General features: G+C 37.8%; 8 protein-coding genes and 1 long non-coding RNA gene across 12 annotated transcripts; 6 read left to right on the forward strand and 3 right to left on the reverse strand.

Moving 5' to 3' along the window:
- Positions 1–49,226: 49,226 nt before the first annotated feature.
- On the forward strand, positions 49,227–51,927 carry lepb (leptin b). Its single transcript, XM_055191387.2, has 3 exons — positions 49,227–49,362; positions 49,758–49,902; positions 51,194–51,927. Exons 1-3 carry the CDS (start codon positions 49,340–49,342, stop codon positions 51,572–51,574), a joined length of 549 nt encoding a protein of 182 aa, XP_055047362.2. The 5' UTR covers positions 49,227–49,339; the 3' UTR covers positions 51,575–51,927.
- An 8,794-nt stretch (positions 51,928–60,721) lies between these two features.
- prrt4b (proline rich transmembrane protein 4b) lies at positions 60,722–85,326 on the forward strand. Its single transcript, XM_073867841.1, has 4 exons — positions 60,722–60,871; positions 67,647–68,676; positions 72,893–73,006; positions 82,460–85,326. Exons 2-4 carry the CDS (start codon positions 67,743–67,745, stop codon positions 84,475–84,477), a joined length of 3,066 nt encoding a protein of 1,021 aa, XP_073723942.1. The 5' UTR covers positions 60,722–60,871; positions 67,647–67,742; the 3' UTR covers positions 84,478–85,326.
- Positions 85,327–85,370: 44 nt separating this feature from the next.
- impdh1b (IMP (inosine 5'-monophosphate) dehydrogenase 1b) lies at positions 85,371–108,893 on the reverse strand. 3 transcript variants are annotated; one of them, XM_055191386.2, is made up of 16 exons: positions 108,869–108,888; positions 101,210–101,308; positions 101,059–101,133; positions 97,225–97,273; positions 94,386–94,487; positions 94,225–94,299; positions 93,922–94,128; positions 93,735–93,822; positions 93,428–93,627; positions 91,082–91,172; positions 90,901–90,996; positions 90,434–90,577; positions 90,034–90,178; positions 89,091–89,234; positions 87,961–88,044; positions 85,371–87,886 (listed from the first exon to the last, which is right to left on the reverse strand). In XM_055191386.2, exons 2-16 carry the CDS (start codon positions 101,305–101,307, stop codon positions 87,865–87,867), a joined length of 1,620 nt encoding a protein of 539 aa, XP_055047361.2. In that variant the 5' UTR covers position 101,308; positions 108,869–108,888; the 3' UTR covers positions 85,371–87,864. The 3 variants fall into 3 exon arrangements, with proteins under 3 accessions (XP_055047361.2, XP_073723951.1, XP_073723946.1); XM_073867850.1 differs by lacking the exon at positions 108,869–108,888 and adding an exon at positions 103,983–104,269; XM_073867845.1 differs by lacking the exon at positions 101,059–101,133 and having other exon boundaries at positions 108,869–108,893.
- Positions 108,894–112,852: 3,959 nt separating this feature from the next.
- LOC129432722 (uncharacterized) lies at positions 112,853–114,419 on the forward strand. The gene is made up of 2 exons (XR_008640234.2): positions 112,853–113,386; positions 113,647–114,419. It is a non-coding gene; the product is annotated as an uncharacterized lncRNA (long non-coding RNA).
- An 8,663-nt stretch (positions 114,420–123,082) lies between these two features.
- rap1b (RAP1B, member of RAS oncogene family) lies at positions 123,083–188,086 on the forward strand. Its single transcript, XM_055190130.2, has 8 exons — positions 123,083–123,237; positions 163,943–164,022; positions 175,224–175,292; positions 176,631–176,687; positions 180,806–180,946; positions 183,062–183,205; positions 187,118–187,233; positions 187,328–188,086. Exons 2-7 carry the CDS (start codon positions 163,966–163,968, stop codon positions 187,202–187,204), a joined length of 555 nt encoding a protein of 184 aa, XP_055046105.1. The 5' UTR covers positions 123,083–123,237; positions 163,943–163,965; the 3' UTR covers positions 187,205–187,233; positions 187,328–188,086.
- A 1,958-nt stretch (positions 188,087–190,044) lies between these two features.
- On the forward strand, positions 190,045–194,419 carry mcat (malonyl CoA:ACP acyltransferase (mitochondrial)). Its single transcript, XM_055190691.2, has 4 exons — positions 190,045–190,847; positions 191,287–191,374; positions 191,772–191,989; positions 193,700–194,419. The coding sequence occupies exons 1-4, from the start codon at positions 190,440–190,442 to the stop codon at positions 194,108–194,110; spliced, it is 1,125 nt and encodes a 374-aa protein (XP_055046666.1). The 5' UTR covers positions 190,045–190,439; the 3' UTR covers positions 194,111–194,419.
- Positions 194,420–194,485: 66 nt separating this feature from the next.
- bik (BCL2 interacting killer) lies at positions 194,486–199,357 on the reverse strand. Of its 2 annotated transcripts, none has more exons than XM_055190693.1 (6): positions 199,230–199,357; positions 199,108–199,136; positions 197,909–198,009; positions 197,560–197,703; positions 195,457–195,568; positions 194,486–194,624 (listed from the first exon to the last, which is right to left on the reverse strand). In XM_055190693.1, the coding sequence occupies exons 3-6, from the start codon at positions 198,001–198,003 to the stop codon at positions 194,520–194,522; spliced, it is 456 nt and encodes a 151-aa protein (XP_055046668.1). In that variant the 5' UTR covers positions 198,004–198,009; positions 199,108–199,136; positions 199,230–199,357; the 3' UTR covers positions 194,486–194,519. The 2 variants fall into 2 exon arrangements, with proteins under 2 accessions (XP_055046668.1, XP_055046667.1); XM_055190692.1 differs by having other exon boundaries at positions 195,457–195,571.
- A 3,304-nt stretch (positions 199,358–202,661) lies between these two features.
- cbll1 (Cbl proto-oncogene-like 1, E3 ubiquitin protein ligase) lies at positions 202,662–205,108 on the forward strand. Its single transcript, XM_073867860.1, is given in 6 exon segments — positions 202,662–202,801; positions 203,134–203,292; positions 203,389–203,492; positions 203,495–203,593; positions 203,685–203,758; positions 203,889–205,108. Coding segments are annotated over 6 exon segments (1,497 nt in total). The 5' UTR covers positions 202,662–202,746; the 3' UTR covers positions 204,895–205,108.
- Positions 205,109–208,022: 2,914 nt separating this feature from the next.
- LOC129432328 (chloride anion exchanger) lies at positions 208,023–223,673 on the reverse strand. Its single transcript, XM_055190669.2, has 21 exons — positions 223,521–223,673; positions 221,933–222,098; positions 219,484–219,623; positions 217,526–217,636; positions 217,082–217,242; positions 216,761–216,925; positions 216,138–216,290; positions 215,864–215,946; positions 215,189–215,336; positions 214,949–215,062; positions 213,378–213,455; positions 213,193–213,288; positions 212,963–213,069; positions 210,721–210,790; positions 210,174–210,266; positions 209,913–210,008; positions 209,332–209,562; positions 209,149–209,203; positions 208,582–208,715; positions 208,433–208,504; positions 208,023–208,323 (listed from the first exon to the last, which is right to left on the reverse strand). Exons 2-21 carry the CDS (start codon positions 222,061–222,063, stop codon positions 208,273–208,275), a joined length of 2,289 nt encoding a protein of 762 aa, XP_055046644.2. The 5' UTR covers positions 222,064–222,098; positions 223,521–223,673; the 3' UTR covers positions 208,023–208,272.
- Between the last annotated feature and the right edge of the window lie 1,806 nt (positions 223,674–225,479).

Below are 225,479 nucleotides of genomic sequence, written 5' to 3' on the forward strand. Positions count from 1 at the left end.
CCTCAAATTAGATGAATTAACACATACCTATCTTTTTTCACTTAATCTTTGTACAGCGCGTCCTGAATGTGTTAGCATTTAGTCTAGTCCCATTCATTCCTTAGGATCCAAACAGGGATGAATTTAGAAACCATCAAATACAGGGCTCCAGACTGCCACCAAATGGGAGCATTTTGCCACCAAAATTTTAGTGTGCCACTGAATTTTACATCCAGTTGCACATGTGCGACAAGTAAATTTTACCTTTTTTTTTAATGTGACACTGAATTGGAAAACAGCACATTGTACTTTCTGCATCTATCATTAAAGTATTTATTAGTACTACAGTGGAAATTAGTAAAAATGTGAATATTTGGACAGCATGTTGATTTACAGTGTGTGCCCCTAAATTTTCTGGTTGCGCCCCTAAAATTTTCAGTTGGGGGCCACTGTGCTCCTAGTGAAAAAAGTTAGTCTGGAGCGGAGCCCTGAAATATTTCCATAATTTCCCCCATTTAAAGACTGTTACATGAGTAGTTACACGAGTAAGTATGGTGGCACAAAATAAAACGTGGCAATTTTGCAGCATCGTACGTCAGCAGCGTCGTACGTCAGCAGCGTCATCGTGCATGCGTATTTGCAACAGATGCAGAAAAGAAGACGATGCTGAAAAAAGTTAAAATTTTTGTTATTTTTTGACCAAAATGTATTTTCGATGGCTCAACAAATTCTAACTGACCCACGGATGTCACATGGACTACTTTTATGATGTTTTTATTACCTTTCTAAACATGGACAGTATACCATACATAGATTTTCAATGTAGGGTCAGAAAGCTCTCGGACTAAATCTAAAACATCTTAAACTGTGTTTCCAAAGATGAACAGAGGTCTTACAGGTGTGGAACGACATGAGGTTAGTCATTAATGATATTATTTTCATAAAAAAAAATTTGTTTACCTTTATCAGTAACACTTGAATCATTTAAAAACAACTGCCAAATTATCGATAGGTTAATTTCCAAATGTATCATCTATGTACATATATATATGGTTCGAATTGCGTGTGACTGAGTGGAGGCGGGGATCAATTAGCATATTCATATGTAAGGTCAGAGGCGGGACTTATTTCCATATTGATATCTACATATACTAAATGAGGGAAGGTTGTAGATTGACATTCAGGCTGTTTTAAACCATGAAGAAATTACAGGAATATGCTATTGTAATGCTCAAAGATTTTTGAGTTTTAAGTGATTACATTTATGACTATAGGGGAACTTTCACACCTTATTAAATGCATAGCAACACCTTGGCAACCATCTACAATAGTAAAAGTATATTACGGCCACAATGCTGATCTGTTCAAAACTGAGCTGTAAAATTTTATGACAACGTAATGCGGTCTGAGAGTTTAAAGCAGTCAAAAGCTCCACTGAGGCACAGACACGTGCCTGCACAGAGATCCGCTCTGGTTTCAGCTCGTATTAAAGCCTTGTGTGATGTTTCGTTTGATGCCTTTGCTGTGATGGCTGCTGCGTTCGCTTTTTAAATACTGCACATCTAAAGAGTTTTTCCTCGGTTTTCTCGCCTTCTGTTGGCATGCTCAAGTTTTAAGGTTTTATTACATAATATGTGCATGCAACAAATTTTCAATATAGTCTTGCAATGGAGTTACTTTCTAATTCTAATTCCATCATATATTCTTTGATACACATGGCACAAAAATCACATAATAAAATGCACTTATAGTAGTGGAGTCCATAGAGATGTCACACAAAACTCTGGCAGCATTTAACTGCAAAAGGGAATGGCAAATACAATACAATACATCAGTAGGTACACAAACACACACACACACACAGAGTTGGAGTTTAGATTATTAACCTCATTTCCCATAAGCTGGTGTGTGATCAGATACATTATCTTTAATATGAAAAACAGCACATTAGCGATTAGCGACTCGGTGCTAATGATAAGAAGCGAAGCTGTAGTGTATTACTCACTCAGCTGTGGCCGTGTTTGTTTACTAAGGTTGTGCTCTAATTTGTCAGCATTATGCCGTTCATTTTTCTTTGTTATCGGGACCATGAGGCACATAGAGAAAGAGAGATCCGACACAAAGAGAGAGATGTGACGGTGAGAGTAAGGGTAGGAGACAGAGACATGGGACAGGAAGTGATAAAGAGAATCAGATGGAGGGAACAAAAATTTAGAGTGCTGAAACAAAAATGTTTAGAGAGATGGATTGAGAGCTACAGGACAGAAGTGAAATTGAAATCTGTGGAGTGAGGCATCTAACATTTGCAGCGACTTTTAAATAGCTAAATTAGAGCATAGTGGATAAGAAATTATATGATGAGTTTAAATTGCCATGATGTTTTGCTCCAAATTCAAATACAAAATCAAAAGTTCAAACTCTAAATTCTGATAGGATATTCTGTATGAATGCATAAAGTTGATACTTTGCTAAATAAAATATTTAAAAAAACTAGAATCTGAGGGTGCAAAAAATATTGAAAAAAAATCCCCTTTAAATTCTTATCACTTCATCCACTCACAAAAATAAAAGTTTTAATATATTTATGGTAGGAAATTTACAAAATTTCTTTACATAATATCCTAATAATTTTTGCCATAAAAGAATAATGTGAGGATTTGGTATGGAAGAACCCAAGTGCAGACAGCAGATGAATGACACTTTATTAGACAAAAAACAGAAAAACAAAACCCACGAGGGGGTAAAACAGGACAGGATAAACACTACACTTAACTGACACTAAACTTGAAACAATATAAATATACTAAAACTGAACAAAAACAAGACCAAGTAAACACTAGTAAAAATACTCCTTAGATATAGACTTACATGAAACAAGGCAGGAACCAGGAAGAAACAGAACACACGTGTAAAGAACATCAAACACAAGAGTCGTTTCTCAATACCAAGTACGCCAAACTGGGACTTGTGTCCTTCGTAGTTCGAACTTGGAAGTTCAGACTCGGAAGAACGAACTCCTGACGCGAAATGCATTCTGGGAAACTTCGCTGTCATAAGTCCACACAAGTCTCCTCTGATGCATCCTCGATAAAATGGCGGATCAAAAACAAATGCGGGGACTTTATGTGAACTTGAATTGGAACAGTACTTGGGCCGCGACTGATGACGTTTCACAAGTCCACAAGAACGCAAGTACAGACAAGAACGCATATTGAGAAACAGCCAAGGACTTTAAATAGGGACAAAATAAATTACAAACACCTGAAACAAATCACAAGTAAGGGATTGTGGAAAAAGTGACGAGACCAGGGAGATGCGTGGTCAGAATAAATCAATACTAAAACCACTCATCTCCCGAATAAAACATGGTACTGCCAGAACCCTGTCACAAAGACTAGATAAATATCAAGACAAGATTCTGACAGGATCCTGACAAAAAATCGATCGTTTTGACCCGTATGATGTATTTTTGGCTATTTCTACAAATGAAGAGTTTGGTTCTAAACGCGATAAACTGCATTTTATAAAAAATAAGTTACCGCCAAAATCAGTATTTTATCAGGTCAGTATTCAAAAGTCAATTCTTCATTTTACACAAAATCCGATATCCACTGTGTTATTCTGTCATCTTTTCTCCCTTTTTTTCTCAAAACGTGATAAACCCCATTCCTCCTTCTCTGTATAATGCAATAAATCTGCTCAACAAATCACAGCGCACCATTCCACGCATTGTAAACAACAATGGCGGTGTGTTAAATACACACAAAATCCTAGTTTTCCTCATCTACTTTGTACTTCGTGATCAACAAACAAACAAAAACAAATAATAATTTTGATGGCATTGATAAACCTGTGGTGGTTTTCTGTGGCGGGGAAGAAACATAAGCCATCAAAATCTAATAATTTACGTGAGAAGCACTCGGGCGAAGGAAAAATGCGGACTGTTGCTTGTTCTCACACGACAGCATCAAGCTTCTGTCATGCTAACACATTGACCCCAGAGATCTTATGAAAAACTTTCTATTATTTTATATGAAGTCAATGAAAATCAAGCAGCACCAAAACATTTTACAGCTGATCACTGTCAAAAAAGTTTAGCAACGACGTCCCAGGAATGACAGCAGCAATGACAGTGTTCTTAATATTACACAAGTGCTTTGATTAATGCCATTAATGTTTATTTTTTATCAGTGTATACCACTAGTCAACTAAATGAATATAACATAGCAAAGATGAATGCACATTTATATATAGATTCAATAGATTTAAAGCATTTTGAAAAAAATTTGATTTATTGCATTTTGCGGAAAAAATAATCCGTTTTTATAATAAATCGTTGAAAATCAAATTATGGATTTGAATTTTTCATGTTATTATAACCTAAAGATGTTATGTGAAAGTTTGTAACAGAATAGTGGTTTTCATCTTGTCACTTTCTTGGTATAGAAAACAATTTTTTACCCAAATTAGTCTAAATGGATTTATTGCGTTTTGGAACCAAACTCTTCAAATATGCCCTTGCTAGTTATGACTGGTTTTGTGGTCCAGGGTCACATATTTTGTGCTTTTGCACATTTGTAATTCATGTGACTATAAGGGTTGGGAATATCTGCGGAAATGAGCTGAATGAATTTTAATGCGTTTAATGGAGCTAATAGTATTACACTGTTGCTGCATGACTGCAGAAGTCATAATACACAAAAAAAATGCTGGGTTATTTTCAACCCCTCATTGGGTCAAAAAGGGATAAACCCAGACGTTGGGTTAAATTGACCCATAAGATGTTTAGATTTACCCAACAACGTATTAAAGGGGAGATATCATGAAACTCTGACTTTTACCATGTTTAAGTGCTATAATTGGGTCCCCAGTGCTTCTATCAACCTAGAAAATGTGTAAAAGATCAACCCAGTACACTTCAAAAAATTGATTCATTGAATTTAATAAAACATTTTAAGGTAAGTGGTTGCAATTAATTTATTTAAGCTACATTTAAACAAAAGTTTTATATTTTATTTTACTTTACTCATCTTTTTTGTTTAAATGTAGCTTAAATAAATTGATTGCAACCACTTACCTTAAAAAAATTGATTAAATTCAATGAAACATTTTTTTCAGTTTAACTTTAGGTAAACCATTATCTGCAAACATGTGAAAAAATAGGTCATTGAAATTTGGCTCCCCTTGTGATGTCAGAAGGGGATAATACCGCCCCTTAATCTACTACACTATACCACAGCACTGTCATTTAGTGCAGAGATCAGCTCAATTGCATTTTAAAGGACACACCCAAAAACGACACATTTTGCTCACATCTACAAAGTGGAAACTTTAACATGCTATAATAAATTATTTATATGGTATTTTGTGCTACAACTTCACATACGTACTCTGGCCACACCAAAGATTTATTTGACATCTTAGAAAAGTCTTGTGAAATGTCCCCTTTAAAAAAAAATCTCAGCTAAGTCTAAGATTTCGACCCAATAGGTTACAGTAGGTTAGTCCATTTTTATTCCAACCCTGATTGTACAATTATTTAAAATTATTTGAAAAAACACGTATTATCTGATTCACGATTTTACATTTTCTTTGGTGTGTAGGTGTGTATAAGTACATGTTAACAATATGCAAAAGCTACAAATCCCAAAGTAAACAATGACGCAAGTTATTGTTTCCAACATAAATCTATTTTACAAACACACGGATTGTAGGCAACAGTTTACTTCCTGAGCCGGTTGACGTGGACATGAAGGTGCTCTTTAAAATATGTAATAAACAAACACACAAAGATTGGAGAACTTTGTGAATGACGGGAATTTCAATTTTGCTGACACTTCAATTTTGTGACACATTCCAGTCATGATGCTTATTATGCTGAGAAGTAAGCTAAAAGAATCTGAATCATTTTAAAAGCTACTCATAAAGTTTTCCCAGTCTCTGCCAAACCATTCCATCGTATGGTCCCTACTCCAAAATGTTACATACTGTAAATTCCTGATCCCCTTGACTCAGAGGTGAGTGGGTGCATGTTTGTAAAGTTACTGTACTTGCTCATTATGAGCAAACTGACATGGCAGATTGCCTTTCATTATCTGGATTACATAAGGAGGTCAGCGCTCAGAAGTGCTGATGCATTTCTGAATAATCAGCTGAGTGTGTGTCTGCGTGTGCCCTATGAGACTGCAGCTGCATGGACCTTCCCAAACCCCTGTACCAGATGCCAAATGCCCCAAACACCCTTTCACTCATGTGTAAACCACACATACACACAGACGGCAACTTCCTTTATAAATTTACCATGTGTGTTTGCTAAACCTCCTTAAAAATCCCAGCATTCCTAGCACCATTAAAATGGCCTTTATAGAATATATATGCAGTTAAAAAGACAGTTACTGCATCTCTCTCTCTCTCTCTCTCTCTCTTTCTCTCTCTCTCTCTCTCTCTCTCTCTCTCTCTCTCTCTCTCTCTCTCTCTCTCTCTCCCTCTCTCTCATCCCTCTAGTTACCCTGTGTGATGTGTATCCATGTCATCTTTTGTTGGCTCGCTGGGCTGAAGAAGAAAGCTGCAAAGAGTATCAAACTCAAACTGAAATGATTTCTTTCTTTAGTTTCTTGGTCAGTCATTCTTGCAGAAGATGCAATTTCATTGTTAAAGCACTTTCTCTTTGCTCTTTTGTAGAGAAAGCTACAAAAAAGTCATTTTAGGCTGATCAGGCTTTTTGACCAGCCCAACACTGCCTTACTTAACCACAATGGCGTGAGTTTGGGATTAATCTGCTTGCCTGTCCAATGGCAGATAAGGGGAATGTTTAGGAAACCTGTTTAAATACAGATTTTTTTGTTATTTCATTTGGCGACATTAAAAGGATACTTCACCGATTTAGCATTCAGCTTTGTATCAGTAGAGACCCGGCAGTATTTCTGAATGACTGTGTTTCCCTTCCTTATGTCCCCCTGAGAGGAGAGATATCTTTATTTTGGTTCTGGAAAAAAAATCCTCTGACTATTTTTGCGTCCTCGTAGGACTTTTTGGCCAGAGGCAAAGACTACAGTCAGTAGTAGGTTTTCAACCCACCCATAGGGGTTGGACGGCCGGCTCCATTCGGAAAAGTACGAATTAAAATGAGAGTCAGCCATCTTGAATCTTTGCTAAGGCTCTCTCTTTTCAGCAGTAAACATTTGTAACAACAGGCAATAAACAGTGACAGCTATCTTAGTATTGAAGATGATATGGCCAAAGTTCAAAATTTTCAACTCTCAATTCGCGCCATTCGCGAATGAGGCGGAATCGCGTGTACCGCACCACGCTAAACGCCTCATTCGCGCCGCGAGACCTCCAAACGCCTGTCAACGCATCTTCACATTGACTTAACATTGAAATCACTCACACTTGATGCCTCTACCGCGGCTGGTCTGAACGCAGCATAATGCATCCTTGGCTTTAAGGTGCAGTATGTACATTTTAGCGGCATCTAGTGGTGAGGTTGCGAATTGCAACCAACGACTCAGTCCACTGCTAACCTCTGGCTTTTGAAACACACAGAAAAACTTAGTAAAAATAGTTTGTCCATTAAGGGCTTTTGTGGAAACATGGCGGCAAAAAAATGGTGACTTCCATTTAAGGGGACCCTCTGTGTATGTAGATAAAAACCGTCTCATTCTAAGGTAATAAACACATAATGGTTTATTATGAAAGGTCTTTATACACCCCTGATAATATAGTTTTGTATATAATTTTGCATTTCTGTCAAGAGATCCTTCTAAAAATTACACACTGCACCTTTAACCAATGATGTAAACCATTTGACCAACTGATGTAAACTTGTGCAATTCTATATGGGATGCTAATGGTGTAGAAATGGTAACAAGAAAGCGTTTAGATTTAAAGACTACAATCCTGACATAAAGCAGTCTGAATCTGCCTCTCTCCGTCAGACATACCCTTCTTTCTTTTAGTCACAAGCGCCACTTGAAAACACATATTTTCCACTTCTCAAAGCTATTTTCTTTTTTGTTTCATATTCTTTCTCATCTCGATTCAACTCCTCGCTACTTTACTTCTATCACTTCTATCACTGTCATCTTTTTCCAAGGCACCTTTGTGATTCTATTCACTTGTTGTTGCACCCTTTTCAATTCAGTATGACTCAATTTCACAAGAAACATAATGCGAACCCGGCACACACACACATACGCTACACACACCTGAAACACACACTGTGAGGTAGGGCTTTAATGATGTGTCTGCTTCTATTAGCTATGCTGCCATCTTGGTATTCAATGAGTTCATTATTCACCCTCCTGTGACTCGGTGGCCTCTTATCTGCCTGCATTTCTCTGCATGTCAACCCTTCCACACCTCCTGAGTGACCCCGCAGGGCTCCTTAATGGAGAACGCCGCAGCAGACCCTCACATCTGATCTCTTTTAATTTGGATGAAGTTAACTTGAACTAACAAAGAAAAACTTGAAATGCAATACTCTATGTGAATGACGGAAACATGGTAAAGCAAACCCGGCATGCGGTGCCGAGGGATGGATATAAACACACAAGTGTTTGCGAGTACTGCTTCCGCATCGGCGATCTGCCGCTGTAATCAGCTCGCATCCGGAGCCCGCAGTTACCCGTTTGATGAGCCCTCGTCCCTTGTCTCATTTGTGCCGACAGGTAAAACCGAGGCGACCGCGGAAAGCGTTCACGGTGCAAATCAAAGGGGCCGTTACAAAATCCCAGGATCAGAGCCGACATCCTGAGGCCAATAACTTTGGGATTAAGATAAGAATCATCCTTTGACTAGATTTCTCTTTTTTTGCTTTCTCACTTCTCTTTTTATTTGTCGTTCGCTTATTTTCTGTTTCTAAATTAATGCCATCTCTTGCTTTATGTTGTGTTTTTTTCTACAGGCACTGTAGGACTGCAGATTCACTGAGGCTGATAATGTGCAGAGTTAAAGTGGCTCATTAAACCCATTTTTCACACAGAAATCGCTGCGTATAGTTTCAAGTCTGCAGTCAGCACTTTCCTTCCCCACCCCTCGGCGAGCTTGTGTAAGAGTCTGATAAAAATAGTTCAATTGAATCAAACTGCACATCATCTCTTCAAATTGTTTGACTCCTGCTGCTCTTCATTATTTTCCATTCTGCCTCCTGTTTTCTCTTCTTAACAGAACAAAGACGCATTTTGGGTAAACAAGTGCCAAATGTAACATCAAATACAAGGTCACTTAAACAGGTGCATGCAGGAAAAGAAAAAAAATGTCATAGATCTGTGTATACTAAGTAAGGCAAGGGTGTAGAGTTATATTTAAGCTGTTTTACAGGTAAACCATACTATTATGATGCTCAAAGATGAGTAATAACTAAAAAAAAAACTTGACTACAGAGAAACTTTTGGAAACACTACAGGAATTGAAAAATGAACGGTTGTGATGGCATTTTGAGCTAAATGTTTTATACTGTTACAAAAAGCTGACTATGCGCTTGCTTTGTGACCGTCCCCAAATGATTTCAGTTTAGGGACATTGTAGAGTCAAGTGTGTGTGTTTCTGTCTCTCTGACACTGATGTGGCGTGGCACTGAAAGCCTGCAGCAGTTTTCTGGCCAGCGGTTATATCCTGCAGCGTCACACTGGCTTAGACAAGTAAAACAACACTAAGAGCTCACGCGGACACACACTTGTACACAAATACAGAGAGTGAAGGGAAAAGAGGGCCACTCGACTCAGGCAAAATCGCTCTGGTGAGGAATTCTGACAAAAGTGTCAGAAAAAAACTCTGAATTAATTCAAAGTTTGGGCTCATCACAGAATTAGCTCCACTCCAATTGGTTTGAAAGAGTCAACTAAACAAGACTGGAATTCATTCATGTTGAGGAACGAAATGGTGGCCGGTATACAAGAGCGGATTGTGGTGGCAGAGTCTTTTTTGTAATTGATGGTGAAGTATAAACTTAATGCTAGCGCTAGCACATTAACTTATCCCACAACGAGTGCGTTTACATGCACAGAATAAGCGGATAACTATCACAAATCTGCTTATTATTTTCATGCGTTTACATGCAAATCAGTAAACCGGCTATGCAGAAAATTGCGATTCGTCAGGGTTCTTACAGGCAGTGACGTCATCGCCTATAGTACAGTATTTTCCGGACTATAAATCACACTTTTTTTCATAGTTTGGCTGGTCCTGCGACTTATAGTCAGATGCGACTTGTAAGTCAGAATGAATAAATTTTGACATGAACCAAAAGACATCATTACGTCTACAGCCGCGAGAGTACTCTATATGCTGCTTCTGTATTTATGTAATTCAATGAATTCTGTGATGTGGAATGACGAACCTGCGAACTTAAAGGAACATGCCCAGATTTTGGGAATTTAGCTTATTCACCGTATCCCCCAGAGTTAGATAAGTCCATACATACCTTTCTCATCTCCGTGCGTGCTGTAATTTTATCTGACGGAGCCCCCGCTAGCTTAGCTTAGCACAAAGTCTGGAAGTGAATGGCTCCAGCTAGCAAACTGCTCCCAATAAGAGACAAAATAACACGAAAATTTTCCTATTTATGTGTTGTGATTTGTATAGTCACACCATGTACAAATAACAAGGTCATATGAGACACAGTCATCTTTTAACAGTATACATACTGGGAACTATATTCTCAGAAGGTGAAGCACTGCTACTTGGGCGGAGTGATTTGCTTGCAGCACCCGTAAAGCCCCTGGTGAGGAGCAGAGAGTTCGGTCAGAGTTGTGCAAATCACCCCCGCCCAAGTAGCAGTGCTTCGCCTTTTGAGAATATAGTTCCCAGTATGTATACTGTTAAAAGATAACTGTGTCTCATATGACCTTGTTATTTATACACGGTGTGACTATACAAATCACAACACATAAATAGTAAAATGTTCGCGTTATTTTGTCACTTATTGGGAGCAGTATGCTAGCTGGAGCCATTCACTTCCAGTCTTTGTGCTAAGCTAAGCTAGCGGGGGCTGCGTTTTGAAATCCATTTAGCCGATATCTGGGTCTGGCGGTACCACTTTTAGCATAGCTTAGCACAATCCACCGAATCCGACTTAGACCACCAGCATCACGCTAAAAAACACCCAAAGAGCTTCAACACTTTTCCCATTTAAAACTTGACTCTTCAGTAGTTACATAATGTACAAAGACAAAAAAAACTTGCGATAGTCACAATATAACTACAGAAGAGTCAAGTTTTAAATAGGAAAAATATCGAAACTCTTTGGTTATTTTTAGCGCAATGCTAATGGTCTAATCAGATTCAATGGATTATGCTAAGGTATGCTAAAAGTGGTACTGCCAGACCCGGAGATGAATGGATTCCAAAATGGTAAGAATCTGATGTTTAACTCTAGGGGAGCTGGAAAATGAGCATATTTTCAAAAAAAGTGGAGTGTCCCTTTAAATCATTCTCATTTTTAAAGGTTTTTGATCAAATAAACCTAAGCTAAATGAGCATAAGTACAGTATCAGGATTATTCAAAATTTGTATTACCTTGCATGCATGTCTGCTTATGAACAAAAAAAGTTTATTTATGTTTGTATATAATTTATATAAATTTCTCTAAATTTCCAAATAATTCCCATAAATTCCCATATATTTTTAAAATTCCCTAGATTAAATTCCCATGGAAAGTTTCCAGAAATTTGCAACCCTATCTATGGCACAAATCTTACATTAGGTGGTGGTCTAATAAATTTAAGCACTGTATGTTTTTAATCAAATTTAGTAAATACACTTTCAGAAAAAAAGGTACATGAAAGTTGTCACTGGGGAAATACCTTTTCAAAAAGTACATTTTTGGACCTAAAAGAAACATATTGGTACCTGTAAGGTACACGCTGGTCCATAAAAAATACATAATAGTACCTCAAAGGTACATATCTGTATAAATTGTACATATTAGGACCTTTCTAAAAGATACTGACCCAGTGACAAAAAGGTACTATACAACTTTTTTCTGAGAGTGTATTTTAAAAGTGCTAAAATTCAGTCTCTGCATTTTTTCACCCCTTCCCAACTGGAGAGCTCAGTGCCATGGCATGAAAGGGACATCTGGATCTTGGATCGTCTCCCCTGTGTGTTTGCCATCATCTGGTCAGCATCAGAGCTACACTGGCCTGCTGGTTTTACACAACGCCTGCCTGACCTCCACGCACAGGTAACTTTCATGTGTAAGCAGCAGGCGCTTACATGTACTGTACATAACTACACATACACATACAGATGGAAGGCCAAGGTGACTGTACATACATACTGTAGGCTACATGCATGTGCGCTGCATTGCGTCTGCTGCAGAACGCACTACTACTGTATGCATGGTTATGTCCACTCCGCGTGGAGTTTAAGGGCTACGACTGGACGATATGGATCGTTGATTCTGTCCCTGCAGGAACTGTGGCTACACGCAGAGGTCTTTGCCGGTATCTTGGATTTTGCGGATGAGTGGGTAATCTAGCATTCTTCACTGGTGCCGCATCACTTTAGCAGTAATCGAAAACAAAAGCTGAAGCCAGCAAAAGTGAGCGCATTTTGAATGTGTATGTGGGGGACAGGAAGACTGCATAGTGCTTTAGAGTCTCTTCATCTCCGCATACATGAATAAAAAAATAACTGCATAAAATCTGGTTGTGAGCGAGTATGTGGATATCCATCTTATGTAACATGTGAATTAAAATCAGAGCTTTGGCACCGCGCGTGTGTGGTGTGTGCGAACGTGTCAACCAAGATTGTGTGTTTATCCCTTACATCCTGGGTGTGTGTGTGTGTGTGTGTGTTTATCAAGTGCCTTGCTTAGATCCTGGTGACTTTGCAGTGGGGAAAAATACAATCCTCAAAAGCTGATGACAATGTGTTTGCCACAGAGAATTTACTTATCGCAGATGCCAAGAAAATTAGCATTGAAATGATTCAGCTGACAGAGTAACATTACATCTGACTGCAAAGGCCCAAAATATTTATGCTTACAGCTGAGAGAGAGAGAGAGAGAGAGAGACCCAGGAGAAAGAAAACCTCTTTATAAAGAAATCTAATGTGAAGGACCCTGGGCTTAGCTATAGAAATAAAGCAAAAAGAGAGAGAGAGAGAAAAGGATGGAGGAGAGACTGACTTTAGACTTCAGAAATGGACTCACTGCAGAGACCATGGACTGTGACATTGTGGGTTGCCATAGAAACGGGGACATGCTCACTTATGTGCTAACTGTTTGCATATAGATTGAAATGAATGTGTGAGTCTGAACGAATTCAAAATTAGCAATAAATATCCTGCAAATGTAAGCCGCCCATAACCTAACAACACAGCTAGACCATTTCACTAATGCATCCAGCTAGTCTTGTTAAAAATCAAGCTGTATAATATTATCATATCACAATTATACAACAGGTTTTTAATTAAATGTGCAATGTGGGACTTTTAGAAGGATCTCTTGACAGAAATGCAATACAGTATACATATTATACTATATTATCAGTGGTATATAATTAAAGACCTTACATAATGAACTGTATTGTTTTAATTACCTTAGTAATAAATGAGTAATTTTTATCTACATACAACGCAGGTCTCCTTACATGGCAGTCTTAGTCATGTTTCTACAGTAGCCCTAAATGGACAAAATGTTCTAAAGAGTGCATTTCGACATCATGGCCTCGTACACACTGCAAACTTTCGGGAGTGACAACCGCATTTAAATGCGGTAGTGAATCCCCTAAATGTTCCTTTCATGTCTGTGCGAAACAAGACTCCCGAAAATGTGATGATTGACACAGAGATAACCATAGCAATGCCTTGTGTGCTTATCACTCACAGCTTTGACCAAAATAATTTAACAGCGTTTTGTTTTGCAATCCGTCTTTTACGCATTTTTGAGGCTGCAAAGTGTTGCAGTGTTGCCAGGTTCTCGTCTTTTTTGTACGTACATACTGTTTTAGGCTTTTGGCTCATGAAGCGATCAAGTTTTTGTGTTATTAAAGTGTGAAGGTGCCTTTCACAATATTTCGATTTTTGAGGTAAAGCATTTGGATTTATTTTGGTTTATTATTGATTTTTCTTGTTTGCTATTTTTTCGTGCAAGATCTGGCAACACTAGTCAGCAAACGCTCGTGCCTCTGTTATTTTCTGCACCGCGCATACAGAAGACTTTTGCCCTTCTAGGCATTTAATTTTTCAGAAGAGAGACTTGTAATGTCCATGATGCACATTTAAATAATTTATTATATACTAGTTCTTCGGTTCGGTTATGTACACACTATGCAGAGTTTCTGTAAATGCGGTTGTCACTACCTGCATTTTGCGGGAGTTAATTCGGTTGTAAAATGCGGTTGTCAGTCCCGTAAATTACTGAATTGTGCGTGTACAGAACAGGATTGATTAAGCATTAAAAGGTGAACTGACAACCGAATTAATATGCAGTGTGTATGGGACCCTTGTTGTAGGGATGCTCCGATCAATCCGATTCAAACTAACAACGATTTCTGATCGATAAGGACTTACCGATCAAAAGCCGTAGTACATGAAATAGATTGGCTGTACATTTTTTTAGTGGATATCTGCATTGATCGGAGCACCCCTACTTGTTTGTCCTGTGGCAGCTACCTTAGGTAGAATATAGTGAAATTTAAGTTAAACTTCTAGAAAAAATGCTTCTGATTTGCATTTTTTTTTTGTAAATGCATTTAAAGAGCTCAGATGCAAAAACCCTCTAAAAGTGCATCTGACATGTTTACTTGTAAATGAACATTTATTTATTAGACTCTTGACAGATTCTGCCAACAAACCGGTATTTCTGAATGGCCTGAGACAGTGATTAAGCGAATTTGAAGCTAAAGTATTTAAGGAACGTATAATACAGTACATGCCGAGAGCATTCGTTTAATATCATTTTTTACGGAGGTAGCGTTTAGTGGCTTTTGCATCTGAGCTCCTCAATTTGTTTACATTCATGAATGCATTTGCTAACATGAACTAACAATGAGCAATACATCTACAGCATTTGTTAATGCCGATACAAATGTTCATGTTAGTTCATTGTGCACTAAATAACTAATGTTAACAGCTTAAACTTTTGATTTAAAAATTAGTAAATGCTGAAATTAACATGAACTAAGATTAATAAATGATTTTTGTTACACTGTTAGTTTATGCATTAAAGGTGCAGTGTGTAATTTTTAGAAGGACCTCTTGACAGAAATGCAAAATAATATACAAAACTATATTATCAGTGGTGTATAAAGACCTTTTTATAATAAACCGTTATGTTTTTATTACTTTAGAATGAGACGTTTTTATCTACATACACCGAGGGTCCCCTTACGTGGAGGTCGCCATTTTGTGACGCCATGTTTCTACTGAAGCCCTTAACGGACAAACTTTTTTTACTAAGTTGTCTCCGTCAATTACATGTTTTTCTGGTGGCGGCTACCATAGCTATGCATTTTAAAAGCAAGGGGTGAGCAGTGGACTGACCCGTTGGTTGCAATTCGCAACCTCACCACTAGATGCCACTAAAATTTACACACTGCACCTTTAACTAATGTTAAGAAATATCACCTTATTGTAAAGTGTTTTTAATTTAATAAAATACATTTATATCAAATTGTACTATCAGCGTGTTAATTTCAGTGAATTGTTGAATTGAAAAATAAAAATTATTTTAGAATCGATTTAATAAACTTTTAGCTATTTGCAGTTGCTTTAATTTTAAATATTATAAAACTAATAAAAATTTTCCACATGGCCACTTACTTAATAAAATTATTATAATTATTGTACAGTTACAGTTATTGGAATTATTTTTAAAAAATGCTGAATGATGTAATTTTCAACATTTAACTATTTCGCTGCCATTGACGAGATAACTCGTCAATTAAGAGAAAACGCTTCCCTGCCAATTTCCGGCTTTCTGCAATACCGCTATTATCCACCAGGTGGCCCACTTCTGCAACTTATACAACCCGGAAGTAGCGCCTCACGTGAAAGAGAAAGAACTCTGTGTATGTTTTAAAGATCGCTCTGCATCTGATCTCTATCAAAAGTCCTTCACAAAAATGGAATTATCTCAGGTTTTTGCTCAAAATTGGGTGTTTTTGAAAAATCAAAAGAACACAGTATTATGGGATGCACACATTCACTCTTCAATTCACGGGATAGTGGTTCTGCTGGTTCTCCTTCCATGTTGTTCGATTTTTTTACCAGTGAAAGATTTGCAAGCAACCACCAAGTCAGTGCCTCTCTCTCTCTCTCTCTCTCTCTCTCTCTCTCTCTCTCTCTCTCTCTCTCTCTCTCTCTCTCTCTCTCTCTCTCTCTCTGCCCTGCCCTGCTCTTGGTATAAGTGAGGTCATGGCTAATCTAAGGTAAAGCCCTTCAATTTTTCTCTTTATGCTGTAATTATGTTTGCACATTAAAGAGGAGAGATAAGAGAAAGTAGTCTTCAGCAAATGTGCAAATTTCGGCCTTTACAAACTATTGATCATTAGAGCTAAAGTAGAAGAGCAGAACTTTCCTGTGATTATCTTCTCGCTTTTGAATCCTTTTCTTGCCATCTGTGGATTATCCTTATTATAAAAGTGTGGACATGGTGATCAATCTACTAAAAACATTTCACCAGCTCACCTTAAAATCACCTTGAGATAACTACTGTATGACAGTCAAAGAAAGTTTATGACCTCTTCCCTCTTTAGTAATGGCTGGTTCTGGAGACTGAATATACAGTTAATTAAAAAAAAGTATGTCAAATACAAATATGCCATCTTTAAAATATACAAATAGTAATATGAAAATCCTTTCTATCGCTAAGCTATTACGTCAAATGGAAATATCGACAGTACAAACCTAAAAAGGACACATTTACCATAATCTTCAGAAAAATCTAGTTAAAAATATGCTCATGGCAGACTTTCAAGTGAGAAATTAGCTATGTGTATACCTAAAGTTTAATGATTTGAGCTCTCTAAACACAACGCACGCTGCTGCTCATAATGGTCTGGAGAATTTGTGGCTATAGAAGAATTCAGTGTTATCTTGCCTGGCCATTTGTGGAGGCAAGATACAGTCCCATCAAGCAATGAATATGAATGCAGATAAAGCAAAGTAGGGCTGAAGTGTTTCATGGTTAGCATCTAAATGCACTTTTAACAAAAATATTTTACAAACTTCCGCTGTTCAGATATCCATCACTGCCCCAGATTTAAATTAACAGTTCAACCAAATATGAACGCTCTCTCTTCATTTATTTACCCTCATGCCATCCCTCATGTATAGGCTTATGACTTCTTCATTTAAATACAAATTTTATATTAAAATGCAATCATATTTTCTTTTATAAGCGGTTCAACGTAATAAGGCTCCAAAAAGCACATACATACATCATTAAAGTAATAATTAAAGACTCTGGTGGGTTTATATGAACCCAGTCTCATGGAGTTGCGTATAAATAGCACGAAGTGTAAAAACCGTACATATACCAAATTCCACTTTGGTGTGCATATGATACGCCAGTCCTTCCCATTCGCTTGGACGGCGCATCTTTTTTGTCGTTTTATTTATCGGTTTTTAAATTTTTTTGCTATTTTTATTACCATTTTCGCTTGGGTTTGAGGTAGTGCTGCACAATTAATCGCATCGCAATCGCAATCGCGATGTCAGCCTGTGCGATTATATGACAGCAAAATTTTGCAATTATATTAAATAAATGTGTGGACTTGTTAACACAAACTTTCTGTTAAAAGTTTGATGATTTTCCTTGCTGTTTAAAAAAAGAAAGAAAAACGAACAAAAAAGGCAGTGCACGTGTGTGGTGTGCGTCGTCACTTATACCAGAGCGAAGATGGATGCAGAGGAGGTTGACAGTGATCTGGTAGCTAAAAAAACTCTATGTCTGTTGTATGGCGGTATTTTGGATTTAGGATTACTGACACTGAGCAGTTGCTACATCACGTGGCAATACGAAAGCATTTCTAGTTTTACAAATACACATTTTAGCTAAACTGTGTGTGGATTTTCCTTAAAACCCATCAAGTTGACTCATGCCATTTAGTATAATCGCAATCGCACATCGCAATATTAGCATCAATAACCGCAATGGGAAAAATTACCCAAATCGTGCAGCCCTAGTTTGAGGTTAGAACAACTTTTTGTTATATAAAAATAACATCCTAACCCAAACCCCAATTCTAACCCCAACTCCAAGCCACCATGGCTTAAAAATAGAGAAAAACATGGAGAAACCTGTATATTAAATAACCTCCTTAAGCAAATCTCAAATCTAACCCTAAACCCAAGCGAAAATGGTTTAAAAAACTGAAAAAAATGGAGAAACCAATAAATAAAACGACAAAAAAAGAAAAGTTAAAGTGAATGGGAAGGACTGCCGTATCATATGCACGCCAAAGTGGAATTTGGAAGTATCTATTGCACGATTTTTACACTTCGTGCTATTTATATGCATCTACATGAGACTGGGTAGGTGAATATATGTATTCAATTCAATTCACTTTATTGTCATTGTAGTTCCAGAGAACAGCAACGAAATTACGTTGGGGCATACAACAACAATCATGATTAAATAAATTAAGGTGCACCAACACCAGGACACAGAGTGATACAGTGATGTAGACATAATTAATACACCCGTGCAAAGTCCAATGAGGGAGGATGAGAGAGCCCGTTAAGCAACCTCACAGCATAAGGATACAGACTGTTAGCCAGTCTGGCTTTACTGGCACCAATAGACCTGTACCGCCTGCCTGAAACAGATTATGAGCTAGGTGGTGCCAGTCCCGCATAATGCGGTGTACTCTCTTTAAACAAACGAGTGTCAAACAAAGTACTGATCTCTGGGAGAGTAACCCCAATGCATAGGTCCAAATTATATTGGGGTAAGGGTTGTGTTTGTTTAGGTGATTTCAAATGTCAACATTGTCTTTCAGAGATCATGCACCCCACCTTTAACCTCACACTATTGCTTATTTCTCCTTTTAATATAAGACTTCTCCAGGAAATGTAGTACGTTTACATGTGGAATTCTTTAACTTGTTTCTGGAAATCTACTGTAACTTCCTACAGACTTTACATTCAAACTTGCTTAGACGCACCTGGCTGAAATTTACAAGTGATCCCAAAAGAGTCTGATTAGCTGATTTGTACATGTTTGATTACAGCTGGAATGAAATGCTGCAGGATGACAGATCTCAACAGGAGCGCTACTGAGCACCTCTTCTCTAATCACTGTCATTAACCTTTGAAAAAGGAAAATGAATAAAGACGAAAATGAAATGATGAATGGACCAATATGCCTGTAACTCTGCAGAGAGTATGTGGATATTACCTGACGTGGAATTGAAGTTCTGTTCTATGAATACTAAATAGATATAAGAAGAAAGATCAACATGCAAAAGGCAGATCCTGAGAAGTGTCACAATGACCATTGCTATGAAATGTTGTTGTTGTTATCATGGTCAAAAGAATGCCATTTACAAACAACTGTCAGGGCTTAAGCGTTGAACATTTTACTCTCCAAAAATATAGCAGATTCAGATGCAAAACCCTGATATGGGCACCTGATATGTTTTCTTATAAATGAGCATTTTTCATAATGCCATTATATTTAGGTTCACTTTACTTTATTTCACTTCCCTACTGAAAAATCCAGCTAAGACCAGCATAAGCTGGTAGCTGGTTTTAGCTGGTTTAAGGTGGTTTACACTTGTCCTCCCAGCCTGACAAAGCTGGTTATGCTGGTGGGCCAGCTGGTCTTCCAGCCTGACCAGCTAAGTCCAGCTAGACCAGCTTAAAAAGTGACCAAAACACAGCTAGACCAGCTTGCTACACCAGCAAAACCAGCTTCCTACACCAGCAAAACCAGCTAAAACCAAGCTAGAGACCAGCTAAAACCAGCTCACCAGCTTATGCTGGTCTTAGCTGGATTTTTCAGTAGGGTTTAAAGGGATTAGTCAATTTTCTTAAAAAAAAAAATACAGATAATTTACTCACCACCATGTCATCCAAAATGTTGATGTCTTTCTTTGTTCAGTCGAGAAGAAATTATGGGATTTTCTCATTTTAATGGACTTTAATGGACACCAACACGTAACAGTTTTAATGCAGTTTCAAAGGACTCTAAACGATTCCGAGGCATAAGGGTCTTATCTAGCGAAACAATTGTCATTTTTGGCAAGAAAAAAAGCACATTTAAACCACAACTTCTCATCTATCTCCAGTCATGTGACGCGCCAGCGCGACCTCACGTAATTGAGTAATGACGTCGAATTAAAATGTCATTATATTATACAGTACACTGTATATGTTGCTTGCAAAAGAAAATGTTTAATCAAAATTCAAAACAAGCTGTTGGCCCACCAGCTAGCCAAACCGTGACCACCTGGTTTCATTGTACTGTGAAACCCTGTGGCGTCCACCAATCAGCCAGAAAAGACCACATGAGGGATTGATTGACAGGTTCTCTCAGAGAGGTGCACATGCACACTAATGAGGAACATGGTAGAAAAAGAGAGATTACACAATTCAGGGGTTAGTCAGACAAAAAGGGGCGCAGCAGTGAGGAAATGTAGAGGAAAATGCATTTCTGAACATAATACGAGATTGATGTAATAATAAAGTATTGTGGCTCCACTCATCCACGCACAAGCTTGTAAATGTTCAATGATGCTTCAAAACATCACCGTGTTATAAGAAATAAACAAAATGTACAGCACACCAACAGCTTTTCTGTCAGGACTTTGGGAGAAAGCTGGGATGCTAACATGCAACAAGAGAAAGTAAGAGAGTCAGAGAGTGTGAGAGAGAGAGATAGAGAGAGATAGAGGCAGCGTACAGTATAGAGGTGGAAAGTAGTTGTTTGGTTTTCAGAGAGGCAGTCACGGCACACACTGACATTTCGTTTGGTTGTGCACTTTTTCAGAAGGGCCTCAGGGGAGACGGGGTTGCCTGCCACCAACGGGGGCATAACTGAACGCTGACGCTAACAACAGGAGACAAAGCAGTCGATGTGACATAACCTATTACACTTTAATACCTGTCTGAAACAATCTACCTCTCCATCACACAGAATCTTCCACTTAAGCTCAGATCATAGATTCCCATTGTATCCTCACACACATGCACAGTCTAAACCCTCCTTCTCATTCTGTTTACACCAAATTCTAACTCTACCATCTGAATGTCTCAACAGAAATCGAGACTCATCAGACCAGGCAACATTTTTCCAGTCTTCAACTGTCCAATTTTGGTGAGCTCGTGCAAATTGTAGTCTCTTTTTCCTATTTGTAGTGGAGATGAGTGGTACCCAGTGGGGTCTTCTGCTGTTGTAGTCCATCCGCTTTAAGGTTGTGCGTGTTGTGGCTTCACAAATGCTTTGCTGCATACCTCGGTTGTAACAAGTGGTTATTTCAGTCAAAGTTGCTATTCTATCAGCTTGAATCAGTCGGCCCATTCTCCTCTGACCTCTAGCATCAACAAGGCATTTTCACCCCCAAACTAGATGTTTTTCCCTTTTCACACCATTCTTTGTAAACCCTAGAAATGGTTCTGCGTGAAAATCCCAGTAACTGAGCAGATTGTGAAATACTGAGACCGGCCCTTCTGGCACCAACAACCATGCCACGGTCAAAATTGCTTTCACCTTCTTTCCCGTTCTGACATTCAGTTTGGAGTTCAAGAGATTTTCTTGACCAGGACCACACCCCTAAATGCATTGAAACAACTGCCATGTGATTGATTGATTAGATAATTGCATTAATAAGTAATTGAACAGGTGTTCCTAATAATCCTTTAGGTGAGTGTGTATGTATGTATGTATATATATATATACAGTGGGGCAAAAAAGTATTTAGTCAGCTACCAATTGTTCAAGTTCTCACACTTAAAAAGATGAGAGAGGCCTGTAATTTTTGTCAAAGGTACACGTCAACTATGAGCGACAAAATGAGAAAAAAAAATCCAGAAAATCACATTGTCCGACCCTTCAAGAATTTACCTGTAAATCATGGTGAAAAATAAGCATTTGGTCAATAACAAAAGTTTATGTCAATACTTTGTTATATACCCTTTGTTGGCAATGACAGAGATCAAACGTTTTCTGTAAGTCTCCACAAGGTTTTTACATATTGTTGCTGGTAGTTTGGCCCATTCCTCCATGCAGATCTCCTCTAGAGCAGTGATGTTTTAGGGCTGTCGTTGGGCAACTCAGATTTTCAACTCCCTCCAAAGATTTTCTATGGGGTTGAGATCTGGAGACTGGCTAGGCCACTCCAGGACCTTTAAATTATTCTTACGAAACCACTCCTTCTTTGCCCGGGCGGTATGTTTGGGATCACTGCCATACTGAAAGATCCAGCCACGTTTCATCTTCAATGCCCTTGCTGACGAAAGGAGGTTTTGAGTCAAAATCTCACGATACATGGCCCCATTCATTCTTTCCTTAACTCGGATCAGTTGTCCTGGTCCCTTTGCAAAAAAACAGACCCAAAGCATGAGGTTTCCACCCCCATGCTTCACAGTAGGTATGGTGTTCTTTGAATGCAACTCAGCATCTTTCTCCTCCAAACACAAGAAGTTGAGTTTCTACCTAAAAGTTATGTTTTGGTTTCATCTGACCATATGACATTCTCCCACTCTTCTTCTGGATCATCCAAATGCTCTCTAGCAAACTTCAGACGGGTCCGAACATGTACTGGCTTAAGCAGGTGGACACATCTGGCACTGCAGGAATTGAGTCCCTGGCTGCATAGTGTGTTACTGATGGTAGCCTTTGTTACTTTGGTCCCAGCTCTCTGCAGGTCATTCACTAGGTTCCCCCATGTGGTTCTGGGATTTTTGCTCACCATTCTGGTGATAATTTTTACCCTACGGGATGAGATCTTGCATGGATCCCCAGATCGAGGGACATTATCAGTGTTCTTGTATGTCTTTCATTTTCTAATAATTGCTCTCACAGTTGATTTCTTCACACCAAGCTGCTTACCTATTGCAGATTCAGTCTTCCCAGCCTGGTGCAGGTCTACAATTTTGTTTCTGGTGTCCTTGGACAGCTCTTTGGTCTTGGCCATAGTTGAGTTTGCATTCTGACTGTTTTAGGTTGTGGACAGGTGTCTTTTATACTGCTAACAAGTTCAAACAGGTGCCATTAATACAGGTAACAAGTGGAGGACAGAGGATCCTCTTAAAGAAGAAGTTACAGGTCTGTGAGAGAAAGAAATCTTGCTTTTTTGTTATTGACCAAATACTTATTTTCCACCATAAACTGCAAATAAATTCCTAAAAAATCAGACAATGTGATTTTCTGGATTTTTTTCCTCATTTTGTCTCTCATAGTTGAAGTGTACCTATGATGAAAATTACAGGCCTCTCTCATCTTTTTAAGTGGGAGAACTTGCACAATTGGTGGTTGACTAAATACTTTTTTGCCCCACTGTATATATATATAAACAATCTCACAACCTTACAAACATGTAGGACTAAATAGCCATTTTGGGACATCTGACTGTTTGTTGCTCTATGATATTTTTTAAATATAAAATTAAACACAAATTACAACCCAAAATCAAAAAGTGAATCATTTTTAGGATTATTTTATTTAGAAAATAATTTCACAATGCAAGAAAAAACTCTATGTTAAAATTTTCTTGGTATTTGACTTTTTCGACCTCCGGTAGTTCAATCGGTGAAGCTTGGCTCGACAAACAGAGATCCAAAACTAAAAGAGAAAGTCTAAAGATAAAAATCCATGACCCATGACATTTTTTGAAATATGTAAACAATATGTTAGATAAGCAAAACCACAAAACCAGTCATAAGGGTCAATATTTTGAAATTAAGATTTATACACTATCCAAAAGCTGAATAAATAAGCTTTCCACAATGTAAAAAAATATTTCGTTAAATTTTTTTGTTTAATCAAGTCATTTTAACTTACTATTATTTATCTTGACTAGAGATTTGTTGTTATAACTACAGATGAGTTGTTATAACTTATAAAATATAGTTGAATTTTATAAGTTGTAGCAACTCTTCTCTAGTCAAGATAAATAATAGGAAGTTGGCATGACTTGTAAATCTGAGATAATTCAACAAAAATAATAAAGGCACCACAGATTTTTTACAGTGCATGGATGTACAGGTTTCCAAATGAAGTACTTATCAACACATACTACTAATGATAAATACATTGTTTATATAGTTACGATTAGAAATTTACAAAATATCGTAAACATGATCTTTACTTATTATACTTTTGAATTTTTAAAATAAAAAATGTGTAATTTTCACCCATACAATGTATTGTTGGCTTTTGCTACAAATTTACCTCCGTGACTTATATATGTGGTCCAGGGCCATATATATTAAAAACTCATGCCAACAAACCTTATTTCTGAATAACCTGAGGCCAGGAATAAGTCAATTTTAAACAAACTTATTTGATGTACATATAATACATGCTTAGAGCATTTGGTTAATATATCATTATCTCATACCTATACATAACAATTTAATTCATAGGAAACGCACACACTAATAAATGTGATTTTTTTATGCATTGCATTATGCTGTAAAACATTTTTTCACATCTTTCACATTAGGTCAATGGCAGATGTACTGCAGTCTTTAGTTCCCCAAGACCTTACTTTCTAATCCAGCAATTATCATGAATTAATTAGTGATAAAAGGGAGGCCAAAGCTGTGAGCCTTATGATGTAGATCTGCCTTGTAAGCATTCAGTTTGCTTCAAGGTTGTCAAGGTCATGAGGCTTTTAAAGATCTTGACGCCGAGTAACATCAGAAAAAAATAACTTTGATAGGCTCTCTCTCTATCTATCTCTCATTTATAAGCTGTTTTCCTCATGGGGACCAAAAAAAATCAAAAATGATTTTTATTACTATCTTTTAACACCGTATGGTTTAGCAGGTACACACACACACACACACACACTTAAACACACTGTCATGCCTCCATGCACTAAAGCAAAGAAAGAGTAAGGTCAGTGAAGATGAGACTAAGTTGGCTTGAGCACAAAAAAACACAAGTCTGATTGCTTAATGACCTCTTCTGCCCCCTGGTGTTCAAATAACATCTGACCACTGAAAACTCAATGAGGAAAGATGCCAATTTAAAGGGGAAATGCGCCATTTTTCAATTTTGAAAGGGTTAGATACCCTGGCTTAAAAGACTTAATGCATGCAGAACGTCCATATTCCTTGGCATGTGTCCTTAATTTAAATGCACTAACCGGATGAATATAATATTTTGACCAGGTTCATCTGGAGTTCAGCCCAGAACTGGCATCGACTAATTCAATATTTTAATATAGCCAAATACGCTATGCAAACTCTTATGAACTTAATTTATTCTCAGTTCCCCTCAATATTGAACCTGTCATTAAGGGCATATTTTGAAAATGGGACAAAATGATGATAATTTTTTTTCCTGCAGCTACATAACATGTGATTGATCGAACTATTTTAAAACAGGTGCAGTTAACGTCTTTCTACTGATCTAGGACCAGAATAAAACAATTTTGAACACTTCTAAGTTCATATAAATGATATTAATACTGATATGCACTTACACATATTGTAATATATTACTACATTAAATATGCTGCAAAGAATAACTGTTCCTCATCACACAGCTCATAGCCTACTGAAATGATCGAGTCTCATTCAGTTCTGGCTTCACTCCATTATTGAAACCCTTTACTGGGTTTATACAAAGTGTTGGGTCATTTTTGATATACTCTGATCCCTGTAAAACTCTGTTTCAAAGCCACAGCAGATACTGAAAATAGCCAATATATATCTCTCACTGGAGAATTAAGTTCACCTCATCAACTAAAAGGATGGCCAGTGTGTTTCGGGCCAGTTGGTGGAAGTCTCACTTACATGACCATGCTGTGGCGTCATTGCATCATACATAAGTGTTCCTGTATAGCTCAGTGGTAGAGCATTGCATTAGTAACACAAAAGGTCATGGGTTCGAACATGCATATATATAATATTATAAAACGGTTAGTTCCAATCCTTGATTCTGATTTGTCAATAGGTGTGCTTTATTCACAATAAAACACTGCTATGACCGCTTCACCCAACGGTTCTATTTAATATCACTGCGCCCTTAGCAACACCCTTAGCAACACATAAACATATAATGAGACAAAGTCTGAGAGCAGTTTGTTGTTTTTATTTGAGCTTCCATGTTGTTGTTTGCATTCAGGGACTATTTTTTCTAGCGGAAGGAATGCTTTTATTGATTTAACTTCATGAAAGTTGCACTAATATTTTTTTTACTTTATTATTGTGTGGTAACCGTTTTATAAAAGCAATAAGGTACTCGAGGCAAGTGCTGTATCGTGAATAAGTAACGGCTGAAGGGGTTGCAGGCACTCCGCTTCGCGTCGTGCCTAACAACGCCCTTCAGCCGTTACTTATTCACGATACAGCACAGCCTCTCGTACCTTATTGCTTAATTATGCATGTGTTTATTTGTAGAATTTTCAAAAAACTTTTTTGTACAAAAAAAATTATTTGATATGTAAAAAATGAGTAAAATTTGCTTGTGGTCGGGTTTGTGAAAATTGGTGGTGTACTGACTACACAGGACAAAAAGTCCTGCTTCTCTCTATAAATGCACACTGACTGTTGTACTTAAATAAACATCTCACAAATTCACAATATAATTGTGAAAGTAGCGTTATAAGCCATGTGTCCATCCACATGTTTTTATCTGAATTAAGTGATATCGAATGAAAAATGCGTTATGGAAACAGTAAAATTCGATTGAATTTCATGAATATCGACTCAAAAGAAATACGTTCGATCTCATCGGATTTTATCTTGATCGATATATGGCTTATCCGATAAACGCTGATGGAAACGTTATTTGCCGAATAAATAATGATTTGCGATTAAAGTTTAGGTCCTTTTATGGTTGCAAAGAAGAAAAAGTTTTAGGTCATTTCCGCTCTGGTGGCACACATGGCGTGTGTCAACAAAGTCAGATGTAAGTGGACAAACGACGAGACCAGATTAATTTTAAATTTTATTTACCAGAGAAAATAAAGGCTATTTTAGAGCTGAAGATCTTTGCCCAAACCCGACGGGTTCGGTCGGATTCGGGCTTCATTTCTAACATTTTACACGGGCTCGTGCTCCGCCTTTGCACGGTAGGCTAAATGAGCGGTCAAGTTCAATGCTGCTGCTGAAGCCATTTACAGTGGATTTAATAATTTCCTCAACAAAAATGTAGCCTTATCTTGGTGAGTAAAGGTTTTTTAATGTATAACTAAATATTACTTAGTCTTAAATACATAATTTAGACAGAGGATATAGACTAATGTTGGCATTAATGTAAAGAAAGTGCCGAAGCAAATACCACAGAACCTTTATCTTAATTTCGTTATTCCCAAATAACCATCTTATTCAGAATGTATTATCTTAATTCAATTCGTTAAGAAATAATTGTTTTTATTGGCATGTTGGCCTATAATGTATTGCATATGCCTATTTAGAACGAGATGTTACGATGTTACAGATGACTTTTTTTCTTTGTTTCAACTTCCAAGTGACGTGTAGCCTAGTTAGTCATTAATAAATAATGTTAAAACCTGTGTAAATTACTCATTCTTGATAAAAGCTGTTTGTGTGCGCAAATTTAAATAATGTATGGCTGTAAACGGGTTCGGGCTTTTAAAAAGCTGTCAACCTAAATGTACTTTCGGGTTCGGGCTGCATTCTGTCGGGCTCCGGTCATTTCAGGCCCGATTACAGCTCTATTTTAGATAGCAAAAATCTAAGAAATGCCATAATTTATCAGGAACTGGCGAAGGTAATGTCCAACAATGGTTATGACAAGACGTGGGACGTAGTCCGGAGTAAATGAGGCGCTCAAACAGCGATACCTGTTTCAAAAAAGAGAGTTACTCGCAACGGTGCCGGAGGGAAAATAAAAGCAAATTCGACCTTGATGAGATGGATCCTCGGCCAAAGAACCCTCGTAGCTTTATTGGCTTATTAACAACTCTAAAGATATTTTTTCGTTCTCATTTACGTTAAGAATTGATCCGGACTATCATTTCACGTTAATGCCTCCGTTGTCGTTGGGCATTTACATGCATCTGCATCATCATAGCAATTTGATGTTCACGTAATTTTCTTATTATTATAGCTTGATATGTCGCTATCAGCTCAGCTGGCACATAAGCACTTATAACTTGTGAAATGCAGCAAATTTGTCTAGCAAAACTTTGTTCGCAAATGTTTGCTTGAATATTGTGCGATTCAGTGCGAAAATGAATGGAAACACCTTCAAATGTCTCAAATCAATTCGATATACCAATTTGATCGCAAACCAGCATGTGACGTCATTACGCACAGGTTTTTATTCGCTTTAAAGCCGTTGGATGGAAACACACTTTCACCAGCTTTATTCGCATAAGTTTTTTAACCGAACTTCAGATAATTCGAATGACAAGTGGATGGAAACTTAGCTTGTACAGACAGCACTAAGTAAGTAAATCAACTGTTGAGCGGACAGACAGGTGTAGGATAAGGAGGTTAAGAAGAATGTCCTTTAGTGTGGAAGTGGAATTAGCTATAGAGCAATTTATTTATGTTGTTGTAATGATTCTGTCTGTGTTCTGCCCTGTGTTTCTGTCTGCTGTTTTCCCCATTGTTGATTGTTTGCTCCGCCCACTTGTTAGTTACCATGGACACTCATTAGACTCATTCATTCCCTCTCGTGTGTTGTCATAGTAACTCATTGTCTCTGCTTTGTGATTGGTTCTTGTTTCACATATATACTCTGTTTGTTCACTTCCCTGTTGCTAGTCGTTGTTTAATGTTGTTCCAGTTTAAGCTCTGTGTTTAGCCTGCCTGTCTGTTTAACTGTTTCTTGTTTTTTTTTAATTAAATTTACTTTAAACTGCACTTGGATCCTCACTCATCTCTGCCTCATCACAACAGTTGTATTTTTGAGACTGGTAAATTAAAAAAGAGAATATAAGTTAATAAAGATAATATAATTAAACTATTATAGTTCAAAATAATTGTGGTAAAAAATACAATGAATCTATAACAATAAGGAACAAAAGATCAAATTAAAAGATTGGTGACTAGTTGTTACAGGGTTTTTTTTTTTGTACTTATTGAAGATTTTTTTTCATGTCTTAGCAGAAGGGTTGTGAGTGAATATTGTTGATTGTACAGTCACTGGAATAGGATAGCATAAATATGTGACGACTGTCTTATTGATTATATGTAATTACGGCTCAATTGTATAAAAGGGGGTAGGTGTTAATAAGCTTAAGCTTCTACCTACTCCTTTTAAGCATCATTTCTATTTTTTTTCTTTCTTTCTTTCTTTTCCTTACTTGTATTGTATTGAAATGTGTTATTATGTTGATTTTATGTAACTTAGATGCTCAAATAAATAAGATTGATGATGATGATGATGAGGAGAAGCATGGGAGCATTTGCATTATCTGTCTATTCATTTCAGTCTTTTAGTATTTAACTACTGTACATTCCACTCATAAACAAGGTTTTATGCTAATTTGAATAAATTAGAAATTAGATTTTTTCAATATTTTATGTTCTTACCTCAATTTAGACAAATTAATACATATCTATATTTTTTCAATGCGTGCACTTTCATCTTTGTACAGCGCCTTGTGAATATGTTAGCCTAGCACCATTCAATCATATGGCTCCAAACAGGAATAAATTTATAAGCCACAAAACACTTTCATGTTTTCCCTATTTTAAGACTGTTACATGAGTAGTTACACGAGTAAGTATGGTGGCACAAAATAAAACTTTTGTTTGGAACCATAGGAATGACTGGGGCTAGGCTAAATGTTAACAGATTCAAGCGCTGTACAAAGATTAAAAGTGCATGCATTAATAAAAAGGTATGTATTAATTCATCTAAGTTGAGGTAAGAACATAGTAAAATATTGAAAAACTGTGGGGTGTTTTTCTTTAATAATTGTAATTAAAAACATTTAAAGGGATAGTCACCTAAAAATGCAAATGCTGTCATCATTTACTCCCCCATGTTCTTCTGAACCTGTATGAGTTTTTCTTCTGTTGAACATCTTTTATAAATGATGCTAACCACACAGTTGACGGTACCCATTGACTTCCATAGTATTCGTTTTTCCTACTATGGAAGTCAATGCTGCCCAACAAAGGTAAAAGGCAGTAACTTCGTTTTTGGTCAAAAATTACTTTCAAATATTTTTGAGACATTCAAGACCTCCTTTATTATTTGCATTAGCATCTTGAGTCAATTTCATGTTTTTTTCGAGACAAAAAAACTGAAACTTACTATAAGTCTAAACTTTAAAGTCATTTGTCTCAGTTTCAGTTCTTTTGCCTTTGTAGGGCAGAATGGGTACCGTCAACTCTGCGCTTACAATCATTTATCAAAATATCTTATTTTGTGTTCAACAGAAAAAAAACTCAGGTTTAAAACACCATGAGGTGAGTAAATGATAACAGAATTTTCATTTTTGGGTAAACTATCCCTTTGACTATTTCTGATTAAACATTTGTCTGATTCACTAATAAGAATTCCACAGATTAATCAAAACTTTGAGAGGTGAAATGAAAGGAAATCTATTGATATATCACTATGATGTGTTTTTACAGTCTGAACATCAGTAGTTCTTCTATTTAACCAGTAGATGGCATCAACAGTTAAAAGAGAAGAAACCATCGCTGTCATGTAAAGAGCAGAAACAGGGAGAAACCCTCCCTACTGCACTCCTAATAGACCTCTATCCCTTTATTTCTCGTTCTTTGGCTACCTTTTTTAAAAACACAAACGTAAACCATGTTCACTAAAAATGTCTGGGTTATTTTTAATCCATATTGGACAAAACACTGTTAAAATTAACCCATGATTGCGTAACAACATCCCAACATTGGGTCATTTTTAACCCAGCATGTGTTCTGTCCAATATTTACCCATTGTGGGATAAAAATAACCCAGACATTTTTTGAGTAAAGAAACTGAAAAATAAAAAACAGTCAGATGTAACAGGAATCAATTAAACCAAACGTAATCTGTGTATTTCTGTAATTTTGGACCTCTTTAGGGAGTTGTGTTTTGGTCCAAATGTAGGTTCCTTATAAATATAAGCCACTCTCTATATACTTACTTTATAAACTCAGATTTGAATGAGCTTTATTGTTTACATGTTTTAGCCACAAGTCCAATTCAGTATGAATATGGCAATCTTGATAATTAATTACTATTGTACAATGTATTTTCAATAGAAAAAGAAAACAGTACAATATTCTGTTCAAATCTGGATCTTTTATTTATTCTTTAAGAAAATAACAAATTAATGTTTTCTTGTTTGTTTTGCAAAACCCTTTGCTTTAAAAATGTGCTTTCAATGTTTTTTTTTACAATTTCACTTTGTTTGACAATTTGCTCTGTAATGCAATAAAATGCATCATTAACACACCTTCATCCCTGAATCCTTTGTAATTTAAAAACACTACATAAGCATCAATGATGTGTGCATTTGGACAGATTTTGATATTTTCATCTACTAGTGGACATTTACATTACCCATACCCTCCCTTCCTAAAAATAAGCACATGTTCATTTTAAAACCGCAATAAAAGTCAGCACCACTGACTGCTACACTCTAAGAAAGGATGTGTTCATTTTAACACATTGTTTTGTGTTAAACTATTTAACACATTATGTGTTATTTTAACACATTGTGTGTCATTTCACTAGATGTGTTGTCCTTAACTAGACACAAGATGTGTTAATTTAACACATTCATTTTAAGAGTGTAGAACTTAAGCAAGGAGTACAGCAGATCCCCCATCTCGCTTACTCCCTTGTACAAAATGCCACCACTCTTTTCATAAAGTCCTCCCAGACAGTTCCCGTTTCCCAAATCTTCCTCCATCTCAGGAACCCAAGCCCTTTCTCGGATTGTCTCATTTGACCTCCATTTCAGAGCAACCATTCACAAACTGATTTAACTGATTTGAGCTAGTGATTTGCCACCTTCACTATATTTCAAGCTGCCTTCAAGTGTCTCCAAGAAAATCATGCACAGTCGCTTCAGTCTGTGGATTGGCATTTGTAACTGTAGTTGCTGCATTACGCCACTATGGTAACGCTGTTTCGTTATCTGCACAGTAACTAAACTTTACAAGAAGAGCTGCAATTAAATTTCCTCCTAAGAGCTCAATTAGGAGCTATATTTTCATGTACATGTTGCAGGTGAACTGGGCAGACATCAGATGATTATTTCAGTAATGCTTCCTGCATGAAATTGTTCGGTGGTTGCAATCGCTCACAACACACTATGATCAGGAATGACTCGAAAACTAATGATTCTTTTAAACCGATTCGTTTTAATGAACGGTTGAAACTATTCAGTCTCCAAGCGAATCAATCTGAGCTCACTGAATCAATTGGAGATCAGTGAGTGAAACGCATAATGACATAACAAGAAGACGTGAAGGAGCTTTTGTTGCATTTAATTAGACTTATTAGTAAGATTTAGTGCAATTAATGCAAAATTATTGACATGTTCCTGACAGGTCACAAAGTAATGCTTGGTTCATTATCTACAAAATCATTTCGTTTTGACAGGCATGAGGTAATACATTCATATAAAAGCAATAATAGAAGCCACAGCTGCAGTTTAACTCAAATTGGCTATAAAATAGTTAAAGCATAACTAAACCCCTGGTCAGAACCTGACTCCACCCACTGGCAATATTTGAAAAATGCAAGAAAAGTGGGCAGATCCCAACGGAGATAGAGGGGACGAACTAAGTGTGTGGTGAGATCGTAACAAGGGCTTGGTGATCTTGAACCTGCTTACGTCACGAGTCATTTTTTGGACCCACCATCCAATAGGAAAATTCAACTGCAGTAGCCACCGTTCAACCTGAAGAGGGCAGCACTCAGACGTTTTTACACCATATATTGTAGTATTGAAACACTTTATATCCAAATGTCAAAAAACTTGCTAAAATCAATGAACAGCACTAATAAAGCCCCATTCTTACAGATCATTAATTTAAAAAAGTTGGTTTAGGGTTTAGTTACGCTGTAAAAGGAGAGGGACAGTATTTCTACATATCAGGGGTTCATATGATTATTAAAGGAATAGTCTACTCATTTTCAATATTAAAATATGTTATTACCTTAACTAAGAATTGTTAATACATCCCTCTATCATCTGTGTGCGTGCATGTAAGCGCTGGAGCGCGCTGCGACGCTTCGATAGCATTTAGCTTAGCCCCATTCATTCAATGCTACCATTTAGAGATAAAGTTAGAAGTGACCAAACACATCAACGTTTTTCCTATTTAAGACGAGTAGTTATACGAGCAAGTTTGGTGGTACAAAATAAAACGTAGCGCTTTTCTAAGCGGATTTAAAAGAGGAACTATATTTTATGGCGTAATAGCACTTTTGGGAGTACTTGGACTCGCCTGAAAAGTCCGCTCCCCTTCTCACTCTCATAATGGGAGAGGGAGATGTTACTGCGCCGAGTCGAAGTACTCCCAAAAGTGCTATTACGCCATACAATATAGTTCCTCTTTTAAATCCGCTTAGAAAAGCGCTACGTTTTATTTTGTACCACCAAACTTGCTCGTATAACTACTCGTCTTAAATAGGAAAAACGTTGATGTGTTTGGTCACTTCAAACTTTATCTCTAAATGGTACCATTGAATGAATGGGGCTAAACTAAATGCTATTAAAGCGTCGCAGCGCGCTCCAGCGCTTACGTGCACGCACCCAGATGATAGAGGGATGTATCAACAATTCTTAGTTAAGGTAATAACATATTTTAATATTGAAAATGAGTAGACTATTCCTTTAAATATTAACACTCTAATTTTTAAATCAAACAAACGATTGGGATCTTAACAGAACAGTTTTTATATTTAGCAATGAAGGCAGTAAAACTAGTTTTCTTTATTAAAGGTGGGGTAGATGATTTTTGAAAAACACTTTGGAAAAGGGAGTCCGGCCGAGTACCAAAACATACTCAATCAGCAGTGAGGGGCATGTCTACTAACCGACATCATTGGCTGGGTTACGTATGTGTGGGGCGGGTCTATCAAAAGAAGGTCCAGTTTCTATTGGGGTATTGGGTGTGTTTGTTTAGGTGATTTCAAATGTCAACATTGGCTTTCAAAGATCATGCACCCCTCCTTTAAGAGTGGAGGAGAGGATGACGGCATGAGTAACAGGTGACATCTACACTCTAAAAAAACAAACGGTGCTATATAGAACCAAAACTGTTGCTTTGGATCGTGACCGTGGAGGAGCCGTTTTTGGTGCCGTGTGGCACCGGTGAGGCACCAGTGACGCACCTGTGTAGAACCATATAGGGGCCATATAGCACCACTATAGCACCACATATGGTTCTACAAAGCACTATATGGTTCTACACAGGTGCTTCACTTGTGCTTCACCGGTGCTATATGGCACTAAAAACGGTTCTTCTATGATTACGTGCAAAGAACCACTTTTGGTGCTATATAGCACCGTTTGTTTTTAGAGTGTATGACCATGTACATCACCTATTACCAAAGACTTCAACACTGCAAAAGAGCACAATGTAATGTAAATTAAAAGTTATATTTTATTTTATTTAAAACAACTTTGCTGTTGGCTATCTGTAAATGAACACAATAGCTGCCATGTTGTGTGTTTTATAAAATAAAAAGTTAATAATTGTCATTTTCTTTCATCATTTAATTATTAAAACAATAAATATAGCACTTGTAGAGTGTATTGTTGAGCCACGATACACAACTGTGCCCCAATAATAAGCTCATGATGAGAAAATTTTATTTCATATCGGTTTTACTTGTTAGGTTTTAAGTCGATGTACATCAATTGTATCAGGTAGCCGTCACAACAATGGTAGTTGTGTGATAAGATCCACACAAATGAATGAATTGCAGTTTCTATTCATTTAAGTTTTATGATTAACATTCAGCCCCCCCCACACACACACACGCGCACACACACACACACACACACACACACACACACTTACATATACAATCCATTTCAACATATGTTCATGTTCAAGGCCGTTTTATGAGCATTTTCTGTAGTCGTGCAGTGCCATGGACCATAAGAATTACGGCGCATGCGCTGTTTTCCATTTCCAATACCTATAACCTATAGCCATTTTGGGGGCCCTTTGGATGTGTCAAAACGCACACATTAGGTATGGTATCATTTGATGAAAGGAGTGGCCGATATATGTATTTTTGTTGATGGTTCCGTTTCTCAGTCGTGGTGCAGTTAGTGCTCACGTGCTGGCTGCTGCGTTTCAGTCACGAGGCAGCAGAGTGCCCCAATAAGCCCATAATGAGAAACATTTATTTAATATCGGTTTTGGATCAGGTAGGCGTCGGTAGTTGTGTGAATTTAAAAATGTGAATTTTATATGAATGAAAAACAGGGATGCATTCGCCCTACAGCATACAGTCGGAGGGGGTTACCTATGATTTGGGTGGTGGGTTGTTTGGATAATGCAAGAAAAACGGAGACTAGAGGACACCAAACCACTGCAAAATGAAGCATTTCGATATCAAGATAAAATCCGTAGTTTGTTTAAAAGATATGCAGGTGACACACGATACCCATGATAGCCGCTCTTTTCTTTGTTTCTGTTTTGAATGCCGTCTTTAGTAAAGCTCCCCGCTGAACACGCGCGGGCTCACGAGCTCCTCCCGTACAGATGACTGCTCGCGCTCGGCACTTTCTATTTTTGTCCCCGTGGCGCTGTTTCTGCTTTTACTACCATTTTTTGATTGCGGGCGGGAATAAAACAAACCGAAGAACACTCTCATCTGCTCTGTCCCTCACTTTGAAATTTATGTAATCATGCCCGCTCCTTAAAATAGTGGTAAAGTCGTGCCCGCTCGTGCGCAATTGTCCACGGGAGCTCCAACGCTTTGAAAAAGAGGAAAGAGAAAAAGAGCAGAAAGAGGGAGTAAAAAGAAGAAGACAATGTCGGGGGAGGGGTGCGAATCAGAATATTATGGATTGATACAAATAGTCGCTCGCGCCAACCCTCAGCCAGAGTTGAATTAATGTGTTACTATTTTTGGAGCGCCTGTGTTTCCAGGGGAAACCTAATGACGCAATGACGTCAATGCAGGTCAACAGCAGACTGGAGGAATTGAGCGCTTCCATTAGATTTTGCAGTATTTTCCAGAAACGCGGAAAGGACGAAATGGATTAGTTTAAAATGTCGTGAAAACACAAATGTGCCATTTTGAAACATAAAAGATCAGAAGAAAAAATGCGCGCGCCCTAAAACCGAGTCGCATTTATTGGATTTATAATGAAAAGCTAAAGAGAAAAAGATCTCGTCTTCATTGAAGCATCACTCACACGGTAAGTCTGACATGTATTTTCATTTAACGCTTACGGATCTGCGTTGACTCGTGTCGTCCGCTTGTAATAGAGCTTGATAGGTTTAGAAATGCATTTAGGAGTTTCCTAACAGACAGCCCTGATGCATGTTCTGTCAAGATAAACTCAACACATAGAGAAAACACCCTGTTTCAGCTGGTCTCTGTGGAGCTGGTAGGTGAGCAGCGGTTATAAGCATCTATAAATGAGCTATAACGCGCGTGCTTCGCCCTGCGTCCCTTTGCGCTCTTTAAAATATGCATTTAGTGGCATTACAACTGTTGAAATGTGCATCGTTTTGTAGTGCTGACTTATGTCTACCTGTAAAAATGTAAAAAAGACTTGCAACTATTTGATTACATTTTAAAATACTGACTCGTGACTGAATGTCGGGTATTAACTTCGTGGTGTGGAACAGGCGAGTGTGCATGGGAAAATACAATTCACATTATATGTTAACCGTCAAATATGTTTTGTATGTGTTTTAAGACAGCTGAAGGTCTGGGCCAATGAACTGAAACAATTACACAGCCATATATAATTCTATACACCATAACAAGATTGATATCCAACACTACACCAAACCGACCGGGGCTTCGCAAAAGCATTAGCAACAAGTACTAGGATTGTAATGAAAAGGAGCAAATTTTGTGCCAACTACGGAATCTAACATTATGCTTAATCAAATCCACATACATAAATGCAAAGCCAGAACACAAATGCACACACCCCTAAAAAAACACATAATATAAGAAAGAGTGAAAATGAAGTTTCTATCACAAGTGATAATCTGTTTTCTTTTGAATAATTCATTTCAATTTTATGTTCCAGATGACAAGCACCCATATTTAACTTATCATCGGTGTGACCAAAACCCCTTTCTTCTTCCTCTGTTCCACAAACTGTGGGTGTGTGCAGCACTGGGCGTTCACCGCGGCGGGTGGGTTTCAGCACCGTGGACAGCAGCCCGTTCAGCGGACAGCACCAGTTTAATTAGCGCGCCTTCTCCAATCGGCCAGAATACATAACGTCTAAGCACAAAGTATGTTTCCCTTTGCTTTTATCCATATCAACATATATATCTCGTCCATAAGAAATATATATATACGTCTTGGAAAAACCTATGGAGGCCCATTATATATTGTTGGTTGTGTTGGGAGACAGAAAACCCGCTAAAGTCGTAAATGGGAATTGTGGCCGAAGCGCAATCGAAAAAGGGAGGGGGGAAGCGCAAGGGAGGGCGACACATTTTACACATATGACGCATTTTGTGAGGTAAGCTTAACGGGTGCCTACGTCATCTACTCCGTTGGAACCCGGGTAACAAATAGCGAGACGGGGAAGAAGAGGGGTGCTGTTAAAGGTTTGGAAAAAGAGGGTTTTCGCATCCGCAACCTGATGGTCACGGGGTGAATTTTGTCAGATTTGGGCTGTTTAAATTAGGCTATGTTTGCGCAAAATGGGAATATGACACTGACGTAGGCTATGTGGGCTCCAGGACGTGACCTGGGATTTTTACACTTTGTGTGAAAACTAAAAGTGCAGGTGGTTTGGATGGACTATCATATGACGTCATAAAATTAAATAAATTACACACAAAAATAGTTTTAGCATAACGGGTCAGCATTAAAAGTAAAAAAGAAGTATTAAAGTAATGGTTTATATTCATTTAATGCATTACAATACAGTGTAATTGAAATAGTTAAAAATAAACCCTTTCTTTGTGTGAATATACGAATTTATCCAGATCTGTCGCCTTATAAATATGTGTATTTGTGTGTTTGTATCATAATGTAATTAACAAAATATTTTCTTAATTTAAAAAGTCTGAAATTCACATTAAATTCCCTCTCCCTCATTCTCCTTCTTTCCCTTTCTCTGTTTAGATGGATAAAGCTGATTTCCAGGTCCCTGCTTTGTCCTTTTCAGGTCTTTTTGCGGTCTGGGCTTGCTGTTCCTTGAAACACTAGCCAGGAAGCCCTTACCCCAAAAAGTATCTGCAGAGGACCACAACATCCTAAACATATCAAGCTTCAACGTCTCCATCAAGACCTCTGTTATTACCTCACGAATAAAAACATCTTTTACTAAATGTTATATATTTAACAAAAGCATATACTATTATTCACTTTAAATAGCAAAATTAAGATTTACTCATTGCACTGTATTTTGCATAGATTCAGCTATACATAGTGTGTTCAGGAGGATATGCACACTTTACACCTTTTAATGCAATTTGACTAAAAACATGATGGCTTATTGCATATTAATTCATAAAAACACATGTTAAAATAAGACACATTTTTAAAGGACATGATGCATTTGAAAAAGTTGACAGCAAATTAAATATTTAGCTATTTAATTGCATTTTAGTTTTAGTTGATCTTTGCAAAATCCTTGTCCCCTTTATATATTTCGTCTAAATACAAAAAAGAAGTCTAATAAATGCTTTCAGTTTTTGAACATACTGTACAGTCCTTAAAGTCAGAGAAATGGCAGAACACTTTATGTCTTACTAAATTAAACAAAATGTTTTATTAATTGAATGCATATATACTTAATAAAATAGAGAATATTGCAGAAAATAAAAAACAGAAAATTGGTTAAATGGGTCATAAACAACCTTTATGAATGGCAAAAAGTCTCACTTGTGTGGCTGACGACAGCCGTAGGATTTGAGAGTATTAAGCCATCTCTGATTTTGTTACTGTATGTATTTTTTTATTTTTTTGCCCAAAGCATTTCCTCCTACAACGTCCTGCCCATTCACTGGTACACCAGCTGAGTGCTTTGGTCACGTGACTCTACTGTCCTGGTTAATTCCAATATGACCCTCATGTGTGAGATGGGTGTTAGTCCTTTTGAATTATGATCCATGAACATGGCACACAATTTGTGTCACCATGTAGCCTAGGGAAATAGAACAGTGCTTTGTCAATGTCATCAGTGGGACGCATTATTGTGGACCCACTTTTTGGGTCTTAGTGTTGTAACAGACCTAATGATGTCGCAACTGCAGATCAGTGCTGTTAAGGCCAAAACCTGTGATTCATATTTTTTGTGCATTTTGCTAATTTACAACTACTAAACATAATGCAATGTTAGCCTTTTGAGTACATTACTGTACCTTATGGCTCTATTGTGTACCTTTAAAAGTTCAGTTCCAGTTAAAGGCGGGGTGCATGATTTTTGAAAAACACTTTGGCAGTCGGCCGACTATCAAAGCGCACTTGTAGCCAATCAGCAGTAAGGGGCGTGTCTACTGGTTTGCATATGTGTGGGGCCAACCCAATATCACAAAATTATGTACCTATAGGCACGTATGAACCAGCGTGACAGTGTCGCGTTTTGCCGCGTTTGGGCGTGGGCATGTCGCGTTTTTCTGTTTGTGTCACTGTCACGTATTGGTTACTTTTTTGTCCTAATTTCTTACCGTTGTCGCTTCGGTTTAGGGTTAGATTTACATAAAGTGACATCCCTACCCAAACCCAACTCTAACCATAACATCAGGCAACAATTAAAGTTTAGAAAATATAAAGAATAAGTCTTTATTTTTTAATAAACCAATACTTAAAGTGACATATTAACGCAAGCACCAAATCTAACCCTAAACCGAAGCGTCAATGGTTTATAAATGGGACAAAAAAGTTGAGTAGCCAATACGTGACAGTGACACAAACAGAAAAGGGTGACATGCTCACGCTCAAACACGGCAAAACGTGACATTGTCACGCTGGTCCATATGTGCCTATAGGTACATAATTTCGTGATGTAGGGTTGGTGGGGCGGGACTATCAAAATAAGGTCCAGATTCTATTGGGGTATGAGGTGTGTTTGTTTAGGTGATTTCAAATGTCAACATTGGCTTTTAGAGATCATGCACCCAAATGCACCCCGCCTTTATCTGTTTTGTATTTAACTAGTATAACATTGCCCCTTGAGGTACACAATAGGTTCTTATGGTATAATATTGTACCCCCAAAACGTACATTTCAATGTGTTATATACCCATAAGGGTACAAAAAGGAACCTTTAAGGGTACCACCCCAGTGACACAAAAGGTACAGTTTTGGACCTTTTTTGTACATTTTTTTCTGACAGTGCAGTTATTTAATTATTTGTGGTGGTATTTTAACTAACATATGCTTTACGTGTTATTGTTTTAATTTTGTAGAGTATCTTGAAATGTTACATATCTTATCATTCTTATTAAAAACGTTTTTTCATTTTCAGGTTGTGTGACTTTTCTGCATCTTTCTATCATGGACCTCAGTACACTTTTAACAATTTACAAGAGACATTCTGTAATTAAATGAGTTTTATATGAGAACTATTCATTGGTATGTCCGATAATCACAATACTAGTTCTTCTGTAAAAACAATTCTTGTTATCCGTGATCAAACAACACGACACTAGAAACCCAGCCCGTTCTCAGAAAGTGTGTATAAATAGCACACAGTGTGAAAAGTCGTGCAATACATATGCCAAATTTAAATTTTGCATGCATATGATACGCAGTCCTTCCCTTAACACAGCGCATCTTTTTGTGTTGTTTTATGATTTGGTTTCTCTCTTTTTTTCTGCTTTTTACCATTGTCGCTTGTGTTTGGGGTTAGAACAAGTTTTTGTTACATAAAACAATAAAATTACATCCTAACCCAAACCCCAATTCTAATCCCAACTCCAAGCGACCATTGTTTAAAAAGAGACAAAAACATTAAGAAATCTATTTTTTATATATATACAACAGTTTAAAAAAATATTGACACGAAAAGATGCATCATATTAGGTGAACAGGAAGGACTGGTGTATCATATGCACACAAAATTAGAATTTGGTGTAAGTATTGCACGACTTTTCACACTGCGGCTATGTTTACGCATTTCATGAGAATGGGTTGAGAAACCAAAGAGCTAGATAAATAGAAATGTATGGTAAGACAGACATACAGTATCTATGACCTATTAAGAATTAAAGACACTTTAAAATAATGGTTCAACTTAAATGTGTAGGTCTATAGGGGTGAGCGGGGCACAATGTAATTGTAACACAGCTACTTTACAGGGTCGAGGAATCTGTGCTTTTGGTCATTTTCTCTTACTGTTAGAAGATGATCTCCTTTGAATTTGTGAAACTTTTTGATGTGTTTTGGTTAAGATATTGAACAAAGAGTGCTTTAGAGGCATAAAAGTAAATTTCTTCGTCTTATGTTTTTTTTTTTTAATTTGTGTGTGTAAGTCACCAAATCCAACCTTATATTATTTTAATCACTGTCTTGTTACCTAAAACTAGCAGCATTTTAAAACATGTCAGCAACTCCTAATAACTGATAGCTGGGGCTGAAAACATTTCTAAAGAGTAGGGTTAGTTGTAACACAGCGTTACAACTATAAGCCTCCAGTATACAATGATAATAAAATAAAAACAATTTAAATACTATTAATCAAAATGATAACTGTTAATACAATGTTTGAGGAAATAACTCACAATAATCTTTTTTTTCTTAATTGTGCAGCCCTTTCAAAAAAAAGTATATATATTATATTGCAGTGCAGCATAATACAAAGATGGTTAGATGAAGGATTATGGATGGATGAATGTGTGGATATTTATTTATTATAGGCAGATATATAAACAATATCCACCTTTAGTATATAAACAGAATTTTAAAGAATTATTTGTGTTTAAACTAAATTTTCTAGCAGTGTTACAACAAACCCTCTGTTTGTTACAATGAACCCCATGGGGGTAACGTTTGTAACGTTTTCTGTCATTTTCTGTGTAATTGTACAATAACGGCAGGTCACACAAACAGACTTTAAGTGTTCATTTGTGGCAGAGAATTGTGTGTTGATTGCATAAAATAATATAAATATTTTTTAAATGATAGAGCTAAAGTAAAAAAAAGCATTAGGTTGTGCCCCGCTATCCCCTGCTGCGTGTTATGACTTTTTAGAAGTGAATTTACACAGAAGGCAGTTTTAGGTACAAGACAAATAATTGTGATCTCAAAATGTATCTGAACCTGGGTTTTTTTATTAATTTCCTCTTTAAAAAATCTATTATTTGTGCATCACCAAAAATTATATATATATATATATATATAATATGATTGAAAGTAAATCAATCTCTTAAAATGCAAAAGTTGCATGTAAAGCCAGAATACTGCACTCACTATTGCACTTTTGCACTCATAATTGTCCACTTATGTCCCATTATTCTATCTGACACATAAGATGTTTCGCAGATATTTGATGCACATTTTAAATGAAATAATATTATTTTTTTCTCAGTATTTTTCATTCCTCACTTGACCTCTTTTACCCTAATATTCTTCTGGTTTCTTTCTCCTATTTGAAAATTGACTCCCCCTAAAGGTCAAACTGAGAAGTGCACTCAAAGTAAAGGAGAGCAAGGCAAGGTTGTTACTGCTGATTTTTATTCTTTAGAAAAAAGAATGAACCCCCAAAAAGTAATTTGCATATGAATGTAAAAGTTTATAATAGAAGGTTAAAGTTTCTATTGAATTAAACATAATTATATTCATATTAAAGATTACAGCGAATCAATGGTTATTCTTATTTATTAATACACGGTTAAAAAAATGGTTCCTAGCGTGTAGTCATAATGTAAATTTTTGATTGCATTACGCTGCACTTTGTTCTGAGCTATAGTACTGAAAACAAAGCTTTTTTATACACCCTGTCCGATTTTGACAAGGAATTACCACATGAGCAAGAGCTCATAATTACCCACAAAATCATAGACACTAACTGAAATACATCATGTTTCAGATAAAATATTTCTTTAATCTTAATTAAAGTTTGCATCCTCTATTCCTAAGGTCTCCATATTTGGAGAGTCCACATGTCCTGCTTTGATAAGGCAGCATGTGATTTCCAGATAGGACACTCCTTCACTCCCCACCCCCAGCAGTCTGCAGCTTTTAAAACATTGGGTTGGGACAAAAGTAGGTTGAAACCCAGTCTGAATGATCTCAGATTGTAAAGACGTCTGTGGAAATATGTCTACCGCTTAATTATAAACAGATGGAAATTGCAACTGACAAAGTGCGAGTCATAGAATAGCCGATCCAAGCTGACTAAGCAGAATCCACGAATCAAACCCCCAGACAGAATCTCCTAAAAATCCTAAAGAAAAAAATGGATCATGTGACCCAAAAGTCTAGATGATTTATGAAAAACAAAACACTTTTAGGGATCATGTTACAATTTTTGCCAAATGACACAATGAAAACCAGGAACACTCTGAATACACAGTGGAATGAGAAGCATCAATTGATTTTATGTGAATACCGATCTGATGATTCCTATTTTGTTTCAATTTCTTCTCATTATAGGCATATCTAACAGGCTATTAAATGCAGGAAATTACAGTCTTTCCACTGTTTTTGCTGGCTCACGATCAAGGGAAGCTGTGACAGATGATCAAAATGCTCAGGATTTTTTGAATGATGCTATGAATCTGCTGCTCTGTAATCAGATTTGGGATTTGGGATTAAACTCTAACCTCTGACAGTAAATTGATGAAAAAAGACAAGGAAGAAATATGCGTCAGAATAAAAACAATAAATGGAGGATTAATGGGCCATCAGGTTACGAGAAGAGCAGAGCACTACCATCAGTAACTCAATGTGTCAGCGAAAAGTTAAACAAGAACGTCAATGGCCACACATGGCCACACATACACAACCATGTATTTATAACAATTGGAAAACAAACACACAGGTATAAAATATACCAAATAAATGACTAATTATTGTTAAACGTGTATGAATGCACAAATTAGGGCTTTGCACTTTTCTGAATTGAATTATGAATTCCTTAAAAAACAATTTAAGTTAACAAACATGTTGCAGAATTTTCAATAGGAATCATAATTCAAATGGAAAGACATTGAAAAATCATATTTATTGTCTTTATTATCTTTATGAATTATCTATAAATATGTTAAAAATATGGGTAATTTCCTGAAGTTATCATTGTTTGAAATGCCACCTAAAAAAATTGTTTATAGATCACATTATAGATACTTCAAATTTTAATGTCAATATCAATTTTTATAAAGTTATGTGGTAGACCCTAATCAGGGTTCCTACACCTTAGTTAACTTCAAATTCAAGGACCTTTCAAGGACTTTCCAGGTCCAATACCCTCAAATTCAAGGACTAAATGTGGGGACACATTTCAAGTGAGAGCAAGGTCGCATCGTGTTACCTTTTAAGATACATTGTTACAGTTCCCTTTCGAGGGAACTCGCGCTGCGTCACTGCGGTGATCAAGCGTGCCGCACAATCCCTGAAAAGTGAAGCCAAAACGTCTCGATCGCCCACCAGTGACTGGTCCCAGTATAGGTCATAAACCCCGCCTCCCCATGTTATTCAATGGGACTTGAGACAAACAAAAAAAATATTTTCACTTCAATTATCTTTTTTCCGAAGCTGGTTTCTGTCATTCACTGTAGTTTTTATCACGCTGATGTACATTCAAATATTTGTTTTTTTACTCTTTCCCCGCCAGCGTTTTTAAAAAAAGTTGCCAGACAGCGCCAGCATTTTTCATGATTTTCACAAAAGTTTAATGCCTTCCAGAAAATGTTCTTCTTTAAATATATAAACAAACAATATATCAGATGAAAGAACAGGCCCTTCTGCTTTTAAACATAAAAAACCGTTTCATCCTACCTTCATTAGTTCTCTTGTAATCACCTCTCAAACATGGGTAGGTTTCTTCAAAAACACCCAATTTTGAGCAAAAAGCTGAGATAATTCCATTTTTGCGAAGGACTTTTGATAGAAATAAGATGCAGAGCGATCTTTAAAACATACACGGAGTTCTTTCTCTTTCACGTGAGACGCTACTTCTGGGTTGTATAAGTTGCAGAAGTGGCACCTGGTGGATAATAGCGGTATTGCGGATAGACGGAAATCTCGTAATTGGCGGGGAAGCGTTTTCTCTTAATTGATGAGATATCTCGTCAATGGCGGCAAAAGAGTTAAAATAGGTTTGTGTTTAGTTAGTTATTTAATGATATAAAAACAGTGGTGCCACGTCATGATTGACAGCTGTGATATCGTGTGATATGCACATTCTACGAGACAAGAGCGGGGTTTTGATTTCGTGGCTTCACTTCCTGCTCACTACTGCCCATGACTGGTCCCGAAATCGCTACTGCGCAGACTCAAGACCCAAGATGTCAGCGCCATATCGGGACACTGGCGGCTTCACTTTTCACCAATGGAAGAGAGCGAACAGGCGTCGTCCATCTTTTTTTACAGTCTATGGCGGTGACACTTTGGGGACGCCACCAGGGGTAAGTGCGTCTGAATGTGTATATTAAATTCAACCAATAGTGAGGCTTAACAACAAAGACAGGGTGACGCGGGAGCCAGGAAGTATATCGCTATCTGAAATATTGCCAAAGACGACATTACAGGGACGCAGGAAGTATGGCAAGGGAGACTCTTTTCAGGGAACAAGAGTTACATACGTAACCCGAGACGTTTTCATGTGTCAAACACAACTATGCAAAAAAGCATTTTGGTATGAATCAACATTCGCATACAGAAGATATAAGCATTTAAAACAAACAGTTTAGAACGTGTGCTTTAAAAGTCTAGAATTTTAATGATTTTAACCTACACTATACAGGGAATAATATGGATTTTTTTTCCAGAAAACCTCTTGCATAAAATAGATTTAAGCACTTTCAATGACCTGTATCTATGTATGTATATTTTCAAAAACTTCCCAGGGCCTTGAATTTTTCCCCCCAGATTCACAAACTTTCATGGATTTCAAGGACCCGTGGGAACCCTGCCTAATATCCTGTCATTTCACTGTCTAACAACAGCCTCCATATTGTCCGGCTATGAGTAACCCACTTCTATCCAAAAGAACCTTGAATTTGGTTATGTGACGTATTTGCCCAAATTTAGCCCTTGTTTTAGCCTAGATGTCTGGGCTGTGTTTTGACGGCTATTTGACCTCTTCGAAACGCGAAACTGCTTGCCGAGATGTTATCCAAATAACAGGGAACAAATCAGCATTTTCAATCAAATCCATCTTTCAATGTTTTGTTTTAATACTTCTGTGCTGAATTTTTAGCTTCTTTCCAATTAAACATCCTGTGGGGCGTGGCCAATTACATTTTTTCAATCGAAAGCAGCATATGCATGTGCAAACATACACAATGTTCTGTATTTCGAATCTAGAAGTGAATCATCTCTGTCTGCACATCCGCTTGCGTTCATCTCTTACACATTACTGAACCTCAGTGGAGCATGAATTAATGCTCGATCAAGCCAACAGACAAAGAGTCTGAGAGCACGACGTGCCAAATAGACTCGGGGAAAGTAAAAGGAAAAAAGACAATTAGTGCTGAGTTTCACACAGACCCCAAAAACGCAAGGCATGTACTCCACAACATTACCAGACACTAACTCAAATATATTTAGGTAACTGAATATAAAGGCCGTAACAAAAGCAATTAGGGTTTACGGTAACAGCGTTGGAAATGACCTAAATCTTTTGTTTGCCAAAAAATCTGCCATCATTCTATCCCATGCAAATCTTAAGTTTCTCCTTTTGTAAACCACAGAAGAGATAAAGTCCAATAATGACTTTATTTCAATTATAAGATCAGACTGAAATTGTATTCAGCTGTAAGTCCAAAATCTATGTGTAAAATATCTAATCCTGTACATTTACCCAAGTTTCTTTTGGTTAGTATCTGCATACATGGTCCAGTCTGTGCTCATTCCTAGAAAAGCAGAATAATCGAAACCAACATTCAGCCAAAGCAAAAAAAAGGTAAAGCCAAAAAAAAAAACATGCCACACACGACATTTCCAGGAACTTACACCATGAAGCCTAAGGGAATAATATTACGCACTCAGTCATACACACACACACACACACACACACACACACACAAGTAAAAGTACACACACACACACAAACGGACAGGAAACATGCATGAGCGTGCAGGCATACATCAGGACACTAAAAGGAATTTAAGAGTATTCCAGTGCAGACCAGTTTTCTATGAGAATGAAAGTGCTTCATCAGTTTTTGCCTTCCAGCCATCAAAAAAAAACTTTAATCCTGTGCCATCACAAGTCATGCTGGATGTAATTATGTGACAAAAACTTGTTGAGTAATAAAAAGGAATCGTTAAAATTGCATGCAATGATATAGAAAAACACCTTCTGGAAAATATAACGCTCATAAAAAACATTTCCATGTAATAACCACAAATCAAGTATGTTTTCCAAGTGAGCTAAGATTGTAATGTGTTAAAAATATTTGTTTTGGATAACTACATTACCTTCAACTTGTGTTGAGTAGCTATTTGAATACATTTTATCATGAATGTTAGAATTTCTTCATGTACAAGGTTGCAACACTGTGTTTACAAAGAAGAAACAAGGCCTATTTTTCCTTGCAAAGTATTTTTCATTGCAGTCATATAAAGTACTGTATTAAATATGATATATTTCCTATAGACAGTTTCAGCATTTCCACAACATAAACAAGCGGCTGTCGCGGTCCGCACGTAACTTCCGTTATACTCTGGTAAGAAAAATAACAAACATTTCTTTAAACGTGGTTTATTTATATAACAAGCAAAAAACAACACATAGATTACCTAGGAAACCAAAACATTTGTTATTTTCGATGAGGCATTTGTTCAAGAGTTCTGTTTAGCAACTAGACAGACCATTAAAAAAACGAAAACGGAAGTAAAGTTCGGATCCAGACGTGTATCGCGTCAGCGCACGTGCGTCCGATGAAACAGTCTATATCAATACTTAAATAGCACTATCAATCATTTCTAAAGCATTTATTAAACCTAAAAAAAGTTGTTATCAGGCATGCATACTCATTTCTCTTTTCCTACTCTTTTCCAGCCACACTAGTGTCCACTATCACCGTCAGCTATGATCCACAATAATTGTATAATTAATAATTTAGACATAATACTCGCTTTTAGTCCTTCAATGCTTCATAAAAAATTAAGAAAAAATTAATTAAATATATGATAAAAATACTTAATTACATTTATGTAAAACTACAAATAGTGGAGCAATACAATTTTAAAAAAGAATGATTAAATGTGAAAAAGTGAAAATAGAGTACAATATGATGGTTTTTTTGTTGTCATTTTAAGGTAAATTTTTATACAAGTCAAACCGTACCCTACAGTCACATTCAAATTAATAATTGTTTTATAAAAAACACAACAAATTATTTTGACTATATATTATCAATTATTAAATTAATCTCCTAAAACCTGGATGTCCACATATGTGGACATCAATTTTTTTATGTTTGCACCATAATACTTAAAATTCTGTGTAATTCTGTTGTACACAAACATGGACAAATACACTACTTGTTCTTAGAAAAATATTATGTTCTTAGAAAAATATTTGGTAATTACATTTATTGGTTCTTCCTAACCCCAAAATAGCTCGAAGAAAAAAAAAAGATAAACCAGATCCCGGGTATTAGGAGGTTAAGTTACTTTACTCTTTTATTACTTTTACCTTTTTATGAGACATTTCACTAATGCTATTTGCACTGTCTAACATACTTTTGTTTTTGTTTTTTGTATCTTCTTTAAGAGGAAACTTTAGATCATACATTTGGTACATAAAAACAGTGTTTGTTTATATATAAGCACATTTGGTTGTCTTCTTACCTGGAGGACCTGGATACCAAGCTTTGGACCAGAATGGATCTTCTACAGACTTTGATACCAAGATGGACAACAGGAGAACCAGACCAGACCAGCACAGGGTGATTCACCAGAGCAATGAGTCAATCACGTCCTGCTATAAAAGGAAGAATCCTGCTTGAGTTTCTCAATGTGCACATCAACACACCAGAGGTAAGCGCTTATTCACACACGCTCATGTGCGCGTGGTCGTGAAACATCACAACATATCTTATCTATGACACAGATAATAAGAAATGCTGACGTGATTGACTGTAATATTTCTTCATTTTTTTCAGATGTTGTTGTTATATCGTTTTTTAAACGGACTTAAACTCTTAAACTCAAACTGCTAAATTAATTTCAGTTCTGTTTTCATTTCAGTTTTGTTTTGTTAAAGCATAAGTTTTGATTTACAGTAACTAACAAAAAAATGCATAATTTTAAGAAACTGACCTTTTGTGACTCCTGGATACTCGAATACTGCACACAACCAAGTGTAAAATACAAATGGACTGCATGCAAAACAAAAAACTAATATCACTGCAATGTAAATGACTCTTTTGCAGAAAGATGCACTCATCGCTGATCTTCATCTCCATCTCAATGGCAGCCCTGGTAGGCCTTACTGTCAGCCGACCCACGGCCACATTGGACGTAATACGGATAAAGACTCTAACCACCATCAGCAGAATAAAAAAAATCAAAGATGAGGTACATTTTATAGGAGCAAGCAGCTATACATTAGCAAATGTGTGACCCTGGACTACAAAACCAGTCATAAGTAACGCGGGTATATTTAGATATAGCCAAAAATTCCTTGTGTGGGTCAAAATAAAGTTTTTTATAGCAAAATGAAATAAAGTACAGATCATGTTTCATGAAGACATTTTGGAAATGTCCTAACAAACCATACATCAATGGAAAGCTAAATAATGGACCATTATGACTGGTTTTGTGGTCCAGGGTCACATATAATCTGCATGTATTTTCAGCAAAGTAGTTTAAGTTGAAGTTTAATACATTTGGAGTTTAAGAAGAATTATGCTTTTATGTAAAGTAATGTAATGTAATTTTTTGTATTAATTATGGTTTGTATGTACACTGTAAAATAACTTCGCTGCCTAAAAATTATTTGTTAAATCAACTCAGATTTACAAGTCATGTTAACAAAGATGAGTTGTCACAACTTATAAAATATAGTTGAGAAAAGTCAAATCAATTTTATAAGTTATAACAACTCACCTGTAGTTATAACAACTAATCTCTAGTCAAGATAAATAATAGTAAGTTGTAATGACTTGTAAATCCGAGTTGATTCAACAAAAATTTTAAGGCAGCAAAGTATTTTTTACAGTGCACAGTTCAACATGAGGAAAGTCACAGATTCATTAGTACTTTTTTAGCAACATCAGCAACAGCTAGTGAACATTATTATTGAAATAATAGATTTATACATCATACAACTATTTATACAAATGCGACTATTAAAGTTGTCCAAATGAAGCCCTTAGCAACACATTATTAGTGATAAATAATTTTCTTATATATTTATGATAAGAAATGTACAAATATCTGCGTGAAACATGACCTTTACTTAATATTCAAATTTTTTTTGGCATAAAAAATTGATAATTTTAACCCATAAAATGTATTATTTTTAATTATTGCTACAAATTATTGCTACCCATGCTATTACTGGCTTTGTGGTCCAGGGTCACATTTAAAGTATAAAACAGTTACTCTGTATACTATTCAATTTTAGCATCATTCACAGCCCTCTGCGTAAAACCCAGGCTGAAATTTCATCATCTAATGATGAGATTAGAAGCATCAAAGTCTGGTTTTACAGATTTCACATTGATTTCAATCTTAGTCATGGCCTTACTAAGTCAATATTCACAGAATGTTCTTTACATTATTTAGGATGGTTTCATGCATAAAACAATAACTTGTCAAAAAATGCTTTAGCTGGATTTTCACAAACTGTATCATGTCTTCACAGCACTTCCAGATGTCTCCAGAGATTGATTTTCATGGTCCTGACATTGACACCCCTATTGATGGTCTCACTTCTGTCATGGTTCACCTGAGCTACCTGCAATTAAGGTTGCAGGTGCCCGTAGCCCAGTATATGCGACAGGTCCAAGTGGACTTAGAAACTCTTCTCGGCACATTGGAGGGACTAGCTATCTCACAGAGCTGTCCCCTACCCAAACCCGAGACCCCGGTGCACAAAGCCGACACAGACTTCCCCGTTACCTCCAACTATCTGTACCTTCTAGAGCTCCAGAGGTACCTGGATAAGCTCAGCCGGAACATGGAAAAGCTAAAACAATGCAAAGATGCGGATCCGGTCGGGACGCTTACAATCTTAAATGAGTAAGCCAATTTATGTCTATGCAGTACGCTAAAACTATGCACATGAGGATTGGTTCTCTAAATTATTTTTTAACTTATTAGCATTGATTCGTTTTGTGTAACTTTCCAAATTGTTTTTATACTTCACACTACAGCCTAAAATATTGCCTTAGATACATAACTATTTTTCTAAGCTATATTTATGCCACATGCTGTTTCATATTGCAACAAAAACTATGCACTGAGAAAGTTTGCACTTGTATGTAGCTGTTTTTGTCATGTTATTTTTTCTATTGGACATGAATACTGATGAATTGTGAAGCTTTGAAAATGTTTAAAGCATTTATAATTAATAAATTGTTATGTTTATATCAATAACCCGATTGCCTTTTCTTGTTTATAAAAATATACTTTATACACTAAGTTTTACTCCTGATTTGTAAAAGGCCAATTTCATTTACTAGAATTATATAGGATACATCATATAGATCTGTTTACTACATTTTATAGTAAAACACATAGGCCTGGATTAACAGACATGGCTTACATTAAGCCAGGTGTACCATACCTCTGGTTTATTTTAAGATATGTAAATGCAAGTTATTTTTAGATAAGACACCTAGGCCTCGTCTGTAAAACCGGGCCATAAGGTTTTAGTATGCAGATAAAAGCCACCATACTGTATTTCCTTGCTAATCCATACCATCTAAAATATTTTAATATGTTAAACATATATCATAACGTTAATGTTAATGTGAGGCCATTTGTTATGCTGATGTATTGTGATGCTACTCACCTGTTGGTGAATTAATTGTTGTTAATGAGGTTTCTTCCTCCTGGGCCGAGTTTACAAAAGCTAATTCAATCATTCAGCTCAGTAACGTAAAAGTTAATGACAACTCAACTGTCGCCGTGCTGACAGGAAAGTGCGTATAAAGTAACGTTAATGTTATCAAAAATATTTCAGAAGAGACGCGGTTTTATTGACGTTACAGATGTCCGATAACATTATAATGTCGGCAAGGTAGCATTTACATCTAATACTATATTTTTTGGACTTATATTAATTTGGATATGCTAATTGACACCGGTCAGACTGACTAATCGCTGCGCGTGCACCTTTTACGTTATTAACGACGTGCCGGTGCCACTACAAAACAAAAGACCAGTGGCGTGACATGATCCTATATGATAAAGGTATTTAATATTTTGATTAAATATTTTATATACATATTATCTGACTGCTTTAATGTGGTATTTTTATAATATATAATGTTTCTATTAAGAATATATTTTTGTAAGTTTTTAAACTTTAGCAAGTAGGCCAGTTTCATCATGAAATTTTGAAAGCGTCACTCACGAGGCTTTCACGTGGTGTCCAGCGACACGGATGTTTGTTAATTGTCAAAAATTCGGCGTTCAATCATGTGAGTTCGTCCTTAAGATGTACATTTTATGATATGCAGTTTTTAGGCACACCTGTTAATTATGAGAGCCAACGTGTACACGTTTATGGTCATAAGTGTAGCTCGTTCAAGTGTTTAAATTTATGCATAAAATACAAATGACATCAATAATGACTTCAATGAGTTGAAGGTCAAATACTTTAACTGTTTCTTCAAATATATACATGCTAAACGCCACCTAAAACTAAAGTCTATTAACAGATTTGTATTGTTTTTTAATTAATGTGCATGTAGTTGCTAAGATGTTTGTATTTTTAAAAGCGTGATACGTTTTACTTTAACCCCAATATAAATTTGTTTAATTAAAAGTCCCTGTCTTTCTTTCTTAGGGTGCATATTTTTTCATTTGTTCATCTGTATTTTCTTTTTATTTTATCTTGTTTATTTCTTGCATAATGTCTAGCTTTTATTTTATTTTAAGTTTTCTATTACAACACTTTGGCTACAACATCTTGTTGCTATATAAATAAATAAACTACTTGTAACACAGTCAATAGGCTACTCAATTACTCAAATTACATATTTTAGGTTACAGGAATTCAAACTAAACTTCCTTAATCATGGATACCACGATAGTAGACGCATACTACAAAAGCTTGTAAGCTGGGTCAAAAATAAACACAGGGTTTTCTAGCAGTAGTTTGTATGTCAGTTTTAAACATCTAGTTCAGGGGTCTCCAAGGTGGTGCCCACAGAGTTTGTGAGCGCAAAGCACATTCTTAGTCTCAATTGTAATATTTATTTATTACATATATTTTTTATATTAGCTTGGCTTGGTTTTCGCATGTTAACATTTTATACAATATTAAAACATATCAACAATCAAAAAGTAGCCCTCCAGATTGCTTTATCCATTGTGGTAGCCCTTGTCCACAAAAAGGTTGGAGACCACTGATCTAGTTTGAAACTTTTTTCTCTGGGAAAATAAATCCATCATATTTATATAATAAATTGAGTAAAAATAAGTGAACACAACAAAACCACAAAACATTAAGGCAAGAGTCACCTACTTTTTGAATAAGATCTTCCTTCATTACTGTTTCAAATGAATGACAAGTCTGTGTAATGTTGTACATTTTATACTGTTTATTAACTACAGTATTTGCTGGCCAAGACGATAGCTTTTTAAAATATTCGATTATACTTTGAATGCTTGACTAGTCCAGATGTTGGAGTATGTTATCACTAAAGGTTAGTGTGTGTTCAATAAAAAGCAGATCATGGAAATTATTCTCTAACTTTCATGCTTTGGTCCCCAGCATGTTAGGCATGTGCCTATATAGATGCTGAAAAATTACATTATTACTATTGTAACGTTAGCCACAAACTGAACTAAATATTATTTTAAAACATTTTAGAAAATAACAAAAAGGGGATAATTTATGTTTTGGGGGAATATTAGGTGAAACAACTGACAACTCTGGTCTGAATTTACTGTGTTTACTGGAAAAATGACTGTAGCCGGCTGTATCTACAGCCGAAAGATTTTCAATGCACAAAATTATTATTATTATTAGGAGAATGAATGGCTAAATATAGAGAGTTTTGCTTGTTCAGTTGCATACTTTTGCCAACTGTGTGGTGTTGTACATTTTTTGGCTTTTTTAATTGTTAATTGGTAAAAATCAGTTCTTATTGGTTTCAAGTAAGCTTTCATTCTGTGCCACTGGGGGGCAGCAAAAGCTTATTTGTGCTCCGGGTTAGGTGTTTCAGCAGATGCTTCTCTTACAGCCAACATGAAACATTTTACGTTCCAAATCCATTTGAGATAAATACCAATGCTTCTCAGACCCAAAGTACAAGTGTAGAAATGTTTTGCATTGAAACCACTTACTACAGTGGCCGAGAAGTGCAAAACAAATCTAAAGGCAAATCTAAAAACAAGATGCCAAGTCAAAAAAACACAGACAAATCCAGTGACAAGATATAAAGTCGAAAAACAAAATAACATGGTAGGAAAAGGTAAGTACACTGCGTAAATGGACTAGTTACTGCTTATTGGACAAGACCCCTGTCAATCAAGATACACAAAGTACAGTACAGCTGGTAGCACAGTGTGCACATGTAAATGTATTGCCCTTGGTTAAAATTTGGCAAAAATTGGCTAAAAATGTGCTAAAAAAAAGTTTTAAAGGGAACATATCATGAAAACCTGACTTTTTCCATGTTTAAGTGCTATAATTGGGTCCCCAGTGCCTCTATCAACCTGGAAGATGTGAAAAGGCCAACACAGTAACTTAGTTTTGGTAAACTCTCTGCAAGCATGTGAAAAAATAGGTAATTGAAATTTGGCTCCCCTTGTGATGTCAGAAGGGGATAGTTCCACCACAGCACTGCCGTTTTTATTGCAGAGATCAGCTCGTTTGCATTTTAAAGGACACACCCAAAGGGGCACATTTTTGCTCACACCTACGAATCGGCAATTTTAGCACGCTATAATACATTTTCTATATGGTATTTTGAGATATAGCTTAACATGCGTACTCTGGGGACACCAAAGATTTATTTTAAATCTTAACGTCTTCTAAAATGTCCCCTTTAAGAAACGCAACAATTTACCCGGTCTCAATGGACTTTGCAGGTAGAGGTCGTTTACACATTTAAAAAGTCCAAAACAGTCCTCAAAATTTAGTGGTGGAGATAAACATCTCATTGAGAACTAAATAAAGTTATGCAACTGAGAAATGGGTGGATACGCTGTCCCCTGTGTCCAGTTGTCCCCTCCCCCTCCATTGTTTCTCTGTAGACATGTATTGTTCAGGATTGGGACCAGCGAAATAGGATTGACCTTCCTCTGTGCAAGGTTCAAAGATTGCAACAGACTTGACACCGTCCCCTCCTCTTCCTTTGTAGTTCTGTTTATATTTTAGCCTTGCACTGGTTTTGTGTAATATCACTGCGTGTGTATTTTGCCCCTTGGCTAGACACAGGGCTTGATGCATTAAACATGCGCGCATTGATCCAGTATAATCTGCCTGCATGCCAATGCATTACATCTCGTCTCATGTGGCTTTCTATCTCTCTTTTAATCAGTTTGTTCCTACTGTAACTCTTATTGGTGCATAACCTCTTCTAACACAAAAAGACTTGGGGTTTAACGTTCTTGCCTTGTGTGTCAGTATTTGCCATCCACCCAAATGGTCAAAGATTGGACAGTATGTCTTTATAAAGAAAAGCATATAGCCTATATTACATAACTCAACTGGAAAACATATGCGCAAACAAATACGCCAACACAGATGTTTATCATGCATTCATATGTGCAATGCTGAAGCGCCCACACGAATCACCAGCATTCCTTTTTGAACCTGAGAAAAGCTGTAAATTTATGGTGCAGTGAGATCAATTAGACATTTCTGGTTTACCTGGGTGATTCTCACGAAAACTTAGTTTTAAAAATGTCAAGCATGAAAACGTAAAAATTGCCTCACTTTACTTTTTTCCCACCAGACATTGAAAAACAAAGTCTGGAGTAAATGGGAACATTAATTTAAAAACTTTTACTTATCATTTAACACTTTTTGTCCTAAAAAATCTCATAACCGCAACAGTCAGAAAACATCAACACTGACGTATTTTCAAAATGACATGACAAACTGAAAGAACATAATTTGGAGATTCTACACATGCATTTAAAATCAAAGTATTATGCTTCTATTAATTAAATTAACATTTAATAAGCATCTGTTGTGGTAATGATAATCAAAATGTCGTGTAAGCATTCTGACAAGACAATATTTCAAATTAACTGTAAAAAAATGATCTTACCTGGTAGCCATCTTGAAGTAACTGGTCCATGTGCTTGGTCACTCAAAATCAAACTTTATTAAAATTCTGTATGTGTGCTTAAACTGTTCTCAAAAAGTGTTGCGGAGGATGAGAACATCAGGCATGGACACATCATTTTCCTAATTTTTCTTCAATATTATTATACATGAATATTCAGTAAATATTTTTTCGTCATCTGAAGTAGTCTAGCAAAACATCCATTATATTTTTTTTCTTAATATTTTTGTATTAATTTGATTAAATTACAACATAACGCATGTTCATACACAGCCGGACACATTGCGGTAATGAGAATTTCAGCAGAAAATGAGATAAAATTTACAATGATAAATTCTTATGTGGAAATCACACATTGTGCAAGGTAGAACACAGTATTGTGTTTATTCTGATGCTTTTTAATGTTACTATATTATACATTTTAAAGCTAAAATCATTAGTGCCGCAGTGTTTCAATGGTTTCGTGAGAATCACCCACCTGTAGTATTCCTTTATTCAAAACTTGTACTTTAATTGGCGGGCAGACTATAAAATTCTTTTTGTTTGCACATATATCATTTATATGAAGACATATAACCCACAGTTACACAGCCTTGGTATTGATTCAGACTGTAAACTGACATGTTTGTGTATGAGCACCTCCACCTGCCTTTGTCTCAAAGGAATTCTTCATTTATCTACACTACAAATTAATGCTCACTACTGTACAGTAAACGTGACCGTGAAGAACCGTTTCGGTTCATATAATTGCTTACAGAAATATTTGCATTGCATCTGGTATGCATCATCCATTTAAAGCTACATCCATTAGTTGGACAATTGCACATGAAAGGCAACTTGTGTCTTTTAGCTTTGTTAAAATAAGACTGTTATGGTTCATTGTTCCCTGGAGACAAAGGTACTTATCTCCATCACAGACAGCCTTTGTGCTCTTCTCCGGATGCTGGGGGGTGGGTGAACATGAGGTGCTGTGGAGTCAGGAGGGGAAACCCTGCCCACCTTAACCTAGTGAGTGTGCAACTCAGACAGTTACGCAGAACCAAAAATGACATCAACGCAGAGTGGGCAGTTGTGCTCGTGGGTGCGTGAGACCACATTTCGTGTGGAGGTGTGCACAGCAATTTTTGTAACCGCGTGCACGGATCCGCATCCGAAAATTACCGCACTTGAGTCGATTCTGTCCGAGCAGGCAAGCCTGTGACGTATCTCTTTGATCAATCCATGCAAAACAATGCAAAATTATTGGGGCGGTTTCCTGGACAGGGATTAGACTAGTCCTAGACTAAAATAAATGTAAGAGCTGTCCAAACTGAAAACAACTGAAATCAGTTCTATCTGACGACGACTTCAATCCTCTTCTTTGTGTTTTTAACTCGATTGCTCCCATCGCCCCCTGGTGGTTCAAAGAATAGTACCACAGCGAGCGGAGGCTCGCGTTGTGGACCAAAGCCGAGTATAAATAAAGCTTAAGGCAGCAAAGTCCTTGATTATTACGCCAGAATGAGATTATAGTTCCTAGCCATATCGGCCTAGAAAAAAACAACTTTAAATTTTCCGTCGGTCTTAGTGCACAATGTAACTACAGAAGATTCAAGTTTTAAATAGGATAAATATAGAAACTCTTTGGCGATGCTAATGGTCTAATCGGATTCAATGAATTATGCTAAGCTATGCTAAAAGTGGTAGCGCCAGACCCGGATCAGCTGAATGGATTCCAAACTAGAAAGTCTAAATTGTTTAACTCTAGGGAAGCTGGAAAATAAGCCTATTTTCAGAAAAAGTGGAGTGTTCCATTTGAATACAACCTTAACCCTATATTAAACTCCAAATATACATAACACTGAAGTCATACATCAAAATTTGAAAATCACAAATACGCCAATCAACACCCTGCAAAACTATAATGTACACCCAATCTTAACCTCCAGAAGCACCCAAACTCAGTTTAGTTTTAGCCTTATGTGACTGTTCTCATGAGATACAGATCTAGAGCAAAAGAGTAAAAATAGTTGTGTGTGAATGTGGTATATAATATCAAACTGGCATTGAGACTTTCAGGCTCCATCCATTTTGACAGCTGGGCTTTACATCAGGAAATTATGTTTCCTTGGGATGGGACAATTCTGATTGTTTCTAAATGTGGGAATTCTATGGGATCCCAGAAAAAAAATCATATCAAAGAATGCTCCCTCTCCCAGGAGAAACGTTGAGAATGGATTATTACTGGCTATCTTTGACCGGGATCAGAGATCACCTCTCGACAAAAAAGTGTGGCAAAAGACTGTAGGTGCTAATGTTATGCAACATGCTGGTATGAGAAAAACGGTTCATTCAAATGCTGTGTTAAAGGCACAATCCCCTAGAGTTAAACATTTGATTCTTACCGTTTTGGAATCCCTTCAGCTGATCTCTGGGTCTGGCGCTAGCACTTTTAGCATAGCTTAGCACAATCCATTGAATCTGATTAGACCATTAGCATCACGCTAAAAGAATAACCAAAGCATTTCGATATTTTTTCCTATTTTAAACTTGACTCTTCTGTAGTTACATCGTGTACTAAGACAGATGGAAAATTAAAAGTTGCGATTTTCTAGGCAGATATGGGTATGAACAATACTTTCATTCTGGCGTAATAATCAGTGACTTTGCTGATGTAACATGGTTGCAGCAGGCGTAGTGATATTACGCAGCAGCGAAAATAAGCCATTTCCCAATACCAAGTATGCCAAACTCGGACTTGTGTCCTTCGTAGTTCGATCTTGCAAGTTCAGACTCGGAAGAACGAACTCCTGACGCGAACTGCATTCTGGGAAACTTCGCTGTCATAAGTCCACACAAGTCTCCTCTGATGCATCCTCGATAAAATGGGCGGATCAAGAACACATCCGGGGATTTTATGTGAACTTGGGCTTGATGCGAACTTTGTTTTGGAACAGTACTTGGTCCGCGACTGTGACGTTTCAGAAGTCCACAAGAACACAAGTACAGACAAGAACGCATATTGAGAAACGGCTATAGTCCCCTGCCATTACAAGTAACCTAGTGGACTATTTTGAGGTAGTGCATAATATCACTACGCCTGCTGCAGCCATGTTACATCTGCAAAGTCACTGATTATTACGCCAGAATGAGAGTATAGTTCCAAGCCATATCTGCCTAGAAAATTGCAGCTTTTAATTTTCTGTCGGTTTTAGTACACAATGTACCTACAGAAATGTCAAGTTTTAAATAGGAAAAATATCGAAACTCTTTGGATATTTTTTAGCGCGATGCCAATGGTCCAATCCGATTCAATGGACCGTGCTAAGCCACGCCAAAAGTGCCAGCACCAGACCCGGAGACCGGCTGAATAGATTCCAAAACGGCAAGACTCAAATGTTCAACTCTAGGGAGCTGGAAAATAAGCATATTTTCAAAACAAAATGGAATGTCCCTTAAAGGCAAATAACATGGACAGACATCTAGAAATGAGGTATCAAATCTTTTGAATACATTAAATGTCATTTCAAGGTTTATTCACCCTGAAAAGTGTAAAACTGTTGCTCTGTAGCGTTATCAAAAGTCACTCCAGACCTTGGGAAGGGACTATCTGTTTGGCTGACCAAAGGAACTTGGAAAAGTGTTTGGAAAAACATGCTCACAGACATAATACACAGAAATAACACTGTTCACCTTCAAGTGAAATGTGATAAAGCTAATGTCAATAAAAGAAATGGCAGAAGCTGTGGTTTCCATCATGTATTCCCTGTGTGTGTTTTGCATCTGTGGTAGCTTCTTAATTCCTTGACGTTGTTTCCTAGTGTACTTGCTCTCTGCTCTCTAACAATCTGTTCAGTGAGCTGTGACCAGATATTGTGCATCCGAATCCCATGCTAGACTACTGATGCTAGACTACTGATGAGGGGAGGAGAGAGAGAGAGAGAGAGAGAGAGAGAGCAGGGGAGGGAGAAAGTGCAGCAGAAAACAATTTCTCCCACACGGTAGGGAGACATATCACTCTCTCTCTCTTCCCTGCATTGGAGTGCTGCTGGTTCCTCTGGATTTTCTATTTCCTCTCCTCTGGAGGAACGGTGAGTTTCTCCTTGTATCATTCATCTCTCACACTGCGCAAAATGTTTATGGAGGTTACAGTCTCACTGCAGGTGTTCCTGGGAAGGTGGCAGAATCTCTCGCTGGTTGGCTGGGTTCTATATACATCAGGCATACAAGATATACAACCTTAGCTGGGTGTGTTTTCGCGTGTGTCATGTCAATAAACATCTGTCATTTTGCTTGTAGCCACTCAGGCTAAATACGGTAGATCATCTCACATAGACACGTATGTGCAGTGTGGGTACAGCTCTGCATTTCAGATGCATTCGGCTCTTCTGGTAACCATGGCGAAGGCGGCCAGCGTAGCTGCCTGGTAATGCAACTGTGCATCTGGGATAATCAGGTGATCTGAAGGATGCTTGGAGAGAAAAGCTCATGAAACATTAGCTTGACAGGTCATTCATCATGTGTTAAGTGGAATTGACTCCGATGAAGAGCATTGCTCTGTGCGCGGAAAACGAGGTGAAAAACATTCAAAATGGGTCGAATCTGAAAACATTGTAATGTTGAATACAAATTTGGTGTCACATATGTCAACAGGTTGTTCAGACAGGATTGATCGCATGTTAATGTCTTCATAAATATGCAGAGATGCATTTGGTTGATAGGCACATCAGATGTTGTGAGTTTGTGATATTGTGCTGTTATATCATAGAGTGACATTTCAACCTGAATGTAAAGAAACAACCAAAACTGACCTTGAGCACAAAACCAGTCATAAGGGTCATTTTTTTACTAGATAAGCTTTCCATTGATGTATGGTTTGTAAGGAAATGACAATATGTGGTAGAGATGCAGCCATTTGAAAATTTTAATTTGACGGTGCAAAAAATCAAATTATTGAGAAATTTGTCTTTAATGTTGTCCAAATGAAATCCTTAGCAACACCTATTGCTAATGTTAAATACATTTTTGAAAAATTCACAGTAGGAAATTATCTTAAATTATAAAAAATATCTAACACAATATCTATTATGTAACACGATCTTTACTTAAAGGGGACAATAGTTTTTTTAGATGTCAAATAAATCTTTGGTGTCCCCAGAGTACATATGTGAAGTTTTAGCTCAAAATACCACATAGAAAATTTATTATAACATGTTAAAATTACCACTTTGTAGGTGTAAGCAAAATTGTGCCGTTTTTGGGTGTGTCCTTTAAAATGTAAATGAGCTGATGAGATGCAAACACTGATCACCATAATGGTGGTTTGTTGAAATTGAAACACAATTGTGCTGTCAATTATTTCTCTCTTTCTCTGCACTAAATGGCAGTGTCGTGATTGGATAGTGCAGATTAAGAGGTGGTATTTTTATAATAAGATCCTCTTCTGACATTACAAGGGGAGCCAAATTTCAATTACCTATTTTTTCACATGCTTGCATAGAATGGTTTACTAGTTAGTTACTGGGTTGTTCTTCACATTTTCTAGGTTGAAGCACGGGGACCCAATTATAGCACTTACCGTGGGTTCACACCAGCCATTTGAGGTGTCAAATTCACATCTACCGCGTCTAGTTTGCCGCTTGAACATTTACAGTTTACTCGCTTCATTCGCGCATAAAATTCTAGTCATCAAGACATTCACGCGAAAATTCATGGGAGGGCCTTCCATAGGCTTCTGTGACCCCGCTTGCTTCCTGTAATCATGTCACTACTAGAGCAAGCTCCTGATTGGTTAACGCGGCGCGTTTTTCCGCCAAAGTTCAAATTTTTTAACTTCCCGTGGCAACACTAGACGTGCGAATGAGACGAATCGCGTGTACCGCTTGACGCCTCTACCACGGCTGGTCTGAACACAGCATTAAACAGGAAAAATCTGATTTTCATGATATGTCCCCTTTAATATCCTAATCATGTTTGCCATTAAAATAGATCATTTTGACCATACAATCCATTGTGGCTATTGCTACAAATATACCTGTGCTACTTATGGTTTTGTGGTCCAGGTTCACATTTGTGGAAGCAAAAACTACAATAATCCATTAAAATATGTGCAGAAATGGATTAAATGTGAATGGAAAGGCAGGACTGCAATGGGAAGGTTGTGTTAGTATGAGGACAAGCATGAAGACACAGAAAGTTGATGGTGTGGAAAATGATTGTGCACATACAGTCAACAGTATTAGCTCCAGTTTTTATAGTGTGAGCGAATAGGAGAGAAAACACTGTGGTTTTCAATCATCTCCAATTGTTTATTGCATTTAATCTTTTTTTAAAGAAGATTATTGGTTGTCCAATACTAAGTTTAAGTTCCCTCACTGTCTATTTCTCAGTACTTTGAATGCCTTTTCTTACTATAGTAGTTCAGGACAAAGCAATATTTAGACCATAGACCACAAGAAGCACCGGACCATGGCTGCATTAGTTCATGGTTGGGTTAACCTGGGGTTAAGTTTAGACTAATGGCCTAAGCTGTCCCTTTAGACCAGATTTAAAGGAAGACCCATTTAGGCGTCTGTTCATTTTTATGGCGGCAGGTCAAAAACACCTCCTCCCCCACAGTGTCTGTCGGACAAGAAGCAGAAAGCCGTCGTGAATAAATCAGTCAGTTTCTTCTAAGGGGTGATCCGATGATTCCCACAGCAGTCATGCACGTCTGGGGGCCTGTTAAAATAATTGATACCATGACGAGTCAATCCGTCGCCACTTAAGGAGGTCCTCGATGCTAGAAATCCTCTTAAGCACACATATATTGAGAGAAGAACATTTTGACCCAGAATTTGAACTTACAAAGTCCCTAAAGGTTCTCAATCAAAGTCCTGAATCCTTTCCTTAAATGAAAGACAAACATTGCCTCTCAATGTTTAACCAATACCTTGAATCAAGAATGCAATTTGATAAACAAGGTGACACATGGTTCACATGACACTCCGAACACATATTTTGAATTTGTGCCCCTGGGATGAGCGGTCACGAGCCACCACTGATAAAAAAGACTGTTAAAGTGTTTGGATAATTCATATCTCACTCTATATACTTTATAAGGTGAGAGAATGAAGTTCGTCACAAAATGGCATAGTGGGTAACGGGCAGTACAGAGAAGGCCAACTTCCAAAAAAAATAAAAACCCTGCGAGGGAGGGATTTTAGGCAAAGAATAAATGTGTGATGTTAAATCACAAGTAGCTCTAGGATGCTCTCTTTTCCTTTTTTCTGCTTGAGGGATTACATCCTGCGCTGGCAAGACCTTTCTCTGGCAGACACATAACAATGAAAGAATAAAGAAATGGATGAAGAAAGAAAAAAAGAAAGAGTGTAGTAATAAACCTCAAAGCTATACAGTCATTAAGGTTTCCTGTTTGGCAGAGGCTCTGACACAAACACACACACACACACAGCATTTGAAATACTGTGTAACAAGCTCCTGTGGGGTCTGATTTACACAGACTTTTAACACAGACCAAACTGCTCTTCACATTTAAGAGGAATTTTTTTTATATATCTGACCGGCAGTGATGCAGTCTTTAATAGTGAGGTTGTGGGAGATGGGAATCTCAAAGCTCAAACGAGGTGGTGAATGGTGTGGTAATGAGTGAGTAGTCTAGTTAGTAATGACAGTAATGACCATGACTCAACTAGCTGAGAGCTGAAAACTAACAGCGCCCTCTGTTTAGAGATTACGCAATTGAAAGCAAGACCAGAGGAGACGTACAGTATCCACCTACAGTCACACCCAACAGTAGCACCACACACATCCAAGAAGCAAAACAACCTACGACTGCGTTTCAGCCACATTGAGATTAACGCAAGTTAACCGGTGTTTAATAGAATCAAGAAAATGCAAACCCAGCCCAACGCACCGGAGGGCTTGAACAGATTTGACTAGATGAGATACAGCTACTGCTTAAATCCTATAAAATGTTGGGTTTAAGGGTTAGGTTTGGGGGTAGGATTAGGATGAAAACAGCGGTTTTGGCTAGATGGGATACGGGTACAGCCTTAATCCTGTGAAATGTTGGGTTTAGGGTTAGCTTTGAGGATAGAATTGGGATGAAAACAGTGGTTCTGGCTAGGTGGGATACAGCTACGACCTTAATCCTGTGAAATGTTGGGTTAAGGGTTAGGTTTGGGTCTAGGATGAGGATGACAACATCATTTCAGACTATGGGATAGAGTTACGGCCTTAATCCTGTGAAATGTTGGGTTTAGGGTTAGGTTTGGGTCTAGGATAAGGATGCCAACATTATTTCAGACTATGGGATACAGCTATGGCCTAAATCCTGTGAAATGTTGGGTTAAGGGTTAGTTTTGGGTCTAGGATAAGGATGACAACATCATTTCAGGCTATGGGATACAGCTACGGCCTTAATCCTGTGAAATGTTGGGTTTAGGGTTAGGTTTGGGTGTAGGATTGGGATGAAAACAGTGGTTCTGGCTAGACGGGATACAGCTACGGCCTTAATCCTGTGAAATGTTGGGTTTAGGGTTAGGTTTGGGTGTAGGATTGGGATGAAAACAGCGATTCTGGCTAGACGGGATACAGCTACGGCCTTAATCCTGTGAAATGTTGGGTTCAGGGTTAGCTTTGGGGGTAAAATTGGGGTCAGAACAGCGATTATGGCTAGATGGGATACAGCTACGGCCTTAATCCTGTGAAATGTTGGGGTTAAGGTTAGTTTTGGGTGTAGGATAAGGATGACAACATCATTTCAGGCTATGGGATACAGCTACAACCTTAATCCTGTGAAATGTTGGGTTTAGGGTTAAGTTTAAGGGTAGGATAAGGATGGCAACATAATTTCAGACTATGGGATACAGCTACAGCCTAAATCCCATGAAATGTTGGGTTTAGGGCTAAGTTTGGGGGTAGTATTAGGAAAAAAAGTGCTTATCCAGTTTGATTTCATGAAATTTTCCTTCCAGCTACAACTGCCCTACTGAAAAATCCAGCTAAGACCAGCATTAGCTGTTGAGCTGGTTTTAGCTGGTCTCCCAACTTGGTTTAGCTGGTTTTGCTGGTATAGGAAGCTGGATTTGCTGGTGTAGCAGGCTGGTTTAGCTGTGTTTTGGTCACTTTTTAAGCTGGTCTAGCTGGACTAAGCTGGTCAGGCTGGAAGACCAGCTGGCCCACAGGCATGACCAGCCTTGTCAGGCTGGGAGGACCAGCGTAAGCCAGTTAGTGCCACCTTAAACCAGCTAAAACCAGCTACCAGCTTATGCTGGTCTTAGCTGGATTTTTCAGTAGAGTGGCTCGGACCGCAGCAAACAAGCCTGGAATAAAACACTCTAACATGCTTGTCTTTTTGTCGGTACATTGTGTAGTGTCGCAAGTGCAACATTGGTTGTTGTCCACTAGACACACTTTACAAATCACTACAGCACCTTAAATCAAATGGATCATGCCAAAACGGGGCTGATATTGTGTAATCTGAACCTGGTGTGTCATATATGTGCATTTAAAATGAAAAAACGTCCACAAAGGTCAGTGTGTTTCTGTAGGTCGCAGCTGATTTTAGCATTTTCACACCAAGATGAAACTAAAATCCATCCATCTTCTTTAATGCTTATAGACCCAGAGTTTGTTAGTTGGTCTAATCTAGTAAGCAAACTGCATTAGGCTGTGAACAAGGGATCAGTTTTTAGAAGTCAATGGAGAGGTCATTTAAGAGACAAATGGCATAGACAGATGGATAAGACACAATGGGGTTACAAAGTGAAGAAAAGGAAAATCATACAGTGTAAATGTAAATGCTATGCATCATACCAACTGATGTTGTTATCCAGTGGAAGAGTAAAGAGTTTATTTCGGTTTCAAGAACAAATCAATCGTGTGAGGGGGAGAGAAAGAGAAACCGAGAGAGTGTTATATGGGGGTGGAAAGAAAGAAAAGTGTCTGAGGTCTCCCTCTGAGAGAAATTCCAACAAATTCAACTCCTCTCACTGGGGTTACAGGGCATAAGCTTTATCCTCCAAAATTAGTCCACAGCTCCACAAAGAGACCGGGCCTCTATACGTCCTGCACCACCCCCATACATACACACCCACAATAAAATCTCCGATTAGTATTCTTAAAGATCTCCCCTCTTTAATTGTTCGGTCAATGGAAAGCTGAGGCCACCACTTTCACAACATAAAGCAAATAGGTTGGTATGCTCCTACTGCGCTCGAAACTTACAACGTATAAAGTTCTCATAGAGACACACGAGGTACCTCAAAAACATTGTGGTTTCTTGATAAGAGGAAGCACAGCACAGTTGATAAGATGCATTGACTTCTTACTACACTTTCAAGATGAAGGTTTTAGTGCTGTTTTATTGCTTTTTATTGTTGAGGAGACTTAACAGAGATCTTGGTTTGGTTTGATGCATCAACTTAAAATTCATTTTTGAGTACAGTTTGTGACATTGTTGAGATGTCTCTTAAACTAGGACAAACACAGACAATATTACTGAAGTACTCTCTCAAAAAAACAGCGGGGTGCACCATTTGATCTCCATTTAATTGCTGCCTATGAAATGTGACCTTGCCTTTGAAAACCCAGCTAAATTCATTATTTGTGATTTCCATCTGTACGTTTTTTACATCCTACATAATGTAAAGAACATTGTGTAAAAATATAACCTTGATATCGTTCATATTGGCTAAGTAAGGCCATGTCAAAGATCAATGTGAAATCTGAAATCCAACTTTGATTCTCCCATCTCATAAATAGATTATGAGACTTTAGCCTGAAATTCACAGGCAGAGTCACAAATAATTAAAATATTAATGCTTGAATTTCATTTATAACCTTAATTCCCTATTGGTTTAGGTGTTTTTCTGCAGAAGCCTTGTGAATCTGGTGGATAATCCACGGCAAGTCAGACACCATGTGAGCAGCGGTTCGTGTCTACCTTCGAAAGGCAGAATGCCGTTTCTGCGTGGGGTTCTTCCAGTTGTTGCACTGGTCTGTCTCTTCAGCACTGTAAATGGATTTTTCAGTGTGTTTGGGGTGAAACCGACCGTCCAAACACAAGTGAGTAGATGGGGGATAGGCCTACCCGATATTGCAAAATGGAAACCAAACTTTCCATCATTTGGTTTGAAATCATTTTTAGGTGGGTCTAAACGGTCTTTGCCTGCCACAACAATAAGAAACCCAACACTACCAGAGACGACCACGCAAAACTATACTCTTCCTTCAAAAGAGTCTGCCAGCCCCAAATATCAACTAACCACAACCGCGGCTATAAGAGTTCAAAGCAACACTGTTCAGATAGGCACCACACTGCCCTTAAAATCAGCTCAACTTCTGACAAATGAACTACTCAGGAGCACGCAGCCTTTCTATTCACCTCAATCATCTTCAAAGGCTGATCAAAATTATGATCTTGCCCTCTTGCCCTCCAATAATGCCCAGAGTACAGAGAACACACTGCAACCAACGTCACCACAGCTAACTAAACCAGAAACCCAAACGTCTGCTGCTCGGAGTACAAGCACCATGCAGACAGCTACACCAACATATACTACAGATGCCAGCAATGTTTATAGTAGTCCACAGAGTAGACCAAAAGATCCTGAGTCAATAACAGCAGAACCCAAATTACCAACAACTTCATTGCAAACCACACCAGCAGTCACAAAGCCCAAACTATCTACTGAACTTCCGACCACCATCAGCCCCGAACAAAACACATCGGGAACAGAACAAACAACATCAGAGCCAAACTGGACACATTTTAAGCCCACTGACAAAGCTTTAGATGGATTTACATTGGCAGAACAAACTACAGGCTCAAGAGAAAAGGAAATCTTGGAAAGCGTCGGCCCTGAATATTCCTCCGCCCGGCCAACAAGAGGTAAGTCGGATCTATTCTATCTTTATACTGTATCTGTTATGCTGCATTCAGACCAGCCACGTTAAAGGTGTCAAGTGAATCAATGTTAAGTCAATGTAAAGACGCGTTGGTGCGCACCTGGAGGTCTCGTGGCACAAATAGAGCTGCGCAGTAAAATAGCCCGAATTGAGCATTGCCGCAGGAAATGTGCGAGTTTAAAAATTTGAACTTTGGCAGAAAAGTTTGTCGCGCTGCGTTAACCAATCAAGAGCTTGCTCCTCGCATAAGCCCCTCCCATGATGCAAATTTCCACATGAATGTCTTGATGACTAGAATTTCACACAAGGCTTTAACGCGCAAATGAAGCAGTAAACTCAAAATGTTCAAGCAGCAAACTAGATGTGGTAGACGCGAATTTGACGCCTCAAACGTGGCTGGTGTGAACCCACGGTTTGGCTACAAGCACGCAAATACTTGTAATAACCTAATATAGCAAACAAAAATAAAAAGCTTTGCATCATTTGGTTTATCACGCACTGCCATTGGTGTATTATAATTTTTCTTATAGAAAAGGAAATCGTATCGCAGCCTTTTCCCTGACCTTGAAGTTATGTTTGATTGCAATAATTTGCACCTTTCAGACAATTGCAAAAAAACTACTGAACAACACACTTTATTTGTTAACCCAGCATTGGGTCAAAAGGGGGCAAACCCAGCTGTTGGGTTAAATTGACCAAAACAAATTATATTTGACCCAACAATGGATTAAAACAACCCAGCGTTGGTTAAATTCCAACCCAATAAGTTGGGTTCATCCCTTTTTGACCCAGCGCTGGGTTGAAAATAACCCAGTATTTTTTTAAGGTGCATGTATGAAATTTAGGATGTCATGCTACGACATGCTATTGAAATCATTGTACAATGCATACTTTTTCATGTACAGTACAGTTAGATTCAATGTATACTGTATATGCTAAGTAGTATGCTAATCCAAATGAGCTCCAAACCTGTAAGATGCCAGATGCCACCCAAACAAATTAAAACATTGTATACTGCAAATTAAAACATACCTTTAGATCTTATAAGGATATCATTGTTATATCCTGCCATGAACCAAGCTGTCCCCCCTGAAAGGTGGGTAAGCAGTGTTGTTAACCACTGTTGAATTGGCTCTGTTTGGTATCTACAGCTAAGGAGTGTATGTGTAAAGTATAGGCATGGGATTTGTATCATTGAAACAGCTAGCCGGGCGGCACTTGATCAGTATTCCAAAGGAGAGTCAGCCAATCCTCTGGGATGATGTTTTTTCCGCACCGCCTGTTCACGGATGCTGAGCATGCTGCTCTCAACATTTTGCCTCCTTTTCTCCATTCTCTCTATCCTTCTTTTTCTCTCTCCGTAATAGGCCTCTCTTGATTTCTCTTGTTTTTTCCAGCCATAAGTCTCATTTAGCCCTTCAGTCTTACGTTTTCTTTCAAGCCTCTTCTGGCTCCCAGTGATGCATTTTTTTTCTATCTGTTTTGTTCCTGTCCATCCACACTTGTTTCCTTTCAAATAAAGAAGCGTGGCTAAAGTAGTAAACATGAGATTTGGTAGAGATAGAAAGAGAAATGCACATCTATAGCTCAGATGGTAAACATGGCACTTACTGTACGATGCCCATGTTCAATTCCCATATGTATTGTATAATGTATCTATTGTTCAAAATGTACAGTACGGCTTCAATGCACTGGTTAAAATTGTTTTGGATAATAAAGAGAGAGATATCTAGGGATGTACTAAAACATGTCTGCTATAAAAAGAGCATGCTTCTAAGTGGTGTGCGCGAGCATGAAACAGCAAATTATTGACTAATGTCTGGGTCACCTTGGGTCTTCTGGAGGTGTAAGCAGCCACAAATTGCTTATCCCCCACCTTAAAAAACACGCTAGAGCAAAGAGCAAGGTCAATTTCCACACTGAATCTGAAAGGAGGAGGGGAAAGCAGGAAATGAAGATTGGGTGAACATAGGGAAGAAAGAAATTGAAATGGGGTTTATAAACTGAGTGTGAGAAATGAAGCCTGCTCAAAAATACACATAATTTCTCGGTACTAAATAAAGAATAGTTCATCCAAAAAGGTATTTTTCTGCTCACCCTCATGTCCTTTCAAATCATACTGTATGGTGTTATTTCCAGACTGATCACATGGAACGTCGTATAGTTTATAGTCCTGAAAAATGTGATTAATTGGCACAAATTTCAGCTTTTTCGTGCCTTGAGCACGAATGTGCAAACTAGATTTCTGAAAAAAATGTGAAGTGGTGCTTGCCATGGCAAAATTCAGAAAAAAATAAAATATTATAAAATTGTTAACCTGACTCAAAAAGTCAATCCTTATATCTCTACGATATTCTGATGCAGAGATATAGGCTTTGTTTATTTTCCCGTTGCTAGAGTACCTCTGTTTGGTTGCTTTGGAGTGAATTGGCATACACCAGTGATTATACTCCAAGTCACAAGTAAAATGAACCAACCCCCAGGTCTCTACCATAGATATGTATAATAAAGGATAGATGTGTTACGACGGAGTCTCTAACATCATCACCTGGCGGCCATCTTACCACAGGCAGCTCGTTCACTCGTAGCATTGAGTTTTAATGGTACAGGTACTTTTAAATGACCATAACTTGCTAAATTTTCTACCAATTTTCAAATAGTTTGGTTTCTTACAAACGTTAATAACGTGGCAACAATTCTGGATGCTATAACATGTTTCATGAATTTTTTTTAGTATAATTATGCAGTGTCATAGGTACATCTTTGACGTTTATAACAAACCAAACCGTTTGAAAATCGGTAGAAAATTGAGCAACTTATGGTCATTTAAAAGTACCTGCACCATTAAAACTCAACACTACCAGTGAGCGAGCTGCCTGTGGTAAGATGGCCGCCAAATGCGAACGTTCCACTCAATTGGCCAGCAGCGCGGGTTAGACATCTAGCCTTTATTATACATATCTATGTTCTCTACGATGTTCTGATGCAGAGATATTCACTCGGAGCTATGACCCGTCAATGTTCGGCATAATGTTATGTTTATGGGATTTTTCTGGTGATATTTCACCCCCTGTGCGAACACCGTGCATCCGATCACTTATAAAAGTAATAGCACACCTCTCCTCAATAAGCTGGTCAGTTTGAGCCCTCATTTATGGGTCTACGACAAAGCATGCGGGAAAAGTTACGCATTGAAGTTCTGTCCAGATGGCTTTGCATAAATGCAAGCATCACTAATAATGACAGAATTGAACATAGCCAGCACCTCTTTATGCAAACACACATACAAAACCATCACCAGATTGTTTTGTACAGTAAATGCCTATTAGTTACACATATTTGAAGGTATACAGAGAAACAGATCATAATTGGTCATTTAAACAGGGCAACCATGTGACTGCAGTCTGCATTTGTCACACTGAATATGCATTTGACACACTTTTTCTTTGGTGAAATGTTTCAACATTTGATTATATTAATGATGCTAGCGGTCTAGGCGACTCTGACAGAGAGTGGTAGAGGACGTTTGATGCTTCATTTGAAGCCAGCGGGTGGAATTGATAAATGAATCAGCTTCTCTAAATCTATGCAGGGACACAGAAGTACAGTATGCACAAGGTTGATGTTAGGAAAATGCAGAACTAGCCTATTCATGTACTACACATTATATACTTGCTGGAATATTGAACTATTTGATATAAGCTTAATAGAGTAAGTTATTACAGTGGGATCTTTGGGAATCATTGAGCTGATATTAAACACTCTGCCCTCATTGTGTCAGGGCTCTTTTAAGTCTCTGTAAGGTGCGTGTAAGCACAACACAGCCACAAGCAACCTACTGTAATGTGTTTTGAAGCTTCATATAATGGGAGGGATTTGTTTTGAATTAGTTTTGACAATTCTGCTTGTTTACAAAGTTATAATTTGGTGTTTTGATACTATCACAGTACACTGTAAAAAATGCAGCATTCAACATATATTTTTATGCTGCTTTAAGTGTTTTCCACTTTGAAATAACTTGTGTTATCAGTTAAAGTAATTTTTTAAGTTGATCAAACTTTACTTTTTACGGTGCACTTGAAAAACAAAGTCACTCAGGTTCAGATCATGGCATTGACGTAACTAGGTTAGGAACTATTCTCGCTTTTTCTCCCCAATCTTTCATTCAGCACCACTTCTGTTCTCTGTTTTCTCAGCAGGCTTTGCTCGAGAGGAAGGAGATAAGAGTACAGGGAAAAGTGCTGATCTGACAACGCATGAGCCACACGGCGAGCAGACAACAACATCTACCGCAACGACCCACAGGAGCACAGGTAATTAAAACTGATGGCCCCAATATACGCTTGTATGTAATATACACCTCTCATAACTGTACTCAGATTGCATTGCGCATGAGTCAATTTTCAAAAGACAACAAGACCACTTACCGGAGTAAACAACAGCACAGGCCAACCTCTTACTAACTAATAGTTGTTATTCTATTAATTGGTGAACTATTTTAGGTAGGTTTGTGAAGAGCTTTTTTGAAGCTTAAAGTAGGCGGTGCCTGCCGTCGCCATCTTGGCCGCACGTCATCGTTCATCACTCGTGGATTACAAAAAATACATCCCCCTCACAGTTGTCATGAGGGGCAAAATGAGTTATATAGACCAAAAACACTTTTTGTACCAGCTGTAACCATTTTTACTACTGAAAAGTTGAGTCTTTTAAGGCTATATGGGGATTGAGTCCCTTTTACGATTTTTCTGTAATATGTCCCTGGACCACAAAACCAGTCATAAGTAGCACCAGTTTGTTGCAATAGCCAACATTACAATGTATGGGTCAAAATTATAATTTTTATTCTAACAATCAGTAGCATGTTAAAGGGATATTTGATAAATGCTATCTGGCGTTACCAGAAGCGAGTTATTTTCGTTTATAAAGTTTAAAATATGGATATTTCTACAACACCACCACGCGGATTACCCTCAGAAGACCTTTTTTAATCATCGTGGAGCCTTTTGGATTTATTTGTGAAGGATGGATGCACATTTTTTGGACTTGAAGGACGTGGACCCACTGACCAGTACATTACATTTGATTAACTGGAAGATCTAAAACATTTTCTAAAATAACTGAAAATGTGTTTGTCTGAAAAATGATTGACATATGCATCTCAAATGGCTTGGGGGTGAGTAAATCATGGGTTTAATATCATTTTGGGCCGAACTATCCCTTTAAGTAAAGATCATGATCCATCAAGATATTTTGTAAATTTCCTACTGTTAAAACATCAAAGATTTATTTATCATTAGTTTTATGTGTTGCTAAGGACTTAATTTGGACAACTTTAAAGCAACACCGAAGCCCGACAGAATTTGGCCCGAACCCGAAAGTACATTTTGATTGACAGCTTTTTAAAAGCCCGAACCCGTTTACAGTTTTTGGATGTAAGGAGCCCGAACTCCCGCGGTATAACTCCTCCTTCTTCATTTTTTCGTATGTTATCGGAAAGATTCGGTAAAGCTAATCTTTCTTTTATAAATCTGATTAAACTAAAGACTCTTCGGAGATATAAAGGATGTCATACTACTCTATAGGTACTCCAGATTAACATCAGAAATGCAGAAACAGCGTGTGTTACGTGAGCTTTAAAATAACGTTTCCAAAAAAGTTTCAGTCGTTCATCCACTTCAAACAGGGTGAACGGCACTTTCACATTCGCTTTGCCCCCCTCTATCGGCCAAAACCGACTAAAGAAGTTTCCAACCATCGGGTCGCGGTCCTGTAGCTCGAGTGAAAACTACAAAAACTTGCTTTACGGCAGTGGCGCATCCTGCAGGCTATGGGAGGAGCATACTCGGCACGTACATATAAAACAAAGATACCATTACCTAGCGTTCATGCAGCTTTTCAATTGTCATCATGAAAAGGAAGGGTTTCATTTCGGAGGAGACGAAAAAAAGTAGGGTAAATTATTTACGACAGTGGTAATGGACAATTCCGCTTCCAACCTGTAGGGGGAGCAAAAAGTAAAAACTCTTTAGTGTTGCTTTAAAGGCGATTTTCTCAATATTTTTTGCACCCTCAGATTTCTCAGCCAATTATTGTCCTATCCTAACAATCCATACATCAATGGAAAGCTTACTTATTCTGCTTTTAGATAATGAATTTCAACCCAGGTGAAAAAGTAGTAAACTTCCATAATGTACTTAAAAGGAAACTCCACTTTTTTTGAAGGTGTGCTAATTTTCCAGCTCCCCTGGAGTTAAACATATGATTTTTGCTGTTTTGGATTCCATTCAGCTGGGTCTGTCGTTACCACTTTTAGCATGGCTTAGCATAATCCATTGGATCTGATTAGACCATTAGCATTGTGCTAAAAAATAACCAAAGAGTTTCAATATATTTCTTATTTAAAACTTGACTCTTCTGTAGTTACATTGTGTATTAAGACCGACAGAAAATTAAAAGTTGTGATTTTCTAGGCCGATATGGTTAGGAACTATACTCTCATTTTGGCGTAATAATCAAGGACTTTGCTGTCGTAACATGGCTGCAGGAGGCACAATGATATCACGAAGTGCCCAAAAATAGTCCCCTTACTAACTTTCAACGGCAGGGGACTATTTTCGGGCACTGCTTAATACGGTATCATTGTGCCTCCTGTACTTCTTAGGATGTTCTTAAGATTGTCTAAGTGTACTTATTTGACACCATGAATATGAACTATTGTGGCCCAGGATAACATATGTTTACTATAAAGATGCCATTGTTAAACTATGGTTACTATAGTAAGACAATGGTATATCTGTGGTTACTGAAATAAAAGCTTGCTTTGACAGCAGCAGAGAAACAATATAATTCTGTGACTGTTATACATTTTTATACTTAATATTTTCTTAATATATAATTATTAAGAAATACAAAACTCGATCTGTCCATTTTGCACGTGATTGGTTGTTTGGTGCCGACGTCACTCTTTCATGTGCACGAGAGACCTGCCCAAGAGAGTTACACAACATCTCAGCAGAGCAGATCTATCAATGTATGGGCGTTGTGTTAAGTGTGCCACCTTCCTCTTTTGATCACGAGGTGCATTTAAAGAGACCCAACTACTTTTCAGCAGCACCTAACCCACATTTTCCCTGTCACATTAAGTGAGCTAACCTAAATTCCATGAATAGATGGACAAATATACCACATTGATTTAAGAACCAGGTTGGGAGGATATGTGTGTGTTTGTGGGCCTTCTCATTGCGTAAACAGTATGACAAGCCCCGACACTGGCTATTGTTACTTAAATATAGATGCAGAAGATTTATGCACATTATTGTCCTGTATATTTTGGATCAGATTTACATGTATGCACTTGCTCAGCTGTACATTTGATCACTATGAGATGCTAATGCACTGCCAGTCCACCCTGACTTCATCAATTTGTATGGAAACGTTCTAGCCTATTGCAGCTTATGAATAGTATTATTAAAGAGGGCAGAGATAGTGAAAACCCTTGCTTTAATCTAACCATAACGCAGGTCAGATAGTGTAAGTCTGTATAACAATAGACCGTGCATATCTTTAAAGAGGGCTTTCCATTAACCCCATGTGGATCCGTGGAGACGTTTGTCTTTGGTCTGCTTCCTTTTCCCTCCCACTGAACTTCCTGTCAAAACAATTACAATGCACTACCGTAATAGCATCGTATGGAAGGCCAGAGCTGTGTGATAATGTTGTCTTTACCTCCTGTGTTAAATGCCTGTGTGTCTGGTTTGTTGTGGAAGTCTGTGTCAGTAATTTCCACCTATTGAGTGTCATGCAGTCTGGCCGTGTTGTGGCAGGGATTGTGCTCCGATTGATCCCTGACTGAAACTTTGGCTGATGTCCAGATATCGGTCAGATTTTCCACACCCCATGTGGCTGGCACAAGCGTATGAGAGGAAATGAAGAGGGAGGACGCACAAAGCTGCCACAACAATCTTTCTTATCAGTGCCCGGCCTCCACGCCACCCACTTCCTATGTCTGCCCTGCACACTTTTTCCTCACGGGAGAATGACACATTACACACCCACCGGATAATTAAATACAAATAACTATTCTTGTGAAGACTTACTCAGCCTTTTAAAATGGCATTGAGGGCTCACTTTTTGTATATTAAAGGTAAACATCATCGTTTTCAATACTTTATTATCTTCTTACCTCAACTTATACAAATTAATACATACCTATATTTGTTCAATGTGTGCACTGCAGCGCCTCATGAATGTGTTAGCATTTAGCCTAGCCCCATTCATTCCCTAGGATCCAAACAGGGATGAATTTAGAAGCCACCAAATACTTCCATGTTTTTCCTATTTAAAGACTGTTACATGTAGTTACACGAGTAAGTATGGTGTCACAAAATAAAACTTTAGTTTGGAGCCATAGGAATGAATGGGGCTAGGCTAAATGCTAATGCATTCAAGAAGCGCTGTATAAAGATTAAAAGTGCACGCATTCAAAAAAGAAAGGTATGAATTTATTTATCTAAGTTGAGGTAAAAACATAGTAAAATATTGAAAAACTGTGGTGTTTTCATTTAAAGGTACTATATTATCAATATTATATTATCATCTATATTATCAAGACCTTACATAATGAACTGTATTATTTTTATTACATTAGAATGAGCCATTTTTATCTACATATACCGTGGGTCTCCTTACATGGAAGTCGCCGCCATGTTTCTACAGTAGTCCTAAACGCACAAACTGTTTTAAAGAGAACGTTTCGTCCCTACATTGTGTCGGATGCAACGTGTTTGTCCTGTGGCAGCTACCGTAGCTTCTCATTGCGTTTCGAAATTAAGGGGTGAGCTGTGTTTGCAATTCGCAATGTCGCCGCTAAAAAAAAAACACTGGACCTTTAAAGCAACACCAAAGATTTTTTTTACCTTAAAATAACGTTTCCAAAAAAGTTTCAGTGGTTCATCAACTCAAAACAGGGTGAACGGCACTTTCACATTGGCTTTGCAGCCCTCTATCGGCCAAAACCGCACTAAAGAAGTTTCCAACCGTCGGGTAGTGGTCCTGTAGTTCGAGTGAAAACTACAAAAACTTGCTTTACGGCAGACCTACAATCCAATCAGAGCCAGCTATGCTGCAGTATTTACGACAGTGGTAATGGACAATTACGCTTCTAACCTGTAGGGGGAGCAAAGAGCAAAAACTCTTTAGTGTTGCTTTAAAAGTTAGTTTGTGTTTCCAGTTTTTTTACTGTCCTCTACAATTTTAATAACCCATAATCTGTCCCCTTTATTCTGTCAATCCTGAAGCTCTATTGAGACATCTATATTAACTCTTTCCCTACCACTAACAAGTTATCTTGTCAATTAAGAGAAAACGCTTCCCTTCCAATGACGAGTTTTTATGGCGATCCATATTTCCACTATTATCCACTAGATGGCGATCTTACCCACCTTATAAAACACTGAAGCATCTACTGATTCGAAAACAGTACAAACTCTGTGTATGTTTTGATCATCGCTCTGAATCCGATCTCTAACAAAAATCCTTTACAAAAATGAAATTATCTCAGCTTTTTGCTGAAAGTTTGGTATTTTTTAAATCTACCCATATCTGAGAGGTGATAAAAAGAGATCAAATTAAGATAGGTTTTTTTTTAAAGCAGAGGGTCTGTTCTAGCATTTAATATATTGTATGTTTATATATTTAAAGAATAAGATTATCTGGAAGCAGTGGTGGCTCGTGACTGCTCATCCGAGGGGCGCAAATTCAAAATAAGTGTGTGTTGCTTGTGTTTTTAATATATGTGTTTGTTGCATCATGTGAACCATGTGCATCACATGTTTTGTCAAAATAAGTGCCTACTGCACATGCGTCAAAACCGTTTATGATAAAAGAGTGTTCACAAAATACACGCAAGACACTAACTTAACAGTAAACTCTTATCACGCATGAGATTATGCGAGTATCTGGTGAGCATAAGCGTCTATTTTTTCATTAACCCTTTAGATGCATCTACAGCAGGCACTTATTTTGACAAGACACGTGATGCACACAGGATATCTCGACGTGCAGAACACATATTTCGAAATTACAAACCACACACATGACGGGCTACATACATGTTGTGACGAACTTCGTATTGTGCGCCCTCGAAAAAAGAAGTCACCGGCCGCCACTGTCCGGAAGGCGTAACTTTTGTGAAAACCTGGCGCTAACTTGCATCTTTTTTTTTAAATGCTGGCGGGGAAAGAGTTAAACAAATGACCTCAGCGTACTCAGGCAAACCAAATTTTAAGTGGATTTGAAATGTACATGTAACCTATATTTAATCTGACATTAAAGTGTGCAAACAGCTATCTTCATGTCATGCGATAGGTCTAATGAGTGCTGCTTAGTGGTTTGTGTTGTGGTAGACTTGATTAAAGAGAAATATCTAATGAGCACTATGCACACTACCATTAGTCATTGATGGCTATGTGTGATTATCTATTGCCACCCTCAGAATAAACACTACATGGTGTTTTCACATTCTAACCCAGTGCTGACCACAGAACGGGCACGGTGAGTATATTTAGCCGAAGCAGTGGTCATCAGCCACGGCCAAAACCAGCGCTTAAACATACCAGACCCACCTTTTTGGGAGTGACCCGTGTCTATGCATAGGCTTTTTGAGACGGAGGAAGATCGTAAATACAGCTGGGTGTAACAAAAAATGTCACTTGCAAACATATAAAAGACGATAGAAGAAACCCATATGAGGCAGGGTCTCACTAGCATTGAAATGTTGCATCCATTCATAACATAGGGGTTGGCTGAATCCTAAACAATAAGACTATTTCAACTAAATTTTGTGGCTTTTAACGATGCTGGAGTACCAATGTTTTTGTGTTAAAGCTCTGTGGTTTCGTCTCATGGGTACAATAAACTCACTGGCTCTTTCAAGAAGGCTGATAGTAGCGGCTTAGATGAGCTACGGCTGTGATCTGCTCTATAAAGGGTGTAATTAGATGTGTCAGTCTCTGAAGAGCTGACGCACATATCTGCGCTGTTATACACGGCTCTGGTAGCTAATATTCCTACTCTTTGATGGATTCGCACGTCAGTCGTGGATTCACTGGAAGGCAATATGCTTTTTTAAATGTCTCATAATTTTAGGGCCACAAAAACAGCTGTCATGATGGGTTTCCTGTGCAATGATGTCATGTATATAGTGGTCTAGGAACGAATTTTTACATCACCCTTAAATAAAACATTTAGGGACCTGGAAAATGACAAGGCCAGGATGGCTGTCACACACATGGTATTTCGCATGTTGTTCCAATTCTCCACTATGCAGCCCTAATGAATCTAACACTCTTAATGCACCAGAGCCAAGCCACAGAATCCAAAATCAAAAACAGCAACCTCCTCCCACGTCACGGCGTTCTCCGAAACAACCGATTTGATCACAGTTACATTTAAATGGAAACAACAGATGCCATGTCTCCGCCTTTCGTGGCAGTCCACCCTGTAACCCGGTTTCTTAAAAAAAAATCTTGCCCTCTTCATATCATTTCTGATTGTTGGGTTTGTCTATTGCTGTGAAAAAAATGCTTTAAAATTTAAATGCTTTCCTAGATTTAGTGAAACATGCTTGACTGCTGCCTCAAATATGCCCTCTACTGGTGATGGTTATGACAAAAAAACAATCTTGGTCCTTGAGTACCCCCTCCTAGGAAGTTTTAGATGGCTGCTTATCTAACACACCTGATTTAACTCGTCGGTTTGTTAGGGAGACATGTGAACCATTCTGGAAGGAGGCTGATGAGTCAAATCCGGTGTTTTACGTAAGGAGACATCTAAAACATTCTGGGAGGGGGTACTAGGGAACCAGGATTGGGAAACACTGCAGTAAACAAATCATAGGTTGTCTGAGATGGCAGTAATAGCAGACTGGCTTGGTTGTCTGTGGCCTACCCATTTTATGTATGTACTAGAGGTCTTCTCCGGCCCAAAGAAATGTACCCAACCCGAAATGACCTGAATCACTTTATACCTTTTTAAAATATTTTTTTAAAAAGAAAGACCCGACCCGAGACAAACTAGAAAATTAGACCCGAGTCCGACCCAAACTAGTGGCAACTTTTTTTAACCCGACTGGACCCGAATGTAAACGCCACTGACGTGTGTGCATTCTGCAGACCCACACTCCGCAGTCAGACAGAACAAAACTTTGGTGGCCTCGTTGAGAGGTTTGAAAAGGACATTGACACACACACGTGAGAGAGTTGAGGGTCTTCTCGGGTCTGTTCGGCAAAAACACATTTATTTTAATTACCCGAGACGCGATGCCGCTATTATTGTACCTGACCCGTGTCCGAGGCACATGTAAAACTTTTAGACCCAAACCCAATCGGGTCTCGGTCGGACCTCGGGTTTTCGGATCCAAGTCGACCCGTGAAGACCTCTAGTATGTACGTGACCAGTGGTGGCTTGTGACTGCTCATCTGAGGGGCGCTAATTCAAAATAAGTGTTCGAAGTGTCATGTGTGTAATTCCTTTTTTCAAAATGTGTGTTCTGCGCGTCGAGAGATCCTGTGTGCATCACGTGTTTTGTCAAAATGAGTGCCTGCTGCACATGCGTCAAACCATTTATGATAAAAGAGACGCTCACGTTCACAAAATACGCAACACACTGCCTTAACAGTAAACTCTGATTACACACGAGATTATGCGAGTATCTGGCAAACGCGAGTGTCTCTTTTATCATAAACCCTTTAGACCCATCTGCAGCAGGCACTTATTTTGACAAGACACGTGATGCACAGAGGATCTCTCGAGCGCAGAACACACATTTTGAAAATGGAACCACACACATGGCGGGCTACATACATGTTGTGATGAACTTCGCATCGAGCGCCCTCGAAAAAAGAAGTCACTGGCCGCCAATGTACATGACCAATTTGCTAATTTTGTAAGTAACTTTCTTTTAAAATATTATATTTATATCGGAGCCAATGGTGTAGTGGACAACAGTGATGCGCGGGTCAATGTATAAACAACCCGCACCCAACCCTCGTTCAACTAACTCGCCCGCAACTCAGACCGCAAACAAAATAAAATAAATAGTGTACCCGACCCGCTCCCTGGCCCGCATTTTTAAAAGTAGTAATTGTTTAAAATAGTTAACTGGTGTCTTTATTTCAAACGACCCGACCGACCGCGACCCAAATATAATTAAAAATATTTTGGGATGACTCGTAACCGCGGCTAAAGGTCCTTTGCCAATCTCATACCCCTCTCTCCAACCTGTACTGTCCTGTCCTCTCCTTAAATACTGTCTATCAAATAAAGGCAAAAATGGCCCCATATATAAACCAGTCATATGGTCAATTGTATACATAATATCTGAATAGCTGAATAAATAAGCTTTCAATTGATGTATGGTTTGTTAGAATCAGACAATATTTTGCTGAGATACAACTATTTGAAAGTCTGGAATCTAAGGGTGCAAAGTTATTAAAAAAAAAGTCCTTAGCCACACATATTACTAATGATAAATACATTTACGGTAGGAAATTTACGAAATATCTTCATGATACATGATCTTCACTTAATATCCTAATGATTTTTGGCATAAAATGAATAATTTTGATTCATACAATGTATTGTTGGTAGCAATAGCCAAAATATACTGGTTTTGTGGTCCAGGGTCCCATTTGTCTAAAAAGCATATTAGTGTTTTTGAATGAGGTTTGCATGCAACACATACTTCAGTACAATCCTTTTTTTTTCAGAAATGCCCACCACATCGTCTGAGGACTGGCTTACAGATTTCACAGAAGAATCTGCACTACCAGACTGCAATGCTGAGCGTTCTGGAATATGCAGCTCTGTGGACACTTGGCCCACCCCTGTACCAAGCAATGGGAGCACACCCTTCATCTCCACAAACCAATCTCAAAACCCCATCGCATTTCCGGTGCCACCAATGTTTGTGGCACTGTATTCTGACTGGAACAGCGCCCTGGCAACATGGGGTTCAGCATGGGAAGCGCACATTTACGGACTGGGCACTGTTTTCTGCCTAGTTGCATTGGCCTCCACCCTAAACCTCCTCTGCCTGCCTCTACAGTACCCATCAGGCTGTGGCTACTTTGCTCTGGTCAGTCTCTCTCTAGTGGCTGCTGGCTGCACTCGGGCCTTCGCCCTGGTATACGATGCTTATGGATATCAGGACCGCATGGCATCTACTGAAGCCTCACTGTTACTTTACGAAGCACCATTTCCTTGCATGACTGCGGCGTTTGGCCTGGTGTTCCTGCTCCTGTCAATGCGATCCCGAATGCAGCTCTCCTATTCAGCCTTTCAGAGACCCTGCTTCCTGGCCTGCTTGGTGTTGTTGCACTTTGCAGCTGCATTTGGCCCTGTTGCATTCCTCCATGCTGACCAGAAGGGCGCACTCTGCCTATTTTTCTCCTTGATCTCCAGGGGCGCCTTTGTGGCTCTTGCAACTTTCCTATCAGTTGCATATTTTGTGTTCTACTGCTATGTTCGTGCTGACTCCAAGCATATTTATCATCTAAACAACACGTCACCAACTCCAGCTGAACGTTTCAACCGTTGCCCGTTCGCCGAAAGCAGAGATTGGGACCGGGCAGCAGCTGCAGTGCTGCTATCTGCAGTCTTCTCTCTGGCTTGTGCAGGACTCCAGCTTTACGCCATGCTGCACGCTCTCGGCCTGGCTGGAAGTGCCGAGACCTTTCGGCCGTGGCCGTGGTGGACTTTCCAGTTCAGCTGTCGAGCGTGTGAAGCTGTGGTCTGTCTCACACTTGTTATGGTAGTTGCTCAGCCAGTCTACTGTTCTGACCACCTTCCCCAGCCAGGTGGTTGTTGGACAGAACTGCTTGCGGCGAAGTCACCCATCATTCCCGGGAGCTACCAGTGGACTCTATCCCAGCAGGAGAAGTTGGCCATTTGTGATTCAATTGGGCATGGAGAAACGGAGTGCCTACCCTTGTACACACTGGTGGATGAACGTCTAGGGAGCTTGAATGGCCTTGACCTTTTATACCATAGTAACCGGGCATTGGCCTTTCGTGACCTAGACCTCGACATGCCTAACAATCTGCCTAACATCGGTGCCCCCTCTGGAGGTTCATCGTGTACCAGCGACTCAACAGCAGATCTGCGCCCACCATCACCCATAAATCTGCGGAGAAGCATCGATGAGGCACTATTTAGCGAGTCTCTCTTTCCCATGAGTCTCTTCAGTCCCTTGCGGCCCTTTACTGTCAGTGACCGCTCCCTGGATGTTAGGGAGACCAACACCAGCAGAGCCCAATCCCTCCAAGACACTCTTACGCCTGATCCAGGCCTATACAGGACATCATCCTGTGTGGAGGTCCTACCACTGACCCCCCTTTCCTCCCAAACCCAACAAGGTGGTCCTTCTTTGGGTTTTCCTCCATCTCCCTCCTTGTCGTCCTCCACGTGCTGCTCATCTCCAGAACGCTGGAAAGGCAGCTCCAGTTCTTCATCCATCTACAGGCAGTCATTGGGTGGTTCCTCGCTAGTTTTGTGCTCAAGTCCAGAGGGATTCAATCCTCCACCCTCTACCCTCAGTGGTAGTTCAAACCACACCGCCACCTCTGGCCATCAGGAAGGTGGCTTACAGAGACCCTACAGAACATTAAACTCACAGGAAAGTCTGGACCAGCAGACAGGATTTGACCAGTCTATCCAAGAAGAGTTTATCACTGTGTGCAGACAAATAGACTCTCTTAGCGTATGCAGTGAGACTATTGACCTTTAAGGGGAGACTTCTACATCCCAACACAGAAATGATCGGCAGACAAGATGGTCTAATAAGCAGGTTTGCTGAGGTGCCAAATCAGATTTGAATGTTAGGTAGACTGTATTGGTTGAATGTCTCAAAGGCAAGTCCCCCAAAAAGATGGAATCTTGGGACTATTTTCTCGGAAAGGATTAAGTGCCAACAACTGCCAGAACTTGTTTTTGTACAAAACTACTTAATTATTATTGGTAAGCAAATTTGTATTTGTAAAGCATTTGTTTTGAAATTTCTCTACAATGTTAACAGTGTAATGTTTGCAGGCATTTGTACAAATTCCCTTTGTCTATATTTAATAATACTGTGAGAGTGCAAACTACTGATAACCATTACTGTTCAATACTATGAATTGTTAACTACAGAAATGGGGTGCAAGTGCTTTAAAATTTAAAAATCAGCTTGTGCTTTTGGCCCTCAGCTACACAAATACCAGCAAACCTCTGTGTTTGCAAATATGCATTATAGTGTTATTGAAGGAGCCCAATCATTTTTCTAAAAGGGCATAAATGCGGTTGCTGCACCCTCTTCTGGTGAACACCTAACACTTCATGAACTGAGCTATAGACTGCCGTTTCATTCATCTTGTTTGTTGTGTATCTTTGATATAAACTACAATGAATAATTTATTTATCTGCCAGGTTATACTCCAAATACTTGATACACTGTTACTCAATACATATTAAGAATGAAGAAAAATGACTTTGTACATTTTATAGCGTGCATGTTTTGAAAACATGAAGTGTGTGAAACTGCTGATCCATCTAATGTTTGTTAGAGACTGGAGATTTTAAATAAAACATATATGGAAAATGCTGACATTATATACACACAAATGCTGAAACATCGCAAAACACTGTATTTATGTCGTTTATTTCTTTTCAACAATATTGAACAGGATACGTAACCTCTATCAAGTACAATGCAGTAAACAAACTTGGCGTTTGAGTTGAGAAACCGCAAACAAGCAACATCCAGTTGACTAAAGGATTGTCTTTGTACATCATTATGCAGATTTAACAGAGAACTTGCTGTGTAAATGATTGCGTCCACGTTCTGAGGTCTATAATTTCTACATTGAAAACACTAGAAAATAGTCCTGGTTTCACAGACAAGGCTTAAGGTAAGTCCTAGACTAAACATGTTTGGGCTGTCTCACTTAAAAATATCTTGCACCGACAGATTAAAATTTGCATTTGCATTGATTTGTCTTAAGATGCACACTAGTAATTTTTTTAAGGCATGTTCATAAAAGATGCTTAAACATCTTAATTTAATAATAAGACCTAGTCCTGGCTTTAGATAAGCCTAGTCTGTGAAACCAGGCCAAATTATTGTAAAAACAATCTGTTGCACTTAAATTTGTAAAATTTAATCAACTCGAAGTTATTTTAACTTTACTTTTTATGATATATAGCAACTCCTCACTACACTGTAAACATTGCACTTAAATGTTTAAGTTGTTAAAGTAATTTAAACTTTTTTGACTAGTTAACGGAAAACACCACCACTTTTCAATATTTTACTATGTTCCCATCTCAACCCAGACGAATCAATACATACCTCTCTTCATTCAATACGTGCACCCAATCGTTATACCGGGCATCGTGAATGTGTTAGCACCCAGCCCAGCCCCATTCATTCCCCAGGATCCAAACAGGGATCAACCCAGGAGCCACCAAACATTTCCATGTTTTCCCTATTTAAAGACTGTTACATGATTAAGTATGGTGGCACACAATAAAACATGGCGATTTTTAAAAGTTAGAACTATACTGTATTGCGGAAGAGGACTTCAGGACCTCGACCTAAATAGAGAAAACATGGAAGTGTTTGGTAGCTTCAAAATTCATCCCTGCCTGGATCCCAAGGAATGAATGGGGCCAAGCCAAATGCCAACACATTCACGACACGCAGTACAAAAATTAAGAAAACGCATTGAAAAAAGAGAGGTATGTATCAATTCGTCCAAGCCGAGGCAAGAACACAGCAAAACATTGAAAAGCGGTGGTGTTTTCCTTTAAAACTTAAAATAAAGTTGTAATAATTAAGCCCATTCAACTTTTATTATTTTATACCAATTCCTCACTAGTCAAGAAAGTTCAAATTACTTGCTAATTTAAGTGGTTTAAACTTAAAAATTTAAGTGAAACAAGGAATTTTATAGTGTAGTCAAGAACGTTTAAATAAATTGTAGTTTCAAATTCATTAAACTTACGTGCAACAAAGAATTTTTACAAAGAAAAAAATTTAAAAACTGAAATTCACATGGATGACATTTGGCAGTACATAAAGCCACATGATCTGGCCACGAGGTGGTTAAGGATAAAACAAATGTGTGTATCCCTCATTTATGACACAAAGGCCTTCCACTGGTTCTCCTGATACACAAATGTGGAGGACATTTTGGTGATAAGCACATCCTATAAGAGGACCAGGAACTCAAAGCATTTATTTGGCTTTTGTAAAGATTAGATATAATCAAAAGTTAAACAAAAATGCACTTGACAGTAATGTAAATAGTATAAAACGTTGCCGTACAAGCATGCACAATAAAACTTACACCTTTTCAGCACAATCTGAATTGCATTAACATTTCATATTCCAGTCTGCGTTAAAAAGTCAGCCTTGATATACTGACCTTATAAATTCATAAAACCTTCAAATACAAGCTCCAGCTTTTTGGTCAAAAATTTCAGGACACAACAATGAAACCGTGTATACAGTTTTGGTATAATTGTATGAATCTCTACAGGAAACTGGACACAGACATACGCCAAGAAGATAACGGACTTGTGCCACCGATAGACATTTTACCTTCATAAATACAACCACTTAAGTACCTCGGTTCTCTTCCTTCTACAATAAAAATATATCATATAGCATCTTCAGTAGTTACAAATGGACTACAGAAAAAATTGCCTCAAGTATAAATGGACCAATTGGTCTCATGGCAGTCATCAGTTTGCAAATGGAAATGGTGATTTTGACTTGCTGCGATGATGTGCCTAAATGTGCCGAAACTTTAAACGCATCAATGTGATCGCAGCATCGGTTCGGGAGGAAAAAAGGCTAGCTCCTCTGTTTTTGCTGGTCTGCTTAAACACGGATACAAACAGGCAGCTTTAAGTAACCCTGATACTCCCTCGAGTGCAACTGGTGTGTTTTGGGGGACTGAATTCATTTGAGGTCCTGCTCTCAAACTTGTAATGCGTTTAATACTCTTCTCCATCTCTCACTGTGGTCATTGTGTCATAAAAGATCAGAGAAGGGGTGCTGTGGGGTACGTTTGGGGTAACAGATTTGTCAGGTATTTGGTCACTATTTCCCATCCTGGTTCCGACCTCTCCGTTAGTAAAGACGTTTCTCGTAACTATAAAAATAGAGGAGAAAGATATTAAAGAAGTATTGAGGAAATCAAAGTACTGGCGCCCTCTGGTGACTTACGAGTGAAGTCCATGTACGCCTCCCTCGACCTGTGCAGACATTGTCCTCTTCTCAAACTTCAACTCTCCGGAATACATCATGGAGCTATGAAGGATTTATAAACACATAGTATTAACATTTTATTTTCAACTTTTTAGAGATTTTCAACCTTTTTCAGACCAAGGACCCCTTAATGGATAGAGAGGAGGAGTAGGGACCCCTATGTAAATTATAATTTAAGACTGGATATACATATATTTTTATAAAGGGTTTTCATTACAAAGATAATAAAACATCACTTTAGGCATACACAGTCATATTGTTAACATAATAGATGACATTTTAAATGTACTGAATAGTTTTTAATGGGGGACCTTTACTTTAATCAAGTTTTATTTTTATTATTAGTCTATTGATGCCTTTTATAAGCCTAACTTCAAACAATATTTGGAAAAACCCCTTTAATACCATCATGGACCTCCAAGGGGCCTCAGACCCCTTCTTGAAGATCTGTGCTTTAAAGAGACAATCCACTTTTTTTGAAAATATACTCATTTTCCAGCTACCCTAGAGTTAAACATTCGATTTTTACCATTTTTGGAAGCCATTCAGCTGATCTCCGTGTCTGGCGCTAGCACTTTTAGCATAGCTTGGCACAGTCCATTGGGTCTGATTGGACCATTGGCATCGTGCTAAAAAATAACCAAAGAGTTTTAATGTTTTTTTCCTATCCAAAACTTGACTCTTCTGTAGTTACATTGTGTACTTAGATCGAAGGAAAATTAAAATTTGCACCTCCTGCAGCCATGTTACATCAGCAAAGTCCTTGATTATTACGCCAGAATAAGAGTATAGTTCCTAGCCATATCTGCCTAGAAAATCGTAACTTTTAATTTTCTTTCGGTCTTAGTACACGATGTAACTACAAAAGAGTCAAGTTTTAAATAGGAAAAATATCAAAACTCTTTGGTCTAATCAGATTCAATGGATTATGCCAAGCTATGCTAAAAGTTGTACCGCCAAACCCGGAGATCAGCTGAATGGATTCCAAACCTGTAAAAATCAAATGTTTAACTCTAGGGGAGCTGGAAAATGAGCATATTTTCAAAAAAGTGGAGTGTCCCTTTAAAACTATCCAATATTGAACTCACCGTAAAACCGAGAGGCTTTTTGCGCCGATGTCCTGGCATCCATGCTGAATCCCAGCAATGAGATATGGCACAAACTTATGGATGGAGCCTTTGTCCTGCACTGAACCGGACACTCCCTGAGCCACCTTCACCTTGTCACCCTCGCTGCCACACAGCCAATCAGAAAACAGAGTCAGGTCCAATGCTAAACTCTAGTTATTGTAGATGCATTGACAGCTAAAACTTACTATTTGTGACCCTATCTGTGAAATCCAGTCTTAAATCTATTATACACTTTAATGAGATTAGCATCCAAATTTGATTTCAATCTTTAAAATTACCTTACTCAGGCAATATTAAAGATATCAAAGTTAAAGGAACATGCAGACTTTTGGGGAATTTAGCTTATTTACCATATGCCCAAGAGTTAGAGAAGTGCATACATACCAGTTTCATCTCCGTGCGTGCCGTAACTCTGTCTGACACACCCACCGCCAGCCTAACCCAGCAAAAAGACGAAGTAAATGGCTCTAGCTAGCATACTGCTTCCAATAAGTGACAAAATAACACCAAAAATTTCCTATTTATATATGTTATGATTTGTATAGTAACAGCGTGTCCAAATAACAAGGTCATATGAGACACAGCCATCTTTTAACCGTATACATATTGGGCACTATATTCTCAAAGGTGAAGCACTGCTACTTGGGCGGAGTGATTAGCGCAACACTATGCTAGCTGGAGCCATTTACTTTCAGCATTTGTGCTAAACTAGGCTAGCGGTGGGTGCGTCAACAGAGTTACGGGACGCACGGAGATGAAACTTATCTAACTCTGGGGATACGGTGAGTAAGCTGAAGTCCCAAAAAGTCTGGGTGTTCTTTTAACACAAGAAATCACAAAAAATTACTTTAGCTGGGAGACACACACAGTCTCATTTTACATATACAGTATATAAACACACCTGAAGTAGCGTTTCTGGCTGCTGGTGTTCTTCTCCATAGCATCCAGAGAGCCCATACCTCTGTATTTCTTCAGTCGAACCCCATCAGAGAAGAAATACTCGCCTGGAGCTTCTGTGGTGGCGGCCAGCAGAGAGCCCATCATCACTGCAGACACAACATACTTGTGGTCACGGTGGATCCATTTCAGATTTCCAGTAAATGGAGTTAATAAAATATTTTACATATTATGGGTGTGGTTTGCTCATGGCGACACTACTTAACATTGTAAAGGTGCTTGATAATTTTTGTATTGTGAAATGCTCAATTTAAATAATAAAAAAAGGTCAACTGGTGCTGTAGTTTTCCTTTACTTTTTTATGTGTAACATGTGTGTATTATGTAAAATAAAGCAGCAAGCACCTGTAGATGCACCCAAGGAGAGAGCCTTCACCACGTGACCAACCGTCTGGATGCCTCCATCTGCGATGACTGGAACCCCAAATCTGCGAGCGTATTCTGCCACCTTGTACACAGAGGTGCCCTGAGGCCTTCCACATGCCATGACTACAATAGAAAGACACGTTTTTATTGCACTTTTATCTATAAAAGTTACTTTACAAACAATGTCTGTACTAGAGGTCTTCTTGGGTCCAAAAAACGTACCCGACCTGAAATGACCCGAATCACTTTTTACATGAACCTGACGTGAATAAATCTTTTTTGTTTTTAAAGAAAGGCCCGACCCAAGTCAAACCTGACCTCAAAGAAAAGGCTGCAAATGTCCTTTGTAGCCATTAGTTACCCAGTAATTGCTCAATACAGTAATATAGTACAGAAATGTTTATGGTAAAGACATAATTTAAAAGAAACTACTGTTCAATTCTAACCTTCCTGTGTAATGCAGATGGAACCACACCCCATTCCCACTCGCAATGCGTCCACACCTGCGTCGATCAAGTTCTTAGCCTGAGCAGCTGTAACCACTTCAAAGAGAGAAGAAGATATAAGACTGAATAAGATACAAAAACTTTAATTAAATGATCACCGTCGTATTTTAATCTGACTTACCGTTTCCACCCACGACCTGCAGCTCTGGGTACTTCTGCTTGATGTAATGGATCATGTCAATCTGGTATACAGAGTTGCCTTGTGATGAATCCTGTTAACAAACAAACCCTTATATTAACTCAATAGAACAAACAGCACATCAATTAAAGGGATAGTTGACCCAAAAATTTAAATTCTGCAATAATTTTCTCATCTTCGTGTTGTTCTAAATCTGTATCAATTCATTTTTTCTCAAAAAAAGATATTTTGATAAATGATGGTAAGCACACAGTTGATTGTAACCATTGACTTCCATAGTAGGAAAAACAAATATGATGGAATTAAATGGGTACCATGAACTGTATTTGTTTTTTCTACCATGAAAGTCAATGGTTACAATCAGCTGTGTGCTTAAATATCTTCATTTGTATTCATTAAAAAAAAAGTCATTCATACAGGTTAAGAACAACATGAGGATGAGAAAATGTTGACAGAATTTTGGGTGAACTGTCCCTTTAATTGAAAAAAATTAACTAAGTTCAAACATGTGCATGTATGTAGCAATGAACATTTGTCACAAACGCAAACCATTCAACATCATAAAAATATAAAGCTGCTTTCTGTAACTTTTGCATCTCTATCGCATCTCTGTTTGAAACACAAAATTGCAGGTTACTGTGAATTTATAGTAGAGGTCATCACCGATCCACTTAAATCCGATAACCTGATGTTCGACCAAAAGTTTATGTGCGATTCGGAAACGAGTAGGGTATAATATTAGCAACATCTGATCTCATGTAATTTAAAAATGTGTTTTTGCTGAATGGACCTCAGAAGCAGTGTTGGGAGTAACGCATTACACGTAACACGCATTACGTAATAATATTACTTTTCTGAAGTAACGAGTAAAGTAACGCATTACTTTATAAATGTACATATTAATATTTAAGTTACTTTTTAAAAAAAGTAATATGAGTTACTTTTCAGTTTAAATAATTTAATTTAAAAATAAAATAATGTGCTGAATTAAACTGAACATATTAACTTGGAATTACGCACTCTGTGCGCCTGAGCGGGGAACAGTTTGAGTCAAAAAAAAGAAGATGGCAGGCCATAGCTTGACATTTTTGCGATCATAAAAAACACCTGCAAGGCCTGAAAGAGATCAAGCCTCAGCCAAGTAAGAAAAAGTAAAGCAAAAGTAACTTAAAGTAACGCAAGCATTACTTTCCATGAAAAGTAACTAAGTAACGCAATTAGTTACTTTTTGGGGGGAGTAACTTAATATTGTAATGCATTACTTTTTAAACTTTTCACAACACTGCTCAAAAGACCCAAACTATCTTGCGTGTGTGCATCGAGTCATTTTCCAACCACTCATCTGTTTGCAAAGAGTGCCTGCGAGATCGTGTGGCTGGCAGTAGAAACATTTTCGTTGAGACAGACTTTAAATTGTATTTTTTATTTAGAAAATAACCGGGCCAAATTGTATGGGGGCCAACAGGGTTTCTTTCTGTCTGGTGCGTGCAGGGCTGCAGACTGCACACACGTCAGTGCAGTTTACATTCAGGTCCAGTCGGGATAAAAATTGCCACCGAGTCGGACTCGGGTTGGGTCTTTCTTTAAAAAAATCATAATGTATGCATGTCGGGATCGGGTAAAAAGTGATTCAGGTTATTTCGAATCAGGTACATTTCTTTGGACCCGTGTAGACCTTGAACTTATAGTCAAACGATGCCAAACATTATTATAAGCTTACCAATGCAAATCTGAGTAAGAACACCAATTTATGTACCGTATATATACCCCAACATTGGAAAAACATTTTAACACCATTCATTAAATATTTGGAATAATTTGTCACAAAATTAAGTGCACTCGGTCAATGAATTAGTTCAGAAATTATTGAATGAGTGACAAAAATGCAATAATTATGTAGGCCCATGTATTTATGTAACTGTGGTACTGTGAAGATAGATAGAAATTAACCTGCTTTTAATCAAACACATCTAACCTATCGTGTTGGCGCCCTCTACTGTTTCCCACTGCTTTTTCACTTTCCCCTGTGATTTTGTCTAAATCGCAAATATAAGACAACCCCAGCCTAATTTTAGCACAAAAACCTCGTCTTATATTCGAGTATATATACGGGACTTGCCCAATTACATACTTTTGCTTACGGTTGCAGTGTATCTTATTTTTTACCAAAAATGCTTTTTGGTTACTTCACAAATGCAACTATAGTTAAACCAATCATAGGATAAGTTAAACACACCGGTATTATGAAAAACATCCTTACTTTCTAATTCAACCCCATAACCTGCTTCTATTTTGTCGATTTAACTGAATGGTTCTGTCAGGACCTACCAGGACTACTACATCGACCCCTGCCTGCACGAGCAGGTCCAGACGGTACTTGTCATCGTCACGGGTTCCTATGGCGGCGCCACACAGCAGCTGTTTGCGTGTATCTTTGGAAGCCAACGGATAGTCCCTGTTCTTCTTCAGATCCGTGCGGGCGATTATAGCCACCAGCTCATCTTTATCATTCACGATGGGCAGTTTACCTGTTCAAGCAAGACGTAACTGGATGTTAATACCGCATAGTTTTTATTGTGAAAGCGAAAAGACAGTGATAACACACTTGATGTAGTGCTTCTGTGGGTGATCTTACCTTTTTTACTGCGTTGCAGGATATCATTGGCCTCCTTCAGTGTGACACCGGCTGGAGCAACTACCAGATCTTCTCTTTTAGTCATGGCCTGAAAAACACAGCACAAAATGTTTCAAGTTATCGGACTAAATCGGTTAAACTAATCATTCATTGATTGTCCTCATTTAATAAATGCATGAGAAATTACCTCTCCCAAAGGTTTGTTGTTATCTTTCTCAGACAAGAAGTCGATGTCTCGTGATGTGACGATGCCGACCAGTTTGCTGCCCATCTTGCCAGTCTCAGTTATGGGGATCCCAGAGAATCCGTGTCTTAGTTTTGCTTCAAGTACGTCACTTACGGTGTGCCGGGGAGTAAGCACCACTGGATCAGTGATGAAACCCTGTTCAAATCTCTACACACATACACGCAAACACCTTAACATCAAATATGATACAGACAGAAGATATAAACCTCAGATTAAAGTTTGTAAAAGATGTCGTAGTCTTACCTTGACCTTGCGTGCTTCGTTGGCCTGAAACTCTGGGGTGCAGTTATGGTGAATAATTCCAATCCCTCCCATGAGCTGAATTAGGGAATAAAACATTTAAATAAATAATTGACAGATGTTCTGACCAATCACAAAAGGAGTAGAGGAGAAAGCCTACTTACTGCCATGGCAATGGCCATTGAGGATTCAGTGACGGTATCCATGGGAGAGGAGATAAGCGGGGTCTTTAGTGTGATCTTTTTGGTCAATGCTGAAGTCAAGTCCTACATATAAAAAAAGTAAGGCAAAAAATAAACATCTCGTCAGTTCCATGTTTAGCCACACAGGGCAGAACAAAGAACGAATACGGGTGATTCTCGCAAAATTAGGGGCTGTCCACACAGAGACGCGTATCACTGTATACATATACATTTGTTATCGTATTGGCGTTTCATCCACACGGATCCGGCATTTTGGGAGACTGAATCTGCTATTTTTTGAAACCGGGTCCTAAAGTGGATAGATCTGAAACCGACACCCTTGCGGTTTCGTCTGTACAGCCAATCCGTATATTTTGTGAAGCGAAAACGTCATCACATCACGTGTCGGAAGCGTCACACGTAACAGCAACAACAATAACGGCGACTACGTGATTGTGTTCGTGCTACAGAAGCTACTGAAGCCTACTAGCTTTATTACAGCAAAATCTATTGCTTCTATGCAATTGTGGTGACCAACAAGCGATAATGGACAACACCATACGTTGGATATGCGCATGCTCAAAGTCTTCTTCTCCGTGTATAGTGGATATCTGTGGCAGAATTACAGCGCCCCATACTGGTCTGGCATATATACTACACCGCTTTCAGTTGGTTTCAGTGGTTTCGTGTTTACGGATTATTTTTTTAGAGCAAGGAAAAAAATGATCGGATAGGGAATGCACCGGCTTCGTGTGGACATAGCCTTAAGGGGATCGCACACCGGCCGCGCAGCTCAACGTGTCCATGACTGGATTTGGGTTGTTTGACATGGAAATTTATAATAAAAAAATCTAAAAAATAAAAAGCTTCAGTGCATGTTATATACTATAAACATTTACAGTAAAGAAACATGTGGTATTTGGTGATCATTGGTAAATGTACAGACAATAATAAGGAATATAAATGTGTCCAAGAAAAATTCTCATCCTCCGCAACAATTTTCAATCATTGTTAAACCCTCAAGGAACTAACTTTTAAAAAAAAATTGTTGGATGGGACATAATTGACTGTGACACTCAAGATTTTGTTTGTGATAGTACCTAGACAACTTTCTTAGTTCTCATTACCGAAACACAAGTTAGCAAATGCATATATTTAATGTAAAATCATGTTGCGGTAATGATAATTTTTAATAATGATAATGATTAAATAATTCTATAGTAAATATTTTTTATATCCGCTAAAAGTAATGGTTATAGTAAGTTCAGACCTTAAGTTTATAATGTGCAAAAAAAAAATTTTTAATCTGATGTTGGAAACCTTTTAAGTCTGGATTTCGTGAGAATCACCCATCGCAAGTTATTAAAAACAAGAAAGGTTAAATCATATAATCAACATCATATCATTTTATCACCAGGTCCAAACATTAGTGCCGAAGGATGGGGGTGGATAAAGAAAATGTGACAATGAAGGCTGTGACCTTCATTTATTCACCAGAGCTGAGAAATATTCCTTGTACGCAGATAAGCTCATAAACATTCCCATAACAACCTTCATGTCTGTACCACAAACCCAAGTTCCCAAAATACTTTCGCATTGACACAGGTGGGAGAAAAATGGCCTCATGGGTGTATAGACACCATAGTGGGAAAATTCCCAAACTCACAGTTCAGTCAAAGCTGGTTTTATGAGCAATGGTTCAAAACGAAAGACACAAGACATTAAAGCTGCCAAACCCTCCAATATGAGGTTTCGGTTTCAATCTTGGTAATACTATATTGTCTTTCATTTAAAGCATCTTTAAAGTGCTACAGGGCAATAAAGAAAAGGAAAAAACTAAATAAAAGTGCGAAATGTGCAATTTTTTTCCTCACATAACTATGGGAACATACTGATTTAGGGCTCAGTCACACCAAAAGCGCCTTAAACGCTTGCAAACGCAAGGCGCGACGCACTGCCTCTTTTAAAAAAGAGCAGTGCAGCGCGGCTTTTCATATTGCTAAGCAACCACCGAGTCAGCTGTCTTGTCAATCAAATATTGAAGCGTGAGCGCTCTTTTGCTGTTAACTGTCATATTAGCAGAAACTTTAAAAAGAGGGCGCTTGCTCTGACCTTGTTTGAGGATAAGAGGAGCACAAACACGCAGGAGAGAGTGAGCGAGTGGAGTCTGGTTCTTCAAAGCAACTGTAAACTTCACTCGCCACAACGTAAGGCCCGCCTCTCCCCTCATTCGATTGGACAATGGAAGACGCGAATGACGTCAGGCGCTCCTCCACTCCCAGCGCTCCTTCAAAAACGCGTGCGCGGCAGGCGGCAGAAAACCGCAAGGCGCTCGGCGCGCATAAACAGCGCGCAAACGCGCCCTGCCCATAGAATATCATTCAAAAAAGGCGCCTGCAACTGCCATAAACGCTTTTGGTGTGACTGAGCCCTAAAGCAGTTAAGTTAAAAAACACTAAAGGCAAATCTCATTGGTTCTGGCGTCTCACGTGACAAAACACATATATGGCAACTAGTCATGAGATGACATGAGTGCGAGTAAATTAAATTATGAAACAATTTACATATTCAGGAGAACCATTTCTTTATTTCAAGATGTGCTGAGTATAGGGTAGATAAATAAACCCAGATAGAAGGAACAGGCAAATATCTGAGTGTTTTTAAGTCTCAAAGGTCTGGGCCAGAGTCCAGAGAGGCAGACAATTTAGTTAAAAATAGCAAGCAGGGAAAACGCAGACGGTCATTTAAACATACACTGTCATTATGAAAACAAACTGAACGAGTGAATGAACGCGTGGATGACTGCCAGTGGATTACTCACCACTTCATCTGATGTGAAGTCAATAAAGCCAGGCAAGATCAGAAAATCACTAGGAGACACAGAGAAAAAAAATGACAGTCAGTGATCAACCATCAAATCATAGACAGATCAGTTATACACCATTTACAGCTAAAAGTTGTCCAAATGAACCCACCTAAAAAAATAAGTTTTGATATATTTACAGTAGGAGAAAGTAGCTATTGCTCCAAACATAGCCGTGCTATTTATGGCTTGTTTTCTGGTCCAGGGTCACATATTTTCATAAGGGAATAGTAAATATGGCTAATTATAATATTATAACACAATATTGTATTGCAAAAAAGGCTTCATTGTCTTCAAACCAAAAATATTCAATTTAATTTTGGGATAAAACATAATTTAACCTGATTTTTAGGTTTAATTCCTTGATGCATTTAAAAGATTTTAAGAAGGAACAGATTTACGCAATGCTATGTCTAGGAGAGTCAGACAAACACAGTCAAGCAACATAAAAACCCAATTAGTTGTGGTTTTTGAGGCAAGAACATTGGAAAAAAGAATGAGCTTAAAGTGTGTGCACGTTCTTTAAACAAACCTTCCCCAAACCACTAAAATCTACCAGAATGTGATGTGTAAAGCGCAAAAAAGGAGAGAGAGCAAGGGAGAGAGGGGGAGAGAATTTCTTCGCCTCTCATTTGTGGCGAGTTGTCAAATTGTTGAAAACAAGGGGACTATGTTTGCTGGAACAGGGTGGGGCTCCTCTGTGCCCACATACACCGGTCACACAACCCTAAACATCCACAAGACGAGTGGGAATAAACTGATCTACTAAAACGTTCCTGTGTGTCTCTTCTAAATCAGGCCATGGTGAGAGTACATATGACATTACAGACTGATATACAGATCCCCACCAACCATGTAGATGCAATGCACTTTTAAAGATCACTATAAACTTATTGTAATTTAATAATAAGCAAATGCATGTAACACAGGTGACACACTTGCTTATAAGAGGAGCTTATCTTATCAATGAAATTCTATACCATCTCCTTAAAGGGACACACCACTTTTTATATAAAAAAAAGATATTTTTTCAGATCCCCTAGACAGAGTTAAACATTTGATTTTTACAGTTTTGTAATCCATTCTGCCGATTTCCGGGTCTGGCGGTACCACTTTTAGCATAGCTTAGCATAATCCATTGAATCTGATTAGACCATTTTCGAGTTTCGATATTTTTCCTTTTTAAAACTTGACTCTTCTGTAGTTACATCGTGTACGAAGACCGACGGAAAATTAAAAGTTGTGATTTTCTAAGCAGATATGGCTAGTAACTGGGTGATTCTCACGAAACCATTGAAACACCACGGCACTAATGATTTTAGCTTTAAAATGTGTAATATAGTAACATTAAAAAGCATCAGAATTAACACAGTACTGTGTTCTACCTTGCACAATGTGTGATTTCAACATAAGAATTTATATTGTAAATTTTATCTCATTTTCTGCTGAAATTCTCATTACCGCAATGTGTCCGGCTGTGTTTGAACATGCGTTATGTTGTAATTTAATCAAATTAACACAAAAATATTAAGAAAAAAAATAAATGAATGTTTTGCTAGACTACTTTAGATGAAAGAAAAAATATTTACTGAATATTCATGTATAATAATAATGAAGAAAAATTAGGAAAATGATGTGTCCATGCCTGATGTTCTCATCCTCCGCAACACTTTGAGTTTAAGCACACATACAGAATTTTAACAAAGTTTGATTTTGAGTGACCAAGCACATGGACCAGTTACTTCAAGATGGCTACCAGGTAAGATAATTTTTTTTACAGTTAATTTGAAATATTGTCTTGTCAGAATGCTTACACGACATTTTGATTATCATTACCGCAACTGATGCTTATTAAATGTTAATTTAATTAATAAAAGCATAATACTTTGATTTTAAATGCATGTGCAGAATCTCCAAATTATGTTCTTTCATGTTTGTCATGTCATTTTGAAAATATGTCAGTGTTTATGTTTTCTGACGGTTGCGGTAATGAGATTTTTAGGACTAATTTTTTAAATTATGTTACAAAAAGTGTTAAATGATAAGTAAAAGTTTTTAAATTAATGTTGCCATTTACTACAGACTTTGTTTTTCAATGTCTGGTGGGAAAAAAGTAAATTTATGCAATTTTTACATTTTCATGCTTGGCATTTTTAAAACCAAGTTTTCGTGAGAATCACCCAACTATACTCTCATTATGGCGTAATAATCAAGGACTTTGCTGCTGCTGGCTGCAGGAGGTGCAAAGATATTATGCAGCTCATGAAAATGGTCCCCTTGGTAATTACGCCAGAATGAGAGTATAGTTCCTAGCCATATCCTAGCCAAGATTTTGATAAACGTCTAACCAAAGCGCAAAAATAAATTAAATTATTAAATAAGTCACTGTTGACTTTCTTACATGATGGAATACTATCGATAGACGATAGTATTGTGTATCGACGACCATCAGACATATCGCTAATAGCGGGCTTTCATGACGATAGTTGCCAATAGTTATTATAATCATCATCATAGTTTCACATTAACATGCACATTGCATGCTTTTCCTCGCATTAGGGTTTGTGGGCTTTACTTTGCACGAGAGAGTTTGTAATGCGCACAGATTACTTCTCGCACACATGTGGACTAAATGTGCACATCTTGGAACCTTGCTTGGACCCGAATGCGCGCGACATGGACTCCGTTTAGCACCTAAACTTTTAATACTCTGACATTTCCATGCACTAGAGAGGTTGTTAGACGCGCAAAGGGTTAAAACCAGCAAATTTGTTGTTCCCACTCCCTGGCACGCAGGAAATTTCAGAGCACTGAACTTAATGTCCACCAATCCAGTTACTTGTCATAAATAAGTAAAAAATTTACAAATTTATAATTGGGTAAACTACTGCCCGCCCCTCCAATACTAACGTGTATCGGCAATCTCACAGGCTGATAGGATGATCTCAAAATGAGGAATATTGCCCAACACTACACCTGATCTCTCAAGTTACTCAACATGTAACCAAATTCAAGTTAATTTTGGCTAGAAGTGGGTTCCTTATAACAGGACTATATTGGGTTAGTTAACCTAAATGGTGAAATGACGGCTACTGCTTGCTGGAAATGCCCTACCAACTGAGTTACAGGAACAGCTAATGATGAAGTATTTGCTTAAATATTTTGCTTTGTAGACATAAATGCAGCCGTCACATTTCGAGTATGTGGTCCATACCCGACATGTCACATTTTACACCAAAATAAGTGTAAAGTTGCACATAAATGAGAAACTTAAACACGGCAGACATACGGACCTCATGTGCTCGTGTGTACATAAATCGATTAAACGCATATCAGCATGTGGCATAAAAGCGTGATTTCTATACCTCTGTATCTGCGTACAGAAGAGCTCACATGACGTCAGCGTGAGGACAGTCATGTGGTCTGCACAGCGTCTCCATACAAATTTCATTAAAGATCACACAGTAGACCTTTAACCTTTCAACCTTAGACTTCTAAGACGACACTGTTAGTGATTTACAGCGTCCACAAGTTTGATGTTTCACTACACATGATCGTATGGAAAATTTGTTTATACACATAACATTTAAGTTAATTGTGATTTGTTTTCCCAATGATTGTTTTGGAAACCTGGGCCGTATTCCAGAAAGCAGGTTATGTGACTAACCCGGGTAAGTTTAAGAGTAAGCAAGAGGTATTTGCATTTTCAGCATCAGACCCTCTCAGATCCACTGCGGATGCTAAGCTTAGGTTTCAATGTGACGTCTTTTAATAAAGGACCATGTTACTCACTTGTAAGTCATACCGTCGCCCATAGAGCAAAGCTCTTCGGCTGTGAGCCCATCTTGGGCAGACTCCTGTCCTGATCTGTAACGTGGATGTCCATTACACACATACACACAAGTATCACTACAAGGGCAGGAACCCAATTTCAAGTACTTACTTGTAGGTGAGACCATCTCCGACAGAAAAGAGCTGCTGGGCCGACAAGCCGTCGTCTGGGATATAACCCGTGCCTCCACTTATGAGATAGTCTGCCATACTGGAGATAGAAATACACAAACACAGCCTTGTAAATAACTAACAGATGACTCTGCTTTCCATTACTTTTAATTCTAAAGTCCAACTATCTGCTTTAATATATTGCAAACAGAGTGCTTGCATGGCAGATATTTCTCTTATTTTTCATCCATTCACTCATTTCCAACCATGTTTCTACAGACACACCATGGTACACTTTTTAAATATCTTCAGTCATATTTGTAAAGGAAAATGTTTAGTATTACATGGCCATAATGTTCACCATTCAAATAAAACCGAACTATTATATTACTGTAATAATCACATCATGTTCTGCTATTGGTCTCTTATTACTTTATTGCATTTGGCAGATGATTTGATTCAAACTTGCTGTGCATTCAATTTACACATTTTTTCATCATTATGTGTTATCAAACCCATGACTTCTTGGTTGCAAATACAATGCTCTGCCAGATGAGCTCCACAAACAGTTTATACCTCAATCTTTATATGGCTGTATAACTTGTCAAACCCCCATTGTACTTCCTTTTTTCTTAAAAACAAATTTAGTTATTTTTGTCTTGTAAAAACTAGCATACCTCTGCAAATATATTGTACTCTGTCATGTTGCGAGTAAAATTAACAACATTACATCGTAAAACCGGAACGTTTTGTTGCTAAACACCACAAGTGGACATAAAATGTAAATCCACCATAAAACAACAACAATGCAGTTTCGTGACCTACTAATATAACCTGTGCATGCGATATATTAAAGGGATAGTTCACCGAAAAATGAAAATTGTGTCATCATTTACTCGCTGTCATGTTGCTACAAACCCTGTGTTCTTTGAACACAAAGGAAGATATTCTAAAAAATGTTCATAACCAAACCATTCGTAAGTCCCATTTACTTCTATGTTAGGAAAAAAGAATACTATGGAAGTGAATAGGGCTTACGAATGGACAAACATTCCTCGAAACATCCTCCAGCCCGTTCATCAGAACAAAGAAATTTAAACAGGTTTGTAACAATATGAGGGTGAGCAATGCACGGTAGAGGCGCCAAGCGCGAGTGATTTCAATGTTAAGTCAATGTAAAGACGCGTTAACGTGCGTCTGGAGGTCTCGCGATTCCGCCTCATTTGCGCGTCTAGTATTGAAGAATTGAGCGTTGCTGTGGCAAACGCGCGAGTTGAAATATTTAAACTTTGGCGAAAAACGTGCCGCGTTAACCAATCACGAGCTTGCTCTAGTAGTAACATGATAACAGGAAGCGAGCGGAGTCGCAGAAGCCCCTCCCATGACGCGAATTTCCGCGTGAATGTCTCGATGACTAGAATTTCATGCACGAATGAAGTGAGTAAACTCACCGTGGGTTCACACCAGCCGCGTTTGAGGCGTCAAAATTACGTCTACCGCGCCTAGTTTGCCGCTTGAACAGTTTGAATTTACTCGCTTCATTCACCAAAAAATCTGCTTCATGTGAGGGGCTTCTGCGACTTCGCTCGTTCCAGTAATCACGTCACTTCTAGAGCAAGCTCCTGATTGGTTAACGCTGCGTGTTCAAATTTTTCAACTCGCACGTTTGCCACGGCAACACTAAATTTTTCAAAACTAGACGCGCGAATGAGGCAGAATCGCATCTACCGCGCCGCGCTAAACGCCTCATTCGCGCCGCGAGACCTCCAGATGCGCATCAACGCAATGTTAATTTCTTCACATTAAATTAACATTGAAATCACTCGCGCTTGACGCCTCTACCGCGGTTGGTGTGAACGCAGCATCAAAATGTTCAAGCGGCAAACTAGACGCGGTAGACGCGAATTTGACGCCTCAAATGCGGCTGGTGTGAACCTTTGGTAAATGACAGAATTTTAATTTTTAGGTAACTTATCCCTTTAATAGACGCACAGATGGTGACACAAATGGAGGATTAAAATGACTTAAATCATTGGGTCATTGGCATGTAAATGTGTGTAATGGTGTGTGACACAGAAAAAATTTAGGAAAACCCCTCAATATAAAATTAGCTTGAGAGAAATTGTTTGAAATGTTTCTACATTTGCATAACTGTTACATCAGCTTTTATTTGTATTATTTCTGCATTATAGACACAAGCAAACAAAACAGGCTCGTAGCTGCAATAAGTTACTGTTTTTAGATGTATTACTCTCTCTGTGTTGAGTAATACACATATTACAGATACACACTACATATACACACTACTGGCCCGGTGACCTACATTTAGCAAAACAAATGCAAGGCAGGCAAGCCCTAGCAGTAACGTTACCTTTATGTCGAATATGAACTACACATGCGCATTACATTAACATTAGCATTGTAAACCAACAAATCAACTCGCTTTTAAAACAAGCAACACCTTATTTATTATACGTTTTAAAAGCAGCAACATTTGCTTTCTTAAGCTATAACGAAATATTTCACGAAACAATACCACATCGAGATCGCAAAACAAAAAATCTGTGTGAAAGTTACTTCCCACTGAAATAAACGTTGAATAGAAAAGCGAGCACACTCGCCACGCAGGAAAAATATGGTTGTGACGATCACAACTACACACACATCAATATCCGCCTAAAATCCACGTTTTATCTTTGTTAGAGCTCCTCCTGACACACGCCTCCACAAAAAAACACTTTTTACAATAACTGAAAATAAAAATAAATGCAAACCTGATTCTCTGAACACGAGCACGCGTTGAAGTGAAGCGGATGAGCTGATGCACGTCAGGATGGAAAAACACAACCAATCGCCGTTTAGTCCTTAGAGACTAGCTTACAGGTGATCAGAAATTGGTTAAATATAGCCTACGTCCCTACAGACCCCTAATAGTTTAAAAATATCTCTTTTGTATTGGGGTCTTGTGATGAGTCTCGGTTTATGAAGAGAACGAGGCAGACACAGAGAGCACGCGTCATATCCTCAGTTCTACATCCACGTGGTGACGGCACGGTTAACTCTTTCCTTGCACAGCACACACGAGTAGTGCCTTTACCTGAAACACTTTGGGGCGTTTTCCCGGACAGGGTTTATACTAGTCCCAGACTAAAATGCATGTTGGAGCTGCCCTTATTTAAAAAAACACCTTATTGTCATATTTTAACATATCTGTGCCATTTGTCTCCATGCATACCAGTATTGCCTTTTGTAAGGTTTGCTTGTAAAAAAGGCCTATTCTTGAATTTATCTATACCTTGTCTGGGGAAACTGCCCCTGTATTAATACTGTGTACTGGCTTAGTTCTTCGTGATATAAATGCCACATGAGTTTCAGATGACTTTTGCTTTGTAACATCCCTGCTATCCCTGCTGAAAAAACAGCATACCAGCAAGACCAGCATATGTTGTGTTTTGGTGGACCAGCATTAGCACCAGCTAAACCAGCACCAAACTAGCATTAGCACCAGCATCCCATGCTGGTCATACCAGCAAGACCAGCATATGTTGTGTTTTGGTGCTGGTATGCTGGTGACCACCAGCTAAACCAGCATAGACCAGCATAATTCCCATGCTGGTCCATCCTGGTTTGATTTTTTTTTTTTTTTTTTTTTTTTTACCATCCTGGTTTGATGCTGTTTTTTTTTCAGCAGGGATGAAAACCAATGGTTCCACTACATGTGCCATTATGAAGCATCAGCTGTTTACCAATAAAACCATTACAAAATAACAAAAAGTCTGATTCCAGTAAGATTTAATGGTGTAATTGGCTCCCATCCACATGATCCAACCAATAGAACCCAACACATGACCAACATGTGACCATTACTGTATAGTTTTCATTAACACCAATACAACTCCCATTATAACCATTAAATCCATTAGAATTTCTGTAGAGGTTTCAAATGGTATTTTCAGCAGATTGTAGCCACAAGACCAAGCTGGACTGTTGACACACAACAGCTTGGGTGCATGCTTTGACCCTACCATTCGAAATTCCTCCAGTCCAGTCTTCGATTGTCTACACTCGCAAAAGTGTATAAAGGTTTTCACTGGGACGGTACCTTTTAAACAGGTCCATTTTGGTACCGATATGTACCTTTGAGGTACCGAATGTACGTTTGAGGTAACAGTATGTACCACCGTACCTTTGATGTACCAATATGCACCTTTTAGGTACAAAAGTGTACTTTTTGAAAAGGTACCGCCTCAGTGACAACCTTTGTACCTTTTTGTACCCTTAATTTCAGTTAGTATATTTTTGGTTAAGGTTTCAACTGTAGCCTTAGCTTTCTATTCATGGCTGACAGGAAGTAAATTTTGACATCTTCTGTTGTTGTTGTTGTTTGTCTGTCTCAAGGCTCTAGACCGTTATGTTTAAAAATCCCAGGAGATCATGCAGTTACAGAAATTCTCAAACCAGCCTGTCTGGCACCATCATGCCGCAGTCAAAATCACTGAGATAACTTTTATACTCATATAATGATGAACATTAACTGAAGATCATGCACTATATCTACATGATCTACCAACACAGTCTCACTCCCTACTCGTCAAATGTATGACGCCACATTATTTGTTCTTACATGCCATTAAATTATTGAAGATTTCTTCAAAGACATTCAATAGAAGATGCTTTGAATAATGTAAAATAGATAATTTTGTACATTCAATATAATAGGTGTTTTCATTTCATACCCCTGCGGATGATGTGTTAGATTAGACTAAATTAGATCTGTTTTTGTTTGTTGCTATTTAGCTGAAACCAGTTTTTGCATCTTCTCATTATGTTTGTTTACATGTGTTTAGTTTAGTATAATGACAAGATACAAAAACTGGTTATATTTAGAAGCTTGGATCAAGTGAAACAAGACAATTCACATAAAACCTGTCAAGAACATGCTGGGGTCATATTTGACCTGAATGAAGAATTCGGGAGAGAATTAAGAAATCTTTTACAAATGTAAATGTTTTCAAGAGGTTGTATTGCACTGATATTGTCATACAAAATATCAAAGACAACTATTATGTTAAAGTCATGAAAGTATCTTTACATGAGGTTATATCTAAAGATAGACCACATAGCATTTGTAATTGTTTAGCACCAGTGTTGGATTTAAAAGTCAGTCACAACCAATTACCAGAAGCCAACAGCTAAAGGATGACTGTGCTTCAGAAAATCACAAATCCATTTCATTGACCAACCAAATCAACCATAGCAAATTACTTACAATGAAGATAAACTTTGTTTTTCTTTTGTTTCAAAAACTTTATTTTGCCGAAAGTGCAATACATGCAGTTGCAAATGTACTTTACATTATATAGCCTATAATAGGCCAAAATCAAGTTTAACCTCTTAAATGGCGCAGCCTTTTTTGAGTGGGGGGGGGTGAAAAGGTAATATAACTCACATTTTTTTATCTATGCGCCTAATCTTGGCCTTGTATTAAAGAAGACACAAGGTCTTCACTGAAGTGTCTAGAGCAGTAGCGACTCGTGACTGCTCTTCTGAGAGGTGCAAATTCAAAATAAGTGTTCGGAGTGTCATGTGTGTTGCTCATGTTTTCAAAATATTGGTTTGTTGCATCATGTGAACCATGTGCATCACATGTTTTGTCAAAATAAGTACCTGCCGCACATGGTCAAACCGTTTATGACAAAAGAGACGCTCACGTTCACAAAATACACGCAAGACACTCCCTTAACAGTAAACTCTGATTACACACGAGATTATGCGAGTATCTGGCAAACGCGAGTGTCTCTTTTATCATAAACCCTTTAGACGCGTCTGCAGCAGGCACTTATTTTGACAAGACACGTGATGCATAGGTTCACTCGATGCGCCGAACACATATTTTGAAATTACGAACCACACACGTGACCGGCTACATACATGTTGTCATGAACGTAACGTGCGCCCTCAAAAAAAGAATTAATCGCCCAATTACATTTATTGTAATAAATAAAAATAATGCAATAAAGTATATATTTTATCCATAAAATTATCACAAAAAATTAGATTTGTGTTACACTTTTAGCGTTTTTACCAACAATGGCCACTAGGTGTTAACAGTTTTCTACATACTTGTCACAAATTAATAAATTACTGTCACTGCATTATTATTACTGCTAAAAGGATGTATACATGCAAAGTATTAAACTAAAGTCAGTTAAGGGGTAAAGAGTCATTTCTTCTACTAATTAAAAGCTACCTTTGAAATATTTTTTAGTTCCAATCATTTTTAGACATTGTAAAGTATATCCAGACTCTCAGAAATAAGGTACAAAAGTTGTTCCTTTTTGTCACAGAGACGTTGCCTTTTAAAAAGGTACTAATATGTACTACCATTTAGGTATAGACATCTACCTTTGAGTTACCAGTATGTACCTCTAAGGTCCAGCATGTACCTTTTAGGTAAAAAGTTTACTTTTTGAACTTTAGTACCTTTGTGTACCTTTATTTTTGAGAGTGCATCATTATAGCATTCCATGTTGTTCCTGATATGTCTGGTAAAGTCTGGTATGTTTTGCTTTGGTTTGCATTCCAGTGATAAACATGAGCAAACAACCATAACACAGAGTCCAACTTTCTCCAAATAATTTGGCTACGCTAGATTTATTCCCTCACTAAACCACACCACAAACCTAAAAATCCTTTTAAATGTCCCTTTCCCCTACTAAAAATCCAGCTAAGACCAGCATAAGCTGGTTTTAGCTGGTCTCCAGCTTGGTTTTAGCTGGTTTTGCTGGTGTAGGAAGCTGGTTTTGCTAGTGTAGCAAGCTGGTCTAGCTGTGTTTTGGTCACTTTTTAAGCTGGTCTGGCTGGACTTAGCTGGTCAGGCTGGAAGACCAGCTGGCCTACCAGCATGACCAGCTTTGTCAGGCTGGGAGGACCAGCGTAAACCATCTTAAACCAGCTAAAACCAGCTACCAGCTTATTCTGGTCTTAGCTGGATTTTTCAGTAGGGTCTATTTGAAGACAGAATCAGCAATGTTGCCGATTCATTGATACACCTATCCCATTATTCTTTAGGGGATTTGAATAAGCAGGGGGAGTGAGGGCAACATGTAGGTCTGTGACATTTCTTTAAGTGAAGTGTGTGTATAAAGCCAGAAGGGACAATTACCGGATCTCCATTAGCAGTAGTGCATGTGTGTCTGTGTCATATAAAGCACTAACTTTCCCTACCAGAGAGGAAAAGGGTCACATGCAGTAGTACCTCACCATACAGTATGTGGGTCAGTGGACATGTGGGTCAGGATATCCTCGTGCATCAAGGCTATTTCAGACCAATATTCTGACCCATATGGACCTTGCCAGGTCTTGCATAGCTAAAGGAGACAACCTGATCTTTTGTTCCCAAAATAGTACTGAGCTTATTTAAAAGCCAGCTTTTTGTTGATCCAGCATCTACTTTTAAGCCATTCAATTACGCAATTCTATTTAACCTTGTAGTCTTAAAGATTAGAGATTGGAATGACTAACAACTGCACATTAGTAAGGACTTATCTTCAAAGTTACATTTCAAAGCCAAATAGGAGACGTGAAGGTAAACATAAGAATCATCAAGAGAGGGGTCCACACATATCAAATCTTTGTGACTTTGTGTCCTGTCACTCACCTGTTTGGTAAACCTGCTTGTAAGCGTGTCACGTTGTAGCGCTGGGCTGCAGACTCGTGTCCACGCATATAAGAAACCCCTGGGAAAGCATGGGAGCAAAGAGATTCGCTGCTGTCCAACATCTCATGCTTCACCTCCTGTGCTTGGAAGTCCATATCTGCCCAGTTTGTGGATAAATCCTGCTGAGTATTCATGTCCAGCCTTCTGACAAATAAAAGCTTTGCCTCGTCCCTCAGTGCAAATGCAAATTATCAGCTTTGAATCCTATTCAAAGTAGCACGATCATAGGTTCATGATTCAGGTGCTGAGCCAAACCAGAAGATTGAATTATCTCCATGTAAATCCAGATTGTAAATCTCATTTGTCTGGTATCCAGACTGATGAGGTGAGGAGACAGGTTTGCTTTGACCGAGCTCACAGTCAGGGTGAGTGAGTTCGCAGGAATTGTGGATCCATGCCCTAAACACCTGCTCACATAGAGACCGGGGTGTCGTCGTGGAGATAGTCCCACCTCTGAATCCCTCTGGCCTATGCGCGTTGTAATAGGTGGACTGAGAAATGGTGGACAAATAAACCAGATAAAGGGGAACAGGGAAAGGAACAGCAAGTGACAAGCCTGAGGGAGATATGCACTAGGACACGGAGAAAGAAAAAGGAGATAAAAGGAATGCTCTCTCTCTCTCTCTCTCTCTTTCTCTCTCTCTCTCGCTCTTTGTGGCTTAGCTGTACTTCTGTCAACAGCACATGTCAGTCTTACAAAGAGGATTGGAAAATCAGACCTGGGGAACATTAAGCAAAAAGACACTTTACAGACAGTGTACACCATAGGTCTCCAAGAGGGCACCTGTCCTGCAGATTTTAGTTCCAATCCTACTTCAACACACCTGCTTCAAATTTTTAGGTAGCCCTGAACAACTTGATTAGCAGGTCCAGGTGTGTTTGAGGACAGGTGACCTTCAGGAACAGGGTTGGAGACCCATGGTGTACACAGTACCAGGTGTTAGATGTACAAAAGACATAAGAGGCAATTAAACGTAAATGCTATGAAGGGTAGCTACTGCTAGTTTTCCACATTGTTCATAGTGTGTTGCTATGGGGTTGCTAAGGTATACTTGATGATTGCATTGAGTCAAACGAGTCACTAGTCGTTTCTTAATACGAAGGCTGCAGCCCCCAGAGGTTACATTTCAAGGCTGCATACGTCATCAAAACTCTTATTGTCTTATTTCAGAATATTATCAATTATAAAGTTGACTATGATTTTTAATTAATGTTAATGTTAAATTGTTGTAATATGATTATGACTTGCGAATGTAATGCTCAGTTAACATAAATAAATCAGGCTTGATGACGTATGCAGCCTGATTGAGAAACGGCCAAAGTCTTGTCAATGCGCCACCATGCTTGCAACACCTCCAGGTCTTGCAACACCTACCAGGCTGACTAAAGCAAGACCTGTCAGATACTGCGCATGTGCAAAGTTTAATGGCGTGAAGTACTTGCCAATCTTCTTTACAATTGTTTGAACGGTAACCGGAGGACACTGTAAACACCCTAGACAGCACACGAGTCTCCATTTTAAGATATGAAGTTCACGGTTCATCTGACTCCAGGACATTATAATCTAAAGTTACTAACACGGTTTATATTATGTTGCCATGTCTCTATAAATAAGCTAAATAAGCATGCTTCACAATAACAAGGTCACAGATAGGGTGTCAAAACAATGTATGTGAGTAGCTGATATTATTTGGCACTTTATAAGATTATTTTTTGGTAATAAGCTGCAACAGGTGGCTGAGGGTTGGAAACAGCAGCTAAGGCTAAAATCCTCTTACGCCTTAGGGGAAGACTATCACTGTGTTTTAATACTACAATTAAACATAATAGCATGCAACAGACCTCTACAGAACTCTGCAAGATATTGTATACCAAACATCTCTCATTTAACTTTTTATTTGGTGGTTGCCATTACCATGTTAATGAGTCTCATGCACATTACGTGAGGAATCACATTTACTAAACAGACTGTGACAGATCAAGGCACATGTTGTCTTTGTGTGTTTGTGTGTGTGTGTGTGTGTGTGTGTGTGTGTGTGTGTGTGTGTGTGTGTGTGTGTGTGTGTTTGTGTGTGTGTGTGTGTGTGTGTGTGTGTGTGTGTGTGTGTGTGTGTGTGTGTGTGTGTGTGTGTGTGTGTGTGTGTGTGTGTGTGTGTGTGTGTGTGTGTGTTATCCTTACAAATGTAACAAATATATGTTTCTTCATGTTGCTTTTTTACAATTGTCATATTTTTGGACTATTGTAAGTTTAATTAAAGGGACACTCCACTTTTTTGAAAAAATATGCTAATTTTCCAGCTCCCCTAGAGTTAAAGTCGCAATGAAATTGAAATGAAAAACTATATATATTTTTTTAAATATTGTGGTATTATTAACAAATGACTTATCTGTGAGCTTCATTATTTTTTAAAAAAATCGTGTGTGCTCATAATCTTTAATCAAAAATGCAAATCTCCTCCCCTCTTCAAAACGATCTCTCTTCACTTCTGGTCATAATGTATGGCAGGTTGGCGGGGTCCGGGAGAAGATCGCAGTGATTAGCAATTAGCAACACGACCCAACTTCAAACGATCCAATCAGATCTTGATGGACAAATTCAAATCCAGCCCTGCCTTATTTCATCTCAAAAGCCGTTTCATTCGGATATACGTCACCACGGGGAAAATAAGGCAATCGCTACTTCCGTTTCATGGCGACTTTAAAGCAACAGTAAAGAGTTTTTGCTCTTTGCTCCCCCTACAGGTTAGAAGTGTAATTGTCCATTACCACTGTCGTAAATACTGCAGCATAGCTGACTCGGATTGGATTGTAGGTCTGCCGAAGTTTTCATTCGAACTACAGGACCGCTACCCGACGGTTGTAAACTTCTTTAGTGCGGTTTTGGCCGATAGAGGGCTGCAAAGTGAATGTGAAAGTGCCGTTTACCCTGTTTCGAGTGGATGATGGACTGAAACTTTTTTGGAAACGTTATTTTGAGGTAAAAAAAACTCTTTGGTGTTACTTTAAACATTGGATTTTTACCGTTTTGCAATCCATTCAGTCGGTCTCCGGGTCTGGCGCTAGCACTTTTAGCATAGCTTAGCACAATACATTGAATCTGATTAGACCATTAGCATCACGCTAAGAAATAACCAAAGGGTTTAGATATTTTTCCTAGTTACATTGTGTACTAAAACCGATGGAAATTTAAAATTGTGATTTTCTAGGCAGATATGGTTAGGAACTTCACTCTCATTCTGGCGTAATAATCAAGGACTTTGCTGATGTAACATGGCTGCAGCAGGCGCACTGCCCGAAAATAGTCCCCTGCTATTGAAAGTAACCAAGGGAACTATTTTCTGTCGATCTTAGTACACAATGTAACGTTTTAAATAGGAAAAATATGGAAACTCTTTGGTTATTTTAAGTGCGATGCTAACGGTCTAATCAGATTCAATGGATTGTGCTAAGCTATGCTAAAAGTACTAGCGCCAGACCCGGAGATCAGATGAATGGATTCCAAAGTGGTAAGAATCAAATGTTTAACTCTAGGGGAGCTGGAAAATGAGTATATTAAAAAAAGTGGAATGTCCCTTTAAGTGCTTAATGGAAGTTCACACTAAATACTTCTTTTGCCACAAGAAGCAGTTTTGTTCTGTTTTTTATTTTTTCATTTTATCTACATGTTTCATGTGTTTTCTGTTTGTATCTCAATAAAGAATGCGAAAAATAAATATGGATGGTCATTAACACTTTGCTTTTTAAACAACAAAGCTGGTGGTGGCCTAATAAACTTTCACACCACACTCTAAACATATATCATCATGATACTTTTAGATTACTATTTTTGGTACCTTGTTAGGGTACTTAAAAAATTTTTTGTCAAAAGTGGTGCATTTTATGATATGTGTCTCCCCCTGGCGTTAACTTATGGTTATTTGGCACCATCCCAACCTCATTTCGACCACATGGTCGCAGCACAGACCACTTTTATAACCTCTTACTTATAAGTCACAAAGCGCCTTTCTTGTTTCCTTCTTTTTGCACCATGACATCACAAGGAGATGTTTGTTTTTCTTGAACTGGCTTCTAAGAAACGCACTTCTTGTTTCAGGTCTTGATTGTACTTTCTGATGTCTTAACTGAAGGACATCCTGTTTGTACCCAGCAATGGCCAATGAGTTCCCACTGTTTGATGATTGACTGACGTTCATAAAAACTAAACTAAACATCAGATAGGCTAATAACAACCAGTTTTTTTAGTTAGTTCATATGTTAGCGAGTAGTATCTTAAGTCAGTTTATATAAAGATCGCAAACAGGAACAGATTGGGAATTTTTCAGGTTGGATCATAGTTTGGAAACTCCCATTGATGCAGATCAGCCTACCAAAATCACCGATACTCAGATGAACTCGTGCTCTTGAAAAACAGCTCTATCCCGAAACCAACATTAAATCCAGAAACCAACATCAATCCTGGTAAGATTGACATATAATATTAAACCAAATTATTTGAATAATTTACCTAGGTCTTGCGTAATGTAAAAAACGCTAATTTTTACACCTACGCGCCTTGCATGTTCTGTAAGGAAGTATACGTCTTATCATTTACATAACGTTGTTTTTATCGTTTATTATTATTTTTTAATGTAATTATCATATTTTTATGCATAAACCTTTATAAATTATTGACTTCCGGTTTTGACACGCGTGCTATGTGCTTCTATTTTGTATGTTAGTAGTAGTAGCGCTGGACATACGCATTGAAGCATGCCAGGCATCCTCAAGATCTACTTTATCGGAACAATGTTTTCGGTTTTGGTGGCTCTTTTTGGACTAGTGGACTCTGTCGGGGGTCTGATGTATCCTCAAGGTTCTGCTCTGACTGAGGATTGCTGGATAGAGAAACAACCTTCAGTTTCTCCTTCACGGACTGCTGCCGACGCAAAGCGCCGCGTGGAATTACGATGATCGCGTGGACGTTCATCTCTTCTCCAAGTCTTGTTGGTAAATGGTCTGTGCTTTAAGGTTACTGATTGACTATAAGACCAAACATGGATAAAAAAAGACCAAACATGGATTAACTTCCTTTTGCACTGCTGTTAGACATTTGTCTATGTGGACTTGTATGCATCAAATATGAAATACTTGGCATACAGTGCGCGTGAAGAACACAATTGAGATCTACTGGTACATGTATCAAAGTTTTGACCGTGGTTGGATGTTATTTTTGTTACTGTGGAAGGCTTGTCTGATTTAACATCGGCAGCTGTCCAAAAGAAGACTTTTTGTGGATATACTGTAAAGTTGTGTTAAGGAGGAAAAATACTGAACACATACTGTATGATCAATTTTCCACATTAAATAAATAGTGTTATGTACTATTACTATATTTTTTATATACTATATCTAGTATGAATTCTACAAACTAGAATACTATATATATACTACATTGTTTTTGAACCTCACTATGGTAAATTTTAAACTATACTACAGTATTTACTACACTTTATCAATTCACTATTCTTCAGAAAAGTGTAGGCTAGTAATTACAGTAGTATACTATAGTATACATTAGCAAAGTGTAATAATTACTGTATTATACTACAGTATAGTACAATTTACTTCTGTGTACAGTGTATTTTTTCTTTCATTTGGGCTGTAAAATATTGAAATCTTTGTTTATGCTTATTTTTTGTAATGTTTTTTTAGTTTGTGACTTTATATATTGTCCAGGTCAAGGGTGACCCACTTAAAAAGGTATCGTCTATCCGGGACCCACCAACATAAACATAAAATGTTTTAATGGAAGTTTGAGGAAACACACATTATTTTCTTTTTCATAATTGAGTAGTTTTTATTTTCCTTGTCATTTTATTAATGAAATGATTGCAATATCCAAATACCTTATGGTATATCATATCAAAATCATTGTCATTGCTTGTCATTAATTGCACTTTTTGTGTCATTCACCCGCTACAGAAAAGTGACCTTGAGCGACTCACCTTATTCCAATGTGTGACTCACAGTTTGGAAACCCCTGATCTACTATTAGGAGTGTTAAAACATATCAAAACTACACTTTTCGAACACACTAGTTATTAAGAATTTGAGAAACTCATCGAGTGAATGTTTGTACTAAGTACTGTATATTGTTTGATTTTTTTGTCTGTTTCTTACATTTTGAGCAACATCTGAAAGATAACATGTTTGTGGACAAACCAAAAATATGTTTGTTACTTAATACTGTTTTATAAACAAATGAATAAAAAGTCATCAAAAAAAGGTTTTATTTACAGTTGCCACCTTTCAAAACAATTGCTATATAGACCAATGAAGATCATATAATTGTATTTCTTCTTTAATGTGGTAAAAAGCAGGTTGGGTGAGATGCAGAAAGTGCTTGTTAATAAGGTGCAATAGATCTGTCTCCATTCGTATTCTCTTCACAAAGACATTCTTTACAAAAAGTGACATGTATTTGCAATGCTCGTGTTACAAATTGCACCATTTAAAAATACCTTGACGCAAGCAGTTTTATTGTGTAAAATGATACATGTATGACAAAGTCACGCCCCAGTTTCTGCAGAAACATTATGTAGGTTGATGGAAATCGTTCATTAAGGTCATTTAGGGTAAGCACGATGAGCACATGCCTCTCTTTCTCTCTCCATTATCATCAAATGTTAAGATTTGAGGTTATTGACTAATATCTCAAGGCAGCCTTTTTAGCAAGATTGTACTCGCAGCAGAGTTAACAGACATCCTGTATTATAAGCTTATCAGTAACAATTCAGAAGTAAATTCAACTTTCTTCTATTCCATGAACTTAGTTTCGTTTTTATTTGGACTTCCTTAAAATGTTGGTCTTAAAACTTGTGAAGATGAACTTTATTTAAGATAGCTAGCCAATTGCATACCTTTTTAATAATTAAATAAATTTATCAACTTACAAACTAAAATTTAAAGGTTGTTTTGTTTATTTCTGCTTTCCATTTAAACTTCGCAGTGCATTAAGTAACTTGGTTGTGATGTTTCCTATTCTTGCTTTGAACAAAAGCATCAGCTATGACTAAATGTACTGTGTGTTTAAGGCAAATGAAAGGCAAACAGACATTCAGCTCTTGTGAGGTCATAAGGACATTAAGGTCATAGGACATTGCATAAATGTAATATTCAATTATATTCGATAATACTAGATGTAATGATATTGTGAGATGTATGCAGTTTTACTGAATGCATTTGTATTATCTCTTTTGATTAAATGGAGCAAGAGCGCTCTCTCTTGGCTAATACAATAACAGACGTTCAACACCCTTTACACACACACACACACACACACACACACACACACACACACACACACGTGTCAGTAATTAAGCAACACACTTTCCAAACACTTCTTACTATTATTGCTTTAAATATTAGCTTTTTCAGGATAACAACAAAGAAGTTGCACAATTACAGTTATACTGTAAATGTCATGGAAAATCTTTGAACGTCCAACTGACAGGAAGACAGCTAAGAATAGCAAGGGCCTGAGTTTCCACCCACCCTCACAGACAGGAGTTCCTCTACGCAATGATCTGGAAGACACAGTGTCTCAGTACAGCGGATGGCCATCTCAATACTGCGCTGTCCTGACATGTTTACATATGACATAACAATAAATTTAAACGAGTATTGTTCAGCTTGTCATGTCCATTAGCAGGAACATTTTTGGCTATTTGCAAAGAAATTTGTTTTTGGGCCCCAACGTGACAAAGTGGAAAATACATATTACATTATTTATTAAAAAACAGAATAAAATATAGTAACGCTTATGGTGGTGTACTTTGAAATAATAATTCATAAATAGGACTCACTAAATTACACATAAATCAATAGTCTTTTTTACATTGCATTTTAATATATATACACGGCTTGTATAAATCTTATTCAAGGCACGCCATTGTGTTATATATGGAAAAAAAATTTAGCAGTAGTGCATTTCACAATTTTACATGCATTTGCAATGTCATTTAACCAACATGCTTTTGGGGCCATTTTAGAATAATAAATCTGCCTTCATTTTTCCAGATTTTCATTATTCTGCATGCAAATATACTGTTGTACCTCTTTTTCTTATTTAGCACTAAGGTTACTAGAAATATGAATATGCAAACATAAGTAATCTATAACAGTTGCACATTTAAAAAAACGAAAAGGTACAACAAAGTTATAATTCATAAATATTATACAACAATTACACAATTAATTATGTTATATAATTAAAAATAAATTGAAAAATTATGTCTTTTCATCACACTCCTGTGTATTTGTGTTAAGTTTTACAGTCTAAAACTCTAAAAACAAACTGTGCTAAATAGCACTAAAAGTGGTTCTTGGCTCGTAATCATAGAGGAACCATTTTTAGTGCTATATAACACCTATGAAGCACCTATATGAAGAACCATACGACTCGAGGGTCTTATAGCACCACTATAGCACCACATATGGTTCTACAAAGCACCTTATGGTTCTACACAGGTGCTTCATTGGTACTTCATCGGTGCTATATGGCACTTAAAATGGTTGCTCTATGATTGCGAACCAAGAACCACTTTTAGTCCTATTTAGCACCGTTTGTTTTTAGAGTGTACACTGTAAAAAAAATGCAGCGTGAAGTTTAAACAACTTGGTTCTGCAAGGCAATTGAACCTACTATTTCAAGTTTTGCCTTGTGAGAAGTTGACACAACTTATAAAATCAAGATTTGGTTTGTCTTTTTTTTTTCAGATTTCTACCAGCTATTTTGGGGTTAAGAAGAATCAATAAATATAATAACCAAATATTTTTCTTTGAACATGAAGCAGTGTAATTGTCCATGTTTGTGTACAGCAGGTTCACTATTAACTATTATGGTGCAAAACAAACACAAGAAATGGATGTCCACGCATCCAGGTCTTGGGAGGTTAACTTAATTTTTTTAGTTAAAGTAAAAAACATTTTGATTTGACAAAAATGCTGTGTATGTATTACAGTGTACTCTCACTAAAGTCTGTTTGGCTTAAAAATGTACAGGCCTTCAAATTTCCAAATGCAAATATAATGCTAAAATTCCTCTATTCCTCATTTAGTTCAGCAGTTACTGGAACTTGTACATATTTTCACTCTAAAAATACTGTTTCTGTCAGCATGAATTACAAATATACATCTGTAACAGAGACGATTTTAAGCAGAAGTCATATGCTGGTTAACATTTCACCAAGTCAAGTCAATGTATGTAATATGCACTACGTATAACTCAACACTGTAATGTCTCAAATGTCAATTGCACTATTAGGAAGAGCTGAAAAAAACACCACACTAGTCACTAATATGAGTCTATTAAGACCACCAGCAATGACATAGCCTACACCCCCTACCTCCAGCTTGGAGCCACATGACTGCTGACAGAGGGGAGGGGATGGTAGTCTGTAAGGAGTGGGCCTGCATTCCTGGTGCCAGTAAGCATACTTGGCATTCCTGGCTTCTCCTAGTGGTTCTCAATGAGCCATTTGACTATGAGGCTTGTTTCACCCTCAGAGTGGCAGAATCAGCCTCGGTGGATGAGGGTTGCAGCTCATGGAGAATAGGGTACTATTCATGCCATAGGCTACTAGGACTAGAATGATGCCATTGAAATGTAATGTGCACTGTGGGGCACATCAAGAAGTGGGATGTTTAAATTCATTGCAGATAGGAGAGGAATGGTTTGATTCACATGGTTGTTTTATAGTTATCTAGAGGGATTTAATTAGCAATGACAAATATGTGCCAAATGTGAAAATAATAAAATGTGTTTCCTGTAGCATGATAAGTTGAGCATTGCTTTAGTAGTGCATTTCTTCCTACTTCTAGTCCTCTGTCCTATTTTAAAGGAATACTCCACTTTCATTAAAAAAATGCACAATATTTACTCACGACACTATCCATGTGATGCGCCAGTGCGACCTTACACGTTGCGTAATTACCTCAAAAGGTCAATATGCAATACGTAAGGTTACACTGGCACGTCACACGGCTAATGCAAGCTGAGAAGTTATGATTCGAAAGTACATATTTTTTATTTATTTTTTGTCGAAAATTGCTATCGTTTCGTCAGATAAGATCCTTATGCCTCGTTTGGGATCGTAATTACATTGAAACTGTGTACTGTTAAGGTCCAAAAAAATCTATTAAGTGTCGTGCACACCAAAATCTTTTAAACGCGGCTGAAAACGCCTGGACAACGCCGAATGCCAGCTGTTTTTCAGCTAATTGCCAGCTTTCTTCAGCTGAGTGCTTTGGTAGGTCTGATACGTCAGCTGTGAGACAGTTGGTTGCTGTGATACTTGTCCCGCCCCTCCTCCACTGTGATTGGATGGCCGCGTAAGAACTGACATTGACGAGCGGAGCTTTTTACCCAAAGCTGAATATTTTTCAACATAACCGTCTGGGCGCCGGTTTTCAGCGCGGAAGAAAACCGCTAGCTGCTGGCTTATTTGCAAAACGCCGAGCTTCCATTGGAAACGATTGAAAACATGTGCCGACCGCGGTCGTAAAAGTTTTGGTGTGCACGTCACCCTAAAGAGCACCTATTGTCCGATTCACATTTTTTTATTTCCTTTGGTGTATAAATGTGTATTAGTACGTTAACGACAATCAAAAGGTACATACCCCAAAGTAAACGATGACGCGAATTATCGTTTCCAACGTAAATCTCTTTTCTTGGACTACAACAAACACACGGATTGTATACAACAGGTTACTTCCTGGGATTGGTAATGTAGACAAGACCGACATTATCATAATTCCTTCTACTTTGGACTTACAGCCTGTAAGTTAACTCATGGTGTGCGACCAAATCTTTCAAACATGGTAAGGAGCGTCACATTTCCGGCTGATGTCAGAGGTTTTCAGGCCAATCACAACGTACAGATTAGCTGGCCAATCAGAGACACAGACAGTGCTGTAGTCCAGGGTATATGCAGGTATACAGCGTATACCCACTTCTTTTTCCGTCGATTTGCGTATACCCACTTCTAAACAGTGATTTAGTGCAGGGTATACGCAGGTTTACGGCGTATTTCCACTTCTCTTGTAGCTAATCCAATCGCATGATGTGAATAAACGCAAAAATATACCCTAAAACACTCAGTAAAATAAGTTAATTATGCGATAAGGAGGACCGAGGTATCGGATTCCCTTTGAAATATGATTTGCCTAAATGCCATTGGGCGTTGACAATGCCCAACGCAATTGGATTAGAGAACTGTTAATCACTACCTGGTTCACTGCCTGCCATCATTAATAGGAAAGATTAAGCGAACTTCTGAAACTTTTTTAACATACCTTGTAATGCTACATCCCCGTTTTTAGCTAGCAGTTCAAGCTAACGATAGTAATCAACAGTTGTTAGCCAGAAGCTCACTAACGATTGCCAAGCGCCCTCATCCACTCCATTCGCCTCCCACACCCCAAGTCAGAGAAGATGCTGACAGAGATGTAGCCTGTCCCGCTACAGTTTCCAACGAAGACGTAAACCAAAGTGAGCACTTTTAAATAACAGGAACTTTAATGAAGGTTTGAATTGTTTATTTTAGAATATCCAGCCGTTATATGCAGCCGTTGCAGACGCGCAATGAATATTGGGATATCCTCCGCTGTTAAGGATCCATTCGTTCTATCCTTAACATCGCGGAGAAATGAGGACGCATTTTGAGGCTTCATTCTAAGCATCCTTTGAACTGGGACGTCCTTACCAGCCTCAAGTCGCGCTGCTGTGACCATAGATATGTATATAAAGGCTAGATGGCTCGTCCGCGCTGCTGGCCAATTGAGTGCAACGTCCGCATTTTGGCGGCCATCTTACAAAAGGGCGCTCGCTCACTCGTAGCATTGAGTTTTAATGATGCAGGTACTTTTAAATGACCATAACTTGCTTAATTTTTTACCGATTTTCAAACGGTTTGGTTTGTTATAAACGTCAAAGATGTACCTATGACACTGCATACCTATACTAAAAATAAAAAATAAATTCATGAAACATGTTAAAGCATCCAGAATTATAGCCACGTTAATAACGTTTGTAAAAACCCAAACCGTTTGAAAATCGGTAGAAAATTGAGCAAGTTATGGTCATTTAAAAGTACCTGCACCATTAAACTCAATGCTACGAGTGAGCGAGCGCCCTGTCGTAAGATGGCCACCAGGTGATGCCGTTAGGGACTCCGCCTTGAGCCATCTAGCCTTTATATACATATCTATGGCTGTGACGCAATCGGTCTTAAAATACGTCCTTAGAAGGTCGCAGCCTTTGAATTGGGACACAGCGTTCGTCTATTCCTATAGTCTGTGAGCCAGTAGGCCTATTTTCTGAAAAATCTGCACCTCTTTGTGACTTTAATTTCATAATGATCCTTACTATAAGAAGTCAAGCATCAGAAATTAAGTGACAATGTGAAAATACTACTAGTTAATTTTGTGGTGTTCTACTTGCAAGACTATTTACATGCTGTTTATAACAAAGCCGTTTTTCTATTGCTGGGACGCTTTAAAAAAATTGGGGGCGTAATTAAGAGTATCCACTTCTCCAGGCACCACTACACAACTGGACACAGAGTGTAATCTGGAGTTACAAAAATGTACGATATGTGGAAAAAATTTGTTTTTTAACCATAAACAATGTGAACACATTGGGCCCTATTTTAACGATCTGAACCCAAGTCCGAAGCGCAAAGCGCAAGTGACTTTGTGGGCGGATCTTGGGCGCTGTTGCTATTTTCCCGGCGGGAGAAATAAGTCTTGCGCCGGGCGCAAATCAATAAGGGGTTGGTCTGAAGTAGGTTCATTATTCATAGGTGTGTTTTGGGCGTAACGTCAAATAAACCAATCAGAACGCTATCCAACATTCCCTTTAAACCCAAGGGCGCAAGTTCCATGGCGGGTTGCTATTATTATGACGGATTTGACAGGCGCACGCCAAGAGCGGTTCACAGCCGAGGAGACCGACGTTCTTGTAAGAGCAGTCAAAGACAGAGAAGTTGTTTTGTATGGGGATGGGAGAAACTTGCCCAAATCAGCTTCGGTTAAACAGGCGTGAGAGGAAATAGCCGCAATTGTCTCATCAGCTGCGCCAAGCACTACAATGATGTCAGGAGACGGGGGGATCCCAAGCTTGCCAGCATAAATCGGGCACGCCGGGCATACAGGAGGACATCGCTGCGTCCACCCTCACCGCTGAAAGGGTTTGGGGGCTTTGAAATCGGACACAAGAAACGCAAGCAAGGTCCAACCCCAAAGTACACTTACAAATCAAGTTCACATACATGAAGGTTTCTTATGAAAACATTTTAATTATTATTTAGATAAAATAAACGTAATACAGCCACACAACAAACTTATGAAAATATTTTAATCATTATTTGCATGATAATTGTTTAACGCTGCCACATAAAATAAATAAAAACTATCACCACAATGCTCACCACAATGATTTCCCTTATCAATATTTTTTATTGTAACAATTTATGATTTAATGATTTCCCTTATCTTATATTTTTTATTGTAACAATTTATGATTTGCAAAAATAACTGTTGCATCTGTGTAGATTAGATAAGCAATGCGCGTTGTGCACCGTCAAGCATGCGCCCTTAAAATAGCATAATAAACCACGCGCAACGCGCCACTTACTTTAGACTAGTTTTTTTTGGTTAGTAGCGCAATTGTTTTTTGAAACTGCAAAATAGCATAAGAGATGGTTTGCGCCGGAGCACGCCTCCTTTTTTGCGCTGAACCGCCCAGGGAGCGCAAGTTCATTCCCTATTTTGCCGACGTGCGTCTGTGGAGGGAAAAACCCGCTGTGCGCCGGTGCAAAATACGAAATGATACATGCGTCACTGACAAAGTCAATTGCGCTGGGTGCAAGATAGGGCCCATTGTATTTTACCAAATACACATAATAACGTTGCTTTTAGCAACGAAATAGGTGCTCTTTAAATTGAGAAAAATCCTGGAATGTTTTCCTCAAAAAACAATTTCTTTTCAACTGAACAAAGAAATACATAAACATCCTGGATGACATGGGGATGAATAAATTATCGGATTTTTTTATAAAAAGGAGAATATTCCTTTAAGCACTGTAAATTCACACCTTTAAAAGGCTCAGTTTCCCGTTACGCCAAATTGTAGGCAGTACCCAAACCGAGGCTGTAACGTCATGTTCGAGTCAAAACCTCACCCACCCTCCCAGAAGCGAGCAGCTTTTTCACACACAGGCGCAGACTGACTGAGACTGACTGGCTGGCTGGCGCCGTAGCGGATTGCTGTAAGTATCGCGTTTGCGGGACATTCTGCGCGTGTATTATATGAGAACTATCGGGCTGTTGTGAGGCCACAAGTCGTTCGCGTGTATCGTAGCGATTTAAGGGCGTCGCGAAGGAGACCGGTGAGATACGCACGGCACGGGGTTTGCGGAAGAGCAGATGCCTAGAATATGGCGGAGCGAGAGTGAAACAATTCAACTCCTTACATTTACCAGACTGAGCTTTGCGTGGGGGAAAATACCTCGGGTGGCGGTGTTAACTTCGCGCACGAGGATGGGGGACGGGGCTGGGTTCAGTGTGGAATGGCGGTTTTTGTCGCGTCGCTGTGGAAGTTATAGCGGAAATGGAAAAGTTGTACGAATGAGTAGTTTAACGACGCGCAGATTATCGGTTTCTGATGTGTTTATCGGTATGCCTCGTCTAAAATGATGGACAACGAGCATGACAGCGGTTAAACAGTGCCGTTATTTCAATCTGAGGTAGATTTAGCGCGTGCAGTGTAGTCTTGCTACTAGATTTGACTGATTACCGGCCCCGCCTAGTTCTGCTCCTCAGTCGAGGATGACTAGTTTATTCAAGAAATGGGAAAGGGGAGAAGAAATGAGATCAGGGTGAAATATCTTTCACATCTGGGTGACCGTCCGGAATAGTTTTCAATGTGCTCGTGCTTTTTGGGGTCATTGAAAGTAATATAGCGCAGATTGCTGATTCCGACTTTATAGACCACCAATAGTAACTACAGGGCCTCATAGTTTGGTGTGACGTTATAAATATGATCTTTTAAGGACTGTTTGAGGCCTGCAGTCATCTTAAAAGAGATGTGTGGGTTTATTAAAGGAGATCCTGTTGCTTCTTCATGCATTTTTAATTGCTTGATCTTGGTTTTGAAGACTCCTGTCAAATTATAACAACTACAGTGCTGCGTTTTGGCTTTGTGGTGGTTGTATGGGTTTTGTTTTACATCATATGTGATAAATTGTGTAACCGTCGACTGAATGAATATCTTTTCCTGTTTTCGAAGAGGTCTTGTGCAAACATTTGTCATTCCCAATTGAGGAAAAGTAAGCAGTAATAGATCTGTCACTGCCCAGGGCTGATAAGTTTGTGGCACACATGCATTTCCTGTGTCAGGCGTGTTGTCAAGTTTGTCTGTACTAACTACGTAAGTAACTACGTAAGTTTGAGTGAATGTTATTCAGTATCCAGTTTATGTTGATATTTTTGGCTATTACTTCCTAATATACAGGTGATATTCCCTGTAAGTCCTGTATGAGTAGTAGTGTATATGTATTTACATGTATGTCTTTTGTATAAATCCAAGCTGTCAAAGATATCATGAGAACACTTAACACACTGATCTTTTTAAGTGGTGGGTTGGGGCGACCTCACCCTACTGGGCTCTGACCCCCGATCCGGTCCCTCCTGGAGCAAAAGGAAGGAAATCCCTGTGATAGTGTGTCCTCTTGGGCACAGAGGAATGCCGGTCTGAAACTCTGTTTAACACAACAAAATGAAGAGCTGTGGATTTGCTTTCAAAAAAAAGGCAGTCATCCTTAAAAATCTGCGTTGGGTCTGATTTATTTTCTGTATTTAGACAAAAGCTATTTTTTGATATCTGGCATATCACGTGCCTTTTATAATTCCTTATTCTGTACTTTAGTCACGATTATGTTGTGGTAGTGAAAGTGTGGTTCCTACATTTTTCACTTGTTACTACTCAGCACTTGTTGGATTTAGGCGGCATGCAAACAAACATATAGGGTCTGTCCTGGAAGTAGGGCTGAGCAATATATCGAGTTTTTAATATATCAGATAATACTGCCTATATTTGTATGGTATGGTCTCATCTGACCTTTTTACTTTGGAACAGAAGCTCTGACAGAAATGTACGTTAGGATCAGACATAAGCTTTCCAACCTGCTCGCATGTTGTGCAGCTGTATATTTTTAAAACAGGGTGGAGAACCCTGTCTTTGAATTATATTGACATCATATTCTGTTTTAGTAAAGGTGTATGTGATGTCACATGAGACTTTGACTCGCGTGTAAACTTTTAAGTTAAAAAACCCCCGACATATTTTCTGCATATAGCCATTCACCCCAAAATTACCAAGATATACAGTTTGGTCAATATCAACCAGCACAACCGGAAAGCAAATATCTCTTTGCGTTTGTAAATGGTGGTTTTAATACAAGTGTCTGGGCTTGAATCATTCACAATATCCACCCAGAGACACTGTATTAAAGGGATATAACCACCACCCTTGCTATTCAGATTAGTCATTAAGTTGTTCATGGGATGTTCACTGTCTGTGTTTACCTGCACCTGAAAAGTTTACGTCATTTGAATGTTTTTACCTATGTTTTTAATTCTGTTTTACAAAGATTTAAAAAAAGAATGTTTATATGTAGACATAAATGGATAAAAGCACTCTTTCACCATTTTTTTGTTTGTTTTTTTAGTTTGCAGAATTTTAAAGTTAATTGAATGGCATGACCATGCATCTCCAATTTGTTCCCAGAAGTATAGTGAGAAAACTATGTGTATGCCAAAAAGTACAGGGAGTGCAGAATTATTAGGCAAGTTGTATTTTTGAGGATTACTTTTGTTATTGTACAACTACAGTGCTCTTGGTCAATTTAAAATGTTAACAAACGCTCAAACCTGAACATTTAAGTAGTAAAAGTGAAATTTTGGCTTTCTTAAGAGAATATTTCTATGTACATCATTATTAGGCAACTATTAGTGTGCAGAATTATTAGGCAACTAAATGAAAAACAAAGATTTTACCATCTCACTTGTTTTTTTCACCTGTTAAAGTGAGAATAATAAACAAACTCTACATTTACAAAAAAAAAAAAAAATAAAACAATAAAAAAAACAAACATTTAAAGACTCAGTGACCAATATAGCCACCCTTCTTTTCAATAACAGTTACAAGCCTTCCATTCACGGATTCAGTCAGTTTCTTGATCTGTTCTGAACCAACATTTTGTGCAGACGCAACCACAGCCTCCCAGACACTGTTCAGAGAGGTGTACTGTTTACCTTCACTGTAAATGTCCTGCTTAAGAAGGGATCAAAAGGTCTCAATAGGGTTTAAGTCAGGTGAAGAAGGGGGCCATGTCATTAGTTTTTCACCTTTAAGGCCTTTACTGGCCAGCCACTCAGTTGAGTACTTTGATGCATGTGCTAAAGCGTTGTCTTGCATAAAAAAAGTCTTATTGAAAGATGCAGATTTTTTCCTGTACCACTGCTTGAAGAAAGTGTCTTCTAAAAATTGGCAGTAGGTCTGAGAGTTGTTTTTTATTTCCATTTTCAACCCAAAAAGGTCCAACAAGCTCATGTTTAATAATACCTGTCTGTGCCTGCCTGCCTGTAATGTAGAAGACACTTTCTTCAAGCAGTGGTACAGGAAAAAGTTTGCATCTTTCAAGAAGACTGATTATTTTGTAAGACAACGCTCCATCACATACATCACAAGTACTCCACTGCATGGCTGGCCAGTAAAGGCCTTATAGATGAAAAACTAATGCCAAGGACCCCTTCTTCATCTGACTTAAACCCTATTAAGACCTTTTGATCCCTTTTTAAGCAGGACATTTACAGTGAAAGTAAACCGTACACCTCTCTGAACAGTGTCTGGGAGGCTGTGGTTGCGTCTGCACAAAATGTTGGTTCAGACCAGATCAAGAAACTAACTGAATCCGTGAATGGAAGGCTTGTGACTGTTATCGAAAAGAAGGGTGGCTATATTGGTCACTGAGTCTATATATATATTTTTTTTTTATTGTTTTATTAATTATTTTTGTAAATGTAGAGTTTGTTTATTATTCTCACTTTAACAGTTGAAAAAAAACAAAGTGAGATGGTAAAATCTTTGTTTTTCATTTAGTTGCCTAATAATTCTGCACACTAATAGTTGCCTAATAATGATGTACATAGAAATATTCTCTTAATAAAGCCAAAATTTCACTTTTACTACTTAAATGTTCAGGTTTGAGGGTTTGTTAACATTTTGAATTGACCAAGAGCACTGTAGTTGTACAATAACAAAAGTAATCCTCAAAAATACAACTTGCCTAATAATTCTGCACTCCCTGTATACATGATCTGCAGTATGGTTGTTAGTAGTTGGTTCAGTTGATAGCAATGTGAAGATAATGGGCTAAATTTACAGGGAATACAGAAACTAATAACAAGCATATTGAATGCACTGTAATTGGGTTTTTGGATAAAACCTGCTGAAGTGTAATATTCTGTTTTAAAGCTTAACCAGATAACTGGAGAGTCATGGAGACATGGTTAGTTACAGATTATGAAATGTTTGCCTTTGGTCTATTATTGAATATTTGCTTACATCATTGCATGCCGTATTAACGTAAAGACAGAGTATAGTCTATTTTTACATATATGCGCACAGTTGAATAGGGCTGTGCAAAAATATCGATACAGCTAACTATCGTGATACCCCCCACCCCCCCCGATAGTGTATAGATATTTAAATCTCTACTATCGATATTTTAAACGATTAATAATCCTTTTGTGTGTGTCAAACAACCTCCTCCACCGCTGCTGTAGTTGTCGCTGTCCAGTTGTCTGTCATATACAGCCATTGTCTCAGAAGTTAGGGGGAATGAAAAATGGCAGAAAATTTAAAAACATCTGCAGCTTTCGTGTGGACGCACTTTGGCTTAAAAAAAGTAAAAAAATTAGCTCTGATTTTTACATTTTTGATAAAAAAAAGAAAAAACATTGCAATGTATCGTAACATGCAATGTATTGTATCGTACCGTGATTCACTGTACCATGGGCCATGTATCGTGATACGTATCGTACCGTGAGGCCCTTGCCAATACCCAGCCCTACAGTCGAACGCACAGCCTTGCAAAGTATAGTTTATTTGACACAGACATTCGATGCATGCAGATAGCGCCAAAATGCAATGCATCTCCTGGGCTACATACTACTACATTATTTTATTGGTTTGGGTTAGTACAGTAAGCGCGCGCACTCTTCTGATGACCAAAATTGCGTCACGCACACTGTATGTGGACCCTCGGGTACTTGTCAAAAGTGGACCGCAAAAACCGCAAGCTGTGTAGTTTTTCATCAAGGCTGTGACATTTGACTCGGAAACGTTATACCATTTTTAAGACGGTGCGTAATGAGATGCCAAAACATTAACTGCCATCTGCCGCTAAGCTTTTGAGGCTTCTAGAGGAACCAACTGATGAGCTGAAAGGAAAGGTGATGCTCTGGAGAGGAAGAACAGGACAGTGTGGAGAAAAGAAGACTGCTGGTGGCCCTTAGTGAATTTGACCACTTCCTCTTTAGGCCAAAGGGCCTCATGAAACCTGGTCACGCTTTCCTTCCTCCTTTTAGTCATGTGATTATGGTGCGAGTCTAAGGGCTGCTTCCAGGGTGTGAAGATAGCTAATGTTTGCTGAGCTATCAGCAGTGGGTTTGGTCTACATGCTGCAAATATACTCCCTTTTATAATAGTTCAGCAGGCCTGCTTATTTACGGGCTCTCAAGATGTTTCCAAGGGTTACTGAGTTATTATGAGCACTGAAGCTGAGCTACATCACACCGTCTATCGCTTTAATCCCAAAGCAATTCCCCAGTCTATTCCCACACATCATTGTCCTCATTTAGGCGTGTAAGCCGTGATGACTGATGACTATGGCAGCTATTTGTGACTTGCGAGACTGAGGTCTTTTCACAAGCGTCAACTAGAAATAGACATTGGAAAGAAGCTTGTGATTTTGACTTTTTGTATTTTACAATCATCTTTTTTTAGGTTCATGATCGCGGATGAATCGCCAGCGATTATGAATGCGATATTTCCCCTCTTGTCAGTGAACTACGGCTCTGTGTAGTAAATGCCGCTCCATCTGAAAGCAGCTAATGGTGATTTATTACTAATCAAGGAACCGGCTTTACTGACGAGATGCGCGTGACAATCGCATGCGATAATTGTGCACCCTTAATATTCAATATGTTCATTTTGTAAAAATCTAAATCCATGTACAAACACTGTCACTGGAACCGTACCGCTTAGAAATGTCTAAATATGTGCATTTGGGTACAGATATCACCATTGAGGTCCCAATACTTAGTACTTCTGAGGTACCAGTGTATTTGCACTCTATAGGTATAAAGGTAATAAAATACTTTTTGATTGGGTGCCACCCCAGTGACAGCTTTTGTACCTTTTTCTGCGATCTGGGATTGCAAATTTGTTTTAAGCCACCCCCCCCATGTGAAAAAATAAACTTAAAGCGACTTACAGTGCATTCATACATTTTGTGCAGTGTATTCATTCACCGAATCAAACCCATAACCTTGATGTTGCTAGCATAGTAGTGCTTGACCTATTAATACAGGAAAGTCTGTTATTAATAATTTCAGGCTCTGATTTAAAGTCCCAGCGAAATGCTTTGAGCAACAAGTACATGACGAAGCCCATTGCTCATTTTTCTGCAAAGAATTATGGGTGTGTAAACACATCCCTGGGGTCTATACGCTGCAGTCAGTCAGATGTCGGATGCCCTGCCATGCATTGACATTTGACACTTGAGGTTGGGCTGAGATCTCATTGATCTCATCTCCCGTTGCTCGTTTTCCTTCCTTAATCTGCCTCCCAACTGTTGTTTTCCAGTGTCTAAGCTGCTTACTTGTTCATGCAATGGAAATGATGATATTGTTTTCTAGGTGTCAATGTTTTGACAGGAAATGTTTGACACCTGTGGTCTTTTAAGTGACTGTTTGTATTTGCAATTAGGTGTTATCAGATCTGAAGGAGGTGTTGAGGGGCAAGAATGCCATCTTGTGTGTTAAACCCAGTGCACTTTTTTTTTTGTAGGGAGAGCAATACAAAATCAAATATGTGTCCCTGGACCACAAAACCATCATATATGTTGCACGGGTATATTTGTAGCAATAGCCAACTAGGGGTGGGCGATAAACCGGTAGACGTGATTAACCGGTAGAAATTATCAACCGGTATAGATATTTGGGGCTATCGTCTCTATCGAGGTTACGCGCCCACTTCACACTCCTGTGTGCGTGGTCACGAAAACGTAATGTTTGTACACGTATTTAAGCACCGCCTTTTTTAAAACAAGTTATTTTAAGCCAACAGATCTATATGCGTGCGCTCTTTCTGTGCATGAAGAGCGCGCAAGTTGCGCAACCGCTGCTCTTTCTGTCTGTGAGGAGCGCGCAAGTCACACAAAAGCTGCTCGTGAGCATTTTTCCCACTTTATTGGCCTTAAATACAAATACGCTTCCAAATTCCCATCTTTGCAAGTATCCACAAACAAGACCGTTTAGGGCTTACTACTAATGACGCTATTGAAAAGGTGTAGTGGACGCTCTGGCGCTCGAATGCATTCTCTGAAATGCTCTCAAGCGGAGGTTTTTGTCTTTCGATTGGTTGCCTTCGAACGTTTCGACCTTCCAATTTGTTGCCGCCGAACCACGTCATAGCTCATTACCATAAAGTTGAGCTGATTTCAACTCTCCTCGACGCTCACACCGTACATGATGCACTGCGTCGCTGCTCGACAGAGCTCACTGCCGGCTATCATTGAAAATGAATGAGATCAAATACATTGTTTAGGTTAAAATTAGAATTTTTTTAATGCCAAAAAATATTAGGATATTAGGTAAAGAATTTTTAACCATAAATATATAAAAAATATCATTAGTAATATAGAAATACTATCATTAGTAATATGTGTTGTTAAGGATTTCATTTGGAAAACTTAAAGACGATTTTCTCAATATTTAGATTTTTTTTGCATCCTGAGATTCCAGATTTTTTTTCCAGATATTGTCCTATCCTAACAAACCATACATCAATGGAAACCTCATTTAAAAAAAGTTGACCCTTATGACTGGTTTTGTGGTCCAGTTTCATATGTATAAGTTGTCACAAATCTAAAAGCCTTGCTGCACGTTTCCCCACAGCTACTATTTTAGATAAATGTTTCTTTATGGTTATTTTTGTAACCACATTACGATTCCAATAAAATCAATTTCCCAGTATATATGAGAGGAACAAGTCACTCTCATTTTGCATCAAAAACCAAAATTATCTTTGCATAACTGTACATGGGTCTTTTCTAAATGTACATTCACTCACATGACTATAATAAAGCACAGTGTGCATGAGTTTACCCACTGGCACGTCTTATGGTGCTTTTCCGTTGCATACTACCCCACAGTTTGGTTTGGGTCAACTCGCCTCTCTTTGGCTTGGTTAGCTTTTCCATCGAGTTTAGTAACACTTTGCAGTGGGAGGGATTAAAGGTGTGTTGTTATATTTGGGCTGCCTGCTGCTGTATCAAACAAGTGAGAGTGTTGTAGGAATGCTAAACATCCCCCAAACGAGGTGGTACGAAAAAAGTATCGGGTACTACTTTCTGCACCCAATGGAAAAGCTCCCAAAAGTAAGCTGACCCAAACTAAACCAAACCGCGGGGTACTATGCAATGGAAAAGCGCCATTACTCAACCCTCTACTTGGTGAACAGTAATAGAGAGACGACACTGCCACAGGTTGAGATGAAGTGAGAGAAACAGCAGATGCTCACTTTTGTAAATCTCATTAGATGCCTTCTCTGCAAAGCCCGCACTGATTCACAGCATCAGAAGTAAATGGCAGCTTGTTAAAGACGCTCTTGCTACCCCATGTTTGCTTTACTTTCTACTCCTCAGCAACCTGTAACCTAGGAGGGCTGATTGACTTGCAAATAACATGTTGGGTTTCGGCTCTGATGTTGACAGGGGCGGTTAATGCTACATCACTCACCAAAACAAAAGCTTACCGTTTTTGGTGGTCTCTGGTGTCACCAGACCTTTAAGTTTTTTTCAGTGTTGCCAATGCCTTGGCTCATTGCATTTTTAAGCATACTAGATTTGTAAACTTGGACAGATTGCACAGACGGCAGCTTTCAACTTCAGCTGCTCCTCCGCACTAAGCGTTTTGTATTCCCAATGCGTTTTTGTTTAATAAACCTTTTGTGTATAGGTGGATAGATAATTTGACATGATTAGGTTACGTTTGAATCTGTTGTGCGCAACGAACAAACTGATAATGAGGCAGCCTGCTTAAAGTTCAGCCTGTTCGGTATTTCCAATGTCATTTTCCCTTTTATTCAGTGTCACTTGTGGCTCTTGTGCTTGTTTTTGTGCACTATAGTTGATTACATGATTTCATTGAGATTTGAAGCTTTGATAAAAACACGACAAATATTGTGTTTGTTTTCAACCTCGCTGTGGTTTGTGCTAATAACAGGCAATAGACCATTTTATGCACTCATTACCACTAGATTGTGTTACTTTGACAGATTGTGTTAAGTTAAGTTTACCGCAGGCTATGAGTAACTAAGCTACAATAACAGAGGCTTTGATGGTGCGTCCTCAGTTGTCTGCTAGCTGAGGTGCTAGCTGAGGTGATAATAACTTTAACTTATTGGCCCCATTTTGACTCCCAAACATTTTTGGCTTTCTGAGCTTACGAAGTCAGGTGCATGTCTCACCTGTTTGCCAAAGACCTGCGCTGCATCCGAAATCGTGAACTTTGACAGTGCGTACTGGATTAGACGAAGTTCCGCTTTTTTGTTAAAACCGCACGTTCTATATAGTATGAATACATTTAGGATGTATTCGGATACAAGTAGGGCTGTGTATAGGCAAGAATCTTAAGATACGTATCTCAATACAGGGGTTGCGGTGCAATATGTTGTGCTAAATTGCGACACTGTAAATCGTTTTGATATATTAGGGTATTTCCCATTTTTGGAATATGATGGGATATAATTTTTGGAAAGCTGTCACCATGAACACACCACCATATGCAAACCTTAGCAAAAAATGTGTGGTGCGCCCCTATGCTAGTACTTGATAGACAACTAGATAAATACGTGAAAAATAACAATTTCTGTGAGCTTACAGAAGGATGGATATGCATGTATGTGGTAGATGCATGTATTTATATAGTATAAATAGTAGGGTTGGGCAAATTTTTTTTTCCGATTAATCGTTTTTTTTAATGTGGTCGATTCAGAATCGATTCTCAAAGAGCAGAATTGATTTTTTTCCCCCATATTTATTACTGCAAACATTGAATGTAAGATTAGCATTAATCTAATTACTAGTCTTCATCACTAGATGTCACCTTCATTTTTGCCTTGCACGATGTTACCAAGGAGCGAGAGGCGAGCCTGTCATTCATTCATTCAGTGCTTAAAATGCGTTGATGCCACTGTCACGTAAAAAGTCAGAGGTATGGAAGCATTTTAGATTTTGCAAGCAAAACGACGACGATAGTGTTGTGGCTTTTAATTTCTTCTTATTAATTTCCCACTTGTAAACTGCTGTTCACTGTTCTTTTTTATTAATATAGTATTTGTATTAAATCTATATTCATTGAGTTGAATCGAGATTTGATAGCTTGTGAATCGAATCGATCTGGGACATCTGAATCGATACCGAGGCCTAATAAATAGATAAGTATATGTATTCATATACTCGTATGTATATAAGCTTATGTAAAACTGTATTTTTTGTCCTGTCCAATCTGTTATAAGCTACCCTCAACGTCTTATTTCCCTGGATACGCTAGAAATACGGCAAGTTAAATGTTTAAACAAGTTGAATTTCTGCTTGATGTGTTTCATCTGGCTGGTTGAGGCATGGGAAACCTATACTGGCACACAAAACCCAGCTTAAAGGATTCTGATGAGTCCAAAAGGCCCTTTAATCATGGTGGATATCGACAGATTTTTGACGTTGTTTATGGTGGTTTTAAGGAGATTGTTGGTCTTAGCTCTGAGTTTCTTCTGTGTAAGCTGAGCAAAGTCTGGGTCAGAGGGCAGGCTTTGGGACTTCTGTGTTTATGGGGTTACAGGTCGCAGTAGAGACCCACATAGCCATGCAACCTCATAAATGTAATGGATTGTGGAAAATTTTAAATGCAGGTCGACGGATTCCCATGTTTTATCTTATCTTAAAACTGAAAGTAAACAGGTTTTCCTCATTGAAGGTCTGCATTCATTAAAAATGAGTAAAATATTTCCATATCAATATTTATTTATTCCTTACCTTACTTATGAGGCAAATAGCCATGTAATAAGCAGGATAATGTACAGACAGCTGGTTGTTATTGCGAAAAAAGTTATTTCTGTTATAACAAACGGCTGTCTATACATTATCCCGTACATATTTACTCAACCAATAATGTGAGTTTGAGGTGAGACTCTTTTGGACCACTAGATGCTGAAATCATTGTTCATAGAAAACATATTTACAGATTTACGCAAAACTTAAGCGTTATTTTCTAAATTTAGACAAAAAATTATTGCGAAATGACTGAAATTTTTTCTTGCACAATAAGTCATTCCAAACATAACGTCGACTGATGTTGGTAGGTTTACTAATATCACATTCATCGCAATGGGCATTATTTTTCACCGAAGGAGACGTAAGAGTATTATCAAAACATTAATGCTTTGGAAAGCCCCTTATGGTTTATTCACATTATAAGCGACTTTGTCGCTGTGTGTCGCTCATGTCTTATAAAAGAGGATATCTGGTTGTCATAAACATATTAGTAACGTCCACTCTAGTAACTGACAAGAGACAGATGAGGTGAACTCCCCTGCTTCTTTCTCATTGGTAGTCACTCCAGAATGTCGGTAATTATTTGCATAAAGTTAAACATTTCTCAACTTTGTTGCGTGACTGGACATGCCCCATCCAGTCGCCAGCGGTTACTTTCGCTTGTGTAGCCGGAAGTCGCCAAGCTTCCATTGATATCGATGAGATTGCGTCGCTCTGCTTCTGCTAGTCGCTGCTAGTCTGAATGCAGCTTTATACTTAGGAGCGGCACCGTATAGGTGTTTCTTGGAGGTAATGATACATTATTTTAAATCAAAAGAGATGTAAGAGTATTATCCGAACATTATTCGCAAGGGAAGTCTGTAACTGTGGGTTCACACCAGACGCAAGTTTAACAATTTGCATGAGTAGATTACATACAAAATCAATGCAAAGACGCGATCAGACGCGTCCTCGCATGGGGCAATGCGAATGATGCAATGTGGGCGCCGCGTTTGCCGCGAAAACATGCGCTGTTCGCCTCAAACGCGTCTTTTTGCATGACACAAAGTTAAATCCTGCGAGTGAGTAACCCGATGCCCTGCGTTTGGTGTGTATGTACCATAATACAGACAGGTGAGGTGTTTCTGGCAGGTTTTACTACATACCGTGCCATCTTTGAATGATGATTATGTGAATTACTTGCATCAGGTGACCTGGAAATGCAAATAAACCGTTTCCATTGCCGTTTTGCGAAATGCACCTCTCCCGAATTGCCTGAAAAACAACCTAATGCGAGCATAAAACTTAATGTGATGTATGGGAGTTTTGCAAAAGTTTCCATTGGCCTTATTTTCAATACGCAATGTCAATTTGAAGGGTAATGGAAACACAGCTTATAACACTGGGCTTGGTAAATCGATTATATTTGAATTACTTATGATCTTTCTACTCTTACTTATGAACACTGTTGCCACCATCAGCACTTGCTAGATAAAAAGATACATTTATGCATTTGGCAGACACTTTTATTCAAAGCAACTTGCAGTTCATTACAAGCTATACAGCTTTATCAATATGTGTGTTCCCCGGGGTTCGAACCAATGACCTTTTGCACTGCTAACACAGTGGTGTACCACTAAGCTATACAGTAGCACAAATGACAGCTTGTACTTGGTTGATCAGTCTGCTACTTTGATTTGTAGCTGTCAGCTAAGCCAGTTTTTGTTGACTGTGTGGCTCTCTAAATAGACAGCCTTAAACTGCTCTGTGGGTTTTAAATGAATCCTGGCATCTTCTGATAGACTCCTAGACTCAGCTTTTGTGTGCTACTGTAGCGAGCTCTCGGGTATCATCCGTGTGTGCTTTTGTACGCGTGTGACCCATTCATGTGTATATCAGTCTCTCTGTTTGCACATTTGCACATCTTTTGAAAAGCGATCCCTTTCATGTTTCAAGATGTATTTTTTAGCTCTGAGTCTGACCATAAGCGCTCTCATCTCTCTGGGGATGCACGTTTGTGCGCAAACGCATATTTACGTCTTCGTTTTACCGTCGAAATATCATTTGACTTTTCTACGAAGTGACTCCCTCTGATCGATCCTGTGGGAGAGCATAATGTTTTTCTCCATGCTCCTCAGAATAGCAAAGCTAACCACCCCTGCAGATCCCAACAGTCTGTTCTGATCCGAGAAAAGAAATCCGCCAGGCACCAGCAGACACGAGCAATCCCAGTAGGCTAACTGTCTTTTCTCCGCTGTCCTCCTAATTCCGGTCACTCTGGAATCGACCAGATGACTCTGTTCGTAATAAATGTGTATATATCAATGCTTGATTTATTCGAACAAAGCAATTATACTTCAATTATCCATTTTTTGTGGTACCGTAAACGGAATTGATCTGGATCCCCCATTTGACCACAATAAGGTTGATGGTTGCCGTTTATTGCTGCACGTTTTGCTGAGAATGACGCTACAGATCATTTTTATTGGGGGAATTCCCAGTGGGTATACGCTTGGACTTTTTATTGCGATGCGGATCTTTTAATGGGATTTCTTGGTTTGGCGTAAATTAAGTATAACGTTTTAGCCAATCAGATGTTAGGATTCAACGAGGACATTGTAGAGGCATGACGGTGACTGTATTTGATTCGTATGATTCTACATAGATTCAGAAGTGAGGTCGGCCTCAAAAAGACCACACAGCTTTATTTAGAGGTGTATTGTTTTGCTTCCACCTACTAAGAGGTCTTCTTCCCAAGAGTTTTCAAAGATAAAGCCGCTTTTTCCAGAAATCAGGAAGGGGGAATTTTGCTGAACATTATTTTATCATAATATGGCTGATAAACATGTTTCATTTAGAAACTTGGAAAGCGCTTTTCTTTCTCTCTTGGGTGTGGGAAGTTCCTGTATGTGAAGAACTTCAAGTATCAGTTTCTGTTTACAAAGTCTCACACAGTCAAATTACTTTTACCAGAACAACAAAAATCTTTGAAGGCTTTGAAGGTTTGTGTCTTTACTTCAGTATTTCAGGTGGTCTGGAGACATATGGTATGATCGCTGTCTTTTGATCTGTGAATGAGTTGTTGCAGGTGCGCTGTGTGCCAGCTGAGTCACCCGTATAGTTCACCCATCTTTTTCTCCTTTGAACAAGCAGGCAGGCTAAAATTAAAGTTCAAACCTCTTAGTTTGCCTCAGAAATCTTTTCATCATCTTGCACAGTAGGAGATGAGGAGAGCTCAGGAAATGTCACAGCAGAATGTCACTCTTTTGAGATGGACTGGGCGTGGTTTGTGAAATTGTGTGGGTGTGGTTTCAGTGGGCGTGGTCTTTATGATCAAAATTGCAGTGGGTTTGTTCTGAGAAGGTGTGGGTGTTTGTTCCTAAGGGGAGTGGGTGTGGTCTTCATCTGTAATTTAACACATCTTGTGACATCATAAATACCCCTTTGACAGCCGTTATTAGTCTTGGTTTATTTGTGGAGTTTGTTTCTTTTTGTATTGTTTTTTTTATCTCCAAGATGTTTTTATGGAGAATAAAGCATTCAAAAAAACCTCCAGATATGCTTGTACTGCTTGATTCTTGTACAAGCTCTTAGTTGTGAATCAAACTGTGTCTAGGGATTTAATGATGTGAGTCAGCTAAAATGCAATAGGCTGTTTCATCAGCTTGTTGGTAGAATCTTTAAAAAAACACACTTTAAAGTACCCTAATATTGTGCTGCCCAATTACTTAAAAAAAGAATTGGTTTACAATTGTAGGTGATAAGGTTATCGCAGAATAATTGCCTAAACACTGTAAAAAATACTTTGCTGCCTTACCATTTTTTGTTAAATCAACTCAGATTTACAAGTCATGTCAACAGAGATGAGTTGTCACAACTTATAAAATTTAGTTGAAGAAAGTCAACTTAATTTTATAAGTTAAAACAACTCACCTGTAGTTATAACAACTCATCTCAAGTCAAGATAAATAATAGTAAGTTGAAATGACTTGTAAATATGAGTTGATTCAACAAAGGATTTTAAGGCAGCAGAGTATTTTTTACAGTGAAGCCTAATTTACTGCCTGTCCATTTGTGCTAATTTCTGTGCGTTTTCGGCAGTATGTTTGGGCACCAAATAAAGTGACATATCAGAGATTTTAAAATTGATAAGTTGACGTATACTTTAGCCATTCGTTTGGGATTTTTACTAGGGATGCACGATATATCGGCCGACATATTGTTATTGGCCGATAACTGCTTATTTTTAATATTATCGGTTATCGGTCTGATAGCAAAATTAGGCCGATAATTGAAAGCCGATAACTGATGGATTATTTTGGTTTGTTGAACCACTTCACTTGCTCATTGCTGGCCATGTGGAGTTTTGATTGGTGCTTTCTGTAACATAGCACGAAGATGACACGTGTTGCGGGCTTAAGAAGAGTATGCTAGTCTAGCGCAAAGACAAGATGTCCGCGGTCTGCGAGTTTTTCATTGTGAAAATAATATGAATATTTTTCGGCCTATAGATATCGGTTATCGGCCCCCAAATTTAAAGAGTTATCGGTATCGGTCAAAATTTCCATATCGGTGCATCTCTAATTTTTACTAACAACATAACTTCCATAATTATTTGTGATTTACATTACAGTATTAAAGGCAGTGTGCATGATCTTTGAAAGCCAATGTTGACATTTGAAATCACCTTAAAAAACACGCCCCTACCCCAATAGAATCTGGACCTTCTTTTGATAGACCCGCCCCACACGTAAGCAACCCAGGCAACGATGTTGGTTAGTAGACACGGCCCTTAATGCTAATTGGCTCCAAGTGTGTTTTGGTAGTCGTCCTGACTCCCTTTTCCAAAGTGTTTTTCAAAAATCATGCACCCCGTCTTTAAGATTTGGATGTTTCGAATTAACCATGCAGCTGCTTTACAGAACGTTATAAAACATTTCAAAACGTCAATGTAAAATCTATTAATCAACAATAATTGGTAACAGACACCTAAAAGCTATTTTCATCAGAAAAGTTTTTTTTCTAAGGGAATTTTTTAGGTGTTCCCAGTTGACGTAATTTAAGTTAATTAAACTTTAACTTTTTACAGTGTATGCAAGGATCAGTGTACAACACGTGTGATTGGAAATTCATCATCAGTATAGTATGTGCATTTGTAACGGGTCATACTTTGTACGTGTAAGTTGCGCATGGAGTACAGGAGTGTGGTGTGTAGGCCACGTGAGCCGTTGCAGTTTGTCGCAATGGGCATGCGTCGAACATCTGTAAGTGCATATGAGTCAAATAACTATGCTTCTCAAGGCCGTGCGTTCGACTGTAGTCTCACATACATGTAAAAAACAATCTCTACTCCAGGCTTAAGTAATAGAGGAAAATGCTAGGTAAAATGTAAGCTACTGCGTGAAGCTACCACTACCCAGAATATTTAATTAGAATTTAAAAGTCTAATTTAAGGCCTGACATTAAAAACTCATCACCATTATCTCTTACATTCTTTATCACAACACATAAAGCCACACCACTGTGCCTCATCTGCGTCTCTATCTTGCTCTTGATGATGGTCTACAAAGTGTACCAGCCCACCAATGGCATATTACTTACAGAGCTCATCTCTTTTCTATGCAGAGTCAGATTACAAGACTCCAGGTACCAGGGTTGATGAGTGATCAGGGTTTTTTTTATGTCAGCTTTCTTATGTAAAAACCTTAGAGCTGCTGGCGGTGATGTTGCACGAGACTCATGTGCAGTCATGTCCCCACTCATGACATCACCTGCGGGAGTCATGCATGCACACGCTCTGCTATGTTTGGCACTCACACAGGCACATGCACGGTCAGAAATGAACTTCTACACTTAATGTCAAATTGTGCATGGAGGATATTTGTAGTAAAAATGTATATTAGTGGAAATTTCATTATATTTTAGGGTTTTGGACCATATATAAAACATATTTAACAGATGTTACATTTACTTTCATGCATTTTATCCAAAGTGACCTTTAATCAGTATATGTGTTCCCTGGAAATCAAACCCATAACCTTTGTGCTTCTATTACAGTAAAACAATTTAAAGTTGGCTAAAATTCAGCGATTCCTTACAGGGCCATTTTAGCCCCTTTTAATGGCATTGATGCCCCCCTACTTTCCAAAATAAAACGTGATATGATAATATTACGATCCTTTATCTTCTTTCTCGCCTTGTCTCTTATTTTCGATCACACACTCTTTAGTGTGTCGGTATGTCGGATTGGCTGGCTTGCTGCCAGGAGCTGTTGGTGAGGTCATGACTTGTAGATCTGCTCTCTCCGTCAGGAATGGGAAAAATAAACACGAAAACCACAATCTAACTGCCTCCAATTCCCTCACTACTGTGTCAATTTCATTCGTAACCTGAGCACTGCACACTACTGCTGAGGAATTTATAGGGAGCATATAATGGAAAACGGCATTGTGAAGTAATATTTACTATCATTTACATATAGTCTTAAAGGTACAGTCGCATCATTAACGCCAAACCTGTGGTGTGGCACAATTGATTTGTATGCAAGTGTGAATGATATTTCAAGGCTACTAATTTTGCTGTTTCTCCCACACACAAAGCTGTTGTATGTCTTCAGAAGACCAGTTCGCTAGCAAATATTGATTTATTTTGATTAATTTTGAAGCTTTAAGGCTTGGAGAGAGTATATGTAATGTGACAGTAAATTAATATATAGCAGTTTTTGGTGCAGCACATCTTGACTAAGATTATAAGAAGATCTTGTGGGCAAAACGCCTGCAGAACTATAAAATATGTTTAAAATAAAGCCTAGTGGGCAACCTAGTATCTCTCTAATGCTTCTCTACAAATTGAAGCCCAAAATAATGATGAACCACACAGGCTGCCTGTTGATGGCAGATGCATTATCTGTTGCACGCTGTGGATTCAGTCTGCCGACATCACGCACTGGCGACCGTGAGTTTCCTTATAAAGACACAAGACAGCAGTTGCACGGGCCGCCCCTCGATTCTGAGTGGGCGCAGCTTGTGGTTTATTAGCCGCAGCTATCTGGTTTCCGTCGCTGCAGGGAAGACTGGGAGATGGCAGGGGCTGCTGCCTAATCACAACCAGCAAGAACTTCCTGACCCCCCCTCATCTACGTCAAAAAAACGTGCCGAGCAACTTCTCCTGTCAGACTTGGATGTAGGCCTTAAATCGACCTCAGTCCAGCTGCTCCTTTCCTCATGCTCTTGTTCATTGAGCGTGTGTGCGTGTGTGTTTAGCAACTTACGCCAAACCACTACTTTCTTTTCGTACTACTGCGTGTGGATGTGAGGACTGTTAGAGTAAATGCTGTAGTTTGTGTGTGTATGTGTGGTTGGGCCCCTTACATCTGGCCACCCCATGCTTTTGGTTAGGGGCCGTGAAGAAGGGGCCTGAAATGTAATGCGCATCAAGACAAAAATCTGTAGTACTGTTGCTTTATTGGCCTGAATGATGTAGTTTAAGTAAAGGAATTCTTGGAGAATGTGCAATTTATTTTAGAAACTACTTGTGAGGACATTTTAGGTGGTCCTCGCTAGTAAATAGGGACCATATTATAAGACTCTTCATTAAATGTTTCGCAATCCTGCAATATTTCACGATTTTCAAAAATGTGATCCTGCCTTTGAAAACCCAGCTAAAGTAATTTCTTGTGATTTAATGTTTTCTACATAAAATCATCCAACATAAGCCCCATTTACACAGCAGAGATTGGCAGATTAAAATTGGCAGAGAAGCTTCTGTGTGAACACAAATGCGGCCCTAGTAACATTGCCGTAACATTCACGGAAAGCGTTTTGTGTAAACAAGCGCAGAAACAATGCCGTAAAGGGCGTGCCGTAGTGAGATTCGCATGTCATCGCAAGCATAATTTATGATTCAGACACAGGGATTTAAATGCAAATCAACATACTTACAACTAAAGAAATGACTGCAAACTGGACTGAAGCAGAGATCAGGAAGCTTGTCACTATCCACGCTGAAGCTGAGATCATTCATGAGCATGAAAACGGATAATTAGCAAACTTCAGACGCTGTAGGAAAAGGAGTGCAGGACTTAGGGTGCACTCATATTATCCAAACCAAACCATGCCTCAGCATGATTGTCCCTACTCTCTCAGAAGTACGCACTCGCACTGTACTTTTATCGATCCGAGCCATGGCGCGCTTTCGTCATTAGGATGCGATTGTTTTGAAAAAACAGGAAGTAAAGTGCTCTTTTAACACTGGAACCCATCGTAATGTTAAGTTAGTGTTTTTTATTCGGAGTCGTTTGGTGCGCCATGACACACAGCCCTCTCACATGTCGGCATAGTGCTTCGTTGATCTGGCACGTGTGCAGCTCGGACATTCACGTAACTCTGTTGCGTGCACCATAAGGTTTTAACAAAGGCAGATGAAGGTGAGTGGTCGTGCAATTGACGTCTCTATCTTGGACAGATCCTGCATGCATTTTCCACGTATTTTCTGTAATCTCTGGGTTAAAGGGCTTTAATCTAAAGGTTATTCATGTAACTTCAGTAGCAAACATGGCGTTACAGTTGGGAAATATGATTCATTTCAGTGAATCGGTTCAAACTGTCTTTTTCAGTGAATAGGTTCAGAGCTGTGATGAATACTGCAACTTTGATTTTTAAAAGTTATCCACTCCTGTACTGTTAATGCCCTGACTTGTTATTAAGTGAGCATTGGTTCATGATAACTACATGTAAGAGAGCTGTGGCAGCACATTTACTTGGAATGAGTGTAAAACATCTGAATGAAGATCTCCTTCCTCTGAAGAGCATGTCGATACATGAACATTCCCAAAGCTCTTCGTAAAATTTCACAAATTCTCCTACTGTTTGTTTAGTCATGTCCTATAGAGAGCTACAAAACCAGTGAAAAAAAATGTGGGTGTAACTTGTGGGCTGTTTGAGGTGCTGTTTGAGGTGCTGCTAAGTGTTTATTCTTTAATTCATTGGTTAAGGGCTGGACTGTGTGAATTTTGGTTAGGCCTAAAGCTGCAAATATTACAGTGCTTGAAAACGATATCCCACAAGGTCTCTGGTAATGGTGTTTTAGTAAACGTCTCTCATTAATTCAACCTGAACATGCAGACTCGGAGCATTCGGAGCTTTGTAGATAATTTCAGCCTGATTTAGATTTTTTTATTATGATTATGATAAAACATTCAACATTGTAATGATGTCACTGTAACATTTTACACCAAATCATGTTTTTTGTGTGTACATAAATGGGTGATTCTCACGAAATCCAGACTTAAAAGGTGTGCAGCATCAAATTTTTTAAAAAGTTCTTGAAGCCAATTATTTTTGCATTCATAAGATTAAGGTCTGAACTTACTATAACCATTATTTTAAGAGGATTTAAAACATATTTCCTATAGAATTATTTACATTTTTTTAGATTATCATTATAAAAATTTATCATTACCGCAATATGATATTACATTAAATATATGCATTTACAAACGTATGTTTTGGTAATGAGAACTAAAAAGTTGTCTAGGTACTATGTCAAACCAAATTTCAACTTTTATCTGGAGAGAAAAAATAAGAACTGCTTACCTGGTAGCCATCTAGTGTTAGTATTAGTTCCTTGAGGGCTTAAACAATGATTGAAAATTGTTGCAGAGGATGAGAAAATTGGACACATTTATATTCCTTATTATTGTCTCTACATTTACCAATGATCACCAAATACAACATGTTTCTTTACTGTAAATGTTTATACTATAACATTAGAAATGCACGATATATCGGCCGACATATCGTTATTGGCCGATAACTGCTTATTTTTAATATTATCGGTTATCGGTCTGATAGCAAAATTAGGCCGATAAATGAAAGCCGATAAATTATGGATTATTTTGGTTTGTTGAACCACTTCACTTGCTGATTGCTGGCCATGTGGAGTTTTGACTGGTGCTTTCTGTGACATAGCACGAAGATGACACGTGTTGCGGGCTTAAGAAGAGTATGCTAGTCTAGCGCAAAGACAAGATGTCCGCGGTCTGCAAGTTTTTCATTGTGAAAATAATATGAATATTTATCGGCCTATTAGATATCGGTATCGGCCAAAATTTCCATATCGGTGCATCCCTATATAACATGCTTTTTATTTTTTTAGATTTTTTAATTATAAATCTTTCCATGTCAAAGAACCCAAATCCAGTCATGGACATGTTGCGGTAATGAAATTTTTCCCCTTAAATGTGGAAAAACCAACGAAATTGGTTTGTATGATGTCATTTGAAATCATGTGCAAAATAGTACATGAAGAGATGTTTGTAACTGTATGCTTCTTATTTTGATACTCTTACTTTGCATTGACTTTTTTATCAAAATGTTTCATGACACCTCATAAGTCTAATTTCGCGTGAATCACCCAAATGTTTAATGGGTTGAATTTAGTTTCTGCATTTACCTTATAATGCTACGGGATAATAGTTTCATTCTGTAGTTGTTTGGAAGTTCCTTGTCTTTTAATTTTTCTATTTTTCTCTCGCTTTCTTAGCCAAACACTCATTCTCAAGATTCCCAAGGGGAACTGGTAATTTAATTGTTTTGCAACAAGAGTTAACTACGTTTTTAGATTTAGAAACATTTCTCAAACAATCAAGGCCTTTCCGGTTTCAACTCTCCCTATTTACATTTGATGTGTTATTTCTGGCGTGACAGAAAAACAGCCGGAATATTAGAGCATTTCGCTGCTTCCTCAGGCCGAAACCGGCAACGCCCAAGCTCACGTTTGTTGGGGCATCCCCCGGGGGCCGTCTTACTGCACCTCTGTCTGAATGACTGTTTGTGGAGTTCCAGTCTGGGACAAAGAAGATTCCAATGTGGAATTGCACAGAATTCCATATCCACCCTTCTTTTCCGCTTCAAGCTTGGGGACCGTTTGATACAAGATAGCAGGCTGACCGAATAGCCTTTGTAAATAGCCGCATTCCAGATGCAACAGAGAAGAGCGAGAAATCCTGTCCGGCTCTCTCAGGCATTGTTCCGCCCTGCTTTAATTGAACACTGCAGGAAGAGCTCACATTGCACACGATCAGAAAGTGGCAATGATTGGAAAAATTTGGACTGTATCATCATACTATCTGATTACTGCGACTTGCAGTGCATTACAAGGTATTTATATTACATAAATATGACTATCATAACTGATTGTTAGTTAATGGGTGAAGATTGTGAAAAGCTTTTTTTTCCCAGGCGTGGGATTGGCATAGATTAGTTTGTGTGAGCTTTGTTGATGCTGTGACTTTATTGTGTGGGAGGTTTTAACCGTGCGGCCAAGATATATCAAACAAGTTTCATCTCTCTTTTAAGCACACAGTTTTCTCTTCAATGTTTTGTGCTCCATTATTATGTTAGATGTTTACCTTAAAAGATACCCTGGTTATAAAACATGTATAGTTTAATAGATTAACACTGGGATTGGCAATCTGAATGTGAAAATAAAAACAGTACAAATGTCATAGTTTTAATAAACTTGAAAAAAATCGCTTTTAATCAGAGGGTGCCATTTTGTTTTTTATCACTATACATGACGTCAAATGGTTGCAATAAAACCCGTTCTTTCTACGCTACAATAATATAAACTTGATAAACAAGTCTTTAATCAATAGATAATTAAATGATGTGAAACAGAAGATGCGAGTTATAAACGCACACAGACAGCAAGTCTGGCGATATTTGGTCTGCATTTCATTAAAAATACAGTATTGTTTCAGTAACTTAAATGAAAAATATTCTCACATGAAAAATTAGAGAAGATACCATAGTACTTACTATAGTAAACCGTAGTAATATTTCACAACAACCATTACACGGCATCAATTTCAGAACACAAATAATGGCGGCCTCCATAGGTTAAAATTAGTATTACATTTTGGTGTTACAGTTTATATCAATACATTTTAGTAGTTGAAGGCAAATATAAAGTATTAAAGCATACAAGTCTTCATAGTCGGGGTGCCTTTTTAAGATTTTTTAAAAGACAAACAAGACAGTATAATTATAGTTAAAATAACAAAGGTGTGTTTTCGACAGTTTTTAGTTGAGTTAGTTGTCTTATTTCAATTTATTACACATAAAATAGCATAAACTGAATCTGTGTTATATTTGTCTGAAGTAGGGCTGGGACAACGTGTTGACGTAATCAACGAAGTCGACGCAAAAAATACGTAGACGCAAAATATGCGCGTCGATTCGTTAGATCCAAAAAGGCGGCGCCGTAAAGTAGTAGCAACGCGAGGGGCTCCAGTCCACGCCAGTTTCACAGCAAGTGTGAGCACTGCGTAAGCAACGCGTGTTTTTTTAGTGCCCATGTTAACAAGCATGCACCCTGCCGCATAAGAAGCGCGAGCTCCCGGCGCTGTTGCAGCAGTGATGCGATTGTTTAACAGAAAGAAATGAAACACACTGTTGCCAGAAGACTGCGCTTTCATTCACTCTCTGTACAGCAGTAAATGAGTCCTCATCTATCTTAACAAACTTAAGAGAAAGAGATTTAATAATGTATGTGCTTCTTAAGTCTATAATTGTGTTTATATCTGTCATTACATGGACTAGAACAGCACGGAAACAATGTGGATTAAACAAATCCAGTTAAAAAAATTACACATACCATCAAAAGGCAGATTGAAGAGGTTTTGCTCATAAATGCATGTAAAATAAAGTCATTTGAATTTGAGATTTTTATACTGTTACTGTTTATTTTGAAATTTTAAGAGCAATAAACATATATTGAAATGTATACATTCAGATATGTAAATAAACATGTATAAATTGCTATTAGTTAATTAATGGGGAGATAATCGAATCGAAGTCGAATCGGACTGTAAAATGAATCGTTAGATTAAACGATGCATCGAAAAATAATCGCTAGATTAATCGTAAAAAAATAATCGTTTATCCCAGCCCTAGTCTGAAGCAATTCGTTAAAATTGTTAAGCTTTCAGAAATTGCGGAAATTTAACTCATCAGTATCGCAGACGATTGCTAACGTAGAAAGGCGCATGAGTAAAGTCGGTTCCGTGATTAGAAGTAAATCGCCATCACCTGCTTCCAGATGAAGCGCCATTTTCTACACAGAGCCATAGTTCGGCAAAAGCAGCCAAAAAACGTGTTCATAATCGAGGAAAATCTAATCTATGTGATTTTGCCTAGCTTTTCGGTAAATTACGGCTCTGTGTAGTAAATGCCGCTCCATCTGAAAGCCTTACTTTTAATCACGGAATCGGCTTTACTGATGAAACACGCATGAGAATTGCAAACGATTTTTTGCACAGCCCTAATTTTTGCTTCAGCTGGTTAATTGGAGACGTTAAAATATTTCTTCGCTCTTATGTCTTGCCGCTTTCACAATCATAAAATTAAATTCAATATGATTTATTTGCTTAAAATAAATTAATTTTATATACTCAATTTTAAATCTGCCACAAAATTGCTGTGAATTTATCATAAATATTAGATTTATCTAAAGTACAATACACAGGCACGCATTTGATTATAAAGCATCATCGGCGCGTCTTGGTCTGCATTTGGTGGCTACTCTGTCATCTGTGTATATAGCAACAATTAATCAAACTTAATAGGATTCATTGCTTTCTGGTACAGGCCCATTTGGGATAACGTGTATGGGTTTTTAAATGCCTGTAGCAGATTATTCTCCCTTTAGAGGTGTGCTTTTTGACATTAACCATGTTGGCATTTGCTGTGAATAATGACAGAGCAGTAACCTGCGACCTCGGATGGCCTCGTTGCCCAAAACCCTGCCAAGACATTGAGTTTTGATGAAGCCAACAATATAATTATTTTACTACAGGTGTCAGGATACTGGATTATTGAAGATGCAAAAAATACCCGTTGCTAGTTGTGGATCTGAGAATATTTATATATACTCCGCTCCATATAATATATTTATATTATATGAATATATTTAGTGCCTGTTTTTTGCAATTTAATATCTGATCCATATCAACTGAAAGATATGATTGCTCTCCATTACTCAACATAATGTTTCTCATAAGCAAGAACCGCTGGCGTTTCTGCTAGACAAACACGCATTATTAACTGATCATCTTGTTGCATACACCCTGACACGTGGGGTATAAATTCGCCACTGGGTCTGACTCAGTTTGTTCAATCATCTGTTGATGTGCTCAAACAATGAAGTGTTGGTGTCTTAATCTTGTTAGAACGGTTGGAGTATTTCCCAGCCATCAGTGATTATCCAGGAACGTAGTCTGGGAGCTCATGGGAAGTGTTTGGGCTCTGCCTGATGGCTCGCTACTAAACATTTTAAATGCCGTGTGCACACATCCATTTTGAACTCGCACTTGTTCACATGGATGGGAGATTTGTAGCAACAAATTCATAGTTCTTGTTTTTATACAGCGACGTTAACAATATCATTTTCAAAAACTTGCACTTTAAGACCCATTTTCAAAACTTGTGTTTTCATGCCCCCAAAATGCCTTTTATTATTAAAATTTATTTATAAAATGCCCACATTACACAAGTGTAGTACTGCATGAATCATTATTTGTGAGCCACAGATGAGTCTCGCTTCTGTCAGAAAGGCTTTTTCTTTGCTTATGATTTATGGTACTTGCTCTTCTTTACTCTGGCTTAGGGAGTCTTGCCAGAATCTCCATGGCTTTATCCTGTCTCACTATGACAAATGATGGGCAAAATGTTTAACGTGCGTCCAGAGTATGACCGGAAGGGGCGATTAGGCCCACACTCCCCAGACTACATTGTTTCGAGCCATACGTTTCTGTCTGAACGAGCAGTGTGCTATATCTCATCCTGACACCATGTTTGATCCATTCGATCCATTTAGTTCCCAAGTGTTGCATTTAGATACCCATTGGGAACTGCATAGGTCAGGACCTCAGTCCTGGCAAAACCACAAATCTGAAAAGGTGATGGACACAACCTTGGATTGTTGCTCTTAAAGCCAATCTCTCCCTGGCCTTGGACTTGTTGAAGGCAACAGTAACTCAAGAACACAGTAATATACGGTACTGTACGATTCCAATGAATTGGAGCACTAGTGTCTACTTCTGCATGCTTATTAATGACTAAATATCTAAAACGAGTTGAGTATTCATGACTAGTAGCAGACTTATACACATTGTAAGATTTGCTTGTGTTTTGTACAGTGTGGGTTATTTGGTCATTTAAAAACCCTTCATAGCTGTGGTGAAGCCAAGGCCCATTCCTTCTTCTTTGGCACTGTGATGTCACTTTTCTCTCCCTTCCAAACTGTACGTCACAAGACGTTCCTTTATGAAACGTTTCCTTCTGCTTGAAAACTGTAATTTCAAATGCACTTCAGTGGCCATGACATCACACCTGAGGTGAAGCAGCTGTGTTCATTTAACAGCTGGGGTTGCCCGGCTTTCATTAAAGAGGCGTTCTGTAATCCTTTACGAGAGCGGGCGAGGGGGTTAATAGCTCCGGATGGCGCGATTGGGGGTCTTTTTACGCTCTCATGCAACTTGAAATAGACTATCTGGCAGTGGATGTGGCTCTTGCGTGCATCTTTGCTCCCAGTGGGGATTCATTTTGACTAATTGCTACCTCGGTACCCAAAAGAAGAGACATGAGGAACCTGAGAAGTCAGACAAAAATGGAACGGCAGTGGTGTAAAAATGGACCAACCTGAGCTGCGTACCAGGGCATTATTGATCTGGGATCAGGGTTGATGGTGTTATTCGGCTTAGCTTGAGGTCTAACTGTTTACACCTGGTATTAAGATGCTTTTTGGTCCATTGGACCACAAGGGGAAGATGCTAAATACTGGTGTAAACGGGGTGTGAAAGTTTAAAGGGGCCGTGAATTGGTCGATTTTATTGCTTTATGACGTTGATTGATGTCTACTTATGCATTTCGCGTTGTTTTTACATTCAAAAACATCAAAAGCAATAAGTAATACGCTATTTTGTAACATGGATTAGTGGCTGTCTTGAGAAATGGTTCGTTTGTAGGGGCGGGGCGCATTGAAGACCTGAACGTAAACACTCACTGCTATGATTGGACAGCTTCTTTCCCCGTCATTACATGTAGGGAAATGTTTTAAAAACATTAATGTGATAAAAATAGCAGCCGAACACAAATATGTTTGAGACACAAAAGATTCTGGGTGCTAAACATGATACACATAAATGACAATACGTATATTAAAGTAGAAACAAAACTCGACGTGACTAAATTACCGTATACAACACAGTAAGCGTGCATCCGAATCTAAACTGCGGCTAATAAATCCTTATCAATAACTTTGTATATTTCTATTGTGCTTGTGAGGTTGCTTTTACATTCACGTAATGTTAAATACCACAGTTATATGATAAAAAATAAGCTTTGTTGAGTGTTTGACCTTTCAAACGCAACTTGCCTAAATTACCGTATACAACACAGTAAACGGGCATCAGAATCTAAACTGCGGTTGATAAATCCTTCCTTATAACTAACTTTGTATATTTCTACCTTTAAATTACAGTCGTATTGTTAAGTGTTGTACCTTTATTAATCGTTTAATGTTTTTAGTAAATTAAAACAGTCAACAAACGTATTTAGACACGGATGTTACAACAGGACACATCAAGCAATCTCTTTTAACAAAGCAATAGTGAAACGCAGTAACTTAAATAAAGTAAAATGTCTTACTGTGAATTATACTGCTGTGTCATTGTTGTCAGATCCAATATAAGTGGTGCTTCTGACTGAGTCTCTCTGCAAATCCAGCATCGACTTCTTTACAAATGAATCCATGTCCACAACGTTAACAAACGCTCCCCACACGAGCTGGAACTTCTTCAAAAGCAAACTTTATCCAAGCATATTGCTAATGTTAAGTTCCAAGCCTCCGAATTGAAGTATTTAGCTTCTGTGTTGTTCCCATGGTTGTTCCCACGCGGTTCTTTCACAACCGAAAAAGCGTTTCCATGGTATCATAACAGATCACCGCGTCAAAATAAAAGTCTCTCAGAAAAAATGTATTTAAAAAGTCATTTTGGTTAAATTTGTCAATCTTTAAAGACATGTTTACTTACTGAGACACACGTGTCACGCGAAGCTGTGGGCGGGGCTACAAAAGTAGACTTGTCCTTTTGGTTATGGGGAGGTGTTTCAATTCTACTTTGACGTCATAGATTTCCGAATTTTAGACTGGAGTGTTTAGCTGGCTTGGTGCCAAAGACGGTTATATTTCAGTAGCACGGACGTTTTCAGTTCTGAAACTTGCAGGATGTTCATTTAAGTATGATGACCTCTTATATAACAAATTATCAAGTTAAAATTGAGTTTTTGATTCACCGCTCCTTTAAACATGCTTCTAGACACTTTTGGCCTTTTTTTGTAGGTCTGGATTAAGCTTGAGATTTACAGATACATCTAGTTTCTGCTTTATCTCGAGACTGGTTATTTTTTGATCATTTAGGGTGTTGAGACTTGTAGAACGCTTTGTAGTGAGTCATTGTGTGTGTGTGTATGCTGTGCAATGAGTGCTGCATCACTCTGCATTGTGTAACAAATGTCATTCAAAGTTTTTACAAATGGAAATCTGTTTGGCCACATCATGAGACACATTTGCAATACAGCTTAAAATATCCCACACATCCATGTGAAACCTGCATCATGTTTTAACCAGCCGTGACATGACAAACTTTCAATTTGGTCCACAAAATCAGCCAGTCAGAATCCATTCTGTTTAATTTACATCAGTGTTTGCTTTTGATCCAATGACTCCAAGTGTAGGGCATCAAAAATAGCCATCAAGTTACTAAAAATTACTTCTGTAAAAGGTCATCCTGGAAAGTTCCTATTTACATATTCATCATTTCATTTTTGTCAAAATAAAATAGATGGCCAATTTCATGATTTTCTTATGCCAATAAGAAGAATGAGTTGCAAAAGATGCATGAGCGATGTAATTACATTCATTAATTTATCATTCAGGCGCTGAAGTTAATGTGCGTTTATCTGTTAAACACATTCATTTTGACGTGAAGGCAGTAATCGTCTTTTTCCGCTTGTCATGGTACCAGATAGTTAAGACAAAACCTCAGATTAACATGGAAGACTAAACATGATAAGTGTAATAAAATAAATTGCTGGCTTTGTTGGACATTTTCCACAAAATCTGATGTGATTTTAAGCACCAACTAGTTGAACATTGCATGTAGTTCCTAGAATTCGTCATAGTGGCAAAACTATCTCTCTTGATGCTTATGGACTATTATCTGGATTGTTTAGTTTGATAGATACGCACGAATACTCAAAACTCCGAATGCTTTCATTTCTCAAATCATCTGGCAGAGCCCAAACCTGCAAACATCACACACTTTACGCTGGCTCACGCCGACTTTTTCCACCTCTTTGCTTGCATGCCATGAATTTGGCTGAGATGGAAACCTCTTTGAGGTTTGATATGTGAGAACTAGGGGTGTAACGGTACGCAAAAATCACGGTTCGGTGCGAACCCCGGTTTTGAAGCCACGGTTCGGTTCATTTTCGGTACAGTAAGGGGAAAATGCAAACATTAAACTGCAGGTTGTTTATTACTATTAACTTTTTTTACAATTTGTTTACACTTTTTTAAACACTTTTTTATTAAATATCACATATAAAATATATATAAAATGAAAAAATAATAAATAAAATACTACTGCAAAGTTCTTTTTTACATTATTTTATAACAGAAGGTAACTCTTTTCTTAACCTTCTCTTAAACTTTTTCTACTAAAACCTTGAACTAACAAATTCAATTCCTGAATAAATTTATGAACAATTAGCCTACATTTTTGCCACCAAAAATGTTCTGTTTTGATTTATTTTGGATTGTTTAACTCACAGAATTGAATTGGCTATGTACCATCTCTGTATAAAAATAATATTACTGCTCTATGTGTAACTGCATAGCAAGCAACATGATGATATACTTATTATACACTCATTTTGAGATTAGTGAGCTGCATACATAGCCATCTTTGATCTTTTGCACGTTTCTCCTAATCTTTGCTTGTGTCATCAATGTAAGCTGTGAGTTTACTTACGAACCCCTCCGCAGCTGAGTAACAGCTGAGTAAGCCCGGGTTACACCTCTTCTCTGTCCCGACCAGCTGATCGCATTGTGACAATGATATGATTGACGTGATATGCAGATGAAAAATCTGATCACGCATTCCTTATTCTCGCTGTCACAGAAAGCGCGTCTCATGAATGCGTAGCAACGAAAGACGCGCAACCTCTCACTCACTTTTGAAAGAACAAAGCAGCGCGTTGACACGCGTTTAACATGCGCTTTTAGATACGACACGTAAACGTTTACATCAATAATCAAACGGATATACAACTAAGTAAATAAAAATCTTTCAGCGGGCCGAATTATGTTATATGTTTGACAGAAGACTTGCGCTGAACGAGGAGACTTCCGCCACTTAATATGTTCGTGCAGAAACGCACGTATTATGTTCCGCACAGGCGCACACAAAATGCATTCGGCCTTTCGGTGCACGTGTGCACCGTGCCGAAAGCCCTGAACCGAAACGGTCCGGTTCGAATACACGTACCGTTACACCCCTAGTGAGAACCCAAACCACCTTTACACCCCTTCCTAGCACTGTTCACTTTCACAACCATCACTGCTGATTCGTACTGTCTGTTCCTCATGGACGCGGAAAGATGTTTCATTCTCGCCGACTCTTGGTGTCTATAGTCTGTCAGTTCGTGTTTACACCTAATCCTGCCTCCGGGCGAAGGACGTCACCATCTTTCCAGATAAAAATTGTAGTTCTCCATTTCTAGTTTGGATAAGTACGTTTTTGTTTGTAATCTGCTCCATCAACTCTCTGACCTTTGTTGTTCCTACAGGAATGAGCACATTTTTTTTCTTTATGTTGTTAAATCATTTGTCTTGTGACTTCAAAGTTGTATTTCTGACTGATTGAGACAGCATCATGTGAGAGTGACCGTGCTCTTTCCTCAAAAACGTTTGTTAATGTCTTTCCTTCTTCGTTTTTTTATTTTTAGTTTGGTTGTGATGCATCAAATGAATTCCGTGCACTGCTGAATATCCACTAGACTTTGGTTACATCACAGCCTTTAACTACAGTATAATAAATGCTACTTGCTAGTCAGTTATGGGTGCCTTTGGTGCCTCATTCTTGAAAGCATTTGATTGGACAAAAATGTGTTGTGCAGGATGAGTCATAAAAATTTTAGTTCCTCACAATGAGGTTAATTGTGTCTGCTTTTGTAAGTACACACGTATAAAGCTACCAGATATGGATTAAACACAATTTGATCACCAGCAAATTTCAACGCCTTAAAATAAAGAAGCCACCCCCTCACATTTTACATACTTGTTTTTGGCACTGTGCTTTGATGCACACTTACACTTGTGCTCTGTTCTGGTTTACAGTCCCTACACATGATCTGATGCCAATAGGTTTGTGTGCCAGGCTTTAGAAGTCTAACAGCAGCATGTTGCAATGCTGATATACAGACGTTTCGAGTGCACTTTTACCCCAGTGATCAGCTGAATCTAGCCCAGACAACCGACTGGGAACGTTTACAGTGCGTGATCTGTGAAATCTCGATCTCCCTTACTTTAGCACGCCAAAATATTGGTCACAGATTTGCATGCTGAAGTAACAAGGATGTTTTCCCTCACGACTTCGGTTTGCCAAGATGGTGAATCATAGTAGACGTCTTGTAAGATTACTGTATGCTCTTACTGTGGTAAAAACAAGTGCAAATCTCTTTGCAACCTAAGTTTAAGTGAGATAAGTCTACTGTTAGCATGTGATAAACAAAGCATGGCAGAGCTCTTATGTGCACACACTGTATTGCCCTGGGTGCAGTCAGCTAGTAAGATCCAGTGTTTATGGAAACAGAGGAGCAGTTTACATATCTTATCTAATGACATTTGTTTTAATATTACCAGTGAATCTCTTTCTTGGTGACGAAGTTGCACTTAGATATGCTCGGTTGGTTCATTTATCTATGCAACAGCCCTCAGAAATCCCATTGTTGACATTATGGTTCCCTGTGACGAATGAGGTGCTCAATATTAAAGTCCTTATTGGACTCACCAATACAAATTTGTCCAGCCCCGAATACATTTTTTGTCACATCCCTGGTTCTCGGGTATGGTGGTATGCAAAAAGGTGAATTATTCCAGAAAGCTGGTTATGTGTCATACCCGGCTATGTTTGAAATTGAAAATGTCTTTATTTTATTCTTCGTATGCAGTAGTTAACACTCGGTTAACCAATAGGAGGTTGATTCAACTTATTCTTATCAAGAGTTTTGGAACCGACGGGATCAGAAGGTTAATCAACTGAAAGTTCAGGGTTTCACTGATGGTAAGAAAACCTCGCTTTCTGGAATGGTGTCAACTGACCCTCATAGAGGTCCTTTGGGTCATGCTTGTCCTCAATGTTATTTTGATAGCTCAAATGGCTCAACAGGAAGTTTAGGTATTGTGCAGGGAGAATCCTGCCACCATTCACAACTTTCATTTTGGTGATGACAATACCTTCTCACCCTCTTGGTCTTCTTTCAGGATGACCTGAAGGCAAGCAAATGGAAGCCGCTTTGCACATATAAAGATAAATGCTGTTGTCAATTAAAACCCATATTTTGTCAGGCCTCTATTATCCAGTCAATCGGAAGCGTTTGCCAAAATATGGGTGGCAAAGTGGTTCAAGCATATGCTTACAATATTCCTCAAGTTCGATTGTATTATGGCAGGTGCCCAGATGATAAGTGGCTTCACTGTTTGTTTTGAAACCTTTGAGAGCAGCTACTTGATTTCACTTCATCCATCAAGTGCTAGAAACTTTATAGGAAGGAAGACAACTAAAACTGAGAAATGCCATCATTTAGTTCGAAATTGAGGTTTCTGTTGGAGGTTATTGTAAACCACGGCCTTGATGAGATATTTTTCATTTCTCTTTCATTTCTTGTCTAAAGCTTTTTATTTGCCCTTATTGGTAATAATATTATCTCATTGAATATTCTTGTGAAGGCTGTTAGCAGATGTTCTGATTTTCAGAGTCTATGACCAAGCAAAGTGCATTTAGGGTGTAAGCATCCTTCCTTTCACACATGGCACCAAGCTCTCAAACCGCATAGACAAAACTCATACATACAGCTTTGCATTTCCCACACCCACACAAGCGTGTACATGTTAATTTAAGTCCGTTGACAATTGTTCTAATTATGCGAATAATAACCATAGACCCTAAAATAGCACATTTGAAGTAACGTTGAAACATTAAAGTTTACGTCTTTATGCTAAGCACTAAAATGTATGCAGTTGCTGTATGTAATCTTTATATATGGGCCTAATTATTATTAAAAACTTGATCCGTAAAGCGTTAGTTCATCCCAGAATGAAATGAAATCCAAGAGCTTTCTAGGCCCCTTAGACAGCAACACAACTCACAACTTTCAGGCACAGAAAGGCCGTAAAAGAGTCCATGTGACTATAGTGGTTCAGTCTTCATTACATAAACCATCGAAAACACCTTTGGTGCTTAAAGTCAGTCTCCGTTGCGTTTTAACGAGAGCAGCACACATGTGTATTTTAAATGACTGCGATAGATATAGATATATACATAGATGCCCCATTAAAGGCGGAGAGCACAATTTCTGAAAAACACTTTGGAAAAGGGAGTCGGGCTGACTACCAAAACACACTTCTGGCCAATCAGCAGTAAGGGTCGTGTCTTCTAACTGACATCATTGCCTGGGTTGCGTATGTGTGGGGCCGGTCTATCAACAGAAGGTTCAGATTCTATTGGGGTAGGGGCGTGTTTGTTTAGATGATTTCAAATATAAACACTGGCTTTTAAACATTGTCCACTCCGCCTTTAATGGCTCACATCTATGCCGCGGTCAAATGAGGCATCTATGTATATATGTCAATGGATGATGCAAGATGTCAGTGTTTAAATGCATACATGAGCTGCTTTCATTAATGTTGTCTTTTATGAAAACATTTAATTTTTTTGTAGTCATTTTTATGTGAAAGTTTAGATGTTTACCTGTTCTGAAAATTCCATTACTAAAACATCAATCATGATATTTTTCTTTGTTAATAAACAAAGAGAAACCCTTACTGGAAAGAGATGGGTTCATAGTGTTGATGTCATGAATTTGTGATAAATGATGCATTTAAGCGAGGGTGTGAAACTATGGGTTCTTAAGAACTTGTGAATCAGTGATTCCCATCAAGATAAATGCAGGGTTAGTCATCACAAGCTGATTAAGTAAATCTTTTAACCAATCATTTTTCATTCCGTTAGTCTCTTATTTAATACGTTTTTTCTTAGCTTTCACTTTTATTATCAGCCAATTACCAGACAGCATTTTGTTTCAACATTAATCAACTTCTTCAACACCCTTTTCAGAGGAATCTCTTACTCCTTTTGTCACATTGACTAATTTGGCAAGACATTTGAATAAATAAAACACTTTTTTCCCACAAAACTTGTAGAGCATGGTACTAACAATGCCAAGTTCATAGGTACGATTCCTAATGGACACATGGACTGAAATAACAAATCGATACTCTAATTACACTGTTAGTTGCTTTGGATAAAAATGTTCAACAAAATGCGTAAATGTAAAATACCATATGATGGCTAGAGGTCAGAAAAGGTTTCTTGCTTAGTCAAACACAAACAAGCCTGAAGTCACTCATTTCTGAATCGACATGCTGAACTGCCCTGCGATATTTTGAGCTCAACTTGTTGTTGCTTGACTTTATACCCCAGAAGAGGCGTGGTGTGTCAAAGGGGACAGGATGAGAAATCACATATGATTTCCTGTTATAGTCCACCCTGTCATGTGTACCACACTCTTGCATAAATATATGACCATCAGAAACTGCTTGACTATACCCACCTCTATCTCCTACAGTGCTTGCAACATCAACCACAGCCCTGCAGTGTTTGTGATGCAGCACCAGGGTTGCCATTCTTAAGTGTTAACTTTTGTGACTCAAGCTCTAATTCTTATTAACAAAGTTACTAAATGTGGCAAGGTAAGGTCAGGAGTCTAAAGCCAGATTTGAAGTTACATTTATCTTATGCGCTTTTACTGATTATAAAGATTAGAATTTCTGTATGGAAGCCCAAATAGGTCATGCATAGTTTTTTCTGTCTTGGTTTTGTGACCTAAAAATGATGTCAGCGCTACAAGTTTTTCTTTTCTAAGAATAAGGGATGGAAAATAAGAATAATATATGGCTTGATGATTTTGATTAAAAGTCTTCAATGAAACTTTAAATCACTTTTACTAGTTTTACTGGCCCACACTCTAAAAAAATGTTGGGTAGTTTTTAACCCAGGGCTGGGTAACTATTGGACACATTTCTGGGTTAAAATGACTCAAATAATGGGTTGTTTTTACCCAACTGCTTATTGTTAATCAACCATTGGGTTAAAACAACTCTGTTCTTTATTTTTAACCCAGCATTAGGTTAAAAGAGACACCCGAGCTTTTGGGTTAAATTAAGGGGTGTGACGAGACACTTAATCCACAATTCGAGACGAGACACGAGATTGGGTTCACGAGACGAGACGATATTTTTACACTTTTTAAGAAACCCTCAATGATAAAATAAATGAATAAGAAACTGAAATCACATTATTTTTAAATGTTTTAACTAATCAAGGACTGGCCCTAACAATTATTTTGCTAACTGATAATGAAGTAATTTTTTTTTTTTTGGTAATAAAAATAGACCTCGCACGAGATCTCGTCACACCCCTATTAACCCAGGAAATGTTAAAATTTGACCCAACAATGGGTTAAAACAACCCAGCATAGGTTAAATTACAACTCAACGGGTTGGGTTCGTACAATGCTGGGTTGAAAATAGCCCAGCATTTTCAGAGGGCACTTTGAAATTGTTAATATTTTGTTTCATATTTGGTTTGTGAAGTTCCCTCAGGCTGATCTAATCCTAGTAAAACAAGTCTGTTTGCTGTTCACGGTGGGAAAGACTATATAACCCTCTTTCAATTATAGCTGACGTGACCATTAGATAAGTAATCTTTAAAGTGATCCCACATGCTATAGAAACTGTCCTGCCAAGCCTAATTCTAACTTTTTTTTTCATAAGAATGTAAGCTGAAAGACAATGTGCTTGAAATTGTTCTATGTTAAAGAAATAATCTTGATTTATAATTCAATTCAGCAAACACGCAGGTGCACAAACACTGTGCACGATATTGTCTTATTTTTACGATCTGCAATGTCCTTGATTGGTGTAATAAAGATGATTTTACTGAGATATCTCCTTTATACAAACACATATTGTTTTGCTTCTGTGATGTTCTATAACCCATGTTGCGGAGTATTTCTTGAGGAGCAAATGTATATGTGGAATGCGTGTCCAAAGAAATTTCCTTTTTTACTTTCTTTACCAACTGTTACCCTGTGATAAAAATCTAGTTTTTGTTGTTGTTTACATGTCTGCGTGGTGTTTGAATGTTTTAAGACAAACCATGTGCAAATTCATCATTCAACACCACTGCTAAATATTTTTCCCCATATAATTGGAGTTTTCCAAAGACAGACCCATTCCGTGGTTTTCTACGTCACAAACATGTAACCAATCATGATAGCACCACACAGCTGCTGTAGCTATACTTCTGTGATGCTCACACGTGCACACAACTCTTAACATCAGGGCCAAAAAATTATTTCTGCAAATGCTCTGTTAACGTATTAATTTTGAAACCGGATTAGCAGTTTAGTGTATGAAACTGCCGAATGTAGCATCTATTTACATATATATATATATATATTTCTATGGTGCGAAAAAGTGGAGGCAGGGACTAATTTGCATATTCATAGGTTGCAATTACTAAATGAGGCAAGGGTGTGGAGTTAAATGCAAGCTGTTTTAAGCATGAAGAATTTACTTTCACAGAAAAACCTTTACATATGCTATTATGATGCTCAAAGATGAGTTTAAAGTGATCAAATTATCGACTACAGGGGGACTTTAAAGTTCAAATCATATTGCTGTACTTATACTATACTTGTTCATTTTTATGTTTAAAGGGGGGGTTCAATGGTATTTCAAGCATTTTGACTTATTAACACAGTTATAGAGTTGTTTCCTCATGCTAAATGTAGGCAAAGTGTCAAAAAAGCAGTTGGACGTGTTACAGAGTATTTCTGTGCCAAATGCACTTCGCCAGGGTTCGTACAAGTTTCGGAAAGTTTTTTTCGATTACAGGTCCAACTGACGTTTCAGGGGTTTTCTATACGTATCACTTCTTTATATGGGCACTTCCCCTGGAAAACCCCGCCCACCCGTCAACAGCGGGAGACGCTAGAGCTTGCAAACATCTTATCACACCACTCAGCTTTGTTTAATTTCGAAACTCAACAATGGCACGAAAGATGAAGTGTGTTTTTGGATGTAAGGAGAAGAAATCCAGCCTTATGAAAACAATGGATATAGATTATTATCCGGGGTAGCAGCAGAGTTTTGCGTGTGTTAGTGTTGGGCGATATGCCCCATTTTGAGATCGTTATATCGTCTGCCTGTGAGATCGGCTATACACGATAGTATCGGTGAGGCGGGGCAGTAGTTTACTCATTTTTTTATTTGTTAATTTTTTTACTCATTATAACAAGTCACTTGATTGGTGGACAAAAAAGAACAAGAGCAACACCGTCATGACCGCAACCTTCTTAAAACTGATGCCATTAATGCGAGCGCGTCATTAAAACCCTAATCATAATTACTTAATAACTGTAAAAACTATCGTCATGACTATCGCCATGAAAGCCCGCCATTGGCGATATGTCTGAAGATCAGTGATACACGATACTATCGTCTAGCGTATGTGTTTGATGCAGTGGATTTTCCCAACTGGGTCACGAGTTGCATGCGGTAAGTAAGACTTCTGTCTTATGTTGGAAGTAGGCACGTGCATATTATATAAATGACACAAACGTGTAGTGAATCATAAGTTATAATTGTTGTATAGTGTGGCATGACTCGTACTCGCTCCACCCACGGTAGTAACTCCTCCTTCATTTTTTCGTACGTTATCGGAAAGATTCGGTAAAGCTAATCTTTCTTTTATAAATCTGATTGAACCAAAGACTCTTCGGAGATATAAAGGATGTCATACTACTCTATAGGTACTCCAGATTAACATCAGAAATGCAGAAACAGCGTGTGTTACGTGAGCTTTAAAATCTACATGGGTAGGTACAGTGAAATTGATCCTACCAACCATTTTATTTTTAGCACTTCTGGTACTTGTTGGACTTTTTTAGCTTTTGATTGAGATTGTTGTCATTGTTACTGACTGCCATTTTAGATTTAGAAGTCTCATTTAGTGATTCATGACGTCCATACCAAGTTGTTTTGGATAAAGGTCTGCCAATTGCATAATTGTTGAAGTATGAATGAAATGCATTGCAATGCATGAATGAATGTTAGGGGTGTACTGATACATTTTGGGATTTTGCTTGCTATGCTGGTGCAATTAATTATGGTGAAATGCTGCTACATCCAAAAGCCAGATGGCGCTGTCGTGCAGAAACTCAATATGCGCTGCAGAAGAAGTGCCATTACACAGGCAGCACCAGAAAATGTATAAGCATATTTATATATATCGCTGTTCTTTAAATATTTACAGGTGTTTTATGATACTAAAGAATATTTATAATGATCATGTTTGACATGTGTTTTTCAAATGCATGTTATAAACGACTCAAACTCAGTGATTGTGGATTGATAAGGACTTTCTAATGATCAAATAGCCGTAGTACATGAAAGAGTTGTGCATAATACCGCTTTTCAACACCGAACGGGTATCGGAATGTGTATCGCAAAATATCGCTACATCCCTAATGAATGTAAAAGTAGGGCTGTCAAGGTTATGAAATTTGGCTGGCGGTTAATTGCCTAATAAATCTAGGCGATTAATTGCCTGTTTTAGGGCTTTGACGATTATGACCATTAATTGTCTATTTTATTGCTTTAACATTTAATTCTCATACATTTTTTTCTTTGTTTATAAAATAATTTTCACATATTGTTGTGATTATTTAAATGAAATCTTTTGCAAGGTTTACCTGGCAGTAAATATTAATACACATACACATATTTAAAAAGTAATTTGATATGGTCTCGTTTATACAGGCACTGCAGCTCCCCTTGTGTTTTTTAGAGAGATGTGCAATCATTGCGGTGTTCTGAAATCATCACGATTAGGTCAAACAATCGCGATGAGACGATTATTTAATAATTGTGACAGCCCTATGTAACAGGTAATAAGAAATAATTGACCTCACAGACCTTCCACCTGTACATGCAGCAAGTGAATCAAGCAGAGCAGATGCATTTTCTGTCTGTGTTGAATACATGGATGCATGTCTCTTTTTTTCCATTCATATGCTGTTGTCCCGTTTTAATAGATCGTCTTGTATCATCTCATGTGAGCCTCGCTTTCTGTTTCCTGCAATTTCCTCTCTTACCGCTGCTCTTTATTAGATCGCTTCGCTTTGCCAATGTAAATAGAAAGTGCAGCGTTAGATGACAGCAATGGATTTGTTCTCCAACATCGAGCTGTTGTCCCTGATCTCTTGCTTTGAGGGAACGCAGAAGTTCTCTTCGGTCTCTTGCATGAGACGTGAGTGGTAATCGTCTCTATCTAAACGTGGTCTCACAGTCAGTCTGGCTCCAGACTCCAGGCCGTCATGCCTACTAAAACCCAGCGTGCTGGATCTGATATGGGCCTTTCACTGTAGGCTCATTTCATTCCTCTGAAGTTTCAGGCTTTAGTGGAATGTGGAGAATGATGGGAACAGATGTTTGCATTTATTGCATGTGTTTTCAAATCACAAAACATATTGTTAGTTATAGTAAACATGGCCATGTTGTTGGACGCCTGGTGACTGTCATAACCTCATTCTTGGTTAAGTATTTGGTTTTGTGGGTGGTTGTATTGCGCATGCGTGCATTTGTGAACTAGAATAAAACTGGTTATTTTGTCTGTGAATGATTTGATTACTAACTGTTGCATGAGGCAGGGGGGGTAAGACAGATCAATATGCCCAAGATACAGGGTGTGAAGCAATTCACATCTGTCCGTGAGTGTGTATGCGTCACGTTTATCTGTGATCTTTGTCAACCGCATTGTTCCACTATCTGCTTTTTCTGCAATAAAGGAAATAGCTACAAGTTTAAGCTACGCAACCACAGCCAAACACCTTTTGTGGGCGAAACAGCTTCTGCTGATTGACTTTTTGAGGGGAAAAAGCCAAATGCAAAACATTTAGCAGCTAACATTTAGCTGTGAACGTGGGGGGGGGCGTTGATGCATAACTGTAGTCAAAGGAAACTTTACAAGTTGATCTAATTAAGTCTAAAAATTAGTCTTCTAAGTGCGGTATAGGTGAAATATTTCTTTCAAACTTTCTAAATACCCTAAATTATAACTTATTTGTTACATGATCCTGTCTCTCAGCAAATGCACAGCCTTACCTTATTTTTCCCTTTTCCGCAGGTAGTTAACGGACACACTGCACAATGCGTGAATATAAATTAGTAGTCCTCGGATCAGGAGGTGTCGGCAAGTCTGCGCTGGTAAGTAAAGGGGAAGATTTTGAATCCCACTCCTTCTTGTCTTCTACATTTTTGTCTCGCTCTCTTTCCTTCTCTACATAAACAAAATTACATTTTAGATTTTCATCTTTCACAAGAATCTCCCTGCCTGCTGTCCACTATAGTATCAAAGTTTTATAGTATAAAATTAACCGGGAATATTATTACTAGTGTTTGCTATGGCTAACCTCCACAATTATTGTATTATTTACTATTGTTCATATTAGAGTTTTACAGTTTTGACTGGGCTGGTAAGCACCCAACCACGATGCATTGGCAATCAGTTAGCACAGGAGTTTTCAAACTGTGGGTTATGACCAGTGTTGGGTGTAACTGGTTACTAAGTAATTAGTTACTGTAACTTAATTACTTTTTACCGTTTTCTCTTAATTGACGAGTTAAGTCGTCAGTGGTGGGGAAAGAGTTAAAATGCATGTCTTTATGTATCCTTCTCACTTTTAAAACTTTGAGTTAATAAAAACAATGATAACATGTTAGTGTAGTTTTTAATTCTCACTACTAACTGGTTGGTTGTTAGCATTAATATTACTGAGATATTGGCTGTTTATTAGTACTTAAAGGGACAGTAAGTAGGGTTTTAAGTGTTTTATTAATCCAAATCAATGTCTTTATTCATAAATATGTTCTCGTTGGTGTCAAATGACCTCTGCCAGTGATCTTACTTTTCTTTGTAAGCTCAGAATTTCTTTTCTTTGTTTACATTAAACGGGTAAGTCCAAGGAGGCTTCCATGTCGTCCGCCATACTGATAACTATAACAACAGAGAGGGTCAAAAAGCACTTCCTTACCAACGCGTTTCCACGACGCATTTTCATTCAGAACACGTGAACTAGCTGAAATGGACAAGGAGATAAGTGATTACAAAATGGCTACTAATGACTAAATATGACAAGGATTTTGATATGATATATCATGAGGTAGTTTCATATTGCAGTTAAACTGGCATTTCATTAATAAAATGACAAGGAAAATGAAAGCTACTCAATTATACAAGACAAAAAATTTGTGTTCGCTCATGTTTCCATTTAAAAACATGTTGATAGGTCCCAGGAAAGATTATATACCCATTTTAAGTGGGTCTTGAAATTAATAGTTTATATACCCCTTTGTTAGCATACTCAACCGAATGCATAAAAACAAGCAGCTTTCCTTGTCTGAAGGATATATAAACATTTTCATCTTTTATTATTGTTTTGTTTCTTGTGATGGGCTCAAATTCAAATTGCATTTATGACATCTGTGTTTCGTATGTGACTCAGTCTGTAAAAATCCAGCTCAAGTCATTACTTTGTGATTAGTACATAAAATAATCCTACATAATGTAAATAATATACTGTGAAAATATAACCATGATATTTTTTAATATTGACGGAGTAAGACCATGTCATAGATTGCAAATAAATTAAAGTGATTGAAACCAAACTTTGATGCCCCTAATCAAAAAATTTGATTATAAGACTTCAGCCTGTATTGGGTTAGGGTCACACACATGTCCATGTCAGGGAAAAACATAAACGCATCAAACGCAAGTGTAGGGTAGCTAGTTTTTCCCAACTGAAAGTGCTGAGCTGTTCTGCTCTGTCCAGCCATGCAAGAGTCAAATGCGCCCCTGGAGGACCTATGTCCTCAAGCAGGTCGGTAAAGGTTGTGAGAACCATACTGGCTTCTGGTCTGTTGGTCGTGCCATTTCTAACCACTCAGACATCATGTAACTCATGAGTCACAGATAGCGCAGAATGTCTGTAAAACTCATCTGCACCTCACCACAATGCCATTCAGTCATGATAACGTATGTTAGAAAAGCATTAAAATAGTTTCTGTAACATTCATTGGGACAAAAGTCAAAAGCACTGGAAAGATTTTTTTTTTAGTCGAGAACATTAGGCTATCATGACATGCCAAACCTCATTTTGCTGACTCTGACAATTCCACATTTACCGTGAAGTTGAAAAGCGGAACGGTAATGAATAGTTTCCTCATGAATAATTTGGCATCATTAGTCACTCATGTTTCTGATAGCCCAGTTGCCCTTCTTTAGCATCCTTGATTTGCTAGCGCGCTAGTAACGCCGAACGTTTGGCTTACAACACATTGACCTAGTTTGTTACAACCCAGTGAACTCTGATGGCTCCCTCATTGGAACATGGCCACAATGGCCCGACCCACTCACCTCAGGCCCCGACAAAGAACCCATTGGCTGTATGTGTGCCACGGTTTGTGAGAACCACCCGCCTCCATCCTCTTCTCTTTCTGCAAAGAACTCTTTCAGAGTAAAGCACATAGACTTTTATTGTCCATTAACTCTAATTGGAGCACTATGGATGGGTCTGGTTGAAATGCCCACGCAGAGTTAATTGTGTTGTAAACGCATTCACGTTAGGCTTCTCTCCTGTTCCATGCAGAGAGGGAGAGATGGGGGAAGAGAGACAGGTCTGTAAAATCACATCATTAAAATGTGGGGTTAACCTTGTGTCTTGTAATAGAGCTCTATAGACTGCAGCAGTGACCGCCCACTTTTTTATAAGTTGCCTCGTGTCTTAAAAGTATTTTTTTCTTTGATTCAAAGTAATGCTGTGGTCATGCTAGAATTTTTATTTAATTGACTTCAATTCATACATATGTGACAGACCGGGAATGCAAGCCAAAATTTTAGGTTAATGATTTTTGACCTGCAAATTTGTATCACGTGACGATGTATAACCAACATGTGATCAGTACACTACCACTACTACTACCACTACTACTACCACTACCAAAAGTATGGAGTAAAGCCCGGAATATACAGTCAAATGCACAGTAGGGATTTATGCAATTTCCCATATTCGATGATCGTTTAAATTAACGATTAATCAACCGAATAACCGTTAACTGTATTAGTGCAATAAGCCTTTACTGCAGTGGCATATAGCCAATGACATAAAAGTGTGCGTAAAAACGGCAGCTTCCTAAGGCGAATTAAAAGATTTTATTTTGTCTAAATAACATGCTAGTGGGATTGTAAAATGTGTCAATGTAGTTGTTTATTGATAAAATCATCAATTTAATTTATCTCGTAAAAAAATATAATGACTAATAGACACAGTGTATAACTCTGTGCCTCACATGGACACTCTGCAACAGTCGCATGAAAGTCCATGACATGTCAAAATAAGTTTCATTATCACCAAGTAATATCTTTCTAGACTCGCTTTCCGAGTCGTTCATAGTGATACACCATTTGTTGTAATTATATCCAAGAAGGGCACTTTTCCCATCGTCACCTCAGCTTAGACCTGCGGCGTACTTTCAGCAAAGATACTTATATTATGCAGATGGCAACCTTTCATTAGAAAACACGCAAATGTCAACTTGGCTAGTGTGTAGCGCCTCAGCCAGTCGATAATGATCAGTGATATATGTTGTGGGATTTCAGAGTTTAACAACAGTCAGTTACAGTTTACGTGTAAATTTTTTTTTGCCAGAATTTAAAATGACATTTTAATCTGTTCATTAAAAAACGGCTTCTGGTCTCCTTCCCTGTATAAAGCAGAGTTAGCAGCATTGCTATGCCAATCTTGCAGGCTTCCCTGAAGATGGTCTTTGCTTTCAGTATTCTAAGCGTATTTGCATTTTCTATATCGGACCCTATCAGATCCACTGCGTTGCGTTGGCAGCCAGCCACGTCTCGCATGACGTTAAAAAGCCCAGGTGTGTTTTCAACATCATCGAGCATCGTTGTAATCATGGCAAGTTTAAATTCTGTGCGCTCGCTTCATTTTTTTTTCCGGCTGTATGTGTTTTGCGCAGGCGTCGCACACACGTGCATGATCTTGCTTATTCGACAATTGTTAAGTTTTATCGATTTGATTCTTATTGACGACAATTTATCAAAGATCGATTGATTGTTAACATCCCTAATGCACAGTATAGTTTATTTGACTCGTACGTGTACACAGACTTCGACACATGCGCATTGTGGCAAAATGCATTGCAACTCCTGGGCTACATACTACATTCTCCTGTATGCATACGCGTAATCTATGCATAATATCTATGCAGGGTTTCAAAAATCCAGCACTGTTCTAATGATGAAAATTGCATCATGGACCAAACTTTGACCTTAAGCCAAGCGAATATGTGAGATGTTAATAAAAACAACTGTTTTGCAAGCTGAAAGTATGGTGTGACCGTGCCATTATGGGGAAAATGAACTTCTCTTTAAGGCTCAAATGCTACAACACAACCATATTAGTTAACAGTAGCTGGCTAGCTAGATAGCTAACATTCATTATGCAAAGGTTGTCAACTGAAATGTGACTTCTGATTGGTGGATCTTAATTCAGGATTGTGAGCATCATCTGGAATGATGTGGACTTGTATCACAATTGCAACTCATTAATTTACCGAGTTAAAATGCACTAGGGAGGAAAACCACAGTGTGGTCACGTGGTCCGTGTCAAAAATAACAGGTGTGAGGATGATGATATAAAACCACTAACCGCTGAGGTGGGAGATGAGGACTGCAATGGCCACTTTGAATGCTGGACTTTGATTTTTGTGGTGTAGATCAGGGGTTAGTTGTTATAAGTTGGTTAGTTGTAAATTTGCTCTGTTTATTTGTGATTTCTTATACTCCGCACTGTTGACTACAGGGACTCCAAAAAAAAAATGGAAGGATCACTTTGAAACATGGATTTGAACTACACACTTTTGTGTTTTGTGGAATTGATGAGTTGAGGCAATCTGGTTGAGTTTTTATAGGAGCAACTGTGGGTCAGTTTGTGCTGATATGATGGAATGCCAGAGCGAACACAGAGATCCCATCTGCCTGCAAGCAGTATCCACTGAGATGGAGGTTTCATAGCACTGTACGCCTGAGTAAGATTGAACATAATAATGTGTTTTTGCTCATTTTAAGCTTTTGATAGCCCCTGCAGGATAGCAAAAGTCATACTTCACTTGTGAGTGAGTGTTTTTTACCACACATACGCTCATCACTTTTCTAAAGTCAACCTTTTTTAACATGAATAAAGTATTAGTATAATGCACAATGAACCAATATTATGAACCAATATTAAATGGGGTTTTTAGTAATAATACAAATAGTAACAAAACTGAAAAAATTTAATAAAAGTATTACTCATTGTTGGATCATGTCATGTCATTGTGTTTCTGTAGCTCAGTTGGAAGAGCCTTGCGTTAAGCCCTAGGCCAAACGGGGCGTACACACATAACGTGAATTCAAAGATTTGCGCAAGTAGATTACATACAAAGTCAATGCAAAGACACATCGCGATAGACGGGTAAATAAAAACGCACCCTTTTCCCTGGAAAGTGGACATATGGGCACATTTAGGATTCTATGAAGTTAATGGGAAACTAGACAAGACTTACGCTGTATGTAAAATTCTCATCTCAGGTATATGATTGTCATTGTCTTAAAGCTACTAAGCTTCTGTTTTTGTTGAGAATAGTTGCACTTGACTGATTAAAAATTTGGCTTGTTGTGTACAATAGAATTATGATGCATCGCAATGCATCGTAGAATCGAATTGAATTGAATCGTTACCTGGTGAATCGTAATTTAATCGAATTGTGAGGGCAGTGCCAAGGCACACCCCTACATACTACATACTCCTGTACGTGCATACGTGACTTGTGCGTACAATATATGCAAGGTTTTTAAAAATCGTTGGTGCGTGTACAGTATGCGCAAATCTTTTGATGCCAAAAATTGCAACTCAAGCGCTGTATGTAGACCCTCGCGGACGCGTAAAACTGGACTATACTTTGGCCTTTAGCAGCACAAAAGATCATGAGTTCGATTCCAAGGAGAACATGGATACTGATAAAATGTATTGCTTGAATGCACTGTACTTTGGATAAGTGTCTAATGTTATCGTGTCTATAACTAATGTTATCTCCCTTGTTTCTAAATGGTAACAGAATAAGAACCAAGTTTTTTATTAAATACAACAACGCCCTTTATTATTCCTTTGGTATCCAAGTCATCTCCAGAATATTTGTTGCTTTTTCAGTAAAAGGAGAGCTGATAGGATATCAATGTGCTGATCCTAGTGATGTGTGGATTTGATTCAATTACTCAGAGCAGAGCAATGACAGAAATGCGCACACACACACACACACACACACACACGCAGTCACATCCTCACTGCTCTTTGTTATCAGTAGCCTCCATTCAATTTATATTCCTCCTTTCCACATCTCTCTTTCCATATAGGGAATATTTTTAGCCCTGTGTGTGTGTGTGTGTGTGCATGCAGCAGGTTACAGTGCCGAGCTACTGTAAGCAACAGAGCCAGAATGACACACACACAGAGAGAGAGAGAGAGACAATCATGCACGTGGTCTGGTCTGTCTCAAGCACATCGGGTAAACTCTGCCACATCAGCACACATCACCTCCCCGGGGTCACAACCAGTGATCTGACTTAATATCCTAACCCCGACTTATCCAACACAAACGCACATGCACGCTGTCTACCTGCAGGTGATCTGCAGGGGTCAGCAAAAGCCTCTGGGTGCCTGAAGATGAAGTGTGCAGGGCACAGAATGAGTAAAACCATTTTGTCTAACATCAAAAGTGAGCGCTTGTATGTTTTAGACTTAATGGAAATGCTCAGTGAAAAAGTAGAGATGCTTATAGATGTCATGATGTTTTGGTTACCACTGGGATGCTTGAAGGACAGGTTTGTGCTGACACTTGACTTGAGTATTTGCATTCGACACTTGTTCACATGGTATGTTATTGCCAAGAAAATAGATTAATCAGATTACTTAATTATAAAAGTCATATAAAAATATATATGTGTATATGTGTGTTTTTTTTATGCGGGTGTCCACTTCAATTGTGAACCTGCCTGTGAAAACCCAGCAATGGTCATTTAAAGTTATCTACATAAAATCATCATGTATAATGTAAAGAGCATTCTGTGAAAATATAACTCTGATATTTTAATACTGACTAAGTAAAGCCATGTCAAAGACTGAAATTAATGTGAAATCAGTGGCTGAAATCTGATGCTCATAATTGAGACTTCACAGACAGGGTCACAATTCATTGTCCCAACATGCGCTGACACACTGTACCTGTCTAAAAGTGGTGGTTCTTTTTCTGGTAGAGATGAGGTAGTAGTTAGATGCTAGAAGACTAGTGTTGCTTACAGGCGCACTTATTATATACTGACATGAAATGCTGCTGTGATTAATCGATGTTAAAGATTTAACTGGGCGAGACTGATGTGATGCTCTCATTCAGCTGTGGTTGAGACTCGTCATTCAAAACTGAGAAAGCAACGCATGCGCGCGCATGCACACACACACACACACACACACACACACACACACACACACACACACACACACACACACACACACACACACACACACACACACACACACACACACACACACACACACGACTTCCATTGATGCTGTAATTGTTATTTTTAGATTTAATGAAACCAATTAAACTGGTTTCCTCATGCGGTAAATGGATGAGTCATGATATTCATTAATTATTGTTTTTTATAGTTCTTCTTTCATAGCAGTATGTTGTCTTGGACAGTAAAAATATTTTGAATAAGTTGTCTTTAAAGGTGCAGTGTGTAAAGTAGTGTAAAGAAATGCAATATAATATAAAAAATATGTTTTCAGTGGAGTATATCATAGACTGTAATAAAAAGATGAACGACACCCTTTTGCTCTCTTCCATTGGTGAAAAGTGAAGCCACCAGTGTCCCGATACAGCGCTGACATCTTGGGTCTTGAGTTTGCGCAGTAGCGATTTCGGACCAGTCCTGCGCAGTAGTGAGCAAGAAGTAAAGCCGCAAAATCAACGCCCCGCCCTCACTCTCGTAGCATGCGCATATCACAGCTGTCTATCATGACGTGACACCACCGTTTTTATAGTATTAATTAACTAACTAAAAGCAAACTTATTTTAAAAACAAACCCTTGATTTTACATCAGCGTGATAAAAAGTACAGTAAATGACAGAAACCAGCTTCTGAAAAAATATAATTGAAGTGTAATTCGTTATTTGTTTAGTTGGTGTCAAGTCCCATCGAATAACATGGGGGAGGCAAGATTCATGACCTTTACTGGGACCAGTCACTGGGGCGGCGATCGAGACATTTTGGCTTCACTTTTCAGGGCTTGTGCGGCACGCTTGGTGTATATAGAGAACCCCATGTTTTTTAACCTTATAATAAGCTGTTTTTTTTCTAAATACACTGTGGGTCCCTTTACATGGAAGTAGCTATTTTGCACCATGTTTCTACAGTAGCCCTAAATGGACAAACTGCTCTACAGATTACATTTGTCACTATGTTGTCTCTGATTATGACATGTTTGTCCTAGAGCATCTATCGTAGCTTCTCTATGTGCTTTGATAGGGAGGGGTGAGCGGTGGACTGAGTCGTTGGTTGCAATTTGCAGTCTCACCACTAGATGCCATTAAAATCTACACACTGCACCTTTAAGTTTCACTTTGTCCCTAGTCATTTAGGGTGTACTCGCATTATCCAAACCAAACAATGCACCAGCGCGATTGTCTCCCCTCCCTACTCCCCCAGAAGCACGCACTCACTCTGTACTTTTATCGATCCGAGCCGGGGCGCGTTTTCATCATTAAGATGTGATTGTTTTGACAAAAGCAGGAAGTAGAGCACTCTTATAACACTGTAGCCCATTGTAATGTTAAGTCTGTAACTTACACCATAGCCTTCCGTGCCTGAGCCCAAGTGAACCATGCTCCAGCCCACCTCTGCAACCCGGCCGGGCCGCGATTAACCAAACCGCACCCGGGCGCGGTACAGAGTGATCACACTAGTCAATCGAACCAGGCTTTGGGGGTCAAACGTGCCCGAGCGCGGTTTGGTTTGGATAGTGTGAGTACACTCTTAGGGAGTCCAACAATCGGTCATCTGTTGCTTCACCAACTGTGCTCCTGTATAGCTCAAGGGTAGAGCATTGCGTTTGCAGTGCTTAAAGTCATGGGTTCGAAACCAGCCCTACTGATAAATCCAGCCAAGACCAGCATAAGCTGGTTTTAGCTGGTCTCCCAGCTTGGTTTTAGTTGGTTTTGTTGTTGTATCCAGCTTGTCTAGCTGTGTTTTGGTCACTTTTTAAGCTTGTCTAGCTGAACTTAGCTGGTCAGGCTGGAAGACCAGCTGACCCACTTGCTTTGCCAGGCTGGGAGGACCAGCTTAAACCAGCTAAAACCAGCTACCAGCTTATGCTAGTCTTAGCTGGATTTTTCAGTAGGGAGGGAACACGCATACTGATAAAAATTTTAAAGCTCATACTGCCCATTTAAAAAAGACAGATTTTATAGACCAATCTTTTTAAGTCTGGATTTGCTTCTCATTGCGTGACAGCCCACAAGCACAAATCTAGATTTATCATTGTTTACTCATCTATGCTTGTGTTTGTTTAGCGTCGTTCTCGCTTTTCACCAAACACTAGGTAAACAAATGACCTCTCGTTCACCATGACGACGCCTCCTTGTATGACAAACAAGCTCATTCGCTCATACCTCGTGATTGACATCACCTCCCTCGCCCCAATTTGTTGTTTCTTATCGGTCTTTTCCTCTTCTACCCATCGGTCGATTGTCCTCCACCCACAGGTGATCAGCATCTTAATGACCTTTTTGTTGTTCATCCATACAGAGCGCTCATTAATGAATTTAGTCTGAAGTCTATTATAGGTGGATTGTGAATCAAAGGGAATGATCAAAGGTCACCTTCGATACGAAGGATCTGAAGAGCCCCTGCACCTGTGGGCTGCATCTCATGATTTTCATGGTCGACGCAGCCCCTGCACTTCCTGTGAGGTCATAGCCGAGCCGAAACGCTTTAATTCGGTCTTTTGTTTCAGTGAAATCAGTGCTCAACCCCCTGCTATTTATCTCCAACGTATCGTTTGTCACCTATAAATCTTTCTATATATAAACCTCCTGTTAATTGCTAGGTTACCGGTTTCCCAGCAACATCGAAATGCACTATGACCAGCGAGCACAGGTTTCACGCCTAGTCTCTCTATGTGAAGTGCTCGTTCTGTGGCGTTGCTTTGCCCTTTGCAGTTCAATATAAGTGACATCGAGTGGCAACCCATTACAATACAAAAGTTGTTTAATGTAACAAAAGTATAAGCTGTCATAATTTTCATTTGAATTAAGCATTGAAAATACAGTACTATGTAAACATTGTAGGCTATTACTAGCTTTAAAATTAGTTTTAATGACCATCCATATGTATTATCAGGGTTTTTTTTCTTTTCTTTTTTTTAAAGGGACAGTTCACCCAAAATTAAAATTTTCATCATTGTCGTCATTTACTCACCCTCATGTTGATCTAAACCTGTATGAGTTTGTAAATGACTGAAATATCTTTTTTGGGTGAACTATTCCTTTACATTTTTTATATCTACGTCCACACAAACACGCAAAAACCCGGTATGAAGATAAATAAACATTAACAGGTCTTTCTTTTTAGTTAAAATCACACAAATTAGTGTTTAATTTAATATTTTACTCTCCAAATGCTGTCCCATGCAAAGCATGCTGGGAACAACAAGTCCACTGCCTAGTTAGTTATGCTTGCCAAAATCATTCAAACAAAAAATTAAGTTAAATTTTCATCTTACAAATTTAAGTGGATTATACTTGATAAAATAAAATTGAATTTACTTAATAATGTGTTCATTTAGAATTACTCAAATTAATCATATTTTTGTTATTTAAAAAAAAATGTTAGGTTAAAAGAACAATAATTCACATTTTTAATACAGTTTACTCATTAACATTTTTTTTTAAATCTACTAAGGCACAGATTCATTTTTTAGAGTGTACATTAATATAGTCGATATATTACAGTTTTTTGATTTCATATAAAATCTGGGTTTTATTTTCCTTGATGACATGTTTTTTTTTTTTTTGCGTAGGTTTATCTGTCAGTAGCAGGTGTTAAATCTTTATAAAGGCCTTTATAATGGAATTCCCCATTAGCCACTGAAAGTTAGTCATTCTGCTCAATGCAAACATGCTTGTGTTTGGGTATCGCAAATATTTAAAGCACATGTCTTTTTGTTTTTTCTCTCTCTCTCTCTCTCTCTCTCTCTCTCTCTCTCTCTCTCTCTCTCTCCCTGTTCTGTCTCCAGACTGTTCAATTTGTCCAAGGGATCTTTGTGGAAAAGTACGACCCCACAATAGAAGACTCATACAGAAAGGCAAGTCCAGTTTTTTTTTTTTATCATTGTTGGGTCTCAAATCAATTTCTGATGGGATTTACATCCAATAAGTTTCCAAGTTCATGAAATACAATCACATGCAATTCATATATTACATATTTTATTACAACGAGATAAAAGTAGTTTCACTACATTTACCAGGTATAGTATTCTAAAAATGATTAGGATATATTTTGTAAAGATTATGTTCCACGAAGATATTTAGGACATTTTCGTACCGTAAATCTATAAAAATGTATTTATCATTAGTAATATGTGTTGCTTAAGACAGGGCTATTCAATTGGCGGCCCACGGGCCAAACCCGGCCCCCAAGGTAATTTGATCCGGCCCTTTATGTAGGACATCTCTAGAATAAATTTAGTTAGTTAGACAACGGGCGCTACAATTACAAATTGATGCGCGTGCGTCTGTTTCATACAGCATGAGCTGCAGAGGTGTGACCATTTCAGGCCCATAACAAATCATTCCTGTTTCTCTAATGGTTTCATTTCTGATGCTTGCCCACACACACACACACACACACACACACACACACACACACACACACACACACACACACACACACACACACACACACACGTGTGCACTTGTGGGATGTTTAATTGACCCAGTGCTCAAACTGATGCGTTCGATGATGTTTATATATTATAGTGGCTTTTGTCCAAGGTTCTGAGACAATGACCGAGTCTAAAAATGAATCTACATTTAAACAGTGAAAGGAAGTCCCATCATGACCAGTACTTCCCTTCCTCACTGTTGCTTTTGCTGGTGTCCCACGGACACTTCCTGTAGGTGGGGTTACTGGTATTGACAGATGGTGCATTATATCATATACTGTATGTAGGTGAAAATGAAATGCTTCTATGACTGAAGTGCTGGCCCTTCATATAGGTTTCCAGAAAGCATTTAGACACTCTTGAATACTCAAGTTACTCAAGTGTATACGAAGATTCATTGCTTGGATAACATATCAAATGTCATGCAAAAGTTTAAAGCGTCTTAAGTTGATACATCTATGTGGATGATGTCACGGATGTGTAAAATACCATCACTGTCTGGCCATATCATAGTGTTTGTGCAAACAGATCCCTGTAGCCTTCCTTGAAATTAGTGATTCACACAAAAACGTGCCGAGAGCTCAATTAAAGACAGCAGGAAGTTAGCAATGCTGGAATGTGCCATGGAGAGCACTGCAGGGGGTTATGGGAATGTGTTTGCTCATAAACAGCACAGGTGTATAGTTTATTAGAAGCTGTGTGCAATTGCCAAAAGAAGTTGTTTTGTTACAATGAGTTTTTATGTCTCCTACTTTGCAGCAAGTCGAAGTGGATGGACAGCAATGTATGTTGGAAATTTTGGATACTGCCGGAACGGTAAGACTGCAAAAAAACATTGCATGATTTATTTTTCAATAATGTCACACTGATTCACTCTGGTCCTCTGATTGGCTGTAATTGCAGTGTGCCAAGTTAAAATCCAGTGCTCTGTGCAGGTCAAATGAATCCGAGACAAAGTAGCTGATAACACCTCTGTCAGTGATACGATTTACAAATTGGCTCCTTGGCTTCAATTTTCATATGGTGGGACTGGCACCGCTGGACTGTAATGCTGAAGGATTTAATAGTTATTAAATAACCTTTAAAATATAAAAATCAACCCATTCTCATGATTTGCGTATAAAAGCATACACCTGTAAAAAGTTGTGCAATACATACGCCAAATTCCAATTTTGTGTGCATATAATGCACCAGTCCTTGCTATTCACTTAATACAGCATATTTTTGTGTCGTTTCATGTATTGGTTTTTACTTTTTTTTTTTTTTTTGCTTGGGGTTAGATTTGGGATTTGCTTTAGGATTTTAATAGCGATTTTAATATAAAGGTATCTCCATGTTTTTTTTGTCTATTTTTAAACCGTGGTTGCCTGGAGTTGGGTTTAGAATTTGGGTTTGGATGCCATTTTATGCACCACAAAGTTGTTCTTACCCCAAACCCAAGCTACAATAGTAAAAAAAGAGAAATAAACATTAAAAACCAAAAAGATATGCCGAATTAAGTGAACAGGAAAGGACTTGCATATCATATGCATGCAAAATTGGAATTTGTGGTATATATTGCACGACTTTTCACATGCCTAATTTGCATTTCTTGTTTTTTCTTTTTTTTGCGAATTTTTAAAAGATTCACTACACGTTTGGATGGAAACCCAACTATTTACTGTTGTGAATAAAACCATCGGAATTCGTGCCAAATTAAGTGAACGGGGAAAGACTTGCGTATCATATGCACGCGAAATTGGAATTTGGCGTGTATATTGCATGACTTTTCACATGCCTAATTTGCATTTCAGTATTTTCTTTTTTTGCGAATTTTTAGAAGATTTGCTACATGTTTGGATGGAAACCCAACTATTTACTGTTGTGAATAAAACCATCGGAATTCAATGTTCAGCGTTAAACCAAATCTCAAGCTAAAGGAATTCTTATGAAATAAATGACCATGTAATAACTTAATATGAATATTACTGATATTAATAGTAGGGCTGGGTATTGGCAAGGGCCTCACGATACGATACATATCACGATACATATGCCATTATACAATGTATCGCGATAAGATACAATCCAAGTAGTACGCTTTCATAGTGTACTTAAAGTGCTTTATTTTTGCTCACTAATATTGTACTTAATATACTAAAAATGCATCTTTAGTCCTTCTTAAGATGTTCTTAAAATCGTCTATTCTAAGTATACTTTACTGTGCTATGTTGGGACACCATAAATATGAACTAAAAGGTGCTAAAAATTTATTTAAAAATGTATTTAGGTACCACTTGTAGTAAACTTGAACCCATCTTTGTATGAAAGTTGAGTTCAAGTTTAATACAAGTGTTAACTAAATACATTTTTAATACAGAGATAGTATGTTAAAAGTGCATTTTAGTTCATATTCATGGTGTCTCAAAGTAGCACAAATAAGTATACTTAGATAATCTTAAGAACATCTTAAAAAGGACTAAAGATTAATTTCTGGTGTATTAAGTGCAGAATTGGTGTGCGAAAGTGGAGCACTTTGGGTACACTATGGAGGTGTACTGCTTTTTACCTGGGATACTGTGTTGGGTCTCCACTCCACATTTGCAAAAGTGTAAAAGCTTAGTCCAAAAGGCAGAACTGGTTTAATCAAGTGGTAATATACTACTTCAAGTCCTGTAGTTCAGTATACTAGCTGCATACTATACTGTACTATCGTAAAAAAAAAAAATTTCAGCCCCCATATTTGTAAAGCTCTTCACTAGCACAATTAATGAGCGTGACACTGTCACACTCACATGAGTCCTCTATGGAGCCAGATCATTATTTTTCTTCCATAGCCTTTCTACCATCATTCATTATTAAAGTTTATCTTTGAAAACCATTTTTGTTTCCTGTGCGTTCAGCACCTGTAAGCACATTTGCAGAAAAAAACTAAGCCGGATATGCTTCTGCTCACATTACCTTCACACCTTTTGGTCACATTGACTTTACAGTGGGTCATAGCAGGGCAGAAACTGACCTCTATGCAAAACTGATTTGTTGGTCTGAGTGAAACGTTCATAAAAATTCTCAGTCTGTTAGAAGCTTGCTAGACTTACACTGCCCATCAATCCAAATCGTTTTTTGATATATGAATGTTATTTTGCAAGCAATAACATTAGATTTTTTAGATGCAGTTTATGTCTGGTTGCCACAGTAATAACACCAGTGACACAAGGCCGAACTGTCACTGGAAAGACCCAACAAAAACTGGAAATTTTCCCCATGATGCCATTTTGCCATGCAACAAAGCGTCAGAAGCTTTATTATATTTACACATTCATGCATACAGTGCATTTCAAACCACCTTTATGTGATTTTAGATATGGTTTGATTTCATGTTTTGTGTCTGCCTTCCAGTCTATGAACAACTAAACTGATTTAGTCAGATACACTGGAAAAAGTTGGATCTACTAAAACGATACTTCAATTGGTAACACTTAAAAAAATTACGTTTTTTCAACTTACTTTTTTTCTACTTTAAGTGAAAAATTTAAAGGATTAGTTAATTTTCTTAAAAAAAAATCCAGATAATTTACTCACCACCATGTCATCCAGGGTGTTGATGTCTTTCTTTGTTCAGTCGAGAAGAAATTGTTTTTTGGGAAAGACATTCAGGATTTTTCTCATTTTAATGGACTTTAATGGACCCCAACACTTAACAGTTTTAATGCAGTTTAAAATTGCAGGTTCCACGCAGCTTCAAAGGACTCTAAACGATCTCAAACGAGGCATAAGGGTCTTATCTAGCAAAACAATTGTCATTTTTGGCAAGGAAAATAAAAAATGTGCACTTTTAAACCACAACTTCTCGTCTTCCTCCGGCTGTGTGACGAGCCAGCGCGACCTCACGTAATTGCGTAATGACGTGGAAAGGTCACGTGTTACATATATGAAACGCACATTTGCGGACCATTTTAAACAATAAACTGACACAAAGACATTAATTAGTATCATTCCACATACAACAACGTCTGAACGGTCCTCTTTCTCCACACTTGTAAACACTGGGGCGCCATTTTGCATACGTCATCCGTGACCTCTTGACGTGATGACGTATTACATGAGGTCGCGTTGGCGCGTCACAGGATCCGGAGGTAGACGAGAAGTTGCGGTTTAAAAGTGCATATTTTTTATTTTTCGTTTCGCTACATAAGACCCTTATGGGATCGTTTAGAGTCCTTTGAAGCTGCCTTGAAACTGCCATTTTAAATTGCATTAAAACTGTTAAGTGTTGGGGTCCATTAAAGTACATTAAAATGTGAAAAATCCTGAAATGTTTTTTCTCAAAAAACATAATTTCTTCTCGACTGAACAAAGAAAGCTATCAATATTTTGGATGACATGATGGTGAGAAAAATTGACTAATCCTTTAAAAAAAATTCAACTTACATTTTTTAACTTTAAGTGAAAGATTTAAAGTGAACCCATATGGACGTAGTGTCAGTGATGTCACCCATAGGTTTGTTGAAGCCTATTGTAGGCGGTGCCTGCCACCGGCATCTTGGCAGTGCGTCACCATGCATCACTCGCGGGTAACCAAAAATGGATAAACAGACAGGACGTGTGTAAAGCTAAGATGGCTGGTTTTCTGAAACCACGCCCGCCTAGCTTGACTATAGTGACAACAGTTTGCAGTTCACCCGTCACTCAAGAGGCCACGCTCTTAATTATGCAGGATTTTAAGGCTTAAAATAATTAAAATTTTCATTTCAAGTAAGAAAATGTAAGTTGAAAAAAATTCAGTTACCAATTGAAATAATTAAGTTTATCCAACTTTCACTTGCATTCCAATTTATTCCCTGCCTGTCTAAATAAACCCTTATATAAGTTATGAGACTTTTGAGTGGTTCAAAAATGTACATGATTACCACAGATTATCTGTACGCTGTCTGAGTTTTTTCTTCTCCACCCAGGAACAATTCACAGCCATGAGGGACCTATACATGAAGAACGGACAGGGCTTTGCACTAGTATACTCCATAACAGCACAGTCCACCTTCAATGACCTGCAGGACCTGAGAGAACAGATTCTGAGGGTCAAAGACACGGATGACGTGAGTTCAAACTGCTCTCCAGTCCATTTTTAGGAACCATCTCGCTCTTTCATGCTTTGTCTGCAGCTCCTTTAGCTTTCATCTCACCCTTTCATTTGATGGTCTTGGCACCTGCATGTCCTTTTAAAGACAGCACTCAACGGCAACTCCACACACCCACCCTGAGCCTTCAAGCTTGCTATTGTCAATAAGGGTGACCTTTCTGCTTTTAAAGAGATTCATCTTGGTGTTGACATAAGTAGTGATGCTCTCTACAGTAAATACAGTATGGGAAGGCACATATGGTTGGGAAAGAACAAAGTTAAATGCTAATTTGTTAAGCGTCTCCGCTTATCTGATCGAATATCAAACAGAATGCATTGCCCATTTTCTGTTTGTTCTGCTTTAGCTGTCTGCATTATTGAAATGCAATATGCATTTCCATGTCACTTTGAAAGTGTGGGCCAAAAATACACCTCAAATGTTAATGCAGTGTCATGTAGTTTCACTTCTGTTTGGTATCTGTTGAAAGAAAAGAGGAATCGGTCTACAACATAGTTTTATAATAAAGCTCTTTAGCTAGAGACATTAGCAGAAACTAAGTAGATTAAATTTATTTATGTGGAAGTTGTGAATTTAAAGGGATAGTTCACCCAAAAATGAAATTTTTTACATAATTTACACATCCTAAAGTTGTTTCAAACCTGTATAAATTTCTTTGTTCTGCTGATATTTTAAGCAAGGTTTGTAACTAAACAGTTTTGGAGCACCATTGACTTCCACAGTATTTTATTCCTATTGTGGAAGTCAATGGTGCTCCAAAACTGCTTTATTACAAATATCGTTCTCTGTTCAACAGAACAGTTGAGGGTTAGTAAATGACAGAATTTTGCTGTAAAAATCAACTCAACTACTTTATTAGTCTTTGTTTATTTATTTCTCTTTTTTATGGTCTCTCTTGCATGTCTAAATGAAAATTTTTTACTGCTTTAATTTAATCTTTTTGTCTCTTAACTCCTAAAGTATTTAATTAAAACCTGATTACTTTAAGGTATCCTTAAAGGAATAGTACTCCAAAAATTACATAGACTACAATTGACACTTCGATTGATTAAATTGACACTTTAATGTAGTTCCAAACCTGTATGGCTTTCTTTTCTGGACTACGAAGGGTTATTGGATGATTGGTTTATTTACAATATTTTTGAAATCTTTGTGTCCCCAGAGTGCGTATGAGACATTTTAGCTTAAAATACCATATATTTAACTTATTATATCATGTTAAAATTGACACTTTGTAGGTGTGAGCAAAAATGTGTCGTTTTTGGGTGTGTCCTTTAAAATGCAAATGAGCTGCTCTCTGCACTAAATGGCAGTGCAGTGGTTGGATGATGCAGATTAAAGGAGGGGTGCATGATCTCTGAAAGCCAATGTTGACATTTGAAATCACCTAAGCAAACACGCCCCTACCCAAATAGATGTCGGTTAGTAGACACGCCCCTTACTGCTGATTGGCTTCAAGTGTGTTTTGGTAGTCGGCCCGATTCCCTTTTCCAAAGGTTTTTTAAAAAATCACGCACCCCGCCTTTAACGGGTGGTATTATTATAATAATATCCCTTTTCTGACATCACTAGGGGAGCCACATTTCAATGATCTATTTTTTGCTTGCAGAGAAAGTTACTGGGTTGATCTTTTTCACATTTCCTAGGTTGATAGAAGCACTGGGGACCCAATTATAGCACTTAAACAGGGAAAAAGTCAGATTTTCATGATATGTTCCCTTTAACAATGGACTGGTTTGCTCTGTTTCATGTAATTACAATGAGAACTAAAGCCTATAAGCTTCATAAAGAATACAACATCATAATGGTTTGGAATAAAATGAGGAAAATTATGGACCGTTTTCACACTTCCACGTTCGCAAAACTGTGATAGTCATAGTAGCAAAAAATTGCAGGTTACTTTACATACTGTACATTGGATGAAGTGAAAAGGTTTCAATCTGATCTCTTGATGTAAATTTGATGTAAAGTGCTGTTTGCTGCAAGGCGTGTTGAAATCTTTAGTTGTAGCTCTTCATTCCTACCAATACAGCTTATTAGTATATGGTGATAATGAAAACCTTTGCGTTTCAGGTGCCGATGATCCTGGTGGGTAATAAATGCGATCTGGAAGACGAGAGGGTGGTCGGGAAAGAACAGGGCCAGAATCTCGCCCGCCAGTGGAACAGCTGTGCTTTCCTGGAGTCTTCTGCAAAGTCCAAGATTAACGTCAATGAGGTGAGCCTTACATGAACTTTAGAGATGAAAACTACGTATTCACCCATGTTTCCCACGGTACTTAAAGTTCACATTTCTTCTGGAAATGCAAAGAGTTGCAATATAAGAACTTCATATGGACACCTAATTTGATTGGACAAGAATGTAAATGGGTTAGGAATGATAGGAAAGTGAGATCCGTTACAATTCCTGTATGCTCCAGTTTTCAACAAGTAACATTTAAGCTTTAGCGATATTTTTGTATGTGTGTGTGTGTGTAGTACAGTAATGCTTAATATTGTACCTTTATCTTTAAATACGGTGTTGATGGCCTTTTATACTGTTAAATAGTAAAGTAAAATATTCACGTTTTTTAATTTAGCCACATAAAACATTTACATGCTTATAAGTAAACCTACACCTCCTGTTTTAGGTCATGATTTCCCCAACCTTTCCAAATCATGTCAGTCCTCCATTGTCTCGAACATGCCTGTGGTGGCGTCACCATGGAGCTGCTCTTCTGTGCTGAGATCTCAGAACGGTGTCATTGTCAGCCAGTGATATCTCGCCACGAAGGCGTAGTCGCACATTAGCGAGAAACCCAGTCAGCTGTGGCGTTCGGACAGAGCGTCCTATTGTGAGCAGCACGACTCTGCCGTGGCCCCTGACTGCATGACATAGAGACGCTTTGAATTGAGTCTGTTAGAAAGTCCAGTTTGTTATAGCAGCATGACTACAGTTGCTTGGTTCTCCTCACGAGCCGAATTATACAAAACCGCTGTGCTGTTGTAGATGTAAACCATGTGGGGTTGCTGCAGGGCAAAGGGTGATAATTGGAGATCCTCAGCATTTTTAACAAGTTTTGGCTTTGATCCAGGATCAAAGAAGAGAATCGCAACAGTCATCAATCAAGTCCAGTGACGGACAGAAATCGGTTTAATGGACCTTCTCTCAGAGCTCTTTTATTAAGCTAATGGGGAATTGTAGCTGTGCCTGACCGCAGTCAAAGTGGAGGGGTTTGTTTCACTAGATTTCATTAGAGTTTAGCGCAGCTCTTACCTCTTTGTTTTTATTTTACTAAATAGTTAATTTGTCATGCTAAACCTAGACAAACAATCTTGTTTTATTTCTTTTATAAGCAATTTTAGTGCAGAAAGTACAGTGGAAGTCCTTATATGGGCGCTTAATAGCTCACACACACCCACCAAAAGCTGACACGCAACCAATGTCACCAAAAAAGTGTGTTGTTGTTTGTGAGGGAAATTTAAGCTTGTTCAGCTTCCCAAATAACCCAGCATTATGGAAACAACGGATATAGTTTGTTTATCCGGGTAGTTGTGGATTTTGTTGAGATTGGGCGGTCCCAAACGGATCATGAGTCGCAGGCGGTAAGTAAAACTGCATCAAAAGGGAAACTGTAACAATGTATCTTAAAAGATAACACGATGCAACCTTGCTCTCACTCGAAATGTGTCCCCACATTTAGTCCTTAAATTTGAAGTTAACTAAGGTGTGGGAACCCTGAAAACAACATGAACATGTAGGGAATCATAAGTTATCCAGAGATAGTGAGATAATGTTTTGTGTGTGTTGCTTGCGACTCGTTCCTCCCGCGGTATGCCTTCAGGAGCTTGGGTGTATTCGAAAAGAATCTGTACAGCTGATCTGTCTTTTATAAATCTTATAAAGACTCTTTGGATACTGTATATGAAGGATGTAATGCTACTCTATAGGTACTTAAGATTAACATGAAACAGCGTGTGTTATGGGAGCTTTAAGCAACTACTTATGGTAACCCTGCTCTTTATAAAGTAAACCTGCTCTTTTACATCATTGATCATTTAAGAATTCGATAAGGAAAGATTGCAGGGTCCAGGAAAAGATTGCAGCAATTAGCAACATGACCCAACTTCCATGGATGAACCTTTTATTCATTTCAGAAGCCATTTCACCCAGATATACGTCACTACGGGAAAAATAAGCCGAGCGCTACTTCCGTTTATGCGACTTGAAAGTCTTTGAAGGAAAGATGGCACATTGTCTTTTTTAATTGGTGTATAAATCCCAAATACTAATTAGACTGGCATGAGAGCATTCAGTACTGCCAGGATTTGCTGCTTTGGTCAAATCTTTTTGTTTATTAGCCTTTTCAGCGAATCAATGAAGGAAACGAGCCATTATTGTGAAGGTAATTAGGCAAGTGCATTCAATTTATTATGCACATGTCTGCTGCTTTGTGCTGATGATCAGAGATTTGATTTTTAATGTTTGGGTGCACCCAGTATTTTGCATTCTGCTTATCTAGCATAGCTGACATCATGTGTGCACGCATTCCGAATCAATAAAGTACACGAAGGTATCATCTATCTACAATGCTCTATTGCAAGCATCACCCAACATCAATACCGTACACCTAATATTTTTGTTTATGTCTGTTACAGTTTTTTACTAAGTCTGGGCAACATCTACAGCTGTAAAAGCTACAGATGTATAATGAATTTTTCCCCCCAATGGGAGCTGAACATCTGTGCTCACCTTCTCATGACTGATTTTACTACGTTTGTTTCAGTAGTTCTCAACCATAGCCAATTCATGAGTTCAGTTAACACTTGAGTGCATTGGGTTCGTATCCACACCCACTTCTTAAATCTCATTGGTCCAAATTCCTCTTTTCATAACTACACACTTAAAAATGCTGGGTTAATTTTACCCCAGTTTTGGGTCAAAAAGGGGTGAACCCAGCCCATTGGGTAGTAATTTAACCTATGCTGGGTTGTTTTAACCCATTGTTGTTGGGTTACTCCGGTGTCCTCCCACAGGCCAAAAACATGCAATTTAGGCAAGTTGGAGATGCCAAATTTTCCCTCCCCAACCTGTGTATGGATCAACTTGTCTGAATAAAACTTGTTCTCGCCATGAATATAGCCGTAGATGCTGGAATGGCGTAAAGAAATAAAAAAATAAGAAGAACATTTTTTGGGGTGAAATATAAACATTTATTGGGTTAAATTAATCCAACTGGCTGGGTTTGCCAATTGTGACCCAACGCTGGGTTAAAAATAACCCAGCATTTTTTTTACAGCGTAGTCCCTAAACTAGGGACCTCCAACCTTTTTGTGAGCAAGGGCTACCACAATGGATGAAACAATCTGGAGTCTATTAAAAAATAGTTTTTCTTGTTGATTTTATTTTATTTTACTTATGTTTTATCATTGTTTAAAATGTTAACATGCATAAAAGAAGCCAAGCTAATATAAAAATATGTAATAAATAAATATTAAAATTGAGACCATTAATAGAATGTGCTTTGGCGGGCACCTCACAGACTCTATGCAGGCAACTTGGTGCCCGCGGGCATCATGTTGGAGACCACTGCTCTAAACATAAGTACCTACTGTCTGGTTACAATTCGAGTCACTTCAGGCATTATTTTAACCTTTAGTATGGTACTTTTGCAGACCAAGGGTGCCACACTCGTCCTGAAAAGTAAAGCCAAAACATTTTGATCGCCCCCTGGTGGCTGGCTGCAGTATAGGTCATAAACCCTGCCCTCTCCATGTTAAACAAATAGCACATGAGCCTAAAATTAACTTCAAATAATTTTTCCCAGCGATGGTTTCTGGATTTTAGTTGTTTCATGTTGATGTACTTTATAGTGTTCGTTTTTCTAATAAGTTTAAGATGGTTATTAGATGCTATTAAAAAAGGGTGTGACGACTTGTAGGGAAAATGGGCGGAGCCTTGATAGAATCAGTCCACCTCATGATCACTACTGCGCAACTCTGGCTCTAAAAAAACATCATCAAGATGTCAGCGGCCATATTTGAGATATTTTGGCTTTTTATTTTTTACAAGGAATGGAAAGGCATCATCCTTTTTTTTTTGTTTATAGTGCATACAAAATTTAACTCTGAAATGTTTTTCTCTCTCCAGATCTTCTATGACCTGGTCCGGCAAATCAACAGGAAAACTCCAGTACCCGGAAAGGCACGCAAAAAGTCCACCTGCCAACTGCTCTAATATACAGCTGTTCTTTTGCTCTGAGCCAGGTAGGAGTTCAATCGTCATTGGCCGACCACAAGCTATCGCTGGTTCGTAAACCACGCATCTAAATCAAAGCCGATCTTTTCGTTTTTCCCGCAGGTCTGATTTGCTGCTGTGTCCTCAGCAGTGCCAGCATTCCGACGTTACTAAAACCTAACATCGAATGGACTTTCCTGTGTGGTGATGCCCCTTTAACAAACAAACAAACCAACCAACCAACCAATGGAATCAAGGCTACAGTATCATGTCAGTTTTTTGCACATAGATAACCGTCATCACTTTCCAATGTCGCGCGCAAGAGATTTTTACATATAATTATATAAATATATATTCTAACTGTATGCAACTGAATAAAACAAATTAAACGAGTAAATGAATAAAGACCTAGAGGAAATGAATTTTAAAATATACAGAGCCTACACGCAGTGTTATTGCTAACGGAAACAGCCGCCGTTGTAAATGTAAGGAGGGAATGTCTAACCAGGCTGTGCACGTTGCCATAGCAATTACAATGATATTTATAAGCACCACTATTTTAGCCAGAGAGGAGAGGAAGTCCAAAGAGCTCTATATAAACCATTCTTACAGCTAACTTTCACTCCTTGATTTCTTTGCATAATTATGTTGAAATATTATTATTGTTTTTTTTTTGTCTGTTTTTGTAACTTTTATTCTAAACATGTTTTTCATTTCTCTCCTGCATTTTTTTCTCTTTTATAAAATTACTAGATTTTTGCTCTATGGAGATGTTATATTCGCGACAGCTATTGATACTGTTTGACTTTTAGGAAAAACAACCTGTGGATACAGTGATGTACATGTAAAAAGTTAAAAAATATAATTTTTCTGTTACTATCATATTGTCCTTGGCCTCAGATGTTGCCTTCGAATATGCGTTAAGACCTTTCCTTGCCTCTTTTCTTTATTTTCCCATCAAAAATCATTTCCACCACCTTAGATCCATCTTTTAGGCCATTATTTTCTTTATTGGGTTTCTACAGCAGGCTTTTTCAAAAGAGGGGCTATTATAAAAAAAGGGATTTTGACAATTAGTCACTCTATATCTATCCAGTACTCTTGTTTTGGGTGGTCTTATAGAGTCAAATCCCTCTTCACAAAAACAATCCTGTATACTGTAGGTGGTATATATTAAAAAAAAAAGGTTTTATTACAAAAATAAACTTTTCAGTGATGTCACACCAGTCACTAGTTTGTATACGCAGTCCCCCTCTACCTGCTCGCTGATGCATCTGGATTAAACTAAGGATATGAAAACCAAATATTGGAACCTGTGAGTAAAGACTGAAGGTGTCTGTTAGTGACTGTTTCAACTTTGTAATAATTTGGCCTGTATTTGTCTTTGTACCTGTCGGGGTTAACTGAATGTGGGGGTGTGAAACTTTGTCTTAAGCGAAAAGGAAATGGTTTTAAGAAAATAAAAAGTGCACACAAAGTGCAATCAGAAAAGGGTATGTGAAAAATTTTACAAAAGGCCTGAATGTGGTCTGTAAAGCGGTTGCGTGGAAACGTACTTGCACTGTCTCTTTAAACATCAAACAACTCTTTACAGGGTCCAGCATGCAGTGTGTTCACAATGAATGCTTTGAGGATTTGCACTGTGTAATGAACACAACTCCTTTAGTGTCCAACCAGCAGTGGACGCGGATAAACACAAGTTCGGATAATAACACGCAAATGCCTTGTTGCTTTTCGAGCTTAAAATGGAAATAAATGTATAAAAAAAAAGTACTTGATGATATACGGACCTTGGTGTGAGACAGACGCACAGTATTTCAAATGCATCATATGATTTTGATGGGTGGGGGGTGGCATGGGAGGGAAGAGTGGGTGTGGCCAAATGTCAACTTAAAAGCCTTAATTAAAGTGGTGCAATTTTGTATAACCGAGCATATGTAGTTTAATAAATTGGATTGCCATGCAAGGGCTCATGAAGCCAGTTTTTGCCACTTGAATGTTTTGTGTAGATTGTTTCAGCATTTTCTGTCAGTCAAATAAAAAAAGCTCAAGTTTAACTTACTCTATCATGACACATTTGATTTAAAGTTGTTGATAAGTGTTGCTAAACAAAAGAAAATAAATTCAAGTTGATTGTTTTGAGTTAACAGGATGACTGGCGCACAAAAATAATGGGATTTGATCGCATCTTTCACTACAGATGATGATATTTTGACTTTTCAGTATACATCATTTAGTAATAATTTACAATAAAAGTATTTAACATATTAATAAATGCCCTGCAGATTATCAATAATGTAACTGAAATTAGTTAAAATGTTGGCTTTTTAATTAGTAAATGTTTATATATTAAAAAATACATTAATGACTGATCTGTTAAGCATTATCTTACAGGTATTGTAATATTTTACATTTTATTGTTCTTGATAATAGGTCTTTTATTTTGCATGTTTTTGACCTTTAGACTTGATGACGTTTTAATAACAGGTATGTATGCTGTCAAAATAGTAACATACAGTTGTATTAAATTGGTTTATTATATAGCCTATTTTAATAGGTTTTCAGAAAATAGCAAAAAAATTATAAAGAGCAGCGTTCATAAAACAGGAAAAATGTAAGGGATTCAAAAATAAAATCTTTTAAATCACCCAATTTAAAGTGTGAACTTGAATTTGACACAACCTTCTAAAACCAAACAAACATGCATTGTGTAATTGGACTTTTGACTTAAAACTTTAGTTGCCATAGTAACTGAGCTATAGCCCTTTTAACAACCAGTACATGTTAATATACTTTTATAGCCATTTTATTGCACAAAGATAATAAGAATCAAAAGGGTGTTGTTAACATTAAACATTACCTCCAGTACACTAGGTGGCGATGTGCGCACTTCATTCACCAGTCTTCACTCGTTATACGAAAAGAAGAAAATTACACACAAGACATGTGAGAAATACAAGGGTTGTGAGTTAACAGAATATATGGAAACTGTAATGGCTTAAAATATAATGTATAGGGGAACAAACTGTTAAACAGTGAGATCTAAGGACCGTAACAATACTTTGCTCCCAGGAGTCTAGCATACAAGAGGCTAACGTATTTGACCTCCGTAGTGAGCGTGTGTGTTTTTTTTTTTAGGAATAATTTCCGACAGCATGATGTATAGTATACACATAGCAGTTTGTTGGGAATTACTTTAATCTGATCTTTTTGTTTCAAGTGAACTGTTTTAAACATGAATCTCAGTATGACTCGGAAGGGAGTTGGTGTGTTTCGGTATACGGCGACTCTCTTGCATACAAGAAGACTGTCACAGGATGTTCAGCTCTCATCTGAACAAAATAATCCTGATCATGCTGACATAAAAGAGGAGACCATACGAGCACGGAGAGCTCCAGATACAGCATCTGTTTTTCTTTTCCCTGGGCAGGGCAGTCAGTTCGTCGGCATGGGGAGAGGACTGTTAAAATATGGAAATGTCAAAGAGATGTTTTCTGTAGCTCAAAAGGTGCTCGGCTATGATCTGCTGTCTTTGTGTTTAAATGGACCCGAGAAAGATCTGATGAAGACTGTTCACTGTCAGCCGGCTGTGTTTGTGTGCTCGCTGGCTGCTGTGGAAAGACTGAACCACGAAAATCCTGCTGTAAGTTATTGCGTTTCATGAATGCTTCGTTTATGTACATCCAGTCGGTTGTTACAGGAAAATAAACCCTTTCGCGAAGCGGAAGGATATTGTATCACCCAGTATGGATTTATTTTCTTTTAACAGTCGACTGGATGTACATATCTAGCTTATTACACGGCTACTTGCGACATGAGTAAATATGGACATGGGGTATTCATTTAAAATATTTCATTAGCATATCTGTAACTAAACATGGCATGAGAAATGAGACAGCGGAGTAATACGTTAAACATGTAAGTAGTTCCTGTCTAGAAGCGACGCAGCAAACGCCGAAATCTCGCGAGATGTTGGGGTAAATCAGAATCGAGATTAAAAAAGCCGTGTAATAAGAAAATGTGTATATAAAAATTAACTTAAGCGTTAAAGTATTAATATATAGCTAACCTTACCTTCTCAGGCTATTGAAAGCTGTGTGGCCACTGCAGGGTTTAGTGTTGGAGAGTTTAGTGCTTTGGTCTTCTCTGGTGCAATGGACTTTGCTGAAGGTAAAACTGACTCTAGTTTATAAAACCTGCTTTATGAATATCAGTTTTTATGTGACTGTCTAATTTTAATTAATATTTTTAATACACATTTTTTATTTTATTTTAACATTATTTTATTTTAATAAGCACAATTAAGCTTATTTTATTTAAATTACAATTAAAGCAAGAGTACACTGTGTGTGCTAGTTTTTTTGTGGCGATCTAAAAAAAAAAACTTTACGTGATATTATTTTTATTACAATTAAGCTATTTTTTATTTTAATGTACATTTTCATTTAAATCAACATTAACACAATAATACACTGTATGTTATTAACATGTAGAAGACCAAGATTTTATTGCATTGCTGTAATTGTATAATTTGGGTTGTAAATGGTCACTGCTGTGTGTCTGTCAGCTCTGTTTGCTGTAAAGGTGAGGGCGGAGGCAATGCAGAAGGCCTCCGATCACGTGGCGAGTGGCATGCTTTCCGTTATTGGCCGAACCCAGGCCAACTACAAACATGCCTGTCTTCAAGCTAGGGAGCACTGCCTTTCTCTTGGTATCCAAGAGCCTGTGTGTGCCATCGCAAACTACCTTTTTCCGGATGGGAGAGTAATAGCTGGACACAAAGAGGTAAGATCCATCATATGTAATGGTGTAGTTGTGCATAAAGGTCAGTAAGAGATGTAAAATGTTCAGGTTGTTGTGCAGGAATGTTGGGTTTTGTTTAGTTTAAAGAGCCAGACTGTATTTGCATAAAGTAGTGCACTTTGCAGATCATTTAAGTCAAGAATCTCCCTCTTAATCTCCTTTCACGCAGCACATTGATCCCAGAAAATTGTCAATAATTGCCATTTGTTTGAATGCAAACATGTCCTAGAATGGATTCTGGGATCATCCCGTAAAGGGGACCTTGTAACATTGCCGTAACAATCCCGGAATGTGTCCTTTGTGAACAAAAGGCAAATCGCAGAAAATAAGCAAACTAAAGATGTTGCGGAAAAAATTCACCAAGTGCAAGATTGCAAACACAATACAGTCATGCTTCTTTATTATCAGTGTGGATGAACCAAAATCTCGGACATATTTTCTTTTAAATGGACACTCCACTCTTTTTGAAAATATGCTAACCTTCCAGCTCCCCTAGAGTCAAACAATTCATCTCTACCGTTTTGGAATCCATTCAGCTGATCTCCAAGTCTGGGCAATACCACTTTTAGCATAGCTCAACACAATCCATTGAATCCGACCAGACCATCAGCATCGCGCCAAAAAATAACCAAAGAGTTTGGATATTTTTCCTGTTTAAAACTTGACTCTTCTGTAGTTACATTGTGTAGTAAGATCGACAGAAAATGAAAAGTTGGGATTTTCTAGGCAGATATGGTTAGGACTATACTCTCATTCTGGCGTAATAATCAAGGACCCTGCTGCCGCAACATGGCTGCAGCAGGCGCAACGATACCACGCAGCAGCCGAAAACAGTCCCCTTAGTATCTTTCAATGGCAGGGGACTATTTTCGGGCAGTGGGTAATATCACTACGCCTGCTGCAGCCATGCCACACCCACACAGTCCCTGACCATTACGCCAGAATATATTTGGTTATTTTTTAGCGCAATGCTAATGGTCCAATCAGATTCAATGGACCGTGTTAAGCTATGCCAAAAGTGGCAGTGCCACACCCAGAGATCAGCTGAATGGATTCCAAAAAGGCAAAACTCAAATGTTTAACTCTAGGGGAGCTGGAAAATGAGCATATTTTCAAAAAAAGTGGAGTGACCCCTTAAAAAAAATCATTAAAAGCAAAAAATGAAACAACCAACCATCTCAAAAAATTTGACGCAAAACTTATATATTTTGAATATGGTTGCAAGCGTAGTTCTTGTAAAAATCTTTGTTTCCAGCTTGACCGATATCAACATCCAAAATTAGCTTATTAATATTATTGGAGCTTTTAGCTTGCAGTTGTGTACACTGTCAAAATTTGTACCACAGCTCTCACTGGGGCGGTACCCTTTTAAAAGTACATCTTTGGACTTAAGGAGTTCATATTAATATCTCAAAGGTACACATTGGCACGAAATTTATCTAGACATCTGTTCCCAATGGTACAACATATTAGGACCTTTTAATTGGTACTGCCCCAGTGATAGCTGGGGAACATATTTTGACCAGTCTGTACAGTCTTTGTGTGCAATAGCATCAGGAGGTCATACCAACGACCAGCTAAATCCAAAACCAGCTAATAGAATATTAAATTAAATGCATCTTGACCAGAGAAAACTGCATGATCATTAGCCAGATTAATTACCATGTTTTTAACAACCATTCCCTTTCCCAGGCTTTGGATTTCCTTCAAGAGAATTCCAGAAAGCTGCACTTCACAAGAACTCGAATGCTGCCGGTAAGCGGCGCCTTTCACACCGCCCTGATGGAGCCTGCGGTCGAGCCCCTGAGAGACGTCCTCAGACGGATAGAGATACGACGCCCAGAGATCACCGTACACTCTAATGTGGACGGAAAGCGTTACATGCATGACAAGCACATACAGAAGCAGCTGGCCAAACAGCTGGTGTCTCCAGTGAAGTGGGAGCAGACGCTGCATGAGATTTATGAAAGAGCCCAGGGGCGAGACTTTCCTCACACTTACGAGGTGGGGCCGGGTAGACAGTTAGGCTCGACCCTTCAAAAGTGTAACATGAAAGCATTTAAAAATTACACACATGTCGATGTTACGCTGCAAGAGGACTGATGTTTGTGCAATAAAATATGCGGGTTGACTTTTTCAGATACACAAAATGAGAAACATTTTTTATTTTAATATTTTATTGCGCAAAATGTATGGTTTGGAAAGCCCGGCTTCCTTTAACAGTTCAGAAATGCGTTTAGAGGAAGAGGTAACAATTCAATAGCCTAATTGTCCAGCAATAGAACACAAAAACACATCTTTTACAGACCTGCACATATATAAATATACATATATATGTGTGAACCAGCACTTAAAAACAGTATAGTCGTTATAAAAGAAAATGCAAATAAAAGCAGTTACCTTAAAAACAAATTAGGTTTGGTAACATTTGACCACTCTAAGGCCAAAGACCAGCTTTTGCCCCTCATACCCCACAAAACCCACCCACCCAGTGTGTCATTTAACTTAAAGATTAATTCCAAATTGCATAAAAGAGAGACACAGTGACCAATAGCAAAGCAGAGGCCAGCAAAAATGCAGTCTTGCGTGAACAGTCAGAAATGTGCAAGGGGGACACCTAAGGAAAAGAAAAAAAATTTTTAATCTTCATCTACTGTTTAAATACATGTATAGTTGCCCCCAGAAATGATTTAGACTTTAAAGTGATACCAACGCACAATCATCAATCACAAAATGATATATACTGTTATATTAAAGGAAAACACCACCGTTTTTCAGTGTTTTGCTGTGTTCTTGCCTCAGCTTGGACGAATTAATGCATATCTATCTTTTTTTTTAATGCATGCACTAGCAAGTTGTGAATGTGTTGGCATCTGGCCTGGCCCCGTTCATTCCTTGGGATCCAGACAGGGATGAATTTGTAAGTCACCAAACACTTCCATGGTTTCCCTATTTGAGGACTCTTGCACGGGTGTTTACACGAGTGGGTATGGTGGCACAAAATAAAACAGCAATTTCTGGGCGGATGAAGTGTGGGAGCTGTATTGTATGGTGGAAGAGCACTTAGTTTGCAGCACTTCAACCTTAGCGAATTATGCTCTTACTGCGCCAGAGTAACTAGGTGCTCTTCCGCCATACAATATAGTTCTCATGTTTTATCCGCTTAAAAAATCACAACGTTTTGTTTTGTGCCACCATACTTGCTCGTGTAGCAACTCGTGTGGCAGTCTTTGGGTAGGGAAAACAGGGAAGTGTTTGGTGGCTTCTAAATTTCCTCTTTGGATCCTGGGGAATGAATGGGGCCAGGCTAAATGCTAACACATTAATGATGCGCTGTACAAATATAAAGTGCACGCATTGAATAAAGATATGGGTATGTGTTCATTCGTCTAGGTTGAGGTGGGGACACGGTAGAATGTTGAAAAATGGTGGTGTTTAATTTAACTTACCCATTGTGTTGTCCACTTCCTAGCTTCTTGACAGCCATTATGAAGTTGTGGAATCAGCCAGGATGTTCTCAGCATCGGTTTAATTTTGGACCCCCAAAAGTTCCCAAGGATCCTGCTTTAAACAATTTTATAATTATAAACCCTAAACAAATTGATACCAGCATTTCTTTATTTAAAGGTACAATGTGGGAGCTTTAGAAGGCTCTCTTGACAGAAATGCAATATATCATACATAACTGTATTATGGGTGGTGTATAGGGACCTTACATAGTGAACTGTGTTGTTTTTGTTACCTTGGAATGAGCAGTTTTTATCTACATACAACGTGGGTCCCCTTACATGGAAGTCGCCATTTTGTGCCGCCATGTTTTTACAGTAGCCCTAAACGGACGGGCTGTTCTGTGGAGCGGGTTTTGTTGCTGCATTGTTTTAGACGACGGGGTGTTTGTCCTGTGGCGGCTACCATGTGCGTTTTCGGATTGGGGGGTGAGCTGTTGGTGGCAGTTTGCAATCTCATCGCTAGCTGCCGCTAAAAGTCCCACATTGCACCTTTAAAGGTGCTGTGTGTACATTTTCGCACCATCTGTTGGTAGGATTGCGAATTGCCACCAAAAGCTCACCCCTCAATTTAAAAACTCATATGGTAGCCGCCACAGGACAAACACATCATCGTCTGAAACAATTTGGTGACAGGACGCACTCTTTGGAACGGTTTGTCCATTTGGGGCTACTGTAGAAACATAACGGCGACTTCCACGTAAGATGGAAACGCCTCATTCTAAGGTAATGGGAGCAGTGCGGTTTATTGTGTGGGGTCTTTTACACCACTGATAATATAGTATAATATGTATGTTATATTGCATTTCTGTCAAGAGATCCTTCTAATGCTGCGTTTACACCAGCCGCGGTAGAGGCGTCAAACGCGTGTGATTTCAATGTTAAGTCAATGTGAAGACGCGTTGACGCGCGTCTGGGGGTCTCGCGGCGCGAATGAGGCGTTTAGCGCGGCACGGTAGACGCGATTCCCCCTTATTTGCTGGTCTAGTCACGCGAGCTGAACAATTTTAACTTTGCCAGAAAACGCACCGCGCTAACCAATCAGGAGCTTGCTCTAGTTGTGACGTGATTACAGGATGCGAGCGGAGTCGAAGGAGCCCCTCCCATGACGCGAATTTTCGCGTGAATGTTTCTCTGACTATAATTTTACACGCGAATGAAGCGAGTAAACTCAAAATGTTCAAGCGGCAAACTAGACGCGGTAGACACGAATTTTAGGCCTCAAACGTGGCTGGTGTGAACCCACGGTAAAAGTTACAAAATGCACCTTTAAAGCATCTTAACCCGTTAATTGCCGCTGTCCCGTGAGCGGGACACCTACGTTTACTTCAATATTTTCTATGTAAATGTTAATCTATCACGACAAACTATATATTGTTGGAAAGGTCAAAGAATGTTGTTTTCATATTTCAAAACCTTTTAGCAGTAATAATAATGCAGTAACTGTAATTTATTCATTTGTGACACAAGTAGGCAGCAAACCTCAAACCAAACCAGCACAAACCTCAGTTTTTTTTTTACAATTTTATGTATTAAAAATAATACTATATTGCATTTTTATTTACTACAAATAAATTTAAACTGCTTTAAAAAAATGAATATTTTCACCTCCAGACACTTCCCTAAAAAACGTTGAAGTGTCTTCTTTAAAAAAAAAATACCAAAATTAAAACCAAAATTAGGCTTCTAGACCAAAAAAAAAAAATGCCAGAGTTATATTAATTTAAAGGTGTATATCACCTTTTCACCAACCCCTCACTCAAAAAGGGCTGCGCCAGTTAAAGTCTAAACTGATGGCAATGTATTAATGCTGATAAAAGTTAAAGGTATAGTTTACCCAAAAATAACAATTCTTTATGTGTTTTTTTATTTTATTTTACAAAATGTTAGAAGTTACGAACCGAATGCCTCGGTCACCACTTTCAATGCATCTTTACCAAACAGTGAATGGTGACAGACATTTCTTTTTGTGTAAATTGCATATATTTTACATTTTGGGTAAACTATCTCTTTAACACCGATACTTAAAAAAGAGAGACAACTTACCCAAAGATTGCTCTTCTGGTTTGATTGTAAGTATATATCCCTATATTCCAATGCATGGGACGTTGGATGACAAGTTGTTCACGCCATTTATTATCCAGTTCATCCCCTATCTGAGCCAGCTGTTGTCCAATGCGCTGGGTAACTCTGTTGTTCAGACATTAATAGGTTTAATATAAACCTTGTCTCAAAGGGCATGACATAAACATTAATGGTGTTTCTCAAATGGCTTTGCTTCGTGTACCAATACCAGACTCGGATATAATATTTAACTTGTATCACGTGTTTAATGGTGTATACATTTTTCAGGCGGATTACATGCCAAGATACAAAGTAGTAGCTTCACGATTACCTCCTATTGATGGGATAGTGAGTGTTGTGGTCCACCTCACCAGGTCCAGCCTGGAGGGATGTGGCATTTTTCGGCTGTCTTGTATCTTCCACCATTGTGTTCTAAAAAAGGTGTTTACAAAATGAATTCACACAGTCTATCCATTTAACCATAGATTTGCCTAAAATCCATTTTCAAAGTGATTGTTTCTTTTCTCTGCTGTGGTGATGTTGGTGTGGGGAGAGCGAACTTTGTTATGCCCTGCCCTTTGTGGTCTCACGTGACTTGAACCTGTAGCTATTGCTTTCAACGAACTAGCATCCCTCTGTAAACACACAGGGTGTGTTCCTTTCTATTGCTGCCATAGTGTTAGTCGATGACATCATCGCCAATACAATCAAGTTTCCAAAAACACCTGCTGCCATAAACATAGCTTTCTGCTACAGATCTCTTTGGTTATATAAAATGGTAGGCTACAGATATAAATGGTTAAGAAAGTGCCATGCACTTAAAACCTGTCTTTTATTGGCATATGTTTACTGTTAGACAAGGAGTATGTGATAAAAAATGCAGTTTGCTTATTTGTAGTATACACACGACATATATGCATAACACGCACATTCTTGTTGTGTTGATCTAGTAAAAGGAAAACTGACTTGTTTTCATTTTCCTCATCATGCGACTGTCGAAAACATTTGGTGTAATGCAAATAAGCATTCAAATCAGCCAAACTGCTCGAATGCTGAACAAAAAGTTCATGTTTTCGAAACAATTACATTGTTTGATGATGTAATACCTACACTTAAAATAGACTAAATAACATTTTCTGTGTAATAGTGTTCATCGTGACATGAAAATACAGTGACACAGAGATATTTTAAAGACCAAGTCATCAAAAGACTCAAAATATAATTTTGTGTTAGCATAATATCAAATCATGTATTATGATTTTACACTCTTATAATTTCACCCAAACCTTCTCGTCAAATGTTTTTCTTTCTTTATAAAAGACTATTTGTCAGGTTGATACATTGATTTAAAAACTACTATTTATCTGTAGGCGTGTTCGCAAATATTTAAACAAGTACATGTTTAAAATAATATTCTGATTTTGATAGCTCAGTTTGTTTTATGTTTCACCGTACACTAATTTGCTGACAGCAGTCGACATGTTCTAGTTTGACAACAAAGGACAGGTGCATAATGGAAAACAAACATACCTTGTTTGTAGATTAAAATGGACGCCGCCCTGCAACATTTAAACATAATTTAAATTTAAGAAAATTGTGTTTAGTAATAATATTATTTTTTTAAATAAAAAATGTTATTTTTTATGACTTACAGCAGCGTCCTTTAATCTTCGTCTCTTCCTGGGATCTGACTCAGTACATTGATTACCTAGAGCCACACCTGCGGCTTTACAGTCAGGAAGCAACACAGGATGTCATTTTCATTTCAGACCAAAAGAGGTCACTAAATGGTCCACTACATTCATTCTGTCATTTAATTCATTTGTGAACCTGGACCACAAAACCAGTGGTAATGGTGAATTTTATGAAATTGAGATTTATTCATCATCTGAAAGCTGGATAAATAAGCTTTTTATTGATGTATGGTTTGTTAGGATATGACAATATGTGGTTGAGATATCTGGAATCTGAGGGTGCGAACAAATCTAAATATTGAGAAAATCACCTTTAAATTGTCCAAATAAAGTCCTTACGGACACATATTACTAATAAATATTCTTGATATATTTACAGTAGTAAATCTTAATGAAACATGGTTTTTATTTTATACCCTAATAATTTTTTGTTATAAAACAATTCAGCAAATTTGACCAATACAATTGTTGGCTATTGCTACAAATATACCTGTGCAACTCATGACTGCTTTTGTGGTCCAGGGTCACATTTATTGTTATTTGTATATTTAATACACAACAATTAAACGCAGTGCTAGGGCCTTTAGTGCAGTGGTTGTCAATTTTTTCTTGTGTGGGATGCCCCCCCCCTAAGGAAAATCATGACATTAAACAATCTCAAACTTAGAATTTGAACTATACAAAACATGTTAAGTCATCCATTGAAGTGCTGTTGGTTGGTAGCCTTATTTTTAATTTGTATATAAAAAATTAATGTATTTCCCTTTTTTATAGAACCAATGCTTTGTTGTGCATCTAATCTGTTATTTCATTCTACCTAGATAAATGTGCTGGTCTTAATGTTCCCATATTTAATAAAAATGACTTTGCTTGACGAGAGCATTTTGTTAGCAGTGACAACCGATCAAATGTTCAAGATTTTTTTGCTTACCCCATTGGCAGATTTCTTTTGCTTGTTTCATGCACAAAATCACCCAAATTTGATATTTTTGGTCTAAAAACATTTAGACTTTTTTTAGTTTGTATTGCTCATCAAGAAAAAGCATCTTCATTTAAGAATTTTTAGATATTTTTACTGGAAACAAGACAAAAATCCTAAGAATTTGTTTTCTTGAAAATAATAATAATTATTTTGCAGTGTACAGCAAACACTGCAAAAAAATGACTTTATTACCTAGTATTTTGGTCTTGTTTTCAGTAGAAAATTCTTAATTCAAGATGTATTTTCTTTATGAGCAAAATGACCTAAGAAAATAAGTCTAGTTTTTAGACATAAATATACAATTAAAGTAAATTTGTGCTTAAAACAAGCAAAATTAGCTGCCAATGGAGTGAGAAAATTTTGCTTGAATTAAAGTGATAGTTCGGCCAAAAACGATACCAAACCCATGATCCACTCACCCCCAAGCCGTCCGAGTTGCATATGTCCATCGTTTTTCAGACAAACACATTTTCGGATATTTTAGAAAATATTTTAGATATTTCTGTTCATTAAATGTTATGTTACGGGGTCCAGCAATAGTCCACGACCTTCAAGTCCAAAAAAGTGCGTCCATCCTTCACAAATTAAATCCAAACGGCTCCAGGATGATAAACAAAGGTCTTCTGTGGGTAATCCGTGCGGTGTTGTTGTAGAAATATACATATTTAAAATGTTATTAACTTTATAAACTAGCTTCCGGTAGCGCCGCCATCTTAGACTCAGGAGAGAGGATTAGCGTAGTGTACGCACTTTTCTTAGTGACGTATGACAAATTCGGAGGGCGGGGGCACCGAGCAGCAGCAGAGAAACTCTGTACGCTGCGTAAGCTCTCATCCTGAATGCGCATCACTCCAAAATGGCGGCGCTACCGGAAGCTAGTTTATAAAGTTAATAACATTTTAAATATGGATATTTCTACAAAAACACTGCACGGATTACCCACAGAAGACCTTTGTTTATCATCCTGGAGCCGTTTGGATTTAATTTGTGAAGGATGGACGCACTTTTTTGGACTTGAAGGTCGTGGACTATTGCTGGACCCCGTAACATAACATTTAATGAACAGAAATATCTAAAATATTTTCTAAAATATCCGAAAATGTGTTTGTCTGAAAAACGATGGACATATGCAACTCGGACAGCTTGGGGGTGAGTAAATCATGGGTTTAATATCGTTTTTGGCCGAACTATCACTTTAAGTGTTTAAGAAAAAAGAAAACTTATTTCAAGATTTTTCTTCTCACCCCATTCCCATTGGTAAATATTTTTGCTTGTTTTAAGCACAAATACACTTAAATTTGATATTTTTTGTCTAAAAACTAGACTTATTTTCTTGGGTTGTTTTGCTCATCAAGAAAAAGCATCTTAATTTAAGAATTTTTAGATATTTTTACTGGAAACAAGACAAAAATCCTAAGAATTTGTTTTCTTGAAAATAATAATAATTATTTTGCAGTGTACAGCAAACACTGCAAAAAAATGACTTTATTACCTAGTATTTTGGTCTTGTTTTCAGTAGAAAATTCTTAATTCAAGATGTATTTTCTTTATGAGCAAAATGACCTAAGAAAATAAGTCTAGTTTTTAGACATAAATATACAATTAAAGTAAATTTGTGCTTAAAACAAGCAAAATTAGCTGCCAATGGAGTGAGAAAATTTTGCTTGAATTAAGTGTTTAAGAAAAAAGAAAACTTATTTCAAGATTTTTCTTCTCACCCCATTCCCATTGGTAAATATTTTTGCTTGTTTTAAGCACAAATACACTTAAATTTGATATTTTTTGTCTAAAAACTAGACTTATATTCTTAGGTCATTTTGCTCATCAAGAGAATGCATCTTTATTTAAGAACTTTTAGATTTTCTACTGAAAACAAGACAAAAGTACTAAGTAAGAAAGTATTTTTTGCAGTGAACAAACCATGTGGTAAGGTATTGGCTATGCTAATTGTTTTAATTTTTTTGTAAACTAATGTAAATTACTTTAATAAAGATATGCACTCACTTATAATACCGTTAAATTTTACATGTCACTTGACTGAAATGTGTCTAGTGATTTTAAAATCCTTTTGACGTTTTGAAATATTTTTTGTAGACAACAACTATTGTGCCAACATATTCAGGTCTTTCATTACAATTTTTTTTCCAGTGTTAGTAAGATTAGTATAATTGTTAATTATGGTTAAAAGTTAATAAAGAACACATAAGTAGTCCTAAACCTTTGACAGGCAGCGTATATATTATGAAGGAAAATGCAAACGTATGTTTATCCCCTGTTGCTTTTGTTTTGATACTTTTATTTTGAAAGGCTCAAACCGGAAGCTCAGCTAAATGTTAACTTCACACAGTATGGACCACAGTGGTAAGGAGGGAAATGTGTTATTTGCATTCTCGGGTTTCGTTTAAATTAAACGTGTTGAGTAAGAGCACAAAATCACTTGCCGAGTCTATATATGGCTACCTATAAATAACCTGTGATTCTGTGTTAAATTAAATGTGCTTTCTCACATCGTCGGCTATGGCCTCTATGTCAATGTGGCGTTCATCCGGTACCTAATAAGAGGTTTATTTTAAATAACTTATTGACCCAGTAACACGTGAGATTTAAAGGACATTGTTTTAAAGTTAACACGAGCGTATTTGTGGCGTAACTTATTTGTGCATCGGAGGTGGCTGTAGTGGAAGACGACCATGTTGTTTCATTTCATTTCCGCACAATAAATACGCAGAAATTAATTAATGCCTGCACACTTATCAATACGTAATTTGTGTGTTTATAAAATTATGTCAACGCTGCTTTTTATTTCGTTTATTAAATTCACATATTGCTTTATATATTACCTGAAATAAGCTTATTAACTTTACCATTTACTGCACACAGACACTGATATGCAAGGCACCGAGGGGCCATTGGGGGGTCTTGATGTCAGAAGAAGGATCCCGATCAAACTTCTTCCCAAACAAGCAAGGAATAAACCAGCACCCCGACCACAGAGACCCTCAGGACGTTTACCATCCAAAACCCATTCTGTGGATGAAGGTATTGAAGCCAAACATTAAAAAATAAACACCCCTTGTGTTTTCCTAAACATGCAGACATACTAATACAGTATTTTTTGTTATGTGTCTCTGTTAGATGGCTTTAACTACAAGCAAGAAGAGAGATTTGACTGTGGCAACAAAGCAGGAGATGCATTTGCAAGTCAGCGACGGTTCCCACAGCTTTTCTGGGATTTCAGAAGTGCAAATATCTCTAGCTGCGCTTGATTGGTGAAAAAGATGAGACCCCGATTCATTTCTGTGACAAATGTGGGCTACCCATTAAAACATACGGACGTATGGTAAGAATAGTTGTGTGTGTAATGAATGTGTATTAATCAATGTTTCTGTATTAATACTGTCATGCCTTCATTAATATCCATTTCTATGCAGATTCCATGCAAGCATGTTTTCTGTTACGACTGTGCACTGCTTCATGAAAGAAAGGGCGATAAGATGTGTCCAGGGTAAGATTAATGGCCTATTTCTGCCACTATTCAGCATTGGCATCCTGAGCAGTAGCAAATGACCCAAAACTTCATTTTTGATGAAAAAATGCAAAAATAAATCTTGCCTCTGTTTGTTCTGTTTCCTCAGTCTTAACCTGTACAGCTGTACCGATCCAGTCCAGCGGATTGAACAATGCCATCGTGGCTCTCTTTACATGTGTAGTATCGTTCAGGGCTGTAAACGCACCTATCTTTCTCAGAGAGACCTGCAGGCCCACATTAATCATCGACACATGAGGGCAGGCAAGTCCTCCAGCAGTCACTCCGACTCTCTCCACCATCCTCCCAGCTCGGAGGTGCCCGAGCGCTTCCGCGTGCCCCCACCGCACCTATCCAAGGGTCATGTGCTCATACCACCTCCGCTCTCTCACGGTGGTCACGACCCCTACAGCCAACCTCCCTCTTCCTCCCACGATGATCACAGACCTCCTCCAGGCCAGCCTCCTGCTGGAGACATGGGGCCGCCCCGCTGTCTTGCTCAAGAGACTTTCCGAATCTCAACGGTAACCACGCGGAAGCACAGTAACCTCATTACGGTTCCGATCCACGATGATTCCGCAAGTTCCCAACCCGGCAATGCCCCGCCTCCTCACCATCACCCTGGAGAGTATCCAGGGCAGCCCGTTGTGACCCACCCGCATCACATGATGGCCCCGCCTCAGCAGCACTACGGGCCCCCACCTCCTCCTCCTATCAGTCACCCTATGCCTCACCCGGGGCAGGGGTCCAACACGCCCCACATGGTTTTTAACCAAGCACCCCCTCCACTTTCATCGGTTCCTCCGCCCATCACTCCACCTCCTGGACATCTCCTCGGCCAGATGCCTCCATTTATGAACCATCCTCCACCAGGGCCACCTCCTCAGCATGGAGGTCCCCCTGTTAATGCCCCACCGCCCCATCATTACAACCCACAGTTTCCTGAGGACAAAAGCACTCTCAGTCCACCGTTTAACCAACCCGGGGGCTTGAGTCCAGGGATGTGGCCGGCTCCCCGGGGCCCTCCTCCTCGAATGCAGGGACCGCCTCCACAAGGACAGATGCCTGGGCCACATCATCCTGATCAGGGCCGCTATAGGCCATATTATCAGTAATAAAGTGGCTGTGGTGTTATTGCTAAAATATTTAGTAATTTTATAGTTTAAAACTTTTGACTGTATAGTAAAGATCTGACCAGATGGTGTTACATCGTGTGGTTGTCAGATATTTGAACATTTACTTTTTAATAATTGAGCCCATACATGCTGCATAATAGGGGCTTGTGTTCTTTTTGAATGTAATTAAAATAAATATACTAATTCAGTCTTATTAAGTCTCTTTATAGCTTTATTCCATATTGTTTTATCTAATATTAAAACTGGACTTTCTTTTTTACATATTTTTTCATTAAATTAACATCAGAGTTTTTATACAGGTTATATTTTCTATAAAAGGCAAGTATGTGGCAAACAGATAATTATTTTAGACAGGTTGTGTTCTCGTGGACATCTACACTGAAAAAATTATAAATTCAATTTACTGAATTTTCTAAGGTAAGTTGTTGCAATCAATTTATTTAAGGTACATAAAAAATAGAAAAATAAAAAAAATATTTTAAATGTAGCTTGAATAAATTGATTGCAACAACTTGCCTTAAAAAAATTAGTAAATTGGATAATTTTTTTTCAGTGTACTTTTTCTTGTGCATTTAAATGTGTATCCGTATAACCCTCACAAGACTTAAAAAACATGTTAAAATGTAAAAGGCATAGAACTTAATTTCAGTAGCAAAATGAATAGGAAACCATTTGTAGATCTTTTTACTTTATTAAATTAAATTCACGGATAGAAGTCAGATTTATGTAAAATTAAGTATAAGCACAAACAAACGCGGGGTTAATTGTAACACGGCTACTTTACATATTTATACAGGGCAGAGCAATCTGTGCTTTTGGTCTTTTTCTCTTACTGTCAGAAGATGATCTGCTGTGAATTTGTGAAAAGTTTTGATGTGTTTCCATTAAGATATTAAACAAAAAGTGTATTGGAGGCATAAAAGTAAATTTATTCATATTTTTTATTTTATTTCTAAGTTGAGTGTGTAAGTCACCAAATCCAACCTTATATTATATTAATCACTGTCTTGTTACCTAAAACTAACACCATTTTGAACACAATTTTTACACCGCGGGGTTAGTTGTAACAGTGTTACAATTAAGCCTCCGGTTCACAATAATAATAAAATGAAAACAATGTAAATATGATTAATCAAAATGATAACTGTAAATACAATATCAGAGGAAAAACTCACAATTATGATTTTTTTTGTCTTAATTGTGCAGCTCTTCTAAAATCTATTTATATGCATCGATGCTTAATACAAGGATGGTTAGATGAAGAATTATGGATGGATGAATGTGTGGATATCTATCTATTATAGGGAGATATATAAACAATATCCACCTTTAATATATAGACAGAATTTTATTGATTTTTTTGTGTTTAAAATTTTCTAGCAGGTGTTACAACAAACCCTCTGTTTGTTACAATGAACCCCACCTATGGGTTAAGTTGTAATGTTTGCACTCCTGTCACTTTCAGTGTAATTGTATGATAACGGTAAGTCCCACAAGCAAACTTTAAGTGTTCATTTGTAGCAGAGATGTGTGTGATGATTGTGTAAAAAAAATATGAATCTAACTTAATTATTTTTTAAATCATATAATAAAGCCAAAAAGCGTTATTTTGTGCCCCGCTCTCCCCTACTTGTTAGATTTTTATTACAAAATATTGCTATTAAAACATAAGAGCAGGTCTGGGTGTCCGATATGAAACCTGTGGTAGTATTTAATAAAGTATACTATGCTAGTAATTTGTTAAGCAATAAGGTACTCGAGGCAAGTGCTGTATCGTGAATATGTAACAACACCCTTTAGCCGTTACTTATTCACGATACATCACAGCCTCTCCTACCTTATTGCTTTTATAAAACGGTTACCACACAATATTAAAGTAAAAAATTATCTTCAGAAAGCCTTTATTAACCCCCGTTATTAATCCATGTGGATTACTTCTGTGAAGGATGGATGCACTTTTTTGTGCTTCAAATTTAAAAGTTGTTCCCTGGTCCCTGTTTACTACCATTATAAAGTATGGAAGAGCCAGGACATTTCCTAATATAACTCCAAATGTGTTTGTCTGAGAGTTGATAGTCATATCCATCTTGGATGGCTTAAAGGTGAGTAAATGATGGGGTAATTTTGATGTTTGGCTGTAGTAACCCTTTAAAAATAACAGGGTTGCCACACGTTAGTTAACTTCAAATTCAAGGACCTTTCAAGGACTTTCCAGGTCCAATACCCTCAAATTCAAGGGCTAAATGTGGGGACACATTTCAAGTGAGAGCAAGGTTACATTGTGTTACCTTTTAAGATACATTGTTACAGTTCCCTTTCGAGGGAACTTGCGCTGCGTCACTGCGGTGACACTTTGGGGATGCATCCAAGGGTAAGTGCGTCTGAATGTGTATATCAAATTCAACCAATGGTGAGGCTTAATGACAAAGACAGGGTGACGGGGAGCCAGGAAGTATATCGCTATCTGAAATATTGCCAAAGACGGCGTTACAGGGATGCAGGAAGTATGACAAGGAAGACGCAGTGTTTCGTTCCCTTCTCAGGGAACAACAGTTACATACATAACCCCGAGACGTTTTCATGTGTCAAACACAATTATGCAAAAAAGCATTTTGGTATGAATCAACATTCGTTTATAAAAAATATAAGCATTTAAAGCGAACAGTTTAGCATGTGTGTTTAAAAGGCTAGAAATTGTATGATATTATCCTACACTACACAGGGAATAATATGGACTTTTCCCAAAAAACTTATTGCATAAAATAAATTCAAGCACTTTCAATGACCTTTATCTATGTATGTATATTTCCCAGGGCCTTGAATTTTTTTTCCCCTTTTCAAGGATTTCAAGGACCCGTGGGAACCCTGAAATAAGCTTGATGTCTTCAATATTGACTGAGTAGAAAGATTAATATCAATGTGAAATCAATATTATCGTATGCTAATAATAAGATCATGAGACCTTAGCCTGGATTGCACAGGCAGGGTCACATATTTCACAGACAGTATATCACTTTCTCAAGCATTATCTCGTTTCTTGTACATAAACTTGTTTACAGCAAAATGTTTGTCTAAAACAAAGCACACAGTGTAGTTTTTAGAAAACATTTGGATTTTTTTTTATTTTAGAAACACATAAAAATACATACTATCAAAACGGAAAAAAGTACATGAAGAGTACATTAAGTACAAAAGATCTTAATTTAACTGGAATCCAATATTTTCTTACACATTTACATGACACAGTAATTCACAACATACAAATGTTACAATCTGTGAAATCAAGTTAATGCTTATGTACATTGATTTGTAATCTCACCAGAGTTTTACATGTAGGGTGTGTTAAGAGGGTTTGCGCTAAAATCTTGTTTCTGATTTAGCATCTGGTCCATCTTCCTCTGTGCTGTCCTGCACAAAAAAAGCAAAATTTTACATAAGAATGATCTCAAACTATAAAGAGATTTCATCTTTCTCTGCTATTGACAGGTTCAAACCCATGTCTTTGTTGGGTCACTACCTCCACATCTTGGATTCTCAACCTGTTGGTCTTTTTGTTGCTGCCATTCATGTAAGGGATGCTTCCTTGAACCTGTTTGCATACGTGCAAGTCAGATTTTTGATCTTTACTTTTGATAAATTTGTAATGCTTGTTCAGTGTCAATTCACCTTTTCGCTCACAGTTATTGGTGGATGGCACTCGTGAATCCAGAGCATTGCATCATGGATGGTCAAGAAGAAGATCGAGGTCTTTATTTCATCATCGAAGAAATGACATTTCCTCAGGTTCTCTATTATGTATGCTGCAAACAACATATCAAAGGCTAGAGATACTGAACAATTTATTGTTACATGCCAAGCATTTTAAAATATGCTCCAAATTGTCTTAAAGGGATAGTTCACTTAAAAATGAAAATTCTGTCATCATCAAAAAACAGTTCATCAAAAAATATTTTGGAAGTATTGTGATAAATGATGGTAAGCACACAGTTGACGGTACCAATTGAATTCTATCATATTTTTTATTCCTACTATGGAAGTCAATGGACACTATCTGTTGTGTGTTTACCATCATTTCTCAAAATATCTTCTTTTGTGTTTATCAGAAAAAAGAAATTCATCCAGGTTTAAAACAACATAAGGATGAGTAAATGATGACAGAATTTTCATTTTAAAGTGAACTATTCCTTTAAAATGTGCAATTCGCAATCTGAAAGAAAAGAAACGTCAACTTACGATCACAGCCGACAATGTAAACTTCAACGTCAATGCGAATAAATTCCTTTAAGGCCTATAAACAGAAAAACAAGACGTTCATGCATTGCATTTAGTTCAGAAACTGACAATGGAAAATGCTACATGACCAAAAGTATGTGGACACCCTTTAACCATGAAATAATACATTTAGCTGATTTATACCGTTTTAAGACCCTTGAGTGCACAGATATCTAGAAATGAGACTGTAGAGAAGTCCAGGACCAAACTGTGGATGTTCACTTGAGGGACACGGATGTTGGCAGGAAGTTCTGAGTTCCAGTTCACCTGGATCGGAAGACCTGAATAATCCGTGGGCTGATCCAGTTCCTCCGCATTGCTTTCATATTCTGATTCTTCGTAGGATATTATTGAGCATGTGGCCTGTAGTCCTTTCTGTAACCAAACAATATGTAAATATATCTAATATTAAATTACAGGTGTTTGCATAACATTTATTGAGGAGTCATTCAGGCAATTGCTATACTTAAAGGCGGGGTGCATGATTTTTGAAAAACGCTTTGGAAAAGGCAGGCAGAGTACCAAAAAACACTTGTAGCCAATCAGCAGTGAGGGGCGTGTCTACTAACTGACATCGTTGCCTGGGTTGCGTATGTGTGGCGCGGGTCTATCAAAAGAAGGTCCAGATTCTATTGGGGTAGAGGCGTGTTTGTTTAGGTAATTTTAAACGTCAACATTGGCTTTCAGAGATCGTGCACCCCTCCTTTAAAATCACCAAGACGTACGGATGTTAAGATCAGCTCTCCTTTCTTTAGTAGCTTCTTAATTTTCTTCACAGCCTTGTTCCTCTTCCTCAATACTCTCAGGGGATTGAAGCCCACCTGTAATGCCGTAAACCTTATAGTTAGACACTGCGGTCATGATAATGCAGATTTTCCTATGCACGCTGTATCTTTGTGATAGATCAGATCATCACCCCAGATATTTCAATTTGTGTTAAATGTTATGATAGGAAAGGTTGAGTTCATTGCAACTGCTGCACTCACAGTCTCATTCAGTTTGTCTCTAAGAAAATCGATATTGGCAAAGAAAATAGGAGACGGAATTCTGAAAATCTTCACGCCCTCTGGTTCGTAGATCTGTAAAACATTTAGAAAAACAAAAATGATTGCTTCTTTTTGGGAAAGAAAGAGGAAGCTTTATTCTATACTGTAAATAAACTCTATCCTGGGTAATTTTCAACCCAACACTGCTACAAAATGTGATTAACCCAACCCATTGATGCTGGATTGTTCCAACCCAAAATGCTGGGTTTATGTTCATCCCAGCATTGGGTCAAAGGGGGAGGAACCCAGCCAATTGGTTAAATCAAACCAGCAAATGTTTTTATTTGACCCAACAATAGGTTAAAATAACCTATAGTGTTTTGGTTTGAAATAGCCCAGCATAGGTTAATGGGTTGGGTTCATCCCTTTTTGACCCAACGCTGGGTTGAAAATAACCCAGAGTGTATATTTGAAATTGTCTGTATCTTTCACTATGATTAAGCTTTGATACACCAAGTAATGAATAATTTATCTTTGTCAGACTTACATTGATGTAGTCCTTGCGATCTCTGTAGATATCAGTCCCTGCAATATTAGCCAAGACACAGCAACGTGGGCTAAAGATCAGGAAAAAGTCAAATTTTCATTCAAAAAAGACACATTTAAAGAAATAATAAATAACAAAAAAGACTTTAAATTACTGTAAAGCCTTAAATCTGTCATTTGACTAAATTTGTAATATTTTATATCTATTTCAATGTGAATTTTATTCCTGTATCTGTCTATTATTGTATATGTCATATTTGATATAAGCAATTGATACTGTATTGCCCTTCTATGTTCACTGTTCAGAATATAAGAATGAATAATGATAAAAAAAAATATTCAAAAAGAATGCACCTAAATCACCGGATCCCAATGTTTCAAAGTCTGGATAAGTGAACTATTCCATGTTAAACAATTGGAAAGAATCTGTTCCCTGTACCATAAATCCCAATGGCAATTCCAAAAAGTATGGCAACCCTTTGTGGATCTCCTCAAACCAGAACAGTGATCTATTATTATTCATTTTGATTGTACTATTTTTCTTTGAAATGTAATTTTATGTCCATCCATCTTCCCCCATTTCCTTTTTTTTAATGTTCTTTTATGTTAATTATTTATTTTTCATTATATGTTCTTGTATGTATACTGTAACCTTCACTGTATTTTGTTTTTGTGTATTTTTTTCCTAGTAAAACAACAAAATACATTTTACGAGCAAACTAAGATATTAAGATATAAAATATGACTTTTTATAAATTTGACTTTATTTTTAAATAAGTCTGATTTCACTGTTTAAAGGAATAGTTCACTCAAAATGAAAATTCTGTCATCATTTACCCTCCCTTATGTCATTACAAACCTGTATAAATATCTCTGTTCTGCTGAAAACAAAGAAAGATATTTGTAATCGAGCAGGAAACCAAAGCACCATTGATTTCTATAGTAGGAATATAGTCGGTTCTCGGAAATGGTTTGGTTACAAACATTGCTCAAAATATTTTCTTTTGTGTTCAGCAAAATAAAGATATTTATAGACGTTTCATCGGAAGATACGTGAGGTGACGCGATTACACGTCTGAGCGAAACAACTTCCGGTCTCTGTTTGTTTAATGGTCTGACTAGTTGCTAAACTAAACTTTCGAACAAATACCTTGTCGAAAATAACAAATGTTTTGATGTCCTAAAGGCGAGGGGAGACGCGATCATGAATTACCGCTATGTGATGGAAGGTTTGGCAGCCAATCTGTAAAGATTGTATACATTACTGGGTTACCACACCTTAGTTAACTTCAAATTCAAGGACTTTCCAGGTCCAATATGCTCAAATTCAAGGACTAAATGTGGGACACATTTCAACTGAGATCAAGGTTACATCGTGTTATCTTTAAAGATACTTTGTTACAGTTCCCTTTCAAGGGGACTCGCGCTGCGTCACTGCGGTGACACTTTAGGGACGCCTCCAGGGTTAAGTGCGTCTAAATGTGTATATCAAATTCAACCAATGGTGAGGCTTAACAACAAAGAAATGGTGACGCGGGAGCCAGGAAGTATATCGCTATCTGAAATATTACCAAAGACGGCGTTACAGGGACGCAGGAAGTATGACAAGAGAGATGCAGCGTCTCGTTCCCTTCTCAGGGAACAACAGTAACATACATAACCCGAGACGTTTTCATGTGTCAAACACAACTGTGCAAAAAAGCATTTTGGTATGAATCAACATTCGCATACAGAAGATATAAGCATTTAAAGCGAACAGTTTAGCAAGTGTGCTTAAAAGTCTAGAATTTTTATGATATTATCCTACACTACATAGTGAATAATCTGGAATTTTTCAGAAAACTTCTTGGATAAAATAGATTCAAGCACTTTCAATGACCTGTGTCTATGTATTTTTAAAAACTTCCCGTGTTGTTTATCTTGCTTCTTATCAGAAATAAACTACTCTAAAAGGAATTCTTTGCAGTGTTTACCGGAAGTTATGCGTGTTCCACGAAAGGGTTTGTTTATGTTGTTACTGCTGAAACTGTCTATACAGGTTTGTAACAACATGAGGGTGAGTAAATGATGGCAGAATTTTCATTTTATACAGTTCTGCTTCTCATAATTTTTTTGGAAAATTTGACATTTTTACAGAAAAAATAAACTATGTATTCTATAACTAGTGTATAAACTGTGTATTCTTCTCATACACATTATGTATCTCGTTTTACAAAAATGCAGGAAATATCACTTATACTTACAACTGAGCCCTGAAAACCACAGTGAGCAACTCCACTCCTAGTCCTACAGCAAGTCCTAAATCCAGCCCCAGTAATATGGATGCCACACACGTGCCCACCCAAACAATCTACAGAACAATGTACATAAAATAAGAATGTTCTTTACAATATGCTTGGCTTTTTACAGGCAATAGTTTTAAGGAGAGAGAGAGAGAGAGAGAGAGAGAGAGAGAGAGACTAATGGTTCTTACACAATCAGGACGATCTTTCTTCCACAGATATGGGACCTCAACAACCTGCATTAACATTCCCTTCAGGTTCACGATTACAACAGCACCCAGCACTGACTGCGGTCACACAACACACCAGACAACTGCTTGTAATACATTTATAATACAATGTGTTTTAAAATGAATGCTTTGAATTTGAGCCCAACCTTTGGTAGTGGTTCCAATAAAAACCCAATAACCAGGGTTACCAGCAACACTATCATGGCAGAGAGGAGACCAGCTATCTGCAAAATAATCATATAGTTGTAGTCACTTCACCGGTGGATATTTACACCACTTTTTACAAAACAGAAGATGAAATCAGTTTTTGACAATCTTTAAAAATATATATTCTGGGTTAAACACGAGCTAAACTCAATAAGATTATGTGAATAAAAATAATTAAGTAAAATAGTGCTTAAAACAAGCTAAAAAAAATCTGCCAATAAGAAATTTTTTCTTGAAATAAGTTTACTTTTTTCATAAACACTCCATTCAAGAAATTTTTTCTTATTCCATTGGCAGATTTTTTGCTTGTTTTAAGCTCAAATTTGCTTAAATTTTATATTTTTTGTCTAAAAACAAGGCTTATTTTCCTAGGTCATTTTGCTCATCAATAAAATACATCTTAATTTAAGAATTTTTACTGAAAAAAAGACAAAAATACTAAGTAAGAATGTACACTGCAAAAAATGATTTTCAAGAAATAAAATTCTTAGTATTTTTGTCTTGTTTTCAGTAAATATATCAAAAAATTCTTAAATTAAGATGCTTTTTCTTGATTAGCAAGACGACCCAAGAAAAAAGACTAAAAAATATCAAATTTAAGTGATTTTGTGCATAAAACAAAGAAAAAAATCTGCCAATGGGGTAAGCAAAAAAAATCTTGAACATTTTTCTTAAACACTAAATTCAAGAAAAATTCAAGACAAAAATACTAAGATTTTTTTTCTTGAAAATCATTTTTTGACACGGCAAAAAATGATTTTCAGGAAAAAAATTTTTTAGTATTTTTGTCTTGTTTTCAGTAAAAATATCTAAAAAAAAATGTAATTCAAGATGCATTTTCTCTATGAGCAAAATGACCCAAGAAAATAAGTCCAGTTCCTAGACAAACATATCAAATTTAAGTGATTTTGTGCATAAAACAAGCAAAAAAAATCTGCTAATGGGGTAAACAAAAAAATCTTAAACATTTTCCTCAAACAATAAATTCAAGAAAAAAATAAAGAAAAATGTGCCCTCCCCTATTGGCAGATTTTTTTGCTTGTTTTATGCACAAAATCACTTACAATTATATCGTTACATCTTAATTTAAGAATGTTTAGATATTTTTACTGAAAACAAGACAAAAATACTAAGAACATTTTTTCCTGAAAATTATTTTTTGCAGTGTATGTATCATTTTGGTAGAGATATGTACCTTTGAGGTACCAATATGCACCTTTTTGGTACAAAGTGAACTTTTTGAAAAGGTACAGCCTCAGTGACAACTTTTGTACTTTCTTGTACCATTTTTTTCTGAGAGATTTTCCATTCAGTTACAAATATGTGTGCTACCTTGATGTTTATGTACTATTTACAATACTATATTTACTTTTTATGACCACTAGAGGTCAGTATTTCTCTCTAACTAGAAAACATGCCACAGATGCACAATTATGTTTCGTGTTAGAGCCAGTGAAAGTTGCTTGTAAACACATTTACAGCAAACTGTGTGATCCTTGGAGATTTTTACCTGTGTTTTTCCTCCCGTGCTCTCTTGAACTGCGCTTCTAGAGAGAGCTGTGCTGACGGCCAGAGACTTGAATGCTCCTCCAAAGATGTTGCTTGTCCCGAATGCAATAAGTTCCTGTAAAAAAAAAGTAAATGTATCAAAGGTGGGATCAAACCCACGACTCTAACAGTGGAGCTCCAGGAGCATGAATATCATCTTATGTTTTTAACTAATATGTCATTATAATAATGTACTCCATACTTGGTTTCCATCTATAAGGTAGTCGTGTTTAACAGAATAGACTTTAGCCACTGCATAGGCCACGGCAAATCCCACAACAGCCATTGGGAAAGCATCCATCACTGTCATCTGGAAAACCTGCAGATTGGGAGCCATTGGAGTCTCAAACCTAGCACAGATGGAAACATGTTTATTTCTTTATACCTTCAGGGCTTTGTTAGTTTTTGATTTAAAGCATATGGATGAACTCCAAAGATTTGTTTGTTGCTTTACAACAAACCCCATGAACTCAAAATTTGAATTTTTTAAAGTGTATAGTGTACGTCCATTTTTCTGTACCTTCACCTAATAGCACCTACTTGTGACTGGCAATAGAAAGTAACACGTCATGATTCATGTTTGTGATGTAACTAAATCATTTGGGGTGTTTATAAATATGTCCTGTCCTGTGTCAAAAGTACATATCAACACAGCATAGAAAACTGTGCTGATCACGCTTTTTTTTTAAATCATGCATTGCATTAAAGGGATAGAAAATTCTCAAAATATCTTCCTTTGTGTTCATTAAAACAAAGAAATGTATACAGGTTTGTAACATCATGAGAGTGAGTAAATGATGACAGAATTTTCATTTTTGGGTGAACTATCTCTTTAAATTGTAATAATATAAAATTGTATGTAGATTTTAGTGCTTACGAGTTTGGGATTCTCCCCACCACATCCACAGCATGATTTTCCTTGAATTTGAACGCATAGGAGACTCCGCATGCTATGATGGTCTGTGGACGGCATGACTTTATTTAAATACTGCATTTACATTTTTCAACTTGTAATATTCGCACAAATCACAAAAGATAAAGCAAATATGAACAAATAGGTTTTCTATGGGTGACAGGAAATCGATATCTATTGCTAACCCATGGAAATGATTAACATCACTGTGAGGTATATGATATATATTTATACTCACCATCATCACCTCGATAGGGATGGCCACGGGTAACTTTGATTTAAATCTCTCATTAACCTCTTTTACAGCTAGCACCACGACCATCACCACAATCGCTGTGACCAGATCGTGGATGTTCGTTGAGGTGATCTGGACAAATACTTTCTCGAGAGTCTGCGATTTAAGCAAAGATAATAGTTCAACATACTGTAGCAGTTCATATTTAAGAGAGAACTGAGAATTAGCATTTTGGCTTATGTTTTAATATTTGGTTTGCCTCTCTTTTACTTAAAGAGGACATATCATGAAAATCTGACTTTTTTCATGTTTAAGTGCTATAATTGGGTCCTTGGTGCTTCTATCAACCAAGAAAATGTGAAAAAGATCAACCCAGTAACTTAGTTTTGGTAAACCATTCTCTGCAAGCATGTTAAAAAAATAGGCCTTTGAAATTTGGCTCCCCTTGTGATGTCAAAAGGGGATAATACCGCCCCTTAATCTGCATTTAGTGCAGAGATCAGCTCATTTGCATTTAAAGGAACATACATTTGCATTTAAAGAAAAAAGTCAGATTTTCATGATATCTTCCCTTCAATTAGGTTTCTCATTGTGGCTTCCCATTTTTAAATGGGAAATGAACTTACGTATATAATGGCAAATGGACCACTGAAACCTGGCACGCTCAGGCCAAATATAAACTTGAATTGGGAAACCATAATGTGAACAGCAGATGCGGTGGTAAATCCTGATATCAGAGTATCAGAGAGATACCTGACAATGAAGCCCACTTGTAGCAGCCCCATACCAAGCTGGAAACAGAAAAAATACAATTCAATATGGACTCAGATTCTTATTATAGATACAGTATTCGTATGAATTATTAATTATCTTTTATTTAATAATCCACTACGTTTGCCAAACAAAATCATGAAACAATATTCCTTATACTAGGATGAATGGTGCACCTGGAATAAGCCTATTAGGAAAGTGAGTGAGGCTGACACTACGGCTCTCTGTTCATCTTTTGTCAGGCCCTCGAAACCGGTGATGTTGGCAGGTGGACCCTCATCGGGAACCAGTCGGGTCACTACCGTCCCCACCATGAGACTCAACACAGGAAAAGCTCCTGAGGAAAACAATAGCACAGAACAGTATTAAACTTTAATCATAAAAAATAAGCCCCAAAAGTTTTTTGTAGATTTCAATTATATGTTAAGCTTATTTGTGGCTCATTTCCTGAACATAAATAACACTATTTTTGTAAGATTGTATTCAGGATCAGCTAGACAGTGCAAAAGGTTTTACTGCTCGCAATGTCATTTGTCTTAAAGGGACAGTGCACACAGAAATAAAAATCATTTTTAGTTTTTTTATTTGTACGTTCAATAAATGATATACATAAAACTCACCCACAGAAATGTGCCGAGAGGTGCCTAAGAAAAAATAAATAATGACTGGAAAAAACGCAGCATATAATCCATACCAGGGAGAGATGGATGCCAGCAAACTGTAGGCTAGTCCTGAGGAGAAAATGAAAAGGCAGAATATGAAGACCCTTTAAATGCAAGTTGTTTTTGGGTAAATTAACATTTTTTTATAAGACTCTTCATGCATTGATTCTGCCAACAAAACAGTATTTCTGATAAATGTGTAATACGTTCTGATAGTATTCGATATCAATATCATTATCTCATTTTTGAAGGAGCAGGTGGTGTTTAGCGTCTTTTGCATCTGAGCTCCTCAATTATTCTCCAAACTATTACATAATCTCTCTGAAGATATGATCATATTGGTTTGATCTGTGGATGTGGATTCACCTGTTGTCTCCCTCAAGGTCTTATGAGATTTTTTATGTAGTAGAGATAAGATAAACTAGTTTCATTAAAATTCAAGGCAAGGACTACTAATAAAATAATTAAAAGTATTAAAACATTATTTTTGTAAGCCAACATATTTTTGTAAGCCAACTGTTCAAGGTCAAGGTCACGGTAGTATTTATTGTCTCTCTTGGAAGTAATATGTCTCGGATAAGAAAACTGCTGCAACATCCACACACATCAAATTGATATACAACACATTACTATTCTAATAATGAAAAAAACACAAAAAATCAACACCACCAATAATTGCATGTTGTACCAGCAACTGCATTTGTTTAACATAATTCCAGTATATATGGTGAGAACTCATTAATTCATACACAAATTAATCAATATGGATATACACTGTACAAAATTTTGCTGTAGTTCTGTTTTTCAGTAACTTACTGTAGATTTAAATTGATGTTATTTACTAGCAACAGTTTGTTCACAGTTAAATGAACATTAAACATTCACAAGTCTTTATCTTTACAGAATAAAATAATAATAATAATAAAGATAATATAAAGATAATAATAAAGATAATATCTTAAAACGGACTATTGTTGCTTTATAAAAAATAAGCATTATATTGCTATTTACTCCAAACAGTTTTAATCGTCGTAAAAAATTTAAGCGCTGATGGACTCTTGTACAAATACTTGACACATGTGTATGCTATTGAAGCTCACTGTCATTGTGAACTCCCAAATATTTAATTAGTAATACCAATTAATTATAAAAGGATTCACTCTTAATTTAACTAATTATATTAATAATAATAATATGTTTATTTTATATAGCGCCCTTCCACAATTTATACAATTTTATACAATTTCTAGCAATTTATGTGGTTGAATTGAGTAAACGCAGTTAAACTAAATGACATGATTCGCTCAATGTGTACTACTTTCTCTGACATGTTTATTATTTGATTTATGGGTCCAACATAAATTTGTTGCCATTCACTCATTTAAAAAAAATGCTTTATCATAGTTACGTCATAAACATCACAACTAATCACAAATCAGTTCATAAAGATAAATTTCCTTCTATTGACAAATCTCTGTTTGATTATTAAAGGTCGCCGCATGTTTCATCTAATCTTATATCTTAAGCCCATAAAATAACATAATGTCATTATTTTATCACTCTAATGTTGTTCAAGACTTTTCATATGAATTTTAACTGTACATTTTGCTTTTATCCAAAGTGACTTATTCAAACCCATGACCTATGCACTGCTAATGCAATGCTCTTCCAATTGAACTCTATTATTAAGGCAAAATTAAATGTTTTTTTTCCTAAATTTCTCCTCATATATTAGTTTGGATCATAGAAGTCGTCATTTGGATTTATAACTAAGTGAATATTTTTATTTATTTATTTATTTGACTTGAATCTCTTTAAATGTCTTGTTAATGATTTCTCTAAATGATTATGTTTTTGAAGTACAGTACTAAGCTGTAAATGGTGCCGACTGTTACTGTAAATGTTTTGTGGGTTACCTTGTAGGACAGCTACCAGTCCAGTACTGATGCCAGACACAATGTCGTTTACCAGCCATTCTTTGACTGAATAAATCTTGATCCACCCAATGACGGGCAGCAGGGAAAGGGCGACATTCTTTGCACGTTTGGAGTTACAGCTAAAAAGAACAAAATAATATACAAAGACATTATTTTTAACGTCAGGGCATCCAGACATTATGGGGCGGTTTCTGGACAGGGCTTATCCATATGCATGCCTTAATTTAAAAACATCTTGTACATATCTTAACATATATCAGTACCATGGTTTAGTCCTGTCTTAATCTAAACCCTGTCCGGAAAACTGCCTCTAAACGTTTTCAACCACATATGAATATTTAAAAAACAGTTCAGTAAAATTCAGTCTACTAAATGTCTCCCTCCCTATGTCACTCTAAATCTGTTTTGACTTCAAAACACAAAGGTTGATAATTTAATTCATATTGAATTAGGATAAGTAAATGATGAACAAATGTCACTATTTGGAGGATCTGTTCCTCTTAGAAAGCATTTTCAGAACTTTCAGAAAGCAAATATGTTTAAAAAAGCATATATTTATAGACGGTTTCAGCAGTCAACATTTTTTTTTTTTTTTTTAATAAATGCTTGAAAACAGTTACCAATCTTTTGTTTCGAATCAGTGGTTCGGAGCGTGTTTCAAACTGGCCCAAGTCACGTAATTTTAGCAAACGAGGCTTCATTACGTCATAACTGTTTCGAAACGTTTAAAAAATCCGATGGTTCACCACTAGGGGGAGTTGATCACATGACCAGTGTCTAATATGTTTAGGTGAACTCGGGTCAGTTTTATTATGCAAGTTCATAAAACATTTATCCTTCTGACTGCCATTTTGTCTACTTTTTGTTTATAGACAGATTTAATGACAAAATGCAAAACTATTATTTTGTAAAAAAAAAAAGTGTAAAATGTTTGGCCACATCTGCTTTTAAACTATTTTGACCAGCAGGTGTCGCCAGCGTGTGTGGGTTTCGAACTGCTTCGAAAAACTGAATCAATTTTCGAAGCAATTTGTTCAATTGATTCGAAGCTTCGAAAAGCTTCGTTTCTCCCATCACTAATGTTAAATACAAACCGGCAGCCAAACCTCCCTTCTCATAGCGGTGATCCATGATCGCCGTCCACCTCTGTCTTCGGGAAACCAAAACATTTGTTATTTTTGACGAGGTATTTGTTCCAGAGTTTAGTTTATCCATAATCAAACAGAAACCGGAAGTAAAGTTCCGATCAGACGCGTAACCGACAACGCATGCGCGTCCGATGAAACCGTCTTTAGGCTAAAGTAAGAATATAACCTGCATAATGAACAGTATTATAAATCAGGGGTTTTCAAACTGGGGTACTAGTGACTCTCAGGGGTCCCCAGAAAAACACAACTGTAAAAGCTACTTGTAGCTACTTTTAAGTCTGTCTTTATTATATCACAATAACAGTATAAATAATTATTTATACAAAATATGGATATATATTTTAGGAAAGTGGTCCCTCGCTAAAGGTTCATCATATGTGGGGGTCCATGGCAGCCATCATAAAGTACGTAAGGAATAATTGACGACGGGCCATTGAATTATAAGAAAATAATGCACACCAAGGTGGTAATGCGGCACGACGCATTATTTTCAAATAATTCAAAGGACCGGAGTCAATTATTACTCTTATACCAGAGTTACCACAAACATTGCTCTGGTGCCTATTTTTAAGACATTTGAAAAGTTAGGTGTGCGGTTTACAGAAAAATAATCAACACCCATAGAACATTTCTCAGCCAATCAGAATGCAGCATTCAACAGACCCGTGGTATAATCCTATATTATCAAATATTTTGTTAATAATCCAGAATTACTTTCATTGCTCAGTAATTGTGCTTTCGTAGCTCAGAAGACTTAAATTTAATGTCAGTCATATCTAAGCACTATTTAATGCGTTGAAATCTTTTCCTCAGAAATAAAAATCGAAGTAGCAAGTGACTCTTGTAAAAGCCTCAATTTGCTCTTTTCTTAACCTCATTCCTGTCTAAGAGAAATAACAGAGGCATTAAAGATATCTTTCCTTCTTACAATGTCAGAAAACATGTTCAAAAAATGTACCATACTGTAGCTGTCATCAAAAAAGTAAACTGCACCATTGTACCTAAAAAGTTCATATTTGTACCTCAGAGAGCTTATTAGGACCACAGAGATGCTTAATAGTATCTCAAATGTACATATTGGTACCAAATGTATACATAAGGGTACTGCCCCATATTTTCCCAACAGCCATCTGAATAAAGAACAAAATGTTTCCATGACAAAAGCAAATCTTCTAATAAAATCGTCGCACATAATGCTTAGCCTTTATTTATCAAAAATGTACTCACATTCTCTGCTTAATAAATGTAAAATAAATGCTTAATAAAAGTTAAAGGCTTACGTCAAGTACTCCTTAACATGATCCAGCAGGTTCTTGTGTTTCCGATAGATCTTTGCATGCTCTTCCTCAAAGGCGTCCTCTGAGTACAGCGGTCTGGTCAATACATACTTCTGTGATGAGGGTCGGAGCATAATGCGCCAATACAGCTGTCAGAAATCCTTCTGATCTGTGTTTGGTGAGAAAACACATATCCAAATATCATCTATAAATCTAGCTTTCACACTGGCTTTGTATTTGTAATGCAGGATCTGTCACCTTTGTATTGACATCATGGAAGTTACTATGAGTAAAACATGAGTAAATCTCATGCATACAAGCAAACAATCATGTCTATAAGTGTATGACAGTTCGCATGTGTGTCCACCCAGCTAAAGTCTTTTTTTTTTTTTTACATAAAAATCAAATATAACCTTGATATCTTTTATTTTAGTTCAACTTTGATCATAATCTCATAATTAGATGATGACACTTTAGCCTGGATTTCACAAACAGAGTCACATGATTTGTATTTGTCCATCTGTTTTTCTATTATCTTGTTTTAGTTTTTAATACCAGCAACCTTTAAACCTTGTTAATATAATTGGTCGATAACCTGTGCAGAACAAAGCCTAGTTCAGGACAGGTAAGTGTGTTGTCCAACCAGCTGTAAGTAGCCTAATGCATTTAGAGGATGTTTTATTATAAGACGGTATTTTGATAATGCAATATTTTACATGAATTAGTTTTAAAGGAGTAATTATATACACTAAAAATGCAGCTTGAGGTGAAGGAGCACCTATGGTCCGATTCACGATTTTATATCTCCTTGGTGTGTAAGTGTGTATTAGTACATGTTAACGATATGCAAAAGGTACAAATCCCAAAGTAAACAATGACGCGCGTTATCGTCTCCAACGTTATTCTCTTTTCTTTGATTACAACAAACACACGGATTGTAGGTAACAGTTTACTTCCTGGGATTGTTAATGTAGACAAGACCGACATTATCATAATTCCTCCCGCTTCGGACTCACAGCCTGTAAGTTAACTCCAATCACAACGTACAGGTTAGCTGGCCAATCAAGGACACAGCGGCTTACAATCGATGAGTTTTGTACATAATCCGTGCTTTTAAGGAAGACAGGGATATCTGGAGCTACAAAAATGTTCAATACGTGGAAAATACAAACACATTGTATAACCAAATACACCAAATATTGTTTTTAGCAATGAAATAGGTGCACTTTAAAACCACTTGGTTTGCCAAGTCCATTCAACCTAAAGTAACATAAAAATATATGTTGAATTGACAAAAATGCAATTTTTTTTTACAGTGACATGATATATTAACATTAGTTAATGCATTATGAACTAGCAATTCACCATAATATAAATAAAAAATTAACCAGGATTAATAAATGTTTTAAAAATGATTAATTATTAGTTACTGTAATGTGATAACTAATGTTATTGTTAATGTAGAACCTTAACATAAAGGGTTACCCTTTAATTTCCTTATACCACATAGATTTTTATAGTTTTGTTAAATGTTTATGTCTATTAAATCACTCGCAGATAATCTAACAAAGTTCAAATTTGCTAATACTACCTTGGGTGTTGGTAAATCTCTTGACTCAATGAGGTATTATAAATTCTTAGGTAGATGTCCCCGTGCTGATGCCAGTTGCCCAAAAAGTTGATCTATCTGCGATCTACAGAATATGTCTTTACATAAGTTCTGTTGGTGGACTTATCGTGTCTGTAATTATTAACAGTTATCAATACATCTTCTTTAGCTTGCCAGCTACTCTTATCCCTGACCATTGTTCTTAGATAAACACCTGGCAGAACTCCCTCATATCTCACACTCTTAAAAGTAAATGTTATTTTACTATTTACTCAAAAATGATAAATTAACATAAAATAGAATTTCATTTTCATATAAAGGGAGCACAAACTTTTAAATTACATTTATAAAACATTTCTGCTCTTGGATTATGAATGGTCGATATGGCATTGGATTCCAGCTAAAATGATGATTTGAGACACCTGCGTCACCTATATAAACGTAATAATTGTTTACATTTTAGTGATTATATATCCTTTAAATGAAAGTTTACTGCCTACAAAAGCAGTACCATACTAGTGCACGTACTAAGTGCACAATCTACTACTCATATAGTCATGTAGTTGTCCCCAGTCTTACAACTCCCACATTTTAGAAATGATCAGAATTCATTCATTGAAATTATTCTTGATGACACACCATTCATTCAATAGACTCCTTAAAACACTGTCATGTGATTTCTAGGAAAACATAAATTCTGATTTGAGGAAGGATGAATGCTTATCTTTTATAGATTCTTTTAATACTTTCTAAATTATTAAAAATATTTGCACTAGAATATAATCATAATCATATATTTGAACATTTTTAAAAATGTTGTTTATTTATAGTTAAAAGTCATTCTAAATGGCAATGTGTATATAAGTAAATATCCCTATTTTTAAAGGTCCACTATGTAGATTTTAGCGACATCTAGCTGAGATTTTGAATTGCAACCAACGGCTCAGTCCATAGCTCACCCCTCACTTTCAAAACGCATAGTGAATCTACAGTCACCGGCACAGGATAAACATGTCATTGTTTAAGACGATGTACTGACAGATGTGCTCTACAGAACGGTTTGTCCAGTTAGGGCTACTGTAGAAACATGACAGCGACTTCCATGTAAAGAGACCCGCGGTGTATGTACATAAAAATGACTCATTCAAAGGTAATAAAAACACGACAGTTCATTATGTAACGTCTTTATACTCCACTGATAATATAGTTATATATTGTATTGCATTTCTGTCAAGAGATCCTTCTTAAAGTTACGCACTGCACCTTGTAATTTTCGCCACTAGAGGTCGCCAAACAACACTGTGAATGAGCGTGGAACCGTCTATTCACTGTAAATAATTTGAGCATTTTTGTGAAACCAACATATTTTTATGCTATTAACTTAAAAAAATAAGTTATATGATTTCAACTTGAATTTATAAGTTATGTCAACTTTTTTAAGCCAAAACTTGATTTTACTTGTAAAACCAAGTTGTTTAAAAGGGACATTCTACTTTTTAAATAAATATACACATTTTCCAGCTCCCCTATAGTTAAACATTTGATTTTTACCTTTTTGGAATCCATTCAGCTGATCTCCGGGTCTGGCGTTTTTAGCATAGCTAAGCACAATCCATTGAATCTGATTAGACCGTTAGCATTGTGCTCTTATGCCCTTACAGTTCACTAATACTAGTTAGTTGACATATAGTTGCAAAGTTTTTATGTAGGTGCAAAGATATTTATAGTTAGTAGATTGTCTAAAGTGGACTATCAAAATAAAGTGTTAGCATATATAACAATGTACTGGGTATTTAATGCAAGAATCTTACATATTGTGCCTTTAAGTAAAAATTTTGGACATTTTGTGTTTAATTTTTTTCCATAAGTAGATATTTGGTCAACATGTCCTTGTAATCACATTTGTAAATGAGTAGATCCAGTCCTTCTCTTAAACCTGGA

The sequence above is a fragment of the Misgurnus anguillicaudatus genome, chromosome 1 (assembly GCF_027580225.2).
Source record: "Misgurnus anguillicaudatus chromosome 1, ASM2758022v2, whole genome shotgun sequence".
Classification (NCBI taxonomy): domain Eukaryota; kingdom Metazoa; phylum Chordata; class Actinopteri; order Cypriniformes; family Cobitidae; genus Misgurnus; species Misgurnus anguillicaudatus.

Excerpts from the sequence above, each read along its gene's own strand:
- mcat (XM_055190691.2), top strand. The coding sequence starts at position 190,440 with ATGAATCTCAGTATGACTCGGAAGGGAGTTGGTGTGTTTCGGTATACG. Across the intron at positions 190,848-191,286 it reads TGAACCACGAAAATCCTGCT|GCTATTGAAAGCTGTGTGGC; the intron begins GTAAGTTATTGC and ends TTACCTTCTCAG. Across the intron at positions 191,990-193,699 it reads TAATAGCTGGACACAAAGAG|GCTTTGGATTTCCTTCAAGA; the intron begins GTAAGATCCATC and ends TCCCTTTCCCAG.
- prrt4b (XM_073867841.1), top strand. The coding sequence starts at position 67,743 with ATGCCGTTTCTGCGTGGGGTTCTTCCAGTTGTTGCACTGGTCTGTCTC. Across the intron at positions 68,677-72,892 it reads CTCCGCCCGGCCAACAAGAG|GCTTTGCTCGAGAGGAAGGA; the intron begins GTAAGTCGGATC and ends TTTTCTCAGCAG. Across the intron at positions 73,007-82,459 it reads AACGACCCACAGGAGCACAG|AAATGCCCACCACATCGTCT; the intron begins GTAATTAAAACT and ends TTTTTTTTTCAG.
- LOC129432328 (XM_055190669.2), bottom strand. The coding sequence starts at position 222,063 with ATGCTCCGACCCTCATCACAGAAGTATGTATTGACCAGACCGCTGTAC. Across the intron at positions 210,791-212,962 it reads GTGGTTTTCAGGGCTCAGTT|CCCACGTTGCTGTGTCTTGG; the intron begins GTAAGTATAAGT and ends CCTGATCTTTAG. Across the intron at positions 210,267-210,720 it reads ATCGCAAGGACTACATCAAT|ATCTACGAACCAGAGGGCGT; the intron begins GTAAGTCTGACA and ends AATGTTTTACAG.
- lepb (XM_055191387.2), top strand. The coding sequence starts at position 49,340 with ATGTGCACATCAACACACCAGAG. Across the intron at positions 49,363-49,757 it reads TGCACATCAACACACCAGAG|AAAGATGCACTCATCGCTGA; the intron begins GTAAGCGCTTAT and ends ACTCTTTTGCAG. Across the intron at positions 49,903-51,193 it reads TAAAAAAAATCAAAGATGAG|CACTTCCAGATGTCTCCAGA; the intron begins GTACATTTTATA and ends ATGTCTTCACAG.
- impdh1b (XM_055191386.2), bottom strand. The coding sequence starts at position 101,307 with ATGGCAGACTATCTCATAAGTGGAGGCACGGGTTATATCCCAGACGAC. Across the intron at positions 94,488-97,224 it reads ACTTCACATCAGATGAAGTG|GACTTGACTTCAGCATTGAC; the intron begins GTGAGTAATCCA and ends TTTTATATGTAG. Across the intron at positions 94,129-94,224 it reads ACGAAGCACGCAAGGTCAAG|AGATTTGAACAGGGTTTCAT; the intron begins GTAAGACTACGA and ends GTATGTGTGTAG.
- bik (XM_055190692.1), bottom strand. The coding sequence starts at position 198,003 with ATGGTGGAAGATACAAGACAGCCGAAAAATGCCACATCCCTCCAGGCT. Across the intron at positions 195,572-197,559 it reads ACCAGAAGAGCAATCTTTGG|CAGGATCCTTGGGAACTTTT; the intron begins GTAAGTTGTCTC and ends AATTGTTTAAAG. Across the intron at positions 194,625-195,456 it reads GGAAGTGGACAACACAATGG|GTGTCCCCCTTGCACATTTC; the intron begins GTAAGTTAAATT and ends TCTTTTCCTTAG.
- rap1b (XM_055190130.2), top strand. The coding sequence starts at position 163,966 with ATGCGTGAATATAAATTAGTAGTCCTCGGATCAGGAGGTGTCGGCAAG. Across the intron at positions 175,293-176,630 it reads TAGAAGACTCATACAGAAAG|CAAGTCGAAGTGGATGGACA; the intron begins GCAAGTCCAGTT and ends CCTACTTTGCAG. Across the intron at positions 180,947-183,061 it reads GGGTCAAAGACACGGATGAC|GTGCCGATGATCCTGGTGGG; the intron begins GTGAGTTCAAAC and ends TTTGCGTTTCAG.